At 37.0% G+C, this 288,358-nt stretch overlaps 1 protein-coding gene across 7 annotated transcripts; it reads left to right on the top strand.

Moving 5' to 3' along the window:
* The first annotated feature begins 62,871 nt into the window (after positions 1 to 62,871).
* On the top strand, positions 62,872 to 231,802 carry ST18 (ST18 C2H2C-type zinc finger transcription factor). 7 transcript variants are annotated; one of them, XM_077185492.1, is made up of 23 exons: positions 62,872 to 63,027; positions 63,323 to 63,458; positions 156,304 to 156,410; positions 163,043 to 163,097; positions 165,070 to 165,100; positions 180,780 to 180,970; positions 185,246 to 186,043; positions 188,854 to 188,988; positions 190,742 to 190,832; positions 192,328 to 192,432; positions 193,558 to 193,763; positions 196,995 to 197,206; positions 205,690 to 205,935; positions 211,582 to 211,697; positions 214,916 to 214,978; positions 215,772 to 215,840; positions 220,950 to 221,012; positions 221,108 to 221,188; positions 222,220 to 222,441; positions 224,474 to 224,562; positions 226,039 to 226,142; positions 228,314 to 228,457; positions 229,268 to 231,802. In XM_077185492.1, exons 1-23 carry the CDS (start codon positions 62,989 to 62,991, stop codon positions 229,406 to 229,408), a joined length of 3,444 nt encoding a protein of 1,147 aa, XP_077041607.1. In that variant the 5' UTR covers positions 62,872 to 62,988; the 3' UTR covers positions 229,409 to 231,802. The 7 variants fall into 7 exon arrangements, with proteins under 7 accessions (XP_077041607.1, XP_077041637.1, XP_077041618.1 ...); XM_077185503.1 differs by lacking the exons at positions 62,872 to 63,027; positions 63,323 to 63,458 and adding an exon at positions 130,932 to 131,131; XM_077185513.1 differs by lacking the exons at positions 62,872 to 63,027; positions 63,323 to 63,458 and adding an exon at positions 135,955 to 136,079.
* Positions 231,803 to 288,358: the final 56,556 nt, after the last annotated feature.

The following is a 288,358-nucleotide window of genomic DNA, read 5'->3' as shown; positions in this document are numbered from 1 at the left end:
GCCAGCAGCTGATTTACATGGAACACATAAAAGAGTTGTGGATATGCTTCCATGTTTTTGCAGATGTTAGAGGGGCGGCAGTTAAGTTCTGAAGACCCTTCTATGGCTCTTCCCCTTTTTAAAATAAAATCAGGTTGTTCCTAATTTAGTTTGTGAAGCAAGGAAAGTACTTTCATTCAAGCTGCAAAATCCAGTGACTGGTTAAACTCTATGTATGTGCCAATGAGAGATTTTTACATGTTCTTTTTATGTTCTGTTTAAAAAATAAACCATGTGTCACAAGGGGTACCATAATGCTCACTTGGTGGGCCTGTTTTCAGCACATCCCCTTCATGCTTCATGAAATGGAACCACAGCTGGTCTCCTTAAAAGAGAATTAGATCTTAATCACTAATGGAAAGTGGGGGAAATCAAAAGTCAGACTCTCTGCAGCCATCAGTAAAGACCCATAAGGACTCATTCTCCAGACAAAGTAATCACTGAAATAAGAAATAATTAATTATATGAAGGTTTATTTGTTGATGCAAATTCTCAGTTTTTGAGACATTTGTATTAATAAACCAGAAGAACAGTATCAAACTTGTGCATGCATTCTAACACCTGTAGGCCTTAGAAGAGTTTCTGTAATACTGGGAAACCTTTGAAAAATTCTGAAGGTGTTTGGTGATTCCCAGTAAAACCTGATGTGAAAGTAGTATTTGGTACTTCCAGACCTAATCTATCAGTAATTGAAAGGTAGAATCAGTACAGCTCATATAGGTGAAAATAGTAGGGATAAATGGATATAGGTTTATGTTAAAGGTGATAGCAATAAAAACTTGGATCTGTCACAGTGAACAGCAGTGATGAGGGTAACAAGAATGAGAAAAGATTAGAATTAGGAATAAGCAGTTTTTTATTTTCAGACTGTAAATATTCTTGCCAAGAACACTGCAAGTTCAGCAGAAAATACCTCTGAAGTAACAGTTTCCTCAGCAGAGATTACTGCCACCTTTGGCCTCAATTGTTCTCCATATTGTAAATGCCATGCTTTAATTTATTCCAGTAGCATTGTGATTATTGTACCTTTTTTTTTTTATATTTAATGCTTGACATTTAAGCTTTATAAACCAGAAATTATAATACCTTTAATCAATTTTCTGGAAATTATTAGTAGTACAGATATGGATGTTGATTTGTCATGGACTGGGAACAGGAGAGCAAGATCCTGCTCTTACATTCAATCAGCAGCTTAAGGAGTTCTGTGGTTGGAAGATGACTGAAAAAAGACAAGCATGGAGAAAGCACCTCTGAGTGGTGGGGTTACACAATCCTTGATAATGTCAATTGCCTTTGAAAAGGATTTGTTACCCACATGATGATGTATTCAAATGACAGTCCTTTGATTTGCACTTCAAAGTAGTGGACTGCTTTCCAGTGTCACTAGTTCTTAACTGCAGTGCTTTATCCTGCAGCCCTGTTCCAGTTTCTACCAGGTATTCACAAAATCACTTTATCACTCTCTTTCATCACTTCTTTGAAACACATCTATGTGATGATAATCTCCAGATTATAACATAAAACAGAAAATTGAAGCTGAAATTCATAAATCAACGTCTTTTAAGGCATTTGCCTCTATTCCTACAGACCAAAGCAACATGGTAAATTCCAGAGCAAACTAAAGGCACATCTCAGTGTGCAAAGCAATTGCAAGAGCCTGATCCTTCCTCCTCACCAGGCTCATTATGAAAGTGGGGCACACCAACACAGCTTTAGTCAAACTTCTGAGCCCAGCTGTGGTAGAGATGCCAACAGCCATTCTTCCTGTAGTTCCACACATCCAGCACATCCTCCAAGGCTGATGATTAATATTATTAGCAAATTGTTACTGAAATTGATGGGGAGTGTAAGACTAGCTTCCAAACAAGAATGCTACATGATATGGACACTCTCTGACCACCCAATTTAGCACCTCCAGTAAATCTGATGAGGATTGTTACATTTCTGCCTGTCAGTTGAGCCACACTAGCTAACCCAGTGTACATGCCTCACCAAAATGAGTAGGTAACATTTGTCAGCCTGAGTGCAGGAAGACACAAAAAGGATCCAAGGTAATGAATTTCTCCTTTTCCTATGGGCCATATGTGTATGCATCATTTACCATAGCCTTGGAAAATGCATAAGGTGATAGATCTTGGTCTTGAAGCTGCTGTTGTCAATTTAAGTATCTAATGAGACGGCAAAAGCTGAAAATTTGGGTTATTTTCCTGTTTTATGTGCAAAACAAGTTTTCTAGTGCGCTTAATAACAAAATTCAGATCCCCAAAGTATTCATCACTAGACTGTGTTTACCTAATCTCATGATTTTTAGCTAGCCAAAGTGAGGTATGTTCATATAGACTAATATTCAGGAGTATACTTCAGAATACACTTATTCCCTCAGGTATACCTATTCTGAACAACAAGACAAGCCTTTTGGGGCATATTGTTAAAATATGACCATTGCCTCAGAAGAATGCTTTGAAGAGAAGTGTTTATGCTTAGTTAGATTTACAAATGTCTAACACAAATACATCACTTCCCAAGATGTATGTTATGCTTCACCAAAACGATTAGTTATGAAATTGTGCATTAATAAAAACAGTTGGTTCTCTTTGTAGCTCAACTCCCTTTGCCCTCACTCTATATACAATAATGTCAAATAGCTCTCTGCAGTACTTCTGAATGACCATAGCTGCACTATAATCATAATATATGAATTTATATTATGCGTGAAAGGTCATAGCCTATGAGGAAGTCAGTTTCTTTTCATGCATGTACTGCTTAAGAGCTGGAACTTATGGAAGTGAGGCAAAAAGGAAAAGAAAAGGCATCGCATGGAGTGAGGTCTAAAATTTGATCCTGTAAAAAAAAAGGTGCATATATATAACAGGACATTTGGTGAATAATGGAAAACATGCATACAAGACTCCCATAGATCAGGGAATATGTGCATTTCAGTACCAAATAGAGACCTGGTTCTTGTAACCCAAATGAAAAAGAGACCTATATCATACATCTGTGAGATTGCTTATGTCAGACAGCAGAATTTACTAGAAACTAATTAATTACTGGTATAAGAGATGAAAAGATTTACCCTGGCATCTCTTATTCAAAACACTCCAACATCAAAACACCATGCAACTTGTAAAGTGGTAGATACAGACAGAACACTAATTTAAATATTCTGGCATGTTTTAAACATCATGATTTTAAGAGAAGTGATACTCCTTTGATTTGAGATGTCAACTACAATTTTTGTACCATGGATATTTTCAGTTTAGAAAATGAGGTGATCATTGAATAAATACAAAGTGTTACTGTTGTTTATTTACTAGCAATAAATGAAAACCTGTTCTTGACTTCATCAAGCACTGAATGAATAAAAAAAGAAGACAAAATTCCATTCACAGACAGAGGAATTTAATTGAGAGAATTTATCATTTTTCTTGCCCAAAGCTCTCTCATCTTCTCTAAGTGTGTGCTTCATTTTTAACTACTGCCCCTGACATTTGCTCTTACTCCATTGGCCCCACAGACTCTTCCAGGTGGCAGCTACAGAGGTAGAGGGGCAAAGGACTTGTGCTGGGCTTAACCTTGCTGAGAAAGGGGCAGAATGGGGTTCATGTTATCTGACCAGCCAGATCCTGCTCTTCCTTCACCTCCACATTCATAGGCAGGAGCTAGACTGCAGAACCATTCTGAGTGTCATCTTCTTGGTACCACCTGGAGAAATAAATGCTCCTCTACCCTGGCAGCACCTGCTTCATCCATGTCTGCACCTGATCCTGTGATTAGGGCTCTACATGAACTTTGCAATATTCTGCCACATTGTGACTATGAATTCACAGTGAAAGAAGACAAACTTTGTTAATCTGTTTTCTATGAGACAAAGGTTTTATTTTAGTTGCTACGGATGTCTTTTATACAATAATCTCACCAGCACATTGCATTTTATTTTCTAAAAATACAAATTATTTTGTAAACTATCAGTATAGCAATACATATATTTAAAAGCTAAGGAAGGATTTATTTTCAATTATATACAATTTATGCCCTCTTGATTTTTTGATTCACAGAGTTCTCATTTCAAGCAATAACTTCTCTGGCACTTGCACTAATGTTTTAACCAAAACCATTAAATTCAGGAAATAAATAAATGAAGGAAGGAAGCAATCATATTTTTACAGGCAAACATGCATAGGTGCCAACTCTACAAAAATTAACTAGCAGAATTGGTTCTCCTTGTGACTAGAAATATGCCAAATTGTTTGGCAAATAATGTGTAGGAGCAGCACATCCTGTTAAAGATGTAAGTGGCTAAGGAACAGAAAATTCAGATTGTAGGTAGTGCAAAACCTTACAAGAAGAAAACATTTTTGCAGTCATTTCTTGATCAAAGCAAATGTGTTTCAAAACCTCACATTTGAATGCATACAGGGATAATACATAAATGAACCATAGTTGAAAAGTCCTTTTGATTTTATCTTTTGATAAGCAAATATGGCAGCTTTAATTTTTTTAAATTTTTTTTCAGATAAACTTTGAATGTTCTTCCATTTGAAACTTTATGAAAAATGACATGCAGCAGTGACTAAAGTGCAATATTAACTAGATATTAGAATTGATGAATTCAGCTGCATTTTTTCATTTTTGGGGGGCTTTTTGGAAAGCGTGTATTTGTGTGGTATAACATTATGCATGTTCTCAGTTGTCAAAGGTTCCCAACCAAATTACCACTACAATAATTACTAGAAGGAAGTATAGTGATTAATTTTAGTAATAAGCAAGCATCAGCAATATAGTCTATCAGAAAATCCCCATAGATACTTGATTTATTTACTCTACTCTTACTGTACACATTGCCATCTCATTTTACTTTTCTCCTTAAATTTCACTAATCATTATTCCAGAAAATTATTTTCTTCCCTGCAATGAACCTAATTCTTCCATTTGCCCTTTACTGTTTTGGTGTAGCAGTTTCTCTTCTAAAACCCAGAACTGACCCAAAGTGCAATTCAATTCCCACCTCTGTGGGAAGCACCCAGCCCTCCTTTCAGCCCCAGGGCTGGGCAGCATCATCCTAGCAGGACCCATGACTGATGTGAGAGGGGCTGCACCTCGCTCTGTTCTTCCCCATAAGCCACATAACCTCCCATCAAGGGTTCAGCACCTGGTTTGGAGCTGACAGAAACTTCCACATGGAGCCAGAGCAAACCTTTGTAGATATTTTATTACTTGACAAAAGCCATTACTGATCACCCTAACCCGTGAAAAAGTTAAAAAAATTTTTAGGTTAAATACAGAAATCTTCTGTCTGTCTTGTAAAGGCAACAGTTTAATTGATATCTAGGGTAAATATAGCCTTTGATCCATTAATTAGTTATGCTTTCTTGAACTTAGCCTAAAATTTCTTTCAAAAGCTCTTGTTAACATCATTTTTAATTAGAAGCAGAGCAAATAACCCCAACCTTATATGATTAATTTACAAGGTAACATTATAATTAGTAAGCTTCAACAAGATGTTGAACAAAATTGTTGAACAAGATGTTGAACTTTAACAAGAGTATGGCAGAGCTTCATAAAATATAAGTGGTTAGTGCTGTTCAGTACAGTGCATGTACTGGAATTTCCTTTTTTATTAATAAAGAAGGTAAAATTTACTAGCAAGTATTTTTTTTCTCCCTTCTGGCAAAGTTAAAGTATCCAAGTAAGTCAATGCTATGATGTTTGCTGCTGAGTCTGATGAGAAAGAATGGGTTGTCATGAGGAAGTACCATCACTAATAAATGAACGAACTGTAGAAGAGATAGTGAGACCTGATCTTGGCTTCTTTCAGCTGTGTGTTCTTTTCAGAATTGTGATAGACACTAACTTTAAGATACAAACTACACTAATGTAACTCTTGAGTATGTATTCTTGAAATTCTTATGTGCATATTCTTGCTAAAGTTCCTAATATTGGAAAAAAAATTGGAAAATTATTTGCTCAAGCAAATATTTATTCAGGATTGAGGGCTTCTTTGTGATGTGAACACTCATATTTGAACAATATCAGATAAGAATTAAGGTCTTTATAGCTTCTGTTTGGTTGTTTTGTATTCCTTCCTGGAAGTGAGTACTCAGTAAAGTGATGTACTGTACTAGGAGAGGACTCCTGTGCAATTTGTAGTGCCCTGCTTTTCCAATCAAATAGCCCTGGATACAACCACATAGAATAGCCTAGAGCTGTGGAAATATCCCTCACAGAGCACCTGATGCTCTGCTTCCATAAAAGTTATCCTGACATTTCTGCCTTTTTTTGGGAAGTCTCATGCATGGGATGTTAGGTCAGAATTCCTGCCTCTCTCACTTATACTTTTTAACAATAAACTGCCTCGCAAAGCTGGCACGGACAGGATTTTGTTAAACTTTTAAAAAATGGCTCTTCATATTAATGCATGAGCAAAGACAATTGCTGATAAACAGGTTTACTTGCAGTTAATTCTTTCCTTTTCTAAAGAGATTGACCTCTCAGTTTGGAAAGAGACACGATCAACTGGAGTATAAGAAATTGAGAGGCATGGGCTAAAAAGCACCTATAAATCAGTAAGAGTAATAAAAAAATTGGGAAATTCAAAACCCCATACTTTAGTTTCAAGAAATTAAGATACATTCCTGAAACATTACATTTGAAACAAGCAAATTAAAAATCTCACACATCTCTGCATATAAGTGCTTCTGTGGAACAGAAAATTGAATAAAACATACATTATGTTTCACACTTGTTCTTTAGTTCCTCTTTAACTTCAGTAAGCTAGGTAGAATGGTGTGTCATTAGTGTTTTCCTTGGATGCTTAGGAACAGAAGGTCAAACTAACTTTGTGAGCTATTCCAAGAGTTTATAGCACTGAACCAGAGGAAGCCAGCAGTGAGACCAAACCTTACATCCTCTGTTCAGAACACATTTGGCTGGCACCTCAGCTAGTCAAACAACTCTGAACTTGTACAGTTTAGTACATCTTTTGAACAAGGTTCTGAATGACTTTCACTTTCTCTGCTCACCAGAGTGAAGATTAACAAAAAAAGTCTGTTAAATCACAGCTTGTCCTTGTGAATACTTCCCTAAATGAGTTCCAACAAGGATTAGGCTTCCAAGGCATAAAAGCTGGATCTGTAGAGGAAACTTGTGCTTTCAGCATAGAGGAGCTCAGGAAATAAACATCTATAGCTTTATGTATATGATAACATGATACCTCGTTATCTTATGTCAGTTTTTCACTCCATCTTTTTATATTCAGTTCATAATCTAAGGCAGTCAAAAAAAATCTAAGGTACTCTTGCACTTCAATAAATTCTGCAAACTGAAGATAAAGGTTTCTCTGTAAGGCAGCAGTTATAAATATTGCAAAAGATACCAGAAATTTAGAGCTAGCACCATGAAAGAAATAACCTTTATAGAACTAGACTACTAAATTTTCTACTGATCAATGAAAATTATAAATTGTAATATAGCGACACTTTGGATTGTCTGCAATGATAAAGGCACCATCTGCTGCAAAGTTTTCATTCAATCAAGACTTGCTGTTCATTTAGTGACATTAAGGCATTATATCATCTGTGTTGACATCTCCATCTGTCACTGTGATCTTACCTAATCTCTTTTTTCTCTCTAGGTTTTTGAAACTATATAGCACCAACTTGAAACTATTTTAAAACTTAGTAGAATACCAGACTTTAAAAATCTTGAATTTTTGTTACTGGCTGTCTTTTTTATTTCATCATCTCCTATGTTCACTGCATGGCTATTTTTAGTTTCCAAGCAGATGACCAATGAGAGCTGACCTGTCCTGTTTCCTCAATTTACCATCTTTATTTTTAGTTGAGAATACTGAAAGTACCTTTTATTAAACTTTTTGTCACCTAGCAATTTTATCTCCATGTTTTAATAAAATCTTTTTCAATCCTTTTATTGAACTCCAACCACCACTAGCTCATGTCTATTAGAGTTCTTTTCTCACTCTTTTTTCACTTTTTTCACTCCTTTGTCAGCCCAGTCTCCATAGTCTCCATCAGTATTTAAAATTGTAATTTTTTGTTGTAGTTAATCAGTGCAAATACTTAACTCCCTATTTATTATGAGTCACCTGGCCAAAGTAACTATAAATTTACCACTCATAACTATCTTCTGTCCTTGTTTTTCTTAGATTTGTGGAAAACTCAATTGGGTGATCTTGCTTTGTCTATTCTTAAATGTATTGCCAAATTCCAAGCCCAAATCCCTATGTACCCTCACAACACTGTTCTTTCATGACATAGAGGCAGGAAAAGAGAAAGATTTGAAAAATTAATGTAATTTCCTCTTTGAAGAAGACCTGAACATGATCTAAGAGAAAATTGATAAAATGTTAAGCAACTTTCCTCTTCCCTTTGTCTTGCCTTCCCTCCCCTCATCACAGATGCTAATCTGGTATCCTTTAATCCAATCTCAGGCCTCACTGATTATATCCCTCCACCTGATCTCTCTCATGATCATTATCTCTCCTGTTCCTTTCCTCTCTTTGTCCCCAGATAAAAGCATTTCTAACATCTTTGATATTCTTATATTAACAAGTTGTCCCTATTCAGGTTGTGCGACCAGTTCATCTTTCCTCTAAAATCTTAAAAAAAATTGTGTAGGGTATAACTGGCATGCAAAATGGTCCAGACTCCCTGCAGTCTCCTGTCTCCCCTGAAACCAATTTTAACTACTGCCTTGATGCTAGCAAACTACAGACATCAGACTCCTTCATTAGAACCACTTGACTTTTTATCCTGTTGAATTTACTTTGGAAATATTGTCCTACCTTTGCTTGTGTTTTGTCGTTCGGGGTTTTTAAATTGTTATTTATCCACTATCTCAATCACCACCAAAAAAAGGATAGTAAATTATAAGCCAAGGAGACCTGATAAATCATCTTGATCTAGCAAATAAGCATTCAAAATTTGGCCTCACGTACCTAAGATCAGGACCAAAGTGGTTTTGACTTAGAATTTGGAGATATATATATATATATATATATATCCAAATTCTATACCATTGCTTCTTCTGGCACCATGACAAGGTGTGACTTAAACTTTACAGGGGTAGTAACAGGCTTTGTCTTACCTACTGATATTTCTGTCATGAATTGTTAGAGTTCATGGCCCATCAGACTGAGGCAACTGAAAAGGTGGAAAGTCAGCACAATAAAGAAATCACAAGGAATTTCCAGCTGGTAGTGCCAATGTTCTCTGTCTTTCTCTGACTGCTAAATTAATGGAAAATAAAAAGAAAATTGCCTCCTCTTGAATAGTGAGGAGTATAGAATTGTCTTTTATTTTCTTTTCCCACATAAACTTTAAAGTTCTGTTATATGGGGCAACAGTGATTACTTTCTATGTGATCTAAAGATGATGCATCCAATTTAGGAGGCTTGTTCATATCTCCTACCTTCTTTATGCTACGTAGAATTATGTGGTAAATGGCCTGATTTTTTTTCTCTTCCTTTGCAGTGTTCACTGATTATCTAGCCAAGAACTCAAGTCAAAGAGTCTGAATTTTGGGGAAATGTGTCAGAAACTCACATAATTGATGCCTTGTGCATGGCACCATTGCTCTTGATGGTTGTTGAATTTTGTACCTGTAGCACCTGCTTTCCACAACTTGAATACCTTACCTGCCTGTCAGGCTGGGATGAGAATTTTGTTTTCAAGCACTTCTGTTCTATGTGTGAACTCACTGAATGGTATTAAACCCCAGCCTGTTACTGTTGCTTCTGCTTTCCTCACTCTCAACAGTTCCTAAAGGTTTCATTTTAAAACCAGAATCCATACATGGTTATATTCATTAATAGACATATAAATAAATCTTACTCTTGATTAATATAATGTATTGCTAAGCAGGTTTGTGTTTGCATGCATGTTTTTCTCAGGAAACCTGGTGTTAATTAATATCATCATTGGGTGAGGTGCTCAAATGAGCTACAACACAGCTCCCTAAAAAAGTTTTATGTTCTGGAACTAACTAACTAAAACATTTACTTTCAAGTGATGCAGCCAAGTTTTTCATTATGGCACACTTAAGATGATGACATTGACTTCTGAAAAAGCTTTCTCTTAAAAAACAATCATATTTTGTGGTTTGTTTGATGGTTTTATATTTTGAAGGTGCAAGAAGTAGTCAGAGGTCCTAATTTCAACCCTAGTTAACCTTTTTTTTTCTTCAGGAGCAACCATATTGCTAAAGTCTTGTTCATTATGTGTTTTCAGTATGCTACAACCTGAGAAACCAACAACTTAAATATCTGTACTGGTGAATGTTGTATCTTTTGGTTGACACTGATGAACAATTTTAGAGGACAGGTAGCCAGGAAGTCCTCTGGCATCTGAGGACCATAGGACATCTTTCTTGAAGCATTTTGGTTACAGTTCAGTTGGATATAAAGATCCTAACTTGATTTTCCACTGCATGTTATGTGTGAAATACAATGTTCTCCAGTTCTTCTCTCTACTTGCTCTACAAATGGTCTTATTTTCATGCTTGCTACAGCTCATACTGAGTTGTATTTTACAGTCTAGACATAAAATCATCAGTTTTCCTATGTCAGAGGAACCTGTAGAAGAAACCAGAATCAGAGATTGAGGATTGGAGGGAACTCCTGAAGACAGACACATCTGCCCAAAACAGAGTCAGCTACAGAAGATTTCCCAAGTCTGACTTCAGTTTGGTTTTGAATATCTCCAGAGATAGAGAATTTACAACCTCCCTGGGCAACCTGTTCTGGTGTTTGACCACTATCATGATAAAGAATGTTTTCTACACTTTAAATGGCATTTATTGTAGGTAAATTTGTTCCTTTTGCATCTTTTCCTCTTACCTACAGCTTCATTTTCTGTATCCCTTTCCATCAGGTCGGGATATTTATTCACATTTGTAAGACCCACCCTTAGCCTTCTGTTCTCCAGGATAAATAATGCCACTTCTCTCAGTCTTTTCTTGTTATAACAGATGCTCTAATCCCTTCATTATCTTCATGTTCCTTTGCTGAACTTCCAGAATGTTCATATCTCTCTCATCCAGGGGAGTTCAGAACTGGACACAGCACTTCAGGTGTATTTCCATTTACAGAGGACAATAATCAGTTCTGGTAATGCTCTGGATGAGCTGACAACACTCTCCCTAATGCAGACCAAGATGTTGTGGCCTTATATTCTGCAAGGACATTCTCTTGTCTCATATTCAACTTCTTGTCCACCAGAATGTGTAGGTGGTTTTCTGCAAAGCTGCTTTTCTTCTCCTCAGCCCCCAGTCTGACTGGGGGTGTCTGGAGTCCAGTCCTCCGTGGGTGCAGGACTTGGCAGCTCCTTGTGCTGAACTTCCCAATACACCTGTCAGCCCATTTCCCCAGCTGGGTGAGATCCCTCGGGAGAGTAGCACATCCAGCTGGCTTATCAATCACTTTTCTCAGTTTGTATCATTTGCAGACTTGCTGAAGGTGCACTCTGTCTTATCACCCATGTCATCAATGAAGACATTAAACTGTTTTGAACCCAATTTCAGCCTCTATGGGACCCCACATTTGCTTGGTCTCTAGCTAGGTGTTAGTTTTCAGTCCAGCTCACTGTCTGCTTATCCAGCCTCTACTTCCTCAGTTTGTTTGTCTGTAAGGAAGCTGAGAGAAATGGTGTTGAAAGCCTTACTAAAATTGAAATAAGCAGCAAGCTCTGCTTTCTGCTCACTCACCAAGTCAGTAATCTTATTTTAGAAGGCAGAAATTTTTTTGGGACAACTGGATGTGGGAGTGAAACAGCACATTAAATATCATCAGTTAAATGGGTTTTTGTGCCCTCTTCAAATTATGTGTCAAGAAGACAAGCAATTTGTCTATGGTAAGAATGTTTGGCTGAATTCAGCAAAAGAATGAAAATTATTCTATTTTTAAATAGAGTCTCCATACTGAGCTCTAGTTTTATATTCTTAAATGCTCTTGCTGCTTACTGTTGAGAAATTGGCTACTTTAGCCTTTTCCATCAGAGCATACTGTCATGTTTCTCTTGAAGTCTTCATAAGTAGGGAAGAGAAAAATATAACCTTGCCTTTTTTACTCTGAGTGGCCTCTGATGCAGTAGCATGGCATCACAGAGAGATTCAACTACTTACCCACACCTTTGGTTTAGTGTGTTTTAACCGACTCTGAGAAAAGCACATTTAGAATGTTTTCCTTCTGTCCACAAACAGATTTTACAACCCTTCCAGTGAGTGAATGGCTCCAACCAGCAGGAAATGTGAATTCCTTAATGCTCAAAGGGAAAAATCAGATTCCACTGAAGTCACTGGCTGAAAAAGTCATTTTTGAATTTGTTTTCTAGTTAAAACTTGATCACTTAGAAAATCATTAAAAGTAAAGAATAATTAAACAAATAGAAAAGACCAAAAAATGTCATATCTGAAAAGATTTGCCCATCTACCATTTATGTAACTGCTTTAAATGTACGAGAGAGCCAAGACTTTTATTTATCAACTCTGACTAATGCTAGGAGCACTGCAAATACCTTTCTGCTCCTTGCTTCCTAGTCTCTGCTTTCACAGACTGGAATCCAGGACTGGAGATATTAATGTGTGTCAGGCTCCTTGATGGCTGACTGGCCAGTTGCAGTCTCTGTGTGTTGGGAGCTGCAGTCTGATCGGAGTGGATGGATGAGACAAAAACATGAATTGATAAAGTGTTGCCCCACAAGCCACCTGTGATAGAAGCCTGCCTGATTTTATAAAGAAATCAGACCTGGTTAAAAACCTGACATCAACAGCTTTCCTACTTCCTGAATCTGGTTAGAGCTGCATACTCTAGAAGCATGCTGAGGACCTGATTTTTTAGGCATAGTGTTTTATTTTATGTCATTGGAATTGGTACATAAACTTTTACTTTCACGACCATTATTCTGCCTCTAAAAAGCTGCAGGAGGATTCTCTGCATGTGGCAAGAAATATGTAGGAGCACAGATTACTTTATTGGTATGTGATACATATGACACAGAAACAGGATACAGGTGGTGCAGTCTTATCTTCTTCTAAAGTTAAACTTTCCGGCTTTTGAAATACATAAATATTTTTATATATCTTGTGGTAGTTTATCACAGCTGTTTATTTTAGTTTAAATGTGTTTAATGGAACTTTTGTACAGGGATATAGCTCAAAATTCTGTGTCACATATTCACCAGAAAATGTAAAACAGTTTTGGTATGGAGATATTTCTCAAAGTATTTTTGCAGATTTAACAGTTATTTAAGATTAAGTACTGGGGAAAAAGTTCTTGCAAATTTGAATGGTAAAAATATGCAAATTCTTCATTTCTGTCAGCAGAATAACATTTGTAGAAGAAAAAAACTTGTGATATTTGCTGTTGGCTTCTCTTCTGGAGTGAAGACAAAGAACCTGGTAGTCAACACTATGAAATAGTCAAGCAGTCACACTTCAGTCTAGTCTTGGTAGAAAATATGGCTGTCTGCAAGTAAAAGCTGCAGAAACAGGATAGGTCATACAGACATGGGACATATGGGCCCTATGGGACATATGGGACATATAGGACATATGAGAGGAAGTAGCACAAACTACTTTAAAACTATTCATGCTAGGTTAACATCTTGTAACACCATTTCTTACCTTGTACCTTAGAGTTATGGACGGTGTATACTCACACTTCAAATACTTAGCCAAATCACTGGGCTCCCAAAGCAATCTGAGTGTTTGTATAAAATGCAAGAGTATGCCTGGATCAGCAGTGATGGGAAATTTCAGGTGATAATGTTTGTCAGTGTAGTGGGCAGTTTCTTTCACATTTAAACCAGCACAAGTGAATATTCGGACAGTTACTTTCAATGAGATGGTCCCACCATTTATTATTTGCTTATCAAGGAGTGGGAAAGAAAAAATAAAGTTTGTGTCCCCAGAAAAATGAAAAGACATTAAAAAAGACATTTTTTCCAATTAAGATATTTTTCCAATAAAAACTTTTTTTCCAGTTTCAGATGCAAAGTGTTGAAATTGTGTGATGATAGGAGTCTGTATTGATAATCCTCTGGCATGCCTTCCTTTATTCTTAAGTGTGTTGAATTTCATTGTGGCAGCCCAGGTGGCTCCTACTCATTAAAATGGCCTTGTAAGTATTCAGTAGAAACTGTTCCTGCAGCTGTAGAGGTGGTCATGCAGGATATTATTTCATAAGGAAGTTAGAAGATTTCTAGAAAATAGTTTAATAGAGATAGATAGATAGATAGATAGATAGATAGATAGATAGATAGATAGATAGATAGATAGATAGATAGACAGACAGACAGATATAGACCATGGATAGATTAATATAAGAAGTAGGGAAGTCAATTGAGCAGAACAGCAATTTGGAGAGTCTCATTCAGTCCAACTGAAGACTAAGCTGTAAGGAGCCTTGCAACACAGGCTTTCCCAAAACCAGTGATTTACTATTTAGCCATCTGCTGATGGTGATTCTCAAAGAATCAATATGGTTACACATGATGATTATAATGATGATTAAAACATCCTGTGCTGTTCATTGTGAATTATCTTCCAAAAGAGTGGTGGTCTGGCACATTAAGTTTTTAATCAAATTGTCATTTCTTCCACTATTTACAGGGAGATATTGTCCCAAAATCCTGTAAAATGTAACTGCTTACACATTACTGGTTAGGCTGCTAAGATACTTTTTTTTAGGCACTGACTAAAACTTCTCTGGTATTTGCCACCTTTATGGTCCTTGCATGTAGACATATTTAATGGATTACAGAACTGAAGAGAAGCTTCTCTCATCTGTTTGCGATTTAGTTACTTCCCTGAATCCTAGCTCTAAATAGGATTGAGCTTCCAGATAGTAGCTGTTATTCCAATTTCCTGCTGCTGCTGAAATTAAAAGTTATCTTTATTGTCTTTCCTGGATAACCATGTTCCAACTTTGAGAAGGCACCACAAGTCGTTCAGGGATCAAATTATCAGTTAAATACGTTCCTTTTTATTCATGTGACAGATATATTCTCTACATATGTTATCTTTGTCATCTTCTGTTCCTCCTAATATAAGTGGCTCTCTAACAATTTAAATATGTCTAGTTCAATTCTTTCAAAAAGTGAAAGATATGAAACAGTTTTCTCTCTGAGCAGTGAGGTACAGTTGCAGGTCTTGCACTTTCCTCAAGTTGAAAAACAGATGTACTTAATTTGCCTGGTAATTACATTATCAAATACCCTTTAGTCACAGTATCATATCTTTGTAGGCAATCCATTGTAGAATTAATTCTGATGATCTGTCAGGGATCATCCATAGTCAGCCTAAGTACAAAAGAACAGATCTGTCTGTGTTGTGGGTATAACCTTGGGGACAAGGCTACCTCTGGGGATTCTTGGAATGCAGTGCAAAGGAGAGGTTCAGAGTTTTTATATGGACATAGCTACAAAAATGACAACATCATCATCATCATCAAGAATAATAATAATAATAATAATAACACTAATAATAAAATTATAGAAAGCCAACCAAAATTTGTGGAAATGAAGATTCAGCTGCCACATATCCATCCAGCCCTTCATATTGTCATCCATACTGTCCAGTTTTTGATTCACAATTTTTTTTTTTCCTGTTTTGAGAACTGGACTAATGTTGCTATAGAACTGTGTGTGATTCTTCCATGCTTGTCTTTTTAGTATTTGCATATCTTAATAATTAAATCTAAACTGGCAGGTGTGAAGTTTGTTTTGGAGGGATAAAGGAGTTGCATACTGAGTTTTATTTTTAATTTCTTTTTCCCAATTCTGTGACAAACTCATAATCTCTAGTAGGTTTTATGAATCAGATCCTTTAGCAAATTATTTTTGGTGATATAAGGTTAAAATTCTCGAAAAGAAAAGAAAAGAAAAGAAAAGAAAAGAAAAGAAAAGAAAAGAAAAGAAAGAAAGAAAATAAAAGTTATTCAGGTCAATATATCTATGATAATACTTTTCTTTGGATATATGTGAAAATGAGAATTATTAATAATTTTTTTTAACTAAAACTTATCAAATGCAATGAAGTTTATTGAATGACCAATTTTCAAATCTCCAGCATATAAGAAAATTACATATCCAGGAAAGTCTTTAAATTATTGTACCTTCTTGTTTTATTGATAAAATTGGCCTAGCTATAGACCTATATTCGTATTGGCTTTTGTGGCTGAAGTATGTTTCTTATTATATAGGTACAATGCTGTTTGGCACTAAGGCTCCTGGAAAGAACATGATGAGCTAAAACTGGAATACTTAAGCATACAAACAAAAGGCAAAGTTGTGCACTGTGCTCTTCTGATTTTTTTGTCAAATGTAGTACTTGTGTTTCTCTTAGATTAGGTGATTATGCTTTCTGTTCCTTTTCCTGAAATGCTTGTGCATTGAAATTTCTATTTAGACAAAATATTAGTGTTTCTAAAGATCCTTCCACCCCTCCATTTCTGCTCCAGATTTTGGGTATCTCTACGGCTTTGAGGTGTTTTAGGGCTTCCTACATCTTAGCAAAGTGAAGCCACATGGCGTAAGAGGGCAGAGCTTGCAAAAGTAGAAGCAGCTCCTTAGCAACCTCCACTATGTTACAAACTCTGCAGTCCACAGAGCTGCAAAGGAAAATTACAGCTGGCATGCATTCATGGATGCGGATCTCGAGCAGTGGAACAGTCCCTCCTTTCCTGTATGTTCTCTAAGCAACCAGAGTAAGGAGAACATAGGCAACCTCTCCTAACAGACTGTGTGTGGCCAGAACCCACACGGCCTTGTGGCTCTGCCTGGGGAAAGTCCTTGGTTCAATTGTCGGATGTCAGCTGTGGCTGCACGTGCCAACAGTGTATCTCGGAAGCAGCTCCTGCTTCTGGCAAGTAGATTCCCCACCTTTAACCTAGGCTGTGGAGGCAAGTCATGTTCAACTGTGTTTCAGATGGGTTTATGGAGGAGATTTTCTCACATATTGAGAATGTTCCCTTTCTTGGGAGAACTGGATTGGATGATGCTACTTAAACTTCCAGTATTTATCATAAACGACTAATCCTAGCTATAGCTTCTGTGTTTGTTATCAAAATGGAAGCTTTTGAATTCCAAATATGAAACTTATTCCTTCTGAGGGCAGCCAACTTTAATGACAATTACTGTACAGGACTGTTGGTTTGGCACATCCCTGTATGCCATTAATTTCCATAACCTTTATCCTAACAGCCTTGTTCTGTTTTTTAACATCTTTCAGGTGCTAGTCTCCTTTCAAGAATAATATCCATATTAAGTAAAAGAAATTTATTGTCAATACTTAAGTTGGATGCTAAAATTATTTTTTTGTCCATCCTTGACAGGGTGAAAAGATGTTTGAATTGGTTAATAGTTATGAATTGTACATTGTACAATTGTGTTGAAAATATGGGGGGTTTTTAACTTTTAGATGGTATTTTAAAAATAATAAAAGATTTATGAATGCCTATATAGGACTGTATCTAATATTAGAATTCCATCAAGTAATCTTTTTTTCCCCTTCAACTGAAATGAATATAAATGGTTTCTTGGGAAAAGACAGAAAATGCTCATGTAAGACATACCACCTGCTATTTTGGTATTTATTAGAAATGTGTGTATATGGCTTTTTAAGTTGCATATGTATACATTATCTATCCCAGCTACTTATAAAGGAGAGAGGCCAGTTAAGTTCAATGTGCTCTGGAATAAACTGCAAAACTGACTTTTGTTTAAATAAGCATTTCATAGGCTACTCATGATTTATACACACAGGTCCTGATAATGAGTGGATGCAATTAGATTTCCAGCACAATTTTTTTTTTTTGTAAAGAAGGTCACTTTATATCTATAGTTGCTTAGTTTATAAGATAATCAAACTTCATGGATATTTCCTGCAGTTTCATTATAATATGTTAAAGAATAAAGGCTGTCCTTTAGTTCTATAGGGCTCCACTTCCAAGTGTATTTTAAAGAACTCTCCTGTGTCAGTAACTGTGTACCTTATATTTATGTGAATAAGACATAAAATATGCCGCATGTGGAGGAATTCCATCACATATAAGAATAGCAAAGATTTAAAAGACTTCTCCAGGGCATTCAGAGCCTCTCCAGGTTTTCTTAGCAGTTAAAACTGTTTTTAATTGTTTAATTGAATTGTAGTGCAACTGAAAATGTTCTCTCTAAAATAAATTGTATCACATTTAATCCTTCTTGACGGATTGTCGTTTGCCTTAATGTTATGAATTTTTGCAGTACTGTTTTTAGTATTCTGAATCAGTCCAAAACCTCAATTTACTCTCGAAAATCTGTTTGAACCTTCTCCAAACCAGGAATCCTGTTATTTAGCTAGCTCTCTTTGGAGATCTGCTCTTAATACCAAACTTTAATCCCCTTTGTTGCAAATTTTGTAAATTATTGCTTGCACTGTCCTTGGTGAACATAGACAACAGTTGATCATTTTCCTCCATAGAAAGGGCATTATACGTACTTGCAGATTGTTATCATATCCCAGTTCAGTTCAGTTCTCTTCTAGACTAAACAAGCTCCATTATTTCAACCTTTCCTCATAGGTTATTCTCTGCACCTCTTATAACCTTTATTACTCTTTTTGTTTACATCTTTTGTAATGACTCAAGTCTGGTCTGCGTCCACTAACAGTACCACATTCTTCCTGAAGTAGTTAAGACCTGGGTTTTAAACAATTAAGACTGAGTGGTTTGATCATCAAGTGACTCAGGTGTAAAACATGTTTGTGTGAGAGTTGTCTCTTCCTTTCTCAGCCTAGAACAATGCTGATACAATTTTGTTGACTAAGACACGCAAAAAAGGCATGGTGTGTAATATATGGGAGTGATAAAGGTAATTTAGGAAAAAATCCTGACATTTCTGCTGTCTTATCTGAATATCCCTTTCAAACAGAAGATGTCTACACAATTTTCTTTCTTGGAGGGTTTTTTCTTGGTGAAAAATTATCAATATGGTACTCCTCATCTACTTCAGTACTTAGAATCTGCTGCTTAACTGGAGACAGAAACAGTCATTGTCAGTTGCTGTAGCAATTCTCATCACTGTAGTTCTAGAAAGTTATGCTTTTCTCTTTAAAAATAATAAAAAATATCTATTATAAACATCTAAAAACATCTGCTATAAATTTTCAGGGAAACCATAAATTTCACAGTCATGCAAAATTAAATTTTGCCTTTGACCTGATATAAATGTAAAGCAAATTAAGATCTTGATCAGACATTCAACATCAGTTCAGAAGAATAAAATACTGAATTAAGGCAGCTTGTGCCTAAAAAAGAAGCCTTGTGAAAAGTGTCTGAGGGAACTGAGGTCGTTTAGCCTGGAGAAAAGGAGGCTTAAGGGAGACCTTATTGCTCTCTGCAGCTACCTGAGAAGATGCTGTGGTGAGGTGGCAGCTGATCTCTTCTCCCAGGCAGCAGGTCACAGGGTGAGAGCAAATGGCCCGAAGTTGTGCCAGGGAAGATTTAGATTGGATACTAGGAAAGATTTAATCATGGAAAGAGTTGTCAGACATTGGAACATGCTGCCCACTGAAGTGGTTGGTGCTGTGAATTACAACTGTTTGGGAACAAGAAGCTGCTTTGGCTTGGTTGTGCTGCTGCAGTGTTGTGGGCTGTTCCATTGTGGTGGCTGGAAAATTAAGTGTTGGAAATGTCTATGCTTTCCTTTTCAGGGGCAGCTTATTGATAGTTCCTTGTAACAGCCGATAACCGTTTTTATCTAGGAGATACACTTTGGATTGAAACAAAGGTATCACTCATCTCTCTCTCCTAAGCACTCTCTACATCCTATCTCCTCCTCTCTGCATCAATGTCTCGCTGCTGCTTTTGCAAACCACTGAGCTACAGACTGCATACTGCTCATTTGCCAATATCCTACACACAGCCCTTTGAAGTTCTTTTGTAAGTCTGTTTCTGAAACGGTAATACAGGTTCAGATCCCCACAAGCAAAGAACAGGCATAGCAGACAACTAGGAGTAGCAACAAAATTACAGCAAAAAGTACATAATCTTCTTTATACAGACAGCAGACTGGCCTGATCAAGTTCAATGGTCAGAGCAAACTGCAGCAAGGAGTTGGGAACAGGGACAGGAGGGATTAATGATTAGCAGAAAAAATATATATTGTAGAAAAAGAAGGAATGGAAGAAAAATGGAGACTGAAATGCATTATGTTTTTTTATTATTAATTCTGATGTACCTCTTGTTTAATATTTCTGTATTTTTCATTTTACTGATGCCTAAGTAATTACAATTTTTTAAATATAGATACAAGTATTATGTCTTCAGCTGCCCCCGGTAATAAATATGTATAAGCTATGGGACATGATTTTTTTTTTTCTTCTTTTCTTAAGAAATCACTTGAGAATTAGAAAGCATGGCTAGGGCAGGGGAGGGATCAAAGGGATTTTATAACATTCTAGTTTTGCAAATATTTGAAAAAAGCTAGCTTTCCCCCTAGTCTTCAAAGCTCAGCTTTTGACCCTGTGAGGCTGGTAGATTCCACGGAAGGCTAGATTTAGTGTTTTACGTCACCATTCCTAGCTCTCCTTATGTTCATACTTATTTGTGCCAGGCTTAATATGCAATGTGGGTCAAATTCAGCTGAGTACAATTACTTTGGTAGCATGTCCCTGAAAAAAAAACCGATTTTATTTTTTCTTTCATGATGGTGCCTAACTTTGATTTGTACTTCAAAGTGATATTTGTGCTTTAAGTGATATTGTGCTTTATCAGTCTGGTGACTTTTGATTTTTTTTAATCTACGTGGCTGCAAAAATAGTACAGCATGGACAGCTACTTATCAGGTTACAAAACATTTTTTTTCTGTGTTCAATACAGCTTGGGAATCAGCTTGAGGCTGACAGCTGAATTTAGCTTTAAATGCATGAACTCTCTGGGCTTCCAGTGCTGTGGAGATGTAGTCACTATCAATGAGGTCTTAATCTTGGGCTGAATCCTACCCCTAATATTACCTCATTTTGATGGATTTTCTCTGCATTTCATGAGACTTTAACTTGAAAGTCATTCTTAAGCTGATGAATCTTTTCTCTAGGAAAAAAAAAAAAATCTGATGAAGAGAAAGTTTTGGAATTTCCCTTCATTTACATTAGGGATACAGAGGTTATATACCCAGCCAAAACTTCCACCTCCCTGAAACATATACAGTTAGAATAGGAAACTCCTGCCAAGTTCTCAGAGCATTTTTGCGTTTCCCTCCTTGATCAAAACTTTAAAGGTAAGTTAAAATATGGAGGAAAAGTCCAAAAATTGTATCTCAGCATCTACCTTCATGAAGAGTGATATGTTTCACAATTTCAGTGGAATGTGTCTGTTCATGAATTTTTTCTTTTTTACAGTGCCATCTAAATAATGGTAGTGGTTGGTTTTGTTGGTTTTGTTCCTCTGTAAAGTACAGCCTTCTTCCCTTGTCCAAAATCTTTTGCTCCTTGGAAGGGTGTATGGTACATTCTTACATGTTAAGAGTTAATGGGTGACGTGAAACAGAGGGAATAGAGTTGGAGACTCTGTGTGCAAACCCAAAAATCAACAAAGGGATCTAAAAGCAAAAAACCATTTTAGCTAAAACTATTGGCCTCAGGTCCTGTGGGAGGAAAAATATAAAAAGACTGTATAGATTTCATACAGTTCAACTCTTCTGTCAGTTCATAACTCTGTGTTGTCTTGTTATTTGAAATAAAGCGGCAGGTTTTCCTTGAATATGTCACTCAGGAAAAAATATATGAAGTATATGTGGGGATGTATTCAAATGTAGTCAGGAGCTTAATGATCAGACAGATTTTTTCCATTACTCTTAATCAGGAGGCAGTGATGTGGGCCAGTGATACAACCAGGCAAGCTCACATGCCTTGTAAGCAAGTTCTAGTCATGCCCTAAATCTTAAAATAATCCTGAGTACTCTCCATTTTTAGGCATGAGGATGAGAAAACCCTCAACCTTTTCAATATTGTCTGTACATTCCATTCTTCATTCCTCGGAGGCTTGGAAAGAGAGCCCTATCACCTGCCTGCTAGACAACATGTCAAGGGCTCCTTATCCTTTTTTCTGACTGCTTGCCAGAACCTGGGTTAAGAAAAAAGAAGTGGGCTGAAGATGGGAATGTGCCAGCCTTGGAAGCTTTCTCCTGCCAGGACCGTGCTAAGGGACAAAAGGTGCTCCCTTGTCCTGAGCTCTGCACTTTGCCATCACAGGGCTTGGTGCCTGTACATTGAATAGGTTCTGCCTATGTATCTCCTTTCTCACAAGCTTATCATCTGAGATGTTTTTCATCCATAAATAGATGACAGCTGTGTATATGACCCAGTCAGCTTTAAAAGAAACAGGCACTCTGTGTACTTGCTTGCTTGATGGCAGTAATATTTCGGTTAAGAACAGGGAGTCCTTTGGTAGTACTACCAGCAGTCCACAAGATGTCATACTATGACAAAAATGGTAATTTTTTGTAACTGGAAAATACTGCAGCAGTAACCTTCCAGAAACAGCACAGTCTGTTCAGGCAGCCTCAGCTTAAGGCATTCAGACAAGCAGAAGGCCACCCCTGAGCAAGAATGTCCTGAGATCTATTGTAATCTCTTGCCAAGCACTGACGTGCCCACCTTGGTTTCATCTCTAAGTTATTACAAGAACATGAGAAAAAATGCACTCTCAAACTCTAACTCATATGTCTACACAAGTTGCACAATCAGTGGAAAGAAAAAGAATTTTACCAGGTTGTCCAAGTAGAACCCCAGTCCAGTCTTCTGTTTTGAAAATTTGATTATGATCCAGGAGGGGATCATAAATTTCCCAAAGCCAAGGAAGTTTATAGCCACTCTCAAACCTCAGATTTTATGCAATGAGTACTTCTTTGAATACATCTAAAAGTTTCCCTTTTAAATAAAAATCACTTTACTGCAGAGTTTACTCTTCAGAGCAAAATTAACCTATTTTATCTTCCAAAAGATCATGATGTTTTTCCTTTAGTTTTGTTTGTGTACTGTATTGAGTTTTTCAGTTCTTCATATATTTACAGGCTTTAAACTAATTTTAAGAGTTCTGTTCTTCATTTGCAATGACATCTCTACATTCAGAATAGAAATACTGTGTGGAATCGCCCTTTCTCCAATACTCATGAAGAGACAAGGAAAATTTTAAAGTGGAATTGTGAGCATTCTTCAGAGAAATGTCAAAGGAAACATTTTTTTTGATTAAACAGCAGGTCTAAATGGACTTCTGAAAAGGATCAAAAACCTCAGAAGAAGAAAGCGCCAGTATCTTGGGTTCCTTACGTACCAGTTTTGGTGAAAACTTTAGTAAATGGTAGCTATAGATTGGAGTCAAATGAAGAAAAAAATAACTTTCCTGATGCATATTTTGATGCTTGGCTATAAACTAACCTATCTTAAGACCACTTGCAAACTTTGAATTGTTTGAAGCATTCTTTTGATTCTTGGGGTTCCCTTCAGTTTCTTAAGGTTTAGAATGTAGAATATGGTGAATAAATGTGCAAGGAGATAAACTGAAGAAAATCTGGATGCAATGTTGAGATAAGATATTTTAAAGGCTTATTAAGAAAAAAACATTTTCTTTTTTCTTTACTGAGGAATATTGAATATAGTTGAGTTTGAAAAAACTAGATACCAAAAAAAAAACCAAAAAACAAACCTCTAAGCCAATCAGCATAACTTCATTCTCCTCCTTTCTACTGAAAAAACTTTCACTGAAAATTTCCTTCTATAGATGAAACTAACAACTACACTATCTTTGTTGATGGTGCAAGAATCACCAGTCAGTTTAGCAATAGACTGGAGCAGAGCTGTGAAAACATCTACTGGGTTTTGGCCTTTTCTAGGCCAAAATAGGAATAAAATCAGTTATTTTAATTTTGGATCCAATGCAACGTTTGTAACATTTGTTTTATTTTTAAAAACCAAAATATCTGCAGTATCAACATATATTATTAAAATGATACTTATCTTTCCCCAATCCAGACTGAAGGATTCCTTATAATTCTTCAGAATTTTTTACCAAGTTATGGATGATTTTCAAGGCCACTACCACATTTTTTCCCAAATTGTGAGCTGAAGCTTTGCTGTGAGAGGGTGCTCATACTCAGTGGGGCAAGAGTTTCAGCCAGTCTTTATTGGGGTGACTTGGTCATGAACCCTAGTGGGCTTATCAAAGATCTCAGCTTCACTGAAGTTTTTAGCTGTAGATTTTTTAAAACCATTGTTAGTCTAGGAAAAAGGTAGAGGAGTTCTATTAAGCACACTGTTTATTTGGTGAATTTTGGGACACTAAACCCTGTTCTTTGAGAAATAAGAAAAGGAGCTTGTTTGATCTCCCTGTGTGTTGCAAATTTTGTGTTTTCCCCCTTATGCTCATGCTCCGTTGAACTGACTGGGTAAGAAATATTAACTTTCCTTAAAGCTTAATGTCATTACATTTTTAAGCTGCTACTGCCAAAAGTTCAGTCTGTGACAAGGAATGACCAGTTAGGACACAGAATGTTAGATTTTTGATAGTAACATGATTTTGGAGCCAGCTAATAAGGTGGGGAAAGCTAGCAGCACTGAAAGATGAGTATTGATTGCAAATAAAGGTATTATTAAACAGAATCCTCCAGGAGTTTAACTCTGCTACTTCCAGTTAATGAGCGTGCCAGGGAATTGGCTGAGGATGCAGGGCTAGGAGGTGTGATCAATATAAAGGACATTTGAGATCTCAAAGATGACTTAATGCCTAGATCATCTTGAAGCCTCAAGGAATAGGATTGGAATAAAAGTGATTGGTATAAAATGTAATATTTAAGCTGAAAAGTTACTAAGAACAGATGTAAAGTAGGCACATTTTGGCTTTCAACAGCTGGAGAGGACATGAAACAGTGATTCAGTTATCTTGTGAACATGAGTCATTCACAGTGCCAGGAGATGATGAATTTAATTCTTATTTACCTCAGCAGAGGTAGGCACATGCTGCATCATTGTAGAAAGGACATGAGTTCTCCTGAATTGCTTTCCAAGGTTATGGCCAGTGACATTCAAGAAAGTTGAACTTGGTTTGGGATAAATGTGAGAAAATGGAATTAGTATGAAGCAGGAAAGAGATCTGAATTTTCTTGTTTGTCTGTATCCTTATCAAATTTAATTTTTCTAAAAATACATTTGTGGAAGAAGGTGCCAAAGGCACTGAAAGAAATATATGAAAACTCATCAGAATTACTGTTGCCTGAAAACTAGACAAAACTAAAGAGTTATCACTGCAGTGAGGTTCCAAAACTATTTTCTAATAAAAATAATGAGAGAGATACAGTGTTTTGTAAGAATAGGACTCAGTGAGCAATATGGTTACAGGGAATAAGCAGCAAGTCCATCTAAAAATCTCAAAAGCACCTTGACCATTCAGAGCAGTGGTTTTAACAAATGTTGAACACACTGTTCAACATTCTTTTGGATTATGTACACATGCTAAAGCTTCTCGGAATTAATACTTTTAAGTACTTAGAGTTTTTCAGTATTTCAGACTCTGCAAGAAGTTTCCTGAGCAGAACACTAAACAAAACATTATTTGCAGCAAGCTTTCCTTCTATCCAAGTAGCCAAAGTAGGCACTGGGAAGAAACTGACTTCAATGGAAAAATGGCATTCTTCCAAGTCACAAGGAAATAAAAATATGTGATGAATGTACATTTGTAACATTGTGCATGTACAAATTATGAATGTGATTCATAATTTGTACATGTACAATGACCAGAATTATGAGAACAAGAGCTACAATTCATTTCACTGGCATATATAAATCCCCAAGTTTTTTTCTTTTGCCTTTCAGACTTCCAGGTTCAATATGTGTATTCAAGTACTTGTCAGCCTGCAAAAAATAAATTCTTTGACATCCTATGCACTTAGTCAGACCTCTAATAAAGCAGAGATGTTAATTGGGTGACCTGGTCACTTTAAAAATATTTCAGAATTTCCTGGCAAAAGTCTTAAACTCAACTTTTCTACCTCCTTGGCTGAAAGGTATTTTAGCTTGATTAATGTTTTTACTTATGAATAGTAATATCCTTGTGTGAGGTCATGATTCAGATGCCTGGCCTGAATGATGAACGTGCTTGATTTAAACTCCAATTTATTGCCTCTCAGATGAGAATCTGATGAATCACTTAAGGTCCTCCATTAATTCCTGCTTTTAGGGCTATTACATGGTGTATTCTATGTAGTTCTATACAGAGATTTTTGTAAAATTTTAATAAAACTTGAAACAGAGTTAGTAGCAGCACAGCACCTGAAAGAATTCCGTTGTCCTGTCTAATGAGCAGGGATTGCCCATGGCTTAGTTTGCCATCATTCAACAGGTGCAGAACTCTGTGCTGCTGTGTTCTGTGGGGGTCTTCATCAGAAAGCTACAGGCCAAGGTAGAAAAAGGTCCTACTCCTTAAAAAAAAATTGGTTTCTCTCAAAAAATTACAAAAAACCTCTAAGCTCAACAAAACCACATAAAGCAAACAAATACAAGAAATTTTTTGAGCTTTAAATTAAGTTAAACTTGTTTATTCCATTAATTATCTTGATTTCGCAAGTTTTGTCATAGTCTCTATCCCAAATATGCTTAGAACCTATGAAAGAGACCTTTGAGGAAACAGAGAATTAGTTTTAACTGAGTTGGCTTCCTCAGGCTGATGCATACTCCAAATGCAACTAGATAATTTAACAGGCTTTTTCTGCATTTGCATTCAGCACTGTTTTATCACTCACATATGATACCATGTGAGATTACAAAGGCTGTTGATGCAATTAATCCAATATTGAAACACAGGAAAGGAAGAGATTCTATTTCTTTTGTCTTGTGTAAAATCACATTATGAATAATTTTTTTGTTTTCATGTCTTATTTAATATTTAAAAAATTACTAACAACAAACTTTTTTTTTTCTGTAAGAAAGGTACTGTACAGGAAAATTACCTAATCTTTGATACTGGAGCAGCAATACAATGTATTTTCTGTCACTCACTCTAATTTTTAATACATGTTGGATATTAAGTCTGCCTTTAACAATCTCTTTTCACAATGCAGAAACCTTCCAAACTGTAATTTATATACACCATGCCTCATGTCATTTTTGTGATGGGAAATTTCAAGGCCAGGTTCCTTTCCTTTACATCATAAATACAGGAAGAAATCTTTAAATAATGTTCATTTGATTAGATTTTATGTTTGCTATTTAAAATCTCACTTAGAACAAGTGACAATCAAATAATAAACTATTCTACATTAGTGAAACAATGCTGTTGCAAGCCAGGTATTACTTTATATTTTTCTATTTCCTGACTCAACAACTGTGGTGTCCTGTCTAGTGGTGAGACAGCCCTGAGATTTTCCCCCGATCTATTCAGAAGTTATTTATTTCACTGCTAAAGTACAAGTAGTTACTATTTTTTATGGATCAGAAACAGAAAGAAATAATTACTTTAGCCTGCCTACAGGTGAAAAAACTCCTCTGGAATATTTCATTCCAGTGTGTCAATCCTTTTCCCTAATTATTTTTATTGTTACTACCTGCCAGTCTCTGAATAATGGTTAATTGGAAGAATTAGACTCTGCCAATTTTCTTTTATTTTTCAAAAACAGCAAATGAGCCAGAGCATCAGTATTTATAGGGGAGCCCTAAACATAAGGCTGTTGGAAGGAAGGCTTTTGAAGAGAACTCTCCATCTCTAGAAATGTGATGGTGAGTATAAGAAAACCACAGACAGTTTAAAGGAGCCTCCAATTTTTAAAACAAAGGAGATTTCATATTACTTATGATTTCTTCAAAAAACTTGCAATGATAGAAAGATGGACCTATAAACTGTGGAATTCTAATGGGAGTTAGAAATGAGAATAAAATTCCAATCAGAATTTTGGAGCAGTCAATCTTCTTCCAAACTGCTGGAGAAGGCCCCAGTAAAACAAACACTATGGATATGCAGGCAATGATGTATTTTTTATTATAAAAATATTCTTTTTATAAGAATTGCTGGACTAACATCCTAGTTTCTATAATATTTATTCTTTTGTAATTCTGTATATTGAGTCTTGGAGACATTGACTGAGAAGACCAATCTAGTTTGTGTGTTTAAACAAAGTTTGCTGCAACTTTCTTTGGTTCTAAAATGACATCTTATGGAACTGGAAAGCAGTAGTTGAACATGACCCCATTTGTAAGTGGTTCTCTCCTGCAAGTGTTTAGATCCCAAGGGGATGAAGAGGCACAAGCATCAACACACACTACTTTCAGTGAGAGGGAGCCCCTTTTATGAGTGGAGCTGTCAGCCCCAATCTTGCATTTTGGGTACCTGCAGGGAAGTGTCACCTCCTGTGTGATCACTGGCACAAAGCTCTGCAGAAAGGCATGGCTGAAAACTTTGTGCTGGAACATGAGTGGGTCAGAAAAGCCTGTGCAGACATTCCTGCTGCCAGCAACTCTTGGATCAGTCTTTCCTCAAATGCAATAGCTCTCACATCATGTGTACAGGTAATGTTAACCACCTGGTGAGCAATTCACAGAGCCTGTTGGTTCCCTCTCCATGTCTTTGCCCCCACTGCCCAATATTACACTTAGACTTAATGTGTAGACTCACCAATAGACCCTTAGACTTTTGTAATAATCTTCTAAACTGCTTTAGATATTGTGCTGCTGTTTCCTCCATCTGTTCCTTGCTGACAATTGTCTGACCCCCTCTGTTCACCATATTGGCAATGGTGAAACTAATGTCAAAAATGGCAAAAACATGTTACCTTATACTCCTGCAGAGCTGTTTATCTTTCCCTTGTTTGTCATTCTTTAAATTAGAAATTGAAATCCTTGCTCTACATGCAGCCAAATCTATCACTGGTCCTAGTAATAAGTGAAAAAAAAAAAGTAACAAGGGTGATATTTCAGTAAACAAGGATTGTGGTAGTGCTTTCAAAACCTCTTTTGGAGTCCATTCAGCAAAAGGGTTTAATTTTCCCAAGGGTTGATATCACAGTAGTCCAGAAGTATAATGCACAGATAACATAAATAAAACATGAAATTTCAAAGGCATATAAATACTATCAACTCTTGCTTTTGTGGAATAAGATTACAGAAAGCATGATCAAAATCCCCTGAAACAATAGTAACAGGAGTAGAGAATTGTTCTGACCAGTCTTGGCTTTTAATAGGAAAAACATGCAAACAAAGGATTTTGCTTTGGATAAGCTTTAGTTTAACATTTCTGCCCAGTTTCAGGTTAAATCAGACAAGATTGTGATTTGGCTTTGGCTGAGACAAAAATATTCTGAGCTTTTTTCAGGATATTTTGGCAATCTTGCATTGCCAAAATGAAAAAGAGATTATTATTCACCTTCCAAAATTCTTAAATGTCATCATTCCTGAGGAATCAGGTTTAAAAGAAAAAATGTTTTTATGATTTTATAATGGAATTCAACCAATATAAAGAGAGGAATTCTACAATAATGATTTCTGTAAATGTAAAAATCAAAGAAAGAAAACATGCTTAAATAATAAACTGGTCTCTTTCCAGGAAAGCTTTTCAGAATACTATGTTAAAATACGATTCTTGAGAGAATGAATGATGAGCTGACATACCCTGTTATTCTTAAAATAGTTTTTAAAAAGAACAAATTTGAAAAGCATGAAAAATGTGCAAAAGAAAAAAGTAGATTTTTTTCTTAGACGTGGTGCTAGAGAACTCACAGATTTCTGCCATTCAGAATAGCAGAAATAACAGGTGGCTTGCTGGGGCTTTAGCAGAAATTTGACTTTGGCATAGCTTATTTGTCTGGTTTTGATTATTTGTGTCTTTCACCCACCATAATCAAGTTATTTTTTAAGTGTGTAAGGTAGTTAGGAAGTAAGTATGAATTTAATTCTAGGTATCAAAAAATACACAACTTCTCATCACTCTTTTCTAAATCATTGGACATCTTCCTGGAAATCTCAGCGCTAATTCTTGGTGGCCTTAAGGAGAGTCAGTGGCTATTTAATCATTCTTCTTTAGAACTGTAGTCTTTTTTCCTCTCCTGGTGAATTTCCACCAGCATCAAGAGTTTTTCCTTCACTCATTTGTTCCAATCCAAGCAAAGTCTTGCTTCCCATGGCACTCAAGTGTCAACTGTTCCCGAAGATCAGCAATCAGTTGCTGATTACTACAGTTTTCATTGTCAGGGTGAGACTATTCCCCTTTTACCACCAGCTTTTGACCTGCAAAATAGTAATAACAAGATATATTCCTCAGGCACATAACCAAAGGAAATGCAAAAAGGATTTGTCTGCCAAGGATCTTTTGCTCTAATCAGGCAGACAACAGATTTTCAAAAATGGAGGTAAAAAAACTGATGGATATAGGAAAATAATAAATTAGACAATAATGGCTCCATCTAATTAATAATAATTTAACTTGATGAGATCATTGTATTTTCAAAAAATCAATGCTAGAAATACGAGGAATGCTCAACTTAGAGACTTTGTGTCAATTCCTAGAAGAAGGATGTTGGAATAAAACATTGTTGGGCACCTAGGAAATAAAACAATGAACTTGTCAGGAACTGTTAGATTACACCAATGTACCTTTGTTCCAAAATCAATAGGCCTTTTGCATAAAGCAGAAGCAATTAAAACAATACTAAACTGTGAGGAGCCTTTTGACACAGTTGCTGAATACACTGTCATAAGCACTGGAAACCAGATGAAAATAAAGCCTGGCATCTCTCACACAAGTGCATAAATTGAGAGGGGAGCATGTGCTTTTAAAAATACCCATTGGACTTGACCCTGGAAGAATCTCTTTTCTTATTGGTCCATACTTTCCAGTTTTGACTTGGAGATGAATTGGAAGTGGAATTGGAAGTAATTTCCCAATATGCAGTTATAATTGCATTAGAAAATCAAACTCCCATTAAGATTAAAGTAACTGTTTCTGGAGTGAATTTTTTATTTTTTTATTCAAGCTGCAAGTTTAACTAGAAAAATGTATGGAAGCTCACCCTAGTAACAGTAATCAGTGGTGCATATAAACGTTTCTGGCTGCATTTAGAGGCATGCAGTTTAAGAAAGGTGTGAATCATTGAGAAGATGTTGAGTTGAGGAACAATGAGAATAATCAGAGCTTTGAAATGGTCATGTGTAAGGAGCAGTTGTAGAAATTGGAATAATTTACACAGGAGAAGACTGAGGGGAGGGATATCTGATGATACCCTTAGAAACTTTAAAAGTTGCTAACCAAGAGAGAGAGACAAAATCTTCTCCACAGAAAGTGCGAGATGAAGAGAGGTCTTGAGTTTAAATTACTCTGAGGAATGTGTTGGTTAGGAGGAAGAAAACACCTTTCCATCTCAGAGGAATATTAAACAAAGAAATAGTCTTGTTTGATTATCAAACCAGTGATGTTCTATCCAGAAACTCCAGTCATCATTACTGAGATTCTTAGGAACAGATCAATAGATACTTTCCTGGAGAGCAGTGAATGAAACTTGGTCTTGCTTGCATTGGGTGGAAATGTTCCTTACATTCCCTTCACTTTTGTCTCCATAATTCTCCTAAATAATTGACATAATCCAGCCTATCCATATAACAGTAGCATTTTTAAATTTTTAAATTTAAATATTCTAGTCTTTGTCTAGAATAGAAAGGGGTTGGGTTTTTTTGCTCCTACTTATCTCAACGATCCACTGGTACCACCGAGTCGCAGGGGTAGTTTGATATTGTTGATAAATATGGTCAGCTCTCCCTCTAGTGGCATCACTCAGTTGGGATTTATTAAGTGGAAAGAGGTTTTTCTCCTCAGGCCAGTGAAGCCCTGTACCTACAGACACAGGGAATCCAGGGACAGATGTGCTGTAGCCTTATATGTGGTTTAGCCTTTCTCACCAAAATTCATGTTTTTCCTTTTAGCGCTGCTGTGGTCACTCTTAGTCACTCATCTGTGACTCCTGGTTGAGGCAGGCAACGTAAAGGGAGCAGCTTTATGGAGAGAGATTCCTAAATCCAAGCTCCCATTATCTCTAACAACAAATAAGATCTCATATTTTCTATCTCAGTTATTCTTTTTAATTTTAAATTCATGATGTACCTAAATCTTCAGTAGATTTCTAAGGAGCAGGCAGAGATTTTTGAAGGGGAGGCAGACTGGCTTTTGAAAGTCAAGACATAAAATGGCTGGTCAGAATAGAGGGAAATTGCAGACCATTTACAGACCCTACAATTAGTTTTCAAGTTGATATTAGGAATTAAAATGTTTTGACAGGTTAGTCAGTTCAGCTTTCCACCCACATTTGCAGCGGCGACCCAAGGTGCTTTGCCTGCTTTAAGGAATTGTTCCCAATACATGGGTGTTGGTCAGGATGAATGTGTCAGGCAAGGCACTTGTCGGTGTTTGACTGGTTATTCAGCACCTGTCTTGTGATTTCCTTGGTAGTTTAATTCAGAAAATTTCAGACATACCAAACCAAACCACAAAAGAAACCTGATCACATTTATCCAGTTTTTTCCTTTGTAACAAGTTACAGAGAAATTTATCTGTGGAAACATTGTACCCTCATGGAGAATTTGTGGAGTTCAGAAACTCTCCTGTTGCCAAATTGGTGGGGTTTTTTTAATGTGAAAATGCAGACTTTTCATGACAATGTATTTGTTGTATTTCTCCACAGTTATTTATTTCTCTCTGAAGAGCAAAACTGCTCTATTATAAACTAAATTTTGTTTACTTCTGTCTCCATTTGACCATAGCACATAAACAAACTTGGAGTGAAAAGAAGCTGAAGAGAGAAGAGGAAGGCTTTATAACTGGAAGATTGTACAGCTCAGACAAGACCAAATTTTTACTGAGCTTCTCGAGGAAGTTGATGATTCCAACTTTTCTACTTTGAAAAGTTTTCATGAAGAATGCTATTCCTCTTTAGTAAGGTTTTGTTCTTTACTGTTCATGATTATAATTTATGAGGGAGAAAGATGATATGTGCATGTATATGGTCAACCTCTTTAAATATGTCTATATCTGACTTACATTACAACAAGGAAATTGTATCTTAATGCCAGTATTTTACATAAGGAATCACAATAAAATTTAATATAAATCTTTTAAGTGTTTTGTTTTCTATTACTGAATTTTTATCCTCTTGAATGAATTATTTTCTTCGAATTCACCCTAAGGAATTAATAATGAGTCATTTCAGGAGCTAGGACTGACCATCCCTACGCCATAAACCAGAGCTCTCAGGACAGCTACTGGCTCCTAAATCCTTATGAACTTAGAAATTGAACTCTGTTAAGGTCATGACAGCAGCAGTTGTGTTTTCTCACTGCTGAACCATGTATTTTTCTTCCAGCCAAAGCCACACTCCCTTTTTCCCAGAAGTGAGAATCCCTCAGTTCCATTCCCCCCCAGTGCTATGTGAGTGCTATGGAATAACAACCTGGACACGCCCACATGGCTCCAGGCTCCACCCCCATCCCATCCTTGGCTCAAGACAAGGACAATTACAGCTCCAACCTGACATGAAATGAAACAGTTACAGCCCACAGATTGTTTGATAGGCCTTTCATATCATAAATAATGATTAAAAATCCTAACTCAGTAAATAATTTTCAGAATATGAAGCAGAAATATCTATTTTGTAGACTCTGAAATTTTCTATAGGAAGCTTATTTCTGATTAAACTAGTTAATAATTATAAATAAAGTTGCAAATTAATGTTGAATGGGAGAATATATAAAATGTTACTTTTTTGTGGCTGATTGTATTAGTCATGCAGACTATAAATTACTGATAATTAATGTGCACCTGCTCTGAATGAAATATAACAGCATTTTATCATCACTTGCTATAATCTTATATTAGAAATGTGGAAACATCCTTCTTCATTCTCCAAAAGTTCTTTTAACACACTTCAAGTGCTTCAGTGTTAAAGCATTTCTAACTGCTCCATGATGACATAGTATCTTTCAGTAATTACAGTGAAGCATGCTTAATGAATGAGGATGAAATAAAACTATCTATATTGTGTCAACACAATAAATCTGTATCTCAGCAGGTGGCAGTTTGATATTATTTTGTTCACATAATTATTTGCTGAGGATTTTGTACACGAAATGTGCATTTCAGATCTATTGAGAAAGGGCAAAATGTCAGAACTGTACACAGGCCTTTAATTAGTTAATTGTGCCATGGAAAAGGCCTTAATTCATAAGTGGGGGGAAAATATATGGGGTGTTGATATGTTTTCTATATTTTTTTCTTGTTTAAAGTGCATCTTCAACAATAACAGGAAAGTTTCAGGTATCAATTGTGAAACTTCAGGATCACAGTATTAAACTTTAAAATATAACTTAAAGGTTCAACAGACAAGCAGCAAAGCAACTGAAATTTGTTTTTTCCTAGTTCCATAACTATGACCTTTCTGAGCTGAGGTTTCTAACTTTCAGTAGCCTGAAAGTGGTGTGTCTAAGCTATATATCGTGTACTTAGGGTATGTAGAAGTAAGGAAATATTTATCACCAAAGAATTTAGATTTTTACTAGGATAGAATAAATCAGACATAAATCTAACCCAAATTTATACTGCTAGAAAATTGTAATAGCTGGATTTAGGTGCATTAGGACACAGCTTGGAGTCCCTGGGACATTCTCCTTGTGACACTCAGGTCATTCTGAGGAATGTGAGGGAGGTTTCAGTGCCACTAGGAGCCACTAGAAGACACTTTCACTCACCTGGTCCCTTGTAGAGCCCCCTTATAAGCCTAAGAGATTTGATAACAGGATGCCTTGGCAAGAGCAAACAGAACTTTGAGGATTAAATCAAGATTGCAAGAAGATTAAATCAGACTGATTTACCAGAAAAGAAAACTACATCAAACTCTGCAAGCAAGAGATGTTGTAAAATGTATGATTTTTTTTATGTGATGATTAACCCAATAACTGTAGTAAAACATTACAAGCCTTCCTAAAATAGTATATGGGCATAGGTATTCCACAATAAATTTGGATTCTTCTGACTATATCATGTGGAAACTCAGGGCACTGGGAATATTTCTCTGTCTGCTCTGGGGTGCCCTGACCCCCAGGGGAGCACTGCCTTTGACCCTCATTCATGGAGAAAGTTTCCTAGACTTCAAGATAGACTAGAATCCACAAAAGTGTGAAATATATTACAGAGAGCAGTGTAGGTGTATCACTTGGTGAGAAATTTAGGTTTTGGGATTTTTAGTATGTTGAGGATGGAAGGAAGATGGAGAGCACAGGGTGTCATCCTGGGTTTCTTCTTCATGCTTCTTCTTCCTTCTTCTTCATGGGTTTGGGTGGCATTTTGTAATTGGACAGAAAAGTCCACATTGGGGGCTCTTTGGGATCAGTTACTGGGTTAAAAGGGGAAATAATCCAGGTGTCAGTTCTTAATTGAATAATTTAGTCTTAAAAGACCTTGTAACAAGAGATTGTGAACCATTTTGTGCCTTCTAATGAAAAGCTGCCAAACTCACAGTAGTGAGAGTGTTCTACTGATAAGAAATAATAAATACCTGAGTCTGAACATGAGCTACCATCTCAAGTGCCTTCAATCCAGACCCAAGGAAACCAATAACATCAGTCTTCCCATCTCTGTCCATTGCTGATAATCCAGCAAAGCTCAGGGTATCTGCATTCTTCCTTCCCCTGGGAGGATATCCTAGCTTTAGACCCAGTCTACCTTTCAGACAGTGTTATTACTGATCCCTGAAGCTTACATAGGAGGTAGATGTTTTCTGCTGCAGTATCATTCTCCTGCTTAATAAACATACTTTTGCTTCTCTTTTTTTATTAGGTGACTATGTGATATTCCTCACAGAAGAAAGCAGCTTTCACTGCCCCTTATATAATATCACTGTGTAGATGCATAATAAAACCAGCCAGCTGATTGCTTGAAGTTCCCTGCCCTTTTTTAGTCAGACAATCTATAACATAAAGTTAGGAAGAAATTGTTATCTTCGATTTGCTCAAACTATATTCTTTTTCAGTGTGTTCTGTGGTGGCTTATAACCCTGCTTTTCACTATTTTCAGCATGCAAAATAGTAAAAGCTAAAAAAAGGGCCTTCACTAAAGGCTTTTCATGTCCACTTTTTTCACAAACATATAGGAAATTTGTAGGAAAATATAGTATCTGCCTACTCACACTATCAAAGAATGACTCTCAAGAAAAGTGGACTGACAGCATACAATAAAATAAATGTTTTCCACTTTAGAGATGCCATGTTTAAAACTAGAACTTCACCCTCACTGACCTTACAGATATCATGAAAAATATCCATGGAAGGCAGTGGCAAGGTGCTTGGTGATTATTTTTTGTGGCTCTTAAACAGCAGATGGATATGCAAAAGCAGTGAAAGGAGGAGCCCTCAGGTTTTGCATACAGGCAAAGCATTTTTATGAAAACATTTTCATGAAAAGAAAACCTGTGTGCTCAGAGTGAAATGAGCTGTTGAGCTAAACATTAAATCTTCCTATTCCACTTTCTGCAAGGTATGAATTCAGATGTAAAATATTTCTAATCCTTTATTTACTATTCTTATGGCTAAGAATGTAACTGCAAAAAGTGCATCTGAGAGTGTTTTAGGAAAAACTGCATTCAGAAGAAAATAACTATGCAATATTTCAGGGCAAACCAGCAGTCTGGACAATTACAAATGGAGTTTCCTGAAAATAAATAGATTCAGTGTTTATGTGAAAAATATGTGTCCTCCCCATTTGTCTCCTCATGAGAATCCTGATAGGTAACTGTGGCCAAGGTGATATTTGAACAACTCAGAGAAGTATATCATATGAAACAGTGTTTTCTGTTATACATTCACAGCAGAAAAAAAAGTGAATATGAATTTTTGCCATCAGCTCAAGCTTTGCATTAAACTCCAGTTAGTACTTTCTTTATAGTACAATTTACTGAACTACAGCAGGTATAACACTGAAAAACAAAGAACCATGAAAAAAAACATTTTGCAGTTATTCTTATTATTTTAATTTTCATTAAAAATTATAAAGTGAAATGCTGATCCCATTGCTTTAAAATTAGTTAAATGTACAAAAAATCTGTACCAAAAGATGTACAAAATACGTCCAAAAAAATCTGAAAACACTCGTGGAAATTATTACATAGCTATTCTAATTCATTAAAATACCCTTCATTTATGTGTTTGCATCTACAAAATAATGTTGGGTTTTCTCCTCAGAAATAATTAAAATTCAATTCAGTTTGTCCACTCAAACTGTTTCTGACATCAGTGGAAATACTTTTACACTGATTCAAAAGGGACAAGCTCACAAAGGAGTCTACTAAGGAAAGTTCACACCTGGCAAGGGTATGGATGTGCTCTCCTCACTTGGGTGTTTTGTATGAAGATGTTCCACGTGCTGTGATGCACAGTCTCCAATAATAGAACATTGCACTCATTTCCTAGCTGGGGAAATATGATTTAGCAGTCTGTTGAAGGCCTGCTAGCAGTTCATGGAAATTATGACTGCTCTATTTAGACAAGGCTGCTTATATTTTAGGCTAGTTTCTCCTTTCTCTTTGTAAAGAGACTTGCAGTCTCTGTGTGAAGAGTGTGTTCATTGTGATTTCTGTGGGGCTTGTATTCCCTGCAATATTTTGGTTCATTACTATGGAAGCAGTTAGGTCACAAGCATGCATTTATGATTTTGAAAGGAATAATTTGCCTCACTAAGAAAATTAAAATCCAAATCTGATGCTTTGTATACAGCCAAAGGCAATAGCTAAATAAAAGCAGGTCGGCATTTACTTTTAAACATCACATTTCGTGAAATAAATCTGTATAATATACAAAAATAAGATTTATTTCATCCCAGTGTTTTGGTGCACTATGGCAATAAAAACTTTTGGATACTGCAGTTAGCTTTCTAAGCAATTGCTGGGAGAAAGGAGGAAGTCATCCTCTGAAGAAGCTAACCCAATGTAGGCCATCTCAGGCAGCTATAGGTTACTGCAATATAAATTAAATTCCACTGGGAATGGAATACCTGTGGAGTTGCATGATTAATTAAAACCCACACTTATTTTTGATCCTTTGAAAAGACATTTTTCCACAGGCACCTGTGTTGTGACCAGGTGAATTCCCCTGTTATGAAATATTCTGTTGTGGTGTGATTTCAATTTTTGTGCTGAAGTTGTTCATTTTAAGAAGATTTAACCAGATTAATGTCACTTACCCTGAGAAGTATTTAATTGCTAAGAATGAACAGGATTTTTAAGTTTCATGGCTAAGAAGTTCCCATAGAGAAGACACATAGGATTCAGAATTTTTGCATATTGTTGTTGTCTTGCCATTGAGGCAGAGTCCAGTCCAATGCATTGAATCAGGAGATGATGTTGCAAATCTTCTCATCCTTAACAGGTAGTTCAACATTGATCTTATGAAGGGCTAAATGTGCTGTTTAGCCATTTTTGAGTGGTTCAGGATAAAAGGGTTGAAAAGTTCTAGTGTTTTCTGTCATCATTTTACAGAGGAGGATTACATTTTGATATTCCATGATTCTTCCACTGCTTCAGGAGAAACCATCAGCTTCCCATGTGTACACTTCAAGTACTTCACTTTTTCATGAGGCCCATAAAAATGAAAGAAACAACTTTAGGAGATATTAGTGTAAAAAAAAATTAATTAGAAACTGTTATTTTAGTTTTCTTTAAATCTGAGATTGTTTTTTTTTTTTAAATATTTCCATAAAGTCTGAGATTTTTTGAAATATTTTTACTATTTTTTCCCCTTTACACCACAATCTTCACACTGCCTGTAAGGTCTGGTCAGTTCATGCAGTCAATCATAAATTACTTCCTTTTATTTAAAAGGTCGATTTAATTTATTTTACTGTGGAAGCCATTAAGGAGTGTCTTGCCTTCAAAAAGCCTAAGGAAATAATAGTAATGTTTTGTAGACTAAAAGAATTGTGAATAGCCTCCACTTTTGTTTAACTCCAAAGTGGTTTTCATCAACAAAAACAGCTTTAATTTTCTTTTGAAGAACCTCTCTGTTTTAACCAGAACATTAACATCTAAAGCGAATTTGGGTGGGGAAAGTTCTGTCCTTTAAAGAGGGTGGGATTTTTTGGTTTTGTTTTGTTTTGGTTTTTTTTTGTTTGTTTGTTTGTTTGTTTGGGCTTTTTTGAGAATTTGTCTCTAGAATACTTCTATCCACAACACAGAAGGTTTTTCCATCCTTTCTTTCTATCTCACCAAATTAGAAACTTAGGGACATCTGAATGTGGAAGAGGTTGCAGGAGTTAAAAATGTTAGATCTGCTTGGAATTGCAGACTATTTCCAGACCTGTCCAGAATGCAAACATCTACTGAATAACCTGAAATGTTGAAATAACCTCTATCCTATATATTATTAATGGTAGTATAAACATACAGTAGGTGGAAATAATCTTATTTTTGATAGCTCTTTATACCAGTTCTTGAATGCTTGTGATCCCAAACATTATTCCAGATCACAGCTCCCTCTGCAACTCCAGCAGTGCCAGTGTTTCACAGAGCACAGTGTAAATAATGCCAAGGTGGTGAGTCTGATCACTGTGTGGGCCATTCACTTAAGAATCAGAACTCAGTGATCCTTGTGGGCCCCTCCCAACTCAGAATATTCTGACTCTGTACATAGGAAGGATGATGCTGGGAATGAGGTGTTGCTGTTTTTCATAGCTGCCCCAAAAAGTTTATGCTGGCCCCAAAGTGCTGCAGAATTTTGTCAGAAGCCATTTTAAAAAACATTAAACATCTGAGAAAATGAGCCTACAGCCCCCTGTATAACTCTGATGGCTAATGACTCCAGTCCCTAAATACACTTAATAGATCTAAACATGCTCTGGCAATTCAAAGAGGAATTACCAAACACAAGGGAAGTATCCTCCCTCCCTTGCTAGAGAGGGAAAGAGCTCAACTCTTAATTTCAGAAGTGCTCAATCCACTAGATACAGGTTATAAGTATCCATTCGTGTATTTATTTATTCAGTCTTGTTGCTTATTTTCTCACTAGTTGTTGGCCCTGATTAAAAATAAAAGTTGACTGTATTTGGTATGACTTATTTCCATTAAAGTTCAGCCCTAAACATTCCACTGTTCAAACACATGCTCTATACATCATTATGGTAATGCCTGCATAACCTAATGTACTCTTTATTGTGGGTATCCAAGTGCTGGAGTAAGAGAAACAAATAGGAAGAAACATTACAGATAATGAGGTTTTGATGGAGGAAGAAATGAGTTGGAAATGTGCCAGGCACACTTTGTCAGCACGAACAGTCATCTTGAAAAATTCAGAAACCCACAAATCCCACCCTACAAAGCAGAAACTGAGTGAAATGGTATTAGTACTACTTATGATGTAAGAGTTCAGGGAAAAAAAGACAGATTTTCAGTAATGCTGTACTGAAAAAAAGGAAATAAGTGCTCTATGGAGTACTCTGCCTGAGAACTTGACAAAGTTTAAATGTACAGAAGAAATGCTGGAAAATTCTTTGATTAGTCCCACATAAACTGTTGCTAGAATATGTTGTTTGCTACTTAGAGAGTCCTGTGGTGTTCTTAATAGAGACATTAAAAGTTATTGCTCAATATATAAAGATTATGATACTGATTTCTTAACAGACAGAAGGAAATGCAGAATTCCTTAATTTTAAAAGCAAACACATATTGGAGTAATATGACTTATGCATATCTGTCAGATAACCCTTAGCTTCATTCTGCCCTAAAATCAAGAAAATATAAGATCATTTCTTTGCTCTTTAGTATTTTTACTGTTTCAAATATTTCCAAATTATGACTTTTCCTGGTTAATTTTCAAATGATTTTTTAAAAATTTTCCATGTTTCTTTTGGATAACTGATGAATATGTAGCACTTAGTTTCTATCTGACATTAAATTCTGTTCTCAGGGAGACTAATCTCTTTAGTACATTAGATTTCTTCTAACCATGCTATGCATTAGCATCTTAAGAAATCTTCCAGGAAAACTTTTAGAGTTTGCAACAGTACTCAATGACGCATAAAATTAACCTTAAGTAATATTTTTAAGGGTGGGTTGACTTCATGCAAGTTCTATTTTCAACTCTTCTAGTGTACTCCAAGCTTCTTCTGATCACAGTGGTTCTTGAACTGAAATCAATAATTTGCAAAGCATAGAAGAAATTAGAATTCAGTTCTTAAAACAACAGTGGAAGATCTGCTTATTTTTATCTCTACCCCAAAACAGGAACCTCAGAGCATTTGGTTATTAAACTACACTAAGGAACTCTATGTGATATTTCACCAAGGGAAACAATTCAGAATGACAAGAATTTGTGTCTTGGAGAAGAAAATATATATCTTTACAGTGCATTCCACATGCAACTCAGATAAATATATCATAGATTAGCAAAAAAACTAGCTCATAAAGGCCAGGACCTCTGCTGACTCAACTGGCAAGCAAAAAATTTATCAGAACAAAAGTGGCATAAAATTGTGCTTTTTTTACGCTGATAAATCTGTATTATATTGCAAAAAATGTCTTCTTTCTTGGTGTAATAGGAAAAAGAAATAGGAGAGGCCTCTCCCTCTCTCTTATTTGATAATATCTGAAAATGTAGCTCTAACTGATGTGGTTGTGAGGGGAAAGGGTTGGACAAGCATATATTTAATATCCCTGCTATTGTGTTCTTCATGGTCTCTCAGGGGCACAGGCAGAGGCGCTGGGGTTTTGTTAACCCTGCTTGGCTGCAGAGCTGAGGTGAGAGCTGAACCACCAGCCTTTGAGGAGGTAGAGTGGAGCTTATACTTGAGGAGATTAATTCAAAGTCAATACATGAAAGAGAAGGAGGTGTAAGAGACTTTTCCCTTTCACATGTTTGAGTAGGCTGACAGCAGAGTCGGCTGCAGTGTTGTTGTGGGATAGGTAAGAAAAGGGATGAATTCACCCTTGCAAAGCAAGCAGTAATAATAAAAGATTGTGAAGAGGGTTTTGTGCTAATTTTAGCCACAAGAATTATCTCCTCTAGTAAATTTTATTTTTAATGTAATAGTTTTTAATGGACTAAATTGAATTTTTAATGTCTAATTAATTTACTAATTAGTACTTTGGAGGGCTAGAGAAATTAAATTGGACATTCAGAAAGTTTTGTCATTTATTTGACCTTTCCATTATTCCATTTCCATGAAGTATTGGCAGTTTCCTCACAAAAGGCAAACAATATCCCTGTAAAAAAAAAGGAAGAACTCCTATATGGTTAGTGCTACCAAGGTATGCTGTGGTGCCCCAGATAACAAATATAATAATACAAATATAATTCCAACTATGTGGTTTTGTAATTCTGGGCTGCCATTTTGAAACTGGTGAAGATAAAGATCCAAGACCCTTTGTCCAAAGCTATTCAATTGTTTTCTGGGCTATGTGGAGTATTTCCCATATTAAGAAAAGAGATTTATACCAATGTATTTCTCCTATTCTCTTCTCTCTTCAAGTTAAGGACTTGACAGTTTTAAAGAACTCTTTAAAATATTTAAATTCTTTAAAGAGGATATTGTCCTGTGATCACAGGATGCCTTTTGTAAGCTGATGTAGCTTCCTATATTGCTTTATTTTTAAGAGACTGAAAAGAATGATCCCATTTAATTCCTCACTTATGATAAATGACTTCTTTTGGGACTTTTGAGAAGGAGTTCTGGAGTAGCTCTAGCAGGCTGGAGAATCTGTCACATTTTTCTTTATTTATGACATTGCAGATAGTGTGGGTAAGGATCCAATCTGTTGCCAAAAAAGAACCACTTCCTCCCAGAATAGCATTTCACTTCCTTCCCTCTCCAACCCCCAGAAAAACTTAGACATTTCAGAAGCTGTCAGTTACTTTCACAGAAATGCTTTAGTTCACCACAACAAAATTGACAGTAACATCAGAGGAGAACAGAAAAAAATAATGCAGGCAGGCCTTTAGTTTATTTCACAGCTTTAAAATATGAGCTTTTCCTAAGCAAATTTAGGAGCGATTTTAATGAAATTTGAACATGTGTGGTTTATGTTGATCAATGAATTCACTTTTGAACTCAAAGTGTAATCTCTGCAGCTTGTATTCATCTTTATATGAACATGCACCTCAGTTGCACATTATTACTATTACTATTATTAATAATAATTTATTGTACCTCACTTGATAAAAATTGCTGTGAAGACAGACTGCCTATTGAAAAAAAAAGAAAATAAAAAAAACCCATATAAATAAATAATTATTATTATTAATAATAATTTATTGTACCTCACCTGATAAAAATTGCTATGAAGACAGGCTGCCTATTTTACAAAAAAAATAAAAAAAAAGGAAGAAAATAAAAAAAAACCCAAAAAGACAAGAAAAGGTCTGTTTAATTCCATTTCAAGATATATGTGCTATTATAAACCAATTTAAACCCCAATACCTGGGGTTTAAATTTTAATCTCCATCATACTGGAAATTCTTGTTTTCTCCCATGTCCTGTCCAAAAAAAAATCCATTACTGATTTATATTTATTCTTTTTTTCCTCATTTTTAGCTTTCACTACTGTATGAACATGCTTTTATTTCACTACAATATTTAGTCCTCTGCTTTTTTTCCTACTCTTCCATTTTACTCCTTTATGATTGCTTGGTATTTTATGTTCATCTATTCCTTCAGCTGCTATCACTTTGAAGTGTCCCTTAAGGAACTTTGACGTAATACAGATTTTAATTTAAAGTCCCACCCTCTCTTTTTCAGTCACTTTTAAGACTCTAATTACGTGATTATCAGTACACTGTGATCATTATGCAGTGAGGCCTGTTACTCTTGCTCCTATTTATCACTTCAGGACAGTCACTATTGCAGGTGACATGGGGTAATCAGAGTGATCTATGCCAATGTTAACACCCACAGTATAAATCTAGAGAGAGCTGGGAATTTTGGTGGGTGAAGTTTGGAAGAGACATTATCTGACTCGTTTCCTTCTGTCAGTAATGTGATTATGTCTTTTTCTGTCAGTCTTTCCCAGCAGCATTACTCAGAACCCCCCACAGTTATTTCCACTGGATGTTTTGTCAGTGACCATTTGCTCACAGCCAGCACCACACCAGGATTTTAATCACAATTTTTCAATAAGGTTTGTGGAAGACAACACTGAACACTTAAACAGCAATTATCAATGCAAAACTCTTCATGCAAACAACCTAGAAAGCAAATAAGTGTTTTGGCTGTTATATAAATAAGCATTTCCTAATTGCTGATTTACATAAATTTTATTGTCTATTTAGTCTCTTTTCCAAACCTCATAGTGAATGGATCTCAGTAAATTCATTTCACACTGGCCCACTCTGGTCCAGGCTTCCAAAACATTCTGGTCATTATCTTATAGGTTCATCTTCCATTCCAAGAGGTCTCAGTGCTGAAGACTGGAAAGTTTGACCAGTTTTCTCCTCCCAGTTGCATTCAAGAGATTCATTTAACAGAACAGAAGTGTGCTGCATTCATTGAGAGTGCTGTTCCTTTGGCAGGTTTGCCGCCCTCCACCTATTACTGTAGATATTAAATCCTTTTTAATATTTTCCTGTCTGTGATTAAATTAGAAGGCTTCAGAATAAAAGCCTTTTCTAACCTTTGGTATTTTTTGGTAGCTGAAACTTTCATTGCATTTTCTGGCTAATTAACAGAATGATCATGGTATGATGGCTGGTATTTATGCTAAGTTGTGCCTGTAGGATAACATGTGGCTTTATGAAGAACACTGTGAAAAGTCTCTGAACTACCCCTTAACTTGTGGCATGTTTAATTTGTGTTTGAGATAAGCATACACATAGATGTTTGCCTGAGGTAACATCAAACTCCAAGTTTCTGGCAGCCCAGAGCTTTTACCAAAACAGGAGAAGCTACAAAAGGATTTTTTAAAAATCAGTTATTTTTTCCTTTAAATTTCATTAAAAACATACTCAGAAGACTAGATGGGGGTTATGTTTGGTCCTGCAGGATCACCTAAATATTTGTGATCTTCAGTTGTTTTAGAGATTAAAAATTATTCCCCATATTTTATGTGTAAGGAAGCACTATAAATGAAAATATCTGTGGGTGGGAACAAAAGAAAGTCCAAAACCTTTTAAATTTTCTGTCTTTAACTGAGATTTGTTTCAACATCCCCCCCCACTAAAAATAACTTTTTGTTGTTCCCTTTATATGTAAGATGTATACAGAGTCTTTTCAATAGTACTAATAAGACACTAAATAATAATCAGAGTGCTTGATGGAGGAGGAAGTAACACAGAAATACAGACCTTACCCTTCCAGTTCTGTCACAGATGTCACTTACAGGAAAGCAAATGCTAATTGTAATTCTTCTATGACAATTTGCATTATTTGTATAAGGAGGGTGCTTAAGATTCATAAGGTCAAAGTGCTGAAACTTGTTCCTGGACACTTTCAACACAGAAGTGAAGTTTTCTTGTCAGGGAAAATGGAAACCATCACACACTCAATCACCCACACCACCAGAGGTTTTAACAGCAGCTGGGCCACCTTGGGGGGCAGCTCCAGGGTGCCCTGTGTGGATTTCAGACACACACATACACACACTGAGGCAGATGTTTTCCCTTCTGGCTTGACCCTAGGACTTCCTGAGATGAACCTCAGGCAGTATTCAACTAATTAACTTGTAGAGTACAGTGACAAAATGCATTCCAGCAGAGTGCCTCCAGTGGAGGAATCAGAAGAAAGAAATGGGGTATTGAAAATCTTGCATGGGGTATTTAAAATGGCGTATTTAAAATCTAAGTTTCCTGCCCCTCATGTTCCAATGATTAAGTTAGGACCTGCAGTCTTCATACTCTTTGTTGGGTCTCTGTAGGGTCTCTAGGCAGGCTGCTGGCTCTCTTATCTCCCAGGTTGCTGTTTCAACCATCCTTGCTTCCTTATCTTCCAGAATGAACCAGCTCTGGTACCTTCTTAAGTAGGTGAAAATTCAGGATATCTGGGTAAAAGTTCACAGCTTGTGGCCCAAGGCTTCAGTACATTATGCTAAGTGAACAATTTCCTTTCTTTACATTTCTGGAAAGGGAAATTCTTCACGTGGATCCTATTCCAGCATTGTCAATGGAGAAAGTCCTACTGACATAGATTTGGTGTTAAACTATAACAAGTAAGGCACTTCTAAATGCTTCTGAGCATATGCAGATATTATAGAAGTTGGTTTTTGGTCTTATTTGCTAAATACAATGTTATGTTAGACTAGCTTTAGTCATGGCTTAGTAAAAAAAAATCTGATAAAGGCAATTCTAGTTAGTGTTTTATGAATACATCTTTTTTCTCCCCTTATTTTTCCTCTCATATGATATGCTGCACTGATGCTCAAGTTCTGGTGTAGGCCAGTTTGGGCAGAAGCAGAGTTCCCCAATGGGGAATGTGTGAGGCAGGAATTTTGTCCTAGCAGCTGTAGGCAGACATGGACACTGAATACAGGCAGGTGAAAGCAGACCATAGTTCTATAAATTAAAAAATGCACTCAACATACACATAACAGCATTTGAAATCCACCTTTTCCTCTGAAGAGTATAAAATAATCAAGGTAGGCTTGACAAGAAAAAGACAGTGGGAGAAGTTCTGAAGACCAGAAATCAAGAGGATTTTCTGAAGGAAGATTTATATCGTGCATAAGCTAACTATAAAATCAAATTTTAACTGAACTATTAAAATATTCATTTCTAAAACATATTCAATATTCAATTTAAGATAATATCAAGGAGACATTTTCATGTGGCTTTCAGACTTCAAAGTCCACTTTTAAGGCAGTTTACAAGGATATTATCCCAAATAGAGGTCATGAATTTTATCTTCTATTTTGCCTGGAATATTTTAATACAATCATATAATCAAAAATAATATAGCTTAGGAAAAGACCTTCAAGATCATAGAATCTGACAGAAAATTAATTTTTAATTAATACAAGTTTACTGCTGTTGCCTCTACATTCAGAAGATGTTCTCCCCAAAAGGCTACAGCTCTTTGGGAGAAAATTCTTAGGCACTGCACTGAGGTATAAAAGTATTTTGCAGGGCCAAAGGACTGGAAGTAAACAATAAAGATCACAAGGAGGAAGTAAATGCAAAGTAACCTGCAGACAGTAAGTAAATCTGTGTACACTGGAGTGGAAGTTTTGAATATGAATCCATGAGAAAAGAAGAAGCTGCTGCTGAGGATAAAGTTGGTCACATGAGCTCAAAGTTTGTGGAAACTTGTGTGTCTGTGTAAGGGTCAGGTTTTAAGATCAGAGTTCTTCAAAAGTTTGTCATTATAAGCTTCCCTTTTGCATAGTGTCACCGTGCCCTTGGAGCTGTTTTTCTAACTTCCAACAAGTAAGAGTGTCTTTTTTTCTATTTAAAGAAAAATAAATTTTGTGTGAAAAGATGTTTTTATGGGTGTTTAAAAGAAGGTGGGAGCTGATGAAAATGCTAAAGAAAGAAGGGGGGAAAGGTTAGAGAAAGAAGAGGAAAAGTTAATGTGAAACAGAGCCAGATGGTGATTTTATAATTACATGACAGAAACTTTAATTCTGTCCTTGGGTTTTGTAGGCAAATGAAACTAAAAGGTGTTTTGTAGATCCAGATGGGAAATTCTATGTTTTCAAAATGAATGTTTTTTCTTAGATGATAAAACATGAGCACATGACCTGTGCTGCTGGGGTGGCAACTTCCCCTTTGGCTATCAATGAAGGAAAGCTGTACTTGTCTTCATTTTTAAGTTTAGTGGGTAACAGCAGAAACCTTTTTCTTGGAACTGAGGTAGTGATTCAGATGGGTTGCACTAAAATACAAAAAGAATTTCAAAAGTAAAATTAACATCTTTTGGTTTTGTCAATATGCTGTAGTTCCACATGAATATTTGTGAACACCTAAGTTGGGTGGGTTGCTCCCCCACCCCCCCACCCGTTCTCCATTTCTTTCAAATAGTTTGCAAAATTAAAGATTTTTCTCACACTCAAAGTACAATTTCCATTTGTGGATACCTTCAGAAAAATGTCCAGAATGTCTCTCAGAGAAAACTATCATATTGTCAAATCCTTTGTTATAAAGAGTATTTGTAGGTTGTGCTGTCCTAGAATTTTAATCAGCCTTCAGTAGAGTTATCAAAATATTTTTTTGATATATGATAGCAGGCATATTATTTGAGCTATTAAGTTCATTTGTGTTATCACATGAACAAAACACAAGGATGATGGATTTTCCTAGGAATAAGTTAGATATTTGCCTTAGAAATAGTTTTTTAATACTTTTCTTCTACAAGAATGTGTCCAAAACATCTATCATTTAATAACTTGTTGAAGATGCAGATCCTGGTAATTCTTGGACTCAGTGACCACAGAGGATCATGAAGAGGCGGGTGTGGTTTATATTCAGTTTTTTCCAATTTTTTGCAGAGAACTGTTGCACAGGGGAGTCCAAAACTTCAAGTCTAAATAAAACTGGGTCAGAGATATCTGATATAGGGTTGACATGGCAGCAATGTCATGCAAAACAAGATTTCTCTTGAGTCTATGTCTTTTTTTGTTGCCTTTTTGTTGGTTTTGCTGTTGTTGTAGTTGGTTTTTTTTGTTTTTTTTTTTTTTTCCCTAATCAATTCTGACTTATTGACTCTCCTCTCTGCTCTATAACCAGGAATAATCATTACTTTGGCAAAGGCTACCTTATAGATTTTACATAATTATAAAAAACCCCAATTGCAGCACTGTTAGACACCTGCTCAGTATTTTTCCTTCTCTGCTGTTCAAGCTGCCTGTACAGAAATAGCCCAAGTGTTGATCTGTCCTGTTAGTGCCCAGAGGTGTAGTATTTGGGTTAAATGGAGTAAGGGGCTAAAGAGAAACTACTAGTCCTATAAAGATAGAAACTTTGACATACTCTGTCATCTGCACATCTTGCTGGGAAAATATTCCTCATTATATAGAGCAGAATCTAAAAAGAATTGAATTTTACCTCCAGATTAAAATTTTTTCAGGACCCTCAAAGAGGAACAGTGGATACTGCTTTATGATTTTAAAAATAGTGGTCATAATGTCATCTTTTTTCCCTTTCCCAACAGATCCATGAGATACTCCTATTCTTCTTTTAGGTAGTCAATAAAATGGGAAAGTGGCTGAAATAAAAGCATCTTCTCCATCCATTCTGATGTGCTTGAGAAGTGGGGGGGATTACTGTCTTTGTAATTATACCCTTAGACAAAATTTTTAGCTCTCTTACCACATCTCTCATGACATGACCCCACTCACACCACTCACCCATTTATGCAGAGTCTTCTCTCTGCGTCACATTCTGGTTTTGCTTTTTCTCTCTTCATGACCATGGCAACAGAATGTTAATGGACAGGATTTATGAATGCTAACTACTAATAAGCTAACTAATATCTGAGCTCAAAATCAGCACCTACAGAAAGTTAAGCTTTACTAAATAATCCCATAAAACATGAACATTCACAAAAATAGCATATGTACAATTCCAATCTATTTGCAGGGCTATTATTAAAGTTTCTTGATGATGTTCTCTCTCTGAACATTCACTCTGCTGAGAGTAGTGCCTTCTCCTGACTTTTAAGGTGGATTTGAGTCATTTAGAATCACTGTAATCCTAGAAGATTTCACCACTCTGCTCTGGGATACACGGTCCTGAGACAGTAGCCTGCCACATTATGGGTGGATCCACCTCTTCCATCTGAAGGCAAACCCAAAAGCAGCTTCATTAAACTCTTCCTTTGTCTGGGAGAAATCAATGCCCTGCCTCCTTTTGAAGCTGGGCATTTCAGAAACCTCCATCTGTTGGTGTGGGCAGCCAAGTGTTGAAGTTAAATGCCATTTTTCTTAGTGGGTATTTGGAGGGAGCCGTCAGGAAATTCAGTTTTCCCTGACATCAGACAGCAGCAGGATGAGGTACCACAATTCTTCAGCCAAATCAGAAACCTGAATTATTCAAACTTGCATTTACCTCAGTACCACCTGCCTTCTAAGGCTGGGCTTTGCTTTTATAATCAAACAAGTGTTTGTATCCATAATCTCTGTTCCTTTAGTATTTAATTACTGAGATTGCCTCTTTATTTTCTGAATTGCCACTTTTTCCTTCACTGTAAGAAAAAGAATTTCAAATATCTCCCAGTCCTAACTTCAGGTTTTCTTGACTAAATCTTCCCTGAAGAGTTTAGTTCCTCTGAACGACTGTATTCCTGTAAAATTATATTTTTATTGACTTGATTAAGTAATTAATTAATTAATTTAGAAATCTCAGAGCAGCTGACTCCATTCCTATGGCTTACACATAATTTTATATGTTTACCTGACTTTCACCTTGTGTTACTGACATTTTGGCCTAGATAAAGAGTGTTCAAAAGGAAACACATAACTGCTTTTTAATCTTGCTTGACAGGGTTTGTTGTAAGTTATTTGGTCTCTTCAGGCATCTGCAATTGCTCTGCTAGGCTGCTTGAAAAACAAAACGAAGAAACTCTATGCTTTGATGACTTTCCTTCTTGAGAACCCAAATGAAATTGATTGAGATTCCATGTAGAAATCAGCTCCTTGAGGGCAGCTTTGTGCTTCTTATATAAAACTCCAGTTGATCTCCTCAGAACATTCTTTCAGAGATGATACTGACTGTTGAGCACTTCCTTTGGAAAAGGAGTCAGATGCTGAGAGGGGAAGATAAATATCAGACATGGTTGTTCACACATTACACAGACTTAAATGCATGCCACAGTACCAAATGTGCATTTATTTATTTCTAAATGTGTTGAATTATATTCAGAATGTCATGCCATGTCAGCAGTGAGGCCTTGTCTACAAACACCTGTCTGTCTGAGCTGGGGTTTCTCTATTCCAATGTACCTCTCTGTAGGCAAGTTGAGCCACTCTTATCCTCTCCCTTAAGAGGAGTTAAGGTAGGCTGGAATAAAAAAGAAATGTTGGTTAATGTGTTGTAGTGAAAGTCATTTTTTTACCAATACTTTAATCTGTGGAAAAAACAATTTAAAAAATCAAACACGGTCTTCTAGAACTAATTTTTTCTTTTTTTTTTTGGACAGTCATAATTTGAAAGAAGTTACAGGGGCTTTGAAGAAGTGATTTTAAGGTTTCTAGGGTTTGGGGTTTTTTCAAGATAGCACAATAGCAGGGATTCTGGTTTTCTTATCTGGCAAGTACTTTGTTATTCATGGTCATTGGGGACAACCTCATCCTTTGGTTTGAAGCCATGCTGGAGATTGTGGCCTTCACTACATAGTTTCTTGTGGATGACTTGTATAGGACTGTGATTAATAATTTTAAGACTTGTGAAATTCATGTCTTTAATATTGGCTTTGAATTTTTTTCAAAAGAACTGAATTTGGAGAAATTATTGCGAACATAAATTATCATGTCCAAAGGAAGAATTTTCCTTCAGGAAAGGGGATGAAATATTGAGACTTCAATGAGGATTATTTGGGCAAGCTTTGGTCCATTTCCCTGAACTCCTTGCCATCCCATTCATTTTCATTGCTTTCGCTTGGTTTTGGAATTTTTCCTTAATTTTTTTGAACATTTTTTTCTTTAGATTCTTCTCCTGTCTCTTTGTTTACCTTTCTTCCCTGATTTCAGGACTTTAATTGGAATAATTTTGGCAAGTTTTGATCCTTATCACTGCCCTTCATTTCATCTCAGTCCATTTGGTTGTAGTCACTCCATTGCCAAATTTTCTGGTTCTGTTTCAATTGCATTGTTTTTTATCATATCTCCTTTCCAGAGTGTTTGTTAGACTTTGCTCTGTGATTTCATGATTTCATTCCCTTTCCTGAAAGGGAGAGATTTTCATTCTCTTTCAAGAAAAGGAATGAAATATTGCGATTTCAATGAAGATTGATTGTGCAAGCTTTGGTCCATTTCCTTGCACTGCATGTCATCCCAGTCACTTTCACTGTTTTCACTTTGTTTCAGAATCTTCTCTTCTTTTTTTAGCATTTCTTTAATTCAATATCTTCTCCTGTCTCTTGATTTAACTTTCTCCCATGAATTTTGGGTTTTGATAGGAATAATTTTGGCAAGATTTGATACTTTTCACTGCACCTCATTTCATCTCAGTAGATTTGGTTGTAGCCAATCCATTTGCAAATTTTCTGATTTTTTTACTGCCTTTTTTTTTTTGCTCCTATCTCTTTGTCAGATTTTTTGTTCCAATTTCTTCTCTGATTTTATGATTTCATTCCCTTTCTTGAAAGGAAAAATTTCCTACAGTAGTAAACTCGCAAAAATGAAATGAATGGAGCAGTCATTAAGTATTACAGATATAAGTTGCCTGCAATGATTATTTATAGACCCCAAACCCACATTTAAATTTATTGCTTTTCTCAGATCATAATGTACTTTTTTTTTACCTTTTAAGACATAGTATACATTTATGAAACTTGCACTCAAATTTAAGTTTTGAAGAACATGAGGATTTTTCATTGTAATCCATCTATCCTCTCCAATAAATTTTGTATTCTTTATAATTGCTATTGCAATGTACATCTTGTTCTTTTTCTACTCTGTTTTTCTACTTTAAACACTACCAGTTGTTTCTACTGTAGAAACAGTACAGTTGTTAGAAAGCAAAACTTTTTTAATGGATCTTTCAAAAATATCTTATTGTTTGTATATCAGGGTTCAACCTTATAGGTCAGACTCTCTGACGCAACAACATAATAAGGATATTCCAAAAGCATTGTAGAGCTATTCTGAAATAATTTTTCTCATAATATCAGTATTTCAAATTTATAATGCTAAAAAACCTTCATTAAAAATTAAGATTTTGAAAAATTTCTTTAAATTAAGCTATTTTCTCTGCACTCTTCTAACATCTCTGGCTTCAATTTCAAAACAAAGTGTTTCACTACTTTCAAAACCAATCATTCTCATTAAACAAAAGCTTGTCCTGATGGGGCTACATTGCATGTTTTTTCTCCCTTTTCCATTAATTTATTTCTGTCAAGACAAAGCTTATTCTGATTCAAACCTGTGAGCAACTTTAATTCAGCTTTAAGCAATTATTGGCTAATTCAAAATGCATTGAAATAATACTACATATCCTGATGTATAAGAATGTCAAAATTCTGCAAGGACTTCTTTCAAGAGGTTAATTTATTTGACTGTTAACAAATGGTTTTGTAAGGCACAGCAATGTATTATGTTAAGGACCTTTGAAAACAATTTGAATAACTGCAGAGTTTTTATCCCTTTTTAAAGAAATACGGATCTGTTCCATTTGACCCATAAAATGAAGGGGGTTTTCTGTATTGAAATAATAAACAAGAAACCCTGATTTTGTTATGTCTTCAAACATAATATTATTGACTATTTTCTGGTGTTTTCATTGTGGTAATTTTTTATAGATAATATAATTCTCTTGAAGAACAGGGGAACATAAAATAATATTTAGATTATTAAGCTCAGTGATGATGACTACGGGGAAGTTTCTGAACAACTCACATTAACAGGACTTATTTTGCTTTCAATCTTTTCTGCTTTCTGTCTTGCATTCTTCTTTCTTTCCCATGTTTTTCAGTTTAGCTTTTTAGAAATTATGGAGATATGAGTTTCAACAGCTGCCAGAACAACTACTATCTCTAGTTTACCTGGGATAAGTCCAAGTGCTGAATTAATTGTTTGAACCCATGTATGCTGTCAACACAGCTGTTCAACACTGCAGTGTTTCCTTACCTTGGTTTGTATCACTCTTGGTACTGGTTTGCAAATGCTGTAGTGCAGCTTTCAGTCCATTCTGTGATGTATTTAACCAAACTGAGCTGTACTGCAGTGCTGAAGAAAAAAATAATGCTAAATTTTATTTGACTGGCAACTCAGAGCAATCCATCTACAAAAGTGGTGGAGAAATGAATTTTGAGGCATTGCTCTGAGGTAAATCAAATTTAGAAACATCCACATGCTGTGTGGATATTATTTATCCTTGAGGATTGTTAGTTGTTCCATCAACAGAAGTTTATGTAGAAATGACTAATTATGAAATTTGATACCTATGGTAACACAAATCACCCATCTAGCTGAGCTTCTTTTGTCTTAAAATTATAGCAGCATTTTTTCTTATGATAGCAGGTTTAAATGGCTAAAATAAAATGCTAGTGAGATAAGAAGTTTATACAATAACAAGACCAATTTAATGATAAATAATTAATCTTTCCCACTTCTGAATTCCTAGAACAAACTCTTTTTCTGAGAGGGAAGCTTAGAAGCTCAACATTTGTATTATCTCCTTAGGAGGTTACTTGGGATTTTTTTGTATATTTCCTTCCATGTACATCAGTTGAGGTCTAATATCCCTGAATTTTAAATCTGTTTTCTATGATGTGGTATGGAATAGAAACTCTTCTATGCCAGCCCATTAGTTTCCAGAACTAATACTGTGTTAATGAGAGAGCAAATGGTCTAGACAACTTTCCTGATAAATGTAATTTACAGGATTTAGAGACATTGGGTCATTCTAAGTTAAGAAATGATGTTCTTGTGTCTCCCTCTTGTGGTATAAAAATATGTTGACCAGAAATTGTTCAGAACCATTGGAAAAGAGCACCCCACTTCATGATTTCAGATTTCTTTGTTGCTATAAATTCTCTATTATTTTTGTTCCAAATTTTGTGCTCTTTTAATTGAACTGTTAAGAATTCTCAGAGAGGTGCAGGGAAATTTTCAAGTTAAAATTTTGGCCAGATCTTTTAAGAAAACACTGCTAGGTAGCTGAATGTAGAGTGCTCAAAGATAATAAAATGTTTGTAAGTGCCAAACCTATTGAAGCTGTTGTGCAACAGAAATTATAGTTCAGAGGGAAGTGGAGGCACAAAGCTGTCCTTCAAACATGGGCTAATAAGCATGGGGAATTTATCAGCAGCAAACTCTTAAAGCACTAAATTACTTCTGTCCTGATAAGGCACTGATTAGGACAAAATATGCACACAAGCAGAGCAGTCAGTGCAGTCACAGAGTTTTAGTCTCCCATTCCAAAGCAGAAAACAAAGTGTTTGAGGTGCTGTTTTGTTCCAGACTTAAGACACAATACAGAAAACAAGGGAAAACTCCCTTTGACTTGGAGTTGAAGGGTTTTTTATCTCTGTTTCTCTAACCACAGTCCTACAAACTCACTTGCTCTCTTGCACCCTGTGAAAAGATGTATTCTTATGTTTTTTAACCCAATCCAGAAGGGATGCTCCTTGAAACATTTTCTGGCTATGTGGCAATGTAGGGTTTTTTGACAACATGAGATAAATAGTATCCCCTGAAAGAATGAGAGGTGGGCTTCAAAATACTCTGTCTTGTTAAAATAGAAGCAAGAGCCTGAAGTTTATGCGTCCCACATGAATGTCTTAACCACAGAACTCTGAAACAGACAAATGCCATTTTGTCTGCCGAGTAAATAGGTAGAATAAGTAGAATAACTTTTAACAGAAGCCCCTGCTAATAAGCAAGTACAAGATTCCTGATCTGGTAGTTAATGCCATTCCAGAAATATAAGGGACACTTCCTTAGTATGCTGAAGCATACTGAGTATTTCTTAATGTGATCAAGTGCAGATTTGAAAGCAAGAGTAATATCTACAAGGGAAATGGTCATATTTGAAATCAAACATAAAGTATTTGCACACCTGTCAGACAAAGAGGGGAAAAAATTTCTGAGATATCAGAAACTTTCTGTAAAATCTGACATACCAGGTCAGAGATTTGGTTTTCCCTGTTCACAACTTAGTAAGAGACTAGATAGCTTTTGTCCTTCGTAAGTTCCACTTTCTCATTCTTATATGCAAGAAAGATGTTCAAAATACTGTTTGAAAGACTATTTTGAATGCTTAAATAGAAAACCAGTGAGGAAGTTGGTTTATGGTAGAGCAGCAGTATGCCAGATATGAGTTAATAGAAAGAAAAATTATATAGCACCTACATAAATCAGTGCAGATGTTGAATTGTGCCTAATTTTTATTGTCAATACATGGGTTTGACATTTCTTTTTTATCTATCCTGACAGTACTACAAATCTGATTTAAAGGTTTTATAGGAATATCCTTTGTTCTTGCGGTTTAGTTTTGCAGATAAAATTATAGTGCAAGTGATCCCATCTATGCAAAATCCTATATTTGGTCATAAAAACTGCCAAGCAAAATACAGAATAAAAGTCATTTTATGGCTGCAACAATAATATAACAAGTACTTAGCTCTATTTCTTTAGGAAAATAATACAACAATCAGTCTAATTTTGTACTACAGAAAATACCATTGCAGACTTTCAAGGCAAAATTTCATTCTGACTCTAAGATAGCATTTAAAAGATGTGTTTGAACTTTTAGGTGGAATATAGTGATCAAGAATAACTGGTGAGCACGGAGCAATAAAATCATTAAGGTGTTCCCTTTCCCACTACTGGAGAGCCAGGGAGCCAACTGTCCTACTGTAACTGGGAAGCTAAACTGGTACAGACCTTGTACCTCTCTCCACTGGGTGGCAGCCCAAGCTCTTCTCAAACCTGAAAGCAAGCGCTGAAATAAACCAGCATCGCCCTCACATATCCTTGTAAACCTCACTTTGTAAACCTCCTGAGACTTTTTTCTACAGCTAGTGAGTCAGGTGGTGGCCCCTTCATCCTCAGGGCCTCTGAGTAGGATGGTCTCTCTTCTGCTAATGGCTCTCCAAAAAGGCAGTTCCCATACTGTTCTTAATTAGTCTGTCATTAGTTCAAACAAACTGTTTTAAAGTGAGGATTCTGAAGTGAACACCTTCCCTGTGAGCACTCTCTACTCACAAAATGCCCTGGAGACACCTAATGGATTTAAGTAGCTTATCTGGAAATTGAGGGGGATACCACACACTGTGTTCACCACAGAGTCTTGTACATCAGAGCACACTGAAGCACCACTGAACCAAGTGAATCTTTACCTCTGTGAGACACAGAACTTCTGATCTGCTGTCCCACGAGGCTCATGGCTGTGCCTGCAGCCATCCCTGCTGTCTGCTGCAAGCCTCACAAGTGGGGAGCCTCTCTGGCTCTGCCTCCCGTGGCAGCCACTGGTGAGGGAGGCATTGCTAGGGTTCCTTCCTTCCCCCAGCAAGAAACATGGGTGCAGCAGCTTCAGGTGACAAGGCCCCCTCTGTCCTTCCAGGATGGTCAAGAGAAATTGCACTGTCCTGCTCATGCCACATAGAAAGTAAATTTCCTTAGGTACTGGAAGTCTTTCTGTACTTTCTGTTGGATACAGTTTCACTTTTGTCTCTTTTCACTAGTTTTAATGGATTTTCCAAGGAGTTGCTTGGCCTCACAGCATAAATCATAGTTTAGTCATTATTTCATGAAAAAGCAGTATAATACAAGAGGGAAATTTTTATAGGACTCTGGCATACAAGCCATATTCTTTTCAATAGAAGTCTGTTAGTTTAATCTGTGTAACCTTGGATTATTTCAGATACTTTCAAAAAATTCCTTTAGGAAAGATTGCACTATTTTCCTTTAGATAAATAAGGTAATGCATCCTTCCCTTTTGCATGGAGGGGCCCAGTAAACAGGGTAACACTGAAAAAAGACTCTAGCTTGGGGTTTGCCCTGATCTCAGAATCACAAGTCAGTGTGCTAGCAGCTTCAGAGCTGTGTCATGCAGAAAGACACACTGCATGCCACTTTTCAAAGCCTTTGTGTTTCCTAATCTCCAACTCAGGACCTGAGAGATTTAGGAAATCAAACCCAGGCAAGAATAACCTTTTAAGGAAAAATATAATCTCTGATAAATTTACCTGCACCTTAATCTATAACCCTTATATTAAGTTTAGGGTCTCAGTCTGAGAACCTAAGAGTCCTTGAAAAGTTTTCAGTTGTTTTCCTTTAAATGTTTTCAGCCAAGTTTATTTGGAGATTGTCACTGAAATGGATGCTTCATATCATAAAACACCTAAAGGAAAATGAAAGCTATCCTTATTTTCACAGGATGAAATTTCAGTTCTGAATCAGAGGTGTTTCTAATAAAACTGTCTTTGGGAGTTGCATGATTTTGTTGTTGTTGCATCAAAGCTACGATGAAAATATCTTCTTGCATTAGCTTTTTTTCTTGTTCTTAAAAGATGGGAAGTATCAAAGGTTTCTGCACCCCTTTTGTGATGCAGACTGCCCCAGAGTCCAATGGCTCAGGCAGTGCAAGCTGATGTACCTGCCTGTGGCCCACCAGGAAATGTACAGCTCTTCACAGGCCCTCCTCAGCTGCACAGGAGGTTTCCCATACTCAAACCAGAGATACTTCATCTCTAATGTCCAGGAGTGGTGTCATGAGCTGTACAGAAATCCAGCCAGAACAAACCACAGACCATGTCCTGGCAGCAAAGGTCACCATGGCCATGCCATCAGTGGCAGCTGTGCCAGTCCTATACTGTTAATGCTGAAATTTGCAGCATTTACTCAGATTTCCATGAGTTACCTGGGGGTTTGTGATTGTGTCTGTGATGATGGTTGCCGACAGAATTTTGAGACAGCAGGATTTCAACCAGTGACAATTTTTGGAGGAACTTATTTTAAGAGTGAGACCTAGACTGGAATATTTGCTTCTAAAGGAAAGGACAGTGAATATGGACCTCAGCTTTATCTCCAGATATTTTATCTGCACTTGAAATGTCTTCCACCCAGACAAATTGCTTAATACCTGCAATGAAATAATGCAACACACCAAGAGGAGGACTAACCTTTCTGTGCCTGTTGCTTTGTAACATTTTATGCTGCCTAAGGGTCTTCTGGTCTCCTGTGGAAACAACCTGGTCTCAGCCTGCCCACCAGTGTGTCTCTGTCCCCCATCCACCTCATGAAAGAGGGCTTTCATGGTTAATTTTTGTGAAGTGCTTTGCAATTACTACCTGACAGATGCCTAAATATGGGCCATGGTTAGTATAATAGAGGAACTAAAATGACCTTTACAGAACCATTTTTGCTGTAAAAAACCTCTTCTCTCAGTGTGCTCTGCTTTAATGTTCTCATCTTCTTTCCATGTAATTGTCATCTCATACCTTTTGTTTCTTTTCATTGACCCTTCTGGACAACTGTTTTGGGAAAGCCTTTTTATATATCTCTCTTTCCTTTCTCTCTCTAATAGATACCATCTTCTTTTAAAGAGCAGGCTCTCCCTCCCTCAGCTAAGTACTATCTTGGCAGGCAACTGGGGAGGAGGAGTCTTCTTTAAAAGGCTCTGAAATTGTGCTGTTAAAAAATATATAAATAAAGCAACAAACCTTTTAATAGGGCTTTGAACAATCATCCCTTTCATTCCCTTATGGCCTTTTGTGCTTCTGGCTTTTTTATTATTTAGTGTGCTTCAAAAAAGAAAAAAATCCAAATGTTTTATGTTAAGCCATTAAGAGTTTATTTGGGTTGAAAATAAATAAATAAATGTGATGCTAGCAGTTGGGGCTGTGAGCACATGCACAGTTGCCCAGCAGAGGCAACCTATAGGAGGCACATCAGAAGGCCAGAATAAGCTTCAGTAAAAGACCAGAACAAAAGCATCAGCAGCATTTGTTTCTGGTTAAGTACTTTTGCATGAGCCTGGCTACTGGAGTGGTTTACCCAGCTTTTATCTGTTTCAAATTCACCTCAGTCCCCTCAACCCTTGCTACAGAATCACTCCAGACTGCAATTCATGGTAATTACACGGATCAGGAGAAAGCATGGGATTTTTAAAAATTATTTTTTATTTTATTTTTTAAATCACCTGATGGGAGCACGTGACTGGTTGGTATCCTATGTTGCTCCTGGAATTATGAAATACCTGTTTTATCCATGACCTGCCTGATTTTTTTTTTTTTGTGTGTATTTTGATTTATTTTTTAAAGTCATGGGTAAATTTTGTGAATAGCCAGAAACAGCATTTTGTTCCTTTTTCTCTTTCTACCTCCTTCCATTTTTGTTTGCCAGCTTTGCCTGTCATCCCCAGAGAATTCTGTATCAGGCTGGTGACTATAGCTAGGTGTCCTCTCTATGCATAATTAGTATCAATCTTTCTTCATCTCAGTTCCCTGGTGGAGCCATTTGGGAGAGAGAGAAGAGTCTTTGGCAATAAACATGTTATTGGGTTCACCTCTTAGCTCCCATGTGAGGGATTTGGCAAATCAATATCAAAACTTAAATTTTCTAACCCTCTTTCTCCATGAGACTGAAGTATAAGGAAATTCTTGAAAAACACACATATCAACTGCAGCTGGTCTTGTTAAATTAATAGATTGCAAGTGGATAGGAGCCTGACTTTGCTGTCTCAGTTTTGAGACTGGTGAACAAAACAACCTGATAATCATTATGAAGTTGAATGGAGTCACTGACAGTCCAGATCTCAAAAATTTAGGGAGCAGGTGTCCATCTCTAGAAAGGATTCAAAGGAAGGACAGTGGCTAAAGGGCACCCTCAATGAGAGCCATTTTGTGTGTGGAACATAGAATGTCAGGTTGCAAAAGACAGAAAGAGCCTCTGGCACACATAACCTCAGGTGCATCAAAGAACAGAAATCCACTGCATTAAACAAGAGAACATGAAACTGTCTCTCTAACACAGTGACATCTCCACTTTTTGCTCTCTTGCAACAGTGTTGCTGATTTTTGTGGAACCACAAAATATACTGAGTTGTATGGTGGGACCCACAAGGATCAACAAAGTAAAAAAAAAAAAAAAAAAGAAAAATTATCTTGGAGTCACATGAAGGAGTATGATCTGAACACAATTTTAATTGCTAGATTCTCTTCACTCGCATAGTTTGGTGGAGTTCCCTAGAAAAATAAAGTGTACCTTTCAAAATTTTGTTACAGGATAAGGAACAGAAAAGGAAAAGTCATCAGATACTTGGACTTGAGAGGCTTAATGTTTTATAGACCCAGCTCTTGTGTTCAGCCTTCTGTATGCTGGTTCTGATTTATTAAAAAATAGCTACTAGGGCTCAGAAAAAGCTTTAGAGGAAGAGCTAACTAAGGTTTTGCCAGACCATAAAACAGGGATTATAAACTTTCTGACCTTATAGTTATATGTGAAAATAATCAACTTAACTGCATTCTGCAGTATTTTAGTAGGCAGGATATGTGTTCCTGAGATATGGAAAATTAAGTGGAAAATTGAGGTTATTGGGAAAGGGGAAGACTCCTTTGCTTTTAAAAATTACTAATTTTAATGAGATGAGAAGAACATATACTGCAAACTTGAAATACAAAAAAATCCCCAAAGATCAGCAGAAAACTTCATGTTGGTTTTTTAAAGTCTTGATTAAAAAGCAGTAACAACTGGTATGGTATCTTCAGCTATTATGGACAAGTGAAGGTTCCCTTGATATCTGTAAGTAGTTGCTTTTGGAGAATGGTACTGCTTGACAAGGCACAGCTCTAACCAAAAGCTGGTTGATTGTTGGATACTGAGAAACAATAATATTTGTTTTAAAAGTCCTGAGTTACTTGGACAATTTTACCTGTAAGATCATTCACCATTAGTATTTTAGAGACATTGTTCTCAAGTTTGCATGAAAGAAATGTATCTAGGTATCTTAAGGGTTTATGTATTTCTAGAAAATCTTTACAATTTAAAAACTGTACTTTTGTTATCCAATTATTGATCATGGACCATTCAGCTATTGAAGAATATCAGCAGTTGAATGTACTTATTCCTGGAATATATATTTGGAATAACCTATGTCACAAACCTATAAACATTTATAAAAGGGCAGATCAAGACCTCATAAAAGAAAATTCTAACTTGATTTAATTTTACAACATAATGTCACCATGTCTTATATTTTCCTCTTACAAACCTACACTGTTTTATAACACCTGTCTTTTAGACCTTTGAAAGAATAAAAAAATATTAACTAAAGAACTGTTAAGGAAAAAAATCAAGCATGGGAAGGGATACCTTGGAGATAAGAAGTGAGGATGGTTTGGATTCTGTGGCAAAAATAGGATTCCAGTGCTGGTCTGACAGTTAAAGACTGAAATTGCAAAGGGATTAATGAGAACAATTATTTATCCTTCCAAGTCTGGAAACAGTTGTTTGTGATTTATTGTAAGTATAAGGAAAGGCATTGGAGTGCCATTGGAGTACCATTGGAGTGGCTTGGTGTGAGTGGAGGCCAATGGTCAGTGCTGGAAGTGCTGAGTCTGTGTGGTAATTCCCTTGCTAAGGGGGGCTGAAAAAGACATTTCTGCTTCTCTGCCATGGTGTGGCTTCGGAGTGACTAGTGGGGTAAGAATTTACAAAGAATAGATTAATTTAAAATCTTATTTAGACCATTTTGGTTTTATTTTTTCTGGTCATGAAGTAGAGTAAGTCACTGAGTTTGTCAGTTTCTGTGGTGAGTCTGGAAAATTCTGAATTAATTTCTGTTACTTAACTGAACTCCAGGGTTCCAAATCTAGATCCTGCACAAATTCCATATGTTCCTTTTAGACCCCTTCTAGAAGAAAATAAAGGTTATAATGAGGAAAATCCTGTACAAGGGCTACAGCAAATGCACTCAGTAGACTAAGACTGAAGTTCTGCTTCAACCTGATAAAGCAAATAAGCATAATGTTAAGACAGAGGAAGAGTAACACCCGCCTCCTCCTCCTCCTCCTCCTCCTCCTTCTCTGCACACACACACAAGTTGTTTACAAAAGTGCCTTGTAGTGACTGCTGGTGGTGTCACTCCGTCCCATGCCCCAGAGCTATCACCGGGCCTCATGGGAGATGTGACTACAGCATCGGACATGGGACTGTTTGTTCACTCACTTTCTGTGAAGAGAGTTTTGAACTGTGTTTTGAATAGACAGCATTTTCTTTGTGTGGTTGGTAAATAACACAGAGCAAAGTTAGTCAGCAAGTTGCATAGCTTCTGCATTCTGATTCTTTGGAGCCCTTTTGTACCAAGCTTGACAGGATGTTTTTAACAGAATGTGACCTCACTGGGATACCAGAGGTAAGGAAAAAAGTTATTGGGGCTGTTGTGGAATATTTTGCGCAGAGCTGACCGAAAGTACTGCTTTAAAATGCCTTTTGGAAAGAAGATGGTCTCATGGTGATCCAGCCAGCACCTTGTTCAGTGAAAATCAATGTCTTTCACTCCTTTGTGGGTTGTAGAAAGTCTTAACGAGATTTTCAGTTTCCCACATGTGGAAAAAGAGGCTGATCTGCAAATCTCAGAACGATCATGTACTTGCTCATTGAGCAAAAGCCCAGTTCTAGAGCACCAAAGTGTTTTCTTTCTAACACAGCAGAGAATTAGCAGAGCAGATCCAGTTGTTCATCCAAGTCCTAGGAGCAGCAGCGTGAGCATCGGAGCGGTGGCAAACCCAGCACGTCCGGGACACGTCAACCTTGCGGACACCCATCCTCAGCCCCTGGGTGAAGGTAAGAGGCAAAGCCACACAAAGCAGTGTCACCGAGCTCCCTGGGCAGGACCAGGAGTGGGTTTTCACCACGGACAGTGGAGCTGGGGCTGCCTCTTGTCGCCGTGCCTGGGGGCAGAGCAGAGGGGGGAGCGGTGCCCTGGGGGCTGCGGGCGCTGCGGGCTCCCCCTCTCCTCCCTCTGCTGGCCAGGGCAGCGGGACCCGCACCTCCGGGATGCTGGGGAGCCCGACCTGCCCCGGCCTCCAGGGCTGCCCCAGGGGGCTGCCCCAGCTCCCTGGCACTGACAGGATGGAGTGGTGCGAGCTTCAGCTGCAGTAAAAGAAGGGAGAGAAATATGAGTATGTTCCACAAGTCGGAGAACATGATTTAAAACCAACCAAAATAAAGAGGATGTCAGATTCAGATAGTTATACAGTATGAAATATTATAGATTCATGCTGAATATCTCAGTGATTTGTTTACATTCAGGATCTAGAAAGGTATATATGGAAAATGAAAGAAAAATGCATTATTACAAAAAATAGCTTCATGAATAATAAAAATCTAGCTGTTCTGAAATGGAATTACCAATATGTGATCTGCTTTACTATCTATATCAACAGAACAACAAAGTTTCTTTGTTTTTGTGGTCAGCAGTTGTAGGGGTTTTTTCAGACTGTATAAGTGACTTAAAATTTTTAAAAGTTTGTTTCCAGTCACTGGTGGAGTGGTAAGAGGAAAAGAAATTCTCATGATATGTAAAACTGTTATTCATACTTAAAGAATTTCATAACGAAGAGAGTGAAAAATATGCTTTTAAAATTGGAAAGTTTTGGGTTTTGCTGACAACGAAAGTGTTCTTTGGTAAATGAGAATGGAAAACTTTGCTCACTTACTTATGACTAACTGGAGTTGCTTTTTACTGTAAAACACATAAAAAGCTAGGGCTTTGGTTCTTTGGTTTTTTCTTGTGATCAGTTAAAAAATGGACAGTTTGAACTTCATTTTGTTGTATAAAAGATGTGGTGAGTGTATCACTCCTCCTAGTAAGACAGGGTAATGACTTTGGTTTGACAAAGCTTTTACAGTGATACTTTTATATTGCTACTGTACTTCGATTCATTGCTGTGTGGTTATAAAAGCTGCAAGGTCTGCCCTAATTAAAGCAAATATTTGTACTGAAGAACCTTCTAGAGAGAAGCACGTTCTGTGAAGCAGAAGTATTTCAAATGGGGATGACTAAAAATGTTAAATTTATATTCACAACTTTGGTATTTGTGCTGCAGTAGTACTTCTGATCATCATAGGTCAGATGCTTGGAATTCTATAATAAAAACCAAGATTTTATAAAGCAAACATCTGATTACCACATGAGACAAGAAAAAGCAGTTCAATTAAAAAAAATAGAACAAATTACTAGTAATAAATGTATTAAGATAGAGTTTTCAGATTTAATATCTACCTACAGCTGCATCTATATACTGTGAGGCAGTTTTTTAACTGATGATTTTTCTTAGTGTCTCATTCACTAAAGATAAACTGCCACCAATAGGTGCAAGCTTGATCTTCTTATGACCTTCAGTCAGGGAGAAGTTAGCAGGGTGGGATGCAATTTACTTAATCCCAGAATTTGAAGAAAAGAGTGCAAAACTTCAATAAAAGTGGAATGTTTCCTACTGATGAAACCTAAAGTGGAGAAACCGGTAGAGGTCAGTACAGAGTGCTGAAATGGAGGGAGAGGGCCAAGGCTTTGTGTATTTATGCTCTCTACTTTTGATCTTTAACTTTTCCTTTAAAATGGGGCAAAGGCTTACAGTGGCTTACAGGCAATATTCTTATCCTCTTCAAAACATAGATTAAACGTACTTGTGATAATATGATAATGTTACACTGCTTAAACAGATCAATTTAAGCAACAAAACACATTTTGTTGCATGTTATAGCTAGCAAACAGATGCTAGAAACCTTATTTGGTGGAATCATTATTGAAAACCATATGCAATACTTATTACATATACTGTAGTAATAACTACATCTAGCTGATGGCTAAGTAGCAAAGAAAAAGTAGGAGAAAGTATAATTTTTAGGGAACAAGTTTTCAAATATTTGAAGCTAGAGTAACAACAGAATTGTTCTTGTTTTTGGTAAAAATTTGGACACTTATGTGGTGTTTTAAAATCCTTTTCTTCATGTGTATACATAGATATGCAGGGGGCTGTGGGGAGGCAGACTGTATATAAAGTTGAATTATCTTTTGTTTCTCTTTTTAAAGCCATTGTTTGCTCGTGGTTTCCTTTTATGATTTAAAGCAAGGAAAAGAATCACTGCCTATAGTCTGTGCATGAAAAGATCCTTCAATATATATTGGCTGCAAAATCTTCTCTCTGAAAAGCTTCTGTTCAAACTGCTTTCTGTGGATCTAGAAAGAGCAACCTGCCTGTTCCCATTCTATTTCCTTACACTTTAACTAAGTACTTTGAAAAGTAGCTTGCTATTGAATTGTGCTTGTTGAATATCAAGGAATTGCAAAAAAGATTATCACCAGATAAAAGGGGTTATGTTCTACTTTGATTCTGATACCAATTTACATCTGCTGTCTATGATGTTAGGGAGAAATTTCCTGTACCTTTAAAGAGAGTAGAGCCACACAAAGAGTAAATATTCTTGAAAATCCTCTTCACTTGTTCTGCTTACCTTTCATGTGCTTCTTTAAATTGATTATGGAGGCATTGGAAAGAATCCAACACCTTAGAAAATCATACTTTCTTTTCAGTTGCTTTATCATGCTCTTAAAAGTGACGGGAACCAGACAGAGACTCTGCAACCCTTCCTCACAGGCGCTTGTGCTGTGTGCCATGAGCATGAAGGAAGCTCCAGGGCTTTAAAGGGAGGATTATTGAAGGGGAGGGATTCCCTGCTAGCTGTAGGAGATAGCAGGATAAATTGAGGTGGGAAGGAGAGTGAGGTGTTATCAGTTGCTGTTGCATATCTGACCCATGATATGCTTTTGCTACAATCCCCTGTGTAACATCACACACAGGTCTTCCAGTCCCCGGGTTTTCATGTCAATATCTCCCTTTATACATGTAGCATAAAGTACTGGATTTATTGAAGTGCTCCTTCACAGTTTGAATCAGTGGTGAGACCAGAAGCTCTACAGCTTTCCTTTTTTTTTTTTCCCTGTGGCAAAGGAAACTTAGAAATAATCTCATTTCTTTCACAACACAAGATCCAATCAAATAGAGTGGCACACAACTGATGGTAAATCAAATGACAGTTTCTGGTATGAGTCCAAATGTTTACCAAAACTTTGCACTCAATTCCTCTCAATTCAATTCTTATTTAAAACTGAAGAGACAATTTTAGGTACTGATTTCACTCCTGGATTTGATTGTGTTTTGAAAAAATAGTATTGAATCCAAAAGTCAAATCCACCTTCTTTCACCACACAGTCTTCTGTTGTCTATGGACATTTGACAACAATTTGACAAACAATATTTTCCAATTGGATTTTACATATCTCTCTCATTTTTTGTTGGTTAAAAAGGCTGTGAGAAGTTGTATTTAACTGAGCCACAGTGGAAGTGCTCAATTGCAGTAACTGATTCTCTTCATTAGTTATTTTTGGGAGGGAGACCTCCTCTTCAAATGCCTTTCCTGAAAAGAAGTGCAGTGGTTGAAATTAAACTACTATTTATAATACTCAGTGCTTTGCTTTTAGGCATTTGATGTTGGAATCCACAAGTCCAAGTGGACTCTTGCTTCAATGAAGTTTGTTTGTTAAATTTCATATTTCATCATCTGGTCTGCTTTTTTTTTTTTTTTTTGGTAACATATTTAATACAAACCCCCAAAATTCAGAGACCAAATTAATATTACTAAAAATGTGTACTTTAGTCAAGTGTAAATCTATACTAAAAGTTTGGTACTCTTATCTGCATCCTGACCAAAGATAGAAGATTGCAGCCAAGCTGTTCATGACCAAGAAACAGAAGGTCTGTTTTATCACTGAAGTTCCCAGTCTCTCCTAGATCAGTGTTTGATATTTTCTTGGTTGTGGTGTTACATTCATACATACAGGTATAGTAACATCATGTGGTTTTTTTCCTTCTCTTCTGATGTCTTTGATCTATTTTTTTTGTTGGTTTTTAGAAGTTCTTCCCTGAAACGTAGCTATGCATATTTAAATTATCCTTCCACTATATAACCACATTTATGTTTGTTTAACTCAGGGATATGTTTCTTTATTTTTAGTGCATATGGGTGTACCAGTATCTTTATGCTACCTGAAATGAAGGTATCTGTTATTCAGCTATAAAGCTTTGTATTCTGTTTAGGCACATATCAAAAATATGTGGGCTTGTGTCCAGATGGGAATAGCACTGATCCAGTCAGTGGTGATCAGTGACCAAGATAGCAGCACTAGTGAAAATCTCCTCATGTAAACAAGGAAACTGTGGCATTTGCACCAACAATTGAATAAATTCAGGCTCCTTGCTGGTAATTACATTATCAATCTGCATATTTCAAAATAAATAAATTAGAGCCAATAAATTGGAATGATTAAAATAGGCAAATAAACCCTAATTTCAAACATTTGTTAGGGAGGAAAAAATATAGATTTTTCATCCATTTCATGAATAAATGGACAGCCTAAGCAATTGGTATGATTTTGGGAAACACAGACATATATCCCAAGAAAATGTCAATATAACAGTTTAATTTTTGGTGGTTCTATCATTTTACTGAAACATATCCATGAAGAGGCCTTTATTCCTAATGTGCTTTAAGAATCAGAAATGATGATTTTCCCTGATTATATTAGATTGAATCGTGTTGCTGGGTTTGGGTATTTTGCACTTTATCCTGGATTTCTGTTGGGAGTTTGTTACCTGCCCTTTTCACTGTGGATCTCAAGTCAATACTAGCTTTTGTTTAGCATTTCTTTACTTTCTCATTTGTCAAGAACAAACTTTAGACTCCAGTGCAAAGTCTTGGTATTCTTTGGCTCACACTGAAATCCATACAGAGCTGATAGAAGTTTTGAGTGTCTTACACACCCTGGGAACAGAAAAAAAAAATGCAATTAACTTACAGGTTCTGGTGACCTACAGCTAAGAAACTGTAGGATCCCAACATTAAATCTAAGGAATGTCCAGGAATTAAGGCGTTAAACTTAAGAAAGCCCTTCATTAAAATTAGATGAAATATGGATCAAAGTCTGAAAAAATACTATCTGCAGCTTTAAACAGCATGAAACTGAAACACATTTCCCATGAACTTGACTCACAGAAATATTTTTTCTATTTTTCTCGGTAATAATTTTATTAGTAGTGCTCCTCTAGAAGTGTTAATCATGTGATTGCATGTGTCACAGATATTCCATTTTGCTAGCAGATTTATGCTACTTCAGAGAAAACATATGAGTAAAGATTTTCTGGCAGCTTAATTTTGGTGGTAAAGATGACCACAGAGAATATGAATGTTTATGCATTGTATGATCATATCACGTTCTTTTATGAAAAAGTGATCTGGAGTAGCATGGATTTTAGTTCTTAACCAATACAGTAGTATTTGCAATGAGATGACAGGGTTGACTGGATTAATGTTTAAGGGTAGCAGGGGATATCATCTGCTTTGACTTTGGCAGGTTTTTTAGCACAATCTCCCATGACATTGTAATATTGATGCAACGTATTTGTGGACTAGATGGAGGGACAGGTACATGAGTAGAAAACAGATGGATCTTTGAATTTCAGGGGCTAATGGCTCATACTCCATCTTTTTATCTGAGTTCCTTAGGGGACTGTCCAGAAGCCCACCCTGGTTCAGTAACTCCCTCAGTGTCTTGGTGGACAGTGGGTTTAACATTTTGTGTGGACAGTGATGAAGAGAAGAAACAGTGGGCTGTGTCAACAGCAGGCTACCAGTAGATCAAAGAAAGTTGTGATTCCCTTATACTTGGTACTAATTAGGCCACATCTAGAATGATGCATCTTGTTCTGGGTACCTCCATTCAGGGCAGAAGTTGACCAACTGGAGCAAGTTCAGCAGGGAACTATGAAGATGGTTGGAGGCAGCAGCATATGTCCTGTGAAGAAGCTCTGCAAAAGCAGGGCTTGTTTAGTCTAGAAAAGAGATGCTTGCAGGTAAAAATAAAACATTTTTAGGCAAAGCAATCCTGAGAAAATAACAGTGTGGCAGCTTCTGAAATAATGTTTTCCTTGTAAGTGGGTAGTGCCTCCTGCCACCATTCATATGCATCAGGTATTCTTGGGCTGCTAAGCAGCTCTAATGAAACACCAAACATTGCAAGAGATTCCCTTCATGTTAGGCAGTAATACTTAAGTAGTAGTTTACTAATTTGTAAGGGTAAAGTATTGCTTTCACATAGACAGTAAAGAAAAATATTAAAAAATTAGCATTTTAGGGCTTATTCAGGTCTGTGAACCTCCTGTGTTTGCTGGGAGGATTCTTCCTGCAGAGTAGTTCTTGCTGTTGTTCCTGGAATGTTGGAAATACCAGAGTACAGCTTTTTGGCCAGGGTGGTGAATGCTTTTGATAGGGAAGAGATGGCTATGGATTTTGAGCTGTGCCTTGGTTTGATTTGATGGTGCTTATCCTCTGTTTTGCTCCTTTTCCCTGAAATTTCGTGTGAATATTTTTGCTGAGGAAAAAAGAACTGCGTAAAGGAAACCAAGAGAAATCTGATGCCTTTTTGCTTGGAAGTGAAAACAGTAGAACAAAGAGAGTGATTAACAAATATTTGTAAGTCTACCTTTTCCTTATGCCAAATCAACATGACAAACAGTGGGGACTGGGAGCTAAAAGTAGAAGGAAAGAAATGAAGCCTCTTGGGTCCTTGTTAGAAAATAGTCTACTTGGGAATGTAGACTACATTGTAATCAATCTTTTACTGCAGGGATTTATGCTGTGAAAGATATTAGGAAGTAGCTGGGAAGATACCAATGTAATCAGTCCTGGAGATGTGCCAGAATGTTCAATCTGTCCTGTCCAGATGTTGTCCTTTTAGGCCAAGAAAAATACCTCAGCCCAGATCGTTTCCTCCTTATTGTGGAAGCAGGTTTGATATTTGCATTGCCTGTTTACAAGTTTGGTTTATGGTCCTGACTCAAACTGGGCTCATCAAATGCAGGACTACCCAGCAGGCAGCACTGCTCACAGGACTTGCATAATTTCTAAAAAATATTTTTAGATGTTCTTTTTCACCTCTCTGGTTAACTATTTCCTGCTTCAATCTCCTCCCAAAAAACAGCCTGTCCCAAGTTTTTTCCCCCCACTGATCCCAGTTTGCTGTATCACTTTGCTAGGTCAGTATTTCTGAAACCATTTCTAGTGTGCTCATGGCCTTGCATGGAATTTCTGCTGCATTTCCCTGGGCATTGTTGACCTGGCATGACTGCACTCCCCAGAAGTAGTCCTCTTCAAGTGTCTGTGAAGTCTGACCATATGACTGCCTCTCAATGCCTGTGAAATCCTCTGAAATCCACCCATTCTTCACTGCACTATCTATAGAGCTTATTGGCTTCTCCATTTATAATCTCTCAAGAATTTTTTAAATTTACTTTGCACGGAGAGTTTCAGCATGTCTTGTTCAGTTGATTTAACTCCAGGTGGAAGCAGCCTTGTTGCTTTCCTGAGCCCCAACACCAATATCATCACCCTTGGTTATTGCTATTTCTGTCTAGCTGCACAAAGGGAGATGAGGAGATAAGGGCATGGGCACTGGTGATGTATGGTTGAAACCTCTTCAGGTTCCTTCCATGCATCCTGGCACAAGAACCCATCTGCCAGAACTACTTGGGAGTTCAAGTGTATGATTGGAAATGGGAGCAAACTCTGCCTAAGTTCCAAGCCAGTAGGAAATGAGGACTCTAATATTGTGTGAGTAGATGTAACTACAGTGGCTGTGATAAATAAGCCTTGTTGGAAGGCTGGATATGGCATCACATTTATTAGTTCTTGTATGCAATAGGAGAATTGTCTGACTTAAAATATGGCAGTGTGAGGTCTCATCTGCTCACAGTTGCAACTCATTATCAATGAGACAGGAAATTTTTTTCTTGTCATTCCTGGTCACTGAGGACAGGGAGAACAGAACAAGTAGGAGTAGCTGTAGGCTCAGCTGTCATTGCAGCATCAGTGTGGGAATAAACACTTAGAAACTGGATACTGGAAAAGTCCCTAGCTCTAATCCATGGTAAAGCCAGATAACTTTGAGTAGTCAGCTGTTAAATGGGAATTAAATGGGAATGTGCTCTGGTTATGAGACATTGGATCCCACCACAGCTGTAAGGCAAAACTTAAATAATACAATCCTCTGGTATTACATGAAGAAACAAGTCACTGTTCACACTTTTTGATTTAAAAAAGAAAACAAACACCTCTTTCCTAAATTATTTAAATTTAAGACTTTATGAAAATGACATTGATGCTGCTCATTTTAATCTCTTGTAAAGATCATACTCAAACACACGCTTAGTGGGTATGTACATCTTAAAAATTAAAAACTATACAACTTGAGTTTTTTAAAAAAATATATAATGTTTTGGAAATAGCATTCAGTCGATTCATTTCTGCATTATTAGATCTTTACAGTACTTGGCTGCAAGTACAAGAAAGAAACAGCATGCATAATGATTTCTGTGATTACCCTGTCTGCTGCCCAGTTACACAAACTCTGTCCAGAAGGAAGGGAAAAGGCATCACATCCTGTACATCTGCTTACACAATCTTATAGATATTGCCACTGCAAAGACATCAGGGTTTCTTCCACTGATTTATGGTGGTCAGATTTCATGAGCAAAGTGAATGAAGCACAGTGGCCAATGCTGATTAAAATGGAAAGATAAGGTTTGTTCTTGTAGCAAAAAAAGTTCAAGAGACCCGTATCAATGAAAATACTTCTCTTTCTGAAACAACACTAGGGTTTCCAGCAAGAATTTCAGTGGGATTATACAGTTGGAATATGATTATATTCTTAGATGGTTTTTGTTTCTTTGTTAAACACTTTGTTAAAACCCCATCAAAGATACAAGCATTTTGTTCCAATTTTAAAACTCTTTTGTAAGTGCTGCTATAGAATTGGCATCTTCCTTTAATCAGCTGACAAATTGACCAGTGCTTATACAAGTTCTACAACTGCCTCAAAGTATGGCTGAAAAATGAGAAACTTGAAATTCTGACTTCCACAGGTTTGGAATGCAGTTAATTTGGTATATAAAGACAAAATCTTGAAGAATCTGAGTTTATTCTGAAGATTTCTTTCACTTGGAGGAAGAGTTTTTAGTACCCTTTTTGGGTGGTCTGTTCTCATTTAGCTCTGGATATTTGGCTACTTGCCTGTGGTGATTGTAAAAGAAGAAAATTATGGTGAATTAAATGTTACTGTAATACAGTGTGTTCTGTGGTGTTTGCCCACCTTTATGTACACGGTCTGCAGATATATAGCATATGTATTAAAGATACTTCAGTATGAGAAATCAATGTCCTCTGCAAGTTTTATTTAAAATGATTAAAAACCAGAAATTCTTTGTTCTTTAGAGTTTTGACATAAGCAACTTTCCTTTCTGTTTATCTGGAGAGAAGCACATTGTCCTCCTTTTTATTAAGCTTTTTATTATGGGAACATTGCTCAAGCAAAATATACCTGGAGTGTAACATTCCCTCTCCAAAGGCAAAATACATTCTCTTCTCAACATACCAGAATGAAGGACTGAATCATACTTTAAATTATTCACCTTTTGCCAAAATGTCTGATAAATCTACTTAACTGAATAAAAAATTATCCTGAATGCTCAAAGTACTTTTGTGGAATAAAATGTATGTTATGCATGTACAATGACAGTGGGAAAGGAAGAAGCAGAGGTTGCCAAGGACATTCTGAGAACATTTATTGATTGGAAACAAATCAGTGGAAATTTTTGGTTTTGTTTTGTTTAGTTTTGCTGGATTGTTTTTTTCTTCTCCATATTACATGAAGTGGTCTCTGTCTGGGTGTAATTTTTACTTTTTAGTACCATCTGCACCTGTGGCCTTTGGACTTAATGTTTATGACAGATGGACTGGACTGTGCTTGCACCATTTAGTGTATAATCCTTCTGTATGTATCTATGCCATGCTAGGCAGTGGCACTGGCCCAATGGGCATATTTATTAGTGCAGACTTCCTGTCTGCTTCCATTGTTCTGTTGCAGTGTCCTTTGAGCCTAATGGACCTTGCTTTGTGCTGGGCCCACCTACAAAATATTGTTTCTGATTTTTGCCAGATATCTATTGCAGACTCTGTTTTTTTTTTCTCTAACACATTTGCCAACTAGAACGCTTAAAATGGATCAGTTCCATATTGTAAATGCTCTTCCTCTCCCCTCAGCCTGCAAGCTTCATTTTGGAACAAGCTTGCAAGCTTTGTTTGCTAGTATCAAGATACTTGATTAAAACACGAGAGGCATTCCCATTGAAAAATGTCACTTCTCATTACCTGAGCTGCTGTTCTGCTGGAAGCAGAAGTTGTCCCCAGTGAAGCAGTGGCCCCTGTAGAACAGGGTGCAATAAACACAGCCTTGGCTGCAGGAGCTTGCTGGCTGGCTCATGGCCTGCAGCCCGGAGCTGGGTGGCACATCCCATCCCTGCTGACTTCATCGGCGCTGTGTGATGTGGGAAAAAGGATGGACTACTAGTGAACAAGAAGTGTTGCCTTCTGGATCTGAACAGCAAAACAAATGCAATACTAGGGCACCTGCAATTTTTCAAGTTATTTGTGAACCTAACAACCACAGAGCTGATATCACGAAAACGAAGAACAATTCATTATCAATCATTTATCTCATAATACCAAGAGGTTGTCTCTCTCAAATTTTTGGGCCTGCTACAGAAAAACATGAAATCAATCTCACAGTTTAGTTGTAGTCACATTAAATTATTGGCAAATTTCAAGAAGACAATTAAGAATCAAACTCATCCTGTTCTAAAAATATAATTTTTCAACATATATGTCCTAACAGTTAAAAAAGGCTTTGTAAAATATTTCTACAGAAAGTAATCATGCCTCTGTACACTCTCCATTGAGAAAGAGATCACCTCTATATCTTCTCATATTGCATAGCAAGACTGTATGCTGTATGGCTCATATTATCATGGTCATGAGAAAAGGAAACACATTCTGCATCATACACCTGCAATAACAGGAATAGTTTCTGTTGTGATACCTGCCAATCAGATTTCTGCAGGATGAGAACGAAGACCTGTGAGAGAGAATTCATCACTTCATAAACAAAAAAGCTATTATCAGTAACAGTTTCATGTCTAGAAAAGGTTTCTTTATATTATTGAAATAAAGCTGCATAGTAGAAACAAAAATATTATGATGGCATATTCATGACTAGGAAGAAGGAATTTTTTTTTTATTTAGCCATTTTAAATTTGGCATTTCTTTGTTGTAGTAAAAACTCAAGCTATCAAACATATATCCAGAATATTATACTTGTGATCTTGGCCTTAAGAAGAAAGTGTGTAGAAGTCCATATAGAAATACTCATGTGTGCTTTGTATATCTGCCTTTTTCATTCACCTTTAATGCTGTTTAATATTTAGAACTTTTGAAGATCAGGTACCCAAATTGCAATAGTGAAACTTCATATAGGCAACCCTGAATTTAAAATTAAAACACATTATTGACATTTGAAAACCTCATGGCGGTATGTTTTACAATTGTCTTTCACACCTCAAGCAATTTATATTTGTTTCTTGTTGTGATATCTGGAAGAGTTTCATCAATTTAGCCTATTAGTTGCACATCTTGGAGGAATATTTTGAAGAATACAGTCCAAAAAATGTGCAAGCTAGTTGTAGCAAATCCTGTTTAATACCCTTCAATTTGAATTAGCAGTGTGATGATTCTGATTTTTTTCCATGTGTTGGCTGTGGCAGTATTGCAATTTGTTTCTCATAGATTATTGCTCACCTACTCCATGAAAAAGCCATTTTCTAAGTTGCTTTTCTCTGCTGCCAGTCAGTGTGAGGATGAATTATCATCTCAACAGTACTGTAAAAGCTGCAGAATCTCCTTATTTGTAAGACAATATATAAATTTTAAGGTGGGAGCAGGGGCTGGTACAGTGGTATATCACAGAGGAGACAGGGTATTACTGAGTGTTTATTTTTTTATTTGCTTTTCTTTCTTTTGCTTTATAGAGTTCATAGAGAAAATTCAGGACAACAATAGAGATGTTATCCAAGTTTTCCAGAACAGAGAAGTAATCTTCTCACCCTAAAGTCTGTTGGTTATGTGATAAGATTAGCTTTAAGGTTATTGCAGTGTTTGAGTTTCTGATTTGAGCCCTGAGGGGTTGTGTCGTGATGTAGACAAGCTACATGACCATTGAGCTGTGATTATCCTAACTTCAGTGCCAGTAATATACTGTGCCCCAGAACTGTGGAGCTAGGTATCATGTCCTGCAAATGGAATTATTCAGTTAATCACGGAAGAGCCTGGGGACTGAGCTGATGGAAGCACATAATAGCAAGGTTATGCCTAGCAAGGATATGCAGCCTAAATCTCTCAACTGTGAGGCATGGTAGAGACAAGTGTTATGTGATGGCCCTCCCTTGTGGGTCATCATCATCTTATCCCCTCCCTAGACAGTACCTGATTACCAGCCAAGCCAATATTCCAGACTGTCATCTTCCACCCTGGCATCTGCAAGGTTGCATCTGAAATGCGCACAAGCAAGGGGATTCTTCATTACCCTGGACATTACAGAGTCAGCCTTATCTGGCCTTGACTGAATTCACACTTCTCTTAGAGGAACTGTAAGTCTAAAGAGCTTTGCAGAACTTTTAAACTGGCCAATAGGTGCCTGCATGTCTCTGGGGCATGAGACAGGAGACTGTGGTCATCTGCAAGCAGACAGACTGGCTTTCCCCATCCGTGATTCTCCAGGTACTGACCAATGGATTTGGCCACTTTGTCCTGATGTCTCTAGGGTGTTTAAGTCTGTTTTTCAGAAAGACCAATCTCCTCAACTCTTAACCTGCTGAGGGATTCCATTGATATGTTTTATTGTAATATCCATTAAGGAAACCAGCTGCTTCTTTTGTCAGCTGAAACACCAGTTATTGCTGCTAGATCACATGTCAGACAGTCCCATGGCCAGGTTACTGTGACCCACACTGGGCACCTCCTGGAGGGGTTCTGAGCATTGACTGATGGAAGATCTGCAGCTTCTTGCTCCTCCACCAATTTTCTTTTCTAGTATGTCTGCACACACTATTTAATTCCATTATGTGGTTCTGTCTTTGCGAGTTATTTTTAGTGTTAATACATTTCTGATGCTTTATACCTAGACGTTAGGAGCAACCTGATCTCATTTTGATGCAATTGAATCATTCTTCATATCTGCTCCTTACAAAATCAAAGAATTTCTCCAATGTTGAACACTAGATAAAAGGATGTGGTGATAAATTCATCAAATGTGGTAGTCAGAGTAAAGCTCAAAGGATTTGTTTTACAAATGTATAATATGGCTGCAGCTGCTTTATTTTAGAAGTTATTCTCACTTTGTGCTCTCAGGAAGCATACTTAAATTCTGAATAACTGCTCCTAGTTGAAACAGAAAGAAAAAAATTGTATTTAATTTATGAGTAAAGAGACCAATACAATGTGATTTGTGCCCCGTTTTATTATTTTAGAAGTACTACTTTTTTCCTTTTTTTTTCCTGTAGACTGATATATACAAATGACAATGTATAAAAAACATCCATATCATAAAATAGTTTGAAAAATATAAAAAAAAAAATGTTAAAACTGCAAATACTGGAATAACAAATGTTAAGAGAGTAAAATGAAAAATTTGTGGAAAGCTTTTGTGAGAGATTTGTATAACATTCTCTTGTTTTAATTAAGGGTCTTTTTTTGCATAAAGACCTCAAGTTTTCATTGGTTCTCTTTCTCATTGTGTTACATATCATCAGGTCCTGCCTAAAAAAATTGAAAGGACTCTGTGCTCATACAACCCTCCTATGTTTCTTCCCTAGTTGTGGGGAGTTCAAGTGTTGAATAAAGTGGAGTGGGAGACTGTGATTCCAACCTTTTGGAATTTGTTGTTTCTCTGTATAGGGACTCATAGAGTGTGATGAATTTCCTTAGCCAAAGCCAATAAGCAGCCATCAACTTACTTTAAAATCTGTCCTTGTGGTAGTGTTCAGTGCTAGGAAAAGTAGTTTTTCACATGGCTGACAGCCCCAGATGTGAACCTCACATCACAACTTCTGCATGTGACTGAGACTGATAAAGCCAGCAATGGATTACGTGTGAGATCATTTCACTTGTCCCCCTGTCTGCTCTCAGTCTTTTTCTTCTGTCTGTTACTTGTATTTCCATTCCACCAGCTAAAGCTGCAGTCAGTGAGGATGAGAGAGCAATTCATCCTTTTTACAGGTCTTAAGCCTTTCTTCCATCTACCTACATGTTTTCCCTAAATCCTGTGATTGCTTGGGCTCAAGCAACTGAGACAGATGGAGGTTGTCACATCTACATACAAATGATGAAGAGATGATGGCTGTTGGCCATTGACTTGCAGTGGCAGATGCATCTTTGACTTTTACCTCAAAGGAGCCCCTTTTAAGGATCCTGTCACCTTCTTTGGTTGCTGAAAATGCAAAAACTGATCGTCAGCTCTCATGTACTCTGCCACTGACTCTCTGTGTTGCAACAGCAACCCATTTACACAGCAAAACTCTCACCTAGAAAAAGCTAAGCCAAGGAAAATGTGAGAGACTAGTGCGGTGATCAGTTCATGTTGAAAATGTCTCCTAACATCTAATATCAACATAGAAATCTGAAATGCAACATATCTTTCAAATGAGATAAATTTTAAGGTGGTTATTGATGCATGTATGTATTATCAGAAATCTGAATTTGAGAATAAATGACTACCTAATATCTCCTTAACTGAAGCTGATATCACAGTTAGAGTCTTTGTAACATTGCTGACAAATTTTATGAGGATCTAGATAATTCAGAGAAAGTGTCCTCACAAAATGGTATTGATAGGCTAAACTGGTAGATAAACACTTAGGCAGGTTTTTGAAACATAAAAGAAGGTACCTGATCAAGTCAGTGTGGGACCTAATAGCTCAAAGCTCTGATAAAAGATCTGCTTTGACATAAATACAAGCATTGACTGTTTGTATTTATGTTAACAAGTCTCTTCATAAATTAAGAGTTGCTTCCATTTAAAATAGTAGCTGCATTATGTTTTCCCTGTGTTAGTGTAAAAAAAAGAGGTGTACTCCAGGGGAACAGGAGGGAAGGGATGAACGAAGACTTCGAATTTCCGTTAATTAATCAACTTTGCTATAGAAAAATAATGGCTGAAATAGCAAGCAAAATAATATTTGTGTGTTTGTGTGTGGAATAAATCCAAATGTATTAAAAGACCCATTAATTCTAAGTTCTCAGTGGTTAATACTAGTCTATATTTTTGGTACTCTGATATTTGAGTTTATAGAATATATATATTCCTTCTGACTACTCCGTAGTCTTTTCTGTTAATTATCATCTGAAAGACTCTGTGGTCCACTTCTAAGTGACATAAAAATGCAGTAATTCTCAGAAATTTTCCCACTGATGCCTATGAAGCTATTTGCAAGAGAAACTGCTGGCCAGAATAAGCAAGGGCTCTGATAAAAGGTTCAAATGAAATATGAAGTTAAATGTATGTTTATTTGATATATTCTCATTCTCTAACATTCTCTTTGTTTAAATCCTTATTTCTTTTTCTACTTATATTTCTAACTCCTAACTCTTGCTCTGTTTCTTCTCCCTTTTTTCTTTTTCTTATTTTTCTCTTTCCTCCTCCTAATATTGCATTTTAACAAGATTTTGTGAGTCACACTGATTCCAGGCAAACAAGCTGCTATACTGTAAAATAAATAGCCTTGAAATGCTACAAAGTAAATCACTTGCCTTCAAGATTAAGCTTAAATGTTTGCTTCAGCTTCATGTCTGAACATCCTTCCACTTAACCAGATGACAGCAGACTTTCTGCCAACAAAACATATCTTTACTAAACCAGGGCCATCTTTCAATAAGAACAGAGCAGTAAGATGCCCTCTGCCATCAAAACATGCCTCTAGCCCTATTTATTTATGAGGAGCTTTGTACTGGATACAAACTGATCATGAATGTTATCCAGCTTTATATAAGACATCACATGGTATTGGTAATCTGATACAGGGTTTTAAATGGATAGCTACACTGCCAGTTTGAAGTGCCAGCATTTTATTTTTTTTAATTTTGCTATCAAATAGGATAGCATGAAGAAATAGTCAAGCCTTCACTGAGTTTATGTCTCCTGCAGAAGAATTGCTGCATCTTTATTTTGTCTTTTATTCTTCTGAAAATTATAAACTAGTTTGTATTCTTTACAGAGAATTATGGAAATAGATTGTTTTAGGAAGAATGATCTATATTTTACTCCTTTCATCCAAATTTATCTTTTTCACAACATTGTGTTTCCACATCTGTTTACTGTATTTTATTAAAATAGTTATACTTTAATTTTACAGGTCTGGAGAATTTTGAGAAACAGACAGGGCTTCAGACAAAAAACATTGACTTTTCTCGGTGTTTATTCTCATAGAAATCTATTTGATCACATATACTTGTTATTGCAAATCTAGAGAATCAGCTTTACATGTGGATTAGGTATATAACTGACATTTGCTTCATGCAGGCATGGAAAAATCTAACCTGGTGCGAGAAACCTGAAGTGTGACTAACATTCTGAATTTTTGCTTTGCAATATAATCTAGAGAATGGATGAGCATTAACATGGAAAATCTAGGCTCTTTTTCCCAGAGGGCACCTTTGCATTATTGTAGCTGAAATGCTTGGTGTGCTCTATCACTTTGATCTGAAAGCAAAAATCTAAACACTTCTTGGAGTGTTTTAAAGGTAGAGTTAGTAAAGCCTGAATTCCTTGATTGTTGATTGCCTTGAATTCCTAATTTAAATAATTTTAAGAGAAGTTAAAGATTCTGGAACTTGTCTGTGCGCTCTTAAGGGAATGAAAATTGGCTGATTTGTGCTTGACTTACTAAAAAGCAGGTATGAGAAAAAATATGGCAGAGGGAAAAGTGAAGATAACCTAACTGAAAATTTTGAAAGCAATTAGATGGTAGCATAGGTAAAGGTGTCTCAAGACAGCATTTCAGTAGGCAATTGTTTAGCAAATATTCATTTGCAATTGAAATAGCTTGAGTAGAGACGTGACAGGGGGCAGAGGGTGGAACTGGTAAGGAGAATTGTATGCTCAATATCTGTATATATGTTTCTTCTACCATGACAGAAAGACCTGTAGGTTTGTATGCTTCCCTAAGTCTGCACATTAGAGAAACTGAATAGCATGACTGAGTTTAAAAGGGGTGACATTAATGTGAAGTCTAAGGATTCTTTATGTGCATGAAACCATGATGGTTCATTCCATGAACAGCTGCTAGCCAATAAGCCTTTTAAAAAGCCTTTTGGAGACGACACTGACAATCAAGAGCTTACATTCTCACTGCAGGATTTTTTACCCTGAGTTTTCAAAAATAGGGCACCTCCAAATACATGTTAAAGGGTAATGTAAATACCTCTTTGGGACTTGAGATGATATTAATTGTAAATCTCACTAACATAGTTTGACCCCAGCCTGCAGCTTAGTCTCACACAGCCATTCATTTACTCCCCTCAAATGGGACTGGGGACAGAATAAGAACAGTAAAAGTGAGAAAACCCACTGGTTGAGTTAAAGATGGTGGAGTAAGTAAAATAAAAGACACATCTTCAAGAAAAGCAAAACAAAAAATTAATTTGCCACTTCCCATCAACAGAAAAGTGTTCAGCCGGGAAAGCCGGGCTCCATCATGTGTAACAGTGACTTGGGAACAAAATGCCAACTCTCAAATGTCCATTCTTTTACTCCTTCTTTTTCTCCCCATTCTGTATGCTGAGCATGATGCCACAAGGTGTGGGGTGTATATTTGGTCAGTCGGGTTCAGCTGCCCCAGCTGCGTCCCCTCCCAATTCCTTGTGCACCCCCAGCCCATTTGCTGGTGGAGTGGGGTGAAAAGCAGCAAAGGCCTTGGTACTGCACAGCAATAATGAAAACACCCCTGTGTCACCAACACTGTTCTCAGTGCAAATCCAAAACATAGCCCCCTACCAGCTACTGTGAATAAATGAACTCTCTCCCTGACAAAACCTGTGCACAAACATGACATAGAAATAACATCTCTACTTAGTATCTAACAGAGATGTTGTACAGTGTTAAGCACATTTAAACATAATAAAATGAAACTGCTTTGAGGTGGTGACTTAATTGTCCAAGTTTATATCTGGATGAATCTGGCCCTTTGGTATTTTTACTCCTGACTCTGCAGGCTGCAGAACTCTCACAGTGTCAGTGAGAACTAAATGCTCTGTATAATAGCTGAAGCCCACTAGGGAAGCTGTACCAAAGCCTCTAACAAAAACCTTCCACTTGGCTATATATGTTGAGGTTATGTTGTCAGTTTTTGGGGGAGAGACTCCTCATTTATACCCTGCCTGAACAGTGTTTCTGATTATTGAGTAGTGCAACACTATAAGAAATAAATAATAAAATTTATGGATTTGCTTGTAAATTGGGCAATTGCTGATGATTCCATATCTCTTCTTTCCTGCACTGAGAGAACCTTAGATATTAAAAATATGATATCTAAAATGATAAGCTGAAGGAAAAAAAAACCAGTCTGTTTGTAATCTATGTTACTGCAGAAATGCAGAATAAAATAGAAGAATAAAAGATGTTAAGATGTTAAAAACTTGCCTTATCTCTTTCTCTGATATAAAATTTTCTAGGAGCTAAAGGATGGGAGTGCTGGCTCCAAATCACCATAAGTATTCAGCAGTGGTAGAATTGTCCATGGAAAGAAGCATCACATTTCAGGGTTTCTATCCTTGTATGATCAACACTAAGGATTAAGGAACTGCAGCTTAATTATGGAGAGATGAGGGCAAGCTGGCAAAAGTACTACAGTCACATGGCCACTGTACGAAGATAAACACAACCAGCATTTTTCTATACCTAAGTAGGATATTTTAAAATGTATTTCATTTTTTATTAATTTAAAGCTATTTAAATTGTAAGGGTTTGTTGGACTGGTGTCCTAGATGTCCTGATCAATGCATGGGAAGAAAAATTATATCTCCTTTTAATGAAATTACAAAACATTTCCTCGAGATCTGATCCTGTAGCTTAATAGAATTGTCTCATCTTATGGACAACTTAGCTTATGCTGGTGAAATCAGAGATGGCTGCAGTAGCATCAGTTGGAAATCCATCATTAAGGATGCAACAGCTGCAACTTCTGCTTAAAATTTGTCATTATATCTTGAAGTACAAACATTCAAAATATGGTTCAAAAGAAAAGAGAACCTTCAGCTAAGTGACTTTCACCACTGAAATGGAATTAACAGTAAAAACAAATGACAGACTCAGGCAGCATCTTTGCTGCCTTGTATTTGATGACTACAGCTATTAGGTCAGGACAGGAGGTCTTTGATCACAGTCTTAAAGTATACTTTGCACTTCCTTCTGCATACTTGATTTGCATTTTGTATGCAAATATATTTTTTCTATAATTGAAAATTGTCTCCTTTTAATCTGCATTGGCCTTATTTTCTTTAGCAGATTGACTAACTTGCTTTGTGTAAGTTACTCTGTAAGGACAGCTTTAATAGTTCAATTAGATGGTTGGCTCACTTTTTACAGTACATTTTATCAGACTAAATGGACGGTAGACAGGCTTAAAACCAATACCTACAGGTATCTTTTCAGCACAGTGCTCAGGAAATTAACCATGGCGCTCTCATTAGCATTAATGGGTGCTTAGTGGTTAATTTACTGTGCACCATACTAAAAACATTCCCCCCAGGGTGCTCACCAGGCTGTGTGGGAGATTTCTCCCTGCTGATGGTACTGTAATTGTATTTTATTAGATCAAGTTGCAACTGAAAGATTTTGATTTCTATGGCATCTGTGACTGACTCTGAGTCAAAGACAAAGCACACCTGTGTTCATTCTGAGTCAGCTGTGACAGCAAGAGACTCCTCTCAGGAAGTTCTTGTGGAAAGATACAGTAGAAAAAAACACATACTATTAATACTTCTAATTTCTTGTAAATTGAAGGTTATAGCAATCATGCATATTAAACATTAAAACCATAAACTTTCAAAATAACTATTCTGAAATTTGGAATACACCTTGAAATTTTAGTTTAGTCTTACTATGTACATGTCTTCAATTAAAAAGAGAAGACTTCAAGAAATTAGGAGATAGCAACTGGAATTAAGAGTTTAGGAAATCAAGTTTTAAAGAAATGAAAGTTTTCTCAGTCAGAGGTGCAAAAACTCCCTGGAATCCACTCTCCAGCCCAAGATGACTGCACTCGAATTCTCTTCTGAATAATGAATTTTTAAAAAGCATTCATCTTAAGCAGAAAACTAAAAAAAATGGGGAAAGGAGAAAACAAGAAAGAATCCTGTGCTTTGTTGAATAGAAATTGATGGGATAAAGGAAGGAAGGAAAAATTAGCCTGTGTCTTTGCTTTAGAAAGAAGATTCTTAATTTCTTAACAGTACATGAAGAAGGCAGATGTGCTTAAAATTATCTCTAACCCAAAACAGATCCAAATTATATCTGTTTCACTTATTAATGGGACCAATACTAAGTACAAAAGCAAAGGGAGGCTTACTAAAGCAAATCTCACTAAGTTTATTGTATGTGTATGTGAAGCAGATAGGAGACAAAAAGATTGTGTCCTTCCCAAAATATTGGAATATAAAATAACAATCAGACAGAAAGCGTTAAGAAATATAAGTGTCTCCACCATAAAATTGTGGAGTAATACAAATTCTAGCTACATTTAAGACAAGAAAAAAATAAGGGACAGACTAATCTGGATTTATAACTGTGGCCTCATCAGAAAAAAAGTTAGAAAATGTTGACGATAGGAAAAAGATGGAAGTAAACAGCATAAAACAAAGGGCTCATAGGTCATGTTAAATCAATCTCAGGTAAGATTTTTTTGTTGTTGTTAAAAGAAATAAAAGTCAGTCTAGTTTGTCTGGACTTCAGAGAGCTATGGGGAATCATGTGTTACACTGAGAAAAATAGGGATTAATAAGGAATTCTTGAGTGAGGGAATAACTGGCTGGAAGAGAGATGAGTAGATTTTACTATAATACTAGTACACTGCTTGTGTATTGCTGCTTGTCCGATAATATGGATCCAAAAATGTTATCTATCTTACAAATAGTTGGCCACTGGGTTTTTTTTACGATCCTTTTCATCACCATTGTCTGCAATGAACTAAAGAGCAACTGTTACAGTGTCTGTCACTTAAACCTATGTCATAAGTGTCACAGATTCTCATCATTCATAATGGTAGTATCATTTTGTACATTACAGGCTTTAACATCACTAGTTTGTGATACCCATCTATTATTAATCCTAACCTTCTTCCCCATTATTGCATATGTACATGCTGAAGTGTTTGCTACTCTTTAGTGACCTGCTAATACCCTGTGTCAGCCTGACATCAAAAAGGTACATAAAAAAGGTTCAGGACAGTGCTTTGCACTCTAACAGCTTCTAGGAAAGTTAAGAATAAAACTGAGGTTGAGTAGCCTTTTTTAGACAGAGAAAGTGGTTGCCTCCAGAAAAAGATCTTTCATTTGTCTGAGGTATGTTTACAGAATATAAAATCTGGAGGCATATTTAAAGTCAATATCTGCCCAAGGGTAGCTAACAGATACATTACAATCTCCAATTGTGTGAGTGAAATGTAACAGATGTAATGAAGTGAGTGGTGCAGGAAAAGCACAGGATAAAATATGATATATCACAGCTGGAAGTCTAATGTCTTTCTTTTCAGAGATATACTGATTGACTGCATGTAGTTGTCTACAGCAAGTAAAGGAAGGTAAATGCGGTTTCACTTCAAAAGGGTGATTCCAAAGCAGCTTTTCTGGGCTTGGAATAAGGCAGTTCTAGTGATACAGACAGAAGAAAACTGCAGATCTTGCCTACCTTCCCTCCCTGGATGTAACATGTGTTCCTGTGGTTTAGGTGATCACAGTCATCTGTTTCAAAATTTTTCAAAAGAAAATGGTACAGTGTAGCTTTTGTTACCCCTGTATTTTATGATGGCTATAAAAAATGCTGGGAAAGAAATTTCTACCATTTATTTTCAGAAGTGTCTGTTATTTAAATGCTGTCAACATATGAACTAATGTTCTTTTGCAAAAATGAGACAAATTCCTGCACTAGAAAAAATTATGACAAAATATATCAACTGTTTTAGAAGGTTTTTACTTGTTCTCCTCAGTCAAGAATTTATTTTCCATCACTGTATTCTTCAGTATTAGCAGTTTTTTTTATCTATTTCTTCTTAGCTTGAGCAAAGATTGAAAATGCTTCTTGAGTGGGTGAGGCATTGAACAAACAGTGCTTGTAGGAAAGGGTAGCAGGCAACAGCCTGCTCTTACAGAGCATAGGAGGAAATAAAAAGTGCTGCATTCATCACAATTATGAAGAGACCTGAAAGAATAAACTACCAAGAGAGGCTCCTTAAATTGCAAAATTGTCTTCTTCTGTCTGAAAAGAAGTATGCATGTCAAAATGACTACAAATGTTTTCCAGAAGTGCGGCAGTTCTGGAGCAGACTGTGTATAAAGGGGCATCTATAGCTCCTAGAATATGCTCTTCAGTGTTCCCACCATATGAAGACATCCTGCTCTCTACCAGATGTAAAGTTCTTTCAATGCCCACAGGAAGGCTTAGATGTTTCTGGAAAAAGGGAATAAAACTCCATAGGAAAAAATCCTGATGCCACTGAAGGGCATGGAAACTGACCCACCAGCAGCAGCTGTAGAGTCTGATTTTTCTCTCTATTTAGCAAAAAGTCAGCTGGAAAAATAGACAGAACTTGATGCATTTCTTAACAAAGAGCAGGTCCATCTAAAGTCTTCAGTCTTTAAATAAAGTGAGGATTGAATACACTTTTGCCATAAAAATAAATTCTTAACCATGCAAAGAGCTGAAAATGTGATGGCAAAACTAATGATAGACAGTAGGGTGTAGTATGAGTAAGGATAGATTGTATATCTACTTTGATATGAAGAATATTTAATAAACTCAGAATTTTTATGTTTAATTATTGAAAATTAAATTTTCTGTGATATACTTTCAACTTTTACCAATATAAAATAGTTTGATGAGATGATCTGTTAGGACAAAAAAATTCAAAAGATTTTCCAGCAGAAAATTCTCATCTAAGGAAATTGAAGCATATGGGGGGATGGACAGACACATGCCAGCTAAATTTATTTAAAATGAGACATTGATCTGCACCTACACAGTATTTTTTTTTTCAAATTGCTAGATACTGCTTCACAAAAATAAAGCCAAATAATTCACTGTTAGAAAAGGACTATTTTAATGTCTTTGACATTTCCCAGATATTATTTACTTTGACTTTGCTGCTTCTTTCTTTTTTGATTTCTCATAAATGGATATCTCTCACTCCTTGCAGTATGAACTAAAGGAAACTGTATGTTTTTTGATAAATCAGTTTCTGTTAGTTTTAAGAGTGCTCAGAGTTTCCCTTATGAATCTGTATTGAACTAACTTCCTGTGGATGCAGACATATATCTTTGTTTTTCTTCATGGACCTTCAGCTAGAACATGAGATTGGGTAACCTATGTGGTTTGACACAGGGTGTGCACTTGTACTGCAACTGCTACAAATTGTTTGCCAATTTCCCAGCAGCTGCATTTTTTATCTTTAGTTATAACATGAAAAAGAATTCTTATCTGGTCTCATCATTGCCTGATATATCTAGAACACAGAGATTGTTGGTTGGGAAAATGCATGATAATGGGATGGCTTCTGTACTAGAAACACACATAAATGTTTAGTAGGTCCCTTAAATCTTTTTGTAAAAACACCTGACCCGATGCTATCCTGCATGGAAATGCCAAAACTTTCTAGTACTCCAATCTGGACTGACTATGAGCTGCCCTATATCAGCATGACTGATGCCAGCTGAGAGCCTGTTCATGTTTTTTCATGTACTTGCTGGTCACATCCCCATTTACAATTTCCATATCTAAGTCAGGCTCGTCAGTGCACTGTGCAATATGTGCAAGTCCACATTGCTGCACAGAGCAGGTTCCTGTACAAGCTGCCAGAACAGAGGTGCCTACATCTAAACGATGCATCTTGTAGTCCCTTGGCTTAGGTGTTAATTTTAGATGTCCCTAAAAAGTCTCTATAACTTAAAGACCACTGCAGTCAGGTAACATAAAATTCTTCCTATACAAAATTGCCTTTTTCTTCTTCCTCCCCTTTAGCCACGTCTGCACCACAAAATGAATAAGTACTATCTCATAGCACTAAACAGAAAAAAACCCCAGGTAATATAATGCCCATATAGCATATGCCTAGTTTATGGACTGTAGTCTCTGAAAATTTTCTGCTCTCACGTTGCAGAAAGCTCTGTACCTTTTTCCACAGATTTGTGGTGTTCTTTCCAATGAACGTGTGAATAGTGGTTTTCTGTGTATATAATCTCAGCGATTCTGTAGCTGCATGGTATGACACAAATATATCTTGTGTATATTTACAGGAAGGAGAATAGTCTAGTTTAATTATGCAAAAATATTTATCTCCCCTAATACCATATCTGAAAAGTGTATTTCCCACTTCCACAGTTAAATGTATCCTCATATCAATTTCTCATATGTAGTTCTCAACAAGACGCTTTACATTTTCAAAGTGCTTTAGAAACATTAACTAATTAACTAATGCATGTCATTACAGGCCTGTGAATCTTGGATGTCAAAAGGCAAAAGACAAGGCAACCAGAGTGTATTAAATAAAACATTTATTGTTGGGGCCAGCATAGCAGCCCCCAACAAATTTCTCTACCCTGTGCAAAACTCTGTGATCTGCACTACTCTTTCTTGCTTCTTTCCTCTGGTGTCAGGTAGCACTGTTTGGTGATAAACTTTCCCTTCAATTTAGGCCCCATAATTCATGGCATTTGTCTGCTCCTGTTTTAATACCTATGAGCATAAGATTGTACTGTCCTTAATATGTGGTTAAGATAGAATTTTTTCTGAGACATACTCACTGTGCAGTCTCGGAATAGGGGTGAATATAAATGCAATAATCTTGACTTCTGATTAAAAAAAAAAATCTTATTTGTCAATTTTGATCAGAGTCATGGTCTGAAAGCAAAATCTAAATATGAGAAAATGATAGGAAATATTTATGTATTTTGATACAGTTCTGATATTGGAAGGACTGTCTGTATGAAGGTGTCTGGTCTTTTTCCTGGGAGAATGTCCCTCATGTACTGGATACAGCCCAATGGAAAAAAAAGTTATTTAACTCACAGCTCATTATTCTCTTTCCTTGGATCTCTTCAGATATGGAGAGAGAGTAAATTCATGTCTAGAGGAATTTTTATGGCTGTTTGTTCCTGCCCTCTTTTTTCCAAAATTCTTTAAACCTTTCCCTACACATAAATATATGATATGTTCCTCAAGTGACCCAGCTAAATGCTCTTCATTCAAAAAAGAGTTCCTCATATGTAATGGTGCTGTGTTTTCATAGCTGGAACCATATTTTTTCATATGCAACTGAATGTAACCTTCATTTAACCAAAATAAGAACCATTTTTACAGTCACTGGACATATTCTTTTTCAGTTACACTGAGAAACAACATTTTGTGCACAGACTGATGAATTCATGTGACAGGTAAAAAACTTGAGGATCCAGTGGTTTCACAGGAGATGGTGAAGCCAATATTCTTGGTATGATAAGTGGATTATTCAGCACAATTCCTCCTCTGCAAGAAGCATAAAACACCAGGTCTTAAATGGTTAACTGATTCATAGAGAAAATCAGGTTGTATGTTACTCATTAGATTCCATTTCACATAATAATAAAACATGCTAAGGTGCTCAAGGAAAGAAGAAAACTGCAAAGGGAGAAGGGAGAATAGTGAAACACAGCAGAGCATAGGTGTGGCCATCAGTACAGCAATTCATTCTTTCCTTGGTGATGACTAGATGGGCAAGTTTTCTGAACTGATGTGAGCTTGTAATAAAAAGTTTGTAATGAAAATGACTTGCTGAAGTTATTCTTACATTTTCTGCAAAAATAGAATTTACTTCAGTGATTTTATCATCTTTCATTCTATATCCTCAAGCCCAACACTTCAGCATTCCTAGGGGGCAAATAAAAGTTGTAGGTAAAAGGCATCTTAATAACTACTGGATAATAACAAAAGTTCTGACAATTTAAATTGATTTTGTACCAGTATTAATAACTGCAGAGCCATTATACAGCTATTAATGATGATACAGCTATTATAATTACAGCTATTGTAATAAATGAGGAAATTATTTCACTGGCTTAAGTAGAAAGATTATAGTATAATCTATATGAAATGGCACTTTTCCCCCTCCTGCAGATACTTCATTAACACAATCATACTTCTCTAGTAGTAGCACCTAAGAGTCCCTTATTGGTATGAAAGAATTCCTGACAGCAGTGCCAAGTTGCCTTGCAGTTAAAGTGAAGAGGCCTGAACTATAAATATTTTTGTGACCTCTATGAATGCAACCAGATTGCTACTTTTAAATGATAAGTGTATAAACAGGTTGGAAAAGCTGGACTGTACTGCTGAAAATTTGCCATTAACAAATCTTTTCCCAGAAATGTATGTTCAAGTGATTAATTACTTCACGTTACGCTTGTCATTAATCTCCCTGGTGCAGTGCTCCCCCATCTGTCTGTCTCACCATCACAATCTCTCCTGCTCTAAGTGTAGTTCCTTCTCCAGATATGTGGTTAGATACACACCCAGAAAGACTTCATAGAAAATGGAGGGCAGAGGTCCAACAAAGTACAATGTGCTGTTGATGGGGTTGTTTTTCAACAAGCTTTTAGAGCCAGGGATTGTCTTTTAATGGCGCTCACAGTGCCTCATTAAATGGGCTTCTCCCAGACTCACCACCCACGGCTGAGGTGTCTAATCTTTACCACAATCCAAAAATACTGTATTCAGTTCAGGCATGTTTCTGGTTTTAATTTATCTTTAATAACAGTCTGTAGATCAAATCTGCCCTTTACATTATGGTTAATAAATAGTGTCCCAGCACCGAGGTTCTAAACAAGATATTTTGGCTGCTGAGATGGAGACACTTTCTCCAGAGCTAATGAAACTTTTATAGATCTGGATTGGTCCCTGTCCATCAGATCTTGGGGGAGAATTTTATAATCAAGGCTTAATGAGATAAATGTCTATGGTTGGTACATTCAAGGACATCTTTCTCAGCTTTGTGAATAAAAGATATTATCACCTCACATAAAGTAGGAGAGATGAGGTGCATGGACCTGAACTGTGCATCTGGGGCTAGTTTAAGGAACAGTGCTGTGTAAAACGTGATAGTAAAACTAGACTTCCCTGAAGCTTTATTTGCCAGTTAAAAAAAAAAAAAAAGGCCTGTTTTATTTCCTCATGTAATATCCACATCTAATATATATCTCTAGGCCAATGCTAGATGGAGAGACTTAATTAATTGAAAACAATTTGAGATTCTCCCAATAACTTTTATCTTAGAAGCACATTGATAGGTGTGTGATCAACCAGATATCTACTTATTAAAAAACATGTACTATGTTTTACTCCTCCTGTACACAACTGGTGCATTTATATTGCCTTAACCTTTTAAATTCATAACTAGGCAGTGATTTTGTCTTTTTGGTCATATATAGATCAGCAAAATTGGATCTTCTATTTAAACTAATGCTTCCTTTAACATACTGCTTGAGAATCAGAAATGTTTCTCTTTGTTTATGTCTCAGCTATAATTCTATAATTCTTTGGTGCCCACCATTTATCTTTTCCTCTCTCATAAAAAATTCCAACCACACCCCGAAAAAAATCCCAAACCAAACAATAAAAAAAAAAAACCCTAAGAGAAAATCTCTGCCGAGGGAAGAAGAGAGAAGTCCTTTGCAATAATGATAACATACCCACAAAGGTCTGTGCTTCCTGCTTCTTATTTCTACTTTATTCCACTTAAGTGAGCATGAAACATGTATTTTTTTTCCATTTTCTCCCTAGAAATGTTTCATTCTTATATAACTATAGAGTATGTATTGAAATGGAGTACATGCAAATCAGTGGTAATGAAAGCTCTGTTCATAAAAAGATTAAATGCAACACCGAATGTTTAGTCAATTGTTAGTCTCTTCGATTAGATTCAACAGATCAATAGGCTGTTATTTTCATGAATTACTGTAATTCTGACAGTTTTCTGTTTGCTTATAACATATGTTGTTTGCATTTATATTGTAATTTGCCTTGTAATTTGCAATATAATCTTAAGGAAACATCGGATATTTCCTTGATATATAGGGTCCCCTATGGTTAGATTTTCAAAAGTCAAGCTCAAATAAACCATTTGGATTTAAGCAGAAGAAAGGAAATTAATAATAAGATATTAATAAGAACTTTTTCAAGGAATTTCAGAACTTTGAGAAGAAAATGTTTGAACGGGGTCTGTGTTGAATACGCCCACAGCTCAATATGACATCACTCCTAATTATGGTCTTGAAAACTGACTGTGTAGCATTTGAAACAGGAGCTCTGTCGTTGACCATATTGGAGCAATATCCATAACAGACTGTACTGGACCTTCATGTGAGCCACAATCTCTCACCACAAGGTTCATTGAGTATGAGCAGGACCATACCTAGAGTTCATCAGGATTTCTCAAGGATGTATTAACTCAAAACTAGGGATTTAATGCTACCAAACTTTCTGTCGAGAGCTAAATTCCTAAGTACCTTTATCAAGAATTGAATGTGGAGGTCCAGCAGACCCTCAACCTAACAATCCCAAAATTAGGGAGTTCCTTATGAGTGTGTTGTACCAGGTTTAGGCTGCCCATCTGGCTGACTTTGACTGAGGAATAGAACCTGGATAATTCTGTGTCTCAAGCATATTGTTAACAGGGATAGCATATCTACTTGAAAAGGTATTAAAAAAATGAGAGTTCCTCTGCTTTTTTGCTAATATAAAAGAGAAGAGAGAAGATATAGCCATTCTGGCTCTGTAGAGTGATATAGTAGTGCTGTAACTGCTAAGACAATTTTTTTTCTGCTTATAGTTGTGCAGAAATATTCTGTCTCCCTGTTTCAGGAACATCTACTGTGCCATCCTCCCACCCATCACCACCAAGCTAGAATTATAAATGTGATATAAATAGTTAAATATTCAGTCACTTAGAGGGAAACTTTCTGGGAAGTTTGTTTAATGCCTGGTTTGTAAAAGACATAGTTTCAGCTTCTTGTCTCAGCTCAGGTAGAAACATTAGGTTTCCTGAAATATTTTCCTGTTCTTGCTGTCTGTCTCTCAAAATCTCTCTCTCTTTTTTTTTTTTCCCCTTTGATTCTTTCTCTGATTAAAAAATATAACATAACATCATTGGATATCAAAGAAAGTTTCCATTTTCCAGGTAGGCAATGACATCATACAAGGCCTATGAGCTGCTCCAAGTCACCCTTTGGAGTCTGACCACTCTCCAGTAGTTGCTTGAGGGAGGATGACTCTATCTTGAAGTTGAGAGTATTTATGAATCTAGGTCAAATCTGAGCACCTTCCTACCACAAAGTGTAAAAGGTGAAATGTGAGCTGCTGTAGGATAATGTGATGTCCTACAATATAGACTGAGATAAATGGGAAACACAGCAACAGAAGGAAGAAAGATACACGGAGCATCATCATTTTATAGAGGCTTGAACAAAACCCAGGTAGGATCCAACACATTACAGGAATTTCAGAAGAAGAAATAAGGACCTGGAGATCTTGGGATATTTCCATATTCATTTACTGTTTGAGGAGCTATTGCTTTTAGAATTTTACAAATTAATAAATGCATTAGCTTTGCTTTATGATTTCCACTGTAGGAGCATGTCTTGGATATCTGCCTACTTGTAACTCCTTTCAGACAGCCATTTTCATCCTATTTACCGGCTTTTTATCATTTTAATTACATGACAAATGCTACAGATTACAGATTTTTTTCCTGATTAATGTTGCTACTGAGGCATTCACTCTTGGAATACTGTTGCAAGAAAAATATGTATTTATTCAATCTTTAGGATTGCTTAAATAATAAAAAAACTTGTCACTTTGTAAATCTCCTAGAAAAACATTTTTGTTTTGCCAGATCTTATGTTTCATACAGACGGCATGCACCATGCTAACAGTCAAAATACAGTATTACTGTAATATCAATATTTTATACACAACGATTTCATAAGCAATAACCTTGCAACTTAAAACAATGATTCTCTGTCATAATACAGATAATTAGGGATGAGCATCCTCATTCTGTTCATTTTCGATCGCCTCCTAATCTCTGTAAGTAAGAATATTAAACTCCAGTAATCCACAGATAATATGGTGGGAGTGACTCACTCAGTTGTGTACTGGGATCAAATTAGTTACCTCAGAAGCATTTAGTTTCCTTCAAATGACAAAAACAATCCAGAAAATGAAAATAAAATAACTAGTTTGTATCCCCTCTGCTCCCCCCACTCCCCCCAGTCTTTCTGAAAAATAGCTCTTTGTAAGAAAAAATTAAGCACAGTTCTAGATGTTATTTGGGGATTTAAATTCATTCCACCACAAAGGAGAAATCAATAGATTATAGCATTTCAACCAGTCAGAAGCAAAATCAAAAACTATTGGGCACTTTTTTTCTATTCTCATTTATTTAATATCTAAGTGTGATTTTTGTGGGGGTGGGGAACCTCACACATATAAAATACATAAATGGTTTAGAAGATGAGACATGCAGCCTTGTAACTGTGGTGTGGACCTACACATCAGTGACCTGCACAGAAGTTCTGAGGGTATTTTTTCACTTAATGCCTGCAAAACTCCAACAAACAACCAACATACTCTGAAATGTCTCACTTGTCTGGATAAACAAACTCAGTTTCTTCAGTCTTTATTTCCAAATCTTGTTTTCCAAACCTAATTCATTGCTGTTGCTTTCCTCTGGACTGTTTCCAGTTGATCCACATCTCCCTGCCAAAAACTCCATGTGATAGAGCCAGAACCAAGTGGAGTGGAAGGATGACTTCACGAATCTAACATGACACTCCTATTTGTACACTGCCTCTCCATCTTTGTATTTATATATCACCGTACAATGTTTGCTTTTTTCTTCACATCACTGAGGTGCTTTTAAAAACCTGTCCATCTCTTATCCTCCAAACACTTACATGCTTAAATTGACTTGAGTTTAAGGGGGCAATTAAGGTGTGTAAAGCAATGCACATATTTAAGCATTTCAAGGGTCAAGGCCAAATACTTCTGTCAAGGAGTTGTTACAAAAAAAAAAAAATGAAGAGCCAACCTGAGTCAAACGCAGAGTAATGCAATAACTGAATTCTCTAATGTAATTAAATCTTTACTGATCTGCACTTACATGGGATCCAAGTGTGCCATTGTGTGAAGAACTAAATACCGTAATAACAGCATTCTGCATCCCAGATCTGCCGTTACTTATGGAAAGGATGGAAAATTATCTTATTTTTAATTGAGTTTCAGTTTACTTTTTAAGTAAATAAAACATATTTTAATTCACAGACTTCAAGGTTTTTAAAGATACTAGTCAGAGTGAAAGCAGTCTACCAATTAAAAAATTTACATAAATGCTAATTGTATTCTACTAACAGATTAAGCAACAATGGATTGCTCAAATTAAACTTGTTTATTTCAAATGTGTTTCAGAAAAAAAATCAAAATAATATCTACTGTTCAGTATACATCTATTTTGTTGCACCACATTTCAGTAGTTAATAGAAAGTTTAATTCTGATTGTTAATTTCTTCATTCATGCTATCTCAGATGTGTAAATTTGGGGTTTTTTTTTTATTGGTTGCTTTTTTCTTCTTTGTAAATATTTTTTACCATTTTTATAGACACTGTCATGAACCTTTTATTTTCATCACTGATTTTCTGAATATTTTATCCAAAATGTCTTTTAAAATTATATTAATTTTTAAAAAAATAATTATTTGTTCATTTTTACCTATGTGATTATGTAAATAAACATTTAGTTAAAGGTACCATTATTGAACTGCTTTTAAGGATGTTCGGTACACAACAGCTGACCCATCATGATGTGATTACTCATGTTGCCTTCATTTTCATTTCAACCAGAATGCAGGGTTTTCTTGGTCCTATTGTAAGAGCAGAAAAACAATTATTTTATGCATGACTGATGATAGTGATGGAGACTCTATATGGGACACAGCAGGAAGCTGCGAACTGCTTGATGCTTCAAAATGCTGTGTACTTACAGCACATTCAAATGTTGGAAAACCTAAACATTCATCTTAATTTTATTTGTAACTTTAGATTTTATAATCAGCTATATATATATATATATACATTTAATTCCAACGACATGCTGAAAAAATAATACTTTTCAAAAAATGTATAATGCATCAGTTTTAAAGCACAAATGAGTTCTGACTAAGTGGATGCTTTACTAGGCAAACTGGTGTTAGAAGTTAATTGGGTTTGACTAGCAAGTCCAGTTATTGGCAGAATTTATAAGCTTTTGCAGAATTGTGACCATTCTGCTATCATACAGTAATATGCACAATGTGAGATCTGACAGTAAGTGCTTGCTGTCTGACAGTAAGTAATGAATACAAGTAAAAAATATCCTTATAAAATAGACCCCTTTTTGAGATGAAATGTAGTACAGGACTATTTTTCAGGATGCTTAAACATTTATTACATTGGCATATAATTAACTTTTCATTGTCTTTCTGTTCTGTGCCAAATCTGTTACAGGAATGGTCAGTTGTTGCTCCATGGTGGAGTAAAAACATTCCTAGTGGAGGAAGGATTTTTTAGAAAATATTATTATATAAATATAATAATTATTCTGTATTTGGGGAGAATTCCTAGCTCTTTCTGAAACACAGTGCTATAACTTTAAATCCTAAAGTAGAATTCCATAAATCCTGGTGGTCTATTGCCATATTATATTTTTTCTTTATGTGCTTAAATTTCTGCAAATATTTAGACATGCAGTAGATCCTTTAGCATTGAGCATAAATTTAAAATCACTGAAGAAAACCATGCATATGTTAACTGTTGTGTGATGCATTTTGTTTCTATGTAGTATTGAGTTAATCTAAAGAAGCATTTAACTGCCAGAGAGGTAAACATTACTGTGAAATGCATAAAGTTTTACAATTAAATGCAGTTTCATTGAGGAGAAAAATCACTTAATTTGCCTCTACCTCCTCTGTAACGGCAATGTTTTAAATTTTTTCAGGGAATTGTGATGGTTTGAGGTTGGTAATACATCTATCCCCCACTATTTTTCCTTCAATTATCCAAAGGCTGGAAGAATCTACCTCCCTTGAGAGCTTAACTATTGTTAAAATCCCTGTTTTCCTGCAGGATAACCAACTCCTGGCAATTGCCCTGGAGCCCAGAGTTTGCCTTTGCAGGCTCATGCGTGCACATCACACCACCCGTCTCTTTTCCTGACTGCCAATTCCATCCCAATGAGCTGGCAGGGTGCTCAAATTCACATCAATTCTGTTCCATGATATTTTCATCAAATTGCCAAGCCTTAATTGCATAAGTGGGCTACATGTTTTTTTTTGTGCTTGCACACCATTGTACATAGGGCTGGCTACATGGAGCTGTTGGTAGGATATTTTGCATTTCAATGTTCTCATTTTTTTTCTGGGGGATCACTTTGTGTTCATTCCCTCATAAGATGTTTTTCTAGGTTTCTCCCTTGTATTTCACCAGGGAGTTTAGTTTGTGCTTGATTTTGCATCTCAGAGAAAGCTAATTTTTTCAATTTATCAAGGAATTCAGATGATTCTCAGAAAATATGCAGAACTTCCAGTTCTTTATTGTGATATTTCACTAGTACTTGGTGGATTACATTAGTGACCAAATGCTCTTATAGAATCAGGGACTGATTCACCATCCACAGCTGTACCTGGAATTGTGGTCTGACTTCTCCTTCACTGTGTTTGCTCAAGCCTGAAATCAGCTGCTAAGCTGATGCCAACAGCAGTTTTAGTACCACTTCAATGCAAACCTGAGGGGTTTGAGAAGGAGGGAGGAGGTGTGGGAGTGGGTGTGGTTGTGGGTGTGGGTGTGTGGGTGTGTGTGTGTGTACTGACTTCTGAATGGGACAGTCTTGAGGACTAGGTACGTATATTTTCCTTTTTGGGACTTAGTTCCAACACTGACCTTACAAAGTGTGTTGCTGTGATTTTCTTCTGGCACATTTCTAAAGCAGTAAGGAGAGTAAACATCTTGGTGTTATAGTTTATGTGAAGAAAAAGTAGACCTGCAGGTTCTGATGTTGATGTTGAAGATGAGTTCAAAGATAGAGTTTGCATTTGCTTCTAATAAGCTTTTAATAGATCCTCAGGGTAAAATCCTGAAGTAGAATTATTTCTAGCCATTTTTAGAAAAGTACAGGCAGGGGTGACTCTTTCCATGTTATACCCAACTGTAATAAAATGATGGGAGATTTATTTGGATGCCGATCTAACAGCAAAAAATCAGGAAAGTAGCTTATATAAAGCTTAAATGCAAGATTTGTTTATTTAAAAGTTTTCTGATTCCATTACCCTGAAATACATCACTACAGGCCTGTCAGCCTGACACTGCTGTGAGGGAAGGTCATGGAGCAGATCATCCTGAGTGCCATCCCACACCATGTACTGGACAACCGGGGAATCAGACCCAGCCAGCACAGGTTCATGTGAGACACATCCTGCCTGACCAGCCTGATCTCCATTTATGACCAGGTGACCAAACTAACAGATGAGGGAATGGCTGTAGATGTTGTCAACCTGGACTTTAGTAAAGCCTTTGGCACAGCATTCTCCTGGAGAAACTGGCTGCTCATGGCTTCAGTGGGTGCACAGTTCACTGGTTGAAAACAAGGCTGGATGGAGAGGCCCAGGGAGTGGTGGTGAGTGGAGATACACCCAGCTGGCAGATGGTCACGAGTGGTGACCAGCTCAGTATTAGGCACAGGCCTGTTTAATGTCTTTATGGATATTAAGTATGGATGAGGGTTTGAAGAGAACCCTCAGTCTGTTCACAGCCAACACTAAGTTGGGTGGGAGTGTTGAACTTCTGAGGTGTAGGAAGGCTCTGCAGAGGGATCTGGATGGGCTGAATTGATGGGCTGAGGCCAGTGATGACAGGTTCAACAACATGAAGTATTGAGTTCTGTACTTGGATTGCAACAACCCCAGGCAGTGTCACAGGTTGGGGGCAGAGCAGATGGAAAGCTGGTCAGTGGGAAAGGGCTTGGGGGTGCTGGTTAACAGTGGCTGAACACCAGCCAGGGTGTGCCCAGGTGGCCAAGAAGGCCACTGTCATCTGGGCCTGTATCAGCAATAATGTGGCCAGCAGGGCCAGGGCAGTGACCATCCCTCCATACCTGGCACTGGTGAGACTGCACCTTGTGTGCTCTGTTCAGGCTCCTCATTACAAGGACACTGGTGCTGGAGCATGCCCAGAGAAGGGCAATGGAGCTGGTGAAGAGTCTGTAGCACCAGTGTGATGGTGAACAGCTGAGAGAGCTGGGGGTATTTAGCTTGGAGAAAAGGAAGCTCAAGGGGAAACCTTATCACTCCATACAAGGAGGATGTAAAGGAGGTTGTAGCCTGGTGAGGTCTGGTCTCTTCTCCAGTGACAGGACAAGAGGAAATGACCTCAAGGTCTGCCATGGGAGGCTTAGATTAGATAACAGGAAATATTGCTTCAAGGAAAGGGTTTTAAAGCATTAGAACAGGCTGCCCAGAGAAATGGTGGGGTCACTAATCCTGAACATATTTAAAACACATGTTAATGTGGCACTTAGGGACAGGGTTTAGTGGAGGGCTTGACAGTGCTGGGTTAGTGGTTGGGCTAATGCCTGCTGGAAAATGCCTGTAAGATCACAGGCATTTCCAACCTAAAATATGCCATGGTTCTATGATTCTGAATAGCCAAAGATCTAGCTGGGCTCCACTGGCTGCATCTGCCTGCACGTGAAGAAACTTCTGCTGTTCTGCAGCCTCTGGTTGCCTATCACTAGCCTTGGACATGAATATGGTTAAATAACCTCAAAATCTATTAACTAACTCAAAATAGGGAGTTGAACAAAATGAGTTGTTGAGCTGAAACATATGTTCTTATGCTGAGTATTGATTTTTAACTGCAAGAAATTGTTAATTAGTCTGTTTCCCCAGCAATAAGCAATAGCAACCGATAGCTATTCAATGTTTAGTAACTGTTGTCTATTGCATTTCTACATTTCCCTGAAGATTTAAATGCTGAGGATAGTTAAATGTTTCTAAATCATTAATCACTAGGTTGTGTAGAAATCCCCCAAAGAAAGACCCCATCAGTTGGCTGGTTTAGATGGTGGTATTAACACCTCTTGAGAGGACAATCTCTCTCAAGGTTCTCCAGGACTGTAAAGAAGCACGCAGGGATTTCAGGAAGTCTTATAGAGTGCCATTTATCTCACTTCCTGCTTTTATTCAATGCTTAAGAAATACTTCATTTACCATGTTCACAGGCTATACTCTACTAAAAATAAAATTTAAAATCCCAAATATTGATATCATAAATACAGAGCTGATTTATTTTCTCATCATTCCTGTCGTAGACATCTTTTTGTGAAAATCCTTTCTTAGGATTTTTTCCCTTCTGAGAGGCTGAGGCCTCAGAAACAAAATGTAAACGGTGGTTGTCTGCTGCTGTGGAATGCATCAGGTGGATCCATGATTGGTCTCGTGTGGATGTTTGGATTTAGTGACCACTCATGGCAGAGCTGGCTCTCTCTCTCTGTCTGAGCCACAGACCTTTGTTTTTCATTCCTTTCTATTCTTAGCTAGCCTTCTGAGAGGAAACCTTTCCTTCTAGTCTTTTAGTATAGTTATAATGTAATACATATATCATAAAATAATAAATCAAGCCTTCTGAAACATGGAGTCAAATTCTTGTCTCTTCCCTCATCCTGAAAACCCCTGTGAACACTGTCACACATTCCCACATGTGGGAACTCACACACATAATGCCCAAAGAAGCATCTTGAAAACTTGCTATATGGAAGCATTATATTCTGAGTCCTGCATGCAGAACTCAGTACCTCTGGAAACCAGAATGTGTTCAGAAAAGTAAGTGTGTTAAAATGACAAGACAAAGAAGAAATTAGACTGAAGAACCCACCTTGACAGGTTAATTCTTTGTGCCTTTGCAGTCATTGAGCAAACTAAGTGTTATGCAAACTGGGAAATGCTCTTTTCACTCAATCATGTTTTGAAATAATTATTGACTTTTGCCCTTACTGACGTTTAGGTGTAGACTCTATTTTCTGTACTGTGTGGCACTGTATTTCCATGGTGTATAAGTTGTTTTCCTAAAAAATCAGTCAGCATCTTCAGTGCTGTGAAGATAGAAGCCCAATCTATTGGTGGCACTGGCTTTGAACGAATAGTTCATTCATTTGGATGGAATATCAAAATGTACAGTAACCTATACATCCACCTGCATTACTGGAATGCATTTCACATGTCCATTGGGTGCATCACACAGCACTAAAGTGATCAGAGTGACAACCACTGGCTATATTACTTGCACTACTGTCACATGAACGTGCTCAGATAATTGAATAATTTGGTTTTGAGGTTCAAATAACATGTAGCAGTAAACAGTCATGCGATAGAAGGTACTCATGCTATGGAAGGTGTTTACTAAAAGATATTGTTATGCCCCTATGAGGTAGCATTGTTGTTAATTTAAGTGATTTAAGTAAATTTAAGAAAACTCTATGTTGTCTCAATGTTTTATCACGAATTTCATGGGTGCCAGCAGTACCAAAGGTTTATATGGTTCTTGCATAACTAGTCAGGGAGCAGCATTTGGGATTTTTGCAGGAGTGAAGTCCTGGCTGGCTGCCCAGCCTTCCCTCTCTTTTCCTGGGGGTTGGAACTGTCAGGGGATTCCCCAATAACAATCAATGACCTGCTGGCTCTTCTGGCAGCATGCCATCAAGTTGTGAAACTGCTGAGAATTACATGTCCTGATTCACCCTCACATATGCCAGGGAGCTTCCAGCCAGGAGAATATTCTAACCTGTTAAACAAAGATAATGCATATATTCTACATCTCGTCAACCATTTTTTCTTCCTTATTAACACAGGGCAAAATATGGCTTTTGTCTGTTGGACTTTTGTGCAAGCACATCCTGAGGTCTCTTTTCATTTTAGGTTTTAGTGATTCAATAGGGGTTTTGAGTAATATCTTTCATACCATTTTTTCCCTTTAATTTTCATGTGCATACCAAGAAAATCTAAATACATACTCCAGGTTTTTTTATTTGTGTTAATGCTAAACAATTCTTAACAGATTTTAATCAAAGGTGATGATAATAATAACATCTATTTCACCTAAACCTTCATTTCTCCTTTTACTTATTACCTTCAACAGTCTTCTGGCTACAAATGCCAGAGTGCTCCCCTTTGCATGCAGCATACTTTTGCACTTAATACTAAAGCTACTTTTTGCAGTGAAATATTGGGTTAAATGACGACTATCTTGTACTTACCTAGCTTTTTTTCTGGAGAAATTTAATTTACCTTGGGTTGCAACAACTCTGTGCAAGACTACAGGCTGGGGCAGATTGGCTGGAAGGCTGCCCAGCGGAAAAGGACATGGGGGTGCTGGTCAGCAGCCGGCTGAACGTGAGCCAGCAGTGCCCAGGTGGCCAAGAAGGTCAATGGCATCCTGGCCTGCACCAGAAATAGTGTGGCCAGCAGAACTAGGGCACTGATTCAGTGATTGTCCCCTTGAACTGGTCACTGGTGAGGACACAACTGGAATCCTGTGTCCAGTTCTGGGCCCCCCCTCACTGCAAGAAGTACAATGAGATGCTGGAGTGAATCCAGAGAAGGGCAGCAAAGCTGGTGAAGGGTCTGGAGCAGATGTTTTGTGAGGAGTGGCTGAGGGAGAAAGAGTTGTTTAGCCTGGAGAAAAGGAACCTCAAGGGGAGGCCTTTTCACTCTCTACAACCACCTGAGAGGAGCTTGTAGCAAGCTGGGGGTCAGTCTCCTCTCCAGGCAAACAGGAAGACCAATGTTGTCCTGGGGTGAATCAGGCACAGCATCACCAGCCTTCCTCAAGGGAGGTGATTACCCCACTGTACTCTGCACTGTGTGCAGTTCTGGGCAGCACAATATAAAAAAATATTTAAAGCTAATAGAGCTTTTAAATCTTTTTTAAATTTTTTTTTGTCCAAAAAAGAGCTATGAAGGTGGCCAAGTACCTAGAGGGGAAGCCATACAGTGAGCAGCTGAGGTCACTTGGTCTGCTCAGCCTGGAGAAGAGGAGACTGAGGAGAGACCTCACTGCAGTTAAAACTTCCTTGTGAGGAAAAGAGGAGTGGCAGGCACTGATCTCTTCTATGTGGTGATCAGTGACATGAGGGAATGGTCTGAAGATGTATTGGGGAGGTTTAGGTTGGATATCAAGAAAAGAATTTTTACCCAGGGGGTATTTGGGCACTGGAACAGGCTCCCCAGGGAAGTGGTCACAGCACCAAGCCTGATAGAGTTCAAGAAACATTTGTACAGTGATTTCAAGCACATGAGTAATTCTTGGTGTGCCTCAGGATATTCTATGTTTCTGTAAACTAGCAACAAAACAAGAGGAAATGGCATCAAGCTGTGCCTGGGGAGGTTCTAGCTGGACATCAGGAAGAATTTTTTCACTATAAGGGTGATTAAGCATTGGAATGGACTTCCCAGGATGGTGGTGGAGTCACCATCCCTGTAAGTGTTCAAGAAATGACTGGGCATGTCACTTAGTGGCATGGTTTAGTTGGCATGGTGGTGTTCAGTCAAAGGTTAGACCTGAGGATCCTGGAGATCTTTTCCAACCTTAATGATTCTATGATTTTATGATTCTATGGTTTTACTGGGAACAGAACAAAGATTCCTGTAAGACCTGTTGTGAAACCCTAACATGGCATTACATTCTGTGGAAGCATTCAAAGAGAGTGCTGAGCTATAAGAATTCATAGAGATTTAATGACATTCTTTGTTGTTAAAGTTAATATAGTGACTTGGACTTAATAGTGTCTTATCCTTCAGGGCCTTGTTAGGTACTGTTTTAGGGCTCTAAAAGATTTTCCCTGCTGATATATTTTAGTTTTCAGAAAAAAAATATGGAAAACTTTGAGTCCTTTTCGGTGTAGTAGTCATAGATAAAGAAGGACATCATGTACCAGTGGATCAATTACTCTTATATAGTCAGTTACACATATCTCATGCTATTTTCAACTTTTAAGAACAAATGATTCTGCAAACAATTGCATGAACCCTGCCAAATAGTTTATTGTAAAATCCCTTAGAATGCAAATTCTCCAGAGATTTCTAGCATGTATTTTATTATGGCTTCATTTCTGGTACAATTTTGGAGTTTAATGCAAATGGATTTTAATGGTTTGAATTTTTATGGCTTTTTAAATTAATGCCAACTCAAAAAAACCTTTCAAAATCACATCTAAAGTAGTTACTGACTTATTAAAAATCAATGTACCACGTTTTACAACATACATTTAAAAACTCATCTAACAGTATACAACAGGTTATCTTACACTTTTGTTGTATAAAAGATGGTTCACTGTGAAATTAGTTTGAACCTCTGTAAAGAAGAAGCTACCTACAGGTAGGATGAACAAGATATGTGTGTTTAATCATGTTTCCTTCTTCTGAACCAGCAGAATGATCCCCTTAAAAAAAAGACAAGATTAAGGGTAGTATTTGTTCAAAATCATTCAAAATCTTTGAAGGGTAAGTGATTTCACTTAAGTGATTTCACTAATCTTTTGGGTTGGATTTGGTTTGGTTTGTTTTTCAGATAAGCCTGTCTTTAATAAATGTGTATTTTGCCTTTTGATGAGGAACAACTGAAATTCTTACTTTTAAGGAAATCAAGGTAGCTCTTAATCAAAGTGAACAATTTTATTATTTTTACTTACTCACAAATGAAAAATCTTGGAAAAACACAAATTAAAATGTAAAAAACCCCACAAGCTGTGTTTCTAAGTGGTGATTAAAATTGTGGGTGTGGATTCTGCAGGGAGTTTCCTTCAAACCCTTCCAGTCTCATTATGCCAGATTTTGGCCAGCCACATAGTGAAACTGTAGGATTGTAAAGTCCAAAGCTTTCCTAACCTCCTGATTCATGTTGCAGATGTCAGACTCTGTCTTGAGAACAGGAGGAAGAGCAAATAGCGTACTCTGCACCACGTGTTTTCCCACTGGCCTACACCTTGTTCCACCTAGAGGTGTTTGCCTCTAAGTAAAGGTCTGTGATTGCATCCTCCACATGACAGAGTTGATCAAAATTGTACAGCAATGGGCCTTTTCAAATTGCAAACCTTTTTTCCCCCTATTTATGCATAGCTGGACAGGGAATTGTGCCTCCTTTGGGTCAAACCTTGTTTCTGGTACAGTTCCTCACATCCAAACTTGCCTTAGGTGATCTCACATTGGAAGATTCATTGAATAAATGTTCTTAAAGACACCTATTAATGCAGGAGAGCAAGTGGCATCTACCATTTTTATTTTATTATTATTCTGCTAAACACTCTCACGCAAAAGAAATTCACATTTGAATTGAGATATCTGCTTTGAGAACAAAGAAAATCGTTAAGATCAACTTGCAACATGCTGAAAAGGAAAACTTTAATGAAAATCCTGAACTACTTTAATGTACTGTGACACACATTATGTTGGAATAATTGTGTGTGTGAACAAACTGAATGCAACTGTACTGCTGTCTTGCTATCACTAACAAGAGATGGCATTAAATACCTCAGCAGCTTTACACATTTCATCTCTGCTACTAATACTAATGATACCTAGATGGCAACCCAGAAGCATAATTACTTTGCCATCACCACTCCCATTACACTATATATGAAAGAAAAATGAGACCCTAGCTTTTCTACATTCCAAGCATCACAATACCATGAACATGAAGCATAACTGTGGATCTGAGAAAACATATTGAACAGAATACAAATCAAGAGCTCAATGACATAAACACAGCTCCTTCATGTGCCAATGAGGATGTCCTCTGTGATGACTTGCACACGAGCTGAACAAAATTCACTTTTATTTTCAAATGCACTTTGCCCAGCAATACAGACACGAATGAAGCTGACTGAAATAATTTTCAGGCATGAGGTATGTAGTGGTACTGCCCATCCAGCTCGGAAAAAATTTAACATTTTTAAAACATCTACCCTGCTACATGTATCAACTGCATGTCATATTACTCTGAAAATATGCTATTACCTATTGCAAAAGCACTTGCATGCCTTGTAGCAAACATCCCAAGCCACACAGCAAGGCTGAGTAGATGTTACAATGCCAGGGCATGCACTTTGTTGTTTACAACTAAACGTGTAATTTTTCTTGACCTCACTGGGCACTCTGTATGCATGACACTTTATGTAACTTTTCCTGCCATGGTAAAAGATCATATTTGCTGTTCAGTAATAACACCTTTGCACTTTGTGTTTGTGTCTGTGAGCGTGACACACAATCTGCCTCAAGACTCCAATTGGGAGTTGTCTTTTCTGCACAGGAGATAATAAAGGTGCAAAACAACATAATACAGCATATAGCATAGCATGCTGTTCATAGCAGAATTTACTATCAGCCATCTTAGAGAAACTATTTTATTCCTCCCTATTTTTTTTTAGGGAGAAAATAAATTTTATTTCTGGTCCAGCTAATGCAGTGGCAAGGGCTGTCGAGCTACATTTCCTCAGTTATGGTGAGCCCAGGTGTTAAACATGGCACATGACACCGGTACGCACCATGCAGCAAGGCAGGGGCATTGTGTGCTGACAGAGAATCAATAATGAAGTGGAAAAGACAATGACACTCTATGGCATTGTCTCTCTTCCTGACAGATCTGTTCAGCCCCAAAAGTATTAATTCAATTGCTTCCGTAGCATCAGATCCTGATTTCATTCAGGAATCAGCACTCATGAGGAGACTGAGCAGCATCTATCATGCATAAATATATTTCATGCTCCTTTCATTTTAAGTACTTAGTTATACAAATTGCTGTTACTACTGATGAAGCCATAGTGTGTTCCAGTCTTTTCTTCTCGATGATAACCTTTTCTGTAGCAGAAATCCAATTTTAAGTCAGAGCTACCCTTGGCTTGACTCCATACTTGAGTATTTTAGGGAGAATCTAGTGACAAATTTAGTTAAAAGTTTATTAATTCAGTTTAGACAACAGAGCTATGTTACTAGTAGCTATATAGCAACAAAGTAAGTTGCATATGTTCATTTTTCTCTCTACTCTCTCTATTCACTGTAATGACCACTAGGAATGTACAATGCTTTTTACTTTTTGTTCACAAGTACAGTCACACTCAATATTAGTTTACCTCTATGCCCCTGTTTCTCCCAAAATGGTGTCATCTATGTTCTGAGAAGTCTCAATCATGAAATCCAAAATGGGGAAGATCTGAGTAATATGTTTGTAAAACACATCTGAAACATATAGGCTGGAAAAGCTTAGACAGTGTCTGCAAACAATATTTTCTCAACAGACATAAACAATATTTTTTTCTACACATAAATAGACAACTTGATTGTATTCTTTTTTAGCTTGCACAAATTTTACAAATGAATGTTACGTAAATTTTAGATCAAAGTACCAAAATTACATTTGATTTTCATTCACTGAATTTTCATTAGCGGTATGGACATTGCATGCTTTCAGAATTTTTTTCTTTTTTCAAAATAAACTTTTCACACAGGTTACTTAATCTTTATTTGGGTCTCTGTCATTTAAGGATCATTCTCTGGATACTTAGGCCTCTATTTTTGTGGAGGTTGGGGCAGAGAAATCAGAGTGTTGAATTTAGACTACTTTCATATCATCAGATTTGTTGGCACTTGCATAATCGCTGTGGGCCTCAGCTCTACCATTTGCCCCCATGGTTCAGTTTCTGTAGGAGGCCATAGCAGAGTCAGATAGTGTCATTTCCACACTAGAAAGTAAAAAAAAATGCCAGTACTGGAATTGCATCTTAGGATGTGTACTCACACAGATACTTTAAGAAATAATCTGGAATGTAAACACAATTTGTGATAGTGAACCACACAGGGCATTCATATTCTTTACCTGAGGGGTTTTTTTAACATTTATCTAAATTCTGATGACCAAAGTCGGTGAAACAGTGTACAAAATCAGCTATCAGTACAAAATAAATCTGAAAAATGCTCTTGAATCAAGATCTGCTGAAAAATCCAGGTAGGAAGTGTGAATTTTAGACAGTCAAAGAGACTTTAAACAAAGCTAAAAGGACACACTGAGGTTCTGAAGGCAAGTTAAGATCCTGTCTAATTAGTATTTTAATTCTAGTTGAGTATACTTACTTTCTGCACTGAATGTATATTCTGCTGTGGAAAGTGAATGTCCACAGAGTGACCTGCTTGGAAATAGTATTTCTATTAAAGTTGTTATGGATTTTTATCTGAGTGAAACTACCTTAATGAAGCCTTTGTCTGTAAGAATTCAGAGATTTTAAAACCTGTAATTCTTCCTTGTGCTAAACCAGGAACCCTGCAAGATGCGAGCAAGTAAGATATCAATGAAACAGGATTATGAGAAGTTGATGTTTGCATGATTTTGTGAACATATATTGGAGGAAAACCAGATAATTTTTCAAATTAGTAACTCCTTCTTAAAAAAATTATTTTGCCTTTATTTACTTTAAAAAGAGCCTCAAAAAAGCCTGTAGTATGATCTACTCATAGGAAAAATTAGGATCACACTGGAGAGAGGAGAAGAGAGAGAAAGGAAGCATGGAAGAAATGTGAGCTGCTATCATTTTCCTCTTGAATAGGTATTTCTTTTTGCAATCTGTGTTCCTATCTGTGACGTGTAAACTACTGAAAATGTGGGGCCGCCTTAGGAGCATGCATGTGCAATCTTGATTTTTGTATTAGAAAAATAAATATTTCTTACAGCATTCGAAGGCTGGTTGTGCTGTGTAGAGCCTCATGTTACTCTGACAAGGCTTCCATGTCAAACTGGGGAAATTATATTGTCCCAAATTTTCTCCAACAAGACATAACAGTAGATTATCTGGCTGCCACCACTCATCAGGCTGCAGCTGTTACCCTGATCTGCTTGCCTGAACCAGCTCCCTGCATCTCTGCTGAAGTCAGATGGGATGCAGACCATGCTTGAAAGCAGGTTGGATTAGCAATAATAAGGAGGCAGACTGTGAAGCCAGTAAAGAGTCAGACATGACTGGTGGTGCAAATCCAGGCTCACCCAGACTTTTGTTTGGTGCTTTGGTCCAAGGGCTAGTGGGGTTTATCCATCACAGCATTAAAAATAAAAGAGTACATTGATGGTCATGACCTTAACATTATCCCTTTGATTTAATGTTGACCTTGTAATTTTGCACCGAAAGGATGAGGTGCTGCTAAAACATGTCAAGAATTGAGAATGTGGGGAGTACAAACAGGAATGCTGTGGCAATGTGTAGAAGCAGTGTATTGCTGAAGACTCTCTCTACTTCAAAAGGTTTCGTAATTCTGCAGCTGTATACAAATGATCCATTTTGTTAATCTGAATTCCTAGGGTCATTAAAATTTTTTTCTCTCCTCTCTGAAGTAGTTTATTACTTTGAGAGAAAAAAATCAGTTTAAAGCCAGGTAAGGGAGGAAAGCTGACAAAAACATAAATTAGAGGAAGAACTTAATTTAAAAAGTGTCAAAAAGGATAGATAGTCTTAGTTCAATAATAAAGGCTGGTTCAAGAGCCTTCTATCTTAAAATAAAGCATTCGAGCACTCTATTACCTGTATACAACCAATCTTTGATTTCCAATCTAAGCCTATTTTTGCTTCTTATGTGATTAGCATACAAATGTAACCAAAAAAAAATGTGGCTACTCTGATGACACCTAGGATGGGTTTTTGACTTTCATGTCAGTGTTAGTGAGAGATTCTGTATAATTCTGAAGGTAAGTGTTTAATTAAAACCTCTTGTTTTTCTTGAATCTAAATATCATCACTACTGAGTCAAGTTATGTCTACACTTCCTGGAATATTTCATGCTGTGCCTTGTGCTGCTTTATGGAGATGACAAAGAATTTATTTCTTTTTTAGGGATTTGACATTTTCTGAGCTACTATACTGTGTTTCTGAATGTGAATACCTATTGAAGTCACACAAGGAACTGTACTTGGAGAATAGAAACACTATCCAGAGTTGCATAAGCAACTCTTGTTTTCCCTAGGAATTAATGCTTGCTGGAGTTCTCCCTGATAGGAAATCCCTTAGGATAGTCCCTGTGAGCTACAGTCATTAGGGTACTCTTATTTCAAAATATTATATGCAAGTATAATCAAAGCAAGATGCTACAAACTTGAGGAGAGTGCTGCACTTTACATTATTTTCTTATAAATATTTTGCTTCTTCTTGTATTATAGACCAAGCCTCAATTTTTCTCCCAAGCCAAATATCAACAGCAACCTGTACAATGAGTTATTATAACTTCTGTGCCAAGACAGATCTTGGGTGACTCTGTTGGAGCCAGTTGATTTTCCTTGAATATATATTGATTTCCAGTGATGTTACACGGTAAAGTCATCATATTCAGAATAAGAGATGTAATCCTATTTGTAATTCCCCAACTTGGTGTAAAGGGACCACTAACAAAATAAACAAATAAACAAAACCAGTGAGTGCAAATAGTCAGAACTGTGAATTCCTTCCTACTGATCCATGCCATCAGCTTGCTATTTTAGTGGCACCAATTGTAAGAGGAGACGTGTGTAATTACATCTCTGTGGTTTCCTTTGACTTTTTGCTGAGACTGGGAACAAAGATGCCTGTTATGATGGTGAGATTTGTGAAGTCTGTCATACTTTGTTTCCACTGGCCTAAGACAATAAGTATATTTCACATAGTTCATGCATTGAGATTATTTCTTTCTTAGTGCTGAGAGCAGTGAGGTCTGAGGAGTTTGCAAATAACTCTAATCTTCAAATCTCTCTCTCTCAAAAAAAAAATCAAACCTAAAATTAAAGTTGCTGGCTATTTGGTTATTTAATTATCTTTATAGCAACAGCTGCATCATTTGCAAACACTCAAATCTGATTAAAATTAAAGATACTGAATTTACTAGCCAAATATTTCAGTCTAATGATCACTGAAATGGCAGTTAGCCAAAATATTTAACAATTTAATTTCTGGTAGTGCATACTGCTTGAGTTCCTTAATATTCACTGTCTCATTATTATTTAATTTGTGATGAGTTTCAGAAGTTCTTTGTAGCTAAGTTGCAACACCATGAAGCTGGTTACTCTGCATTTTTTCTCATAAAGTAAATCGTCTCCTGGGGGATGATAATTGACTGCTTGGGTTGGTCTCTGAGGATGTTAAAGGTCTTCTAGGTTCTTCAGAAGTGCCATTTTTATCTGTAACTTTTGGTCTTCTAAGACAAGCTGAGTGTCCAAATGGACCTGCACTCTTAAGTTGCTCAGCTGCAGTGAGGTGACAGCTCTCTTGAGGGAATGCTGAACACACTCTTCTGAAATACACCTTTTGGTAGGGAGGGACTTGCTCTCTTTGTCTCTAAACCATCTCAGTAGGAAATATAACTGAGAATGTGATTGACTACACATTCTGCTACAAATGCCTAGGTCAAAGTAGCTGCAAAGGTTCCACCTAAGTTTTATTTAAGTGGCTGTATTATTGCTACTGTCTGCCTTTGTTTTGCTTCATCATTTTTTTTGGCACAGTTTTGCTCTTTCTCTTGCTTTGACTCCCTCTTATTTACTCAAGTCAGGAAACTTGTTATTTTTCTGAACGTTATACAGACATTCACTGACATTATAAGTGTTCTCAGAAAGACACAAATAGGTGTTATCAATATAGAAGTCTAAATAATGAATATTGACCTACCTGATTTCTCTCTTCAATCCTCTTTTTCCATTATATCATGCAGTATTTAATTTCTCACATAGTTGCATTTTCAGATATTGTGACTTTTAACACCATTACTTTCTTCCATTTGTGCTGTGGTGAACTGTGGTAGTTGTTCAGAGGAGCTGATGCTGACAGATGCACAAACATAAGGAAATATTCTGTATTTTCAATGGCAGTATTGCAAATATATATGTGGTTTCCAATGTGGCTGAGATGTGCTTGTGCCTCGGAAGCACTTCATTGCATGTAATGAAAGTAAGATCTTGCAGGAGTATCAGATTCTGGCATGATATTTATTGTCTGGCTGCAGGATGCTTACCTGGACTTCCCTCTATGTATGTCCAATTCTCTTTTCATTGTTCTTATATTTTAAAAGTCTGTGTAACTTGTTTATGTGAGGAGGAAGAAAAAGAAATTGAAAGAAAAGTAAAGAGAACATATAAAGCCAGGAGGAGAAAGAAATTTTTCAGTGTGGATATTTTTTTGCTTTATTTCTTCATTGTTTTTTGTTTGTTTGTTTGTTTGTTTCATTTCCTAAGATTTCCGTTATGGTGGTAAATGTTACCACTTTCCTGGCAATTTGTTTGAAATGGATGGAAAATAGTTGATTTACAGTGTACTTGAGTGATGACAGTACTCTTGCTCTGCTCTAATCTTAGTCAGTTTACAGTGAGATTTATGCTTACACTTTGCAATTGCACTAGTTGTTTTTTGGGGCTGGGAAGAAATGTTTGCCTCCCTGATGAACTTGTAGATGAATCTCCACTTATCTGTAAGGTTTAGCTGTGTAAATGATGACGTTAGGTTCAGAATACTGGGTGACAATGACTAGCAGAGATACTTGATCCTCTCTATATTGCTTTATTTAAAAAACAAAACAAAACCAAAAAAACAACCAACAAAACAAAACAAAAAAAACCCCAAAAACCAAAACAATGGAAAAATATACAAAAATCCATAGCAAACCTTTCCTGCAGCACCAGCTCATGGGGCATTAGCTGGTACAGCAGCTACGTAGCTGTGTATTTCATGCCTTCCACCCAACCATACCAACCTGCAGAACTAACTCAGAAATTCCTCTCTCTCCAGTATCTTATAAAACTAGTCCATAAGTCCAATATGCTATGAGAAGACTGGTAAAAGAAACACAGTCTTGGAGGGTACAGATGACAGCTGGGTGGCTTGCACAGGTGCTTTACTAAATTTATGGCTTCAGTAAGCCACATTCCTGGCATCTAAAGGTGCTGCATGGTCAGGCTTCCTGTTGTTCCTATCTTGTAGGAATCTGTGTTGTTTGTGGAAACACCACCTCTTTTTACTGCACAGTAGCCTCAAATTTATACTAATTCAAAACTAAAAACAAACATGTTCAGGTTCTTGGTAATTAAATATTTTAAGAAGAATAAGATCCTACTTTAAGTCTGAATAGTTAAATTTTGTACTGAATGCATAGTTAATTATAGCAATTTCTACATTTGCAGTAAACAAAGAAGTCTGTAAATGTAATAACCCACTGCATGAATACAATACTACCATGAATAGAAGGTAGAGCAGAAAAGAGGGTTAATAAGGCAGACATTATAATAAGTATATTTTTATGTGTAAATCAAAAGATCTAAAATGTAAAATATTACCATGCATGAGAATTGGCAGTAGAAACAACAGAGCTTTAATCTAAAGTACACTAATGCAGCTCAAGTATAATCAGGGTTGAATAAATATTCATCACCTGTATTATACTGTACTCTGAAGAGGAAGATACAGAAAAAAGTACAGGTCTATATTAAAATTCAGTTTTTGGCTTTGCAAGCTTGTTCAAGTCATTAATTTATGTGCAGCTTTATAGCTAAGGGCTCACTGGTGTTGATGCTCAGAGTATGTGCAGTTCTGTAAAGTCAAAATGTGTCACTGAAGTGGCCAGTTTTGCATGAATTCTGTTTGAAAAGGGAAGGTGTGGGGGGAAATCCAATTCCATCAGAACAAAAAAGGTTAAAACATTAACTTCAAGCTGATTTTTCTTGTTGACATTTGGTGTTGTGCCTTAATACAAAATAACACAGTTGCTACTGAATAATCAAAAAAATGTATTTAAGGTTTTTGTTGTATTAGCCTTTGCTTTGGTTTGGAAAAGAGCTATGCTTAGAGTCTTAAGTTTGTTTACATATTTTGCAGTCCTATTCAGATTAAAATAAATATACATCTGACCCTTCAAGGACGAAACTGCACTCGTTCCCAAGTCCTGAGAAACAATTTCTGTTATTTTTAATATTTTACAACAACATTGCCCTTTTCTTAATTCTAGTTTCCTGCTGTGGTTCCAGTATCCTGTTTCTGCTAAGAGCAGATATCTTGCACCTTTTGAGTTTGCTTTCTGCTCAGGAGCTGAGAACAGAGACAATAAATTGAAGTGGTTGAAGAGAATCAGACAAAGACCCTTTACAAAATTCACCTAGAGCTGTGCCCTGGAAAGTCTTTCTTGTTAACACTCAGGCTAATAATAATTAGAAAAAAAGTTCAGAGAGAAGATCTGAGTGCTGCTCATCTAGGGTGAAGTTACTGACAGCTTTCCAAGCCCCTACCAAGGCTCTACTGAAAGCACATTGCATCTTCCAAGGACTGGTGTTTTCTCCTAGACAAAGACGTTGGGAACTTGACATTTCCAATACACTGAGATTCCTGACGAAAGGGATTTATTCATCACCCTGCAATGGTTAAGTGAACTTCAAGATTGCATTAATCACCAGTTGCAGATGGTTTCCACAGTTTTACAGTTTACTTCCAACCACTTTGCTTTCATGCATTCCAGGCAGATAATTTTTTAAGGTGTAAAGCAACATCAACAACTGCTAAAGTTATTCACAATTAATCATTGATTTCACTCACTGGTGAAAGATCTCCTCACAGGAACCCTTGAGGAAGCTGAAGTGAGATGCCTTCTAAGAATATTGTTTCTTTCAAGTATTCCATTCTTCTGAGCCTCAGTTAATTATACCCATGTTACTACATTGCCCTAACTCAAAGGTAGCTAATGGTACTTAGTTATTCACTCAACTATGAATAAAGCTCATAGCTTCACCTTAAGTAAAAGTAATTAGCTCAGAAACAAGTAATTTCCAGCTAAGGAGGTAAAAATCCTGTGAAAATAATTGATGATAGGACTAGGAGAAGAAAACAGTTCATCTAGTTCTTGGTCCTGTACCTAAAATGAGATTATTCTTCCTTCTGTGCTTTGAAATGTCATTCAATTCATCAAGTTAAATATACAGTGGATTAATGATACCAGTGTGTTCTAGCCAAATTATTTCCCTTTTGAGATTCTGTCATTGTAAATGACAATATTATTTCAGTAAGCTTTCATATTCTTTGTAACAATAACAAAAATTTTGGACAATATTACAGATATTAATCAGATCCTTTTAATGTAGATCTGATTTGCAAATTGTTTGTTTCCTTTCTTCTGTACTAGATGAATATGTTATTGAGGAATAAATGTTTCCATTATTCAATTAGCTGTATAGATAGTCAAATAATGTTTAATTTTGTGACCTATTCTCATTTTTCCATCAATTGATACTAAAATACTCACAAGTAATTATTTTCATTATTCAACCAGCTTTTTAAATGATCAAATAATATTATTTAGTTAAATTCAATTATTATCAGCAAATGAAGAGTATTAGAGTATTGTTTTTCATTATTTCCTTCAATGCACTTGCCTATGCCATGACCCTGTTTTGAGATGTTTCTTGTAAAAGTAAAATCTTTTGTAAACTCACATGTATCACTAATATAACCTCAGACTGAGGAGTAAACCTGAGGGACTGGAAGGGAAGTACTGGAGATCTCACTTCTCCACTCTTGGTAGGGTGGTTGACCACTTCCTTTCAACTGTGCTTCTGTCAGTAGTTTATGTGATTTTTTTTTTTCTACCATATGAGGAACCATAGACTACTATTTCAATAAACACAATATTTATATTTTAGTGATTTTAATGTTGTTAGTTGAAATTCATTGTTCAGCCTGGAGGCAGATTTGTTTGCAAGTTACAGGTTTCTTTCCAAGCCAGTTTTGGATTTTTACACCACTTATTTTTATTTGGTATATTTTAAATTCAGTCTAATATGGTGCTCAAAAACCACTGGTATAAACATGAAGGAATGTTAGTGTAGGCACAAGAACACTGCAGTGCACTTGACAGATGGAAAAAGTTTACAGTGATTGTATCATTGCCCTATGTGGAGAACAACACTGTTCATGGATTAATGTTCATTTTATTACAGTCATATCTTAGCATCAATCTGTGTGTAGAACTCTCTGTGAAGTTGTTGTGATCTGTGTGCATCAATCAAGGGTAGTATGTGACATTTAGGACCGTATTTTCAAATGTCGGCTCTTGGCATCTGGAAATCCTCTGTCTTATGTGTCCAAAATATTTATTTATACATGCAAGTATTGTTGGTTACAGAATGCTTTTGTCAGTGAGACGGTGAACCTGAAGTGTTTGAAAAATCCACTGATTTAGATTTATCTAAATTAATCTAAAATTGAGTTAAATTAATCTAAAATTGAGTTAAATTCAGCCATAGGCTTAAACCAGGTGGACTCAATCAAGCCAGTCCCACAAAATTTCCATTCACAATGGCATTAATGTAATTTTCACCTGCCTGTATGACAATACAATCCCCTTGCCATGTAGCTCAGGATGATATCTATTAATTTAATTATTAAATCTGTTAAATGTGGGTCTATATAAACCCAGACAGCAGTACTACAGTTCTGAACAAAGACTTTGGGCCTTATGGAGGCCTATGTTAACAATTATTTCAAAAGAGTTTTGCATGATTTGAGAACCTGCATTGTTTACATGTAAGCAACTTCTGTTTATCACCATTTCAGAGATCTCAAACCTCAGATAACAGAAATAAAAATGTGGTCTCTGAAAAAAGTCAGGGATAATCTCTACTTTTAGCATACAGTCAAATGGAGAAATAGTTTTGTCCACACTTGCTCAGTATGACCTCTACATTTTGTGAAATCAGCAATGACATAGGATTGTATTCTTCTAAATTGATATTATTAGAAAAGTCCTCTAACTGTTGAGATTTGAGAGGAATAATTTACCGTCAATATAATTTCCTGTGTCTCCCTTTGTGATGCTCTAATGAAGTTATTATAGTTTGGCCCTTCAGCCTATGACAGATTGAATTTTCCATGACTTGATGATGTGACAAAGTCATTGCTCAAAGGCAAATATACTTTGTAACTGATAAACTAATGCAAATTAAATTTATACTTCAAGTAAAGTTTTTTAAAAAGGCATCCAATTTTATTTTTAAGCTCAAATTAAAATCCAAGCACTATCATAATTTAGCAGTCTCAAGAAAGCAATAAGTACTTATTGTGATACAATCTGTGATGTGAAAAGAAGTATTACTACAGGATTAGGAAAGTTTCAGAACTTTAATCTTTTATTTTCCATATTGTTCAGCTATGATGATGGCCAGTGTCCTTTTAAAAAACTTTAGCTGTATCATAGGCTGATTTAGGACAGAATGAAGAACTGGATGCAAAAGTAATTTTCACTTGTCATGTTCATGCAAAGAATATGTGAATTATTACTCCCAACAACAAAAGCTTTACCCAGATTGTCAATTCACTTATTTCATTGCCTTTAGGCCAGAACTCTGGACAAGGGTTTGGTGCTGTCACATATCCTTTTCCATCTCATTTAAGTGATCTGGCCTCTGTTTTGGGAATGCATTTTTATTGTGCTGTTAAGCCCAGTGTCCCTCACATGAATATTTCATATCTCTACTAAGTGCTTTCACTGAATATATTAGATCCTAGGTTTTTTTGTTGAGTTTTTTTTTATGCCTGTTGCCACAAATAAGGTGGTAAGTATGCCCTAAATATACAAGAATAATCCTTTATGTGATGGGAATTTTCAGATGCCAATAATAGCTACTTTGTCAGGTTCTGGATAGACTATTGAAAATATTTAAACATAATCTGTCCGTCATACTACGTAAGCATTTTTCTATTTATATCTGCTTTACCAGTCCACAACAAACATAATGAGCAATAAATGAAGCAGTGGCCAAAAGACACGTTTATGACTCATGCAGATGCCAAGGGACCATCCTAATATGGGCACTGCTTGGCATTTCTGCTAGCAACAGACCAGAGTGTAACTCTTATTTGACAGTAGTTTTTAAGTTTACAGTCAAAGCCCCCAGACCTCACTCATCTTAATGTAAATTAGTGTTAAAGTTACAACTGATGTATTCTGCTTAATATGAGAGACATCAAGGGCAGGAAACCCTAGCAGTTTAAACCAATATTTTGCATCCAAAACAGAGTACAAACAAGAACAAAATTGGTCCTGTACTGTGGTAAAATGACAACATGGAAGTGTGCCCATTTGATATTGGTCTTCAGACAGACCTAAACTAAATTAACACTGGAATTTAGCTTCACCTATTTTCTAAGAAATAAGCTTGGCTGTGGTAATGGCAAAGATTTATAACCTCATTTCAGCCATTCTTGTGATGATCAGAATATTTCCCAACAATGAATCTCCTGGTAGTTTATGCAGATTGCATCTACAGAGCTGAAAATGTATGTGCACTTCCCATGAGTGATTTTGAGATATAGAAGGAAATGGAGCAAAGAATGAGTTAATAAAAGGACAAGAAGGATACCTCTAACATCATGTTAGAGAGCTATGATCCATGTTTTGGGCCTATGTAGAAACCTCATTCCATAGTATTGTAACCTAAGGTTTAAAAATAATGTCCTAGGGGACTTTCAACCCTTCTGTTTCTCCCACTTGCACACTGGAGTTATGAGCCAAATGTACCAGGGCTCCAGGAGATGTTCTTGGGGCTGTCTGGCTGTGGAGCACCTGACAGATGAACTTTCTATCTTTTTTTGTACATAAACTTTCTATCTGGTAAAACATTTCTTATTTGCTAAGCATGGTTATGTGTCCTTTTGCTGTGGAAACAGGGCCCCTTTTCATCTTCAGAAGGTGCTGCAGGAGCCACTTCACTGTAGTTTAAAATCATGGTAAAATAATTTTTCCCTGCAAAATGCAAGCTGTACATGCAAGGCTTAGAAGTGTTACAATTATCTTACCCTCTGAAACAGCCTGTTTCCTGGCTACACAGGAGAAAGCCATGCTAACATTCCGAGTCCTTCTCCATTGGTGTAGAACAACTTCAGAAGTCAGCTATGTTGTAATACTTCTGTCTGACAGATAAAGTGCTTTTCATAAAGTCCACTTCTGCTGATACAAACTGCTTGGTTGATTCCCTATACTTCCAATGAGACCAATCTCCTTTATTCCACGTGAAAAACTCCTTCATCAAGAAGTTTACGTGGAGCTGTATTGTAGGATGCAACTTTTGTTAGACAGGGAGTGAAGGAAGCAGTGTTATTACCCAAAGAAGAGGAGCCCACATATTTACCACCATGCAGGTTTGGCATTATTGACATCTCTGCTTCAGACTGGAGTCTTGCCACCAGTTTACACTTTTAGTGTAGTGAAGCATGCTGAGTTCAATGGAAGCTTTTTGCATTAAAACCTGAGTGCTGTGTCTCAAGCTCTAGGTGCCGATTTGTTGACTTTTCAGAAATAAACATGTTAAAAACCCTTCTTAAGGATTAGAAGAGGCTCCACATCACCAAATGAATTTTTTATCTATATATTTTATTTTGTATTTATTTTTAAATCATCTCCATATTAACATCTGATTATCAGCCGCTTGTTTAAGAGAGCATATCAGGTTGTCTGGCTGGAGATAACAAAGCATGTTTTCCATAGAGGCTTCCAGACTAGAGGCTACACAGATGTGCCTGAGTTAAAAGGATCTCACTGTGTACTTTGAGAAGTGTAGATGGTTTCTGTATTTAGAGAAAACTCATCTGAAGCATCATAAAATAAAATGTACGGAAAATATAATATTCCATAATTAAGATTTCTAATGAATTGCCTTGTTAATCCATACAGTGTATGCATGTTGCAAAATTTTCCTGGCTTAATTAGTGCACTTGCTGATTATGTTTATTTCCTGATGTACACACTGATTAAGCATTGTCCATACACTGAGGCTTGAAGCGGGATCAGTCTACAAAATAGTACCTAGTCATTTAACTGGAGACTCAGAATGCAAATAGATCAACTTATGTAAAATTAAATTAGTTGTAATAGAACCCATTTTGACTGAGCAGCTGGTGACACATTATAAACAGAATTCTCTTGTTATGTGAAATAAAGGGCTTCTGCTAACAGATGCTTATATACTTTTAAACCACAAAAAAAATATTGTACTATGTTTAAGGTCTAAAGTTAATGAAAGAAGATAAATTCTGAGCTTTTTAGGTAACACTTCTGCGCTGGATCTCAGCATTCCTATGTGAATACTGTATAAGGTCAGGTAGCCCTTTGCAAGGCTTCATGTAGGAAGCTAAAGGTGAGTAATCACTAAATCATAAGTTTCACAGCACATTAAACCTGCTCTCTTTAACAAGCAGCGTCTCCCAGCTGATTTTTGAAATACAGTGTTAAGATTTGGTACTGTCCATTAAATCATAATTATTTTGTTCTTTTAATAGAAATTACTATTTTTTGTTTGACTTTTTTTTTTTGGAACACAATTTCAGACTTGTTACAACACTCAACCTAGCCATTACAAAGCAGTTGTGTGCTGTTCCTAATCAACATTTCACAACGAACTGCAATTTTTTCCTAGGAATGTTGTCAGACATCCTGAAATGTGTAAAGCCCCTGTGACAGGAATTTTTCTTGGTGACAGAATGTTTAGTGTTCTGTATGAATGAGTCTGGTATGTTTAAACTCCTGGATGTACTGTTTATTTATGGTAAATTTCACCCTTCAAGAAACAGAACAAAATAACTTCAACAGAAATAAGTAATTAAGCAAGTGAGTAATTTGCTTTAGACCTTTAAAACATTAAAGGTCTAAATTTGTATTTTATGGGTGTAGTATATTTAACTCTGATCATAGATTTAAGATAACTTTTTGTGAAGAAGGCATTATACTTACAGACTCCTTGATTTTTGTTCTGTGTTTGACAGTGCTTACCCTAGAAAAATTTCTCTCCTTAACTGACATATAGAAGCATGCAAATTAAGGCATATGGATGCTTTAAAATATTGTAAAATTAGCCATATCTTTAGTAAGTTAATTAGGAAAACAATCAAATGCTTCATTTTTTTTCTATTCGTGGCAAATTTGTGGTTGCATTTTGGTTTTTAGTCAGTGGCATCTACTAAGTTGAATTAAAAATATTGGTTGATCCATTCACACTCTGGTAGTTATTCTGGCTTTACAAAGTTTTAATTTAATATCAATGTATTCTATGGAGTTAGAGGTCCAGAGAGTTTATACCCCAGTATTTTAATTTATTTTTATTTAAAATAGATTAAAACAGATTAAAATATATATGTGAGCTGAACCTAGATGAGTGAAGACAGATGAAAGTCACAGCAGTTCAAATATCTACTTCTTACTATCATTTGAAAAAAAGGGGAAAAAATTTGACTCAAAGGATAGCATTTGTATTCTTAATGCAAGAATTGCATTTATTTTCTCAATGCAACATTAAACTATGAAGACATGGATTTTCAATTAGCAAGAAACTTGTACTACATTTGCCACTTCTTTTTGACAACATGGAAGATATACTAGCTTCATATTTAATAAAATCATCTAAATGTACATTTCTTCAATTGCCTATTTTGTGTATTTTGTTTGAAATTTTAAAGTATTTTAAACTTTTTTCTTTGTCTTAATTTTTTTATTTAAGGGACTTAAATCTTTATTGTTATCATGTGGATCACTCTTTCTGTGGGAAAATGGGAATTCAGTGTGGTACAAACACAATCAAACATTGATATTATAATATATACATAAAATTATGGTTTAGATACGTTATAAAAACTACTGAAACACTTAGAACTGATTTTAAAACAAAGTTATAATGTTTTCCATGTATGGTTTGGTGTCTTATGACTAGCCTTTCCCATGTTTATTCACATGTCTATTCCATACATGGACTTGAAGAAGAAAAAAGTCTTCCTGATTCTTCAAGACCTGATCATTCTCTTTTTTTTTTTTTGCACTTAGAGTACTTAAACCAGAAAGGAAGGGATATTGGATATTCTTGGATACTTAAAAAAGGCATGGTTCCAGTTTTCTCTGCTAGTAATGCAATAACACCCTTTTCAAGTGTGAAATGCCACACTTTTGTGTTCCGAATAAGACTTTTGAAAAACAATACTGCTGTTTTCATTAATATTTGGAAAGGACAATTTTAACATTAAAACCAACTCTTTAGAGTATTCTAGGGAAAGAATACACAAAAAAAATATGTATTATATACTTAGGCAGTAATTTTAGGAGACATTTTGTAAATGTCAAATGTGAATTTTGTCTTTAAATACAGTCCTTTATTCCATCATTTCAATTAATAAATGTGTGTGAGAATTAAATTTTCAAACTAATTTCCTCCATAGTCACTTAGGATTTTAATACTGCAGAAAAGAATTTAAATGCATGAATCTTTTAGCAACCCTCACTGGTACATTATAGTTCTGTTCCAGAGTTTCCAAACTATGCCTTTTTTACAAGTGAAGTTTTTTTGCCTGCTGTTTCCAAAAAGGCAAGAGCCTTTCTACCCAAGAGTTGTGCTATTAAGTGTGGTAGGCCCTTAATCTGCAGGCAAAGCTCTTTAAGTTGGAAGGATGTTCTCACCTGTCATTGTTATGAAAACATTTAAAAGTGTTAGGTTCAATAATCATAGACATAACACAAAATCTAGCTCCATGGCTTTTTGCAGAGATAGAAGCAATGGAGCAATAGATGTGAATGGACTTAAATCTACACCAAAGTTTTGGAGACCAGACCATATATCTGAATTTATATGCAAATAAATCTTTCCTCCGAGGATGTCCATTTCACCATGTCTCATCCCCTCTGTATTCCCTTGAAGACACTGAAAAAAACCCACACCAATATGAATTATGATTATTTGAAAACAATCCCAATTTAAATTTGCATAATCGCATTCTTTTACTTGCTCTTTGTTGTTTGTCAGCAGCCTTTAGTGGTGATAAAACATCCAGATGACTGAAAAACATTTACTGCTAGTCAAACCTTTGTGCAATAGAAGCTGAGTCTAATAATATCATACCTGGGCAACTGGTTATTATGGTCACAGTTTACATTCCTGACACTGTCTCTGTGGTCTCACCCATTTTATGCCCAGAAAAAAGAAAAACAGCCAGCATGCATTCCAGACTGAAATTTAAACAGCCAAAAATCATTCTTCCATTAAGCAAGAAGACAATACAAAGCAAGCAAACTAAATCCAAATATGTTTAAATTTCTGCTTTAGCCTGCATGGCCTTTTCGTATGATCCATACAAATAAAAACAAAACCAAGCCACCCCCAAACACTCCCCAAAAAAGAACACAAAAACCCCAAAAACCATTAACCCCAAATTAATTTGGGATCGCAGCTCTGAAAAAGTGCAAAGCTTCGTAATTTTCCCTATTTCTAATACATATCAACTGCAAAATGCCAGTGTGCTAGGATCAGAATTAAAACCACATGAAGTGAAATATCAAACTTTATGCTCAGAAAAAACTAAGAAAGTTCCCGAGATACAACCTTCATTTAAAGAAGCAAAATTACAAGAAGTCATGCAGAGCAGTATTCTCCTCCCCTCCTTGGAAATGTGCAGCTCTTTATTATGGAAAGGCAGTAGCCCCTCTATGGTTAGGGTTGCAATCAACTTCCATTATAAAGCCCTATTTTAGCCCCCTGTAACTTTGGCTTGAAAAAATTGGAATACAAATTGCCATATTTTCTCCAAAAGCAAAGAAGAATAGCTGAGGATTTTTTTGTTTATTTAGTGGGGTAGACGAGTGTGATGATTAGGTTTTATTTTAAGCTTTTTTTTTTTTTTTAATTGAGGACAAATTGTTTAACTGTAAAAAAGTTTAATCGAGTAAGGAAAAAAATAACACATTTAAATTTTTAGGTTTTTTTGAAGTTTTTTTACACTTGCTGTCATATCTGTCCTTATTAGTTGAAATTATTTTCAAATAATTTAGTAGAAAAAACATTGGCTTTTCTCTAGTAGGAGGGATGGGCCTAATTTTTCTGCTGCTGCTGACAGTAATAATATTTTGCTGGTGACTTGTATGGACATAGGAGAAGGCAATCTGATCAGTATTTTCTAAAGCAAGTCATGTTTGGGAGTGTGGTGTATCTCTCACAGAGGAGCATAATTCATGTGTTGATCTACCTGGAGTTTTTGAGCAAGTGATAAGTTTCTGGGGCTCTCTGCATATTCTTGGTTGACATTTCCAACACAGAGGGAATGACTGGGCTTTAAATTGAAAGACTGCTTTTAGAAATGCCAGAAGAAAACATATACTTATTTACTGAGGGCTAGTGACTAATGACACAGTGGTTTACACTAGCCACTCCCAGCATTCAGCCTTATTTATCACGCTTGGCTCATTTCCTAGGATTAGGTCCAGAATAGCCTCTGGCCATGTAGGCTGCTCAACAAAGTGTGTAAGAAAAGAAAGCAGGTCTAGTCCATGGAAACACAGTTCCCCCTTTTTTCAGATGGTTGTTATCCCTTTCTGGATTTAAGCTTTTTAAATACTTCATGATTAAAGACCAGGCATTCTTGTAGATCTCATTGATTCACAGAGGAAAAAGAAAAGACAAAAAACCCTCTGATGGCTTTCCTTTACTTTTATGCAAACTGTTTAGAAAAAGTTTATAGTACTATTTCCATTCTATTAAAATTGTCTCTTCAGTGTTAGAAAGATTTTTTGCCCTGAAGGTTTAATTAAATTATGCCTAAAATTTACATATTTATAAGTTTATATGAAGTACATATTTGTATATAGATACTTGAAAGCAGAGATTAATTTACATATGCCTATTTATAGTGGTTGGGACAGCCAAAGTTTGCACACACTGTGTTATAATATTAAGTGTTGTAATTGTTTATTGCATTAAAATGGTATTTTAAAATCCTAACGAGGTGCATAAAATGTAAATTTAAATGCAGTTGTGGTCATATACTCAAAATATTGCATGCACAGATTTTGGATCCTTTTCTTGCAATGTTTAAGATTTCCTTGTGAGATTACTTGTGTCTTGTGGTGTAAATTTCTGAATACATTCCAATAAAGTTATTCAAAGTTCAGCAACATTATTGTAATGTTATTAGAAAAAAAAACAATAATATAAATTTAGAAATTTTAACAGTGCAATCTGACAAGGTTTTAAAAATATAATGGAATTCTCTGAACTAGGAAGATGGTTCTAGTGAAGATTGGTTTTAGTAGGATATATCTATAAAATAGATCCTAAAAATGTAGAAGCAGAAGGAAAATCCTGTGCCAAAATCCTGGCGAGTTAAAGAAGGAAAAGGATGCCAATATTTTCTGTCTTTATATCCACAAAAGATATGTTTAAAAATACTTCTTTCAACTGGCTCCTTTCATCGTGATAATTAATGTTGAGACCCCTTTGAATTTTGGTTCACCGTGTAGAATTTTTATACCCCAGGAACACTAAGATCACTGTTTCTACAGTGTCATTAGGGTTTTCTTTGGAGAATAAGGATGTTCTTTGCACAAGCAGAAAGGAGAAAGGAAAATGATGTGCAGGATTTCCCTGGAGGAAGCAGCTGTCAAGGATCAGGTAAGACATTGCTGGCAATAGGTGTTGAATTTTTGTGTATGTAGCTGAGACAGGAGCAGAAAAGGTTGCCTTGGCACTCTCCCGAGGCATGGCGATCAACTACAAAATTCTGAAGAACCACAGCTGGAAGCCTAGGGAAATATGAGGACAGGAGCTTAGACTGCAAGACAGATGGGTGTTTACCTGTTGAATTCCCTAATCTGGAAAACTGTGGAATGTGAGCAACAAAAACACAGCAAGCAGACACGCTTGCCTGCAGACAAGTCCAAATCAGAGAAAGAATGCTTCCCAAAGAGAAATTGGAATGCTCCCAGTTGCCATAGGTAGGCTTTAATAAAATACACATAATGGAAAATGTGAAGGGAACTGAGGGTAAGATGCAGTTGTTTGAGATCAGGATATTTACACAACTGTGTTGAGCTTTGTACTTCTCAGGACTATTTAGATTAGGTGAGCTTCACGTTAACATTTTCAGGGCTCATTTGCTCTGGTAGAAATAATTATATTCCCAGAGTCTGATGCCACAGATACTCATGATGAAGTTTTTTGAGGTTAACAGTAGAAGTTAAAGGTATCTCACCCCTACTTCTTACAAAATTAATGACAGTGTGTGAAAGGTACGAATGGCACATACAGTCACAAATCCTTAAAATAGGCACCAAACACATCAATAATTTAGATGTCAAAAGCTCTCTAAAATAAGGTTTACATAAATATAATAATTTTGCTTTCTGAGTCAGGACTAAAAATTACTAATTTATTACAAGATCCAACAGTGTGACTCAAAATAATTTTTCCAGCTGATCAGCTATCTAAAATGCAAATGAAAATCTGATAGTATCTAGGACAGAAAGTTACTACAATAGCAATATGATTATTGTTTTTTTATTTATGCATTTAATAATGCAATGATCAGGAGAAAGATTTGTTTGAGAGCTTTTTTAATTAGCAGCAAGAGCTGAGAAAATTTGTTACTATTTAGCCTTATTATGGGAGTTTTTGAAAGGCTTAATCCGTACTTGACATCACCTACACCTAATTTTCAGTGAATATTAAATAACTGTTTTCAGTTACTTATTAAGGCTATATATTAAAGTAAATAAGACTGCAAAAAAGACAATTTTTTCCCCCTGGTTTTAGATCTGCCTGAATTTCATAAAACTGCAACTCTAACCAGCAATATTCTAATCTCGCTTTCAGTGAGGTACAATCCCAACAATAAGCCCCATTAAGAAAACTTTTTTACATTCTTTGCTTGGAAGTTTTCCACAGTCCTTTGAGCATTTTTGTAGAAAGCCTAAGAGAACTGGGTGCATGCCTGCACTAGGAGACTTCAAGAAAACTCACCTGAAACGTCTGTTTTCAGCATTCTGCGGTATAATTTATTGGCAGGAAAGGAGTACTTCAAAATTTGCTGGCTTTCTCTAGGGCAATGTTGAGCAAACATTTAAGAAAGAAATTGGCTAGAGAGAAGATGAAATCTCTCTGTTATTTCGGTGAATAGAATATTTCACAGAAAATATTGAAAACCTCTACGTTCCTATGAGCCAATATATAATTTTAACTGGATAATTTTTTCCCTGTTAATATTAGTTCAGGTATCTTTTTTCCTTCCTCCTTTCTGTTCCTCTGAATGGAAACTTTGAAGTAATATGTTGTACAAACACAGTTAGTGCATTTTCTAAATGTCATTTCAAAGTTGAATGCTTAATGATTTGTAGTTTTTCTGCTATGTATATATCTGCCAGCTTTCCTTAGCATAAGCTGGCTAAAATAACTCACTCCAGGTTGATTTATTATTTTTATTCAACCAGGTGCTTCATGGGTTTGGCAACTTTGGCAATGTTATTGTCTATAATGACTCTGCACTTGGTGCTTGATGATGTCAATGCATGCAATGAATTTACTGGCACCAGCAGAGAATATTTCATTCCCTTATCTCTTTGTGAAGCAGCAAGCTTCATCTCCCATATTGCTTGTTTTTCAATACGTCTCATGTAATCTCTCTGATTTCTTTGATATGTCTCCCTTTCAAGAGTGTTTAGTTATGATTCTGCTGAGCTAATGGCTGTTCACAGAAGTAGAAATACATTTGTTATGTTGAAGTTTCTTTATGATTATTGTCACTCTCTATTTTTTTGTCTCATGATGTCTCTTAGACATCTCTGTTTTGTTTGGGAGGTAGTATAAACAAGTTTTTCTCTTTTAAGTAGATCTGGAATGTTATTTGGTAAGATGTGGGGATACAGAGAGTACATCTATTTCTGCAGAGTGCATCTATTTCTACATCTATTTCTACCTTTTTTCACTGCATTAATGTCTCCTTCATAACTGGAAGATAAACTAAATTCAGGTGAAAACACTGAATTTTTTAGTACAATATTCATGGTACTTATTTAAAGTTCTGTGCAGTTTTTGAAATTTTCCCTGTATTTGAATAGCAGTCTGAACTATTGTACAGGCTACAAGGAAATTTTCTTTGTCAGTCTGGTTTATCTGATGTATTACCACCATTCATTTATAATTTTATGTACGGTTTTTGAGGAGTATTTTATTTATCAGTTGAAGGTTATGAACTCGTGTACCTGACCATGAATGCACAATTTCTTATCACAACAAGTCTGAATAGTAACTACTGCATATTGCAATGCACATTTGTTTCATTTGTGTTTCTGCAACAAGCCATCACTCTCTATTATATTTCACTTTTGCCTAGCAGTTTGAGGGATAATTTAGCTTTTTTTCCTTTTCCTCATTGGTCTTAATTAGTCTTAAACTTGCAAGTTTAGAACCTCCTATCACTTAGAAGATTAAAACAGTATGACTGTTGCAACCTAAAGTTTTGCTAAGTTTTAAGCACTTACATCCTAAGTACATTTTTTTAAATGGATGCTAAATACAATCCAATCTGCCAGTTTCCCATTACTTATGGGACTGCAAACCATGCAAAATGTAAAGTTGTGTTAAATCTGAACTTTAATTAAGATTAATTTAATGACAAAAATTCTTTCTTTCTTACTTAGGTGTCTCAGTGGAATGTAACAAACACTTTTCAAATCCTTTTTAGTATGTAGTTTTCAATATCAATGGCACTCCCACTTCAACTATATAGATATCATAAAGGGAAAAGTAATCTGTATGTACAAATGTTACTCATCCTCCCAGTTGCATGTTCCTCCCATGTTCAAGAGGATCTGAATATCTCTGCTAAGTGAGCTGTATCTTTAAGGTAAATGAGGTGCTTATACTTGACCCTGGAGAAAATAAAGACAGTGACCTAAATGCCAATCCCTATGATCAATTAAGGCCATGCACAGCAGATCACAAAAAAAGGGTGAAAAAAAAAGACTAGAAAAAAAGCTCCATCTGGTTCAGAAGACAGTGGCCAGTCCCATAAATAACACAAGCTGTCAGGAAAGCATCATTCCTGAAGTACTCTCTGAATTGGCTTTCTGTCCAACTACTGCTCCACCACAAGGAGCTTCAGAGTTATGCATAGGCTTGGACCAAACCTATCTCTTCACCTCACTTCAGTGCCTCATTCATGAGTTATTTCAAATTAGCAAGGTGGAGAATGAAATGTACAGAAGTAAAGAACACGGACATATACAATTCTAGAATCCAATTGCACATGTGCACACACATGTAAATACAAACAGACAAAAAGCCAATATACACATAAAAAAATTAAAATCCAGGTTTTCATTTCAGCTGAGCTTTTCTGAAACAGGAAAACAAAACTTAACTTCAACACTATGTTTGGAAAATGTAATTGTACAATTGTAAGGTAAATAAATAAATAAATAAATGTTCTTGAAGTTTATAACATTGGTGCACAATAGAAGTTTATGACACTGATGCCTGTCTTGTTTTATTTAGTTGGAAGACAGGTTCCATAAAAAATGAAAATGCTAACAGAGAACGTGAGCAGTGCTGAGGTGGTGTTGAGCCCTGACACAGCTGGAGAAGAATCCACAGTCCCAGCACTGCCTCTGTAGCTTTCTATCACTCACTTCAAGAAAGCTTCTGGTATCTCAATTTTCCTTCAGATGCCACTCAGTGGTGTCTCCTCCCTGGTTTTAAATTTAAGGCTCAGGGTATGTAGGCTACTAGGAAAGCATTGAAAATTACTTTCAACAATCTTACCAGTTTGGAGGAATTATCTCATGTAAGGGGTAGAAAGTTTCCTTGATTCAATTCTGCACTAAATCTCTAGCATGTGATGGAGCCACTCCTTTCCCAGAATGTTTTATCAGTTTTACTTAAACATCCTACCCCCTACTGCAGAGGGAGACAAAGGATTCTCCATTTTTATAACATCTTTCCTGGGGAATAGGACAAAAGAAAAATATTTCTTTAAGTATATTTTCTTAGTTAAATATGCAGTATATAGCTGAACTGTATTTCTGAGAAATCAAATGGCTACTCTCAGACCCAAAATATTAAAGTATGTGAAAGTTGTGGCATGAACAGGGTGAAGAGACACTGAGGAGATTTCACTTGCTCAGGGGTAAAATGGAGCTCAGTACTCCTGCCTGTTAATCTCTTGATCACAAATAGCAAACTGCTACATTTACTTCTTCTTCCTGGTTTGCATTCAGAATAGAACACACAGAAAACTCACTTTGAAACATTTTCTTAAAAGTCCATGATCAATCTCTAGGGAGAAATTCACAGCCCAAGAGAGCCTTGTGCTGGGGTTTGATTGTGACAGATAGCAATGGAATACGGTACTCAGTGCTCCGAACTAAGAGACCATTATGTGTGCAACTCACAGTGAGACCATGGCAGAATAAAGCTTCCCCCAGCCCCACCCAGAAGTGTGGCTGCCTTTGTAATTTTAATTGGTCTGTGTTTGTGGAGTGGGGCCTCTATTTACTTATGGCTTGGGGCTTGTGTTTACCAAGCCTGGTGGAGGCCAAGTGTCATATCACTGAAGCTTAGTTCCTGCAAGCTCTCCTGCTATATCTTGAGGCACTTTTCTTTTCAGTATCTGCGCCTGTCTAATTCACGAGCTTCTGTGAAACAAGCACAGGAGGGTACAAGGCCTACAGGGAGGAATTACACCTAATTACTCAAATAATTGCTAGGCTGTTGCCTTCTTAGTCACTGAAAATAATTTCCAGGTCCCTGGCTTTTATAGATAGTCTTCTAGAGGCAGGAGGACACAGCCCCCTTTTTAACTCAGCCCATTCACTCACAAAATCAGAACACTCGAGCCTGCAAAATTAATAAGCACCACTTCCATTACATATATTTTAGGTTGTTGTTGCCGTGGCGATAAAGTCAGGGACATTGAATCTCCTCTGTTGAGCCATTGTTATCATCCCTGGCCATCTGCTGCAGAGGAGTGATATTCCATCTCATTTGCATGATGACTGATATATGGGAGGTTTGGAAGGACATATGCCACAGCAATCATGTGATGAAAATTAAAGTGAAAGTTTTGGGCCCAGAGCCGAAAAAAATCTGTGTATGCGCATGAGGCTGTTGATGTGCAAATGTGAATCATATTGAGAAGGTTTGAATAGGGAGGTGTGACGTAAAGAGGGGACACAAACGCAGGTGCTTATCTCTAGGCAGTCAAAGGCGCTGGATGTCATATCATGGGAACTACCTTTCAAAGACACAGCTTTAGTGCACAGTTCAGCACACAAGGGAGGAGAAACATATAAGTTTTGGAAACAAAAATAAAGTAAGTTTAACAACTTTTTCACACTATGAACCCATTGATGTTTAAGCAACTTGTGCTGTTAGTAACTTTCTGTCTTTTTTTTTTGTTTATTTGTGCTCTAAGCTTGCAAAAAAGCAAAAAATCCTGTCCATTTATTGATGTTAAAATCTTGAGAGATTTGTGTTAAGAAGTTTGAGGGGTTTTAATTAATGTTTAAAATGCTCTCTGCAAACTTTTCTGTTTTTTTTTTTTTTAATGTCACTAATGCTGTTTCTTCCACAATGTATGCTTGGTCATTATCTTAAATGCTATTTTGGGCCTCAATTAAAAAATAGCTACTTGTAACTGCTTTGAGACAGCTTTCTGAATAAAATGTCATGGTGTAATTGCATTTATACTGCCTCAGTAAAGCCTTTGTTCATATACATTTTACAATTGTGCAAATTTGCAGCTCTAGCTATTTGATTTGAGGAAATGATCACAAGGACTCTTTTTCTCTCATTTTGAAAAGTTACTGAACTTAAATACTGGCTTTTTAAAAAAGAGATTAAAAAATGAGATGGGAGAGGGAGAGTGGGACCAGTGTATTTGTAGGAACTGTTCGATAGATGCAAGTTCATTTGCAGTTCTGTATTACAGACCAGAAAGCTTTCTCAGGATGCTTTAGAACCCTTTAAAATCATGTGTAATGCTTTTGAAATGAAAATTGTTGATCAATATGCTTATTAACTTTACTCAAAGGGAAAAGAATCTTTCAAAGCATGGCATTTCTGTCCTTTAAATTATTTGGGATTCAGGGAGTGAATTGAGAGCTTCTGATTAAAAAAGCGAGTACTGTACTTCAGAATGAATGTATGTGTCAGGAAAATCTTTAGAAAGTTAAATGACAGTAATATCAGGCAAGGTTGAAGAATGAAATGGACCTTCTGGGACCACGTTTTGCAGGAGGATAATTTTTATGAAATAGCATTTGATGCTAGAGAAAGTCTGTTTAACACTCTGATCAGCAATAGCTCTCTCTCTCTCTGACTTTCTTTTGTCTTTAACAAAGCACTTAGTTCAGATGTTTGTCTTCCTTCATATGTAAATAGCAAGACAATCTTGTGCAAGGTGCTGTGAATTTTTCATTTAAGAGATTATAAAAGCACAAATCCCAGGTTTTATCCCTAAACTGTAAAACTGTATGGGGTGAACTTTGTTCGTTAAGGATCTTTGTGGGATTCAAAACGACCATTTACTACCTCTTTTGTCAATTAAATTAGTTAAGTTAATTGCATGGATGTGTCTTCTTTGGTTTGGCTGTGCAGTGGTTTTGTAATTCTTAAGGAAAATTACAGCATTTGTGATGAAAGCTTTCTCTGAGACAATAATATATTTCTGCTCTAAGGTGACTAACTAATAATACAGATTTGGAATCAGGAATTTCTAAAAATAGGCTTTGCCTCTTAACTTCCCAGTTTGGAGCATTTTATTGTTAGTTGTAAATATCATCTTTGTGTTATAGTACTTTCATGCCTGCAGGCTAAGATTACCAGTCTTCCTTTTTTTTCCTTCTCCTTCTAAATATTCAATTACTCAATGGCAATTATTATTATATGGCCTTCTTGGCTTACTGCATTTTTAGATTAGTATAGATTTCTTGTGCCAAATTAGCGGAAATCACTGTTATATACAACAAGGGATCACTTTTTTTTTTAAGTTTTATTTACTTTGTTGAATAACAGGAAGACTTTGACATCATGATGCTTTATTCTTAAGACTTTTAATATAATATGTCTTTGAAAGCTGAGCGGGAGAGTGTGCCTTTTTTGTTTTGCTTTTTCTCTTGTAGGTTTCTAATAGAAATTCTGGCTTAATTATAACTTAATTTTTTCAGAGATCTATGAATAGCGATCTTTGTGAATGAAATTGCAGTTCAAGCCCCCTGATCTCTGATTCTCGTGACAGAGGTGTTTAGCAGAGGTGAGAAAACTGAAAACGAAAGAAGAGGAGCTGTCCAGGGTACTGCAGCTGACTAGTATTTCCTGTTACTGCACCGAAAAACATCTTTACTGAAGTGTTTACAAAACTGCCATCGTTTGTTACTTTTTATTTTCCCCCTCAGAAATAGAAAAAAAACACCCACCTTACAATGAAGTCAACTATAAAAAAGATGCACATGAAAAACTTAACTCAGGAGCATGTCATCTTTCTGTGAATAGCAAATACACCCTCACATCACAGTAACTTTCAAAAATTGCTTAGTAAGATTAAATTTTTATGCAAAGTTTTTTGTCAAAGTTGCAGACAATAAACTTTACCAGTCTAAATTAATCTATGAGTACAACACAAATGGTTTCTATGGTAGTGCTGTAATGTAAACAAAACAAAGGAAAAAAAAAAACCAAACCATGCAGATCCCAATCTTGCATTACTTGATTGCTTTTGAAATGAATTCTTGTCCTTATGTGACCTGAAATGTGTGGTTATAAAGCTATAGAAATCCAAACGATCATATTTGTTTGATATGAAATGAAAAAAAAATAGTTAAATTGAAAGTTTAACATCATGAAATTCAAAATCCCAAGCGGTATATAAACATTAAAAGAAACTTTGGACTGCTAATCCTAGGAAATGAGTTTTATGGATTGAATTCAACAAGGCTTCAGAAATGGTTCCATCTGCTGCCTAGCAGCTGGTGAAAGGATAAATTTAATTCATTAATTCATTTGGAAAAAAGGATCCAAATAGTAAAGAGTTCATTGCTCATAATGCACATAGGTGAAAATCAAAACTGAAATTAGGTCCAGTTGATCATCTTTGATAGTGAGAAAGATTTTCTTTGTAATTGTTATAATTATCTTGATCAGTCAGTTGACAGTATATTGACTGTTAACAGTTAATGGGCATTTTTACGTCTTAAAAAGTTGAGAATAGTTCTCAACTCTCTCCTCTTCCAGAAGGAACATCCCTACTTTAAGAGTTACAGATTTTGTATTTTTTAAAAGTTAGGTTGTTTCAGTGAAACAATATTTGTGTCTTTCTATGGATATTTGCAGATTGTCTCTTATTAAGTCAATTTAAGAATCCAAAATAAGGGATCACTGAAATTAGAAAATATACTTATGCATGGTTAAATCACTATAATAATCCAAACCCTCAACATTAAATGCAGAGTTTATTACTTTACTCTCCTGTTATAGTCACAAGTTTTCTATTAGAGTCACAAGCTTAATCTTTTTTTTCTTGTCTTCACCTGTTTGAGTTTCACTCATGCTACAAACGTTGAATATGAGTTAAAAATTTAAGTTAACGACTGAGAAATTAATTGGACAAATGCTTAAATAATAAATTAACATTCAAGTTCTAGCTATAAAGTTTTCCAAATTACCACAATCCCCAGATAAAGATTTTTTTTAAAGTGGTTGCCTCTAATTTAATCTAAATCTCAAGCAGTGAGTGCCAAGTTAGTTAAGTCTTTCAAACAGTAAGATGCTCAAGTGGAAAAATCGCTTGTTCATCTTTTACCAGGCACACAGGTGAACCTGTGCCTCATTACATGCTGAGGAATACAGAGAGCTGATGAACCTGTTATCCTGAAACCAGCTAAATATCTTCCAATGCCTATTTTCAATGTTTCTGCTTGAGATGGTGATTTCATGAATGATATTTGGCTTTTCCCATTTCCTCTGTAGCCCATAGCTCACTGTGGTGGGTTTGTTGGATTTACTATAAAGGTTCTGTTCGCACCCTGTGGGTTGGGTTAAGAATTAGGATTTATGCATTTACTTCTACTGTTGCTTTGTTTATACAGCTTTGGTTTAGTTTTGATCCCTTTTTTTTTGCCTTTGAGGCTCTTCCACAGTGTCAGCTGCTGACTGATAGTAGGAGAACGGCCTCGTGGTGTGAATGAAAGGGACCTAGCGGTTGGTAAACAGAGATAAGGAATAAATAGAGCACAGGCAAAAGGAGATAGTTCTGTGGGAGCCCAGATTGCCGCCAGTCTGTTCAAGTGAGATGCAGTGCCTGTCCTTTTCCCAGATTAAATTAGTGTGCGAAATCTCCAGTGACCTCCTCCCCTTCTCCCCATACTCTTTAGCCAAGCTGAACAGCCTCTGCTGTAAAGTATTCATTTTATCCAGGGACAAGTTGGACAATAGAACTCTCCCTGTTACTTATGGACAGCTGTCGTGATTCATGGGGCTTTTCAGCATTTCATTTTTCATAAGAGTTAAAAGGGTTTTACCTTGTAACTGACGAGAGGTTAGAAATGCAAAGATGCCAGCCCTGAGGTTGCCTGTAGTAAGGAAGTTAATAAATAAATATCACACACACACACACACACACAAACATATCCCCTCCCCAATGTGCGAAAGGCTGGGGTTTTTTGTTAGTGCTGCTCTTCTTATTTAAAGGGGTTTAATTGTGATAACATGATTACACTGAAGCATGAACTGCATGGAGAAATTAACAAGCAGAGACACAGCGATATGCAGGGCCCCCAAGGTTCCCTAAATTAAAGGTGACCAATGCAAACCCAGTGAGTGCCCTTTTCCCTTCTTTGCCCTTGCTTTTGCCTACAACTCCTATCAGTTTATTACCTGCAAATAACTCCCAGGAAAGAGTAAACACTCATGAGATACCTCTGTGGTCCCGTTTTTTTTTTTTTTTTTTGTGATTTACTGCAAATATATTCAGCATTTTGACTGATTAAATAGACCTTCGGCAACCTTGAGGGTCACTGTGTAGAGTATGTACATAGAAAATGCATCAGCCCATTGTACCCTGGCAGCTAATGAGATTGGTCGTTAAGTAAATGACACAAAGCCTACAAAAAAAGCTTAGCAGCTCACTAGAGTATCACAGAGTGTCCCTGCACACCACACAACGACACAAACAGTGGACTAACCTAGCCCACCCCTGCTTTATTCTACATCACTGCTTCCCTGATGTCAGCGTGAGAGGCAGAACAAAGGCTAAAAGGCACACGGTAAGTCAGTCTGACAATTATGCCCTAGGGAGAAAGTAGAGCAAATCTTAGCCTAACCATGGGGTTGAAAGTCCGTTTCTAGACAAGTAGGTCATAATGAAGGGATTTTTTTCCCCCCCTGTCACTTCATGAAGGGGAGAAAAAATGTCTCTGGAATCATGGTTGGGTTTGTTTCTTGTTTGTTTCCTTTTCTTTCTGTCTGATTTGTCAGCTTACAAAAGTTTCTGGAATTCCGAAAGTAACGTGAAACAGTATGTTTTGTGAACTGGATATTTCAATTATAGTCTAATGAATTAAATATTACTTGTAGGAACTGCCACACAGTAATCATTGCCTCAGATGTACATTACATCTGATGAACTTTACAGACAGAAAGTTTCTTTTTACTTCTCTGTAAAAATCTGCTGAAATTGTGTTATATATATATGAATGCAATTTCAATCCACTAGACAGCTACTTACGCCCCTAAATCCCTGGTACAGTTTTTACAAGTATGCATATATAAATGAAGTTGCTACTATTTTATAATTTTAGGATTTTTAGAAAAGATATTTACATGATGTCTTTCTCTGTGTTGATTTTTACATGAGCTGAAATTCGAGCTGAAGATTACTGTTTAACAGTTGCACAGTCATTACTTCTTTTCCTTGCACAGCAACAAAATATTCAGCTGATATCTTATAATAGCAGGTGCCTGCCTGTGTAACCAATGATAAAATCTTTTCTAGTAGTGTTTCACTGTAGTACCTCAGGACCCTTTATTTTGCTGAAAAATGGCAACAGGAAGTTGCCGGAAAGTCTTGTTTGCATTACTAAAATGTTTCTGTCTGCTTTGCACTTTGGAGGCTCAGGGGATGTTAGCTTCAAAACAACATGATCTTATTGCAAGATGCCTGTGTGCATTAAGTAATGCTTCTCTCTTCCCTGCAAAACCACTGCAAACCATATGTTTTAAGAAGTGTTTATCAAATACAGACAGTTAAAGAAGTGGCGTTTAGATATCAGTCTGCGTTACAATTGATCTTTTGTTGGGTTTTTGGGGTTTAGTTCTTTGTTTTGTTTGTTTTGGTTTTGTTTTGTTTTGTTTTTTTTTAATTTGTTTTGCTTTGCTTTGCTTTGGGGGACTTATTTAATTTAGGATAAAAGCTTGTCAATATATGTGTATTAAGACATATCAGGATAACCTGCTCACTTAATTAAAACTCTTCACAGGTCACAGAAGTCAGTTCGTTATGATATGTCGCTTACCCAGGAACATCCTTTTTACTGCATGGGCAATAGAATTATCACCACAGCTTACAGACACTAAGATAAGATGTGAGATTCTAACAGAAACATTTGATGATTCCTTGCAAAGGGGAATGAGCATATGAATATATACAAATACATGTGAGCATACTTATTAAAAAAGTTCATATATGCAAAAAACTGTATTCACCTATATATTAGGTATATCTGCAGTTATATCTGCTTTTGTGTTTCCCAGTAATTCCAGCTTAGAAAATATAATGAGAAAGTAACCAAACTGAAGTAAATTTGTGTATTCCATTTTATTTTCCATATTTTTAAAAGTTGTGTACATCTCAGCAATGCTTTCCCTGTGTTACCTTAGCAAATATGAGATATTCAGGCATCAGAAAGCAAGATTTCTAAGTCCTATAATTCAAACCTAGATCAACAGAGATTTAGCAAGCTTCAGTCTTGCAGCAGTTTTGCTTTAAAATATGCTAACTGATATTAAGTTTCAGTTTATTTTAACAGAAAATATTCCAAGATGTTTGATGTTCAAGTGCATCCCCACTGCTTTTAAAATTTAGCATATCCCTGTGACACAGTCGTGTATCCTTTTTACATACCTACACCAACAAGAGTAAAGAGTATTTGATATTTCAGCATTCACCTCATTAATAAGTTCAGCTATTTATACTGTTAAAAGCAAAGAATGGTTTCATGGGGGTAATGCACATGCAGCAGCATTACAGAAATCATGCTGCTGTAATCAGACAATTTCACTCTGTAATCCGACAGGTTGAGCCTCAGTAAGTTTCAGTAGTTTTTCACAGCTTCATTTTTTTCCTCATCTTTGTCATTTCTTTACTATACCTAAGAGAAAAGACAAAGAAAACTTGATTTGTGATTATTAATGTCATTCATCTGATCTCTCTGATAAAACTATGAAACACTCCAGATTTTTAGAAACCACTTTTCACTCGACTTTTTGGACTTTATAATCCAGTATGAGGCCTCTACCTTTATCTTAGTGTGCAGTTCCAGAGTATGAGCTGTGCATGTGGATCTGAAAAACTTTATGGTATTATGCAGTTGATTTGAACAATTCTAATTCAGTTTTTTTGCATGTTTAAAGTTTTTCAAGCCAGTAATCCCAAAATATCTGATATTACTGACAAGCAAGTATCTCCTCATAAAGGCCTGATGTTGTCGCTCCAAAATAAAATATAGAAGATAGCCCACAGAATAAACTTTATATTCCACTATATCCATAAATATATATATAGAGTCTAGACCAAAGTTTTTTACTGAACTGATTGATTTTGGAAGCATACATAAATACCTGGGATCGGGTCACTTTATAGTTATTGTGCGCATAGTTGTGCATTGTTGAAAACTACATAAGCAAAGTCAGTGTTTCTGGATTTTAATTATCTTGAAGTATTACAGACGTTGTTTAATTAATAATAAAAAAAAAAATTTCCCCTTAAATTTTTTTAGTACTTACATCAAATTTCTTTGGAGAAGAGGAGAATTTCTCTCTTTTAAGTTTATGGAAGACTTTTAATGATACTAGCCAATCTTGCCTTTCTAAATAACAGATTTTTGATTCAAGAAAGGGTGATAACCCAACAGCAAAAGTTATCTTAGAATGAAAAAGGGTTTGCCTTCTTGGGTAGGTGAACACTGATGAAAACATTCATACACGTGAGTGATTCCACTGAGGTGAGGTCCATGGCTCACTTTAATACAGTAAAGCAGGTGTGAAAGCATTTTGAAGATGAGGGTTTTATTGATTTGCTTAAGAGATTCAAATAACATTTGCTAGCACATATTTCAGGTTTGGTTTCATATTTGAACTTTTCCCTTCATTAAGGATCTTTGGTGAAAAAGAGCTAGATTTTCATTTAAAGACTTGTATCTGAACTCTGCTCTGTTGGGCTTTAAATTTAAAAATATGCTTTAGAACTCTTCCAAAACGTTGGTTCAAATGAGGACCGGAGATCCCAATTTCTTCTAAACAGTGGTCTTCTTTTTCCAGCAGTGGAGTCACTAGGTCAGTTCTCTAAATCTCAAGAGAAATTTTGACACTTTCGCTGCCCCTCCTGCCCCCAAGTTGAAGCACATGTACAGCATCTGGATTGGCACAGAAAAGTAGTAATGGCTCCAAAGGCACTGTTATGGACTATCAGGTCAATAATCCTTATGTTAAGAAGGATTTACATGGTACAGAGTAATGGCGCTGTCATTTCTGAAGTAAAAATCCACTTTTTAATGAGCATCAAAATATTGTTTTGCACTCTTCGCATCAGAGATACATGGGGAGCTAAAAAGACGAACATATATAACTTCCTGAAATTAAAGCTCTCCTTTAAATATTTGAATAAAATAATTGTTAAAATACTGTAGGTAGACAGCTACCGTGTGCCAAATAGGGACTTTTTTGAAAATGTACTTATTGCTCTCAAATTTTTTCATCCTTATTATATTAGAAGAATTAAGGAATGTGCATATCATGTCTTCAAATAGAATTTTTATGGGGCAGTCCAGAAATAAATTTGGCTTAGGGCTTTGTTTTGTTTCGTTTAATTTTTTCTACTGTGTGATTTTCTCCTCCTTAAGGCAGAGGTTTGACACAATCTAACATACATGAGCCTGTTACAAAAGTAAGTTTGAAAGTAAAGTCGGCGGCCATAGAAAACCAGAGTAGTGATTTTTTTTCCTATTAAAATGTTGTCTTCTCTCTGATTGAAAAAAATATTTTCTCTAATTGAAAAAAATAAAAAAAACCAAACCACACACACACACAAAACACCTTTCCTAAATATACCACATTTAGGGAAAAAGTATTTTTGTCACTGATATTGTGGTTAACTCAGACTCCGTAAGAGGCATGGAAAGTCACCAAATCCTAAACAGAAAGAACGAGCACTGCAACAAAAATGGAGAGAATGAGTGCACATGACATTTTCATTGCATCTCTAACATTTTATAAAATTAAAGACCATTTTGAAGTATGTGTCTGATGGGAATCATCCTATATATAAGCATTCAACATTTAGTGAACAGAGTGCAACTGAGCACATAAATCACACTAAATAGCATTGACACTTGGTCAAAAGAAACATATATTTATTGCTCAAGTGTATGTCCAAGCTAATCTATGGAGAACCTTGCCATTATTTTTGTAATAAACAGTACTGTCTACAAAAAGGGTTAAAGAAAATGCATTCTGTTGCATCTGCTTACTAAATCCCTTACTTTAGTAGAAATTCAAATTTTGTAAAGATTATTCGTTTTATTGATGCATATAATTATAATCACAAGCCATCTGCTGATTTGGCAGGCATGGTTAAAATTCTCTAACTCTCATAACCTTTCAAGTACAGTGCCCTTGGGACTCTATTTCACTTTTATATTTTGGAAAACATGTAGGGACAAACAAGAGAGGTCATCTGCCGAAAGTCAGACCTGTAAAACATTAAAAGAATAAAGATCATGTTGACTGCTCTTGTTTTAATAGGGAAAAAAAAAAGTATTTTCTATTTTGCTTCTCACTTCAGGAAGGATTATACTGGTTTTCATCACACACTTTGGGAATTTGAATTTTTTTCTAGGGATTAAAGCTCTCTCCTAGCACCTCTGGGATCTGGGTTCCAAGTTTAAACTAAAAGAACAAATATTGTTCAGTTTGGTTGCCACAGGTGAATTAAATGTATTTAACCTTGGCCTTAATTTTTCTTTTTTACACAATTCTCATTGCATTTCCATTTGAAATGTTTTAACAAACATTATTCCAATTTTTTTTTAATTTGTTTACTGAGTTTCACAGAGAGGCACCTATCATATATTTAGCTTTTTCCTGTGAAGCTCAAAAGAGCATTTTGATTTATAGGGCTACATCCAATAAGGCATAACACGAATGGCTAACATTCTTTGTCATAGCCCTTTAGAAACAAATGACTTTATTTATATTAGCATACCACTGACTACTGGTTAGACACAGTTCCAAATGGTTGGGCTTTTGGTCTGTGAGAAGTTTTTTTGTGTCCATCACCATGTGTAGCCAAACTATTTTGTGCTTGACTGTCCTTTGTTTTTAAAAAAATCTTTGTAGATGCCTTTGTGGTAAATGTGGTGTTACTCTTCTGCTTCTAGCAGAAAACAACCATAAGGGGAAAAAAAACCCCAACCTCTAAGGTGCTTTCTCTGTCAAAAATAAAAAAAAAAAACTATCCCATTTCAACTAGCTGTAGTACATTGACAATGCTGTGATTTAGGAGAGTGTTTTTGAGGGAAAATACAGGAAGATGGAAAAGCTATCTGCAGAATGGGATAGTCCAGTGACTTCCTGATATTAGCAGAAGGCAAAGGCAGTAACCCTTCAACAGAGTTGTCTTGGCTCATTCTGTATTGATTTGTATCTTGCAGGGACAAAAGATACAACTCTCACTTCTGTTTAATTAGTGTATCTGAAGGCCTGTATGCAACATGCACACTGCTTTACTCCTTTTGGAGGTTTGATTCTCACCCCACACCCTCATTATGAGAAGCAGGAGGGAAATGCACATGTTTAAAAGTGTCTTCACAGCTGAAACTAGGGAAACAGGCCGAGAGTAGCTCTGGTTTATTTCACAACCAATTAAGTATGACATCTGTTGAAACTCAGGAAATAAGTCTCCCTTCCCCCGTTCATATACTTAAGCTGCCAGACTTTTGTTTAGATATGATGAATTTCACCAACAAGGTTTTTTCCTTTGGGGTAAATACTTGAAATAATAATAATAATAATAATAATAATAATAATAATAATAATAATAATAATAAAATTTTCTTCATTTTGTTTTTTACACTGAATTTCACTGAGTGCATGTGACTCAGATCTGTTTGACACTCACAAATCAAGCAAAGAATTGTGTTAACAATTCTTTGTCTAAACACTCACCTTACATGCTAAAAAAAGGGTATGTTTGTGGCAAGCAATGCAGGCATAATGACATTTTAATTTTTGAAAATCTGGTTCTTATTAACTCCCAAAGGCCAGCAAAAGTCATGAGAAAGAATTTGGGTTTTAATTTATTTACTTACATGGCTGAAAACTTGACTCGGAACTGAAGACACCAAATAAAACAGGGCAGGTGGAATCATGTATTGCTAAAACAAAGCAATACAGAAGAATTAAATGCAGATCCACTGTCACTGGTAACATCAGGTTCCTCTGGTGTGTGGCAGTTCATAGTAAAAGAAACACAGATAAGTTCTATTGGCAACTTTTATTCATATCAGACCCTTTCCATTTATCAGGCATTAATCCATGTGATGAATTTACTCACTTTAGTTCCTTCCTAAAATATTGTCCAATGCAAACACTAAAAGGATGGTGTTTCAGGCTGTACCAACTCTTAGAGTTCTGTTTCTCTCTGTTCTGCTTAGAGCTTGATTGTCTTCTTTCTGCTATATCTAGACAAGAAATATTTACCATATGATGCTGACCTTCTCCTTTGCCTCTTGGCACTGGGCTCTCCCGTGTCTCTGACACCACACTGCTCATGTCAGAGCTGCAGCTAACTCTCCTTTTCTGCAAGTTTCACCATCTACCAGTGCTCCCTTTTATCTGCTCATCAGCTTCACGCTGTTTGCCAGTTCTTTCCTACAAGGACTGGCACTGCCTTCCTTCCTGGAGGATGCTTTCCCATCTATTTCTCTTGCCTTCCCAGCCCTACTTCACAACACAGCTCACATGGCATCCGTGCTATTTCAGCTGTAAGATGCTGTTCAGTGATGGCCATAGGTTCCTTGGTTAGGAATCACCATTTGGTGAAATGTCAGCGTGCACAGTGGAAGTGGCTAGACCTGAGCCAGTCATCCAGATTCCCTTTAGAGTCAGAGGAAAGAGACATTTCTTGTGTGCAATTCATCTCACCCTGAAGGGTATGAAATGAGTAAGATGCATCACACATCTACACAGGCTCAGAGATGCCTGCAGGTTGCCTACAGGCTACCCAGAGACCATGGGAATCCAGCAGTTACTGCCTCAGAAACACATGTTTGCCTTTCAGGCATGTAAAGTTATGAAGATGAATCCTGTCTTTCCCATCCAGCCTACAAATTGGACTTGATTTCTTCTTAAATTGTCTCTACACAGAAATATTTCTCTCATATTCATACAAGACAGTGATATGGATAACATGATTCACCGTAGATCAAAAGTCTCCTCTTGCTCCTCTCCTACATGACATTGATGAAAATCTTTGTCTACTTAGCTATTGCAGGAGAGCAGAATGACAGAAGTGAATACTGCTGTGCAGCTCAGAGGACTAAATTTTGCTCCTGAAATGTAATTTTTACAAAAGAGAAGGTTTCAGTTCCTTGGTTTTTTTTTTCTTAGAAGCCATTATATTTCCTTTTTAAAAAAGTTTATTTTCTCAAAACTGCTTAAAAATAAAGAGAAACATACTGTGAAGATTTATCAATATCCATTAATTCAAAAATATTTTGAATCTGTTGTATTTTTTAAACACTGATGATAGAAGCATTTCCAGAAATTTTCTTTTTCCTGTTAGTCACCACTTAGCATCCAGAGATAGTTTTAGGGGTGGTTTCTCTGTCTCCTCAGGCTTTCAAGACTCTGTTTCTTGAACTTCAAAGTAATAGAAAGATTGATTTGATTACAGTTTTGCACTATTTCAGTGGGTGATTTTAAGGATTCAGTATTCTCCATGCTTTCATATAAACTATAGACAAGCTTTCAGATAAAAATTTCAGATGCTGTGCATACTTTGCATAGATTTCAAGTATTTTCTTTCATTTTTCAAGAGATTTGATGACACAAGTTTAGATTTTTACAGAATTATTTATCATCCCATGATTTTAATACATAGGCATGTGATTTTTAAACAAATCATCTTTTAAATTCCTAAGGACAGCTTCTCAAAGTTCCTTCTGATCAAGGCAAAGTTGTTAAATTCTCCAAGTGAGCAGTTCAAGATTCCTTCAGGCTTCAAAGCTGCATGCAACTCCACAGATCTGCACTTAGCCTTGTGTAGTGGATGATCCCTATGGGACAGTATTTGTCCATGAACTTCCCTGATCCATGCCACACAAGGCACAGGTGGGCCTTGGAAGCAGGGAGCAATAGCTGGGTCTCTGATGCTGTTTTGCCTTTTCATACTCTTTCCCCAAGTGTAGGATAGGCACAGGAGTAAATTCTGCTGGAAGATAATGCTCAGTTTTATCTTATTTTGAAATGATGAATTTTACAAAGGGTGAGTGACTCTGCACCTCCAGTAGCACCTCCACAGACTCAAAGTCAATGAAAAGCATGCACAAGATTGTGGGCATTTATTGTGATATAAATTGGCACCAGTTCAATAAACACAAACCTTTATGAAATTATAATATTTCTTCTGAAAACTTAAACATAAGTTTAAGACTTTTCTTCCCAAAAATCAAAAATTTAGTGTCTATCATCAGAAATTGTCTTCTTACATATCCCTAAGTCATTCTGAATAGCATGAGAGAATAAACAGCTTTAGCCCTGAATGCTTTGGGGCCAGTGTTATTTATAGCAACAACATTAGCAACACCAGTTATTTTTATTGTTATTAATGTGACTTACATGCTACTATATTGTGATTATGGGAAATAGTACTGGGATATTGAGGAAGTGCAAGCTGCTTTCAATCAATGATTGCCAGCCTACAAACAGCAAGTTCAGCATTGCAGACACCCTCACAAGGTTTACTTCCCTGTTTATTTGGGGCTTGGTATCCATTTGTTAGTTTTATGATGATCCCTGTCTTTTACATTTACATGATACTTTAGGAGTAAAGAAGTAAAGTTTATAAGAGGAAACAGTAGGGAAGACACCATGGGTTGTGGCATTTTTCCTTCTTCCAGAATTTCCTGCAGAGATCCTCACAATAGGAATATCATCTGCTCAACAGATTCTTTAGAGAAGCTGCCTTCTAGCATCCCAGTTCCTTCAGTGTACAACATGGAGCCTTCTTCTACTAGGGAGATATTGAGCCTGGGTACTGACAGAATCCAAGCTAAGCAAACCAGATCTCAGGAAAGGTGAAACTCATTCCAAAGGTGAAGCTTTTTTATTCACCATGTAGAAAGGATTTTTCCCTATTTCCTGCCCATGGATGAAGGAGATATAAAGTTCTTGAGAACTCAGGAAACCTAAGAAAAGCCCAGTAACATGAGAAGACTTTGACTGTATGGAGAATAGTCAGGCTATCCCTGGGAATTTATTTTTTTGTTTCAGGAACAGTGAGTGAGATACAGTGGGTTGGAAGAAGGAATATGGTCAGGGGAAGAATCTGAGACAAAAAGAGCGTTACATAACAGTTTTCCCTGGTCTGACCTGAGTGATCAGGGGTTTCTGTGAATCATTAAACCCAATTAATGCACCTTCAGGAAATTCACTTTCACTTAATCCAAAATCAAGCAGGATATTGCTTCTAATGGTGCAATAAATAAATATCTGCCTTTTAAAAGAGCATAACCACACAGCTCACATTGTCTCTCTGCTCCGAGTGTTTGAGCTGTCAATACAACTTGCACAGCCCAGGATGCCTGACAGAAAGAAGTGGTTTGCCACAGTAATGCTCTAAGGAAAGTGTACTACTCATTTCCTAGATGACCACTGAAGTGATCCCTTGGAATGCCATGGTGCTTTGCTTTTGTGTTCCCAAAAGGAAATTTATCATATTTTGAGCTGTCAGTCCTGCAAGGTTTACCTGAAGCCAGAAGCTTAAATTTCTTCTTCCATCTTTATATTAAGATGTCTATGTCCCTGCCACAAATTTGTCAATTTCCATTATCTCATGTGACAGCTAGCAAGGAATTCAGCCTGAAATAATAACTTCATGAACAGGCCTGTTGTAGATGGAACTGCAGGTAGCTGAGCTCACCCTCACATGCCATGTACTCACATGACATGTGTGTGTATGCTGTCCCTTTGGTGACATGTGTGTGTATGCTGTCCGGTGAAAATTTGCTTTCTCTGCTAACACCTGCAGATCTTACACTGAGGAAATCTCCCCAGATCAGGGTGACCTCCTCAGAGATATTTTCAGCATAAAATCATTTTATAAAGACGCACCAGTTTAGAGTCCCGCCCTCAGTTATACAAAAAACATTTCCTGAATGTTGACTCAAACAGGACTTGAATTTTGGAAGAGCTGTCACTATGCCTGTCTTTAGCCATAGTCTTTGTAGCCTCCCACAAGAAAGCTGAAATAACCAGTAGTGAGATCTACTCTTGATCTTATATGGTGAGAAAAAATACATCTTCTTCAACCTAGCTGGAGATTATGTGTTCTATTTACTTGCTATTGAATTACCTGTTGGAATTACATACAAAACATGAACAGTTTACTGAAAGTCTTAAATCATTGTCTTATTAAAATTTGTCACATAAAATAACACAAACTCTTTCCCTAACTGCATTAATTCTTGTGCTATTATCACTTATACTACTTAAACCAATATTTTACAAAGAAGTTTTCTAGTTCTTAGGTCAGCAAGCTATAAATAAATATCCTCACTCAACAATCAGGTAAGATAAACTAGATGGCTACAAGGATCTTATCTTCCTGTTACAAACTATTATGCAATATTGCAAAAAACCCCCCTTTCATTAGCTTTTATATCCTTAGATTCCTACTCCTGTTGATGCATTTAGTAACGTGGAGAACATGGTGTTTGCCCAAAAAGCAATGTTTTTTCCATGAAAAAAATATGGGATTGGAAGGAGTTTTAAGTATTTCTTTTTTTTTAAATTGCTTTGCAAATTCTTTGCACAACAAACCTCGCCAATATGTAAACAGGGCTCTAGCTACTGTGTTTGTCCACAGCTAGAGCTACAGATGAACACAGTGTAGTTGTGTGATGACAGGAACAGCTGACTCATTAGTAGAGAGCAGTGAAAGGTAATTAACCCTGGGAAAAGTACAGCTGCCATGCGAGCTGTTCCTTTCTGTAGGATCTGATTAGAAATTAGTGTTAAACCACTGATTCTTTAAAAAAATGTCATTGATAATTCACTTTCTCTCTCAGGTGTAGCCCCTGAAAGGGGCCTAGGATAGAACCAGTGTACAAAAGGTCTTCTATCTAAAAAGGCCTTTTCTGAAAGAAGTGCCCACCTGTTTGGCTGCTTCTGGACTTTTCTTAACCATGAACACTGTCTCAGCTTTCAGTGTTTTGAGGACAGCCTCCAAGTACATGGGCAGTGCAGAGAATGCACTGTCAAAATGATTTAAGGCTGTAGGTTGCCATAATGGAGTCTTTAGTGAGGCTGGTTATTTAAAAGTCACAGCTACAACTTCTTGTGTCAGGACACAGTTCTGATGCAAAATGATCAGACCTCTTCAAAAGAAAGCAAAAATCTGTCTCCTGAATAGGTAAGCACACCATATGAAAATAAAAAGAGAAAAAAAAGGATTATGCCCTGAGCACAAAAACCACCCCTCAGCCCATCCCTTTTTCTGCATGCACTTTGGCAGTTGAGGTACCAACTCAAGACACAGAGCCCATGATTTAATCAGACCCCAAACAACAAACCAGACTATTGCACACAGACACCTGATTAAGGCCTACTTATCAAGAATGAAATAATTATCACCTAAAATAACAAAATTTCCTTTAGTGCTCTTGGAATTTCTAAACTGCTGTTTATTGTTTACAGCTGTCACATTCAAAATAGTTTTGATCACCTCACTTTGTCAGACCTTCTGACCAGGAGTGTGTATTTGTATACCTGTGTGATTAACACTGAGTGTGTGTGAGTGCTTTCACTTGCAGATAGCTTCTACTATTGAGGTCCACCAGAGTGTCCTGGTTGTTTTCAATGCAGCCAGGCTTACACTAGGGAATCTGAAGGGTAACTGAATTTTAAGTGACAAAGTTTGCAAGACATCTATCCACAGGCTGATTTTTTCATCTTGCCATAGTCCAGTTTGCTGCAAGAGAATTATTACTATTATTTTTTCTAATATGAAGTAGTACTATGGAGATATGTTCCTGTAGTGTTATTCTTAACTCAGTGCCACTGGTCATTTTTTATCACACATCTGAGGGTTCATATTGAAACAAACTTTCCTCTTTCAAATTATTTTAAATTAAGCACAGCGCTTGTTGTGTGCGATATTTGAACTTAATGTTACCACAAACATGTAAATAAATTTATATACACAGAAATGTATATATTTATACTCACACACACATATATATTCATATACACTCATAAGTAAATATATATATACACACCTTATTGACATTTTCAGCAATGAGACCAAAAATATTCAAGGGAAAATAGTTAAAGATATTTTCTCTGAGAATGTTTCTCTATACAGGAATACAAACAGATTTTTATGATAAGGGTCTGATGTGTAAAGTTTACAGTTATATCCAGATTGCCTAAGATATTAGGAGAGAAGAGAAAGGAAATGTTTTTTAAATTATTTTGCTGTTCACCATATGTTTTTTTAGTAGCCATCCTTCTCACTGTTGTCCTTTTATATTTCTTTTTGTTTGTTTGTTTGTTTGGGGGGTTTTGTTTGGTTGGTTTTTTTTTGTTTTATTTGGGTTCTTTTGTTTGTGTTTTTTGTTTTTCTTTGGTTTTTTGTTGTTTTTTGGGTTTTTTTTTAAAAAAAAAACCTGCAGTGAAAGAGGAAACATTTCAAGTTGAGTTTCAGAGGAAGTTAAATGAGCTACTGCTGAACTGATGAATCCATGATGATGAAAATAATATTTGCTACATTAAAGTGTGTTTAGAAATGCACAAAAGCACTTTACAGCACTCTATGTTGTTATCCTCATTTAGCTGACAGGTGAAAAGACTTGCTGAGGGGCACAGAACAGATCAGTGGCAGAGGCAGGAAGAGAATTCTAGAATCCCTTTTTCCCAGTTATTTGCTCAATCATGGTACTTTCTATTTATGCCTACGACAGAAGACAGGTGTCATTTCAGGAAATAATCTTTGTCTCACTTTAGAATCATAAAAGGTTCTGAAAAGAGAATTTGAACCACCACTCCTGGTGATGCAGATCTCATTTCATAAGTTTGAATAAATTGAACATGCTTTTCCTTGCTTGATTTACCTGATGCAAACATATGATGAGCAAAACTTTTTGCATAAGAAATCTGTCCCAAGGAACTTTTGACATGCTCATTTTTGTATCTGACAAGTATTAGTCAATTTTTACTTTGATTTGCAAGGTGGTTTTATTCTTGGAGGTTTTTTCCCTGTGCTTTTCAACATGTTCCTAAGATCTTCAGGGCAATGCAATAGTGTAAGAAAGGCCTCATTATCTTTAGCAGTTAGGGTCATTACAAGTCTTTTAAATGGTGGCAGACTGTACTTCACATGGCACTCTTGAAGTTAATGAACATATGTGATTTGCATGTTGAGGGAAGGCACACTTCTTCCCTTTGTGTGACTTTCCCTTTCCTGGGACATGCCTGTCATGCCTAATGAAGAGAACTTGTTCAGAAAGGGCAAGATGAATGCACAGGATAGCAGAGTGGTAGTTTTATATTTCTTTTAATAAAAGTAGACTGCGTTTTTAGGTTTATTGCTCCTTTTGATTCCATGTCAGAAAATGTCCAGTCAGCTATTTAGCAACAGTTTTTCCCAGAATTTGATGTACCAATTCTGACTATTACAATATTTCTAAATAATACGGCTGGAACAGTCAAAAATCACAGGGAGTGAATAGAGGAACTTAGATTATGCTTGTGTTTGAGAAGTGACCACTTTTACTAAACCTAACCAGCTTCAGAACTTCTACAGAGATCCAGTGCAACCATAGCAGCACCCCATAAATGGGTTGCCCTTGAAATTCATAAATTCCTAACTAAATGTAAAAACAGGTACAGTAGAAGGACTGTAGCAGTGGCAGCTAAAGAGCAGGTGCGCAGCAAACATCAGAACCGGCCCAGGACCCTCCTGCCACGGAAGAGGGCGGTAACAGAGTAATTAAACCCACACAGTTTCGCTGATCTTGGTTCTGCTGATCTGTGTGCTCAGGCATCTCCTGCTGGCCTCAATCCTGCCACTACTGGGCAGCTCTTCCGTGAGCAGAGCGTGGCCATCTCTTGCTGAAGGCAGCAGCGGTCCCCCCACGCAGTGCCTCACAACAGAGATGACTCCACAGGGAAAGTCATCTTGGCTGGAAAAGAGTAAACATGTTTTAGAAGAAAACAAACCCTGTGTTCCAGAGTCAACGATGCATACTCTTTGAACTTTCTTTTAAAATTACTCTGAAATCATAAGGTTGTTATGGAGTGGTTTTAGTCAAAATAATGCATATCATTGTAACACAAGCCTTGAAGTTAAGTGGCTACTTTAATGAAACATAGTTGCCATAGTTACTGTCGGCGAGCAGAGAATAACTTTTAGCTCTTTTGAAGCTATAAATTAAGAAGAGGAAGAAATAAACAAGAAGAAGAGGAAAGGAATTTAGTTTAAGAAGAGGAAAAGGAATAAACAAGCATGCAAAAGTTTATTATTCAGTGTTTCATGCCTGATCAACTCTTAAAAAGGAAAACTCTCCCCAGACTAGGACATTAACTTTTTCTAGTTGAATCTATAATTGCCCATCAACAAACACAAAATTACTTTTCAACTCTCCCCTATGTCTGCTTTCATGTTTTCCCCCATTTTTTTTTCTCCTGAAGAAACAGTTTTTCAAAGTTCTGCTTGCAGAATTTTGTTAATAACAGCCATTTTACAGCACCTAAATAGCTATAAAAATAATGTTCTAAAGGAAATAATGTATTGCTTAACACAACTCATGAAATCCATGGTCTAGCTCTATTATTCATTATGAACACTGTCTTAAAGCTGATGAGAGGGAAATGAGAATTTATCATGGTGAAGATGTCTTCTAGGACCAGCTCCATTGTTTTTCAGTTTAGCATTGAGATGTGCTCTATCCCTGAAGTGTTAATGGAGGTCACTGCTGTTGCTCTCCTTTAGTGTGTCGAAGCAAAAGAGTTCCTACATAGTTGACTATTGAGAAACAAAATGATGTTCTTCCCAGTATATCACCTTCAGCTTATGAGCCTCTAGAGCAGTCGTGATTAACAGGACTTTTACAAAGTTTCTGTGTAGTTACAAGGACAGCTTCAATCTTCTGTCATTTTTTTGCATTAGCTATGATTATGCTTTTACCACCAAAATGCATTTATTCTAAAGGTAACAATACCGACTCAGAGAATAGCTTATGTTTCATCTATATTTATCAGCACTCACTGTACATTTGTGTCTTCATTACCAGGAAATATTAAGGGACATTGTGCCATCTATTCCTGTTTACAGTTTATTATGCAGAGATAGGAAACACTTAGCATGTAAAATGAATGTAGAAATTATTCCTGGATAGAAACACGGACATTTCCCACTCGTTGGCTCTTTCTCCTCCATCACCGGATCAGAGTGTAATTGTCAGTAATCAGGCCTGCTTGCTGCTGATAAAACCACTCTGAATGCTAGCAGCCTTCTTTGTGTGATGACTCAATTATTCCAGAAGTGCCTCATCAAATCTGCCCCATCAGCTGGGCTAATAAATAAGGAGAAGAAACTGGCCCCCCAAAGCAAATTATAAATCCATTTGCATTAACCATTTCGCTGGTCCATGATCTAGGCAGAAATAAGCATGGCAGATTGCGTTAAGCTTATTTGAATATGTTTATAATGTTTACAGCTTGCAACCTTTTTTTTTTTTTTTCACAAGGTGTTGGAATTATCGGTCATGAATAGCATCTAAATGCAGTTATGTTAATTACAGCAAAGCCTCCGGCATCTTTGAGGGATAGTTTGTTGCTTAAATCAGGTGAAAGTTAAACTCCTCTGCTCGGTGAAATATGATCTTGGCTTTGGAGTTACTGCCCTGTTTAAAAGAGGATAAGTGGAAGTGAAGTTTTTTAGAGGTACTAGAAGGGCAACTGCCTGGGTTACCAGCCTGTCTCACACTGCTAATGTGGCCTTCTGTTCATCTCAGGGTAGAACAAAATAAGATAAAGTTTAGCATTAAAGTTGAGAAGGAAAATGCAGTTGTTGAAACAGCAATAATCCTGCTTCCTGTGTACTTTGTACTAAATGAAACAAGGGTAAAGACGAGTACTCTGCCCCAAGGAAACTCCTTTCTGAAGCTCAAATCATACACAAAAAAAAAAAAAAGCTTCCAAGTAGAGTCCTGCAGATTTCTTGCAGGGAGCGTGTAGGTATTGAAATTCAGCTACTCATGAGCTGAACATTTTACATGTACTTCAGGATCTCCCCGAGGCTTGTGCAGAACTTAATGTAAAGTCACAGACTTCAGACTGTGCAGGATAAAGATCTTACTGAAGTCTAGAGTTATCTTTATTTATTTGTAATGGTATCTTTCCTTCACATGTTATTTTCTCAAATACTAAATACACTGCATCATTTTGTCTTGGGAAAGATAATTCACTGTCACTGTAGTACCACAAGAAATGTTCAGGGATCATAATGGTGAGTGCATTGGATTTTGTTTCTTAGACATTGCTTTTATTTTGAGTTAACAAATCACAAACTGAAGCCATGATTCATTCCCGCATTTGCAGTATATCAACCAAAGATGTGGTAAATGAGAGAAAATCAAATTAACCTGTTGGAAATGGAATCTATTATGCTTAAAAAAGTTTTGGGATCTTTCACAAATATAGTGCAGCTTTGAGTATTGAAATTCTGATAGAGAAAACAACTTGGGACTTCTGATGAGATAATTTTTTTGTTCTACAATATGTCTTTTCTCATTTTAAAATCCCCAGGAGCTCTGGTAATCTGACCTGAATGAGTGGACTTTTACCCACAGACGATGGGTCAATCAAAATAGCTGTTTGAAGGGATTTGTCACCAACATCTGATGTAGAGGATCAGGACCTAAACTGTCATTCACATCAGTATCCTGGTATGACTCATGGATCTCAGTAGGATGGCACTTCAGAGTCAGTACAAAATCATGTAGCGCTGGAAATGGCTATAAACCAAGGAATGAATTGCAAAGGCTCCAGGTGACTTCACTGAACAATTACACTGACAAATCAAGCAACTCATATATTCCATCTTTGTGGGTTTATAAAGTTTATTATTCTAGTTGAATTGAGATGATGGTTGAAAAGGATGGAAGCTTTCTTTATAGGCAAGTAGCCTTCACCTTCTAGAATAAAAAATACATAGACAGTTGAAGTGTAAGCATAATTTAGTGCCTGTAAATTGTTTTGAATTCTTGATTAAAAAAGAGAAATAAGTTAATGCAAGCTATGAATAGATTGGGCGAAATGAAGATACATGTGGACCCGAGGGGAGTGACCCCACCAAGGAACCTTGATTGACAAATAAATAAGTTAGCTCTGCCTCATTTCTATCAACAATGATCTTATCATCAAAGCCACCAACAACCTGGTTTGATGTACTTTGTGGGCTCTTGTGTCTGAGGTCTTATTTTCTCCAGTTGGCATTGCAGATTTTTGTTCTTGCAATACCTCAAAATTTGGCCCATGATCAATTTTATAACACATAAAACTTCCTAAATAGATTCAGTATAAAACCTTGATATTCCTGTAAAATCAGCTCCAAGACTTTTTCTGCTACCTGAACTATAAGATCCCAACATTTATATTTGAAATATAACTTACTTATTGGAGTGAGGACAGGGGTGACACACAGTTTATGTTACATTAAGGGCATGTCACATCCCGTGACACAGCATAATCCTGCAGACCCTGTTTGTAGCATGACAGATGCATGACATTGTGTTAGACTTTTTATGAGACACCCTATCTTCGAATGTGGGTACTCACCCACGAATCACCTGAATGGCAGTCAGCACCCTGTAATGTGAAGGAAGTCAAATCCAGCACATTTAAACTTACTAACCACTAGCAACTTCTGCTGTGTTCAAACACAGCAGAAGGGTGCAGGTTTTTGTGTTTTGCCACTGTTGCATGTAGTTCTTCAGTACAATTTTAAAAACTGTCCCCCAGACTCATCCCAGTTCAAGCTCCTTTTCTTATAAGGAGGACTTTCAATACACTAGCTTATTATGTAAAGCTAAATGTGCAAAGTTTAGTATGTTTTTCCCTGTCCTTTGTGCACTTTTCCAAGTGGATCTCAGCTGTGCTGTCTTAACTCTCGGTCCCTTAGGATGCAGAGAGACAGCAGATGGGGTTAGGGCAGAGGGCTGATGCTGCTGACAGCAAACGGCCTGGTTGTTGAGTGGAAGCTGTGAGCGTCAGGAAGCTCCTTTTCCCCAGAGAACCAACTAACCACTGAAGAAAGTTGAAAATGAGCCCTTTGAGAAACGCTATTAAAAGTAGTAAAAAATTGCAATTGTGCAGATGATGTGCTGCTGTGTGGTTATTCGGATGCTAATGAGTTTGACATCAGGGAACTCAAAGGGGTTGCAGCTACTCCCTTATGTGATTTAGTTCTTTATTGGCAATCTTTGAGAAAATAAAGGAAAAATATATTGTTAATAAATACTTAAGTTGCTAGAATTTTTAGACAAAAATCCGCTAAGTTTAAGTCTTTAGAAAGCTTTGCTCACCATTGTAGTTATTCTCAGCGATCTTTTGTTTTAGGTTACTGTGTTTTGAACAAAGAGGAAGAGGAAGGTAGAAGGCTTTGAGACTTCTTTTGTGGTTTTGGGTTTGTATTATGAATGTTGAAATAGAATAACAGGAAAATGGGTCTCTCAGGATAAACATCATCTCTTTCAAGTAAAATGTAGTTTCAAAAAAAGCTTTAAGAATCCTTTTGGTATTGGGATGGTTTGCTCTGGGTTTTCTCCCTTCTTTATCATCTTACATCTGTTGCCTGTTTCATTATTTGATCAAAGTGTACTGATTATAATTAAAAGTACTTGATGGGATGAAACCAGCATCCTATCTATTGGGACACAAGCAGAAATTAGTCGCTCAAGAAACTCCAGTTTCCCTGAGAATCTCTTTGGAATGACCCTTTGCAATTTCAGAACTGTAACGTTAAAAATTTTGTTGAAAAAGACATCATTAGATATCATTAAAAGAACAGTTAAAGTTCTGAAAGTTTATTTGCAAACTTTGCCATAATTGGAATATCTTCAATGACTAGATTGATTTTACAAAATACACTGGATGATATGTGAAACAGACCTCCAAAGACGCAACTGAGCAAAATTTTAATGTTTTGGTCACTACTGTTAGGAGCAACCTCTAAATAAAACTTGCCCTTAATAACTGCTCATTGTCAGATTCTTCCAGGTTGCAGGTACCTAGAACTTTAAGTGTTAGGAGGGTTTGGGTATTCAGTATTTCTGAAAACAAGGAGCTCGGTGTTGTACACTTAGATGTAGACTTCTGCAGCTCTACTTCCTCTGCTGTCACTGTTGATTTAGCATAAAGTCCCTCACAAAAAGGAATAAAAATTCAGCGTGGAGAAATGTCAAAGATTTCCTTAATTTGGCTTAAGCTGAGAACATTCTCAGCCTGCCAAACTTTAAATTTTAATATTTGAAGGCAGAAAAAATAGAATGGAGGGGTTTTCTTCTGCTTTTAAAATCTTTCAGAATGCTTCTCAGTTATTTTACATCATGAACTGAACCATCCCACTCAGTCAAAGGGGTTTTGATGCAATTAAAATATTTGACTAAGGATTTCTACATATAGAAACGGTAGATTTTTGTCCACACAAGATGAAAAACTTTTCTTAGAGCGGGTTTATTTCACAAGAGGGAAATAATGATGTAAAGAAATTACTATAAGAAAAGAAAAAAAACATATTCATTATGCCTTTTAGAAGCACCATCGATGCCTCTACACCCTATCTTTGTAAAACCGCTGAAGAAAATATTGCGCCAGGATTATTTACCCATTTGATTTAAAGAGTGTCTCGTTTCACCTATGTTTTATTTAGCATAGCTGGGTTTTTTTTTGTTTTGTTGGTTTTGTTTTTCTTTCTTTGTCTGTTTTTTCTAGAGAATGAATTTGAGGATTATCTGTTAAATCAGGCAAGGCATCTTGGGCTGTGTGGCAAATTTGGTCCTTTGGAATCTGCACATATTTTCACCTGGAAACACGCAAAGGTGGGATAATTTATTTACAAAATTTTATTTGAGTAGAAATATGTCTATATATTAGTAGTAGAATACTATGTGGTTTCATGTGTCGTGCCTCATGCACTAGGATCACTTTTCTTGCATAATATCTGCTGGTTTAAGTCTTCAACAGTCAGATATAGCAGTACTAAACAGTAGAAGAGATGAGAAATTTTGTAAATGCATAGCAATTCTAACTCCTAAGTTTGTGAACTACACTTTTTTAGCCATACATACTGTCAGTAACACAAGTATCTTTGAATCTATATGACTCCAAGAATGAGAATATATTTCACAGTGCACTGGTTAAATTTAAAATTATTTATTCATAACTTATTGGTGATTTTTATATATATATGTGTAAGGTTTACTGGTTTGGGTCTTTTTTAACTATATAGCAGTTGGGTGGGCTAAAACTTTAGTGTATTTAGAAAGACCTCAAAGCATCAAAGCTTTTATTTTTTACTGACTCTTTCTTCTAAATAATTATGTTTAATGTATAATAGCACAGGAAATAGTGACAACACCTTGAACGACAGAAAAAATATTAATCTAGGGAGAAAAACCTCCAAAAAAGTAGCCTGATCTGAGCTGCATTTCAGCTTAGTGTACTATATAATTTTTCTCTAAATTTAAAAACTGACAGTTGCCCCTTAATTTTATGAAGCTGTGACTCTGCCCTCTAAAGCCTTGGTAAAGAAGACTAATAGAAATACTTGGCACATGTTGGTTACCTAAGGGAATAATAGAACTATTTGCTGTAGTCGTTTGGCAAAAGGACATAAACATATGGCTTTGGTTTATATTCAGCATGGCCAGTTGTGCAAAGTTGCATGGATGAAGTATACAACAGCAGTGACAACTCAGAAATCAGAAGTGAGAATCAAAATAAATCATCCTCATTACAAAGCTAGTCAAGCTTGCCTCTGATCTAAGGCTTATTTTATCTCTGCATATTTTCAAGTAGTGAATTCAATATAAAAAATCTGCTTCTCACAAACGGGTACACCATTCAATCACAGTAAAAAATGCCAAATTGTTGATGATTTATATGTGTTATAAACATGCTCTAAAGTTTGAATTTAGTAAATGTACTTATTTTAATTCCCAAGAAATTCATCGAGCTGAACCAATTATTTCCATGTCATTCAACTTTTTCCTAGAGAAATCAGGCACATCTTTGAGCAAGCTAAAGCAAAATTTTCAAAAATAAAGATGTGATGACTCCTTGGTTAAGAATAGTCAAAATCACTAAAAAAGGCATAATTTTAGTGATAGTCTTTAGGAATATATTTCTAAATATTTTTTGTTTCTTGTCATCAACATATTATTAAAAAAAAAAAAGAAAGGAAAAAAAAAGAAGAGCAAGAAACTTTAACCGCATTGCAAGCTATGTTCCTAAAAAAAAAATTGTATTTGGATTCTGGATTATTTTTACGGCCAGCAATGAAAATACATAACTTTTTCTAGAAGCTGTTATATGTGTTCTCTGCATTTCTTTCTCTCACTATACTTCTCACCGTCAGTGTAAGATTAGTAATTCATATTAAAAATGTTACCATGGACTAAGAGAAAGATTTAGTCAGCACACATATAGACATTCAGAGAAATAGTGATCTGCTCCTCTGGGTGGGCTATAGGAAATCTTGCCTTCAGATTATTAAAATTTTTTTTCTCTATGACTTTATTCTCTTTTTATGTGGTAAAATCTTACATGAGTTAGTGAAAAGAAATATCGAAATATAAGTATCAAAACCACTGAAAATCTTGCTCTGAGGGTTTTACTGTAGGGAGAATTATTTACTGTAGAGAGAAGTACACAGAGTGCCCCGTCACCTTGGGACACAGTATAGCACAGTCCTGTTCATTGTCCTTAGCAGAATCTGACTTCATCTTTTAAGTCTGTGGCTTGTGTTGGAGATTTAAGAATGGATTTGTGTGCTTTAAAAATCAGCAAGTTTTTTTCTTCTGACTGAATTCACCAAGCTTGTGACAGACATAGCTGTTATCTCAATACTAACTTTGGTAATTCACAAATTAAAAAGAGTAGAGAAAAGTGATTCTTTTTCCTGACCTCCTTTACCAAAATCAGGTACAGTTTGTCCCAGTGAAATGATTCCCTGAATTTAATTTTAAAAATCAGGTATAACTTTCAGTCAGAAACTCACAGTGCAATGATAAATCTTATACTCTTTATCTCTAGATGAACTGGTGATTTCTATTCCTCTAGCTAGTTATGCAAAAGGAAACAGACTGACACTCCAGCAGTGTGAAACCCACTCCAGGAAAGCCATGTTTGTGTGAAGATTACAATGGAAATTAAAAACTGCATAGCTCTTACATGAGCTCTTTCCAGGAGATGCATTTCACTTTTACCTATGTCAGCAGCACTGGCTTCCCTAAGCCATAGTTTATTTCACAGTAATGTGCTGTAAAACTATCCTACCCAGATAGTAGTGTCAATTCAGTTTCTGAAATTCAAAATAAAAAATATGCAAGTAAACTGAAATAGTTGCTATTATTATTGTTGTCGTTATTATAATTTATTGCACATGCCCTATTTTCAGCTGTTAGTCATATTCTTGGATCCTATTATAAAATCACTACATGCACATGTGCACAGACAGACTCCAGGCACACAAAAAGCCAAACTCAGAGCCAAATCCTGATTCTCTCACTCGGGGAAGTATTTCCAGGTGCTGCTCTTGAGTCTGTTAACTGCAGTGGGATGTAAAAACAAAAGAAGTACCATTTGGTTCCTGCAGCCAGGAACTCTGAAATAGTTTGCTCAAAAAGTATGATTGCTGCTATTGGACAAGTAAATTAATCTGGAGAAACATGAATATCCTGTAGCAGTTAAAAAGTAAATTTTTACAGTTTCAGCCAAGCAGAATTTGGGGTATTGTCAGTGACTCCAGTCAGTTTTCTGTGATCTAGTTGTTGACTTACACTTATATCTCAATCAATATTGAAGGAAAAGTGGAAGAAAGACCAGAATGAAATTCACAAAGTCAGGCAAAGGGCATTCATAAACCTCAGGGGATTTATTGGAACATGTTTTCAGAAAATAATTCAACATCAATATCTTCAGTAAATTTTGAGATCACAGAAATGGAATATAACTGAAGCAGAGAGTATTTATTTCTTAGCCTACTTGCTTAATGATTTGGGACTGCAGAGCTGCTACACCTCTGTCCTTGTGTTTCTGACTGTGTATTTCCCACTAATTCCTTCAGAGTCCATTAGCTAGCTTCAACTAATTTTGAAAAGAGAATGTTTAGATGAGTTTAAAATCCATCAAATCAAAGAATCTAGCTATAAAAGATTAAGTGGACTTAGTTCCACTATTCATTGGCCATTATTTTTATAAAGCTTGTCCTTAAATTTATGGGACTATAACCCCCAATAAAATTTTCCTGGCAAACATTTCATTATCCCCATGGTCCTGATGGCTAAAAAAATTAACAGTGAGATATTGTGTGAGGATTTTGTGCAGACATGACCATTCTATTTACCCCTTATGGATTCCTGACTCAAGCCAACACATGCAGTGTGAGGGAGGGTGACCGTCCCCCTGCTTTGACAGCATGAAGCACCTTCCAGAATCCATCCAACCTTTACAGTCACAACAGTAATGATACATGTCTCAAATTAACACCTTCATAACAAGTACCTCTAACAATGTTGGCTAGAATTTCTCAGAATTCAATCCTTTTGTTGTTCCATGGGTGATTTGAAAGTTTGAATGCTTCTTGCTGACCATCCTTTGATGTGATTTCATGTAAAATTATCACTACACAGATGAAAAACAGAAGTGAGACACTTCGTTCACTTTGTATCAGTATCAGGCAGTCTCTAAAAGAACTGTCAAACTCCAAAGATAAGACATTTAAATTTTGAGCAAGAGAAGGGTTTTTATTTTGCTGACACAGTTTAGAGATTTCAGTTTCATGCAGTCACTTTTGTAATTCAAGTTAATGCATAGGACTAATTTGTAAGTTAAGGTGTCTTTTGTGCAATACAGACATGATGATTATTTTGATATGTATATGCACCAGGCTAAACTGTCTTATAAATTATAGGTTTGAGTTGATATAAAGATATCTCATAGTGTGAAACTTTTACAAGGAAAGAAAATCAATTGAAAAATCACCTGCATTGATTTTATCATTGGTTTTCACTCTTTGTGCAGTTTTTAAATATTCATCACAATGCAACCTGCTGTTTAGACCAAAGTAACTGCTGTTCAGTAGAAGCATTGGGCGCTTTTTGTTTCATAATTAAAAGAGCAGCACTGTGATTGGTGTGGTATTTATTATGAAATGATGACAAAGGAGTACCAGTGGTTTTAATAGTTTTAGCTTACAGGAGCTGTTGTTAATTTTGTCTGTAGAGTTGCAGGTGAAATAATGCACAGTGGATAAATAGTCTATATTGGTTTAACTGAACATAATATATAGTGTGTTCTGGAGTTGTTTGTCTCAATAGACTATAGTAATCAAAAGTAATGAACCTATTATGTGCAGGACCTTGGAGAGCATAGAATGGCAGTAAAAGTGTGGCACATAAAAGGTTTATTAAAGGAAATTAAAGTCCATCATTGCCACACCTGCTCCCCTATTATAAGTCTATGGCAGGTCAGTGCCTTCAATCACAACTCAGCATCAGAGAACAGAGCCATGTTTCCCATTACCATTGCAGTCACATTGCAAAAACTCGTTCTCCAGCTTTTAAGGATAGTAACAAGTAAAGGCTGCCATCAGCCCCACTACATAAACAGAAGCTCCTCATGTTTTTCCCTGCTAATAATCAATATCAGATGTAAATTTAAACAGAGAAAAGGTATAATTTTCTGGCTTTGATGTGCATTTCCATCAGTTTATATTTTCATTTCAAATATCACTAACCTGTGTTCTAGAATTAAACTTCTTCAAGTCCATGAATACCCTTTTCAAATGTTTGTGTTCTCTCTTTCAAATTGGTAATTTGATTCCAATATCTGCTTATAATGTTCAAACATATATAAAAACAAATAAACCCCAGGAAATTAGAGAAATGCTTTTTATCCCCTAGAAAGGCTGACTTTACTCTTTATTTCTCAGGTCAATTTTGTAATATTCTGCAATGTTCTTTCAGATAAGACCTTTGAAACATCTCAGTAATCTGAGTCATATTGAGCTAAAAATAAAGCATACTCAGATCTTCAGACTCTATAAATGGAAAAAGGCACAAACAGGACTTCTTGCATCATTCCTCAGTCCAGTGCAGTTCAGCAGATCCTCAGAAAGAAAAAGTGAAATAATTGACAGGATCCTCTGTTGACATCAGTATTTATCTTGTGACATTTTTTCAGGGAGAGATGCCTGGCAACTTCTGGTCTCCATATCTACCTATCGCCCAACACAGTTTCATAAATCAGACACTGGTGTCTGCAAACTGATCTGCAGAAGCTCATGGGAATTGCTTTGTCTACAATGTATTTATCATCACCATTTTACAAACAGGGAAACTGAGATTCAAGTAAAGACAGATAGCAAGCTTCCTTCAGAGACTGAAGAAAAATTCCATAGTCCCCAAAATTTTGCTTAGAAAAAAATTCCTGGTGATAGAGTCTTTCTTATGTATAAAGTGTTACTTTTAGAAAGGAGTTTGCCTCCCTGGACATGGTCAAAATTGCACTGTTGTACAATCTGCTATATGTCACTGCAGTTCTCCACACCACAACATGAAATCTTAATCCCTTTGAATTTCAGGGGTTTGCAATAAAATCCCTGGATTGAAAGCCTACCCCTATAATTATGTGTCTGGGCCACATCCAAGACCAGAAGGTGCATATTTCCAATTTGGGTTCAGATGTAGCCAAAAGTGTAGTGAGAACAGCTGATCTTGAAAGAATTCTCTTATTGCAGTTAGAAAACTTATGACATCAGCTGACTTTTGGGGGGTTCTGGGGTTTTTAATTGTTTGGGTTTGGTTTTATTTAATATAAAATACAAATGTGGATACTACATCCTCCCAAAAAATCTATAAATCCATAACTCACTGTCTCTTCCAGCAAAACTTCTTAAACAAGTAGTTGATTAAGTGTTGAAGAATTTCAAAGCTGTACATCTGTAGTTATGCATTGCCAAGCAAGAAGGTTTCATGCCTTAAGGACGAAGTTGTAAGAAATGCAGGTTCCAAAATATCTATGGAGCTATGCCTCAGTTACAATGAAAATGCAGAGTTCCTGTAGTCATGGCAGCTTTCTAGGACCTTTTGTTTCAGGAGGTGGATGCTGAAAGCAGCACTCATGCAGCATTACTCTTTCTAACCTTATGCCTTCAGCTAACACCTGTAGACCTCATAATTAAACCTTACAGAGTCACTCATAACTATCACTTTATTAAACAAATCTGCATCATTAAAGGTATCTCCTAGGTATTTACTAGATATTCACAGATGGCTTTTTATCTCTTTGACAAGATTAATAAGGCATGATTATTCTTTTTTTTCCTATTACTGTCTGGCCTTTGGAAATGTGAAAAAAAAAAGTATTGGAGTTTTGGTTTTTTTTGTTTTTTTTTTTTTTTTCTCAATGGCAAAAGGTATGAATTAAAGACCTTGTGTTAATATTGCAGATGGATGCAGATGGGGAAAATAAAAAGCTGCGCACACGCTCCAAAGGAACCAAGGGTGAGTTAGAAAGCACACTCCACGACCCTGTGCCCAGAACACCATGAAATATCATAGTTCCTGTGCACAGTCCTTAATGTGCACTGAGAGACTCTGGAGCTTCCTTACGGCTGCTTTTTTTAATCAGGACAGGACACAGACTGCTGGCATTAAGAGGCGCAATGTTATAAGCTATGGTATAAAGAAAAGCCAAAAAAATCTACTGATGCTATTTTCTTTGAGTAATTTTTCAAAGACAATAAAGGCTACACTTTTTATTATGCAAAACAAACAAAACCACCACCACCACCACCACTACCACCAACCAAAAAAACCCAAAAACAAAAAAAACCCCACAAAACCAAAAAACTCCAAAATGATTTTCCACAGTGAGTTGAGTTGACAACATTGAATGGATACTTTAAAAAATTGTATATCAAAACTTTTTCTCAGCCACCTGAATATTTTTTCTGTCTATTGTCATTAATTATCTATAAAATAGTTGTGTAAATGGTCCAGAGGTAAATTTTCTTTAATCAAAAGCTGCAGGTGTATGTGGCAGAAGAGAATCTTGTGGGGTTTTTTGAAGCATTGGTGCTCATGTTTCATTTGCAAAGTTATGGCATAGTTGTATTTCCCAGATATTACTCTCTTTTTGTAAGGAACAGATGGAAATGCAGTACAGAGAGATAAACAGGCCCTTAATGATCTCAACATCTGGAAAACATGACTGACTAGCAGTACAGCCCTTCCAGGAAAACAACTTTTTATTTTAATTCATAAAAGTTTTTGCGACTCTTGATAACAAGTGAAAAATGGATATACTTAAAAATAAATGTCAAAGTTTTTCCTACCCTGTGAACATTTTTGCTTATGACTATTTTCAGAGGCACAAAGAACCCATCCTTCACTCTAATTTTAATGAGAATTGTTGATTCTAAAGATTGTGCAAAACAGACTACTTCTATTTGTTGTCACAAGTCACTAACTTGAATTGCTAATATTGTGTCTTTAGGTTCAAGTTATGGTTAGAATGCAAGATTAGAGTGGTTTGGCATTACTTCTCTATTTTCAAATGATCAAAGGGGCAAAAAGTGCTAAACTTCACTCAGGGAAAGACGGAGGAAAAGCATTGAAGCACTGCAGACTGACTGCAGATAAGGGGATAAATACAGACAAACCTTTCTAAAAAACATTATCATTGTCATATCAAAACTTTGATGCAACCCTCACTGGTGATCAGTGAAATTAATATAAAATACATATATATTTCAAAAGTACCAAACAGAGAACCTGGAAAGTCTCTGATTAGGGAAGTTATTCACACCCCAGCATTAAGGCATGTCTTCTCTGTTGGTCAGGACTGTGAGTTAATAGAGTTTGGCTGGCAGAGCAAACTTCAGTTGCAGTTAATTAACAGGGGTTTCATACCTTTTCATTCAAAAGGCTAATAACACAATTTTAAAACTTATGGGATTTTTTTTTCTCCAAGTTTTTACACATGTGCATACACTCTTATAGCAACTAATATATCAAGAACATTTTCCCCAGAAGTGGAAACAACAAAAGTTGCCTCTGCACTATGAGTAATCCTTACAGACACCTGTTGGCCTTGTCAATATGCTGTAAACTCCTGTGAGGGCAGGAATTTGTAAACACCGGCCTTTGCAATTCCCAAACTGATTTTAAATTCTGAAAATTGGAGATTTTGCAATCTATTTTCAGGAAAAACAAGGGTCTTTTATTTTCATTGTTTTCCTTATTGTTGCACTGAACATCATACTCCAGGTTTCATGCATCCTAAAATAACTGTGACAATTACACCTTCATTCAGCATTTGTCACTAGTAGCTACAATCCTGTGGTTAGCATGAAATAACCACCTGTGTTTTGATAGCCACTCCTCTGTCATTACAGATAGGCAGGTGCAAGGCTGCAGAAAGCACAAGTCTGGAAGTGTAAACTAATTAATTCTTTCCTGCTTTTATTAACAGTTCAAGTGGACTCCATAGCTCAAGAGCTCAGGTAAGAACTTATATCGTTTATTTTTTCAGTTTTATTTTCTAATCATATTGACAATTTTATACCACTGCTACTGCTATAAAATAAAGAATCAAGCAAATGCATTTTGTAAAGCTTTAGAATAGATCTGAAAAAGAATAATTTATGCAAGTTCACTTTTTAGATATAGAAAAAACTAAAGCAAAATGTTAGCAATAATTATGCAAGCATAATCAAATGTAATATGAAGTGGGCAGGATTCTGGTATGTTGTCTTTATTTTCAGCCGGTGTCAGGGCACACAACAAAATAATTTCTGGTGAATCTTCAGCTCTTCAGTCTTCTTTTTCCTATGTGTTATAGCATTTCAATATCTGAACATTCCAAGAGATATTAATATATTTTACTAGATGGCTTTTATAAAACTGATCTGTATACTCCTGTAAATTCTAAATGCACTAATGGCTCATTCTTCCTTAAGTATTTGTTGAGGTTTCATAATTTATGGAAGTAGCAGGGAGGATTTCTCAAGCTTGCACAAAGAATTTCAACCCACTCAAAACCTCAAACTACACAAGGATATTTCAGACTGCAAATATCTCGTAAAATTTCAACATAACTACTTTAATTCACCCATGCATGCACCAAATCCTAATAACTGATCCAAAAGCTTAGATTAAACTCTGGAAAGACTGGCAGATTATTCTGTACCAATTCTTCAAGAAGAAAATATTTAGAGGTACCTACAAATTCCTAGAATTATTAATTAGAATTACAATTCACTACAGCTTCAGTGTAAATACTGAAAAAAAAATCTTTGGAGTTTTTTGTAAATTAACTTATATTCCCTACACTCACTTTTCATCACATTACTGAGCTGCTTGCTTAATCACAGCAGGCATCCAAAATATGTGCTTGTGGGTTCATCCATCTTGGGAACAGAAACATCATTGTGTGATTTATTTGATCAACCAAAAGTGCCCAATCTCTTAAAATAGGACATGAAATATTTACAGGAAGTTATTTGCAGTGAAGACATACAATATTTTAAGGTTTTGTTTTATAATAAAACTGAGGAAATTATAAGCTTCTTATAGCTACTCCATGAACAGAAGTGTAGGCTAACTTTTTGGATAAATTATTCATGGTGAGTCACTCATTCAGCTCTGCTGTGAATCTCATTTTTTTGTATGGCTTCAGTTTCCTGAGATTTAGTGCTTCTCCTTTTTTCCTCTGTGCATCGCTAATTTATGCACCAGAAGGATGCATTAATCCGAAGAGGCAGCCATCCAAAAAAAGGGATGGTCCATGTGTTCCTAAGAGAAAAATGTTTGAAAAATAGAGGATGTGCAAGTTTCTGCAACATCAGGGAAGCTGTGATTTTTGTATTATCGATTGCTATAGTTTTCCCAAGCAACTTTATTTTACCCTGTGAAACACATGCTGTTTTAGGAACTACTGTGCAGCAGATCACTCTGTCAGAGTTGTGGACCTCCTCCATAAGGAAACAGGCATTAGTTTAAAACAGTGAGCTAAACAGCACAGAAAAGCATTATCCAGCCCTTAACTTGGCATTTATAATTTCTGCTGTACCAAATTGCATGTTGGGTATCTCCACAGTCAAGTGACTGGCACACAAGTCAGGTGATCAACTTTTATGGATCTACTTGTCCATGAAAAAGTAGAGGGAGCGAGGCAGGGACTGCTCTTTGGAAATGCAGCCATCGGACTGCATCCCTGTTAGTCATACCCATATTATTGTGGGAAAACTATTGAACATTCCTCAAGAATTAAAGACTGAAATAGTCTGTTGTGTTCCCTGGATACAGATATTGGAACCACTGTCTTTTCTGAACAAGGTTCTAAATGCTGTGTTGGCTGAGAAATTTAAATCCATGCTTAATTAATTTCCCCTTTTCCCCTGGCTTATCCTATCTGACAAAGCACTTTTGCACTCCTTATTGAGTTTCTGTTACGAAGTGCCTTGGGATACTTCTACATGAAAGACACTACATAAGCTTACATGCTCATTTTGTATTATTATTAATTTCACAACATTGATTGGTTCTAGAGCATTTGTTAGCCTTTTCTTATTTTGTAACTTGTGTTTCACAAAAGTAGAGAATTAAATAAATGAAAAGCAAAACAAAGAGTTTCAACCACCAATTAGATTCAATAAAGCATGAAAATTTCTCTCTTCTACATTTCAGGCATTGAAATCTTTCTTAATGGAAGTCAATGCCAAAAAAATCTCTTAATTTCAGAAAAGCCAAGATTTCATCAAGAAAACTTGCTATTGTTGTTATCATCCATCTTCTCCTGATAAATAGGACCACCTTTCTGCATAAGAATGTATATTTTTAGAAAGATATTATCTTAAGAGACAAGCTGGGGTTTGGATTTTTTTTTTTCTTAGTAAAATAACTAAAAATTCTCTTGCACTGCACTGAATTTTCAGAGAACAGACTTTTCTCCCAGGTATAGACAATGATTTATATATCAAACTTACATTTATTTCATATAACTATATGCCCTAAGGAATCCCAACTTTCAGTAAAATAGAAAGAATTTTCTTTACACATGAACACTATTGATATTTCTGTGTTGTTAGTTCAAATTTATTAGGGTTATTTTAATAGTATCTACTCTTTGTGTTGTAGTGTTGAAGCATAGTATGCTAAACTTAGTAAGTCTTTCAAAACAGATCTCACTCCTTGAAGTCTTGATCATTTATATGTTAACAACATGATTTAATTTTTAATTTAGGAATGTACTGCTGTGGTGTTTCCACTGGTAGCTAAGCTACCTTAAAAAAAGATGAATCTTTTTATCACAAGCTAAACATAGCAAACAACAATGTGTGGTAGAAGTGAGCATTGAAGCTGGGAGATCTCTGTTCCATACATTCAAGTTTGAATCTGACACATTTTGGGCATAGAAGCTCTGTTATATCCATCTTCTGTGAGAAGCAGAATGAAGAGGTCTTCTCTTAGACAATTTTGTCATGGACCACTGAAAGGACCAGGACCTTCAGCTGTGTTCAGGATTAGAATGGAAACCAAAGTAAAGTGAGGAATATTGGAGTGATGTATTCTCATTACTGTGTTTTATTTAACAGATGGGATACAGTACAATGAACCATCTGTAGGTTATGGAGTGGCATCTGGGTCAGACCAAGGAAGAGCAAATTGGATTGATCCAAGCACAGAATTGCAAAAGAATAGATCAGTTTGGCTAAATCCATATCTCAATAGAAGGGGTACCTTTTCTGAGTTAGATACAGGTGAAACCAAGTGGTTTGGGCTTCTGTCACTGATGATTAATGTAGAGCCCACAAGGTGCTTCAAAGAATGGAGAACAGCATTGCTGTTTGGTGGGAATTGTTACACTTCCCCTTACTTTCTGCACTGTTGCATTGCTTCTTCAAAAGTAAGGAAAATTACATTTTTTATCTGGAACTCTTGTTCCAGGGCTTGTGAGACACTTTAGATATTCAGAGAAGTTGAACTGTTCATTGTGAATGTACAGAGTTATGAATATCTTGAATACTTTAGCAGAGAGAGGACTAACAGAGCAGAGCTATCTGGATATCTCCTTGTTAAAAGTAGGAACTGGACAATTCACCCTTTTGTGGCCACCTATTGATTAGGAAGGTGAGTAACCAGCAAAGCAACCCTGCCAGCAATGGAACTGAAGTATCTCAGAAAGTCTGTGTTTCTAAAATGTATTCCTTAACCTTACCTGTAATGAAGAGGTACATTAATATACTGTTGTATATTAATGTACCTCTTCATGCTAAAAAACAACATGCTAAAAAACACTTAACTAACTGGTAGTTTTTCCTTATTCTAAATTTCCAAGTGTTTTCCTGATTTCCTTTAAGAACTATTAAATTGAATATATTCAATTATAACTGAGGTCTGTTTCAACCAGTAATAGAATGAAGGTAGAGATTCTGGTAGATAGAAGAGAATTTGGCCTGTCAGGAAATGCTATGGCATGAAAGAAAAGGCCTGTTCATGCCTAGCTGCATTTAGAAAGGACTGATTTTCAAGTCTTTTTCTGAACTTCATAAAGTAAGCAGATTTTTTAAAGTATTTGTGTGAAAAAAAAGCAGTAGTATGGCAGGTGACTGGAGAAAGAGGTGAAAGTGATACTCAGATGATGGAAGAAATGAGCACATGAAGAAAAATCACATAAAAAGGCTCCAAGGTGTTCCTTAGTAAGAATTGAGATTATGGTTGATTTGTGTAGCTATCACCTTCACAGTGGTGTTATCCCACAGCACTGCTTAGAAATGAGACAGAGACTGAGAAATCTGTTTGTTCCTAGCTGGCATCTGGAAAACCTGTCAGGTTTATCCTTTGGGCTTGGCTTCTGTTTCCACAGGAGTTGGTCAGAGACTGATTTTCTGGAAACTGCTGTGGTAAGGCACATTTGACATAATCCTGAATAAGCACATTTGGAACAGAAACTGAGGTGGACTCTTGCATTTCCTGGTGTCTCATCTGTCTCCACTGGCAGAAAATGTGGGACCCTTGCAGTCCTTAATGTGCTTTGCTGAAACAAATTGTAAGTCTGAATTCAAACAGACTTGGTAGTAAATGTTAAATGAAGATGGTCAGTAGTTATAGCTACTGCCAGACATGTCTGAGCTTCACAGAAAGTCTTTTATTTGCAATTGAAGATTGGATGTTGACAGCATACGCTTCCAGCCCTCCTCCCCAGTGCTCCCCATGATGGTAACTGGCTGGGGCAGAGCTGTGCCACCTTGGCATTTAGGTATTTCTCCATGAGATTTTGGATTAAGCATTCCACTTGAGTCAAAGTTCTGTATCATGCTGTTTCTATTGATAACTGATCTTCAATTAAACAATGGGCATTAATCTTAAGAGTAGCTATTCCCAAGATCTGTTAACAGAATGAGTTAAGAGTATCTCCTGCTTGCTCTTCAGCTTGGAAAAGGAACTTCCTCCCTGCCCTAGCCATTGTAGAAATTGAAATGGTTATGGGGTGCTGAAAATATTAACCTCTGTCTCTTCCTCCATGATATCTGGTACAAGCAAATCTGTCATGTTATTATGAATCATGCTTTCTTAAATTCCCATTAAATCTTGTTCATTTACTATTCTTTATGACAACATTGTTAGGTTCCTTAGGAACTTTATCTGATGTGCTAGACCTTACTGTCCTCAAAGAATCTGTTGAAATCTATGTTTTACACTAAACAAAAATGGTTTTGTAGTTGATGTTTGATAAAAAACATTGAACAGTCAAACATAAACACTGAAAAATCACTATGTGGTGCCGTTTACTGTAAGGCAAAGGTAAGTATATCGTCACAGTACATTGTCACAGTCATAATAGTGACAAAAAATAGTGTTGGAATTCACCTATCCTTATTATATCCTGTATGTCAATATAGTCATCATAACTAAAAAAAATCAAGCATTAATGAAAATTGTAATGACAATCATGTTTATAGTCCATCATGTCCATAGTTCCTCCCTTGTTTCCTCCTTCACCTCCCAGTTGCCCTCTAATTAACCATCAAACTGTGAAATCTACAGAGCTGTCATCCCTCCTCTCCCTTCACTCTGCCTCTCCATCTTGTTTCCTTTCCTCCTTTCCTTTTCCTAGAGTTTGAATAAGTTGATGGACCTCAGGCTTTTTGAATTTTTTACAGCACCAGGTGCTGTCATAGCTCAGAACCAAGTTATTCTTTCAGTACTGTTAAACCGGTAACCAAGACAAAAGTTAACAGAAAAAAAACCCAACCAAAAAAACAAACAAACAAACAAACAAAAAAACCACAAACAAACAAACAAACAAAAACAGAAAAAAAGTCGAAATTCAAACATCTCCAAGTTTTCTTCTTTCAATATTCACGTGACTGGCTTAAGGCTTACATAAAATGTTTGCAACTTGTGTATAGAGAGGACCAGATAATTTTTTTCACCCTTATTAAAATGTCACTTTGAATGTAAAGTAATAAGGTAATAAGAACCACCATTCTTTTTCAGTAAATGATAGCATGGTTCTGGGTGACCACACGTAATGACTTTTAAGATTTTGCAGGTAACCTGGGGGTTTACAGTTCTTTGACTCAATCAGTGAACTGTTTTGAATAACCACTAAGATGGTTGAAATAAGAACTGTATCTCATAATTCTTTTGAGACAACTGTGGTTGGAGCTTAATAATTTGCTTAATAATTTGCTTAATTCCTATGCATGTTCAGACCTTTTGATCTGTGTAATGTGATCTCTACCTTTTCTTCCTGGATTTATTTAGAACTTTTAGAGACAGCATTTCATGTTCAGATTTCTATTGTAGCTTGCTTTGGTTGATACTTTATGTGCATTTGCTTTATAGGTGACTTTTATAGCTCTGCTAACAACAACTGCATTAGATATATTTCTAGCATATTATAGGCCTCTTTTGATGTCTACTATGTTATTTCTAGCCAAAATTCACAATATCAGTGTGTCTTTTCTCTTTACTATTATATTGATTGTGGTTTTACATTTTTTTACTTAAAGCCTCCATTTAACATTAAAAAGGGTAATTATAATTTAGTTTCAATTGATGTTTTTCTGTAAGAAGTTTTTTGTGATATATGTCAAATCCACATCATTTTATTGTGGCTGCTAGATTGAGATAGTTATTTTCAGGTTTTTCTACCTGAGAGCTAGTTGTATCTTAGAATACTCCCTGCCTTGGAGTAAATTTTTAATGCTATTTAATATATTACACGAGTCCTTGTCTTCCCCATCACAACTTCTGTGCTTATCAGCACATAGTAAATGTTATCCTCCCAAACCTGCACAGAAATTTAGGGTTGCATATGCCTTCATGCCTTCTGCTGCCTGACAGAATGCATCAGAACATTACAGCCCCAAATGTTCGTTTCCTCTTATGGCAGATCTTTTCCCTGTAGATGACCACAAGCTACACAGAGATGGAAATGCCAACCCATAACTTCTGCCTCATATATATCAATCATGAGTTAAATATTATGGCTAGCTGAATTGCTGCCTCTGACTGATGTCAAGGGTTGATTCAGCCAAGCAAAAGTGAGCAGAAACAGACTGTGTATAGCCTGGAGATAGCAAGGAAAGGGAAAGAATGCAGCCATGGGGCCTCCTGCTACAAAAAAGGGGAGGTCCTGGCTGCTGACAATGAGTTGCTTACAGTCCCATTCTGTGTTGGCAAAAAAAAAAAAATAAAACCCACCCAAAAAGCTGATCTTCTTTACTTCTTTTTTAACCAGACTGTAGTTACCAATATGCTTTTTATTTAAGCATTTACTGGTGCTAGCAGGCTGGCCACTCGTGTGCAAGGCTTTCTGGATGCAAAGGTTGTGTGGATGATCTGTAGATTTGCCTAGAAACTTAATCCATTCTAAGCCAAATTCTTGGCCTGGGTCCCACTGGAATTTATTGACCTACTGAACCTGGACAGATTGAGTGAGTAAATGAAAAAGAGGCTAGGGGGGCTGGATTTGGCCCAGATCTTGGGCATTCATTCATATTATTGAGTTTAAGAACTTCTTGAGCTCCACAAAATAATAACTAAATTTTCTCTAAACTGGTTCTTACTAAAAATAACTTACCTGTGAGAAAAGGGTCCAGCCATACATCTTGAACCATGTTGAGTTCTTGATTTATGGAATGAAGAAGTCATCCATTTCCTTGACATAGTATTTCAAATTGAGGGTTTATATGTAATAGTGTTCATAAGACCTGAATGTCCTTAAGATCCTACAAGATTATTAACTAAAAACAAGAAAATCATAGAAGTTAAATCCCTGCTGTCTTTCTCTGAGTTGCCTTTCCTTTCTGGAGAATCCTGACAAAATAATAAAATAAGCTGAATAAAAAAATATTTATTTGAAAAGATAAATAAAAAAGCCATTTCATTAACATCTTGCAGCCGGGAATTTTTGTCCACAGAGGCAGGAACTTGAGGCATGGGTGAATTTCACCATAACTGCATGTCGTTCTCCTCTGTTACTGCTGACTTACCATTGTTCCACTCTTTTTACATGTGTCTTTGCATTTGCTCAATCATTTCACAGTCCAGTTGTTCTTTTTGGTCAGGTGGCCTGTAACATTCAGTTTACTGCCTGAAACATCTCCAAGCTCAGTACATAATGACTCAACACCATTACCCATTTCTCCCCAGCCTCTTCTTATGGGATCTAATAAATCCTTTTTTACCAACAAGGCTATGACAGTGCCTTTGCTTTTCTTATATGTCTTTTTAAAATAAAATACATCTTTTAATATCTTGCTCTAGCCAGCTTTCAGTTATGATACCATATTTTCTCCACATTATTATCTGTCCAGTTCTGCTCCTTTTTTTCTACTTAAACCTTCCATTTGTGTATATAGAAGACATTAAATACCCCCAAGTTACTGATCTTGTTTTTCTCTATATTAGTGTTCATAAATAACAATTTCCCTTTTATCTTTTCCCCATCTCTATCTCATGTCCATTCCTTTCATCTTGGTCCAGCCCTGGACTGAACTTTTCACAACTCTGGCATTTTAGAAAAAAGAGCATTGCATAAAACTCCCATAGTTATAGAAGGTTCTTTAACCCTGGAATGGTTGTTACAGGGCACAGGAACACCCTCTGTCCCTTTCAGAGATACAGCTTGTAAGCCAAGTGTGTGAGCTACAAAGGGATTACATGAAATTTTTTGTGTGTTTTGTATGCTGTTTAAAAATAAGAATCAGTCAGATTCTCTTTAGTTACCATTGGAGTAAGTCCTTCAAGTTCTAAGCTTCATTGCAACCAGTTCTCTTTGTCCACATGAAGAGCAATTTTTTTCAACATATTTTATTGGTTTATTTTTTTACCATTTTAATACTTTAAAATGTTGATGGAAGAAAATGGTTTTTACCTGATGAATTCTTTCACAAATGTATTTTTTGAGGAGTTTCCAGCTGGAATACTTTTCCAGATTTTTCTCATCTCCTAGTCTGAATCAGTAAAATACAAGACACTCAATCATGGACTCCAAATGTTATAAATTATCTGAAATAATCCTGTATCTTGGTTAATTCTATAAAATAGAAGAAATCATTAATGCCAATAACTCTGTCTCCAGATGAGCGGTTGGGGCAAATATGTGTTTAACTTCTTGTCAGTGATGAGAACTCAGTGGTGCTTTCCAGGACTAGCCTTCAAAATTTCACCTGTATTTTATTTGCATGTTTGGATATTTTTAGCAATTGTAAAAATTATTTAAAATAGCTCGAAAGAAAACTGTTGTTTTCTGATTTAACTTGGTCTTAGACTGCTAATGAATTTTAGCCCAAGTCTTGATGGCAATTTTCTCAGCTGCCAGTCAAAGTCTCTCTTCTTGAGATTCTTCAGGTAGTCGATGTGTGGCTACCTATAACTTGCAAATCAAACAGTTGTTTCTGGACATTTGCAATTTTCCATCACCTGACAGTTCAGAAATCTTACTTTTACTTAGTTTAAGTAGGTAGAATGGTGATTTCTTTTATCCCTTGCTCCATCCACTATTCAGGGATGAATTTATGGACACAAGACCTTTGTAAGCATAGTTTCATATTGTGCTGAGTAGAAAGATATTTGGAATTGGAAAATTCATTGCAGAATGGAACATCAGAACACAGTGCAGTAGAAATCCTAACATAATGAATTAACATTTTTATTAATCCATACAGCAGACAAAAGAGGAAGTACTGAAAGACAAATCCTTTTGAGATTGAGAGTTGAAGGGTACATAAATGGGTTAAAGTCATTATAGCCTTTTCTAAACTGGCATTCTCACTAGTGAAAAGCACCTCATCAAGTACCTTTCTTAAAAAATATAAAAGGAATGGTTCAAGAAATCCTTCTTTATTACACAAGTAATTTTCTTTATATGCTTTCAGAGAATTTTCTTAATTTAATCCAGGAAATATGTGGATTTTAGAGTGGGATAGAGTAAGCAGAATTACTGTTTAGGTATCATTTTTTCCAAGTGTCTATAAACCTTGTAAATTTAGTATCCATGATCCAAAGTCATGCATTTTTCTTTCTTTCTTTTAGAAACATTCAAATATATATAATTTTTAACATATATATTTATATTTATATGTATTTATATATATATATATGTGTGTGTGTGTGTGCTTGTGTGTGTGTGTGCGTGTGTGTGTGTGCGTGTATATATATATATATATATAAAATCCATGAGCAATCTAGATGTTTTAAAGTCTCTTGTATCTAGTTTTCTGAAGCTAGGATTGGATTTTGTATACAGTTAGATTTTGTGAATTCTTTCATATTCAGTAAGAAATTTCATGGCATTGAAAACACCACCCTAGGCCCCAGCTTCGGAAAAATTCTTGCAGACCCGACTGGTGCTGTGGATTTTCAGACTTTCTGTGGAGACTCTAACTTCTTGAAACTGTTAATACATCTTTCTGTCTGTTACCCTGTTCAGAGAAACTGATCTGACAACACTTTCACTCTCACTGAGCTACAAGATTTACATACACTCTTCACAAACAACGAGAGCTAATTAAGAAAGTGGAATATAAATCTGTTTTAACCTGAAGACAAACCACTGAGTCATAGTAGCACTCCCCCTTCCTTCCCAACCTCTGTTGTCCATCTGAAGTTACTGTAATTAGCAACACCTGTTTGGGTTTTCTATTGCAGTGAAGCGACTACCAGCACTCTTTTTTGAACTCTGACATTGCAGCTCTTTTCATGAACCTCTGTCATTGATGGTTGATGTAAATTATATCAGCAACGTAATTTGAACTGACATGCGATCCATCCTAGGGTCAAATCATACCCTTTCTGTATCCAGTGCTGGTAAATTCTCCTAATCATCATCAGTTTATGAGGAACTCAGAGTTTTTCTGTGATTTTAGGTGATCAGATATTTTCACTGCTGTAGCCTTGTGCTAAAGAATTAGATAGAATCCAGTTAATCTGTGGTTTGGAGAACAAACTGATATAAAAGAGACTAAGATGGGGATATGTTCAAAATTTATCTTCCTTCCATACTTCTGATTCTTAAAATTCTTAGAGGAAAGCCCAACCATGACAGACACTTGTATGTTACCGATCCATCTTTGAGTGGCAAGTGTCCCTGAATTTTCAAATACCAACTCTTCCCTCCTGTAAGGAAAATGTAGTATTTGACTACATTGTCTTAGGGCATCTGAAAGCTTGGGAAAAAAAAACAAATTAAGGTCTAAAGCATCTGGCAATATCTTTAACCACAATACAATTAAGGAGTAGTTAGACTTACTTTGTGCAAATATTGGTGTGAAGTTAAATACTTCTGCACATCAGAAGATGCTGTCTCCTTTAATTGTGATTCAGTAGTTAGGCAGTCAAAACCCAATTCATGTTATGAATCTAAAATTATTTTCTCCACGACTAAAAAGTTCCACTAAGTTTTCTTGCACAAACTCGCATAAGGTATGGGATCCTTACATAGCAGTAGAAAATAAATATAAGCGCCTTTATATTCAAAAGCATTTATTTTCTCTCTTGAATCTAAGAGGTGTACATGAGATGTGGTGTGTTCTGGTCTCATTATTTTACATGGCATGCATTACAGGCATTATTAAACACCAGTTTTCAGGTTGAATGTACCCCTAGTTTTACCAGCTATGGCAATTCTTAGCTCTGTTTTCATGCTTTGCCAATCTGTGAATAAGAAAAAATATCCTCAGAGGTCTGGAAGTCTTGCCAGCAGATTAACTACAGCAAATCCTTCCTGGCTATAAAGTGGTTAAAGGTCAGGTTGAAGGCTTGACAAACACATCACTTAGATGAACCAATTACAAAAAAACAAAAAAACAAAAACCAACCAACCAACCAACCAACCAAAAAAAACCCAAAAAACTCCAAACAGATAAAAAATTGGCAAAACAAGCTAACTACAAAAAACCCACAAAAACAAACAACAAAAAACTAAACCAAAGTTTTAAAGAAAACTTTTATGTGTTTGGGACTGCTTAAAACGTCTCTCTTTCTTCTGAGACATTTTTTTTGTGGTGGGGATCCTATGGGCCATACTGACTGTGTCTGCAAGATGTGAACTGAAAAGAAATAAAGAGAATGACCCATTAAATTCCCCCAAAATATATTTAGCTATGAAATATCAATGAAGATTTATCTTGGGGCTTTTTTCAGTATATGCAGCCAGGTCCTAAATGTAATAGATTTTAACCTCTTGGCTCACACTATGATAATTGACACAAGACAGGTTTGGTAACTGAATCATTGATTAAAAAAAAGATAGAATAAAAACTTCATTCGTTCTAGATAATACAGACATGATTTTTTACCCATAAAATTTAAGCACAGTTAAACTGGGAAAAAAACCCCAACTATATATTGGCTTTGGTCTCATAACAAAAAGAGCTTCTCCTGTTTTATGAGCCTTGGATTACCAAATAACCTTGACAGCTGAATCAGTGTTCCATGACAACAAGCAGGCCATTGATAAATAGCAACAAAACTATTAGATGTTGAATTTAAGAGATGACTAATAGATAAGCTAAATTATAGGTTTACCACTTGACAAAGTACAGCTTGACAAATCAGTGATAACCTACATGTGAGTTTATGTATGAATGCATGCAAGGAAAGTAGAGAAATAGAAACTTTTAAAGACAAAGGTGAAATTGGCATGACATGAATTTTAAAAGGCATAAATGTATTCTTTTCATAGAACTGGAATTCCTGTTTTCCATTATCAAATCCTTAGTAAATTATGGGTACTTGAAAAAGCTGCCACTTGTGATTTTTTGTCTGGTTTTATTTAAATTTTTCATTTTATGCACTGTAAGGTAGAAAAGGGGAGGAATTTCTGAGATGTGATAGAACTTTAAACTGGTTCCTGCAAAGTAATAGATTCCAATTAAACCAGCAGTTTAAGGGACCATCAGCAAAAGCAAGAGCTGAAAAATCTCTTCCCAGAGAATGGAGAGCAATTTGAATTTCCTAGGAAATAAGTGTCAACTATGTTTATCAACTTCCTTTAATAAGAATGGGGTCAGGAATGATTTTACTAAAAGTTGAATCTTCTGTATTTTGAAAAAAATACAGGACCTATAGAGAAAATCTGGATGGGTGACAGCTCATGTACAGAAAAAAGATATAATAAGGACAAGCTAGATGCATCATAGTCTTTCATAGAGGAGAAATTTTCCAACATGACCAATGTGCTCCCAGGAAGATCTTTGGGCCTCCCAGCTTTGATGCAGCAGCTTTTGATTTACTGCTGTGAACTGTGATGGTTCTGTCAGGTGGGATTTCTGTGCTCTCATTTCCAGAGCAGATCTGCAGGTGGCAGGGGCAGCAGTACCCCCACACTGCTCTTGACCATGGTCTGCTAACATCTGAATTTGATTCTCTTTTCCAGTTGTGGTGAAAACCACACATTTTGAGTAAGTGTTATGCCAGTCCCCTATGTGGGACATGTAATATTATGTTACTTGAAAAAGATTGTACTCAGTGAGGAAGAATACAGCAATGAATTTACCATTTTGTCACATTTTCCCTTAACTTGAGGTTAGTCAAATCTTGACAATACCCAGACAAATTACAGGATTAAGGCTGAAGAAATAGATGAAGTTCTTTGACCAGTGTTGTACAGGAGGGTGTATTACACGATCCAACTGGATCTACTGTTCCAAAAAAAATCTATTAATTATTCTGGTGTAAGAACCAGCTGTAGTTTTGTCAAAGGGGAATTAAACACTGGAAATTCATCATATCCTAAACACTTTCACAGTAGCTGCTGGAGGTTAACTTGACAAATATATGAGAGACATCAAAAACACACCTAGTGAAGGTTTTGGTTGATAAAAACAATTGTGTATGCAGAGATTTCAAACTTTTGTCATTTATTCAATTTTCCTGGAACAACATGACTGTATGAAATGCCATTCACAAATATGAACTAAGTAACTGTATTTCCTTAGAAACAAGTTATGCATATTTTTTGACATTGCCTCCACCTCTGATATCTGTTATATGGGCATTATTTCCAGAGGTACACTGATACTACTGTGATTCTGACCTTTGTTATGACATTCATGTTATCCTCTGTTCATAAATAGAGAAATAACACAGAAGCCATGTTTTATTCAACTACAGCATATGCTTACTATCCCATATTCCCGGATTCTAGATGCCCATAGCATTTTAGCCTCCAGAAGATCAAGAATATCCAGTGTTTGAGATTTATATGATGAAATTTTAACATTTCCCCTAAAATGCAGATCTTTGTATTTACATTTCCTTTATGTTTGCAATGAGGGACTGCCAAAAAGGTGCTTAGTCAAAACCAGGTTTTTTTTTTTTTTTTTTTTTTTTTTTTTTTTTAACAAAAAGCTCAAGTTAGTCATAGGCTTTCATCCAAAACAATCAGAACCTGAGCCAATTTAGTGCACATAAGATACCTTGGAAGGATGAATTTATGCTGTTGAGCCTGTAATATGTGTAACCAATAGGAGTTCTCTTCATACATGGCTTTTTCTTGCAAATCTTGCAGCTAAGTCAGTGAGCCAAATGCAAAATCCATCACCTGAGGGCATCGTGCAGATTTGTAATGCACCCTGGGGGTACCTAAGGTGGAGAAACCATTGAGTGGATTACACAGATCCATATATGCAGTTTTTTCATCTCTGACAGATATAATATGAGCAGTATTATTCATACTACAAAAAATTTCTTAGTATACTGTGTGAGAGAGAAAAATAAAATCATGTCAAATCACTTACATGAAAAATTATTAAGAAAAGAGTGCTGAAGATTCCAGCCTCTTTAGGAAAGTGTCTTATGTTGTACCATCTACATGCTGCTGAGTTTTGTACAGTGACAAAGGTTTGGCGAAATAACTTTGGAACCAAGTGAATATTCAGATCAATATATAGGTCTATTAGGAGCTGAAAAAAGTATATTAAACCTGCTAAAGATCTTCCTCTCTAAATTCCTGCCATTCCTCCTCCTGTCAGTCATCTGAAAGTTAGGCATCTGAACTGGGTAAGACCTTTCCCAGGGAACAGCTCCCCCTTTTATCACATAGAAATAGCTTCAAGTGAGACAAATAGACCTTTGCAGGAGCCTTTTTTCATTGTCTTTACAGAGAACTGAGTAGAGCTGAAACCAGGTCTTTATGGCTGAAGAAAATTGAATGAAACCAAAGCTCAGGACTAATATCGAAAGACAGAACTGTGTTGCACAACATTATCAATGTACAGTGTGTTTCTCACAGGTTTTATGCTGTTGAACTCTATGTGTGTAATTGGATGTTCATACTGATGTAAAGGTTAAGGACCAAAGGCTCAGGGTAACTGGTAGTATAACTTTCCCTATAGCTGTTTTCCTGGATTATCATCACAGGCTACAATTTCGTTTATCCTTTCCTTACGGTTGTTGGTTTTGTCTTACTCCTCATTCCCCTTCCCCCAAAAAGATTTTGGCATCAGTGAAAAGAAGCAAGACTTGCCTGTGGCCTGGACTTTCAGTACCTGAGCTAAAATTAAATCTCTGCTAGACATAATTTGCTGAAACTGCAAGTGATTTACCATTTTGTCAATCCTTACTATTATACTTTGAATTAAACTGTAGGGTGGTGCTATTTTTAAAAGAATTTGCTCCTCACTTCTCCCATTTTTTTTCTCTGTCCCTGGCAATTGATCATTGCAGTGCCTACAAATGCTCCATGGCTAAGAAGAGAAAAGCTGAAGATCAGATATCAGGCGTTCCCGTCAACAAAAGGAAGTCCCTGTTAATGAAACCCCGCCACTACAGCCCCAGCTTGGAATGCAAAGAAGAAAATGAAGACAGGACAGAGTTACAGGAAGATATCAGTGTCCTCGAAAGCAGCTCAACTCCAGGTAGTTGCTTGAACTCAACTTGAACTTGAATTCCACAGGAAGGGAGATTAAAAACCAGTATTTTGAAACAGGATGCAAGACATGTTTGACTTCTAAGAGAGTTGGAATGGTGCCTTTCTGTCCAGGTTTAATCATCATACTTCCATTTATTTTGTACAATAACTTCTTCTGGGTCTAGTAAATGCCTTGCAGGTCACCCAGAGACCACTACTGCAGCAGGTCAGATATGGAGCAGCATCTGCTTCTCCACTACCTCTGTGAAAGAACAAGCTTAAGCCCACCACCATCCCACACACTTCTGAAGAGCAGATTTTCACTGGAATATATAGAGCTTTTAGGAGGGAAAAATAATGCTTAGCAAAACATTGTTGACTTTAAAATTTAGCAAAGCAATTTCATGCATGTGACTGCTGTGTGTGTTCTGTTTAACACGATTATTAGACTCAGCACTTTTATACCTGTTATTCCAATACTGGTAAGCCAAACACATCCAACAATTTATAGCAACTTCTACAATGTGTATGCTGGAAAATATGGACAAGGATGAGGGGGCAGAAAGATATAGCCATAGTATGTTTTGATTACTATTCCTTTCTAATATTTTATATATATATATTTAAGTTTAACAAAAAGTCTGAAACCAATTTGGTTTTCACATATTTAAGAAGTCCTACAAAAATAGTTAATCAGACAAGCAAGAAAGTACCAACGGGAGAAATCAGGAAGACGTTGGCAGTCACCTGCACACAGCAAATGTTAAAATAAAAAGAGTGTGATCTAGCACTGGGAAATTAGTAATCATAGATAATATGTAAACTGAATGAACTTAAATGTCACTCAGTTGCTGGTTGCTATCAAAATTAAAAGAGAATTTATTTTCCACTCAGTTTCTTCTTATCAAATGTTTTTGAAGGGCAGGGTGGTAGATAATATCATCTATGATACCTTTACAGCAAAAGATTGGACCTAGATGGTCTTTTAAAGTCCCTTCCAGACTGGGCTGTGCTATTATTTTATCCTGAACTGAGGTTAGGTTTTTGTGTATTTATCCACTCTAAATTGAAATCCCTTAAAACAAATCAAGCCCCACAAATTTTATACGTACGATTACTATTAAACACACAGAAGAGGAAGAAGAACGTCTTTCACATTAAAGAGTCAAATCCTGATTCTACTAAAATCAGTGGAGGTCCTTGTAGCACTTCTATAACAGCAAAGTTTTCAGTCATCTGTCACTTGTAAATCTCCTAGGAGGAGATTTTTCCAAAAGTCTGCATTCCATTGCTGTGAAAGCGTAGAAGGTAGCTCCATCTTCAAACAGAACACATTAATTAGCAAGATGATACACAATGTCTCTGTCTTTTGAGTGACATTTTTGAGAAAAAATAATCAAGGAAAAAAAATCCCATACCTCTCAGTGCCTGTTCAGGCTGCAGGGAGTGTTTCCAGCTCCTAACATGAGAAGGGAATCCGTTGGAGTAAGAGTTCCTGTATGGTTCATGTCTGGGGGTTTTGTTATTCTTGTTTTGACTTTTTTTTTTAGATATTTGGATTTTAGCTAAAATTTTATGTTGATTCAGCCTGGTTCCTGACCATCCAGAGTTGCACTCAGTAGCATCTTTTTTCTTCCCCTTTTTCTGTTCCCTGCACATCTTGGAGAATTTAATGAAATTGCTATGATGGTTGTAAAGGTAGACTGTGGCACAAACCTAAGTTATTTAACCTTTTTAGGTTAACTTATTTAACTTTTTTAAAAAAGGGCAAGTGTTGGGCCAAATCCATTGATAAAAAAAGTAGGGAAACCATGTCCTTCAGTCAAAACAAAAAATCCCACTTGATTTCGAAAATATTTCTTTGATATATCAACATAATATATTCCAACCTGCTTGTTCAGTGATAATACAACCTAGATCTTTTGCATAATTTTTACCAGCTACAAAACAAATTTCAGTGAAAGCATACATTTGGTCTGGGTATGTAGGTACTTGGGATTTCTTAGTGTAGTATTGCTCCCTTTATTATTAACTCAGGATTCTTTTCAGTTGATCAGTTAATGATTCAGTTCATGGATTGATGCAACTGTAAACTAAGCTGAGTTTTGATTATTTGAAAAGTAAATTTACAGCCTGTGGATGTAAAAAGCAGAGCTGGGACAGCTGAACCATTAAGACTGGTTCAACAACAAATTTTTAAAATTGCTTTAAAAATTGCTGATTATTTAAGGAAAAATTTTTTTTTTTATCATGAACTTGTTTTATTTTTCATCTTTTGCACATAAAAATAACTGAAAAAAACCTTTTACTATTGAACATATTGTCTGGTTTGTTTTCTTTTGATGGTCAGAGATTTCTTTTAAGATAGATCTTGTTCCTTTTTGAAATTACCGACTGATGGGATTCTGTTATTTTCCAAATGGCACAAGAGCAAATAATGGAAGCCCATTTGACAAAAGTTAGTTATAGAGCCAAATCACCATTCTTACTTGCTGAGATGTGAAAAGATGGCACACTTTGTTCAGAATACTGCAATGTGTGTGGTACTAGACCAGCTGCTAAAAAGTTACACGGAGGTTTACAGACACTTCTTTAAATACAACTTTATGCACACAGTGCACAAGGCCACCCCTCCCTGCATGAGTCCAATTTTCTGAAGAAGAATAAGAATTAATCAATATTTTCTTTTAACATATAACAAACAGTTGAACCAAACAATTATGTAAACTGGAAATGACCCAAAATGCTAACAGTTTGGCAGCAGTAAAGTGAAATGCATTGTGGTGCACATGTGCATTTTTGTCCCCCTTTTCCCCTCCACAATAATCTGCACTTAATAGGAATATTTTAAACTATGTAGCTAAGCAACAGAGGTAATTGTTGCTTTCTAGAGCTTTTGTTAGGCACTCTAACACAGCCCAAATATGCATAATTAGGTATAATGTCTATAAATCATTATTGTACACATGTGGGTAGTTAAGTGGATTGAGAGAATAGTTCAATGAATTGGACATATTCACTGAAAATGCTTTTTATTTGTTTTCTGTAGTTCATAATACTTTAAAATTATCATAACCCTTTACACTTTCTCTTAATAGCTCACTGTGTTATTGAGAGAAACTTCATTTGCATTTTAGGCTATGCTTAATTTATTATTTAAACCTGGAGTCCTGATTCAGGAAAGGACAGACACATCTTATGAAATAGTCTATGCTTGTTTATTCATCCTCCTTTCTAGGAAGTAAAATGTTAAATTTTTCAGTTTATGTTGAATAGATCCCAACAAAAGAATGTACCCTATAATCAGCATTATTGAAGGGGCTAGTGTTGTGACTAAATTCTTCCCTTCATCCAAAAATGCTTTTAGTTACTATGGCAATATTTACTTGATCCTGGCAAAACCAGTGTTGATTTTAGAGAGATAATTACCAGAAAGGAAGATGATGGAGATGTATTTTTGAGTGTCCTTGTCAGAGGAAATGTTTATAAAAAAATAAATGAGATACAAAAGGCATATTGTCTTCCACACTGACAACCTCTCCTACATGCAGCCTTTATTACCTGCTGGCTGCTGCTTTTCTTCTGAAGAAAGATGCTTATAAAGACAGGATGCATTTCAGTGGTGTCTTTAACAAGTCCTTTATGAGTCTGTACATAACAACCACTTCTGTTTGCCTGCGCATGACCTGATCTATCACTTAGTGTGGCAATTTCAATGGTGACCAGGAGCTTGCCCTTTATGAAGTATTGAGGATGTTTCCATCAAGGTCTTTCATGGGATCCAGGGTGGCAGGGAAAGTAATTAGGGTTTATTTTGAGAAAATATTTGGGAATATTAGTTGAAATAAAAGTGAAAATAGATCAGAGGAATTTTAAAATGTGTTTGTGTGCTTGTGTACATACATATATATATATATATATAAAATGTACATATGTAATATCAACGTATTGAATATTATATTTACATACATATATATGACTGTGTGTGCATGTGCATGTGTTCTAAGAAAATATGTGTTATCACCATCAGTGAGAAATGGGGATATAATTTTTTTCTCATATAGTGCTGAAACTATAATATAAAGTATATATCATTTTAGAAGGGTTTTTCATCATGCTACAAGTAGTCATTTCAAACAGATCCTTGGTGTGAATTTGATCATTTCAGAGTACCTTTCTGAGTAATGAAACAGCAATTGGTAAGTCAGTCTCCATGTCACTTCTACAAAATACAAAAAATAGTTATTCTTACATATTTCTCTTGCCTATTTTTCTCATACAGAGGAAAGTACTACAAAATCATCTGAGGAAACCCTTCATTTGGGCGGGCAAGAAAATTCCAGTCAAAGAAAAGACAACTACTCCAGCTATCAAGATGCTGTGGCCAAATCTTTGATGAACATGGGAAAAGTAGCAAAAGATGCACCCAGTCAAGCAGTGGCAGAAAATCTAAATGATAGTGGCATTCAATCATTAAAAACAGAAAGTGATGACGCTGATGAATGTTACCTGATTAGCTCAGCTGAAGGAAAGGAAAAGACTGCTATCTCTGACCCAAAATACTGCTCATCTGAGGAAAATGAAAGTAACTCTGAAATTATGGACAATGAGTGGGATAGCTCTTCAAATTTCTCAGAAGAAACTAGTGTAAAGCCCCATGTAACTCAGAAATATATTGTAGAGTGTAATCAACCCAGCATCCTAGAAGTCCCAGAAATTAAGAAGGAAGAGGTCGAATATGGTCCTTGTGAAACACTTTGCGACTCAGAAACAGAGCTAAGAGCACCCCAGGAGCCTCACTCTGATCCTTTCGAGAAGAGAATCCAGAATCTCTTCCCCGAAAGCGAAGAAGACGACAACGAGTGCCTGTCAGAAACCACAGACGTGTCAGTTGAGCTGGACAAAACAAAAGGGAACTTGAGTTTGCTAGAGCAAGCAATCGCTCTGCAGGCAGAGCAAGGGCATGTGTTCCACAGCACCTACAAGGAACTGGATAGGTTTCTTCTGGAGCATCTAGCAGGGGAAAGGAGACAAACCAAAGTTATTGACATTGGTGGGAGACAGATATTTAGCAGCAAACGTAAGGAAGTATTTTTGGCTCTTCTTGCTGGCTTAAGCATTTGTCCCGTGACTGATAGAGGATTCTGAGCTGGGTTTTATAGCAACAGTAAAGAATCTGGAATTTAGCTGGTAATTTTGTTAATTATGTACCTTCACACTAGTGCCTCACGTCTAACCAGGTTAAACGCTAGGTACTTGGCTTCCTGCCAAACTGCCATGTGAAATCATCAGTAATGGGTACTAAAAGGCCTGTGTAGCTGGCACTGACATTCCTCCTCCTCCTTTTCCTCCTCCTCTGCTTCCTCCTCTGTAGGGTGCAAATACAAACCTCCAAAGTTTCAGCAGCCAAAAGGCAAGGCATTAAAACAGTACTCAAGGGCAAGTTTAGGGTGAAAAATTGGCCTCTCCCAAAGATATTACCTAATTCCTAAGCCATGTGTTTTCTGAGTTCAGTCTACTTCATTAGTATCAAGGATAGTATAGTATAGTCAAGTATAAGTATAGTATTAGTATATTAGTATTGATCATTGTTATATCAATCAACATTACATTTTTCTACATCCAGCACTTCTGAGCCAGGAAAGCACAAGCCATGCTCTTTTGCCTCATTTGCCATCAGAAGAAACACCAGTAAATTCCAAAATCTTTATTGTTCCTGAGGGTTTGTGATATCCTACAAACCCAAAGGAACATAATTCAATTTTCATTACTTAATCAGGCTTCCAGAGGTGGAGACTTAAAAGGTTTGGGTTTGATTTATAAACTGGGCTGTCTTGTATGAAACTCCTCAATTGAGGATAATTACAGAACATCAAGAGATGTCATTTTATAAGCACACTCCCTTCTAGTAACAATTGTAGTAAGTAACAATACATTTATCTGTCCTTTGACTTTTCCTTTTGGCCTTGTAAACGTCCCCAGGTCACCCTAGCTATTTCTGCTTTTGATAAATTATTTACTTTGGTATTTCTAATGTAACTTTAGAGTAGTCCCTGTGGACATTGTAAATATTATAGTAATTTACTTATCTAAAGCATTTAGTGTGAAAGAGAACTGACAGGCATTTTTAGGAGCTGCAACTATAAAGTATTTCCTGCAGTATTAGGGAAGAAAATGCAGACATCTAATTTCTGTGTCTCAAGCAGTGTTTTCATTAGCATGTCTTAAGTTGTGAATGCATGGTATTAATCTATCTTTTTATTCAACTACATGAACCTTTACTTGCTCAGATGACTTTGGAACTTTATAGATCTCTTTTCCTGCCCTGAGAGCAGCTGTATTGGCCAGGCTCCCATTGGTGTCAGTGTGACTTTCTCACAGCACACATAGGAAAGAGCAGTGATGTAGGAATGTCAGAATCTATCCCTTCCTGATTTACCTCATATTATAATTAGCTGTGGTTTCCAGGTGAGTTCAGAGATAATACCCATGGAGAAACATACCAGGCTTTGTTTGGGTTGTATAAACACCATGATTGTAGGTAATGTTGTATCGGGCACATAATTTTGCCACTTTATATAATTAACTGTGTTTTATTTCTAAAAAATCTACCATCAAATCCATCAGCTCTTAATTTTCACTCTTGGATGCTAGATCAGAAAAAAATCTATTCATGATAAACCTTTCCAATTACCGGAGAAAACACTAAATCATATTTCTGGGTCCCTCTTTATTTTCTGTTCACTATTGCAGCACTTTCCATTTGCAGTGATTCTAAAAAGCCTGTGGTCTCCTGATGATGCTGAGTCTATTTGCTTTCCTCCCCCTTTATTTATTTTATTTTTTTTTAATCTAAAAATTTGCCAGGAAGTTTAACCCTCATCTGTCCCTGGTGATTCTGTCCCTAAGCGTATCCTACCTCACAGTCCAGAAAAAATGAGCTTGAAGGAAGCAGCTCCCTGTGCTGGCTGCAGCTGTTTTCTCCCCGAGCACCAAATGCTGTTGGCAGCCAATCACAGATGGAGCTAAAACCATCCTCAGCAATTTATGCGGCCACTTCCTCCAGATTTCTCACAAGAGAATTTCTGGACCAGAAATCATTCCTTTCTCGCCCAGACTTTTGATCCTGCATTGGAAATCAAATAAAGGTTTTCTGACCAGTGCTTCTTGCACAATTCTAGGTGCTTGAAGCAGAATTTGGGAGGCTGTTACAGAGTGGTAGCAGTGGGGCTGGGCTGAGACCTCGCCTTTGAAAGGGTATCGGCTGCTCCATGTTTTCAGTGTCTTTGTGGGCTGCTCCACAAAGCAGCACTGCCATGTGTACCAGAGGGAGCTGCTTGCCTTGCCTCTCAAATGTAAAGTGGCATGTATTCAGTTTCCTAACAAAGAACCTACAGCCTAGAGATCTGTGATATTTAAGGAATGGCTTCTGGTTGAAATGCTTTTTGTTTGTTTGTTTATTTGTTTCACACCTCAGCTTTTATTTGGTTGTCCCAGCTTCCTGGAGTCTGACATTAACAGAGCAAAAGATTGTTTCTCCTTTTTTTATTTATTCCTTTATAGATCTTGCTGTTGGCTCATGCTGCCAGTTTTCTGGCTTATTGGATTGTGGCTTCTGTCCTGTTTGAGGTTCTGAATGGAATAAATGATACTGCAATCCTAAAGCTATATAATTTAGCACATAAATGGCATAATGGGAGCGGGAAAGAATTGTTTAAAGGACACTGTGGAAACCTGAAGTGATGTTTCAGTTGCATACATCCCTGTTAAAACTTTGGACAGGAATTAAATCTGAAGTATAAAATAGAGAATATCATACAGCTAGGATCACTCAGCTGAGCAGAGACAGGGGCTAAACCCAAACAAAATCTTTATCTGCTTTCTCTGCAGATTCACCCAGGCCTGAAAAGAGAGAAACCAAATGCCCCATCCCAGGATGTGATGGCACAGGGCACGTGACTGGGCTGTACCCTCACCACCGCAGTCTCTCAGGCTGTCCACATAAAGTTAGAGTGCCACTAGAAAGTGAGTATCACCACCCTGGAGCCCAGAATAACAACTGGATCTGTCTCAGTATTGTGGGTAGTATGTGCTTATGCTGGAGAAGAATCCCCTTTTTTCTGCATGAGATAGCAGGATGAGACTGGGAAAGAAGCCATCACCCCTTCTTTGCTCCCTAGCTCATAGCACAGCCCTGTTTCCTACACTCATGCAGCTCAAGTGCTCCTCAGCAGCATCCTTACAAACAGCAGCAGGCTCCTTAGGTAGCCTGGGAAGAACAAGATCAGAGAGCCTATCCCCATGCTGCCAGCAGACCTGCATGCTGCAGTCCCATGAATCTTCAAGATGTTGCTCACTCACACCTTTGCTAAGGCACAGACATCTCCTGCTTGTTCCGGAGCCGAGGCCTCGTTTGCCGCAGCAGCGCACGGAGGCTGCTGGCTCTTACTGCCAACAGATGAGAGGCCTGGGCATGCTTATGCAGAGATGTTTTTAGCATCCCCCTTACTGCTGAGCTCAAAAAGGTTATTTCCATCAGTACATCCCAGTGCTGGTCCACAGCAGGTCCCTGTCTTGTGACAGTATCACACTAACCCTTTTATGCCCAGTCTAGCCTGAATTTCCCTGCTTATTTCTGACTGCTGCTCTGATTACATTGGCTTGTGTGTATGTGTGTGTGTGTGTGTGTGTGTGTTATCCTGCAACATGATGCAATGAAATGCTTTATAGTAAGCCAAAAACTTAATGTGAAACTACTCATTTAAACAACCTAGTTAGTCAGATTGTTCTTTGTGGTGGTATGCATAACAACAAATTAAAATGATATTTGCACTTTACCAAAATCCTCTTCCTAACTGTAGCTCTCCCCTTTTTTAAATCTGGTACTAAACTGTATTCATGGAAACATCTGCTGAATTAAGCAGGCTGCATTTGGAAGTCCTTAGCAACATTAACTTCCTAAAAACTTAAAATTAACGAGTCCTTGTTAATTATCATACTTCCAATTAGATGTGCTCTGTCCTAATGGGAAAAAAAAAAAAAAAAAGAAAAAATAAAAAGAAGAAGTTAGAATTTGGTTCCTGGCAGAACAAACCCGTGGAATGAACAGCCAGCTTTTGTGAAACACTGTAAGATGTTTTATGTTTAACATAGACATATCTGACAGTTTTAGCAAAGGTCATCCATATCCAAGGGCATTAGAAATGTACAGGCAAGACTTTGTAACTGCTGCTGAGAGTGTAAGCTGATGCTTGGAACTATTACTGTTTGGTCCAAGGCAGTTTCAGCACAGCTCAGATGACCAGAAGGTGTAATGTTCAAAGGGACATAGTCAAATATCTGATAAAATGTATAAACAGCCTTCCTGTACTTGAGAGCTTTCCTTCCCTGGGACAGAGAGGGACTGCAGCCCCATGGAACATGGACTGTGTGGCCCAGGGCTCTTCTGTCACCTGCCTTTTCCAGTGTTAGTGGTATATCAAGGGCTTCATGATTTAACATTTTGCTGACTTCCACTTATGTTCTTTTGAAGTCTGTAAAAAGAATTCTGTGCATGTGGGAAGCCCCACCACAGTAACATAGAAGTAAACTGGTTTATGCTGGAGGCACCATGGTCACTGTGTTGTTGTAGGTCTTTTGCTTCCCCTATTCTTTTGTGATAAAAATGTGAAAGAATTGAGAATCTGAGTTCAAAGAGGATACGTTTGTTTTTTTTAAAGATATGTGGTTTTAATTGATGCATTTTATTATCAACTTTTTTTTTTTAATTTCTGTTTAGTTCTTGCCATGCATGAAAATGTTCTAAAGTGTCCCACCCCAGGATGCACTGGAAGAGGACATGTCAACAGCAATCGCAACACACACCGAAGGTAGACCAGAAAAATTCCTGTTCCACTTAAAACCTAACACGTACTCGGGAGTGAATTGATAGGCACATCTTGGAATTAGATGCTATGCACTACACTGAAGAGTGTCTGTGAACTGCAAGGGCAGCCTGTATTATTTATAACCAAATAATTGTGTTTAATTCCATTACATAAAAAATGGCTGCAGCACAGAGGATGGCAAATTCCACTAGTATTTTCATAGATGAGATTTAAAGCTACAATTTCATCACAGTCCTCACATTGAAAAATCATCATGTACAAGGGGAAGGAGTGAAAAAATACATTATTATTGCTACAACTGGAAAACCCAATGGAAACCAAAACCCATTTATTTTGCACCACTACATGCTAGCTGTAGACAGGAACTTCCAATCAGGGCACATTCCCTTTTAGCAAACCTGAAAATTTTAAGTGTACTATTTTGAAATCTGTTTAAAAGCTCCACTTATTATTACCCTCAGGAATACCATCTTCCTGCCTGGAACACTCCTGTCTGTTTAGCATGCTGCCTGCAGGGAGAAAGTAAAATTGAGAAAAGACTTCCAGACAGGCAGCTGGGGAATCACAGCTGGACTGCAGGTGAGGCAGAGATCCACTCTCTGTCTCCAGCAAGCCACTGCTGTCAGCACAGCTCTTGTCAGTACTGCTATCTTCTGGAAGCAGTATATTCCATCATACTGCTTCTGGGAAAATATAATGTCAATCTTAAAATCAAACTTGGGACATAAGAATTTCAAAACCAACTCTCTTTGTTGATCTGAATTTCTGTGAGATTTTGGGTTTTTTTGTTTATTGATTGATTTGTTACTGCACCAAAATTAAGGTTTATCATACTCTTAATACTAAAATTAGTAAGTCAGTCTTTATCAGACATATGAAAAGCTTGTCTACAAGAATATATAAGGCCAAGCAGATATTTTTCCTTTGTTTTTCCTGTTTTAAATCCCTAGTCATCTTTGAAGCACATCAGCTGTATCATGAGCAACCCATGAATAGGATAAGAAAACATGTTCTAATCTAATAAAACAAACAGGAAAATATAAGCTAGCACAACTCAAAATGATAAAATGCATTCTTTGGTAACAGTCTCTCATATATCCCTGGGTTTTTTCCCAAATTCACTTTCCTTTTAATCAGCAGGAGGCTTATATGCATGGTTTAGCTGATAAAGTAAATGTCATTTGTCAAAAAATTTACTAGTGACTTGCCAGACACAAAACATCAAAGCTGAACTGTGGAAAACTCCTACATGATTCAGTTTCCAGATATATCACCTAAAATACACAGATTTCACAGTTTTGCATTAAGGATTGAAAAACAGATGAATCTGGGCTATAGCAGCAGCAGTTCCCTTAAGTGCACAGACTATCAAAGTCACTGGTTTCCACAGAAAAACAGCACAGATCTCCTTTGCACAATAATTAATTTCAATGTATTTTTCTTGTTGTTTCTGTTCTTCACCTTTGCTTTTCAACAGCCTTTCTGGTTGTCCAATTGCTGCAGCTGAAAAGTTGGCAATGTCCCAGGAAAAGAACCAGCTCGAGTCTCCAAAAGCTGGGCAGTGCCATGATCAGACTCACAGGTAGGAGCCCTCACAAACCAGTTTCTCCAAACAAACAAACTCTTATTTATGCACAAACTCTGTTGATTGATCCTCAGATCTTTCACCCACTTCAGATTTTGGCTTCAGTGGTTACCCAGTTTTCCAAAATGAGGCTCTGCAAAACTATCTGATTCTGAAAATACACCACCATTTTTCTGTTGGTTCTTGTGCACGAGGCTGACATTAAAGATGAGAGGCGTATCTTTGGATAAGCAATCAAATATATCCTATTAAATATTACTTCCAAACAAGTAACCTGATCAGAACAATTCATAGAAATTTCTTTATTTTTAGTTTATTGGTTTAATTACTTTAATTTATATTTTATACAATGACATCAAAAAGGAGAAACACTTTTTAGTGCAATTGTATTTTGTCTGAGTTATATGGACCCTACAGACACGCGTAATTTGCACATCATTGGCACCACGACCATTACAACCTATTATATTCAGGTCTATTTGGGGACACTTTAATTTGTGGATTATTGACATGATCAGCTCTAATGGTTCCTTCAGAGCCATTACAGAATATTATGTCCATGTGTCTGCCAACTGCACGTGCCTTAACTCTACATATGAAAAGTCCTAAGGAAATTACTAAAGACAAGTAGTTACTGAACATTAACTAAATGGAATAACACACCATAAATCATTCGTTCTTCCCAAACAGCACAAGCAATTATTTCAGATCATCTTCTATTATATTTATACCATACTCATTCACAGTAAAGTGAGAACAATACTGATCCAAAAAAACTAACAGCTAGAAAAAAAATCCAGACAAATTTTCAGAACTAAAGGAAGTGGCAATCTAGCAGTAAGTCAGTAACTTCCTTGTAAGTAGCCCAAACTGCTATTAAAGAATACTGCAATTTTTAATGTCCCCATCTTTTAGCTTGTGAAGTAGTCAAGGTACTTTTAGACTACTCGTCAGCTGCCACGTTTATGTTGTTTATTTCTTGTATATGCCCACCAATAAGTTTTGTATGTGATAATAGCACACTTTTGGGATTATGAGATGCAATCATATCCTATTTTTCAAGACAAGGTTATTTAAAGACATTCTCATCTTTCTCCTTCATTCTTTTCCTCTTCTCTGCAGGACAAATTTAGCAAAGCAGTCTGAGCTATCCCAGTTCAGTTACAGAGCTTCACAGCCAGTCACTTCCTCCAGAGGCACCCTGGGGAAAGAACAGGAGAAGTTTGGGAAAGTCCCATTTGATTATGCCAGTTTTGATGCACAAGTCTTTGGCAAACGCACAACAGCACCTGTGACACAAGGTCGAAAAACACCTCAGTTTCTTGAATGTAAGCTCAAAATCCAATTTTCTCTTGAAAAAGGGGCATAATATCAATGATTTTTTTTCCTTTTTGCTTGTTCTGCTTTCAAACTTCTAGAATTCTAAAAAGGTCTGTAGAAACTGTCTTTAATCACGTCTGTCTAGAATGTTAACTAGAATCACTAATTTGTGAAATATAGAGTTTTGAAACACTAAATATCATCACTACAAAGTTTACTTTTTTGATGCTTCTTTTAAAAGCAGTTATCAGTGGAAAAAAGGAGTAAAAAGGAATGTTTCATGTATTACCTGTTACCTTCTTCCTTGATTAAGTTGAGATATCATTATGGGATAGAAGACAAGTCCCATGAAATGTGTCTGCACAAGGTGTAATGAACTGTACTACTGAGAAATCCAAGTTAAATTTTAAAGATATTGGAGGTACCACTTATGTGAATCTTTACAGGTATTATTCCTCCTAGATGAGCATGTGCCCCAGCTACATTAATTCCAGGCCTGGGGTAAATTTGCTTTGCTACCTCATATTTCTGTACGAAATCATACACCTAGTGCAGTCATATCCAATGCACCCAATTGTTAGCAAGATTCCTCTTCTTGCATCATTTACAAATTTTCTGAGGCACTACTCTGTAAAAAAGAGATACCACAGTGCAAACACTGAAAGTTTATTGCAAGTGCTCTTCAGAATCTGCACAGGAAATATTGGCAAGGTTCTGCCGTTGAATTGACCATTATAAAATATTCTTTAGTTTAAATAAACAAATAATTCTGTTCCCGTGAGAGAAATGGAAAACAAATGTTTCATTCCACCAAGACTGGGTTCAGAAGAAAACAGAACCAGAACAATGTGAAAAAAAAGACTTTTTAATTGGCTTTTCTTTTGTTAATGACAAAAAAGAAAATAAAATAGGAAAATAAATTTTGTCCCACTTACTCCAACAAAGAAAAACATTCCTAGTAAGGTGAACAGAAAAGCAAAAAAAAATTTGTTAATGAATAAATTTATATATGTTAATTATAATATAATGTGCATCTAATACTATAAAATTTTATATATCTTTTATATATTTATAAAATTTTGTATATTTTTATATTTATTTGTGTACATGTCTGAGTACACAAAAACACACATATACGTTTGTAGGTATCTGGGTTTTGTGTGTATATATACAAATACTCTATTTAAAATTGCAAATGAAAAGTAGATATTTATCTGACCTGGAAAATAGGCTTGCTTAAATGAAAGCAAATATATGCATTGCCAGCTTCTTGGGTGGCAGATTTTCCAATTTTGTTTGTAAAATTGAATATTCCCTCTTAGCTGTCTCTTTGCACAGATGTATGTCTATTTCACAGGTTCATTTCAAGGAAAAAAATGATTGAAATGTTTTTATACAAATGCAAATACATATATATGCAATTTATGTATGAAGTATATCAGAGCTGAAGTTTACAGCCTGTTGTTCTTGCAAAGATTGCAATGTGCAGCTATTATTTTAATGGAAAGGTGAAAGCAAAAGAGCTGGTGAGTGATTTAACTCTTCAGGTATACAAAAGTTGGCAATAAGAAGCTGATGATGCAGTGATGGGTTCAGAGTCCTATGTAAATATGCAGCCAGACAAAAGCCCATCATTAGCCCTCTGTGGATTCTGCACTTTTAAATGTGGTTGTTTTGCTGGTTTTTTTTACAAAACACACACCCTTTACAGCTGTGGGTGTTTTTTTGTTGTTGTTGTTGTTGTTGTTGGCTGGCTGGTTGGGGTTTTTTTGGGGTTTTTTTGTTTGTTTTTTTTTTAGGATAGGTAATGAAAAATGTGCTTTCTGGTCTTTAAACACAATTTAAATCTCCTTGTAGTAAGTGCTAAAAATGTAGACAGTCTTGTTTGTGCTACAGTGCTGTGCTTACAGCAGGGTAGATAAATCCCTTTTAATTTCCACTCGAGAACGGGAGGACTGGATCATGAGGCTTTCATGTATTGCTCTACTGAGATGCCTCTAGTGCTTAGAGAAATAGAATATACCATTCAGCTACAGTCAAAGCACATAAACCAGCATTTCTTTCAGAGCATCCCAAGTTTGAGGGAAGATGAGTCCTCCTATGCCTTAGCATTAGAAAGCACTCAGCCAAAGCTCTACATCCAAAGGCATCCAGAGCCTTGGGGCTCAGATCTTTAGGGAATGAGCAGATGGCCATATGCAGAAATGTTCTTGATGTATCTGGGTGTAGGCTGAGAAATTGGATTTTGCTTAGTTTATCTTTGTAGGACACTGTGAGGGCTGCAGACAAAAGAAGTGATTATTGCTTCTTTAGAGCTGAAATCATGGTGCTGTGCTCTCCCTGCAACAGTTTATGCCATTTCAAGCTCCAAAATCCAGAAGAGAGAGCAGAGTTCTCTCGAACTGTTTTAGAGTAAATGCTACTGATGAAGAAAACAAGGAACCACACACACCACTTTTGTCTGTGAAAGTGCTTTTCTGTTCACCTGTTAGTACTTAATTTTCAACTGACGTCCCTGTGCCTAATAAATCTGTGTATTATTCCAAATATAGCCAACAAAAGACCGTAAACCAAGATCATATGTATGCTCATTATTTTTTTAATTGATTAAAGGGTAGACTTAAATTTGTAAATATTTCCACAAAAGACTTATTACTGAATGTTCCTTACAGGTAATGTTTTTATCTGATTTCTCTGCTTCATTCAAGAGCCTCGTTTTGTTCTCCTTAGTCACATAAACAAAGCTATTTAGGTAACAGACTTATTCATCTAAGTAGAGTAAGCAGTGTTGTTTTAGCTAAGACTGGACAAGTCACTGTTGATTTTTTTTTTGCACAATAGAGCTCCAAGAAGAAGCCTTCATTAGAGTACATTTATAATTGCATTTTTCCATTGGGGTGGTCAAATCACGATGGATACCACACTAATGCTTGCTCAGTCTTTCCTTTGACATCATTGTTTTTAATGCCTGAGTTAAGGATAAGTAAAATATGAGTAAAAAATCTCAGAAGGTTTGTTGACAGATGTTTATTTCTCAAAAAAAAATATTAAATTACTGTGTTTCTGAAGCCATTTTTACTGTAAGCCCTTACTGGCAATAGCAAATTGATTGTTTTAAAATGTAATCTTTGAATATATATATTTTTTTTTTTATGTATGAAATTGTAGTCTGAGAAGCGAAACTATTTAACGGGAAAAATTTCATACATGCAATTGCTAATCAAATCTCTCTTCAACAGCAAAGCATTTTTCAAATCCAGTGAAATTTTCTAATCGACTGCCTAGTGCTAGCGCCCACACACAGAGCCCTTGCCATGCCAACTCTTATAGCTACGGTCAATGTAGTGAAGACACCCACATAGCAGCAGCTGCTGCTATCCTGAACCTTTCCACCCGCTGCAGGGAAGCAGCAGAGATCCTCTCCAACAAACCACAGAGTCTGTCTGCCAAGGTAGGGTAGTCCAAGAACCTGGAGGGTGTGCTAGCTACTGAACTGTGCGAATAAACTGTCTTTCATGTTAGTGACTGCATTAAATCCCCCAAAAGGAGGCTTCTGTTTGCATGCTCTTTTGAAGAGAGGCAGAGAGAAAAAAAAATAAAAAAAAATCAGTAATGCAGTGACCAGTTCTGATAAAACTAAATAAATAGCAGGAATTATGTTGTTAATTCTTTTCATAATTGAGCCCTAATTACAAGGGGGGAGTCTTCTGGGAGGAAAAAAGGAAAAGGTTATTTGAAATCCAACAACAATCTGTGGTGGATAATGAGTAAGATCTGTTTTAAGAGGGAATTTTTCTCCCTCTGAAACCTGCCATTAGTGATCATTTTGGAGACTGACTTAAAAAAAAAAAAATAAAGATCATATGATTAATCAAGGAGATATTTTGCTAGCAATAGAACAGAACTACCTATGGAGTCTGTTGTGTTTGGAGCCCCTAACAGTTTGGCAAGGTGCAGAGGGGGGAATAACAACTGACTTTGGTAACATTCCCCTTTCTGCTGGCAAGAGTGGAGAATCAGGCCCACTGCGTTTGGAGATAGATAATTTGGGCAAGTCTGTCATAATGGAAAGCTGCCTAATTTTGTAGATGTTTGTGTGGCTTTCGTGTTTTGTTTTCTGCTCTGCATTTCCTCACAGATCTTTATGATTTACAAATGGTGCTGTGTGAGCTGTAAGCCTTATTTTCTGTGCCATTACATAGTGTTATAATGCTGATGAAAATAGACAAGATTTTCTTCTGATGACAGTGGTGTGGGAGCACTGTTGTTTATTATTTACATTAAAGTCACACATGTTCCACTGCAATGAAACTTTTGAAAGCTCTTTGTAGATAAGAAAGAGTCATTACAAGAACTTAAGGAGAAGTCACTGGGGAGTGAAAAGAGGTGCACTTGTCAAAACACAGCATAGCAGGTGTGCTTCTTCAAAAGACAGATGATCTGTTTTTCTGCAAGTCAGTGTCACTCCACCTTATCCCTCTGTTATCTGAGCCTCACAAGGCTCATTCTGGCTAGGTGTGTCTTCCACAGCTGTTCATCTACATTTTGGTTGAGGGTTTATTCACCACTGCTAGGAGGTTAGCTATTATTTTTTGAGTGGAACCATTAATTTTGCCACCAGCATAACACCTTGTCAGGTATTCTGAGGCTTGTGTCTTTGCAGAGTGGTATCTCCTGCTTTGCTGCTTTTGATTTCTACTGTGTGTGAAGTTTTGGACATTAAAATCAACATTGGGAGCTGCCACAGGGTAAACTTTTTTAGAGTGGTCACAGGTAGTCCCTGTTACTCACTATCTGTTCCAAAGACTCCTTATAGAACTTCTCCTAATGACAAATCCATCCTTGATATCTGCTGCAAAAAAACCTTCTATCAGTCTTTAATAGAGACTTCTTCTAGTAGGGAAATGAAAACTGATGCCAATGGTTGGATTAAATTGCTGCAGCAGCCTTTGGCTGACCTCAGCAATAGACCTTTGTTGCCAGAGAAGAGCAGTAAAGGGACTAGGCATAACCCAAAGATTTTCTCCTATGTACCTGCTTCACAGTTGCCAAATCATGGGGAAGGATTGAATGGAAGTGAACATAACAGTAATGATACAGAGGGGCACTTGGGGCACATAGCTGACTCCTTTTTCACAGCCAGGAATCCAGCCTGAAAGAAAATCACCTGCCTACCTTGCTATCTGCCTGCCTCCACTTTTGCCAGACTTTCTGGAGGGCATACTGCTACAAAACATCTGACAGAAGAATCAGAATTAGCTTCTGGCCAAAATACAGACAAGTAAGCCCCAAACAGATTTGGAGTCCAAAAGTACACAAACACATTTTTATATGGTTTTGGATATTTATTACCTTGATCATACAGGATTCAAACCAAAAATTTGTGAATTGAGTTGCCAGATTCTCCTCAATGAAGACACTTTTTAATTTTAAAATATGAAAAAATAAAATACTATTTATCAGTGTTTCTGAATTGTTTTGTGGCTGGTGGTGGCCAAAAATATAAATATTTAATTGCTAGAATATCTTACAAATTTTTAGATTATTAAAAAGCCTCTCTTGAGACTTTATCTGTGTTTGAACTACTCAAATAATGCAACATATTACTACAGAGTTAAATATTCCCTTTTTCTACTCGACAGCACACACATTCAACACATTTGAAAATAACTAAATATAACTCTGTGTTCAGAGCCCCATAGTATCAAGTGTCTCAGCCCTGCCCCTTGAAACACCCTTTTATTCCTTTTTCTAAGAAAACCTGTTTAGCATTGTCCATACTTTAGCAGATCAAAGCTCCTGACTTGTAAAGGTGTTTGAGCATCAGGCACCCTTGCAGCAGTCCAGTCCTTGGTTCCTTACAGATGGGAGGCTATGTGGTGGTAGTACAAGGATATGTGAGACTGCAGAAGAATTCTCAGGCTTGCTGGAAATATTTTGCCAGTAGCACAATTGTCAGAGACGTAAAAATATTGTGCTTGTAAGTTTTAAAAGCAGAACTTAAAGTTCAAACATTTCAAGTCAGTGGCATTTTCTTGCATTTTCTCAAGGCATGCATATGTTGCCTTGCTTAAACAAGTGGGGAAAACAACAAAATGCTTTTTAGCACAAGTGTGTTCCCAAGTATCTCTCTTTCTTTTTGTCTCTTAAATTTGATTTCTTGACCCCCAAAGCATTGTCCCTCTCCTAGAAAGTCAGATGGTTTACCCTGAATATTCACTCCTTTCCTGTATATACAGATAAAATTTAAATGAAAAAGTAAATGTATTTTCTAGCATAGTTCCAAATTTCAATAATTTAATTGATATTCAAATATGTATTTCTCATTCTCTATATATCAGTTCAAAAGGGAGAGTCCAAGGCAACAGAAGAGAAAGAGAAGTGTAGCAAGGATAGAGAAGTCACATTTCATATTAACAGTTCCACTAGAGAGAAAAACTTCTAAACACCTTATGTTCAAGGTGATCTGACAAATATCCCAAGTTTAAAAAAAATAATTTAAAAAATAAGCCATTAAAAAAAATACATTTATTCTGAAATGAGTAGTAAAACGAATCTTAAACCTTATCTATGAATTATGCATCAGTTGCACACAAAATAGTAAGATCATCAGATACTTTGACGAAATAATTATCAAAATAATTAATACCACATTAATGTTGCACTGTCTGAGCCATACAGCCTCGTGCTGCTGTATGTAAACTTTTCCCCTGAATATAATCCCAACCAGGCAATTCTCATGCAGTCAGTATCCCAAGCAAGTCTCCTGGTTGTACTTGATTTGCAGTTTGTGTAGCTTCATTCAGCTCCCACAGAAGTCAGCATAATGGTTCCCCTAGGAGGCTTAGCCTGCAGTTTCTAGTTCTGTGTAAGAATCCACATCATCATAACTTCCAGGGATCTCCCCTGTTTACAGTTCTCACCACACATGTCTCAGTGAGGTAGCTGCAGGCAATAGTTTATCTGTATCCTCATCACTACTGCTTGCCAAACATTTTGTTGACTGTTTTGGTGTTTTTCCCACCTGTTTAGACAAAATGGCATATGCACACTATGCCTTTAAATAAAACAACAACAAAAAAAATACAAAAATAAAATCATACTTGCTAAAAATGTTTAAAGTTTAAATTCTAGTTTTGAACAAAATTGTGTCATCTCTCCGTTCTTGGATACTGATGACAGTGAAAATTGCATCAATTATTTAAAAACTGTAGTTAGCACTCAGCATGTTTGTCAGGCAGTACTTTACTCCAAATACCTTAAAGCCTAAATACAGGATGAAAAATCATCCAAGAGTATCACTAGGTACCATCCTGTAATACTGCTGTGCATATTGCTCTCTAAGTACCTTCTTGGCTGGCTTTTTTTAATTTGTGAACTGCTTGGGGCTTAAATTGTGACTCCATTTTTGTCTCAGATGTTGTTGGGCTGTTACAAGTTTTCTCATTTTGACCCAAATTAATATTTTCATTTTCTGCAGAAGTACTCAGTTGCCTAAATTTAAGTGTGAAGAATTGAGGACCTGGTGCATGTGTTTTGTTGGCTGGGAATAGGAAAGATTGTACCATTTGGGATGGACTTGTATCAAGAATATCATTCACACGGCAAGATAGGAGTCTCATTTACTCCCAGTACCAGAACTTAAGAGCTCTTTTGAGCTTTCCAAACCAGACTGAACTGCTGGGGGAATGCAAAATCACTGATCATGTTGTTCCTTTGGACTTGCTTAGCATTAAGTTCGATGGCTGATACCAACCAAAGAAACCATGAATTCTCTTATATGTCATGGCACAATGTCCCTGATGTCACAGGTTTGAAATAAGATACATGCAGACACAATAATTTACTCTTTCTGATCCAGCTGAGATAAAGCTTAACTTGTAATCATTACTGGAGACACACTGGAGAGTATTAAATGTTATGAGTGATCAGATGGTCCAAAAACACACAAAAAAATGGAGGAGAAATTTGACACAAAAGGCTAGCATCCTTTATTGTCCTAGTTGTTGTAATTCAGTTCTAAAGACAGGACCTAATTAAGTACTAGAAAATATTAAGTCCTAGAAAATATTTATGTCATAAGATAAGGCTGAAAAAAAAATTGACTTTATTGTATAAAGCAGATGGGGAGTATAGAGACTTTTTTTTGTTTTGTTTTACATATTTATATTAGTCTTCATTTTTGTTAATTAATTACTGTTTGTACCTTATCTTTTCACTGAATAGCTACTTGAATAAAGAAAATGTGTTCCCATCATTTTTCTTTAATTTTTTTCTGGAATCCTTTTACCAGCTGCTTGTAAAATGTGAGGTGGGGGGATTAGACTGTCACTTATGAGGTAGTAGGTAAGAAGTAACCTGAATTTAATTACAGTGTGTATCCTATCATGCTCATTGATTTTTCTTCATTGTTTCAGTGGGTATTTTCCTGGTTTACACCAGTGTAAATATAAATGAGAGTAAGATCAAAATTAGACTGCAAAGATTTACACAGCTTAAAACAACCATAAGTTAGGAAGCCAAAAGATACATTTTCATCTTTGTTTTGCTTACAGTTTTAAGGAATTATCAGAACAGTTTACATTGTCTTAGTAGCTGTATTTTAAATATGTCATGATAAATGGATAAATATAGGCCTGTTCACACATGCACTAGAGTCAACAGTAATAAGATCTTGCCTTCACTGAGGAGAACACAGCCTTTATAAGCTTGAGCTAAGCATAGTAAATGCCATTTTCTGTCAGCATGTCAGAGCACTGCTCTAACATTTTTTCCCATTTGCCATTTTTGTCTTTTTAGTTCCATTTAAAAATTGATGTAAAAATAAATGTGGTAAAGCAAGCAAAGGAGACATATTGAGAGGAGGGTGGGATCAGAGTAGGAATGTAAACTGGAGCAATAACTCTGACTTCCCTCTTTTTGCTCTGCCATTTGGAGTTTGCTAGGAAGGCACCAAAGCAATAGCTCTTTTATACCATTCTGAGTAAAAAGCCATGCTGTGAACCTGTGATCAGTTCTGCAATGGGCAAAGGGGGATATTTTTCCCATGACTTTATTTAATTGTTGTGTGCATCTGTGAGCTCACTTAAACCCCATCTGCACACTACTTCACAAACACACTACCCAGCCTTTCCTGATTGGAATTAGGTATGTGTTGGACAGCCCAACTTCTACATTAATTTCAGGCAAGTGTTGAGAAAGCTTTAAATATCCATGATAGTAAATGTTCAGCTTATCAGTCAGAGCTCCTTGTGGAGGCTATTGGTATCTTTTTCTCAGAGAATGATTTTCTGATATTATTCTATGTCAAGTTGTATTAAGAAGGAAACCTTGATTGTTTTTGGTCCTTCTTGCTGTTGCTGTTGCCTTCTGAGTAGTTGATATTTTGTCAGTAGAGAGAATCTACACTATTTATGGGTTTTGCACTATAAAACTACTGCAGCCCAGTCACATGGCTTCCTTTCCTAAGCCATCTGTCACAGAGGTCTGGAATTTTATGTGAATGTTGGTTGTGCAGACTTAACCCAAGTTTTTTTATTATGAAAAATGTCAGCAACTACAATATTTAGCATTTTACTTTACATTGGTCATTAAACTTGATTACTGTAGCTCTGTTTCATTGCTATAGTTACATATCAACTACGAAGCCAAAAAACACTGGGCGATCATGGCAGAGCTGTATTGTCAGATCCTGGAGTGTGTGCTTGGCACTGATATAGTTAATATCTTGGATTTTTGTAACTAAGGTTTATTAATGCTGGTATAAAAATGTATTTGATATTATACAGATGGCATAAGATGTTGTGGTTACTAAGTTATTATCCAGGATAAGCTGCACTGTCAAATTCAGGGCTTAAAACTATCACAGGAGATTAAACTATTTACTAAAAAGGGGCAGAAAGATATAACAAAAGCGTCTTAGTATGAACATATTAGAAGTGTATTTACTTCCCATAAATATAATAAAACATCTCTCTCTTTAAGCTGTGTGATTGAAAATGTGAACTTGGCTGTGTGGGAGAAGCAAACATAAGAGGTGCCTGAGTTTCTGAACCAGGGACAAGCAGATGGCTTGCTGGTGCTTCCGACTAGGTGGGCATCTGCATCAGGCTCATGGAAGCAAAAGGGAGCCATGCTGGCTGAGTGCAGACAGGTTGTCAGGCCTTTAATTGTCATCTACCACCAATCTTTTCCTTCTGATTCAGAAGATTTAATCAATCACATTTTACCTTTAAATTAGTCATCACTGGCAGTGGTAGAAGGCCAGGCTGCATTAAGGAAGTTCCACCCTCAGTCCAGCCAGTGTGGCCACGCCACACTTTCAGCACAGGGGAAGAGCTCACTGTTTCACCATAACTCTTAAGATCTCAAGCAAGGACAGGTTTGACTGCCCTATCTTTAGCAATTGGATGGTTGACTAATCATCATGCCCCAGGAATATTTAATGGTCAGAGGAAGAAAGGGGCTCCTCCTGCCAATGTCTTTCTGAGGAAGAAGTCTAAGAAAGACAGACAAACTTTCCCCCGGGCATACCTGACTCTTTTCTATTTACAACACAACATCTGGGTGATTCACTTACACCATGAGTGTCCCATTATATTACTCAAGGTAGGAAATCTGGGTTTATACAGCTGTCTCCTACAGTTATATAGCACAGAACATATCTTCCCCAAATTCCCAAGTGTTATCCAAGCTTTGTGGTGATGCAAATTAAAAATAGTAGTGATGACAATGAGCAGCGTTAATTACAGTAGTCTATGTGTAGATCTCTGATATGGCAATTTATCTCCATAGTCTTCAAATGTTTTCCACATTATTCAGGAAAACACTGAACTAGACTACTAAGTAGTCCTCCAGAAGCCACATTTCATCTTTTTCCCTCGGTGCCTTCAGCAAATGTTGGCAACAGCAAGAACTAGTCTTATATTCATCCCTATATAGAAAATATGTCAATATGCAGTGTAGCATATATAGCACAAAGGCAAATTTGTTGTTGCTTACATTTGTAAATTGCACTTTCATCAGCTTTTTACCATTGCAAGAAGAGGAGTTTGTCCTCTTTTTTCTGTGATCAAATGGCATAAGGCAGAACAGTGATGTTTCCTTCCTTTGTTCTTGTACAGCCAAGCAGCATTTGCCCCTTTTTGCGAGCAGGAGAGCTTCTCCCAGACTGGAAATAGAGGTTGGGTCTCTCCCCAGACTGCACACACACCTCTGAAATTAGAGGCTGCTCTTTGCTGTACTCCCCAGGAAGCAAAGGGTTTGTTAACTCAGGCAGAATTTCTCCATTAGGGAGAACCTCCCCAAAATCCTCCTGTACCTCCCAGTCTAGTGGTCTCAGTGCAGACCTGTGCCTTAGTGGCCTAGTCAAATTATGATAAAGGCAGTAGGTTATTTCAAGTGATGTAGAAAACCCCAGTGAAAATTTCTCCTACTGTGCTACTTTTAGATGTATTTCTTTCCCCCTCCTTCTCCCCCGCCATGATGCAGATGTTGTAATGTTTCCAGGGTGTGGGGGGAAGGGAGGATATGTAATAGTAATGCTGTTGATGACCTAAACAATGCATTAATGCTTTTAACTGTGAATTGGGGTCATAGTTCTCTGTAAGAGTGAAAAGATCAAGAAGATTTAAAGCTAAACTTTTTTTAAATAAAACTAGATTTAGGGTGTATAGGTTATGGTTTAGTGGCATCTTATTTAAATTCTACTTACTATGTTTAAGCTGAGATGCAGGGATACCATTACTGAAGCTACTCTTAAGTCTGCCTAAGAGTTGGACATTAACTGACATAAATCGAAAAGCTGGGTTTAGATTCAGATAAATTTAAATAAAAGCGTGCATTTATATTTATCCTTTAAAAGCACCACATGGTTATTTTACAGCCTTACCACGTCCATATCTAAACATGTCTCTATTTCCTGTTGCATGTCAGGGAGCTGAGATAGAAGTGGATGAAAATGGCACACTGGATTTGAGCATGAAAAAGAATCGAAGCCAAGACAAAGTTATGCCTCTCACTTCTTCCAGCACAGCACTTCCCACTCCCTCCTCTTCTCCTTTCAAAGCAAGTAGCATCCTGGTAAATGCAGCCTTCTACCAGGCACTTTGTGAACAGGAAGGCTGGGATACACCAATCAACTACAGCAAGACCCATGGCAGGAAAGAAGAAGAAAAAGAGGTATTTTTTCAATTTCTGAGTAACTTTTTCCCTTGCATGAGAGACCATATGATAGTCTTTATGACCATCTTGTACAGTTTAAAGGGAATCAGTTTCCACAGGTAGAGGCTTGTGGGCATTGATCTGGTTTTAATGGTCTCTTGGATGGGATATAAAAAAAATCCTGCTACTCACTTTGGAAAATCTTGCTTTCAGAGCCTACTTGCTAATGTCTGTAGGTCTCTAAGGTAAGGGAAACAAAGGTTACCATCATTAGAGTCTGCTTTTTAAATTTTGTTCCTAATGGCTCAGTCTTGTAACACAAACACCCAAATGGACTAGCAATCACCAGGGGAAAAAGGAAAAACAAAACAAAAATAATCCCAACAAATAAAATTCAACAAAGAGAGCTTTTTCATGCTGAAACAAAAGACAATTTTTTCATACCAACTCTCTAGACTTCTAGACAACTTGCTATCTAAGCATTTAAACTCACACTTAAAACCTTGTCAGTAATATTCTTTCACTGAAAAACTTTTTATTTTACATCCTGCTATAAATTTCTGCCACTGAGTCTTATATCTCTAACTTGCTACTTATGTCATCAATCTTCTAGAGTGTCACTTCCAAAGCAATAGTTGTCTTAATTTTGGTTTTGTTTCTGTTTTGCTCTTTCATGTCTGTTTATCCTATCTTGAAAACAAGGCAGCATAGTCTACTATGGCCTTTCTGTCTTATTCGTCTACTTATGGCAAATTTGATTTTTTTTTTTTCTCATGAGCCTGATTTTCAGGATGTGGACTACTTTCATTTCTCTTAAATCAGGAAGGGATCACCAGCTCTTTAAAAGGCTGATTAGATAAAAGCCTATGTTGCAGCTTTCAGAAGCAAACTAAAAGATGTCCTAGTTGGAAGGTTTTATACTACTTACTCCTTGTTTGGTTTTATATATCAAGAATTTGATCATTATATTAATATGAAATTATCTTTTGTCCAAATATCAAATCTGATGCTTCAAGAAAACATTGATGGGGTAAAGCTATTTACAACTGAGATTTGGGGATCAAGGCATCCAGTCCAAAAACAACTTGGAATTTAAAGATAATTCAGTTGCATGAGAAAAAAAATCTATCAGCACTGGGTAGAAGGTTGCAATGTGTCCACTGAAAAAGCTTGTATTTCTTGGAGGCTGGGCTGTCTTGAGCCCTTTGCAGTCTCCTCTTTGGGGCTAGTGATGGTCTCTATCTCACCAATGACGGAACAATTCATGTCCTGGGGTTTTGGAGTGGGTTTGACCTGAAGCAGGAGGCTGAGGGCTCAGGCCCTTCCCCATTCATGCTGCAGGATGAGCAAGCACATCCAGCTTTGGGAGGACTGACTTGCTGCTGGGATCAAGAGGTGTCACAGACTTGGCAGAGGACCTGTCATGTCAGTCCTCCTCCCTGCTGCCATCACAGCTCAGCAGAAGAGCCAAGACAGGAGCACCTCCACATCCCCCACAATCCATGCCTGACTTTCACAAGGCTGGGATGGGTGTCTGGATGTTTCCCTGTCTCTTTCCAGCACAGGGAATTGGAGGCAACTAAACTGCCCAACAGGACATAATGGTCCAATGCACTCAGGCACTGGTGCCCCTTGCACTTGCTGCTTTGACACTGTGCCTTTGGTCCCTAATTGAAGATCTGGCCCCAGATCTCTGCTGTGAGATTTTGGTGTCCCAGGGAGCCTTGATACATCCAGTGATGACAGGGCCAGAGGCTCTGTTTTCAAAATCAAAGACTGGCAGTTATCCTTATGCAAAGAAAATGACTGATTATATCTATTTCTAATTCATTGTTATCTGGTTCATATGCACAACAGTTGCTTAATTTTGGTGGTAATTTCCAGAAAATATTGTCTCTCTCTCTCTCAGCAAAATAGCCTGTCCAGATGCCCCCTTAAAAAAAAAAATCTGAATTTGGAAAAAGCTCAAAATCTCTCCAAAAGGAAAGCACTGAGAAATAACTAGAGCTGTCAGTTAGTTCAACTGTCAGTTCTCCAAAGATTTCAGGGCTTAAAAATGTTAAAAGTGCCAGATGCTATTATCTGTTATTCATGTTACCATTATGTTCTGGTCTTTGCTGAAATCAATATAAACTTCCATCTGTACATTAATGGAGAATCATTGCTTGCTTTCTTTCAGTAGTGTGCATGCATGAATACACACATGCTCTTTACAGGAAATAGTAGTGCTTGGACCAATTGGGATGGTTCTGATTTTTCTTTTAGTCTGAAATTCTTTAGATTTTAATAGCATTCAACTATAAATCCATTCAAATGGAAAAGGAAAAATTATACATACAGTTGGGTTTGACTAGCTGTGATGATCATCACCCGACATAACAGAAAGAGAGAAGTGCTAAAGGTGTTTTCCCAAAGGATTATCTCTCCTTCTAAAGATAAAGAGCTGGAGGAGCACACAAGCCAAGACGCGATGGTCTACTTTTAGTCTTAAGTGCAGCGGATCAAAAAGTATTTGTTCTTTATTTCTGACCTTCTGTGTTTCAGACAGATGCAACCCCTTTTGGGCCACATGTAGTGACGTAAGGTTCTAGAAAGGCAGAGTTTCAGTATTCCTTTGCCTGCATTTCCTTTGCACTGTCCTGATTTTGCAGCTTCTACACATATGAAGAATTTATGTTGCTTGAATAACACCAAGTATCCCTCAAGGAACTAAGAAAATTACTAAAGGTGACTAAAAAGTCACCCATTTAAACGTCTATATATCTCCCTTACTCCTGGGAAATATACTAGGAAAAAAACTGTATAAAATTGTTGTTGTTTCTGTATGTATGTGTGTGAATAGCTTTATTTAAAAAAAAATTAGAAATCTTAATAGCTCAATTCAGGAAATTCACCATTAAAATTTTGAAAAAAACCTAATTATTTAAAGATAGAAAATTAAAATACTGCAATTCTAAACCCTCTATATCAGTTATAATGGCGGCTATAGGTGTACTCCTGTCAGTCTTCACCATGAAGTCTTGTTTTTATTAAATAACTCTGTGAAATGAAGCTGTGAACTGCAATACTGTAGTGTTTTGTCAAGCCTTGGATACAAATAATTCTCCATCAGTCTGCTCTGTGCAGCAGGTATCAGGCAGTGACATGATGAATAACTCACACACACACTCACACACAAAGTTTCTGATCCATCACCAGCGAAAGATCAGAATATCTTTTATTTAAAACAAAGAAGACAAGTTACACATATATAAGTTACACATATGAAAAGATTAACATAGCCTGCAGCACAAACAGTTATGGCAATTCTGGTGTGCTGCAGGTGCATCCTGAGGTACATGACCCAGATCAGGATCACAGTGGAGTGCTAGAGGGTCCTTTTCAGCACCCCCTACTGCAGGCTGCCCTCAGAAGAAGTGGAAGAGGCTGATGTATGGCTGGTTTAGATACACAGGATCCAGGCAAGGCATGCTTTAAATTTTTAGAAGCACACATCAGTTCAGTGATGCAGATGTAGCCTGGCAGAGTTACTTGTTAGACAGGAAACTGATAAACCACCCTTCTTTAACCTCCATTAAATTAAGTGGAAACCATTTTATCTGTGTTTTTTAAAGTTATTTTGACATCTGATCCCTTCTAGCTGGCAACAGTGTATTAGCATTTTTGGGTTGTTTCCTTGGGGAACTTTCAGTTTTACAATAACTCGTACCAGTGATGATCCCTGCTTGCACTTATGTGTTTGTAAGAGAGGTAGATCAGAACTTGTGGCTAGAAGTAGTCAGGAATTCAAATACCCATGGCAAAATCACCCCTACACGCCACTGCCAAAATTACCCCTATATACCACTGGGAACAAGATTTAACCCAAGTTCGGAAAAATATCATTGATGTTTCTTGGATCTTGAACAAAGCTGACATCCATTTTTCCACTTTTGCATTTTAGCATTTTAGTTTCCATGTTTGGAAGACTTTCAATCAATTATTATTTCTTCACTAACATCAAGACCTTCTGTAGTTGCTAATTTTCTCTGTTGCTCCTTATCTGAAGTTCTCCTTTAGAAATATAACTCCCCAAGCCTGAAATATATGAGGGTTTTTCTATTTATTTAAAATAATTACTCATTAATTACTGTGAGTGCTTAGTAGAGCTGAATATATGTATTTTTGCTTTCTATATTTGTATCAGATTAGATTATTCTCAAACAAATTAACCCCACAAATGTGGTTGAAAAAATCAGTAGTAATTGATACAGCAATATTATGGCATCATTTCTATATGTATGTGAAGTGTGAGTTACAGTAGGCAGTAGGTAGCCAGCAGCAGAATGCAGAAGAAAGTCATATTGAGGATTCAGCCTCCAAACAGGCAAAGATGAGCTGCCAGAATTGAGGACCATATGGAAGCTTTATCAGAAGAAACACCCCTGCAGAGCTTACAAGACCCAGGAGGCAGAAACTCCATTTTCAGTCCAGATTCCACTCAGCTCTGCACTCTGTGTTAACAGCTCTGCAGACAAGCCTGCTCCTCTGTCCTGGCACATTTGTCAGCTGCACAAGCCCAGAGCATCCATGGCACCAGCACTGTGAGTTTAGCAGAGGCTGGGACCATTCCCTCTCAACCATGGGCAGCAGTTTCTGCTCCTACAGATGGTAATCTCTGGGAAACACCTGAGTATCGGAATGGAATTACAAAACCAACGCGAAGTCCAAAAAGGGATTCATAGAGGTCTGATAATTGATGCTATAAACTTTGGAGAATTCTTGAATGATAAAATAGCTACTGAGCAACCCTCCAGAAAGAAAATACTTATCTTTCATAAAGACAATAATGATTGAAAGCATTAAGTCTCAAAACAGTAGAAACCAAGTTATTTTGAAATTATAAAAGAAGATTTTTCAGAAAACAAAAATTCCATTTCCTACCAGGATTCCAAGTTTCCAAAATGCCTTCTCAATGGAGCGAATGCTCATGATTCATACCATCCACTAAACAGCATGGTAGCAGTGATGATTTAGATCTACAAATAGTAGAAATCAAGAACTACCCTTAGCAGCCTGCAATTAAGAAAGCTTCAAAGTTGTTTTGTTCTTTATGGTTTTTATTTTAACAAGAATCTGCTCTCTCAATAAGATAACAGGACATTCCATTCCACAAACCTAAAAAGCTTTGCATTAACATTTGCATATGTAAATAACACTTTTTAAAGTTTAGTACTGCAATTTTGTAATTTATGGCGCAATGGCTACACCAACCGTGTTCAAAAGTCAGCAATGTACTTACACAGCAAATAAAAAGAACATAACTGCCAAAGCCTAGTTTGGCTCTACCAACAACCACTTCTCTGTGTACATTTCTTTAGCCTTTATCACCATCTTATTAAACAAACACAAATTTCTCCTATATAGTCTCCTTAAACTAGCATCTGCTTTCAGAAATATTTACACAACAGTCTTAAATGTCTGCCTGTAAGAACCTGAAACTATGATATACTAAAGTTTCTTCATTTCTGTCCATAATTTCATAATTTCTTTTTAATTGGTTGGTTTTTTTTTTTACTTTTACAAGAGGATCTCTTCTTGTCATGGCAAATTAAATTGTTTCTTGAATGTGTGGGAAGACTTGAAGAGAGAAACCTTTTGTTACATTCTCATTTAATATTTCAGAAAGATCCAGTGAGCTCTCCAGAAAACATGGAGGAAAAGAAGTACCCAGGAGATGTTTCCATACCCAGTCCTAAACCCAAGCTCCACTCAAGAGATCTCAAAAAGGAACTCATCACGTGAGTCACAAAAAATGCTGTATTTTCCTTTACCCTGGTCAAGACTGGCTATGCTGCTGTTCTGACTTCTGTTTTGAAGTAGATTTGCAGGAGCTGAGCAGGGAGACTTGCACAATTCCCTGCCAGTAGTTAGTTCCACATTGTGGGTATGCAGACATGAGGTTTGGAGCTGAGACAAGCCAGAGTGTGCCTGGGGGTCTGGACAGATTAATGACTAAATTTATACTGGGTGCCATTCCTTATTCCTCAGATAGATAGGTAACGAGTGGGCACTTGCACTTAACTCCTTCTACAAAACACACAGTTTCATAACATGCTACAGATTGCCTCTGCTAATGCTTATATAATTAAATAAGCTATAATTGAACAATTGTCATTATAGACCCATTGCTTAGAACTTGTGTAGAAGCAGTTAGGATTTCTCAGACAGAAAACATGCAGAGTTCATAAAAACAAAAAATACAATACAGAATGGGGCTTTCCAACCTGTAGTAAACAGGTTTAAGTCCTCCACCTGCTTCCTTCCAAGCAGAATTAGTTATTCAGTCCCGCTGAAAATCCAGTGGCTGTAGAAATTCACACCCTGGGACTATAGGCTAATACTCTCTTTTCCAGTTACTGAACTGCACTTGCTCTGTGTTAAGTTCCAAAACTTTACTATCTAGAACAGCAAATAAATTCTATTGAATCTCTCTGCATACAACAGCTTGCTTCAGTTTAGAATTTTTCACTAAAATTGTCCCAAGCAGCTCTTTAAAAATCACATCTAGGCTCTTCATAAAATCACAAGTCACTCTTTAAAAATCACATCTAGGCTCTTCATAAAATCCCTTTGGGTTCACATCAATATCATTTTGATACTAACACAGAGTTTTCACTGTAATAGTCAACAAGGACTCAGCAATCATTTATGGCACTTTTATTTTTGTCCCAAAGCAGAGCAGGTCTCTATGAACAAGTGTGGTTGTGATGCTAGCCCGTAACTGCAGGCTCACTCATGAATGAACAAGTCACGTCACGCCAACTTGTGTCCTGCTCTCTGGGCTGGGTGGCACTGAAGCTGTTAGAGCTGCCTCTGTCCCTAGAATTTACATTTCCCTGGGGCAAGCTGCTGTGAAGAGCCATTCTTTCCCCCCATGTCATGCAGTCTGCATGTTGTCTACTCACCACATTATATCTGCAGTCATAGTTCATGACCTAAATTGCTACAGGTCAGGTTGTCTTGCCTCTTCTTCTAAAACAAATGCATACAAAAATCACTGAGATTTTATTTGCTGAAGGCTAATGGATATTCTTTTGTAGTATTTATTCCTTTGTCATACTGACCTGTTTTGAGATACCTGTAATATACTTTTCTAGTCTCCTAAATAATAACATCAAAGTATTTACTAGAGAAATGATGAGCTTACAGTGGTTCAAAAAGTATCTAAAAACAGGTATCTAAAATGGAATTATGGCTAAAATTAAATAAAGAGTAGTTTTAATTTATCAGAATAATCCATAGCCAATATAGAGATCAGACTACATTCCTGTGATCCCACTGAGCTCAGATATTTTACTGAAAAATTCAGTACAGTTGGCTCCATCATGAGGAAGCTTTTAAAATGACATAAGCACTTGCAGAGAAAAATTTTGAATGTGGTTAGCACAGTTGGAGCAAACTACAGTATGAATCCCACCATCTAGTATGTGCTTTCTATTTTTCCATGTAAATTCTGATGGCCATAACAGCATGGCTCAGGTTGAAATGGGCTGTGAAAATGAGGCTGATGTCTTCCTAAGGCTTTTTTACAGATTTGAAAAACTTCCTAGCATTCTGCCAGCTCAGAGAAAATAGCCAGGTGAGCATCTCAGGCACCCCTTTTTTCATTAGCATGGAGCACTACCTAACAGTTTTTGTGCAGCATCTGCTTGCCCTTTTTATCCATATTCCCAGTGAAAGATTGACAGTTCTTTGTAAGGCAACTCTCCAGGGTTGGTAAGAGTGTTTCAAAGTACTGTACAAAGGTATATTTAATTCACCCCCCCATCCATGCACAAGTTGCATTTCTTGGTAGCTTTCCTCTTTTACAGAGGACTACATCCCAGCTTGACTTCAGTGTTACAGCTGAAGAAGGGCTGAGGAAAAAGAGAAGCTATAACATCTTCTCCAGCATGCCTCCATCTCTTGATATAAATGAATATATCTGTTCTGTTAAACGTGCACCTGGTTCCAGCCAGGACAGGGTTAAATTTCGCAGTAGCCAGGATGGTGGGGTGGCTGAGGGTTATTCTATAACCTCACCCAGGGAGAAGGTTTTCCTCCCAGTCATGTAAAATTGGCAAAGGCAGGGGTCGGGTAACACCAGTTCTGTTCTGAGCAATCATTTGCCTACCTTGTGCACTTTCTTATGGATATTTTTGCTGTTACCATTCATTTTGTTATCTCATTGCCGTTTCCAGTGATTTTTTCTTATTTTGAGATGTGGCTTTCACCTTTTGTGCCTCCAATTCTACTCCCCAACCTGCCGCAGGGGAAGGAGGAAGGGAGGGGGAGCAAGCAGCCTATGGTTTAGAGAGTCTTGGTGGGAACATTAATTTAAAGAGTACAATTCCCAAACCACAACAACCTTTGTATCACTTCTCAGTTCATCTGAGAAACAGCTTGAGAAAGTTTTGTTCTCTTTCGGAACTTCAGATGTGTAATATTTATGTGCTTTCTCTTCTGCAAGCAATCCTAACATCTTTCTCACTTGTATCAGTAAATAAATATTGGATATGTTTCTAAAGAAGGTGCCTTATTTTAGTCAGAAGTGAAAGAAATTATTTTAAATATTACTGTTCTCTGGCCTCCAGTATGTTATACTTGAGGTCAGATCAGAAACTTCAGCTCCAGGATTTATGAACTGCTGTGAAAATTTATAAAAGAGTCTTTTAATAAAAGAGTCTTTTAAGAACCCACTTTATAAGCAAAATACCTATGCAAAGGTAACTGTATGCAGATAAAATAAGGGTTTGAATTATTTGCGCTGTGGAAATAGGAAAAATTCTTTCCCTCTGTGTGTCAAGTAATAATTAAAAACTAGAATGAAGTTTTTCTAGATTACTGCAGTGTCGTGACAGTGGGTAATGATGAACATGATTGCCCTAAGGATCATTACATAATTCACTGCAGAGTATGGTGAGCTGTGTGGTGCATTTTACATACTCTAATTTCTCATTCCTTCTTCTCTGCACAGCTGTCCAACCCCAGGATGTGATGGTAGCGGTCATGTAACAGGAAACTATGCCTCACACCGCAGGTAAGAAACAACAGGAAGCCTGAAACAGGAAATAGACCTACTTCTAGCTCTTGTCATCTTTGAACCCCTTTGTCCTAACCATGGATAAGTATTCAAAAACAATTTGCAGAAAATAATCCACAGAGAAACCCAGCTGTTTTTCCTGATTTTGTTATATTTGTGAAGGTATGGACTTAATACACTGAGGCAGTTAAGCAGCATATGCTTATTACTGTAGCTGCATTTCTCAGCTGAGACCTGCAGAAAAGTCATTTAGTGAAGTTTGCATTTCCCTAAGCGTACAAGCAGTCTCTATACAGATGCTGTTGCATCTGATTATAAATGAGGTTTCTGCATACCTCTTTAAGAATGCTTTTGAAATTCATAATCTGCTATTATAACCTGAGGATAATAAATATTTTTTTCAAAATAACCTACTGCCAACCTAGGTGTTGAAACAACAATTTCCTGCATTTCCATTGGGAGCAGAATGGAAATGTTTTCTACCTTCTACCAACCACGTGGACCAGATCCTCTAGCTGTCCTTCATATAGGAAACATAAAGGATGGATCCTGTGTACCACTGTCCCCTCATAGCAAAGCTTCACAGGGGCTAGAAACCTTTGTCCCAAACTACATACTTTTTTAGTTATTTAAGAACCACAGCCTTATATTTGTCCTTCTTCACCAAGAATAAATATTTGAGAGTTTAACTTTAACTAATATAAATCATATATTGTCTGGATGTTGGTGTTTTAGATAAAAATAAATGCTTTGGTTTAGTAAAATATTTCACATCAGGTTTTCTTTTCAGTGTTTCTGGGTGCCCATTAGCTGACAAGACATTAAAATCCCTTATGGCTGCTAACTCTCAGGAGCTCAAGTAAGTATTGACAATAGCACAAATGTTATTGTTCTTTATCTTTGACAAACATGTTCCCTGTGTTATTGAAGTTGTAAATTTGAATTGCTCAGAGCACCTTACAATTCACACTTTTTTTCTGAAAAGTGTAGTGAATTGGTTTGAAAGCTTTTGAGTGAAATAAAGTTTACTTTTCTCTATTTGTCTTTCTTTTTTCTTGTACCCCTTCATTTTCATTAATTAATCAGGGCCTGGGGGGGGACAAAAATTGTGAACACTAGGAAAGATGCAGTTTTCTCAGTATTTCTGAATCAGAAAGGAATAGAAAATATCTAATATGTAAGAGGGATCTGGCAAGTGATCCAGATAGAATTAATTGGAATTATTTAGTAAGAAATAAATCTAGTTAGAATAAATCTACAAAATGAGACCAGAATACCTGCAAATCCTTTTTTATTTGTCACTACCCTATTCTATGAGTTTAATGCCACTGAAGCAGGCATCAAGTCATATGATTTTATGCTGGCATAATTCTCACCATGAAATGTCACTTACAAAAGGACTGTGCAGGCTTTGCTATATAGACAGATGTATAGGGACATATGAATATTTCAAAAATCTGTAGTCAAGAGAGGCACTGGCAACCAGTCATCTAGTTATTGAATTGGCTTTGTCAACAAGGATGTGGGGAAAAGGGAAGGATAATTAGAGGTCTTTCATAGCTTTCCCTCTGCAACTTGTAAATTGGATCCCATAATAGATGGCTTGGAAAAATTCATGAATGCATGTAAAAAGGGGAGAACTCCGTGACTGTCCTTTCTGTCCTTTAGGTTCATCCCTAGTCCAGATAGAAGAAAATAAAGTCTGATCATGGCACCATTTTCCTTTTCTAATAGTATTAATAGCAGAAGTGGCTACATTTAGGCTTGGAGCATTGTTTGGCTTCCCCAGATCCAATGTTAGTGGTCTTATTCCCTAGCCTGACAACTTCAGTTATAATTGAAATGCTGAACTGATGGCATGAAGTTGAATGTACAGGAGATGCAGCAAAATAGCAAAGAAAGACCATTTACATAGGCAGCTGTCCAAAGCAGTTCACAAAGCCAGTAGGTAAACTGGCACACTGGCACAATGCTGCATTTTTTGACATTTCTGATCCCAAAAGGTATAAAATTTCGGTTTAGTTTGTTTTAAAAAGAGCAGAATGGTTAGCAAGGAACTGGCTTGCAAAAATGCTGACAAATTTGAAGTCATTTGCTGAGTCATATATATTTGTCCCTGCTTTTATTGGCTTTCTGCCATACAAAGACACTCACACAAATATTTTGAATAGTTGCTCCTCATGCATCACCCCCCCCGCCCCATTCATGTGTGAATAAGTAAATTTGCATACCAATATGGTTATTTTTCCACTAAAGCTTCTAGAGTTTTGGTCATGCCATAAGGAAAGAGGAGCAACAGCATATGACTTAAATGACAAACTGCACACTGTACGCCATGTATAATAAGTGAGTTGTGAAAGACAAAGTCAAAGTTCATGGACATTTCACAGACAGAAATATGTTGCATAACGCAGTTAGCATTTAATTTCAATTAACTAGAAAAAGAGCAAAAATCAAAATCTGTTCACAGACAATTTGCAAAAGAAAAAAAGGCTAAATAAAATTATTTTTCACAAATGTACCACCTCAATTTAGGTTCTTGCAAACCTAGTTCAGGTGATATTTTGAACAAAAACTTTGCTTCTGTCTAAATTAAATCTTTTTCCAAAATGCTGCAATCATACTTGTTCTGGTATAGTGATAGCAATAGTTAATTGTAGCATTGCTATGTGAGCAGAGGGCATAAATGCTCATAGAATCAGGCCAGGAAAGTACCCTCATGTAGTTAGGCATGAATATGAAAAAGCTGTGTATTTTTTCCAAATGTTATTCATGTTTAATTTGCCAGAATCAAGATAAGATTTTGGCTTTAATTATGAAACTCTATGCCAGCAAAGATACAAGGCTTCCATGTGATCCACAGTTTGGAAATAAGGAAGATCTGCTCAGAAAGTGGGCCTGTGACTCAGATTCAAGAAAATTTCTATATGAGGATTCTTGCTGCTCAGAACAATCTGAGGTGGTCAATTTAAAACATAAGTTTGATGATGACTCAGATTTTAAAGCTAAAAGGGATAATTAGGGCTGATATCCTATTTAATCAAAGAGCTTGCTTATTAAGCCTTAAATAATTTTAAATGTCTGCTTTAGAGAGGTATTTACTTACAATTCAGAAACTTTTAGGAATAGGTGGTCAGTCCTACCCTTATACTCATTTTTGCAGTGGTTAAATGTCAATTTTTAGGAGAGATTTGAGCAGTTTTTCTACATGGGTTCCACATAAAACATTGATACTGATTTATACTGAGTTATAATGCCTTCCATAGGCAGTATAACAATTTCAGAAAATGGTTTTCTCAGCTGACCTCTATGGGTTTGCCTTGACTACAGTTCATATCCAACACCTCTGGTCAAAAACATTTCAGCTTTTGAGGGAGAAAATGTACCAGAAGTGCTCCTAAACCTGCAGCTCAGCATTTAAATTTTACTTGTAGTTGTTGTTCATCTTCCTAAAGATAAAGCAATCCTCTTGGAGAAAGGGACGAAATAGGAGGTACTCAGTGCCCATTTGCAAGAATTTATAAGTGAAATCACAGAGATTTATTTTTGAATAACAACTTTGGAAGAATTGTGAAAGAATTGTGTAACTACAGCCACCTGAGGGTTGACATCTCTTAATTTGATGTCCTGAGACCTCTGGCCCTTCAATGTAAATCTTATTTTCTTGGCTCTGCACAGGAATTGATTATAGAGGATGACTCCCTAAGCTGGGGCACCAGTCCAAACATCACTTAAAAGCTGATGAAATTCCCCAGCATTACTGATTGAAAGGCAATAGGTTTTTGGTGTATTTTGTGTTCTGGAATTTCACAATCCATACAAAGATATAACCCATATTTAGAAAACCCAATCCAGTTGTCAAGATTAGGAGTCTTGCTAATGAAGCTTTTTACTTATTTGTCAGTAGCCTACCTGAAATATCCTTTTGCAGTTTCATTAGTCCTGACAATATCTCAGCCTGAAATCTTCAGTGACCTCAGAATAGCTTGGACTCCAATCCAGTTGGAAATCTGTCTGCTGTCAGAAGTGGTAACTACAGATGGGGTGATATAAAATTTAGTTCAGTGTCCTTTATAAGTATATTCACAACTCCCAGACTTTCAGATCTGAATGTCTCACACAAAGAGCTTTTCTTGAATTAAAGTCCACCTCCAGTCTATGCAGGGAGCCCTTCCATCTGTGATCATCTGATAAAACAAGTAGCCAAAATTAATTTCCTTAGTTTTTGGCAGGTGTTCTGGATTTACTTGTGAGCATTCACACTCTCCAGACATCTGCCCTTGCTGCCTGCTCCACATGACATTGTGCCCAGTCCTTGTCCCACACTTAAACAGGTCAACATTTAGTACTACACAGTCAAGCATGTCCTGGCATTCTGCAAACCCCCACCTTTACCTTTGCTGTCAGTGTGAGGAAATTCATTCCACCAAAAATACAGTTCACTAAGTGCCATCATGAAATGTTTTGATATTATCTTAAAAAAAATTCATCCCTTTCTTCATTTGAAATAATGCTGAATTTTGCTTGAATAAATGTATAAATTTGCTCATGTCCAAAAGAAGTCAGATTTTTGACAAATTAATTGTTCACAGAAAACTAGTTTTAAATATTCTGTGAAGAGATGCACCTGCACACTCAGATGTGCTATTACCATTATATTTGTAGGTGTTTTCCATGGCAGCCTACCAATGACAAGATGAAATCACGAATCTCTTTAACTCAGGAAAGATTCAGTAACAACTGAAACCCTTAAGAGCACATTGAACCCTGCAACTTTCCTTAGTGGTTCAGTACAACATTATTTGGCACAACTCCTTATGTAATTCTGATACTCTGTAAAAATAATAGCATTTCAAAGTCCCTTAGGGTTGCTTAGTATAAGAACTTTGTGTTGTATAATACAGAAACATAGAAAAGGCTGGCATAACTTCTAAGGCAAATGTTTTTTGGTGCTGCTTTGTTTGCTGAGGTATGTTAATCTTCTCTGAAAAAACCTCAAGCCAAACCACCCCACAAATATACAACAGCCTTAAATTAAAAAAAAAAAAAAACAAGCAAAAGAAGGAAAAAGAAAAATTAAAAAAAAAATAAAATCTCTGTACTTCTGAGATAGAAGGTGTTACCAGCGAGGTCCTGCTCCAAACCCCACAGAAGTCAGTGGAAAGACCTACTGACCCAAGCTGGCTTTTGGGGCATAGCAAGCAAGAAGCCCACCCTGCCAGAGTGCTGGCAAAAGCACAGTAACCACCAGGCTTTTTTTTTTTTATTGTATGGATGTTTCAATATTAAAAATTCATACTTGAAAAGGCTTGTTTGTCTCTCATACACAGAGAAACCCCTTAACTATGAGAAATAAGCATAATCCAATTGCTCAGCTGAACACCCAACTGAATCTCAAGCAAGAAAGAGATGGTGCTGTGGTATGCTTACAGGGCTAGAATACACAAATTATTAAATTCAAATTCTGGCTGCCGTCTACCGATGCCCAAAAGTAAAACTGCTTCTCTGCTTTCATATCCCTTTCTGTAAATACTGGCAAAGTGCTTATTTATATCTCTACCTGAAAACATCATACCAAATAATAAACAAACACATAAAAGCAAATTTACAGATAGATCTATATCAAACTGCTTTTTTCTTCTCTTTGTAATGTTGATTCTGTACAAGGAAAAATGTTTGATGCAAACATTGATATAAACTAAGTAAATCAACGCATCATATACAATATATTTCATATTCCATACTAAGACTTTGCTATTTGGAAAAAAAAAAAACAACCAAGAAACCCTCCCCCAAAAAAGGGAGTCTCCTTAATTAAGGGGAAAAACCAAACCAGCGAGAGGTAGGTTTAGTTATTCAGCAAAAGTTCTGCTGTTCTTTCTTCCACTCTAGACAAAATATAGATTATACACATTATTTACTCTGTATCTTTGTGACCATATTTTGTAATTCCTGTATTATTCCATAGGTGCCCAACACCTGGCTGTGACGGCTCTGGCCACGTGACAGGGAACTATGCATCCCACAGAAGGTAACAACCATCCCATCACATGGGGCTGCAGTGCTCAGGGCTCTCGGCTGGCAGCAGCAGAAAGAGGTGGCTCTTATTCTGTGTGCTTCTTTCAGCTTGTCTGGCTGCCCTCGTGCCAGGAAAGGAGGTATCAAAGTCACTCCTACCAAGGAAGAAAAAGAAGACCCTGAACTTAAGTGAGTACAGAAGCAGGGAGGAGGGGGGGAAACGGCCTGTGAGAGTCCAGGACTTGAGGAACCACAGGGAGATGCCCCAGTTAATCTCAACCCTGTGAGAACAGTGCCCAGAGCTGGAACCAAACCAAGCGTTTCTGCTTCTTGTGGAGTTGGTGGAGTCCATCACCTAGGAGACTGAACAGTGAGGAAGGATTGCTGTATCTGCTTCTATTGCTCCAATTATTTTAAAGAGTGCTATGCCAATGGGTTGAAAAATTTGGCAAAATGAAGGAAAATTATTACTGACTGAGGTGAAACATGTCAGCTAATTAAATCAAAGTGACACCTTAAAAATATGTTCCAGAGAACTTAGATATCTGTAAGTCTCACGTCTTTTCTATATTTATAAATGAAAATTTCACTTAAAGTGAAAACTGGAAACTCCGTAGAGATTCACTACATTCCGGGCTTGAATGCACATTCCATTAAAATTTGTAAATGGTAACTGCCAGAATATAAAAGTGAAGACTTAGTTGTATGGAGAGTTGTTTTAATACTTGCTAATGATATATGTGAAACTGCGTAACACTGACAGAGCAGTACAAAAAATTCCCTCTCCTTTCTTTGCAAGTATTTGCATGGATTTCCGTGCACGTTTGCCAGTTACAGGAACCCACTCTCTTCTTCATACCAAAAACCAAGATAGAAATGAGACAATGTTGACTTTCCATACACTTGAAGAAGTGTGATTTATTGCCCGTGATAGAATTTCAATTTTCTTTTCCAGTAAAATACTATCTAAATGAATGTCTTATTTTCTTAGTCTCTACAGCTGTACTTTAAATTGCCTTATTTTAGTATCTGCTGAACTCCCCATAACCCAGCTTGACAAGAGTTAGATGCTCTGGTACAGTGTGCCAACAGGGACCAAGTCTTACTCCATTAAAGCAAAGTCACAAAGGCAGCCAGAATGATTTTCTCCGGATTTTTTGAGAATTTTTTTGCCTGCTCTCTGCTGTGAAAATGAGGGATCTTTTGCTGTGTTTCCATAGATGCCCAGTGATAGGCTGTGATGGCCAAGGTCACATATCAGGTAAATACACTTCCCATCGCACTGCTTCTGGTTGTCCTTTGGCTGCCAAGAGACAGAAGGAGAGTCCTGTCAATGGGTCTTCGCTATCCTGGAAACTGAACAAACAGGAGCTGCCACACTGTCCTTTGCCAGGCTGCAACGGGCTGGGTCATGTTAATAATGTTTTTGTCACCCACAGAAGGTATAACTTTGTGTTTTCTCTTTTCATTTTTCCTTAACATTCCACTCTGAATTGGCAACATGTGAGTTTAGAGTCAGAATAAATTGTGCTAAAGTCTTTTGAGTAATAACATTGCAGCTAAAGTGATACAAAACAGAATTACTTAGAGAGACTTAAACTTTTATCTCTTTTTCTATGTTCCCATTGAAGCATGACTTTCCAAGGTGTTCAGATTAGTACAGTGTCTATGCATTTTAAAATTAAGTAGAATTCTTTCCTTGGGAAATATGGAGTTCTATCTGCATATCTTCCAAAGAAAAGAGAAATATCATTGAAATGTCACCAGAAAAGCTTTAGCCAAGAGTCATTCATTTCATCTTTCTTCCAGTGGAAAAGTTATACTCATAAACTTTGTATTTAAGCAACTAAAGTTACACAAAGAAAAAACAAGAAGCATGCAGCTCTTATATGGTTTAAAAAAGTTCTAACAATCTTACAAAGAAAATTATCCTTGCAGAGAAGAAGTCACACATATAACGAAAAACAAACACCATCTATCACTGTGAAAAATAATAATCTGACTATATTGAATCAAAAATAATCAAAGACTCTGACTGGCAAGTTTGGTTTTCTGTCTTTAATGGTAATTAAGTCTACATTCTCTGTCTCCTTTGCTTTCTTCCTAACACTTTGAGCCAACTTCTCTGAAACAAGAAACGCCCATGGTCATTTGAATAAATTCAGTCAGAGTCCAGTGTTATCCTAATTTTATTTCCTACAACCCATCTAAAAGTCTTTTCATTAGGACACTACTGTAAATTGTGGCAAATTAAGCAAGTAGCAAAAACTGTATTTTATCTGGTAGCAATTCATAGTACATATGATTCCTGTCCTACATGAGACTGGGTCACTCTCAAGATCACATTAGTTAAAATGATGTAGCAAATATAACTCTGTTTGATATCCTTTCCTAGGATGTTAGAAACCTAACAAGTAACTCATGGCTTTTAAACAATCTCCCAGTTAGCTATCTGCTCTGGGCAGAGATAAGAAGCAGAAATTTAGAAATTAAGAACTAGCATCTTTCTGTATAGCTTTTAGCCAAGCTAATGAAAGCTTAGGTTTTGCTGCTTTGTTGTTTTTGGGGGTTTTTTTCAATGTGGAAATGCCATGTCTGTTAGGATTCTCTTTTTTAAAAAATTTTTACACACACATACACACACACACACACACACACACACACACACACACACACACATCAACCATTTTCCTGTGGAACAAAATTTTGCCTCTCTTCTTACTCAGATACACCTAAAAACAAATCTTTCTGCCAGTTCTTCAGCATATGGGTATTTCTTCTTTGTTATTTATAAAGGTAGTATTAAGACAGTGCAATTCCTCTTAGCCCTTTAGTGGGCTATAAAAATTGCCTCAGATAATTACCAGCTGATGAAATTGTAAGCTTTGAAATAGCAAAATGTAATTTAATGTGAACAGTGGTTAAAAAGCAAACTGACTATCTAATGGAACCATTCAAAAAAGCTATTACAGCCTATAGGGTATATCCAGAGTTATTATTGTATTGATCATTACTATGTATCAACAAAGTGATACAATAATTGGGCACTGTGGACATCATCCCATTAACTAATTTTTTTTAGGATAGTAAACTTGCCATTTTAAATACCACACTCTCCTCTCCTTTGGAGCACAATCCCTTGATAAAAACAGTTTACAAGTGTTTGAATTTAACGAATTCTGTAAATGCATCTTCATATAGCTTAACAGGAGCTGCTACTGCAATTTTGTTTATTTTGAAATATGCTTAAGAGTTGTTTACTCATAGATTGAGATTTCTGTGCCAATTTTCAAGCTGGAATATACAGCTAAATGACTCTTTATGAGTTATGTCATTCCCTGAAGCCATGCTATAATGGAGATACTGATGTGACCTTAGGTACAGAGGTCTGTCTAAGTGCATGATAATATTGCCTGAAAGGATTGTTGCCATTTTCAAGTGGGTGCTAATGTTTTTTTTTCCTATCTGTTTCAGCCTGTCTGGTTGTCCTCTGAATGCACAAACCATAAAAAAGGGCAAAATTTCGGAAGAATTAATGACTATCAAGCTTAAAGCAAGTGGCGGTAAGGAGATCTGTAAAAATTGATGACATTTATTTAGATAGAAGGGCCCTGACTCCCATTTATACTTGTGCCCCTTTATGCCATTCTGGCATTAATTCTCAGTACTTTGTCTCTAGCAATAAAAAATGGTGATTAACAAAAAATATTTGCATGAGAGATTATAAAATTATTCTTGTTTACCTCTTGATAACTGAACATTGAGGATATGCTCTTGTACCAGAGCATTATTTTTGGTTTTTGTATCCTTTCAATATTGTTTTAATTAATAAACAATTAGTTACAGATCAGGAGGACTTAGCTATCTGAATAAGGTACAAAGGGAGAAATATTGTGGGCAGAAATTGACTCATCTCTCTAACTTCATTCCTACATGGTTGAGTATCTATGCAGTGCTTGTGCAATTTAGCTAACCTAAGTGCAAAGCAATAATTACCGAAGAGTTGCAGGGGGAAATGTGTAGGAGTCTCCCTTCTTATACAATGTGCTTTAGCAAGTTGGGCATTGAGCCAGGATTCAGGAAATTTAGTCTTTAGCCTCCAACTGCTGAGGAAAACGGTCGCATTACTGCTTACAGATTTCCCATGCTGGCTCCCCAGTAGACTCGGTTCTAGGCTTTAAAGCAGTAACAACAGTGGCACAAATCTCCAGGCAGAGTTGGGCTCAGAGTGATACTAAGCAGAAACAGGCACATGCATTTGCCAGCAGCTGCTACAGCTCAGTATTTTTCAGGATAAGGCTTTCATTAAAGAACTGAAGCTTTCTTACTCTGCTATCTAACTTGTTGGGATGAAAAAAGGTTCCTTGGGTTTTTTTGTTCTTTTTTTTCTTTTCCCCTGTAATACCTGTTAGCTTTCTGAAAATTTCACCCTTTCTTGTTATTTAAACTTCACTATTTATCAGATATAACTAAGGCTGTGCTTATTGAAGTTATTCTGCACAGGACCTTGCCCCCACAGAGATTCTTGCAAAATCAGAAACAGGTAGAGATGAGTGAACAATTATAATAGTAAAGATGTTGCTCTGGTGTATTTCCTGAAAAAGAAGTTGCTGTCGCATTCCTTTAAAACAAAACAAAACAAAACAAAACAAAAAGAAAAACCCCAAGCCAAACCAAACCAAACAAAAAAAAAAACCCACACCCAAGCACCATAAAAATCTCCTCATGTTTATGATAAACTTTCCTCTTTCTGGGCAATTTTTCCTTTCTGTTCCCTTCAGCTTGTAGTTGCATGATGCAGTGAAAAAAGAAAGTGTGAAAAAATTAGGACTAAGATAGCCCCATCTATGTTTCAGCTCATATAAATGTTTAACAGGAAGGAAAGAATTTTGACAGTAAAATCAAAGACAATATAAGGATCAATAATTTGTTGAAAAGCTTATTTTCCTATGGTTAAGTACCAGGTAATGCAGCCGGTTACTTATACATCATCATGTAGACACTTTAAATCTGATGTTGTAATTTTCAACTATTTACAGGTATTGAGAGTGATGAAGAAATAAGACATTTGGATGAGGAAATAAAAGAACTGAATGAATCCAATCTTAAAATTGAAGCTGACATGATGAAACTTCAAACTCAGGTATGCCATAAATGTGAAACCTTTTCCTATGCTATGTTTAAGCACGATAAATAAATTAAATGCTATGTAAATGTTATGTTTAAAAATAGCTAGTCTCCTCTGCACTTCTTTTTCCAAGCTCTTGTTTGTTGTTTTCTGTAAATGAGCAGCAGGTATTGTCTTAAAGATCTGCTGAATGACAAATTCAGGACAGTTTGTAGTTAATCATAGCAAGCAGACATGAAACATACTTACCAAACAAAATATCCATTCTCCTTTGTTGACCAAACATCTGCTTACCAAACCAGGGAGGTTCTATGACTTGAGTTTTTAGGGATGATAATTCCTCTTACAAACCCAGTCCAATCTTAATGAGTACCTAAGAAAATTTTCCTAGTTTAGCTCACCCACTGTCAATTATTCAAATAGCTTGAATTTTGCCTCCAGGCAACAGCTGGTAAGGAATGTATACCTTTTGCTAGTTTGTGCAGCAAAGGATTTTGATGGGAGTTATGCAAAAGAGTGATTCTCTTTCATTATTTTGTATACTGGAGAGATTAAGTTGGTTTTAATATGCTGATAGTGGTTCTATGGAGTGAGCTGTATAGTTTCATCCCTTCAGACTCCCATATAAACCTGGAGGTTAACCTGGGCAGATTGGATAAAAGCATGAGCAGAAGCTTCAGAATTTTCAGAATAAAAGTGAAATAAAACTGTGAACAGAATATAGATCCAAACTGATCTAAACCAAACTGAGTGTACCCCTCCTCTATTTGCACCACATTTAAATGAGCAGTGTTGACTCCTGCTGTTTTTGCAATAACCACTGAGTGTATGGTCTAAACAAGGTAGAAGCATGTGCCACCTGTGCTGGATCTAAACAATCTGGCTGCACACCACAGCAGTTGTGGATATATCCAGCCCAAACTGCACTGCAGGGGGGCTGTGCTCACTGTCTCAGGACACTTGGTCACTGTGCTATTTGCATGGAGATTGCCAAGTTTCCAAGTTTGTGCAGTCAGATTTCTTCTCCCAGGACTTTTTCCCTGGTGAAGGCAGCTTGACCAGCAAGGCCTGAACTGAACTACAGCAGAAGCCATAAATCTCCTACCTCCTTTTACTCTACCCCAGCCAGGTGTTAGACTGCTACGAACACTCTCCAGAGGAGGGGTTGTAGTGGATGACAGGCACACAAAAAGGGGTTTCTCACACTGGGGAGTTTTGCTGTGTGACTGTGCCTGAGCAAAGGAAGTAAAGTGGCCACCAGCAGGAAGCATTTAAGTAGTGCAAAGAGGTGCATACTAATAAGGAAGGGTGGGCATGACAGTTGTGGGTATGACTGCACTGGTCAGTGCCCTGTGGAGCTGTGGTGGAGCACAGGGATGGCAGCCCTCAGTTCTGTCAGCCCTGCTGATCTGTCTGCTCCCGGGACAAGGAGCAGGGCAGGAGGAAACCAGACACTGCCATTGCTGGTTTTGTTTTTTCAGCACTGCTTTTGACATCTAAGCTTTCAGACCTGAGCTCTCACTTTGAAAAGATACCCTTTTTTTTCTACCTTGGCTGCTTTTTCGTGCTCTTTCCAAACCCTCTTTTCCATTCCGTTGGTCAGAAATCATCTTTGTGATACGTGCTCAGCCTCTCAGTTTCCTTTCCACTCTATTTTTTTCTTATTGTTCCCAGCACCAGGCCTGTTGCTAATCCCAGCCAGTCCAGAGATCACCCAGGAGCAGGGCAGGAAAGTAGCACAACAGCTAATACCCAATACCCGTGCAATGCTATTGTGGTTGAGCAGCAGGGATGCTGTAAGAGCAGGACAGCAATGAAAACACCAACCTCCTTTCTCCTTCCCTCTGCCAGCCCTGAGGCCACACTCCATCCCAGCTCCACACTGACCCTCCTCTGCAAGCTCAATTCCCTCCTCCCACTCTGGGGCACTCTCTAGTGCCTTGCTGCCACAAGGTTTCTCCATGAACCGGCAGCAAAGTCCCTCATTTCAGAGTAAATACAACCTCTTCTTTGCTCTGAATGTTCTGTGGAGAAGTTATGTCTCTCCTAAACAAAGCATAGAGCTGAGTTTCAGATTCATCATGGCCTCTCTCATAACCACCCAGCTGATATTTTGGGTTCAAACTGCAGTAACAATGCTGCCAAGGGTTTGTCTGTCTGTGTTTATGCCTGCCTGTCTCTTTTAGATCACATCTATGGAGAGCAATTTGAAAACAATAGAAGAGGAGAACAAACTCATAGAGCAGAATAACGAGAGCCTTTTGAAGGAGTTAGCTGGCTTAAGCCAAGCCCTTATCTCCAGTCTTGCTGACATTCAGCTGCCACAGATGGTAAGCCCACAGCCAGCAGGTTAACACCTTCTTTTGAGACTGCCTTGCCAGCACTCAAAGCAGATGAGCAAGCTCAGGGACTGGCAGGAGCACTGGAGCTGCAATAGCAGAGAGCACTTTTAGGCTGATTTGCTTTGCAAAGATGCATGATCATGAAGTCTGTGTGGTGGTAGGTGCAGTTGCTTTCAGGAATGAGCCAGCCCTGGTATCTCTGCCCTATACCACACCATGCAAGGCAGGCTTTTCCCTCAAACCTCCTTGTCTGAACACCCATCCTGCACAAAGAGTGAAAACTTCACTCTCATGAGAGCCCTCATTTACTCAGCTCCCAGATCAAAACCTGTGTCATACAGATAATTTTTCTGGAGACAACCAAGCTCCATCTTCTCAAGAATTTCACATCTTACTTTCAAACAAAGGCCAAATCCACAGAGGTACCCATGTTTCCAGTGCCCTTTCCAAATGTCAAGACTGCCACTGGCAGATTAAGAAAGGACAGTTAGGGGGAATGTCAGTCACAATCCCAGAGACAAATAGACAAATAGGCCACAAAAAAAAGAAAAAAAAAAAAAAGGTTACACTAACCATAATATCTCCAACTCCTTTTCTTGCTTGGAGAGAGTATGGATTCCCTAGGACATGCAACTCCTGTAATTTCCACAAACCTTCCATTAATTTAAGTGGCTGCCCTGTTCATGACTTCTCCCCAGTTGCCATATTGCTCCTTTGCCGTGCTGTAGGGTTGGGTGTTTGGGTTTTTCAGCCTTAATTTTACCTCCTACAATTATAATCTGTTTTGTCTCCATTTAGGGGCCAATCAGTGAGCAGAATTTTGAAGCATATGTAAATACACTCACAGACATGTACAGCAATCTGGAACGGGACTATTCCCCCGAATGCAAAGCTCTGCTGGAAAGTATCAAACAGGCAGTGAAGGGCATCCATGTGTAGGATGTGAAAGCTGCTGGGCAACAGAAATTACTTAACAGCAGTAAACTCCAGATGGATCTGTTAGGAGTTCATGTACTGCTAAGGGGTGTAGGTTGCCATGCTGCATTTACAATTGCAACATTGCACTAATTTTTTCCCAGCTGACATAAAAAAAGAATAAAACCACAACAGACTATTTGTATTAACAGCAATGCACTCTGTTAGTATATTGTATTTATTTCAGTACAATTTCTTTTTTTTTCTTCTTTTGCACTCAGTTTTTGTAAAGTGAATGTAAAAAGTGTGTGCGACTATTTTTTATATTTTTTATTTATTTCTAATCAAAGAGTTGGTTTTTTTATCTTTTAACAGCATTTTTGCGGCCTGCCATATTTTTACAATGTGTTTATTAATTTATTTTCCAATGGGATTTTAAATAGACTGAAAGCTATACTGTAAATTAAATAACTTGCTGGGTTTGTACAGGAAGAAAAAAAAAACCTATGAAAGTAACAAATGACTGAACCGTGGTTCTAGTTTTATTTTCCTCACATCCTGCTTTTTTATAATGGCTTTGTATCAGAAATGGGTTTGCAGTAACACGAGATGTGAAGATGCATGGAATGAGAAGATAAATGGTGCCCACTAGTGGGGAACTTGGGCTCTTAAAAGCACAGTATGCTGGAAAACAGTGTGTTAAAGAATATGTTAGCAATAATGAAATATAGCAATCAGCAAAGCACTTGACTTGGCTGTGTGATTTAGCCTATGAGAATGATTATTTAAAATGTTTCAAGAGAACTTCAGATTTATTTTACCACTGCAGCTTTTGTTCAGAGTTAGCTCATGGAGGGAAATGACAATTATCTCTAAACAAGAAGGGTAATTAGGTAGGTACTGGTACTTTTTTAGTATGAGACGTTGAGGTTTTAAGCAAGTGACCAGTATTGCAATGGATTTGGATTGAAAAAACGCAAACACATCCCAAGCTAAAGGCTTTGTACATAATGAGTCGAACACATCTCCCCTGAAATGGCATTTAATACTGGTTTGAAGGTAATGGCAGCTGAGGAGGCAGCGGTCTGTCTGGAGGGCAACAACACCCCTCTGGCACCACGGTGGTCGCTTGTCCCTTTGAATGACCGGTAGCAACACCGTGACTGGTTTCTCCCATCCTTCTTCACTAAGACTAGGCTGATACTGAATTTGTCACCAGTCTTCTGGTAGGGTCCCAAGTGCTACAGAGCAGACAGACAGGCGGAGGTGTGGACAGACGAGCACTTGCGCAGAGGTATCCGGTTAGCCTGGGTGTGGAACTTCTGAATCCGTCAGAAACTAGCGGTTGCTATAACAGAGGCAATGTCTATTTCAGGGATTGTAAGTAATTAAGCATTGTTTCAAAAGTTTTTTTTATATTTATTTTTTTTAAGAAAAAGGTATAAACAACCAGCTAAACTGCCTTTTTTGTATGCACACACACCTCATGTGCATATGTGCCTCAGTGTAAATGTATACATGGATCTAGCGTGTGTTTAATTTTTCCGTGCTATAATGAAAGTGTTTATTTTTATTAGCCGCATTTATATTTAGATTGAATATGATGGCATTCACAGGCTTGACATATACAATTATATTATTACTGTTCCTGCACAAAAGTACTATTCAGAAGTGATTCAACTCTCATGCACTGTGGTCACTGTTCTGCATTAGGTGGGGCTTGCTTTTTGTTGGGGGGTTGATTCAACTCTCCGATCTTAGTTTAGACAGGGGAAAATGTGTGTTCTTAGGAGCTGTGTTTATTTTTAAATTGATTTTTCAAAAGCTACCATATGTGCTGTCTAATATAAATAGGAGAACACCAAACAAAAATTTGCTATTAAAGTTATTGTTCTTGCTAAAAACTCAAAAAGCAAACATTTGTTATACTTGTTAAATGCATACAAAATGAGTTCACTCATTACAAAGACTAAAGTTTAATTTACTAAATATTTTAACAAATTTGTTATATATTTTATTTAAGTAAAAAAAATTCTCTTACTGACCTATGTATTTATTATTATGATTTACTATCGCTTCAGGTTAATTTATCTGTGTTTGGTTGTTTGCTCAGGATGTTCTGTGAAGTATGTTTGTATTTATTTGCCTCCCTCGTATTTGATGTGTTTTGTAATGTGCACTGTTTTTTCTTTTTTTTCTTTCTGTTTTTCTTTTTTTTTGTGTTTAAATGCATTGATGAGCTATACTGTAAATTAGACCTTTTGTAAAGAGCAATGATGTATGCATTTTTTAATTTGGAGTAGTTTGTATACTGTTTCTTCATACAATTAATATTTCTTACATCAAAACAACAAAATTGTGTTCTGTGCTGTACATTTGGTGTATGGTAGGAAATAAAATTGATAATGAAATATTGCAGCAAGTTTGTTGGGTTTTTTAGCCTCTAGATGCCAACTTATATTACACTTTCTTAACTGCACCTGGCACTATACATTGTGTCATATGTTTCACTTGCTTTGTGTACAAAATGTGTCACCCTCATAAGTAAATTTCTGATATAAATAATTTAATTAGTGTTTTACTTTGTCAATTTGAAATAAGGAGGAGAAAAATAGAACTGCTTAAGAGGTCCCTTTCACTTCTGAAGGGAAAAAAAGATTTGAGATGATAATCACTGCATTATTTAATGCATTCTTTTCTTGGCAGTTGTAGACTTCATTTATACTGATAAAGTACAGGATTTGTGCTGACCTTTAACAGCTGCTAAATGATGTTTAAACATAAAAGCCGTTGTAAAGTTTCCAGCAATTCGGAACCGCCCACTGTTCCAATGCAATTTTCTGCTGAGAACTGCAGTGCTCAGACATAGCAGAAATAAAAATCTGCTGGTTTTAGAAAGACAATATTTCCATCTAATGGACTTTCTTTTTTCACTGCTTGTTGTAGAGAATACAGGAAACAGTTTTATTTAGGATGCATGCTAATGGCTTCAGGAGCATTTCTTGTCTCAGATTCCAACCTTCCACATATAGAGAATAATTTTCATTTGGAAAATAAGTCGCATTTAAATGCCATAAAGCAGCTGATAATTATTTATTTGAATAGACATCTTCAGATAAACCAAAATGGACTGACACATAAAAAATTACATGTACTGCATTTAGCTAGAAGGGAATTTAGAAATTTGTATCACATGAATCTGGGATGCTCACAAATCTTGCCAGGTTTGAAGCTGTAGAGTCAGCAAAGTGCTGGAATCAAGGCAGACCTGTCCTGGGAAGCTCTGTTCCCGTGGAGTTCGGAATTTGCTTTGTTCTAGGACACTTATCCAAGGGCACCATGAACAGGTTATTTTTATTAAGCAAGTTATTAGTTATTTATGTAATATGACAATGAATATAAAATGGTATTTTGAAGGATTCTTAAAATTTACTATTAAACTTCTGCTGTGGATCTTCATATCATGAGACACTAGTGGGACAGTCTCTCCTCACACATCACAGACGAAGCAGAAAACAGGTCTGTCTTAGCAATGTGCCTAAATGCTAAACAGATAAAGACTGAGGACAACATTTTCATTTTGTCTGGCTGCCTAAATTCAAATCAAAAATTTAGAAAGCTTTATTGTCAGACAGACAACTCTTCTCATGTAATTTTCAAAGTTCTATAATAAATATGATTATCTGCTGTTTATAAGATTCGGGAAAGGCAGTGCTATGAGGATGTTGGACTCTACATACACCTAAGAAAACTATGCTTAATCTCAAATATTCCCAGCAATCTGAGACAAGGATTGTGAGCAGAAAACCACTTTTCCTAGTGGTTTTGGATAGGAATATGATATCCACAGTTAAGTGATGAAATTATTATTATTATCTAAAGACTATCTACATTTATCTTTAAATGATTTGCTCTGATAATGTTTTGGTGTTGAAATTATGGCCTTTTTCCATTAAAAAAAAAAAAAAAGAAGAATTAACACTTAAGCTGTATTCATTATTAAATTCATTATTAAACTAATATAAACTGGGGGGTTGGGGATATCCCAAAACAGCAAACCCCATTGTGCTTGAACAATGTTTCAAACAATTTTCATCTTCTGAAATTTCTATTTTTAACAATTGTTCTGTAACTATGCCTACAGAAGGGGGGAAAGTACTTAATTCAGTAAAAATACATAAATTCCAATTTTTGAATTAACTCAAGTTGAAGCTTTAAATATGAAAGAGAAGGAAAGGGAGCAAGAACAGTCAATATCTGCTGTCCTGACAGCTCAGGAAGCCTATCCTCTCTCTTAACTAACCATGATAAAGAGTTTTGAGTCTATGATGTAGACAATAGATTCTGTAGAAAACAGATTCTGTTTTCTACTGGAATTTTATCTCTATGTACTAATTAAGCATCTCTTGTCTCTTGCTGACTTAGTGTATCATTATCTAACTGTGTCATGGCTTTTCTACTCAATGCCTCTTTGTCCTACTTACCCTGTACTTTTAATAAGTCACAGCATTTCTTGACAAGGAATTTGTTATCATGCAGTGACACAGAATTATGACACAAGTCCTCTCCTTGGTTTCCTCCTGTGTTCATTCAGTACAGTACATTCTACCTGTCTTGGAAATTCTGCTATGCCTAAACTTTTTTTATGATTCATGCAGCTGTGTAACTTGGATGCTGCCAGGAGATCTGCAGCAGACAAAGTCCTTTGTTCAACTTGCTCAGGATACTGTGGGATGATAGAGCTCCATTTAGCTTTTGTGTAATGTAGGACAGTGACCTACTTTCAGTACCTTTCAATATCTCGTTCTGGCTTGGTTTTCTTCTGTCTCTTTTGCTCTAGTAAGTCTTAGACAGCCAAGCTTACACATAATTGCATCAGGGATTAGTCTGATTTCCTGTCTGACTTCATGGTACAAATTGCTTCAACTGCATTTCATTCTTAACGAATGTTCCCAGGGACATTGTCTAAGTAAATCTCAGGACTTTTCAGTTATGTGATAGCAATTACTATTTAGGTTGCTGCTGTCTGCTCCTGAAACTGTTACTGCACAAGATTTTTTCCAACCAGCTTTTGGTGCTCAGCTTCACATCCCTTGGAGGAACCTAATTTTTAGAAGCTAAATGCACAGCTGGTTTTGCCAAGCAGGGTCTTTTCCAAATTCTCTTCTCTGGCCAATCCAAATTATCAGCTAGTAAGTTTTCATAATATTTCATAGCGTTGTTAAATATATCTATATATATATATATATATATCTTGCTAACACTTGTTTTCACAAACAATACATCATAAAATTCCATGTGGGTACTTGTACCCATCCCAGGTATTGAAGAAAACATCACTTTTGTTTCCCCAAGCCTGGCTCTAAATCTTACCAAACTCCTCATTTATTGTTTGTAGCACTTTTTTTATTTTATTTTTTTAAAACCTTTTTTTTTTCTTTTCACGGAAAATAAAAAAAGATAAGAAAAAACTAAGGAATTAATCTCATTCTTTCTTTAACTGATGATATTGTCTGTCCAAACACTTTTCTGAAGCTGGGGCTAGGGTTGAAGCTATCTGGCTAGCAATATTCTCTAGTTACACTAACATGTAGCATCTTACATGCACCCTCTGCTCACTTCTAAAACAGAAAAAAAAAATCCGAATTAGCACCCAGGTTCTAGACTGATTTCAAAATTATTTGGATTAAATTGATCTGATCCTTTAGATGCAGGACAAGGTTAGTTCCTTTGGGAGGGAAGTGTCTAGAATTGAGAGTTGTTTTCTTTAATTCTGATGTATGGTCAAAAAGGTTGTAGGGAAAGAATGAAGGTTTTTAAAAGCTCATAAAAACTTACCAGAAGAATGGGTGTAAATTGAATTCCTTCAGTGGAAGTGCAGTGCCATCTCCACAGACTGAAGAGCTGAGCTCTGCACAGACACATGTGGCAGAGGTACTGCACATGGAGCACCAGTGCTGAGGACTGTGAGGGGACAACCTTGTGTTTTCCAGCTGCCAGGAGACAAAACAGCACCTCAGAAACCCCAGACTGGGGCCTTACTCAGGCTTCTAGGTAACCCTGAGCAAGACACTTGATTCTAGCTCTGTTTCCACATCTGGGAAATGAAAATCACTCCAAAGTGCATTGGGAATGAGCAATACCACTCTTACATAGGGGCATGAGGTACAGACGTGTACAGTAAAGGAGAAAGCACCATAGCAGATGTGTAAGGGCAAATAACATCCCCCCCCTCCCTTTTTTTTTAATAAGACATTATTATAGTCTTCATTCTATTGCCCTGGTTTTTATTTTATGGTTTCCCTTGAAGATATCTTCCAGTTAGTGCTGCTGGCCAGTCTCAAACTAAATTTTCAAAATGCAGAAGCTAAATTTCAAAACAACAGAAGCAAAGGCTATGAAAGCAGAAGTATTTTTATTGAGATAATGGAGCTCCTACAGATTTTGTGAAAAATCAGCTGATTGCTATGAGAGCAAAATTATGATTCATGAGAAGAGGGAAGAGGAGGGAGGTTCAGCTGTTAGAGCTTCTGTTTGGCAAGGGCCAGCTCCAGATCAGCATGACGTACAACTCAGTGTAGCAGCAAGAGTTAGCGCAAGGCTGGCCAGAGAACTGCGCTTGTGTGCTTGGTGCAGCATCAAAGGATGTAAATAGTGCAAGTCTCATGTGTGAGTGTAAATATTTCAGCAAGAATGAAGGTAGACAAGCGGTGACTATAGGACTGTGTTTATAGTGACAGCTACAGGGTTGGGGCACAGGGCAGAAAACCATGGGAGTCCCTTGCGAGCTGCACTACATCAGCTCCACCCAGTACAGAACAAGCCTGTTTTCCAAATGTGGGTCTTTACCCATTTTGTCACACTAAATTCCTCTCCAGCTTTCTATGGGATCATCAGGAGTAGTTTTACTAACCCTCCTTCCTGGGGAAGCACGTGCTACCTCCAGGCTCTGGTTCACCCTGGGATGAGTTTATATCTGGAAGAATGAAGTTATTACCCAACAACAGCAGGGCAGGCTAAGCCTTGCTGGGGAAAAACCCCAGAGGTGCAAAACTCCAATGGCCAACAGTCCGCTTTTGCAGGCTGAGGTTTGGTGCAGGTGGCTGGTGGTTAGGAGGAACCAAGGTGCTGGCTGAGTGTCTTTTCCCCTCTGCCTGGTGGCACCTTCCCCTGCACTGCGAGCCCCAACCAGGTAGCCACCATCCAGCTGTGTTTCCTCCCTTTTCCCCTCTCCATACCCAGGCCAGGCTGCAGGCAATCCTTGCTGGGTTTTTTCCTGCAAGAGGCTTAAATCTCCTTTCACCATCTTGGGAGCGCAGCGTGCCTGCAGCCCTGGCTGGCTGGCCCGGCTGCCACTGCTCATGATGCCCTTTTTATTGCCAGATTAGGGGACATTGTCGTGACGCGCGTGAAGCCCTCCAGATAAGGCGCTGTACAAGTTCCAGCAGGTTCCAAATACAACAGCACGGCTTTTGCATCCAGCCCACAGGATCAGAGTTTATTTCCCCAATGCAGACAGCTTTGCACTGCCTTCCTGTTAATTAAAGTAGTGATTACAATACTACACTGTTTACATGCAAGATTTTGCATGGTCTTGGCCATTCACGTGCAAATGAACTTGTAAGCCTTTCTGTGCCCTAAAATCTGCTGATGTCAGTCTTCCAATTCTAACTCCATGTTGTAGGACATGTGGCTTTCTATAGCTTAGCTTTGATGCCCCCAAGTCATATTATCTCTATTCTGAGCTTCATTATGATAAATCTTTCACTGGTTTTAAATCGAAAACTTTAATTGTACCGTACTTATTCAGCTTAGGTTTTGGCTCCTGAAGGCAGCAGTTTTAATTGCATCATTTGTATAGTGGCCCAATATGTTTTGGTGTGAAAAGTGCATTATCACTTTTAATTTTGCATTATTTTCCCCATATGTTTTAGTTACACTAAAACTTCAGATGGGAAGTGATGAGGCTTTCCCACTGTTCCCTCATTCTCTCCTCAGTGTTTTTTTAATGAGCTAAGACCACACTATTTTCTTTTGTTCTCATCAGTTGAGGTTTTAGGGAGCTGTTTATTTGTAGGGTAATTCTTGTATTTATGTAGAGCAAGGCATTAGACATTTTTATCCTCTACTTATTAACAAGCCAGATGGTACCGGCTGCTACCCACACAATTCCAATTATCAGATGGCAAACTGAAATATACGTGGGGCAAATGAGAAGATGTATATTAAAGAAGCCTCATGTAGAATTGGCTTCTCAGAGATGTTGATTCACAAAGGGGTACTGGCAATTAGGGTATGACAGCCTGCTGCTGAATGTACAGCATTGGCCTGAGGGCACAAGCGTTCAGCTTCCAAAATTTTAATACTCTCTCTCTTTCCCCTGTGGTATGAGTACACATCTTTGAAATCTGATTCAGGTCTTTCATCCTTTAGACTTCTTGTCCATTTCAGAGTGATATGAATTATAAAAGCTAGTCTGTAAGTTAAGACACCCCAGAAAGATGCAGAAGAGCTGAAAATCAACATGAAGTCTGTTCAACACATCTCCTAATATCATGCACTATCATGCACCCCTTGGCATGTACCTCAGTAACACAGAATAGCTCTAACACTGAAATCTAGGATCCAACCAAGTATTACTATTCCAGGTCTCAAATTTACCTAGAAGTTACAATATACAGATGGATTTTTGGCTTCAGAACAACTCTTACCTTCATGTTTAAACATAAGGGAAGTCTGGTCATGTTGATTATGGTTGGCTTCATGGTCTTTTAAAACAACTTTTGAAAATTCAGGACCTAGACCCAGTCCTTACACAGGGATGCACCCTAGATCATTGACACAGATTGATAATAAAGAATGAATGTTTTGATGGGAGGTTTTATATTGCTTTGTTGTGTTGGGGGTTTTCTTTGTTTGGTTTTTTTTTTTTTTTTTTTGTCCAGAAGACAGAATAGGAAAAGTGTTTGGATAAAAACTGTGCTCTTATGCCTCCTTTATTTTGACATAGAAATAACATACACGAGTTGGCTGGGAAGATGGGAAACTTTTTTGTGTGACATTTTTATTCCTTTTCTCTGATGGCTCAAGCTGAAGTGCTAAGCCAAATCAACCGGTGAAGAAACTGATGTCCTCAGGTCCAATCAGCTAAAGGAAAAGAAGGAAAAGTTATTTAAGCTCAAGTAATGGCTTTCTAAAGTTCTTCATTTTCATATGGGCTACTAGCAGATGAATCATCTAGATGACTGGATTTTGCAAAAGTTGTAATGTGAAGCATTTTAGATTGTTTCTAGTTTCTGTTTATAGTATTCAATCGGGAAAATACCTCTTTCAACAGCTGTTCTCACAATGCAAGGGGAAAGGTGCTCTCCTTGCAGCTGTTCCTGGCTCTAACACTTACAACCTACAAGTCTTGGCAAAGTGTCTTAATGGAATGAGTTTGAAAAGCAAATTTGCATGGTTTAACACCATTTACACTTCAAACAGCTGACTACATGCAAATGGCACATGTGCAAATTCTCACTCCTATTCATGGAGGAGTGAAGGATGTGCACAGGCATTTGTCTGCCATTTGGTTACACGAGTGTATGAATCCACAACTGTGAAGAAGCTGCTGCTGCTTCTTTCTCACCTTCCATCTGTGAAATGGGGGCCTAATAACATTCCTTGCATCTAGCTGTTAGCTGTAGACTTGAGCAAGACCTGCAGTGGTCTCTAGAATGCTCTCAATGAAACCCTAAGTGTAAATCAGTGGTAGATCTATTCACACAGTCTTGGGGAGTTCAGACACAGTTTTGTCATTGGCTTAATAGATGCAAAAAATCCAAAACCAAACCCAAACCATTGTCTAGTATACTCGTTCATTGCAGTGAAAGAAGTTGACTGCCTTCTTTATGTTACAGATATTCCTCAAAAGGGTTAGGCAAAGTAGAGATGTTCAAAATAAACATCTCCTTGTAGATCCAAGGTGCAATTGCCAGTTTCTCCCAGTCTACACAAGCATCAGTTTTTGCTACAGTACCCTAAAATCCACCAGGCCAAAGTTTAATTTGATTTCTCAAAATAAGAAAGCCAACACTGGTCAGGTGCTTGGAGATCGCTGACATCCTAATTATTGTCAGGTCTGGATTGCAAAGAAGTGATTCAATAGCTGAACATCTGTGTACTTGCTCACACAGAGTTGCTGTTTCACCCACAAACAGCTGTGGAGTAGACAGGCAAAATTCTCTGCATGGTGATAATTACAGTGTGCATTACAAAGGAGGCATAGACATAAGAGCATGCAATCAGATTGGGTTTTTTAACTTTGGAACAGAGAAACACTGCTAGATCCAAGGCTAATATACATAAAATAGGTTTCTCAGCCAAAAGAGAGGAACATTTAGTTAGATACGAATGAGGGATGAGGAAATTCACTTACTAAACAGGAAACTTTCTCCAATCTTGGTTTTATTTCTGTAGAAACAATGGTTAAGGACTACCCAAGCACACAAACTCTTCCAGATCCTGAAACACAATTGATTGTCTATGTAGCTGCAATTTCCTTTAATATGCTTTTATTGTTTGTTACATGTGCTTGCCTGCTCTGTCCTAAGCAGAGGTGTTAGCTATTATATTATCATTACTGACCACCATGGTAGTGGTGACAGCTGAGTACCTTTATCAGAGCCCACGATCTCTTCACCCCCTATCTTATGCTCTTTCAGCCCCTCAGTCACATCTTTAGATGAGCATTACTGCAGCTCAGAAGAGAAAAAAAAAAACACAGTGAAATCTTCTTCTCAGGCAATCTTTCAAGGCAAGCAGCTATGTGCTGCTGAAACACTATAAAGTAGAGCTGAAATGAAACAAAATGGAATTTCATGAATGCAGCAGGACTACCTTATCCCTATATTCTGGATTTGGAAATTCAACTTTCTTTTTCCTTGCTAGGAGCTGAAAGGCATTCAAGTATGAAACAGTGCCTTCCTTGGGTTAATTCTGTCAGTCTGAATTCACTGATCCAAGGTTCACATAGGAGTATGAGTGTGCTAGTGTGGTGTTTTGGGGATCACTACCCACAGCAAGAGAGAATAGTCTCACCTGAGGTAAACAGAGCATCCTGGATGGTGGCAGGAGTGAATACATCATAAACATAAGTATTATGCCAAAGTGCAAGAAAATCAAATGGTGTCAGGGGTCCAACATTTACTGCAAAATGGCTGCATCTCATTGTCACAGGGGTTTCTGGTATGATAATGACTGCACAGCAAATTCTTTTCCTAAGCAGTAGTTTAGTCCGTGTGTTCACATTACATTTATGGAGAAGATAATAGAAATCAAGTTTCTACTGTGTTTTTTGGGGTTTGGTTTTTTTTTTTTTTTTTTTTTTTTTGTTTTTTTTATTACAAAAACTAGACTTGTTTTTGCACCTGAAATATTCAGAAACTGTATTTTGTTTGTCATCTGAATAGGTTCCAAAATGTCATAATTTTTTCTCTGAGGGAAGATATTAGGCACACACAACAAGATTGTGACAGAACAAAAAAGATACCTCACTCTATAAAAGCAAACCAGCTGTCAAGGTTTTGGTTGTTCCCTTAATAGGTAGCTGTGGAAAAGCATTGTTTGGATAGAATAACTGCAAATCTGGGATTGTGGCACTAAGCAGGGTGCAGAGGACGAAAATAAGGAAATGGAAGATTTAATTTAAAATAAAAAATTTAATTTAAGGGAAAAGCCATTGCAGATGTGGAGGGGTAACAGGAGCCCCCCTCCTGCCTGCAGTCAGGGCCAGGTAGAAGACAAAGGCTGGGCACTAAGTAGAAAGGATCTCTGCTATAATACAATATTCTGACACACCTGGAACAAAGCTGTGTGTGGTCAGTGGGTGCCTATCAGTGGCTCTGGTTGCTTAAAACACAGGGTATCTAGCACTGATGGTGTTGTGGGTCCCCTACCAGGGAAAGGTGGGGGCGGGTGCCGGCAGCCTCTGGCTATGGGGAGAGGCCCTCTGGGTTTGCTGGCACAGGAACAGACCTGCAAGGCCCAGGTTTGGCCCCGATGGCAACCCCCTCACTTAAAGCCTGCAGAGTTGGTTCATCATTGCCTGTGCCCCCGAGTGGCACTCAACACTCTTGTGTCAGCAGTCCCCAGGCAGCTTGTAACAATTTATACTAGCTGGGGTTCATCCCCTTGTGTTTTGTATCCCTCAAAAGAGAACAAAATTTCAGCAAGAGGCTTAAATGTGTTGGTGTGAGTTAACACAGTTGTTCTGCTGACCTTAATGGTGCTATTCACATGCTCAGAGCAAGGCCTGTGCTCAAGTACACTGCTGAATCAGCTCTTGTGTGTGTACTGAAATACAACAGTGATTTCTGCAATCAAGGCCAGTGCCAAGCTCTGGTACACCCCTGCCTAGAGTCAAGATATTAGACCAATGCTGCTGTGTGTAGTAGCTGGCATTGCAGCTCCTCTTCCCAGGGCTGCTGAAGATGAGCAGGAAGCATCCACACAAATTGGCTCATGCTGCTTCTTTAATAATTCATGTATTTTTGCTCTCTTCTATAGTTAATGAACCTCCCCCACTCTCACCCTTGTTCTCTCTCCCTCTCCCATTCAGTCAGTTTGTTGTGGTTTCATGTATCTAATCCATCTGTCACTCGATTATAGCTATCGAGCACCTGTTATGGATTTCTAGAGTTTCATTCAAGCTGTTGACAAGTTATTCACAAATTGGCCCTTGTCACACTGTCATCATGTGGAGTGCACTTTAGTGAATTCTTTTGGGTACACAAAATAATGAACAGAAGACAGCAAGGCTTCTGAATTAAGCAGTTTCCCCAATATTTAAAGAACCGTTAACTAATTGCAAGTTTCTTGTGGGTGATATATATTTTTAAGCCCTTTTCTTAAAATATTTTGTCTTTTTCATGCAGACCCTTTTGCATGAATAAGCATAACACAACTTGATTGAGCTGTCAGGGCAAGCTTTGTTGACAATGATGCCTTATTCTATACAGTCTGTAGTTGCAGCTGTGACAAGTTGATCATTGCTTCTTCTGTGCAATGCTACTTTGCCTACTCTGCTTTGGTACTAGCAGGGAAAGCAGAGGGCTGGTTGACTGACTAGCCCTCAGTCTCTTCTCCTCAGGTGGTTATTTGTTTTATTTTGCCCTGAAGGCAACGAGGCAGAAATCAGGCAGTGGAGGGGACAAAGGTCACTGTCCAAAAGTGAAACATCTCCTGAACAAAGCGTTAGGAAAAGTTAAAATTAAAAGCAGGTTCAGCTATGTCTTGAAAAATCCTCACTTCCATAGCAAAATTTCAAATATCTCAGTACCAGAAGGTCTAGAAATACATTTTGTCACCCAGTTTTTACTTCTGCTCCCATATATGTAATATTCACTCCTTAGACTTCTGTCCTGCACTGTTCATGTAACTCTTATCTTCTGTCTGTGCTTTGCTTTCATTACCCAGATACTCTTATTATTACCAGTTTTTAGTGTTATAGCAAGGACCTTGAAAGTAATGTGGTACCAGGATAACATTAACATAAGCTCAAAGAGGATTCTAAAATATTCTCCCAGTGCAGTGTACTAGTGGTACAGAAGAAGGCATTTGCAAATACAGGCAAAGTGATTGATCTGTTTGCAGCTATGAGAGAAGTTATTTACACACAATTTGGCTCAAAACAAGTAAATGTAGTGCATGCATATCTATATATTTAAAAACTATTTCGCATCAATGAACATATGTACATTTTTCTAGTGTAGTCTGCAAATCCTTTGAATAAGATTCCAGGGCTTCAGTGTTTTTATCTTTGAAGAGGATTTTTTTTTTCTAAATTCAAAAGGAGAGAAACTAAGGTTTAGCAATTGCCTTGTCCATATGGGGTGCAAATATAGCACTACCAAATTATCTGGCAATTGCAAAGGGGCTAAATTACTTCTGCTCACTTGTTAGATTTCCCAGTGCTTAGGGGTTTGACGCTGTAAGATCCATTTTCCTTTGTAGTTTCACAGGGAGACACCCAGCTGCCCTGATCAGTGCTCTGATAAACCAATGGGTGGCAGGACTTCAAAACAGACTGTGAAATAATAAAGCCATGTTCCATTATAAAGAAGTTTGAAATAGAAAGTGCAGCTGCCTTAATAGTCAATAGCTTAAGAGTTATCTCATAAGAAACTATTTTTAGAGGGTTTTTTAAATATGTTTATAATAATTTAATGTTCAAATCTGTGAACTGCAATTCAGATGCTCGGAACAATTTCCAATTTAAAAAAAAAACAGAGTTTCAGGGAAGTTATGGGCTATGTTTGTAAGGACATTTATGTATTAGAGGATGCTGATAGACATCCATGATTTTTAAAGCATGTAAGATTCAGATTCACACAAAAACTTATATACCAAAATATTTAGTCACTTATGCTGTGCAATACTGTGACACTGATCACCTTGAGGGATCCCAGCATAAATAGGTTATGATGATAAATTCCATTTCCAAAAACAACTTCCTCTGAGCCAGGTCATACAATCAAACTGTGCACCTGAAGAGGCTTCACTGATCATTTTAAAACCAGATCATGGTAAATCCATCAGTGCAAATCAGTAATGATAACTTCTCACTTGCTGCTATCCAGCACATTCAAATCAACCCAATCTGAACCTCAGCACCACAGTAATGGGCTGCTCTGAGCCCTGCCTCAAGCAAAGATTCTGCAAGCCCTGACACCAGGGTTTTAGCCTGGACATCTAAACATATATATCCTTCTATCTAAACAACATCCTTCTATTACTGGCTTACCCACCCAGCAGTACTCTCAGCATGCCTGAGGCTGGCTGTCTCCCAGCACCATGGCAGAAAAATAAATACAGGGACACTTCTAGATGGAAGAAAAGCTCAACTGCAGCCTACCTGACAGCTGAGGGATAATGAGAATAATAGAGTAAGTGAGCAGAGACAGCCTTCAAGACAAGCAGAGGTTCTGACAACTAGGGCACAGGCTGCTTAAGTAGTTGACTTGGCTGCAGTGCCCACGTCCAGCAGAGCTCCCAGCCAAAGATCCTGAGCGAGGGGAGCCACCTCTAAACTGGCATCACATCAGTTGCTAAAACACATAAGCCCCATTCTTCAGCCTTGCACTATTGGCTAATTCAGGCAGCTTCCTCGCTCAGCTGTTTGCCTTAAAAAGCTGAAAATCCCTTTCTTACAAGCTTAGCAATTCCCATGTAGGGATCCCAAGCTGCAAACAGACACTCAAGTTGGTGATGAAATTCCAAGCTGTGAGCGGTCGAAGAGCTGTGTTGTGCATCTCTGCCAAACAATGCTGAAAACCATCTAAATAAATCCCTTCAAATCCTAAATCTTTCTGGCTGTCAGGAAACTAGGCTGGGGGGCTTAAATCACTTTTGAAAATTAGTGTAGGATCCTAAGTCACTTATGTGCCTTTGAAAAATTTATCCTTAAAAGTTGGATGCTCAAAAGTGATTTTCCTTCACAAGTACCACTGCTAACTTCAGAAATCATCCCTGAAGTGAGCATAAATAAAAAATTATTCATAGAAATAAGGATATCACCAGCTGTCTGAGAAAAAGGGAAGCATAAAACAGGCCCAACATCATACTGGTGTTCAGGCTTTTTCAGTGAATCGCTTTGAAACAAATTGGTTTTCATTGGCTTTAAAAAACCCCAAAAAATTGTAATGTATTCATCTTAATTTTTTTAACATATAAATCCAAATGTTTTCTGAGTATCTCTCATGGGTGCTGTGAGCCTTTGATTACAGGATTCTGGTAATGAGGATATTTTGGCCCTTTGAATTGTTTTTTTTTGGGTGACGCCAAAAAGAAGTCTCAGGTTTTATAGCTGCTGAAGTATTGTACTGTAAGAACAGTCACAACACCCCTAGTCTTATTTTTGCATAAAAATAAATAAAGGTTTATAAAAATTATATGTTTTACCTTCATTTTAGTTGTTGCTTTCGGTGTGATTTGGGGTGTTCCTTTCTACTCTGAAATGGTTCAAGGAGTTAATAGCTTTGAGGAAAAGAAGTAAGTATCATTCCAAGAAGCAACTGCTGAAGATTTGGATAGAATTTTATAAATCTGGGCTAGATTCAATTATTGGTGACACCAATGAAAAATCAGCACAGATCTCATTTTTATGCAGGCTTCTGATGTTGCTGCATTTATATAATATGCATGTGTAGTGAGACATGAGGCTGAGCCGAAGACCTTGCCTTAGTTGTCTTAGTTGCCTTTTGCTCTTTTGAGCAAAAGTAGCTTTGTATTATCTACTCATTTCCTTCAAATGTTTTTCTTCTCAGCAGCTCTCAACCATTTTAAAAATGGGCCTTTTTTCTTTAATAATTTGGGCATTTCTTATGGTCACATATGGGACTATTCTACGTGTAGTGCCATCTCTAGCACGCCCCAAACTTTACATCCCAACCTCCATCTCACGTCCCATTTTTACAGTGTCTGCTCCCTCTAAAATAACTTTTTTCCATACTTTAAAGAATGCACCACTGACAAAGCAAGTCCACATGGTCTCAGCAACCCAGCCCAGAGCTACTTTGGAAAACAGAAATCTGCGAGAAGGTTGTCAGAACAGAACATGGGGGGAAAGTGAGCCAAGACAAAAACAAAATCAAACAAATTAAAAAAAAAACCAAACCAAAAACCAACAAACAAACAAAAAACCAAACCAAAAAATCCCCCAAACCAAGAAAAAAAATCTTTAGATCTTCTCCTGCTCTGAAGGTTTATCAAGTCTTTCCTGTACATCACCATTTCAAGCACTGTTGGTTTGAGTTATCTCTTTGAGCTATACAGGCAGTCGTGGGGCTGAGGTGGCTTTGTGGCAGGCACTTGTGCTATTTCTTCCACTTGACAAGTATAATCTCCTGCCATGTCTTTTTCCATTTGCTTCTCTTGTTACTGAAGAAATGCTCAGTTTCATAAAAGCTGACATGCCCTGAGAAATTCCATGTACTCTTTCTTTTACAGAGCCTGTGCATGTAGATCTCTGAAGGCATGCAGGAGATTTTTGACTTTGCATAGAACAAAGGCTCCCAAATCCATTGCTAGGCAATACCTGTGGGGGAAAGAAAAACACCAACAAAACCCATCCTACTTGCCTTTTGATATGTACTATAAAAAGACTTGAGTTAGTGAGAAATAGCTTATGTGCCCAAAATAAAAATGCACTGTATCAGCCTTTTTCTTTGGGGATTAGCAGAATGAAAATTGATTTATGTTTTTGTGGTGTTTCCTCCCCTGGGTCTAGAAAAAAATCAAAATTCTAAATCATCCCAGGTAAGGGTTTTAAAAAATGCATGAGTGTACTTTTTTTCCCCTTAGTTAATATTGTTGAATTTAAAGCTTGCACTAACTAATTGCTAAGACTTAAATGTGGACTACTTCCTCATAAATTTCTATAAACATGTTAAAAATCTTATTAGCATTTAAATAAACATTGAAATAAACATTTTGCTTATTGCTTAGTACTTGTTTTGCTTTCTTTAATTCAATGATCAACCACAGTCTTAGATGGAGAGGTTTACAGTAATGCAAAAATGTAGCAGCTGAGGTCTAGAACTCTTTCTATGCAGATGGCAGGGTGGATCACTGCTCACAAATACATGTATATGTATGCATATATGTGTGTGTGTATATATATATGTATACATAAATAACTTGAGCAACTATCAAATATATATATATTAGTTATGGTACTCTCAACTCTCATAGCTTAAATATAAACATAAATACATATATTCTGATTTTGATGAGAATTATTTTAATTACCACTCAAGACAGTTGTCAACAGTTGCACAAATAGGACTGTACCAGAATGGTAAATTTTTGCCCTTTCTGCAGAAGGGTTTAGAAACAATATCAAAACCCACACAGGAGTGATGAATCAGGCTTGTCACATGAATTTTGACTCATTAGTGGGCCAGGTATACAGAAGGATGAGTGCATGTTTTTAACAAAAATTTGGTGTCATTTAAAGCCACTGTTTATTTTAACTCACTTAAGAGCACAACATTAAAATCAGCCAAGTAGGTAAGGGGTAAGATTCTCTTTCAATGACTTCTCACAGCCAAAGACTTTCACTGTCTCTTGGCATTGACCTTTCAGCAAACATAGGGTGCGATTAAAGGGTTTTTAGGACATTATTGGTGAGTGCATTTTTTTAACTTTAATTTTCATGCTACTTTGCTTTTGACTATGCACCAGGGATATTTTTAGATTATTGATGACTGCACCATCTGGCTGTATTCTATTAATATCAGTATAACCGAGTTTCGCATCCCTCAGTTCAAACCCTTAGGCAACACATCTTTCCACAGCTACAGCAGGTACTCCAGAGTGAATGACCTTGGTTGCATTAAGCAACAGAAAGTATTTGCTCATGTTTTAAGCAGTATTTCTACCTGTGCTTTCTGACAGTAGTGAATATGGGACTTCAAAGTAAGAGGATGGAAACAGATTTTGAGGTTAATTATCTCGTACCCTCAACTCTGAATCCATCTGGATTTTGCTGAATGCAGAAACTTGATGGCTGGGGGGTTGTTAGGAGTGTCATGGTCCAAAGAAACTCTGAAGGACCTTGCTACTATGACAAGCTGCAAGGGAGCCCTCACCAAGGAAGTTCAGAGTCAGATTTGTCAGTCAAGAGGTGTGGCTGGACATTGAGAAGTTCCAGTTTTTTCAGCCTCAAGGAATTCCTGCTTGGTCTTATACATTGACCAGAAAGTGGTGCAGAGGGTCTGGATTGATATTTTTGTAAACTCTTTTCTCATGGTTTCCAATCACCCCTTTAAGAGAAGGATTCAAAGATTTCAGTGCTCATTGCTTTGCTTTTAACACCAGTTTCATCCGGCCTGCCAGTTTAGTTTTCAAGTTCTGGCTACACTACATGCTATTTTTAGTGCTTCCATAGTTTTTTTTTATATCATACTAATTCACAGAATTCTCAAGAATAATGGGTTAAGCACTTGACAACCTAGTTATACCAAATGCTGTACTTTGTTTTCACTGGTAATAATGCAAGCATTTAATCACAATTTTATAATCCTTAGATTGTGATGTTTTCCTCATTTTTTTTCCCTGAGACTTAATCACTGAAAGCAAAAATTTGTTGACACAAGGAGTTTTGATAAACACAGTGCTGAATATCCATGAACCTAAAAAACAAATGCTACTCATAAATTGAATTGCAAATAATGAGTGTCCTGGTTTTTCCCTGCTCCCCATATTCTAAGGAATATTTACAAGAAATAATATTAAAAAAAAAAACACACAGAAGCTTTAGTAGGAAATTTATTAAGAAAGAAAAGTTTTGCTACAGATATTGAATTTTTTGAGAAGCGTCATAAATTATTTGTCAAGCTCAACTCTGAACAAACTAAGCATTGTAGTGGTGTCACCTGGAAATACTGCTGTGTATCAAAGATAGAGAGCAATGCTTTTTAGGGTGGTGACAACAGGACTTGAAACAAAGATATTTCTGCTTCATGAGCTGCAGAACAACATCCTTTATCTAAGAGAAGAGCTTTAACAACTTCTATTCAGCCACACTGGAGAAACAGTTGGCTGAAAACATAGTATATGATCTCTGTGTTGGTTTTAAGCCCATGAATATAATTATTATGGAAATTATTTTTATCTTCTCCAAAGACAAAATGTTTTGGAAACTCCCTGTGGGTTTCTCAGACTGTTGGTTCATTACCTGGATTACTCCTGCAGTGTTTTAGGCTCTCCCACTCTGGACTGAGTTGTGATTCTATATGTATCTCCATTTCTTTCTTTTGCTGCCTTTTTCTTATCCAACCCACATTTTTCCCCAATGGGAAATAAAATTGTTTCATATTTTTTATTTGAAGCTAAGGCTCCTTCAATGACTTCCATTGAGTTTTTCCAAATCAGGTTCCATTAGCAGAACAAAAATGAAAACAATTCCTGCTGTGGTGAGCCTTAAGAAATGGTTTGTGTAATGAACTAAGACAATGGGTGATTGACAGGCAAGAATTTATGAAGCCAGGATACATACAAAAAAACTCTCATTAACAAATGGACTCCCATTTCTTTCCTAATGTCAGCACACTGTCAACCTTATATACCAGCTAAATAAATACTCAGGTTTAGGGATTTAAATAGTGTACATCCCCAGTAATGAAAAACAAACGTGGTCAATACTCTTTCTTTGGGTTAAAGAAACAAAATTAACTTCAGAACTATTGTAAAATCTTTGATTTGGGACTAGGACATAAAGCAATATTCATATGGGGGAAGACCTAATGGGGGTATTGCTGAAAGCACAAGGAACTGACTGTTAGTACAGCAGGATACCAGGAAGAGTAGGGATCCCCAAGAATTTATGTGGGAGAAAGTGCATGGGTGCTAGCTGAGCTCTTTTGTGCTGTCCCACTGCCAGCTCTTCAGGACACCAGACAGGGTCCTGCAGAGCCACTTTGGTGTGTGGTTCCCATAGCAGCTGGCACTTTATCTTCAGGGGTAGCCTGACAGATGTTATTGAAGCACAGCACCTGCACAAGGACCAGGTTCAAATCATGTGATGTCCTGAACTACATGATCTTCCCAGAATATGTCATGTGGCAGACTCTAGTGCTAAGGCAAACCAAAGCACTTCTGAAACTGGACTTAAAGCAGTGGAAATTAGATATTCTGGTAGACCTCATCCTACAAGCTCTTGCATTGCACCAGAGATGGCAGATACAGGGTGACTCTACAGAGACCTGCGCTAATATGTTACACAGAGATCCCTACAGCATTAGCAATTAGATGGTACCCATCTCATTCTGCATGTCTTCCTTGCATTTTTCCACACCTAGACCTGGAACACTGTGAATCATGAGGAGAAACACGTCTGACTTCAGAGAATCCTAAAATGGCCCGAGCTGGAGAGGACCTTAATTTAGTTTTTAACCCCATGCCATTGACAGCTTCTCTGGGTAACCTTTTCCAGTCCATCACCATCCTCACAGTAAAGAATTTCTCCCTAATATCTAATCTAAACCAAACCTCTTTCATCTTGAAGCCATTGCTTCTTGTTGTGTCACTACATGCTCTTGTAAATCACCTCCCTCCATCATTCTTGTGGCTCTCTTTAGATCCTGGAAGGCCTCAGTTATGACACCCTGAAGCCTTCTCTTCTCCAGGCTGAACAGTTCAAATTCTCTCAGTCTTTCAGTCTTTATAGATAAAATGTTGCCATTTTCTGAAAATCTGTCTTTGATATGCTTCAAATAGTCACTTAAAACCTGGAGTGGCAATGTCCACTAGATGACTCTGAAAAGTGTGATCTAGGCTTTATAAAATGCTCCAGTTAATCAATTAAGAGATAATATATTAAAATTACAATAATCAAAAATATGGTGTATGGGATTTTAAAAGCCATTTAAAGTGTTTGGTTCCTTTGTATTTATTTTTCCTTTTTTTTTTTTTAATCAAATAAGAATATAGTATTGCAGGTGGACATCAACATTGAATAGGAAAGGAGTTAAATCGGGAAGGAGTGCGTAGACTTTTTGGTCCAGAGGATTCACACTTGGGGTCATATCAATTATACTATCCCACAAAATGTTCCCATGGGAATTTATGAGTATGATATCATAGACCCATTTATCTTTTGTAGGCAGTGAACATTTACAACTGCCATAGATTTAGAGGAAACAGAAAACCTGCAGCATTTCATGGAACAGGTCCTTTCATTTGCATTTTTTCCACAGAAAACCTGCAGCATTTCATGGAACAGGTTCTTTCATTTGCATTTTTTCCACCCTAAAGAGTAAAGTATTATCTGCTGTGTTTTGGTTGCTTGTTACCAGACTCCTCAAGATTCCACCTTGTCATCTGGAGAGACTCAGACCTTAGCATTCAAAGTCAGCCTTTAATTACAGGCAAGGAGGAGAGAAATGTGATGCTGCAAGAGGGGTTCATGCACCACAACTGCATTTTATTCAGATAATTGGACCACAACAGCTTTTCAGAGGGAGCTACTCCACCTTCCTGTAATGCTACTGAAAACCATTTGATAAGAAGCCCTTCTCTTTCCTTGCTCCATTTCACTTCATCAGGCTTTATATGGAATTTTTTCATCTCTAATGGCCCTTCAAAAGTTTACAACCATATTGATAGGTGGAAGAAGTCAGGCAACTGGAACAGGTAGAGAGTCTTCAGCATACATTATGGAAGGATTAGGCTGTAATTGAAAGGAAAGCCTAACCAGCAGAGGGGAAATTCTTGTACATATGAGTCTAATGTATCTTCATCATTTCAACCACTTTGATCTACATCTGCTGACTGCAGCAGAACTGGAAAAAAAACCTTTCTTCTTTGTAATACCATGGGAGGGAATTGTTCTCTGCAAAGAAGGTGTGAACCTACAGAGATGCTTGGAACTCTGAGCTTTGGCACAGCTTTTACCACGTCCACTTGCTATATAAAGTGATTACAGCTTTTTTTGTACATCTCACATGTGAGACTTTATGATAAACCCAACCAGGCTGGCAAAAACAGGATGAAGTGGAGACAAATTTAATTTACATCTAGGAAAGTGGACTAGAAGCATAGGCCTTGAAAACTTCCATGTCAAACAAGGTTGAGCTGTCAAATATAAATATCCCCATGATTAGGGAGGACTATTTTAAGTCTCAATTTGGGATTTGGGAAACCTTGATTCTTGCCAAGTCTTTCTGGAGGATGTCCTAAACTCCATAGCAGGTATTTATTTCAACTAATTACAGACAATCTGTTCTGGAGAAAATGAGTACCAGTACAGGACTGAAATGCAATAGAAGACACACATGAGTCTCTATGCAACATTCCCACTTTCAAAAAGCATCATAAATTTTTGTTCATTATCTGAAAAGGAACCTTAAGTCACCTGACAATGTAAGTAGCCCTTCCTTCAAGCTTCAAAAGCCACAAAACCCCCAAGCTTCTGGCTTTCATAATCTTGTTAGTTTTTAAAATTTTCTGTGATTCTCTTTCTGATGATAAATATAAGCTCACAGAATGAAAACAAGGAAACCATGAGAGTGCCCTTGTTTCAAATGGAAAGCGCAATCATGTGCATCCTGCAAATTTCAGGTTGTAGTATAGGATCTATAAAAAGCCCATCCAACGGATATGAAGGAGTCACCCTAATCTGGGAGTATTACCCACATCACAACTTGTGCTTCTGTGCAGGTGTGCCTGGATACAAAATGCTAATATTTTTAAAACCTACACTCCATGAAGTTAAAAAAAAATTACTGTGATAAAAATAGAAAGACAGAAATACCACTTGTTCTTGAAAAAATCCATAGGAAAATAATTTTATGCTACTCAAATAATTTCTACTGAGTTAAACACAAACTAAGTGCTGCTGAGAGCTCACCTGCAGTGCTGCATCCATCTCTGGGATCCTCAAGACAGGAAGGACATGGACCTTTTGGAGCAAGTTCAGAGGAGGCCACCAAGATGATTATAGAAATGGAGCAATCCTCCTATGAGGAAATGCTGAGATAATTGGGATTATTTGGCCTAGAGAAGGCTTCAGAGCAAACTAATTGTGGCCTTCCAATGACTGAAGGGAGCCTGCAGGAAAGATGGAGAGAGACTGTTTTCAAGAGCATATGGTGACAGGATATGGGGTTCTGGATTCAAACTGACAGTAGTCCCTGGTCTAGTGAAAGGTGTCCCTGTCCCCAGCAGGGGATTGAAACTAGATGCCCTTTTAGGTCCCTCCCAACACAAGTATAAGGAAAGATTTCAGAAACCAAGTCACAGGCTAGTGTTTTATTAGTCTTGCAGTTGTAGTATATTCCACGAAATGTCAAAAAATTATTAAAGATAACAGTTGACTATAGTATCCTAATAGAAATTCAGAAGTAAAATTTAAGGAATTTTTAAAAATCTCATCAGATTACAGCACAAACTGTAATGCATTACATAAATCCTTTTCAGAGTAAGTAATTTACATGCACAAATAATTACTTTGAAAGAAGTGAAACAATAAAGTTTAAGGCACCAGATCTTGGAACTCTATTGTTTCCTCAGGCAGGCTGGTAGTAAAGACTCCTAATTGTCCTTAGGATAATGATGGGCCATAGAATGCCACAAGTAGAGATAATATAAGGATTACCATCTAACATAAAATTCTGAAACATAAAGCATGATCTCCTTTTTGCTGTCCAAGTTTTAATCTGAATTTACTCACTTTAGTATACTAAATAGACAATGAGTTGTTCTGCTATAAGGACATTCCAATTTTTTGTTTATTAAAAAAAGGATGGTAATATTTATATGCTGCAATGCTAGACCATGGTGCATTCCATTTACTTTGTGCTATGGAGGTGTATTGATGCCAAAAGCACAATGCTAATAATCTAATATTCAGACTACAACAGTGAAAGGTGGATAAAGATGCATTTCCCTACCAGACAGGAGAATTTCTTCAGCATTCTTTGGCTGATCTGCAGAGTCATTCATTAGAATTTGAATTAAAGTTGTCATCTTACCTTTAATACAGATCCTCATTATTCAGTCAATTTTCTCCTCTCTCTCTTTTTCTTTCTTTCTTTCTTTCTTGCTTGCTTGCTTGCTTTCCTTCTTTCTCCCTTTCTCCCTTTCTTTCAAATATCCTGAAAATAACCTTCAGCTTCTTTAAAACATAAAGCTTTGGTGTTTTGGAGTTACCGTAATGAGCCAATAAACCCAATTTGGAGGCTGGTTAGTACCACATAAATTAATTTCCCTGCTAAATGATCAGAGTCACATCCACCTTTTTCACTACCATCTGCCTCACAACAAAGTTGGCACTGTACTCCTTTGAGAGGTGGACTGTAAAAGTGTCATTTAGGAAAGGCTTATTAACAAAATCCTTTCTAAGTTCCAATTTTCCTGTTCCAGGGTAATGATCACAGGCAGCATATATATACTGTTAGCAGGAAACAGTCAAATGTCCATATGGCATGCACTTAAATAAATAATATTAAAAAAAAAAAAAAAGTAAATGGAATGTGTGTATGGATCTATGCAAATACTCACCTTCATTTTCAGGGATTTTCCCATGTAGTTGATCACAACAATTCTGCTAGTTGTTAGTTCTGCCTATGAAGGAACAGTCCCTGCCAGCTGGGGTATTTCCCACTTGCCTCTGGACTATGTAAACAAGGCCTGTGCCACACCTGTAAAATGGCACAGGAACAAAGCACTTTTCCTGAGCTTGCTCTTAATTCCATGTCTGCGTTCTGATGTGTGACAGACATTCAAAATCACTCACTCAGCCATCTGATTTAGTTCCTTACCAAGTGTTGTAAAGCAGGAAAGCATCCAAACATTGTTGCTAATTCTGATTAAAAACATTCTTCTGGTATTTTTTACTTGTTGCGAGTACACAAACCTGGAGACTATAAGGTTTTCTTTATACTGAGAAGTCTGCAATGAAGGCAAGGAAGTCTTAAATGCTGACAAGGATTTTCCTTTTGTTTTTCCAGTAACAAAAAATATAGGGTGACAAAATTTATTCATGGGACAGTAGAATGATAAGTTTTTCCATGTGAAGGAGGTAAGGAAGAAGTTAAATACTCAAGTTAAAATGCACTTTTATGTGTTTTGCTTTTGTGGAGCAGAGTCAGAATTAAGCAGTCCCACCACATGGAATTTTACTTGCAGTGAAGTTATTTTGCTGTTAATGCTGCTGTTTCCTCCTGGGCCGAGGTGCCAGTGGGGCCATGAGCTTTCGGCAGGGGTCCAGTACCAAAGTGACATACAACCATCATGTTATTTTGTTCTCTTTCACTAAATGTCCTACAGCTTGCTGTTGTTCTACCCCCAAAATTGTAGATAGTAGCCTTTGTTTATTTTCAGAAATAAGATGTATTTTTTTCCACCAGATTTTCAAAACTTTCATTTTTTCCCCCCTTAACACTAGCCCCAAATGCTGAAGTAGTAATAGTTTGGGTTTCAATGTTCTCTCCTTTCTAAATAACTGGAAAAGACATCCTTAAAATAGTCTCCCTAACTTTCTATCTTATTAAATAGAATTAGATTCTTTAGTATTATTTTCCCCTCTTAATTCTTATTTCATCTGTTTTGTTTTTATAGGTGTTCTGAGGAGAAGTGTTTTAAGCAATGATTTTCAATGAATTTCTACTTAAGAAACTCATCAGACAGTTTGAGCAACAAAGCCCAGCAGTAACCACAAGAGCCAAATTTAACCTAAAAGAAGCTTTTGAAACCACACTGTGGATTTCTAATCTGCTTTTTGTCCTCAAAAATGAATCTAAATTACTTGAATGTAAATTAAAAATAGCAAATTCTACAACTGCAAACTTCAAAACCTACACCGCAGAATTATTGTCTTTCTTTCAGATCTATTGTCTCCCTAAATTTAGAAAGAATTGAAAACTTCCTTTTTCTTCACTGAAAATTAGCACTGCCAGTAGATCATCTAGCAAAATTATTATAGTAAATTTTTAATTCGTGTTTCTCAAGGCCACAATGATACTAGAAACTTCAGAGTCCATGCATGTTGCAGTATGACAACACCAACATTAGGTAATAACAAATCCAAACTATCTCCATGTCTCAGATACAGTAAACTGAAGAGGCAGAACCTTCTATTTGCTCCTGCCAGGAGCTCAGAAGATCATCAATTTCATCATTCTGGAGATCAGTGCAGGTTTTCTGTTCATTATGGGAGAACATTCTTGTTCTTACCCTTTCTTCACTGCATCCTGGCTCTCAGATCCTGAAAACATGGATATGCCTATTTTGAGCAAGGACAGTTCACTTAAAAGACCTTAAATGGCACTATTAACTAAACTCTGTGCCCTAGGACTGAGTTGAGTGCCTTGAGGTCTCGTCAGTTTGGTTAGGTGCAAAGAAATGGCAAAATAATTGTCCTGCATTTTCCAGAAATTCCAAATAATTTCCATGTGAATGAGGTTTAACTGAAATATCTCTGGACTCCTCACAGCTAGTTTCTGTTTATCCACATGAATTATCCACATGAGTTCTCCAATGTCACAAAAATGGAAATTAACCCTTGGACAGAAAATTCTGTATAAGTTTCTGTTTGAACCCATGAAAAAAATGTGAAAAGTGCTTTCAAGTAACAAAAGGTAGCTTTCTTACAGCAGGAAGAGAAGCCACCTATCCCTTCATGGCTGCCTCTTTGTTAAATGCTGGGTGGTTGAGAGCTCGTGGCTACCAGGCAGCACTGCTGAGCCCCATTTCCTCTCCTAAAGAATAGGGCATACATACTGCGCTTCTTAAGAAAGTTTAAAAATACATTTTCCTGGGGTTTGTCATTGAGTTTGAGTTATAGGAAACATTCTACCAATGCTTTAAAATCACTGCTTGCCTTTCTCTTATTTCTATCCTCAACATCTTATAAACACAGCCTGTGTTTCTTTCCTGTTTTACAGCTTCAAAGCCATTTCACTGCCAGCTAAAAACATAGGATATGTTTACTCTGGTCATTAAAACACTGATCAGAGTATCCAAAATCTCAGTTTTTCAAGAGAACATTAATCTGGTCAATTTTCCACCATGCATATGATCAAAAGAAGCAGAACTCTTCTAGCCCGTCATGCAAATAAAATTATGTGCACAAGGCACACTGTTAGTATTATCACCAGAGACATACTGTGTATTCCTATAAGGCTATTTTAATGTTTCTGGTGTATCATACCTTTTTATAGACAAGGCTGCTGATTTTAAAACAAAGCCATTTCTGTTAGCTTGCTAAAAAACAAACCTAAAGCTTGGAAATATAACTACTATTTCTGTGTACATATTTTTGGCACATAAACAAATTCTTTAGGGTACATTACTTGGTATTCTGCAGATGAAAATGAGCCTGGTCTTTGCATGTCTTCAGCTGACTAGATGCAAATCTTTGAAGATGCAGAAGCTACATCGCAATATTTAAGATGACATACTATTTGGAAAGCTTGCAAGATTTATAAACCTGACCACAGCACCATGTAAAATGTGGCTCTGCCATTTCTTATTTTGTTCTGAGCATATCCAGACATGAGATATCCTGGACAGCTACATTTTGAAATCCAATTGTGAATATACAATGCTCAGAGAGAAGGAAGGCATAAACAAGTCCACTCTTAAATCTCTTGAGTTGTTGTCTGCTCAGTCTCTACAGTCAAATGGCTTCAGCAAAACAAGCAGCAGGATGAAGCTGCAGAACCTGAATCTGTTCCCTCCTTCTGGAGCAGAGTGAAAGGCTGCAATTACTGCCGCCAACAAGTACGGGAGATGTATTTTGGAACTGTTTAGATGCTCATCCTGAATATACCACAATGTAAGGTAGATACGTATAAACTTCTTTCTTGGAAGTAACCACTCTCAGATTAACAAAGGAGTTGTATATATATATATATATATATATATACATATATATATATTTAGAAGCCAGTTTATTTCTCAACAGATGCTAGAAGAGTATACTTTTAAATCTGAGAAAATTTAAAACCAAAAGGGAAGACCGAAGATAATTTGAGGGTGTTTCAGTCTCAAGTATCATAGCAGAGGCAACCTTCACATCCAGTCTGGGTTTCAAACTCACAACTCAGTGACTTCCCAAGTGCCCACACTGCCCTTTTTCAAATCTTAGGGAAGGGTGATTTTTTAGCTCATCTCCTGTTTTGGCCATGATTTTGATGTTGTTCTCTTCAGGAGCCACCCATGCCTGTTTTCTGTGCTATTTCCTTGCTGGATCTTCCATTTATCCTTCTGTCTGTCCTGTTCTTCAGTTATGAATCCTCCCTTCTCTGATCATGTCCATGAATTTCTGGGGAAGGTGGCAACTCCAGAAGGCAGATGAAGACCTTGTGTTTAAATCTAGGACAGGGCAAGAAGACTTCCTTTCCACTGACCTGCCAAACACTTCTGAAGTGTTAAGAAGAAATTAAGACAAACTTCTGGCATACTTATATACTCCCCATATATCAAAAAAATTCTTTAAATCTTATCATAATGCACCTTTAAAATTATTTAAAAAAATAAAAATAAGAAAATAATTTCAAAAAGATGTCTAAGATGATACAAAATCACAGCAAAGCTTAGTGTAGTTGAGCAAATGTGCCATGACAGTATGTACCAGTACATCTAAGAGATTCCTTCTCAGCTGGAGCACAGAACAAATGGACTTAATAGGCAGGCAGAAAAAGCAAAAGACAACTCTTTCCCAAGCATCATTACATTCCTCCTCTCCCCCACACAAATGCACTCTAAAGCAGTGATTCCTGGGTTGTGCTCACATCAGGCCCTGCAGGTCTTGAAGCTTGCATGTCTGCATGTCCCACACATGACATGCAGTCCCTGGTGCACAGGACATTTCCTGTGTGCCTCATTCAGCACTTCAGTGGTGCCTACTCAGCATTTGACACATCAGTGCCCTGCTGAGTGCTCTGTTCATGCCACCTGGAGCAAGTTCTAGCTCATACCACCAGGGAAAGTCATCCACACCAAACCCTACAGCTCTGGACCTCAGACAAAAGGAACAAACCCAAATAAAACCTTCAAACCTATTGGAAACTAGCTCAGCTTTACCAGGTGTAAGGATAAGGTCTTAAGAACAATGTTCCATGAATAGAAGAAAGCTCATCTGTTTAACAGCTATGTTTGAGAAAACTTCTTCTTAAACTGTGTGACTGGGGACCTGTTGTAGTGTGTTTTTATATTTTGTAATACTTTGAAGTAGTTTTGTTTTGTATTCCCATATTTTTCCCAAATGGTTTATCCCAGACTGTACTCCCCTCCCTTTACCTGTGTTATCCCTCTCCCGGGATGAGATCATCCCCAAACCCCCACCCTGGCTCTCTGTCAATCACTCAGCATCCCATCCTCTCCATCCAGAAGTTTCTGTCCAAGTCGTCGAGTGATCAGCCAGAGGCCAGGGGTCAGCCCCCCAAGCCTTGCCCCATACGCTGTCCTAAATGTCTATCCCCCAGCATCCATCCCTTAGAGTCACTCATTGGTTGGTAAAATGTTATCAACTTTTGGTTTCCACCTCCCTTTAAATGTGACCTTGGCACATCTCCCGGGGCTCTCGGCAGGAGGCCCCTGAGGTGCAGGAGCTCCTTTGGGATCCTAATAAAACCTTGGATTAACCCCAGCTAAGAGTTGGCCCTTTCTCTTCTACCGATGTCTCTGGTGTCTCTTGTGCTGCAAAGGCGCCCAGCCCAGGTGCCCTCAGCACCCTCGGGGCACACACAGACAGTGTCTCCCCCCAGCCCAGGTGCCCTCAGCACCCTCGGGGCACACACAGACAGTGTCTCCCTGCCAGCCCAGGTGCCCTCAGCACCCTCGGGGCACACACAGACAGTGTCTCCCTGCCAGCCCAGGTGCCCTTAAGCACCCTCGGGGCACACACAGACAGTGTCTCCCCCCAGCCCAGGTGCCCTCAGTACCCTCGGGGCACACACAGACAGTGTCTCCCCCCAGCCCAGGTGCCCTCAGCACCCTCGGGGCACACACAGACAGTGTCTCCCTGCCAGCCCAGGTGCCCTCAGTACCCTCGGGGCACACACAGACAGTGTCTCCCCGCTGTCGGCCGTGTTGGGGCTGCTCCCCCTGGTGTCTGCCGACTCGGGACTGGCCCAGGGCTCCTGAGAGGCTCACAGAGAAACAGAGATAGGGACCGTGTCCGAGAAGAGACTGAGGTCCTGCTTCACACATCTTGGTGCATTTTCTCCACCTGTATTATGACCAAAGCAAAGCCATCCAGGGCTTAAAATAATGTACCTGGTGGATGTGGGCTGATCCTTGCTGCTGAAACAAGCCCTGAGGGGCAAGACTAAATACTCTAAATGTAGCACTGAGCAGGTATCCACACACATGGACCTGCCTGGCTTCAGGCACAGGTTTGCTGCAGTTCTGCTGGCCCCTGGCACTGACTGAGCACAAACACCACTGCCTGCTCCCTGTCGGTCACACCCAAAGAGAATTTAACTTGTTTAATATTGAGTAACAAAAGCCAAGAGAACATTTGTCATCTAAATATATAAACTATGTAAACTCTGGGGACAAACATCTGCTTAAGTTTAAAATTAACCTTTGATCAGAGACAGGCATGGTCTGGGCTCAGATAAACTCGGATACAAACACATGCACAGTGAGGGTCTGAACCAACCTTTTGGTGGGAATTGCAGACAGCTGTGGAGGGGTGGGTAGGAGAGCACAAGAGAAGGACAAAGCTATAGTAAACCTGTTTATGGACGGTAGTTAGGGGTGAATCAAAAGCTGTGAAGGAAAAACAAACAAACAAGCCAAACCAATGGTAAAACCAAGAAGAAACTAAAAAGACATGGTAATGGTTAAGCTAACAGAATACCAGCCTGTAAAGAGTTTACAGTGTGCCTGCTGTAATAGAAATATTTTGCTGGGATTGGAAGCCTAAAGTCAGAGAGACGCAGAACTGGTGAGTGCATAAATGTCAGTCTGTGTAAGAGTGTGAGGGGCCAATTCCTGTGCAGGGAACAAGTTACTCACATGCTGCTGCCACTCAGGAAAAAGTAAAGCTTATTTGGTTAAGAGGTGAAGATGGTTTTTTCTTTGTACACATTAAATAACTGACATATAGATTTTTTGGTTCGGTCTGGATTAGGTTTGGTTGGGATTTGTGGGTTTGGTGGCATTTATTTGGTTGGTTGGTTTCGGTTTTGTTTTGTTGTTGTTGCTGTTGGTTTTTTGAGGTAAAAGCTTGAATTTTGTTGTGTGAGGGAAATAAATCAGCTAGGGCAGCAGCAGAGCTACTCTGAGTACCTTGTTCTCCCTTACAGTTTTGAGGAGCAGTCAGGAATATCATTATCTCTCTCCCAAAGACACAGGGAAAGGAATTCAGTGGGGATATATTTGAGAAAGAGATAGCTTCTGCTGTTCCTGTTGCATTAAAATTTGACTTGTTTTGGACTTATTTTTGCTGGTGGTGAGTTTTGGGGTTTGCTGCTTGGGATTTTCTTTTTTTGTTTGACTTGATGTAGCTCCAGGTAGGGAGTGGCTCCAAAAATAAGCGAAGGTGTTACACCTCTGTAGGTGCTCTGTAGAGTTACCTCTGAAGGCCCCCAGGACATCTCCACAATCCTCCTAGGCAGGGATAATGATCCTCAGTGAAGTACACTGTATTTGGCCTTTCTCTGGTGGAAAGATAAACACTGCAGTCCTGCTGACTTCTGCAATTTACCCAGCGCTTCCTAGATGGTAGTGTTTGTTAGTTTTGTTTTGTGTTTTGTTTTTTTCCCTGAAATATATTGCCATTATGTATGTCTGTGATAAAATATATGACCTGTGACTGGTTAAGTGGTCTTCTCTGTTTCTCTGTGTAGATGTATTGTGACATTGAACCACCAGGTTCTGAAGGTGTAGTGCTCAGATATTAGAATGGTAGGGAACTTAAATATCTAGAAAGATCCGTGATAAATGATACACTCTGCAGACAAACCTCTGCCAAATTCTATTCAAATAGCACAGGGATAATGTGAATATGACTCTAATGAAGGAAGGCTGGAGTTGCCATAATGCATGCAGGTGCAATTGCTCCAAATCTCTCTTAAAATCCATTTTCCTGCCAGTGCTCATTCTTCCTTTAAACAGAAGTTAATACTCTGCTGACATTACTGAACTCCATCATGCTCATTATCTCAGGCTAGCATTTAGATCAGGTTTTTGGAGGTGAAAGACCAATTCATTAACTCTATTGTGTCACTCAATGACTTCCTGTGGAGAGATCATAAGTCAGATGGGGGTGTCACTGCTGGAAGATAAAAGAGAGCTATAAAGTAGGAAGACAACTGGTATAATTCACAAAAATGAGGAAAAAAATTACTCTATAGCCTTTAATTTCTATTCATAGTTCAGGTTTTAAGTATGTTATTTAGATAACAGTGCATCTGAGTTTTTTTTTTTAATGAGTTTCAGATATGGAATGAAAGAGGTTATTGGTTGGTTATTTTTTTTGATTTAAAGGAGAAAATTAATATAGGCAACAAGTAACACAGAAATCCCTGTTAAAAAACAAAAGTGTGCTTCAAAGCCTGTTATGTTGAAATACTGGTAATATAATAAAGATATAAATTTGTCTTGGCTTAAAGTGAAAAAAAAAAAACGAGTGTTTGGAAAATTATTACTTTATCAAAAAGAAAGTATTATGAAATTGTTTTAATTGTTGATAAAGAAAGAAATGGCTGCCAGGAATCAAAATCCACATATTTGATTAAAATAAAATCTCCATACTATTTCTTAAGGTTAAAGAAAATGTTTATTTTTAGAGTACTCTCTGGTGTATTCTAAAATAATTCTTGTCTCTGAAAGAAAGAAAAATTCTCCCTGAAAGAATTGTCTAGGATTTTTATATAGAAAGTTGTTTCCTACTGCTACTACTTACGACGGAACATGAAGTTTCTCAGTTTGCACATGGGAAGTAAACAAGCAAAAAATACTTCTTGTGCTTTTAATTGAGCTTTTTGTAGAAAATTTTCAAATATGAGACTTTGCCAGTGTAATTAACAACTACTTAATGTGAAGAAGCAGTGTCAAATAAGGAAAACCTTTGCCAGAGAGCTTTGCAGCCTCTATTCAGCTTCACTCTACCTGTTCAATAAAACTGTGGGACAACATAGAATCCCAGAATGGTTTGGCTTTGAAGGGACCTTAAAGATCATCTAGTTCCAATCCCCTTGCCATTGGCAGGGACACCTTCCACTAGAGCAGGTTGCTCAGAGCCCCATCCAGCCTGGCCTTGAACACTTCCAGGGATGGGACATCCACAGTTTCTCTGGGAGAAGCTGGACAACCTGTTCCAGTGTCTCACCATCCTCACCATAAAGATTTTCTTCCAGATACCTAATCTAAACCTACTCTCTTGCAATTTAAAGTCATTTCCTTTTCTCTTATCACTACCAGACCTTGTAAAATGTCCCTCTCCAGATCTCTTACAGGCCCCCTGGAGACCCTGGGGCTGCTCTAAAGTCTGCCAGAGCTTTTTCTCCAGGCTGAAGAACCCCAAACCTCTCAGCCTTTCCCCACAGGACGATCTTTGGCGGGACTCTCTCCTGCTAGGCTGCAGGAAACCCCAGGGGGATGCGGGATCAGGATGAGGACGGGGGCGGGCGCGGCAGGCCCAACTCTGTGGTGGGGCCCAAGGCCAGCGGTGAGTCTCTGCCTCAGCAAGGCACAGAGAAAGAGTCTGGGTGAAAAAATGCCAACATCAGAACATGCAAACATATCGTAGTGAAATAAACGGGCAAGGAGACCTGCTCCTTGCAGCTCTCCTTTTTGGATGCCTTTATTATGTGATCAGCTCTGATAGGGAGCCCGATGGGTCACACACACTGCCACTGCTCCCTTTGGGGATACAGAGCAGGAGGTAAAAAGTTTTACTCCACAGCAGAACTGGGGCTTCCATCCTCACGGGCGTGCCTAGAAACGATGTTGGCTCCTAGTTTAGGGCTGTCATCCAAACTGAGTACTATTAAAGTTATGGTGACAGGTCAATGGTGGGTGACAGGACAGAATCAGGCTCTGGTCAATGGTGGGTGATTTCCTGTGGTTCTGCTGGTTAAAATCATGGTTTCTGTGCTGGTTTGTTGTTTTTGAGAGGGTCCATATAATACCAATAGCCCCTCATTAAATTCAGTCCGGGTGCAAGTCCTTCTGGGAACAGGGGAAGTGGTTCCCGAGGGAAAGGGATACAAATACCTTTTGTATTTGTAAGATAGTAACACCTAACAGTGGTAACCAAAGGCAAGTCCCAGAACTCTAACATTCAATATTCAAAAACAGACCAACACTTCAAATTAAGACTCTATCAACTTTATCAACATCAACTAGCAATTACCACTCTGAAAAAGAGCTTCCATCTCCAGGGTTTCATTTCTCACAGTAGCATGTTCTTGTGCTTCAGTACCTTCTGGTAAACTCCCTCCTTCAGCTGATGGCCCGGGATTTCCAGCAGGTAACACAGGCTGAGGGCTGGGAGCAAACATGAAACCTGCAGCTGTTATCAGTCACTGCATGGAAAGCAACAGCACTGCTCTTACAACTTTTAAGATCTCAAGCTTAAAAAAAAAACCCATAACTTGGGAAATCTAAGATCTTCTTCAGTTTGTAATGTATTCACAGAATGGGTCAGGTTGGAAGGGACCACAGTGAGTCACCAGGTCCAACCTCCCTGCTCAAGCAGGCTCGTTCCAGAGCACACGGCGCAGGATTGTGGGTGGATGGTTCTTGCTTATGTCTGGTGAGGGAGACTCCAGAGCCTCTCTGGGCAGTCTGTTTCATTGGATGGTCACTCTCACATAAAGAAGTTCTTATATTCAGGTGGAAGCTTCTGAGCATCAGTTTCTGCTCATTGTCTCTTGTCCTATTGCTTGGCGTCACTGAGAAGAGCCTGGCTTCATTCTCTTGTCACTCTCCCTTCAGATATTTATACATTGATGAGGTGCTCAAACCTTCTTATTCCAATAAATCCTGGGATTTATTTTCCTATTTTTCACTTCATGTTCATTATTGATAAAAATTTGTGCGGTTTCCAAGCTGTACATAAAATAGGAAGCCAGTTTTCCTTTCTCCTAGATGGTTTGGAAACAGCTACCTTCTCTTCTTCACCCTGCCCCCATTTCAGCTCATTCTCTTTAATGCTAAGATATTCTTACCTTAAGTGAGAATCCCTTTATCAGATCCTTTACAAATGAAAGCCACAGTTGAAAGGAAACAGAAAAAAAAGAAATTCTAAACTGGTATCAATCCTTCTATTATGAATGCAGTTATTTATTGATCAATTTGGTTGCTCTTGCTGTGTTATCTGGGAGCACTTTGTTCTATTTTTCATCTGGATTGAAGCACTCTTCACAAAACCTTTCTTTACATTTCATCCATGTTACTATCTCTTCTGTCCCCCCTCCTCACACCCTCTAACTTTAAGCTACACTAATTTGAAATATTTTCTGATATTAACAGACTGGTTGATTTTTTTTTCATCAGGTAGCAGCTCAGTAATTGGAAACCTAAGAGTCATTTAATATAAAGATCACTGAAAATCATAAACCATTTTCTTCTTGACCTTTTCCACCAAAACATTAGCTTCTGAGTCAGCCTGCTTTGAAGCTACAGAAGCACTACATATTGTTATGTTGGTTTCTGACTTCAAGCAATGCTTTTCTTCCATTTCCTCCTATTTTTAGCATCTGAAGGCTGAAATTTTACAATATGCTATTGCTCTTTTTTTTTTCCCAGGAACAAATGTCAGCGCATCAAAAGCTCACTGCTTTTAGTATGTGTCACTTGAGATCACTGGGAAAAATACTTTGTAAGCCTCCTTATTGAATCATTAACCGTGGGCGCTACTATAAATAGTTTCACAAAAGTTCTGGGATCAGTTATTTCAGCATCACTTCACTGCTAAGTAAAATTCATAAAAGACTCTCAACACTGAACAAGGGGACAAAAAAAACCATTATCCCAAAGGTGAAGAGGTATGCAATCAAAATATTTTTCTTGTATGTAACTTTTGTATGTGTTTTGGTATATACCCTGTGGTATCACAAGAATTTCTATCAGTTATATAGTATTTGCAATGAAAATAACTGTACAAACTCACATACACGTATATTTGGGTCGTTCACCTCCTCTCTCTGTTTAGATACCAGTCTTAAATCTTCCAGACCTGAAATGCTTTCTGCAGCAATCCAGTCCTCTCAGACAACCATACAATAGTTGCTTCTTAGGATCTTTGAATCTCTAGGAAAATGGTTCATACCATTTTGTAGATCTTTCTGATCTACAGTTATCGAGGTGAGGGGGTTGTGGGGTCACTGCAAACACATTTGGCAGATCCAGACAAAGGCCACAGTAGCTCTCTTGTTGCCTTTGGTGTGCTGCCACAGAAATTCACTTTCAGTGTATGCATAGTTATGTCCTATATGGTCCTATAGCTGGGGCTGGGGACAGGGTCAATCTCCTCATGGCATATACAGCTACGACTGCTGTTCAGCCTGCAACACCAAGAATTTGTTAAGGACCTAGTAGGACTCGTTTTTTTCTTGATAATCAACTACCTTTCCTGCCACTGGGCCAGAGGTGTTCACTGAGTGCTCAGAGGCATTCACTGAATTTTATGAATCTCTGGGAGAGGTTTGATAAGCAGAAAAACTTTGATATATTTGGCAGGAACAACCAGGTTTTCCAGAATGCTGTTTAATTTGCCATTCATCAAGTTGTATCTAAAGCAACAAAGAAATCAAATATATTAAACATCTAAAACAGGGCTACTAAATTGCCACCTAGTGGTCTTGTAATGAAGCTAAAATCTCCAGCCTGCTGATCTGGCTAAAAAATATTGGTGGGAGTTTTGTATTTTTGTCAGGGTCCCATCAGTGGGTGCTCACTGATGCCTTGCACATAGTGTGATTGGAGCAGAGGGGTGTCAGGGCACAACTTCCAAGCCAATACAAGACAATTGGAACCTCTAGGGTACCAGGGGCAGCTTGTACAGGATGTAAGATACCAAAATGGAATTTCTGAGCCAGTCAGCCATACCATGCCTAGGGTAGAAAATGCTGCCAGGTAGGAGCCCTAGTCTATTATCTATACTGCTTGTTAACTTTTCCTTTCTCACAAAACAAAGAAACAAACAAAAGTAAATAATTTGAAAGAAAAGATTTTCTGACTATTGGGAGATTAGTTAGGAATTTTTGTCTTCTGAGGCTCAATAAGATGAGAGATGGTTGTGGGCCTTTCAGTACCTACAGGGGCTATGCAAGAAAACTGGAGAGGACAATGGAGTTCCAGGAGAAGGGACAACAGCTTTAAACTGAAAGAAGGTTTAGGTGAGGTACCAGGAATAAATTCTCTACTGTGAGGGTGATGAGGCACTGGAACAAGTTGCCCAGAGAAGCTGTTGATGCTCCATCTCTGAAAGTTTTCAGGACTGGGCTGGACAGGGCTGTGAGCATCCTGCTCTGTTGGAAGGTGGCAGGGGGGTTGGAAGTAGGTGATCTTTAAGGTCCCTGCCAACCCAAACCATTCTATGATGATTCCAGAGGAGGAAGCACTTTGCTCTGCTCGGTGTTCTCCCACCTTCTAGTCTCCCTCTGCCTGAGCCATATGCTCATCAGCATGTGCTGTTTACACAGAACCAAACCGATGAGAAACAATAAAGAAGCACAAGTGGAACAGTAAGTTTTGCAGTTCTGCTTTTGTGATTGGTCTGCCCAGAAGCGACTAAGGGAGACTAAAAATAATTCACAACACGATGAACTGCATAAACAAATTCTCTGGGGATTAATGCATCCTCAATAATTTTACCAATCATCAGGTGGGGGAGCACTGGATTGACAAAGCTGATGCTCACAGGAGGTGGAGGAGGCAGAGGCCTCATGTTAGAAAGTGTCCTGGAGCGGGGGCTGCTGGCTGCATCTCTGGGAGGACACATCAGTTGTTTCACAGATAAGTCAGAGATAAGTCAGTCCACAGCAGCAGAATCCAAATGACTCATCTCCCTCCTCCATCCTGTCACCTGCTGGGACCTAGTACAGTTAGTGGCTGAAAGAGAAACATCAGCTCTGAAAGACAGACTGAAAACCCTTTTTGTACTTTTATTGAGCTCCTGGCTAGAAAAGGTGTCACATGAGTATAGCATTGGTCTGAGGATGCTGCATAAACTGAAAGTTTAACCCTGGACAAAACACATCCCCTTGCAGATCACTTGCAGATCAATACCTTGATTAAAGTATTGGCAATTCTTGTGGTTTTGTGTCTTCTCTCCTCTCAGGATGAACTGAGAGCCCTGCAAGCAAAGTTCAGTGAGATCACATAGGTCAGGAAAACTAGATGAAGAAGAGAAAAAAAACATGGCTGGGGCAAAGGGTAGGACTTGGGTAGCAATATAAATAATCAATTTTTTACATTAATATTGTCTTCCTACACTTCAGATTTTGTGACTAAAATACAACTCACCATATGGAGCACTATATATAGTTGTAGTTTTCCTTTCATATCACTTTTGGCCTGGTTGACATTAATCTGTTTTAAGATAAATCTGATTTTTATTTGTGGGCATTTTCCCCATCTTTTTTTTTTTTTTTTTTTGCATGCACCTATAGTTCTCTTGTATTTTGTTCTTGTCTAGGGAAATCTGCACCTTGTTTCTCTTTGTTTCACAGATTTCATTTGCACCCTGTTTAGTTTTAAACAAGTATCTATAGTTATACTCGTGTCTGACCTCACTCCATTAACTTAATCATATTTTAGTCAGTTAAGTTCTCTGTAGACTGAATAGCTATCTAAACTGATTTAACTGATGTACCTTTTTTATTTTTTAAGGCCTCAGCTTCCCTTCCTCTGGTTATTATGGAAGCACAGTAATAGAGGAAGCTGTAAACACACTCCACACACTGATGTGCCACTAATCCAAACTACCTAGTATAATAAAAAGGCACTCAATTAAAAGCTAGTTTACTCCTTAATGTACTCTAGGTGATTTGATCTTTAAGGAGTACACAATATAAGGTGAAAAGGTAATCAATACAGGACTGTCTGAGCAATTGCAGATATAAATGCATACCTGTTGTCAATAAAATTATCCAGGGACAGAATGCCCTATATAAATGTAACCAGTTTTTTCAAAAAAGTAAATGCTCTGCTCCAAACCTGAGAAGCTGGTAAGCCACGAAACAGAATCCACATGACAATTACTCATTTGAACTTTAATGTGTGCCATGAGTTTCTGTTTCCCCTAACCTTTTCTGAGTTAGTCTCTTCAGGGCTTATTAGGATCGCCTTTGACTAAGGGATTTACCATACCATCAATCTGTCAGTGTTCTGCTACCCCAGTAGCTTCCTGAGTTTTCAGATTCTGTTCAAATTGCCATGCCAAATGGCATCCATATAACTCTGGAAGACATGCCTTTGATTTCTGGGGCCTCATGCCTGCTGTAGGTAATAGTGAACACCTTCAAATACCTCTCTTGACATGGTTTACACTTTCCAGGTAGGAAGTTCTAGATCCCCCTGTCTTCATCCCCACAAAAAAACCAGAGCTAATGGCTTGGGAATGTGCTAGATCGATCATTCACCACATTTTTTACTTGATGTTTATACATTTACAAAATCACTGAAGGCTTTCATGAGGAAGAAAGCATCATCCAGTGTTACTGTGCCAGCATTGAGTATGAAGAATAACTATTCAGTTGTCACGTGTAGAGAACATACATTAAGAACTTATTTGTGTTGGCTCTGAAATTGTACACTGTCTGTCTTGTCCTCATCTTATGGGCTATGCAGTTTTTACTCAGCTCAGAGCAGTCAGACTGAACTTGTGCCTCCCTTAAAATAACTGAAGATGTGCTGTAAGGGGCAAGCTGTCTACACTTACTGCTCTGGCAGAGAGCTACATTAAGGCTTTTAAAAATTGAAGTACAGTCAGGCACTTAGAAATGGACCACAGTTTTCTCAGCCAGTTGACATATCTCAGGTTAAATGACAAAGTAGGGCTTTCACAGGAATTTCTTTGCGAGATCTTAAAAGACATGAGCAGGGTAACAGAACAGTCATGATCTGAAAAATAATAGTATTGTTCTCTGAATACATGGAACAGTATTCAGTCAAAGGGATGTAAAAATTGAAGTAACCTGAATGTTGTGGGGATTTTAAACAATTTTAAATCAAAATTGTGAGTGAAACAAGTTTGACCTTTTACAAAGCAAAGTTGCTTTTATTTATTCATTGTTTATTTTCACTTTGCGTGTGTGTCTGTCATCTCCAGGAATAAAAGCATTGAAGTCAATTCCCTTCTGCCTTTCTTTATATGGAGCTGGTATTTATAATGAGCCTCCAGTCAGCTCTGTCATATTAAAATGAACTTTCTGAATTATTGTTGTTCGCCTGATTTCACAATCAGCCCTTTGCAACCCACAACACTGTCACTAGCAATCTAACAGAAGGCAAAAATTTCTTTAATGTCTAGATCAGTTTATGTTGAATAATATCAACACCATTCAGCAGCAGTAGTATTTAAATACAGCTGGAGTGGAGCAAAACAGAATGCCTGATTTTTAAAAAGCCTCATACATCCATGCTTCTTTCCTTCCTGCTGGAATCGTGTAAGTTATAAATGATGGGGGCTCTTTTTCTCCTCTTTCTATGTCTTGGTAATACTTGGTGTTTTGCCTTGGGTGTAAAAGTTAAAAACTTAATAGGTTGATGGTCTTTACCATGGGAAAGTGACTTTTCCGTTAGAAAGCCAATAGATTTATAAAGGTATATAAAAACTTGGGTCAAAAAAAATCAATTTTTCTAGCATATATGTTTCTTTTATCCTTTTGATAGTACCTTTACTTGCAGCTTGAAGTCCATTTCCAGTTAACACTTCATATATTTTTCTTTACTTTTTTCCATTACTATTTCTATTTACAGTTTTTCAAAGAAAGACAGTATCAGGTATCAGGTAAATAGGTTGGGGGCCGGGGGGGGATGGACAATAGGGGAAGAGATTGCCTATATCCATTCTCTATTCTCTATTCATCATCTTTTCAATAATCTTTTCATCTCCTACAAAAATTGGAATCTTCACAGAAACACAAGCTAGATTACTCTTCTTCCCATGTTTTTACCTGTTGGGGTAAAGAAATATTTACACCATCTGATTCCAATAACTGTGCTAAAAAAAGACTGATATAGATTCAAAACAGGTGATTTTAAGAAAATATATCAGTGTATAAAGCATTAATAAGGTTTAGAAAATAACTTTTAAAAATTCTTATCTCTGTCAGCAACAGAACTGTTCAATTTCTATTCTCCAGATTGAGATGAACTTTGAAAAAATGCTAAAGACAGGCCCTTGGACTTATTACCAAGATAAATTCTTACTTTGCTGTATAGTCCTCTGTGTGCAATAAAGACACAGAGGACTAAATTCTGAGTAAGATACCTGTTTTATTTCTAGTCCTATGGTAGAGTGATTCCGAGTTCAATCTGACTTTAACTCTGCTTCAGCACTGGCAGAATTGTTACCTATTCCAAGGGCAGTACCCTTGCTCAAGGCAGGGCTGCAGGAGCTCTGTAGCTCTTTGAGGCAGCTCTGAATAAAGTCTCCCTACCAACCTCAGCCACTTGCCAAAAGTTATCACAGCTGTAGATAGCTGGAAAAGCTCTGTCACTGAGCTAAAAATCAGAGCGGAAGAGCGGCTGCACACTCAGCTGTTAATTCCCATTTTTCCAGTGCTTTACCTTGCCATAAAGCTTGTGCGCCACCAGAGGGCATTCCATGCCTCAATAAAATGCAGCTCAGTAAACAATTCCAAAGTAAGGGGGAATAATTCTTCTAGTCTTATTACCATATTGGACATTTCATATTACTAATCAAAAGCCTACTGCAAACTGAACTATCCCAATTGCAGCATCTATCAGGTATTTCTCAACTGCTCTTTCATTCCAGTTGCTCCTTTATTGAGAAAAATAGTAAATTAATTAGTTCTCACATGTAAACAAAGATGGAAACTAAACTATTAGAACTGAAGATATATTTTCCCTTCACAAAAAATTAATATGATGAAAAACTTAGGAAAGTGTTGATTTGTCAGATATTAATTGCATAGTTTTAGGTTTCATTTCTCCTAATGCTTAGCTAACACACTGCAGACTTTTTCTAGTGACTGTTTATGTGGATTTTGCCTCACTAGCATCAAGTAATACTGAATTCCATCATCTGAGAAGCCAGCCTTTTGCATATTATTAGTCACAGAAATATAGCACAGCTGGAAGTACATTTTTCCTTCAAAAATTTTATTAGAAAAATATACTTTCATTTTACCAGTCTGCAATCTTGAATAAGGATTCTAAACATTTTTTCCATCTCAAAGAACTTAACATGTAGACAGCCTCTAAATTAATACCTATAAATTCTAATTTTCTATAAATCAAGCAAAATTAATGCTGTCACTAAAACTGAAAGAAAATGACTGAGGAAAAGACAAAGAAAACAGCATTTCTCATACTTCTGTGCAGCTTTTCATTGCAATTGGCTTAATGTTTGCATTTTTTTCCACAGTCTGATGATTTTAGCAGCATTTGTAATGATCCCTTAGCTTCACACATGAAAACAACTTTATTGTCCATTTCATGATTCAAAACTAAGTTATCTCACAAACTTTTCAACCAAGTAATGTCTTGCTACTTCGTAATATGATTGCATTTCTGTTCTTTGGGTAGAAACAGGGTCTTCAGGGAAAGCAATACAACAGGAGAGCTCACATACTACTGTATCAATGCATAATTATATGTTTTATGTGTTAGCAGATACTCTAACAGCCACTTCTTCAGCACAGCACACTAGTAATTTCCTAGAATGTTCTTTAAAAAAGAAAGAAATGTGAGTAAACAATCTTTTTTTTTTTAATTTCACCTATCAGACAAAGTTTGGAATCATCTATATTTCTGAAATGCAGTAAAATTAAAGATTATTGAATAAGCTAAGTAAAATAATAAATCTCTTTTTAAAAAAATACTGAATTATCATTGAGGTCATTGATTAAACTTTGTTATGTAAGAAAAGAAAAACATCTAAGATGTGGGTAAGTCATCAAATAGTAAGAATGGAAAGTATTTTCTTTGGCACAACACTTATTTTTACACAAGGATGTAAAGAATATAGCAGGGAATGATCTTCACATTATACAAAGCATCCAGCTTTTCAGGTTTGTAGATAAATACTTAAGTTCAGATGTAAGAATGTAAACATAATAATTATTTTACAAGGCAGTAATTATTTTACATGTGTTTACAAGGCAAGGGTGTGCAGTGCCTTAAATCTATTCCTTGGATTGTAGAAGCTCATTGGGTCATTTTCAAAGTGAATTTCAGAATACCATTACAGGGTAGGATGCACTCACTTGCCTGTTCATCCAGGGTGAGTTTGCTTCCTTACCTGAACATTGGCATAGCCAATTACTAGCTTATAATAATGTCTATATCAGAATTTTACAATTTGAAAGTACAATGTTTACATGTAAGTCCAGTCCTAAAATTAAAATATTATTTCATTCTGCTTCAGTGAATCAGAGGAAAAATGCCCTCCCAAGAGAAGGATAAATGCCCAGAGGCACATACACAAATGACTCACTGATACTTTCTGTATATTTTCCTTCTGGTTGTCTCAGAACTCAGCAAAACACCTTGTTGGTCAGAGATGAGAGAAGTCCTTGTCCAGCTAAGCCTAAAATGATCTCAATTTTCAGCATCAACTAGGCTGCTCTATGAACAGGAAGGACTGTGCTAGGAAGCAAAGGCTAATTTTTCTGAAAAGCAGATGTTCTGATAGGCAGAATATATATTAATTGGAAACTATGGGGCAATATTAATTCAAACCCCAAGGTTAATAAGGACAGTATTTGAGTTGTGAAAGTCTCTAACACAAATAAAACTTTGAATTTAAGCACACTCATTTCTACCCACAAAGCTCGTAAGTCACTGAACTAGAACTTGACTCAAAGCCCATTTCTGGATATGGGCCCTGCAGTCCCTTGCTATGGTGCTATAAAAACTTACACAGGTGCTCTGAAATTTGAGCTATCAAAGTCAAGGAGACTGCTCTCAGGAATTAAAACAAAATCCTCTTCTGCTTCATGTTGGAAGGAATGGGCAGAAAACTTTCAAAATACCTTGTATTTCTTACTACTTTTGCTGACACAGGGCAACCCAGCTGGGATGCAAAGAGGTTAATTTGCCTTGAGTGAGCCAGATATTCTTAAGTAAAAACTTCTCTAGAAATTATAAAGAAAGATTATGGATTTATCCATATCTTAACCAGTAATTAACTTACTGAGAAGCTATGGTCTCTAGCCAAAAGGTTGGCTTTCAACAAATGTTTTGAATCATGATGGTTACTACATGCTTATTGGAGCTATGATTTCTGAATGTGTTTGGGGTGGCTTTGTTTGTCTTTCATGTAACAGTTTGGGTTTTTTTCTTTTTGAAAACATAGATTGTTTTAAAAAACAAGTCTAGGGAGGCTTTTTTAGGGAGTTGCTGAAAGTCATCCCAGATTATAACAAAGCCTGAAAAAAAGAGAAATTTAGCCTCAGTCAAAAGGGGGAAAATATGTTGCCCCTATCACTGGTGCAAATGCAAGTCAATGGCAGCAGCTGGAGGGAGACAAAAAAAGAGTGAGAGGATGGAAGTCTCATGGTCAAGGAAGAGATGCCTCTGCAACAACTTGTAAACAAGCACTTTAATCATGTTTGCTATTTCATTAGCATTTGAACAATTCAGATTGAAATATGAAAGATAGTTTTATTTCCCTTCTCCTTTATGCAGGGCCTGGACAGCTTTAAGCAAAACAATTCTCATCTGAATTATGAGGATAACAATAACATTTCTCTGTCTCAAAGGGCTGATTATGAAAATAAATTAGATGCTCAGATGTTATAGCAATGAATCCCAGTAAATTAAAAATAATTTTCAAAACAAAATAACCACATTTACATTATTTTTTAGATACCATGAGTTCAAAAAATTTTTATGGAAATCATAAGCTGTGTGTATGTAAGCAAGGAAATTCTGGATGGCTAACCCCATAAATGTGAAGAACACTTATTGGAAAATACTTCAGCTAGTTGACAGCAGAACAGATCAAGAGGAGACTACTAAATTATTAAATGACCTACACTACAGCTTCTTATATGCAGTTTTGCAGCTGGAGGAGAAGTGGCTGCTAGAACGCTTAGTTTGGTGTCTTCAAAATGTCTACAGTGAGGCTCTGGTTTGAAAAGTGATTATGTAAAAATAGCACTTCCTACTCAGCAGATCTGTTCTTGTATGCTTTAGTAGGGAGAGGAAAAAAAACCAAAAAACCACCAAACCAAAAAACAAACCACTGCATGTCTTCAGTGCTGAGCCACCATATCTCTGGGGGGGGGGTGGGGGGGGAGAAAGAAACTGCATTGTACTCTAGTTTATGCAACTTCATCAAAATCACCAATTTAAAGCTATAATGTACCTAAACAAAACCCATCATTTCAAAATTGTGCCCTTTGGAATCAGACCTGCATAACCTCATTACCTTCATCTGAATGGAAATGAATGAAATGAAAGGAAATAAACCCTTCAGATTGAAAAATCATGATTGGATTTCCTCCAGCTTCCTATCATCACCCAAACTAATCAAGCTATTTTCTCCCCAGGTGGAAAATGAAAAGAAAGAGAGAGGTGATGATGATTCTTTTTTTAAATATTTGGCAGGTAATCTCAGAGCATGAAGCCCATATAAGTTTCAAGGGGTTACATGAGGACTACAGAAGGCTAATACTATGACAACAGCTGCTAGCACAGGGATGTAAGCAATGCAAAAATCAGATTCATGCAGTTTGGCCAGCCTGTTTCCAGGGCTGTCAGACTCCTAAGTGATGGAGTGGGCTTTGCCACTATCAGCTGCTTCCAAAGGATCAGTATGTCATAGCAAATGCTCCTCTTTAAGCTTTTCAAAAGAAGTCTTCTATGTCAGAATGATTTTTTTCCTGAAGAAGAGCAGATGAAGAGGCTCTTGTAAAAAGAAAAAAAAAAAGTCGAATTCTGAACACAGGAAAATACATACTTAGTATCTGTCTAGAGATTTGAAGGGATACTTTGATCATTCTTGCCAATTACATACCTGTTAGAGGAGAGTATATTTACATATTTAATATTCAGCTAATCTCCAAAAACTTTGATCAAAAAGACATGCCATTTATCCTCAAACACTGTGCCAAAATTTCATCTCTAGATAGCCTAATGTGTGAAGTGATGAATTTGTTTTCAAGTCTTTTACAGAATGCCTTCAATTTTTCACTTCAGATTAAAACACCTACCCTTTTAACAAGTGCACTGCTTCTCCTGAACACTATCTTTAAATATAAAAGAAATCATAGCACAATGGTTCCCTCAGGGTTTTACCTTTTGACATTTCTCTAAGAAAACATCTCAAAAAGAAAACAAATGGCATTATGCTTGCAGACACAATCCTTTTCTAAATGAACAGAAATGTCTACATATTTCTTCTCATCTGTGACACATTTTAGTGTGCCTTATAGACAGAGATCCTGAGTGACCTTCATTAAGTCCCTGGACAAGAAGCCTGACTAGCTCTAGAATTGCAAGTTCTTAGTGTGGGCTTGTGCATTTATGGGAAATGGAAAGATTACACGTAAGTTTGCGGAAAACCCCAGCATCAATTCTGACAGAAGACAGTCCAGCAGCAGAGGTTTTGCAACACACTCTGGACTCAGGTCTGTTATGTTAGATGTAGATGTAACAAATCCCAAATGAAAGCACATTTTTTTTCTTTTATTAATTTGTGTTCTTATAGAATGCATCCTTTCCAAGCAATGTCTAACCTTGTAATTCTTTTCTTTGTCTGTACCAAAATTTCTCCTAAATCTCTTAAAACATCTCTTTCCCAAAATAAGAATTCTCTCAAGAGTGCTGTATTCAACAAAGAGAGAGATGCAAATGCAGCATCACAATTCCTTTATTGATTAAGAATGCAGCATTTGCTTTGAACCACAGACTAGATCTTGGAGATGTTTCAACCATGGTCTACATGTTTAAGTAGTAGGCATTAAGTACCAGGCATTCCTCTCCTTACAGTGCCAAGGATTCTAACAGTAGTGTGTTAAGACCTCCAGCAAGTAAGATGAACAGTCTGGTCACAAAACTCTATCTGGAGCCAGTGCCAGAACAGCACTACTTGTTTACAGCCCTAAAATTGAACTACCATGACAGTCTCTCTGAAAAAATAAGTTGAAAAAAGATTTTAATTTCAAGTCTTACCTGAATTATTCTAGTATTTAATCAGAATATTCCTTAGTGATGCTGCTTTGGGGAGCCAGTGTAGGAATGAAGCTCTGTAGGGAGGCAGCTCTGACCCTTCCTTCCACCAGGGAAAGGTGAGGTCCACTCTGGCAGCATGTGCCTCACTAGTGGCATTTGGGGCTTGAAGGAAGAACTGATTTCATCCAGTTGTTTTCAGGGTTCAAGGTGCAACTGGACAGACTTATTTAAGCATGGACTAGAGAGCTCACTAACCTACAAGGTGACAAACTGGCAGTAAGAATATGGGAACAAAATATTTTATTACACAAGAAATTACCTTTCATAGAGTGTAGCAACCTTTTTATGCTCATCTATCACAGAAATATTTTGAGGGTCGTAAAGGATTTTTTCTTACCAATTATTAGATTAGTAAACAGGAGAGCTTACTACAAGGATATAAATATTAGTCTTTAAAAAATTGCAAAGATAAAATTACATAGCCTTTAGCAAGAACACTATTTTTCTTTCCCCATCACTAGATTTGTTACTTTTTTTTCCTTTAGTCATAAGACTCATTTTCTTTGCAAATGTTTTTTCTACCTGAGACAAATTTGTAGAAACTGATTTACTGAGAAGAATTCTGACACTTTCCTGGCAACTTGCAGTGATGCCTGGTGAAAACAGCTAAATTTTGCTGTAGAAGAAAATTGCAAAAAACTCATGAAAACAGCTTTTGAACTTATCCAAATGTGATCTCCCTAGAGAAAAATCTAAATAGAAATGTCAGGATTGTAGTTTTTAACTCACTTTAGGAACCCTATTTGGTATACTGGCCATACAGCTAAATATTAAAGCTGCTTTTGGTTTGGTTGGATTTTTTCCCCATAGAAAAAAACAAAACCAAAACCAAACCAAAACAAAACCCCAAACAAACAACCCCCCCCCCAAAAAAAAAAAACCAAGCAAAACAAACATAACACTGTAAGAATTATTTTTCTTGTAAAGCTGCCTAGACTGGATATCTATCATACAATTTTGCCAGGAGACTGTTTTGCTTCTAGCAATTTCACCTTGAAGTCTACAAAATCTGATAAAATCTATCTCAGAATAAAAAAACATAAATGTTGGTTGTCCCTGTTTGTCCAACTCCCCATAATCAGACACAAGCAAGTAAAAGTGGGCCCAAAGAAAAGCCAAGAGCTCTGTCCCTGCATGCCATAAATCAGAGATCACTCTCCTTTGCCTTGAGAAAAATGTAAGGCTTGTAGCGCAAAAGCTACCAGAGGACACTACCAGTATTTCGGGTTCCCTCCAACAGCAGGAAACTTGTTCTGCTTAAGGGAACCCAGAAGTACCACAGCCTAGGTATTTCTCCTTATAATGATTTTGGATTTTGTTTTGCTAAGCACTCCAGCCAGGAAAAGGAAACTCACAAGAAATTTGCATCCAAGCAAGCAGCGTGACAGGGACTTTAAACCTTGTGTACTTAACAAAACTCATCATCAGTGCAATGCTTTTTATATCCCCTATCTTGGTAGTTAATTTCCTAAATAAACTTTCAAAGCCTCTAATTTAAATTCTTCATGGGTATAACCTGTTAAAGGTGCTTCAGATGACAACTTAATAAAGGCTGATCTTGTGAAAACAGAACAGAACAAGATGACAAGAAATTAGAGTGCTATTCTTGGTTTTCCTTGTTTTTTTTCTAGTTCTGAAAAATTTGTTTAACCTTGCTGTACTTCACTGTACTCGAAGGCTAATGATGTATGCCTATTCTACAGAGAACTGGGAAAATAATTATCTTTACATTTCAAAGCTATGGGAATGAAAAGTATCATTACTTCACTGTTATTTAATTGTATTAAAAATTATCCTTCAACTTCCATTAAAGTCTTCGGTACTTAACATAACAAGAGAGAGCAGAAGTAATGAATACCACAGTTCCTTATTTTCTCTGTGGGTAAAGGTATTTATATTAATTAATTGGCAAAGCCAAGTCTTTTTAGAGGAAACAGAGCCTAACTTCTATCTAAAGGAGGAAGAACCTCTATCAAACTCATATCACCAGTTTAGTTTTCTCCATAGTAATTTTTTAGTGTTTCAGGTCTGAGAGCTTGTGGGTTCTGTGAACATCACAGTGCTGCTCTAGTAATTACACTGCAAAGAAAAATTATCTAAAGTTATCTAAAGAAATGAAACTCTCTGGTATTAACATCCCAGATAGGAACAGAACAACAGTAGGAAGCTGACTAAACACAAATCTCTATATAGAATTTTCATAACATTTTCTCAACACTGTGCTGACTAAAATAAGGTATTTCAGAGAATTTCCTGTAAAACAAAAATCAGATCTAAGGGCTCACTGAAAATTAGTAACAATTATTAATGCCACTTCCTCCTTCCTTTGCACTAACCAATGACTGTGCTTCTGAAAACAACTCTTGCAAAACCAGAAAAGTCAGGAGAAAGGAGACTATGACAGTGACATCAGAAGTTTAATGATCTATTAAAAGAGAACATTCTGATAGTTGAGCTACATAGATGAGATGCAGTAATAAACCCAGGTAAAGACATCCCTGGTTCCCAGAGAATTTACACTGTTTTAGGCAGAGAAAATAGTGAAGATATTTTGGATGTTATTGTACTTTGCAATAACACCATCTTTGGGTGTTACTGATCCCTGTGACTATTGGGAAAAAAAAAAAAAGTGTGCTACAACAATCCTAAGAATGTTTATAGTTCTTTAAATAGTAATCATCAAGAAAGAAATTTATCAGAGTTAATATTATTTTAATTGATATTTAAAGTTTTTAAGGTTTCAGATAAAATGTAGGTATTGAGTAAGTTGGCTTGAAATTTTTGGAACTGGTTATAGCAGGTCACCTCTTAGCATGCTGAAAGGTTTACATCATGACTCACTAAGAAGGCAACATTATTCAAATGCTGCGTCTTTATTTTTATATGTTTCCATGTCTTTTTTTTTTTTTTCCTATGTATTTCATCCTCTAACTATAAAAGTCTTCAGACATTACAGTCACCTGTAGCTCTGAGTCACAAAACAAATATTTATTACATCCTGGACTCTCAGTATCCAATTGTGTTTTGATTCCCCAGTTCTGATTGCAATGAACGGTGTCACTCTTCTGCAACAGCTAAATTAGTTTTAAATAGCCACACAGACACTACAACCATATACTTATTTTGTCTTTGTTGTGGAAAACTAATTAACATGTGAAAAAATAAATTCTTGTGTTTGAAGGAGGTCAGTGAATTAATTAAATGAGGGGTCTTAAGATATCCCTTACATTTAAATACCAGAATAAAGATGAGTTACTGTTATTGTCTGAAATGACCCTTCTTGGCTGCAGGTGGAAAGTCAGACTAAAGAAAGGTACTACATTGTCTTAATTAATAATGTCAGTGATAATGCAGATGGTACCAAATGAAAGGCAATGAAAAAAGCCTCAGGGTCATTTGGCTAAATGAACTTTTAACAGAAGCATACCCACATTACACGGGAAACTGAAGCTACTCTGACAGTCAAGGTCTAAAGTGCCCAAAAGTTCCAAGCAGAAAATTTCATAGAAATGTTTAAGGATGTGGGATAAAGTAGGATTAAACAGTCAAAAGCTGCTTCTGTGGCATAAAAGAGAAGAAAAAATCTTAAACTAGAATCCAAGGAAGTGTGACGTTTGTAAAATTATTCAGAACTCTGAGGTATCTAGGATGCATTTTCCATTGTGGCTTTCTAAAATCTGTTTCTTGTGAATTATTCCAGAAAATAAGATGCTTCTACTCTTTTCCTCTTTACAGCTGAGGTTCAGGAGTCCATTTTTTTTTTTTTTTAATATTCTAAAACTTCATCTAAAGATTCTGGCAAATTTTGTAAGACAATACTATCATAAAAGATATGAAGAGCTATGCAGTAGCTTTCATCTAAGTTTTTAATGTTAAAAGATATGTATGAACAAAACAGAGCAAGATAAAATAACCTGAATTCTGTTGAGTGTTTTTGTTTTGCCATTGTATATATTGTATACCTATTTTTTTTAATATATGTATGGAATTTTACCTATTAAGGTATTTGAAGAATCCCCATGAATCCAGTTGGATACCAAATAATTTCATTTGTCATAAAAATTTGACCTATGTGGTTACTTACATGCTGGGTAGTGCCTAAAGACTTTTATTGGTCTAGAGACTTAAATCATTTGGATATAATTCTATTCATAGGTCTTAAATACTAACTTTGTATACATTATGGGTTCAGTTGTCTGCTATATGCCAAAAATACAACTAGCTTTATTCAGGTAAAACAAAACACAGCAAGGAAATTTATTTATTTATTTATTTTCACCAAACTGGTAAGGTTGGAGCAGACCACTGGAGGTCATTTACTTAGAGCATGTTACTTAGGCTTGTGTCCAGACAGCTTTTGAATATGTCCATACAAGGAGACTCCACAACCTCTCTGGGCAGCCTGTTCCTTTCTACACTTTTTCACAGAAAAGAAAATTATTGAGCTTCATTTTCTATTCTACAGCATCAACATTCTTTTCAGACAACAGAAGCATGAAATCAGCAGAGCTCTGCAATTACAACTCCTTAGAAGCCAAAGTGAAACTTAAGCGTATACTTTCATTGACCTAAGCTGATGCTGGCACAATCTAAATAGCCATGTTTACTTGTCACTGCTAGACTTACCTGTGATCTAGAGCATGCTTTGAGTTCTACTTTTTCAATAGGAAATGTTTATGTGAAGCACTGAAGCACCTAAAAATGACCTAGATACAGATTTTAAAACAGGAAGTCCAACAGAGATAATTAGTGAGCATTCTCTAACAATAACATGTTGCTACCTATACACTGTAAGACATTTTCATGAGTGAATTTCCAATCACATGATAAAAAATGCAAAAAAGCACATCAGTTAAATACAGTTCATATCTTGGGGGAGGAAAATGAGGTTTGTACTATCGCTGTCTTTTCACCTCCTTCAGCAGCAGGCTATCAAGTCTTACAGAGGCAAACTTAGCATGTGAAACAAAGAATTGTGCTCTTTTTCTTTAATATACTGAGATTTTAATTGTTCCAGGACCAGATTCTGCCACTATTATAATGTATAGCATACTGTTAGCAGAAAACACTTATACTTTTCTTGCTTAGAGCCCCCTGAACACTTTCTTGCCACTGAAAGTTTCAACACACACTCAAGAAGAAAGGCTGTGTAAGGTATACCCACATACTCATCTGTTGCCCCATTGATTTTTGGCTGTTATTTTACTCGAGAAGTCACAGACTTTAGCAGAGTAATTTTCACACTCTCTCATGCCTGTGTTTTTTCAACGCTTTGTTCTTTTTCTTTTCATGTAATTGTATGAAAAATTAGAGATTGGGTAATACAGTTAAAGGCATATAATCTCTATGAAGATTTATTGTTTTTTATTGCCAAATAGGTGATTTTTAAAGTTTTTTATTTCTTTATGTTAGTAAAAAATTGAGAATTGCCAAGAACCAAGATGAGGCAAACACAGAACCATATAATGGTTTGGGCTGGAAGGGAATTTAGAAATGACTTAGTCCAACCTCCTTGCCATGGGCAGGCACACTTCTCACTAAGACCATCCACCGTGGCTCTGAACAGTTCATGGCATCTTCAGCTTCTTTGGGCAACTTATTCCAGTGTCTCACCATGATACAATCTTTCACATGATTTAAAGGGTGGAGATTTAGGCACTCATGCCTAAATCTTTTGGAGTACAGAATGTTCAGTCCTGTAGTTGCATGCAAGAACGAGTTGGCTTTAACAATATCTTCCACTATTACCAGTATGCACTAAGAGGAAAATATTGGCGTTCAGCATTTGCTCAAGGCTTAACACAAGCTTACTCATCCTTGTCTTGAACATGAAGAGAAATGCATTAGGCTAAATTAAAAAAAATGAGAGAGATCATAAACCTATTTCTTATCACAACAGTAAGACATAATTTTTACAAGAGACCAAATGCCTACCTAAGGCTGCTGAAACTATCAGAAGCTTTTTAACTTGGCATACCTTAAATATGCCAAATCAGTACAACCTTCATCTGGTTATTACACCCTGTAATTAGGTATTCACTGCAAAGTTTGGCCTGCCAAGTTATGTCTTTTAAGAGCCCCATTTGGACTTGATTGGTTAAGAAGTTCAACGTCATAGTCTAGTGCACCAAGAGGCTGTAATGGTCCTGATGAGAGCCCACTCACAAGCCCTGCCTGGGGCCTGAGAAGATTCATTTGGCCTCAAGTTGCTCTATCCTATATGTGTTACCCCCACCCCCACATCGGTGCTCTGGCTTGTTACCTTGCTTTTGCTCTATGATCTCTCCATAAACTCTGTTGCTATTACCACTCTCCTTTGCACTGTGATCAGACTGTGCCCTGGCACTGAGAGCTCTACTCATCCTCTGCTGTGGCTGCTCTCAGCGCTTCCTTCCCCTTTAGCTTTGGAGTCTTTCTCCTGCTGCTGGCTGGTACTCAGTGGCCACTATTCCTGTCAAAATCAATCTCTCTTAGAAGTGAGACCCCTGAAAGTCTTCAGCATATAATGCAAACAGCTGGGCATGGAGCAGCTCAAATCTACCACTCACTATGAGCATAGTCAGTTATAAGATTTGCCTTCAGTATCTTGCATTCTTCTACCACTTTAGCCACTCCTTTCTAAAATGTGCTAGTAACTCTTCCTGCAATATGCACAGGCACTTGCAGGATGCTCTGCCTGGAATGGGTAAAACAACTTGAACAATGCCCTATTTGCAAACCTACCAGTGGCAAATGAAGAAGGGGGCATCATAATGCTTTTGGTGTTGAATAAAGCTGAAACCAGTCTGACTCATCAATCTTAAAATTAAGCATTCTGATAGTGAGATGAAGATGTGGCAGGACTGGTAAAGTACCCAGATAAAGGAATAAACACGTGATACTACCAACAACTTATCTAAAGCTGCTGAACTGATACATCTGGCCTGGAGTCATATGACTGACAATGAATCACTCTATACCATAAAAGCCCAGTCCCAAATTTTAGCAGCAGAGTCTTCTAACACATTCCTTCTAGGAGTGTATGTGTGGAGGTTCCTCCCATGAGTGGAGATGTCCCTCAATGTTACCTTTTCAGTCTGAGCAAGAAATTTGCCCACAGTCACTGGTGGGGGTTAGTAACATCAATCTCTACTTAATAATTTATAGAAGTGCTTTAATATAATTGCTTCAACATTGTTTTAAAATACACTATATTAAAATAGTTGCTATAGCTCCTATACTGTGTAATAAATAATTCTGATAAAGATCTTATCTAATAGTTATCACAATAAATCATATATATTTATATAAATAAATCTTGTTTGCCATCCTTAATCTTGCAGGACAAAGTTCAAATACACATGTATAGTCCTTTAGACATAGATTGTTGACAAATCTGGGACTAAGATTGGATCCAGCCACACCCAAGCTACTCTGAGAAGGAGTTTAGAGAGCAAAGGGGCCCTTTCTGCACCCTGTGACTCAACAGGAGGGCTTCTTTAATAAACTTTGTATGAAGATCGTCCTGCCCACAACAAAGAGTCTAGCTGTGCTTCAATCTATATGGCTTTGTATGAGAGCAGCTGAAGGCAGCAAAGATCTTGCTATTAGTGCTAGGTGAATCAGCTGGAGAAATGGCCAAAGAGAGACTCACAAAGCCAAAAAGAGAAATGCATATTGCTCCCCATAGCCACAGTCAATTAATTGACTTCAGTGATGGTATGACTTCAGTGATTTTTTTGATGGTTTATCTTACACCTAACTAACATCTCAAAATTTTTACCTTTCTCACAATTGCTCCAGGAGCCAGGAGTTAAAAGGGCAGGCCATTTAATTCCTTTTACTGTATACCTAAGCCTGTGGTGTACAACTGCAGATGAGGGACTCTAAGAAAACACTCTAAATAATTGGTTGAGATCTGCTGTAGAGATACTTTGCAGCTCTCATAACAATGAAGTTGCATCGAACTTCCTAAATAATGTGCTCCTCAGACACAGTATGAAGTTTCACTTTTAGCCCCTCCCATCTACACATATATCAGACTTAATAATAGCCAACTGCATCATCCAAAAAGGCAAAAACAAGAGGGAAAAAAAAGTGCTAAAACTCTGCAAAATTTTGAGAAAAATATAAATTGTATTTTTTTAAGCATCAGGAGTTTGGAGGAGGCTAAAAGAAAAGATTAGCTTATTTTCTGTTAGAAAACTTTTTGAGAGCAACCTGCATCTTAAGCACATACATTTTGGCAAGCCTGTTGGATATAATGTAATATTTGTCCATGTCTCACAAAAATTACTTAAACTGGAGGATATGATATAATATGGACTTAATTGATATTAGTATATTAATATATTTTATATGAATATATTATCAATTAATATTAATATATTTTTAATAGCTATAAAATAAATTAATTTTTCCTTGCTTTTTTGGTAGTCTGTTGATAAAGGATGCTTTTAGACAATAAAAAGAAGACCAAATATATATCTCTAACAACTCAATCCTACTGATTAAGATATTTAAATTCATTTAAGGGAAAAAAATTATATAAACATAACCTTTTCACTTTGTCAAAAATATTAAATAAGTTAGAAATGGAACTAGAAGTATTTTTGATACATTTTCAACATGCAGATAGCTTTCATCATCTTTCCTACTTAAAGATAAAAGCTGCATGTAAGAAATAGAGTACTTGGAGACTATTAGGTATCTGGTAATCAGTTGATCTTAAAAGCCTCCAAAATTATGGAGCATAGGCCAGCTAACTATTAGTAACTTTACTATTGTACACACTAATACCCTACAGGGTATTATCAACCCAAATATAGAAGAGAGGCTCCACAAGTTAAATTTTATTTAATTTAAATTAAATTACATATTGTTCCATATTTGATTAACAAAATCAGGCAAAAATAAAGTGAAAACATTATTTTCAGAATAATATATGTGCTGTTTATTTGCTATAAATAGAGCAACTTCCTTTAAATATGACTCATTCAAGGGAAGCTCAGAGACTGACTGTCTTTAAAGTATTAACTATGGTGGCATATATTTTTTCTTGGTTTGAAGGACTGTGTTCCTTCTAAAAAAAGAACGTTATAAATTTAGAAAAACACCCTATTGATTTAAGAAAAGGATGACATAAAGAGTATGTTGTTGACTCACTGTCAGCTACATCTAGAGACAAATCAACATATTTCCATGGAGAATGTCTTGTGCTTGCAGTTTACAATCAATAAGGAGGACAGAAGTGATAATATATGACACTTTCTGCTTACATATTCATTTTGTATCCTAATATACCTCTGAGACAAGTCACAAATGTTTTAAAGCAGAAATACTGAAGGAAGACATTTCTTTTTCCATCAAGGGTCATAGAAAAACTAAAAAGTTAATATACATGAAATCTAAACAACTGGCACTTGCCTTAGTACTAAATTCTAGAAGATTTTTTTAATATTTGATTGTGTAACTAGATTTTGTAGTACATCAATCATTATCTAGATGTGCTCAGTTTGTTGTATTTACGAGAACATTTGGTTGAGCACTTGGCAGTGACTACAGGCCACTGGAACCCTTCTGTTGCTGCAACCTCAGGCTTGTTCTTAACAGAGAAAAACACCAGGAAGTTGCACACAAGAAACTGGAAGAGTAATTTGAAGAAGGTCAAAAAGCTGATCATGAGAGACACATCCTTAAGACCAATGGCCATAGACTCCATTTAATTTCTTTCTTCATTTCATTCACTCATTTGTATCTTTAAGTTAAAATATTGGGTTTCATTGTTTTGGTATTTTTCTTTTTGTAGTATGCGCTTTAAATGTCTTAATATCTGAACCGAGCTCAGCTTATGTTCTGACAACCAAGATACTTCTAGCTCTGTGCCATGCTTTGCTCACTGCCAGAAGCTCTCCCAAAAATTCCTCCAGAGGGGCTGAGAGTGATAATATCACGCTAGCAGAGCACTTCATGGCAAGGAAAAAATGCCTCGTGCACTCTCCTAACCAGTTGTTTGCAAACATATCACTTTTGGAGATTATCACTGCTATTCCTGCCTACTCCAGGCATCAAAAGAAGATGGTTTTGCTACCATTGCATGACATTTCTTTTCACAAAGTTGATAAAAGTTGTGACCACTTAAATGGGGTGTGAGAGATGGGATGCACAGATAAGATTACAGGCATCCCAAATAAATATACGTAACTCAAACCCCAATGCATTTTATTTGGAGTGTTTCAGAGGAGTGTGACGGTGATACACAACATTAAAAATGCTTACAATTGCTTAAAGCAATTCATATTTGCAAAGAGGGCATATCAAAATTTACAGCAATAAACATCTCTATCCCTAAAAACCCAAATGCCTTAGCAAGTTACAGTAACAAACTGCCTCTCTGAAGGGGGCCAGAGAGAAGAAAGGATGTGCAGATCTCAAAGAAATAAATGGCAAGTCTTAAAGACCAGTAGGAATATTCAGTGAAGGAATCTGGCACATAGGCAAGGCCTGTAGTAAAGGTTGATTTACTCCTTTTAAAGGCACTTTTTTCAATCACCTCGCTCCAGAGCTTTGGGAAACCTTGTTCTGATCTAAAACTTGATTAGCATACAACCACTTTTATCCAAGACAGTAATGCTCAGTTTGTTTATCCAAACTGCAGATTAACAAGGTCAAAGATGCAGAGACACTATACACTGTGTATGTAGATCTTACCAGTTTTACAGGTGAAATCTTTCAAGTCTCACCTGTCAAAGCAACATTGTACAAATGTGACTAAACTGCTTTCAGAGCCAGGCCACACCTCAGCTGAACCTGCTGGTTCCAGAGGCCCACATAGCAGCCTGTGGATGATGGTTTGCCAGGCTGGTGTCTGGCCACTCCTAGGGACTGCAGGTTACACCCTGACCAGTCCATTACAGCTTAGCTTCAGGTGTGCTCATCCTGTACATGCAACCTGAAGGGACTCAGCTTGGGCACTCTCTGGGGGATGACCCAGTTCTGTTCCTGGGAACTGAAACATCACTTACCACAAACCTTTGGAAATGGCATGATGACTGCTGGGATCAGATGAAAGCCACAGAAGGTACATTCAAACATCTGTGAGTGAAGAATAAAAAACCA

The sequence above is a fragment of the Agelaius phoeniceus genome, chromosome 1, assembly GCF_051311805.1.
Source record: "Agelaius phoeniceus isolate bAgePho1 chromosome 1, bAgePho1.hap1, whole genome shotgun sequence".
NCBI classification, from domain to species: domain Eukaryota; kingdom Metazoa; phylum Chordata; class Aves; order Passeriformes; family Icteridae; genus Agelaius; species Agelaius phoeniceus.
Note: the sequence above shows the minus strand (reverse complement) of the source record. Positions and strands in the feature narration are given on the sequence as shown.

What these genes read in the sequence shown, in the direction of transcription:
- ST18 (XM_077185492.1), top strand. Translation starts at nt 62,989, where the DNA reads ATGTTTTTAACAGAATGTGACCTCACTGGGATACCAGAG. An exon ending in GGAAAGAAGAAGAAAAAGAG is followed by an intron (nt 205,936 to 211,581) that starts GTATTTTTTCAA and finishes TTAATATTTCAG; the next exon opens with AAAGATCCAGTGAGCTCTCC. An exon ending in AACTATGCCTCACACCGCAG is followed by an intron (nt 214,979 to 215,771) that starts GTAAGAAACAAC and finishes TTTTCTTTTCAG; the next exon opens with TGTTTCTGGGTGCCCATTAG.